This window comes from Diuraphis noxia, unplaced genomic scaffold (assembly GCF_037042655.1).
Source record: "Diuraphis noxia isolate RWA-SAM2 unplaced genomic scaffold, SU_Dnox_SAM2 contig0007, whole genome shotgun sequence".
NCBI classification, from domain to species: domain Eukaryota; kingdom Metazoa; phylum Arthropoda; class Insecta; order Hemiptera; family Aphididae; genus Diuraphis; species Diuraphis noxia.
In genome coordinates, this window is record NW_028301717.1 from 1,511,670 (window position 1) to 1,760,925 (window position 249,256).

General features: G+C 29.4%; 2 protein-coding genes and 1 long non-coding RNA gene across 4 annotated transcripts; 2 read left to right on the forward strand and 1 right to left on the reverse strand.

The window, feature by feature from the left end:
• Positions 1-331: 331 nt before the first annotated feature.
• On the reverse strand, positions 332-2,836 carry LOC149054379 (uncharacterized). Its single transcript, XM_089230287.1, has 3 exons — positions 2,723-2,836; positions 1,853-2,111; positions 332-1,285 (listed from the first exon to the last, which is right to left on the reverse strand). Exons 1-3 carry the CDS (start codon positions 2,834-2,836, stop codon positions 399-401), a joined length of 1,260 nt encoding a protein of 419 aa, XP_089086413.1. The 3' UTR covers positions 332-398.
• A 31,978-nt stretch (positions 2,837-34,814) lies between these two features.
• LOC149054380 (receptor-type tyrosine-protein phosphatase kappa-like) lies at positions 34,815-243,139 on the forward strand. 2 transcript variants are annotated; one of them, XM_089230349.1, is made up of 17 exons: positions 34,815-35,550; positions 79,914-79,931; positions 126,691-126,803; positions 180,967-181,054; positions 208,954-209,030; positions 232,515-232,649; positions 232,755-232,892; positions 236,988-237,145; positions 237,880-238,015; positions 238,589-238,738; positions 239,488-239,587; positions 239,763-239,839; positions 240,282-240,413; positions 240,502-240,630; positions 240,784-240,971; positions 241,635-241,770; positions 242,999-243,139. In XM_089230349.1, the coding sequence occupies exons 1-17, from the start codon at positions 35,523-35,525 to the stop codon at positions 243,077-243,079; spliced, it is 1,884 nt and encodes a 627-aa protein (XP_089086475.1). In that variant the 5' UTR covers positions 34,815-35,522; the 3' UTR covers positions 243,080-243,139. The 2 variants fall into 2 exon arrangements, with proteins under 2 accessions (XP_089086475.1, XP_089086476.1); XM_089230350.1 differs by lacking the exon at positions 79,914-79,931 and having other exon boundaries at positions 34,816-35,550.
• LOC149054381 (uncharacterized) lies at positions 121,162-124,519 on the forward strand. The gene is made up of 3 exons (XR_016192282.1): positions 121,162-121,661; positions 121,781-122,262; positions 122,328-124,519. It is a non-coding gene; the product is annotated as an uncharacterized LOC149054381 (long non-coding RNA).
• Positions 243,140-249,256: the final 6,117 nt, after the last annotated feature.

The following is a 249,256-nucleotide window of genomic DNA, read 5'->3' on the forward strand; positions in this document are numbered from 1 at the left end:
TTGTAGTATTATACTTTAGGAATACCTCTTTAATAATAGGGTATTGGTTTAGAATGTCTAAGTCTTTTTTTGTTGAACTTAAGAATGATATAGCTTCTAAATTTGCATTATTTAATGTCTTTGTTTCGGAACCAGTGTTACTTATACCAATTTTATTTGTTGTACAGATATTGCTATAAAATGCATTATCACTGTTATCAGAATCTATTTCTTCATCTTCAATAACCGAGTTTATAAAATGTTCGGAAGTTGTAGCTACCACGCTGCACTCTTTTAAAAATAGAGTTTTACAAACATTTATATACCTAACAGGTATCCAACTGAGCTTGAATTTGGGGTGGCTTATGGAAGCAATAACGAATATTTTACTTTCTGGACTACTTAAATCAAATAGATAACTATATAAATCTAGTTTCTATGGATTTTATAATTATAAAACTTAATGGCTTACAATGTTTCAGATCTGTAAATGCTATTAATAATCTCCTTAGTACCAGAATAGTTGGTGCTACATAACCCAAAAAACTACTATTTTCACCCTGTAATTTGTCCAATGATATAGCTAAGGGTTCCATGGTTTTGCTATATTCTTCTAAAAATACCCATTCATTTAATTTTAATTTAGTTAAATGTAAATCATCAAATAACTTAATAATTTGTGGTCTATGTTTCAAGATTTTTAGTGATGCACCATACAAAGAATTCCAGCGCGTTATTACAGGTACTGGAAATTTACAACTACATATTTCAAGTACTTTGTCTGAAGCAACAGTGCTTCTACTAATTAAGTTCCAAAAACTATACAATTTTTTAAAAGTTGATTCAGAAAGACGTAAATAGTTAGTATCAGTGATTTTAGCAATGTCTGTGGTCGCAATCAAATTTAATGTATGTGCACAACATTTTAAATGATGTGGTAAACAAAAAGAATCATCTGAATTAGGTAAATTATTAAAAATTTTCTCTACATCCATTATTTCCATGGTATCTATTTCTAAATCAGAATTATCATAATCAGAATTATTTTCATTTAAGTCACCAACTGAAGTTGACTCGGACTGAAATGATGAGTCTATTGAAAATGTTCTAAATGACTTTCCAAAATTACTAGCGTTATCAGTCACTGTATGCGTAATTTTAGAATAATGGATACTGAAATTCTGTGTTATTTCTGTCATGACTTCAGCGATATTAAAGTAGTTGTGACTCCCTTTGATTCGTTTGCAGCCTAAGACAAACGATTTACGCAGATATGACTCGGAATCAATAAAATGACAAGTCATTCCTAAAAATAAAAATATAAATTAGAACTCTTCATATCTCTCTCTAGTCTAAAATATTATTGTTAAGACTTAACAGATATCAGACAATTTCATGATAAATTAATAATCATAAATCATAATTATTTAAAATAATATAGTAGGTTTAATAAGTTAATAATATATTAGGTATCTAGACACTAGGACAGGTATACATTACATTAGAAACTTTATTTAACAAAACTGTAAGTGGCCTGTAACTACTTAATTTATTTGTTTACATTTTAATAACTAATTTTAGGGAATCATGAAATGTTAACTTAAAAATGTTTCTATAAATTTATTTAATAAATTAATGTTTTACCATTTTAATAATAATAGTGGTAAGTGTCTTTATACAATGCTATTCCTTTAATAAATATATAATGTAACATATTATTATAAATATTAATTTAAAAAATGTATTTTCAAGATACCTACTTTATTAATTTATGAGAAAATTTAAACATAACATATTTTTTTAAGGAAGCTTCAAGTTTGCTAAATAAAGGTTTGACTGCATATTGCAAAATGTACACAAATATCATACATACCCATGTAACTTTTATTATTCCCACTCCAAATATCAGCAGTTGTGCAGATATAATTTTGTTTTTCAATCAAATCAGTTAGCATTAATACATATGCATTGTAATTTTCTGTTAGCTGTTTTGATATTTGTTTTCTATTTGGCAGAATTGTTTCATCTTTAGATTGAGTCAGTCCCAGAATCAAATTGCGAAAACTTGGTTTTTCACAAGTTACAAGTGGACGCATCTCACTTATGATATACTCAAAAACCAAATCATTTATCTATTGACATAAATTTTACTATGAAAATCAAATTAATTCAAAACAATTAAAAAATGCTATTATTTAGGTACCTAGTTAAAATTAAATTAAACAACATTAATATAATTAATTTGGTAAATAATATTATAGTTTATTTATGTATACTATATACATATTACATAGTAGCCGTGGATTATTATCTTCCAGTATGGTATGGTCTACCGACATTTTGTGTACTACCTACCTAACTAACTATAATAAATATAAGTATAGTATGCAGTCTACAAATTATATTTCTTATGGGTACTTTTCTACATATTAAACATCTTTCATGGTATGTACTAAATTGGATGTTTAATATTGAAATACAAAACAAATAATTAATACAAAATACAAACTATGTAAATGTAAATATATTTAAATGTTAGGAAAAACTTTAGAAGTAGGGTATTAATTATTTATATGTAATTTATATTAATAATAATATACCTTATAAAGTTATACCTAACTATTTTCCGAAACAAAATAAACAAATCTCAGGACTGAAAGGGTTAATTTGGTTTCCTACTTACCTAATAGATTTAATTATATTATTAATTTATTCAACTTTATTAATATTATATTATTATTACCTTTTGCTTTGTAATTGCTTTTGAATGAATATCCAATAATTTTGTTTGCTTGGTATTTGTGAATTTATCTTTGTCCATAAGATTATTTTTTCTAGATTCTTCAACTTTGGACATGATTGAAGCATGTTTATACTAAAATAGGTGTAAAGTATTATTTATTAATATCTTAGGTGATTACTATTTAAAATTAAATCGATCTTCATAAAGTTATACATACCTTGTAATGGCTAAGGAAATTGCCACTTGAATTAATACTCCCATTCACAATTTTTGAGCAATTTTGACACGATGCAGATAATTTATTTTTTTCTAAGGATACTATTTTATAAAATTCATTAAATAAATACTTCAATTTCGAAGTATTTATCAGAAGATTCGTAGATTCCGTTGTTTCAGTTGATTGAGTAAATCTTGTATCATTATCTGTTTTTTGGACCTTAGATGGGCCACTTAAAACTTGCACAAACCGCTTCATAATTATTTAAACAAACAATTAATAAGAAAACTAAACAAAAAATAATAATAAAAACGGAAAGTTGCACAAAATGTCACAGACGACTGACGAGGAATAACTGAGAAGTGAGCTGTGAGAACATTAAATGATAACTGAAAACAGCCAACGACGACTTATAATTAGTGGGAATAATATTATTAACTTCCACAATGGTATTATAAATTTATAAATATAAAGAGTAAAGACGTATCACTCGTATCAGCTAATGACGATCGTCATAATATTATGGTGGCGGCCGGCGGGTAATAAGGAATCCTTATTAGGGATATATCATAATATAATGTTATCGCTTTTGCTATTATTAGTTATTCTTCTATAGAACGGCCAACGAAACTATTGTGACTGCGGTCGCTGTCGATGACCGTTTTTGTGAAAACCAGGGGTTCTAATTATAGTTACCTTCTGGCTTCTACATAACATAGGTATTTTATATTTTTAGGTCTTTTCATTATTTTTATTATTTACGATGTAATACTCGAGACTATAAATGAACATTCATTATTAAAATACATGGTATAATGACGTAAATATAAATATTTTTAATTTAAAAATTAAAAAAAATTTTTAAGTAAATTAAAATAAATTATCTAGATATGTTACTCATAGATAACTAGAATTTTATCTAGATGAAGATAAATATGACAGAGTTGAAATTTATCTAGATAAGATAAAAGATGAATAATTTTTATCTAGATAACTTATCTAGATATTTCCCAACACTGACAATAAGTAATTTTTTTAGATGGAGAATAGCGTTGATATAACAGAGAGGGAGGGTACTCAGTAGTACCACCCGACAGATCAAGCTAGGAAATCTCTAGGCCAAGAACGTTTCAGTCTTCTTCTAGGATTATCGGGAATTGTACAAGACAGACGTTTAATTAATGGGTTAGTATGGTGGTTTAGCTTATAATGGAATGAGAGGAAGTAGGATTTGGTTAGTTGAGAAAGAGTGGGAACGTTTAAGTCTTTGTGAAGATTGGCGTTTTTTATATACCAAGGGGCAGAAACGATTTGACGGAGACATATTGATTGGCAGGCTTGTATAGTTCGCAGGTTTGAGGGTTTCGCGGAGCCCCATATCTGGATGCCGCATGCCCATACTGGTCTTAAGATAGCTTTGTAGATTAGCAATTTATTGCTGGTGTTTAGTTTGGAGCGGAGAAGTGGACGGAGCAAGTGAAGTCTAGAGTTTACAGATTTCCTTTTGTTTTTGAGGTGTTGAGCCCAGGTGAGTCGTTTATCAAACGTTAGGCCCAGGTATTTGACTACTGGGGTTGTTGGGATTAAGTTATTATTGAATGAAACTGGAGGGCAGTCTCCAGGTCTCAGTGAAAAGATAATAAAGGAGGATTTGGAGTCATTTATTTTTATTTTCCATTTTTTTGACCAGATCTGAATCATGTTTAGATGATTTTGTAACCTATCAGACACAATTTGAGGGTGATCATTTGAGGGTGATCATTTGAGGCCAGGATTATTGTATCATCGGCGTATGTGCCTAATGATGTATGTAAAGTTTTCGGAGTGTCATGTGCAAATATGGTGTAAAGAAAAGGCGCTATGTCTTTTTAAATATTAACATCATGTTTATAACTTTCCAGACTGACAAACCGTATCCGTTCAGAGACTTATGTTTTTTGTATACAATGATAATATATCAATGGATTCAAATTTTAATATCATTCATCACAGTAACTACTTTACATCAGAGCGACATCCATTGCACTTACCCGCTTTTGATTAATAAATATGGTTAATTTTAAAGAACAAAGTTTTTCAAATAGCAATTAGTGTTACGTCATAATAAATAATTGCAATCGTTTAATATTGAAAAATTCAAATAATGATTAATTTTAGTTGATGGATAGAAATATTTAACTTTTTATGAACTTCGATTATGGGGTTATTAGTATTTTTATATTTATTAAGACTTCGACATCAAAGGTTTTTAGTTTGCATTAAATTATAATAGACAAGTATATACATTATATGTTTTACAAACAGTTACGTGTGCACTATCGACCGAGCAACACGTTAATCGCTTCGACCGCGCTCTCGTATTTTTAGCTCTCGTATGCACTCAGAATAATTACGTAAGACCATCAGGTAATATGAACATTTTTCATATAACTACCACCTTCTTATATTTACCCGCCTAATAGAAATATTAACTCCAAAATGGGTGATTCACCCAAGAACCCCCCTAACCTAATACACAAACTTTTAAATTCAAAAAAAAACCAAACACACAAACCCAATGAGCCAACTCGTATTTCCGTTACTGCCATTGCCACCGTAGATAAAGAAACTAATGTATCGCCGCCTATCGTCACCTCAAACACAGATATCGTCACTAATGACCTCACATCCAAGCCATCCGACCAAAATAACGCCAATATTATTTACACCGATGTAACCAACCATATACAGAGCGTTCCAAATGAAAAATCGACATCAATTCAAAACTACCCCTCCGAAACCGATGAAAACAACTTTAAAAAAAAAACGTTCGCCGAGACCACTCAGAACAGGCAATCATCTTCGATTCTATCGATAACATACCACAAATCGAATACGTCATAGCCATCAGCAAAATAATTCCACCGAAAAATATTAAATTCGTTTCTAGAATGTCAAACAACCGTTTTTGCGTTTATTTCAACGACAAAAACACTGTCGATCTTCTAATCAAAAATCATCCTATTATCAAACAAAATGATCTCACACCTATAAAAATTAGACGGCTAGTAAACCCAACCAAAAGAATCATTATTTCTAATGTATCGCCCGCTATTCCTAACGATATAATTATTGCTGAACTACATAATCGCAATATCCAACTCCTATCACCGATAACACACATTAACGCTGGATTCAACTTAAAAGATCTAGCGCATATCTTAAGCTTTAGGCGGCAAGTTTATATAAACCATGAAGACTTTCATAAAATACCAGAATCCTTACTGATTAAGGCCGAAAACGAACTTCACAGAATTTTTCTCACAGACGACACCCTTACTTGCTATAAATGCAAACTCACTGGACACACATCAAAGCTATGTAAAAATCCCCCACCAGATCCTCCAAACGCTATGTTATATGAATCATCCGACCCCAACATCACTACAAGCAACTCAATCATCTCAAAAGATAAGCCCGGGCATATCGTTCCGTCAATAGTTATTCCTTCACATAATGCAAATGATACTTTTGATACTTCCAAAGTGCAAAACTCAATTCAAACATCTCTCCTCGACGACCCAATAACAAGTGAATCAACACAAGAATATAGTACACTAATACCCACATCTGAATCGAAAAAAAGATCTGCGCTCTCCTCTACATCATCAAGTATAACCACTAGCATAACTTAAAATACTTATAACTCATAAACTACCAAGCCCAAAATTCGATTTTTATGAATCAAAATACTTAGAAAAATATTCTGCTTTGGTCCTTTGGAATATGAAATTAAAAATCTATGTTGCCATTCAAAAAGTAAATAACTTAAAAATGATAAGGATAAAAAATAATTTTTTAATAAAAACGTTGGGTTTTTACAAATTGAAACTATGTAAAAAAATATTTAGAAAAAAGTAAATACTTTTTTAAATAATGACTGTCCTTTGATAAAAAAAATCACCTTGTATACGAATATACATTATTTCTCATAAGCAGGTGATCGCTGACTATTTTTGAAATTTGTAAATGTGTTATTCGAGGATACAAAATGTCGAGAACCTGCACCGTAATTGAAAAACTGTATAGCCAATATGCTGCAACAAATTGCAGATAGCGGAAAAAAACGATTTTTGCTGTGTTGCAGCAGTTGATCGCGTTTTGCACTTATCCCGCACTGTTCCAATTACACCAGTTGGCGTCGCGAACATCTTGGCCGTGCAGCCGAGCCCGGATTGAAGCCACTGAAACAATTTTACAATATAGAAAGATGTCAATATCCAATAGCGAACGAAACTAATATTGAAATTATATAATTTTACTTCTTTGCAATCTTTTGCCAATTATGTGTTTAAAATTTTTTGCACTTTCTTGTTGATTATATTATCAAATGGCTTATAATGTTTAAACAGATAGATAAATACGCGGTATTTTAGGTATACGTTCGTAAATTAATACATTTAAATAGTAAAAACTATTCGCTGACTTTCACATTGTGCAATGGAATATTTCTGAGATATTTTAAAATATTAATTTACAACTTTTATCCTAAGAAAGTATCTTTAAATGTAGTATGAATAGAAAGTTTTATAATTTATTCAACCAACATGTTTTGTACATTATGACTATAGTAATACACAAATATACATTCGAATAATTTTAAACCTTTTTAATTGTATTCTTAAAATAAATAAACCATTTTAATAATATCCATATTCCATACATTTCAAAACTCACTCTTTCAAGTACTCTCATTATTAATTCACACTATTATAAGATATGAATGGGTAAAAACTACAGTTAAAAACGAATTAACTCACAATAGGTGTTTTATTTTTATTCGGAAACTTTGACTATAATGTATAAAATTATAATAACAACTGAAAAATGCATGATAAATATGAATGGTCAAAAGATTAACATCAAGGCACATATCAAAAAAAACATTTGAAACAACTTTGATTTAACATTTTATATACTACAGCTTCTTCTTCTTCTTTACTAAAGGCCATGCCTTGTCGTTGCAAATCTGGTACGCCATTATGGTTGTCCTTCATTGCTTAATGTTTGGGAAAATTAATACAGTGGTTTCCCGTTGCCTTCTGTATCGCAATGACATCACTTATAACTAAGTGATGCTATTATAAGTGATGCTATTCAAGTAAAGATGAATCTCTACTTGATACTAACAATGTTGCTGGCCATTGTTAGATCCATTTTGGTCGCCTTTTACGACGGGCATGGACTGCCGTGGGTGTATTCTGATCCCCCCCTCCCACACAGGGATAATACTACAGCTAACTTAGTTTAAAGAATATTTATAATTAAAATCATACAAACTAATAACAAATGTATACATACCATGGTCCATAATACATACAGGTTGATTCTTTTAAGCGGGTACACTAATTATCTCGAAAAGTATTTACTATTTTCAAAATATTTTTTAATGAAAACGTTGGTTTTTTAACAACACATGAAACCATGTGAAAAAATATTTTGAAAAAAGTAAATACTTTTCGAGATAATTAGTGTACCCACATAAAAGAATCACTTTGTATACAATATTACTATTTATGTGGTTCGTTAAAAAAGTCAATGTTTTTATTTGACGATTTAAATGCATTTTATGCACCATCAGTATTTATAAATTAATTATGAAGAAAATAAATTAAGTAACATTTGTAATGAAATGAAACTGTTTGGCCGTGCCTTGTGTTCGCATGATCCCAGTTGTTAGTAGATGTTGTTCATTGTTCAGCTGCGAGTGTACTGATGTATTTTGTGATACGCACTTGTATTTAAAGGCATGGTGATTGCGTCGATGCGTCGCGCAGGTACCGCCCACAGTTGTCTGCCATTGGGTGTTGCGCTACGTTTAACCTGACGTCACGGACGCTGCGTGTTGCCGTACGGTGTTGTGGTTACGTGTTGCTACGCCCTTAGTTTTTGATTAGGACATGCATGATGTGCAGTTTATACACCATCTGTATTTATAAATTAATAATGAAGACCTTTTTAAAAAATAAATTAAGTAACATTTGTAATGAAATGCTATTTAATAATTTAGTTACAAACGGATATTTTTTATAGAAATAATTTCAAACAATGTAAACAAATTATTGTGATCGAATAAATTTATTTTAAAGTTAATTGTCATAGAATTTATTCCTGATATCACATCTTTACGAGTCTCAAGTCTTGTAAATTACTAGTTTTTTGTTTTAACTTGGTCATTTTTTACACGGATTTCGACGAAGAGTTTTTGTTGGGACCACAAATATCGTTAAAATTTGAACTATTTACAGTTTTGAAAAAAAAAAACGTGCCTACGTAGTTTTAATATCTTCCAACTGCTATTATATCAACTTATAGAGAACCTTGTATTACATATTTTAGTGTTTTTACTCAAAGGATAAAATTGTATTGATAAAAGTATACAACTTAATAAAATGGAACATTTCAAATGTCTATAAAATATCTTTAAACGGTCTGGATTATTTTGAAAATGTAATCAAACACAGAAAAAGCCAATACAGGATGATTCTTTTAAGTGGGTACACCAATTATCTCGAAAAGTATTTAATTTTTTCAAAATATTTTTTACATGGTTTCAAGTTGTTAAAAAACCAACGTTTTTATTAAAAAATTATATTTTTAAATATTTTTTATCCTTATTATTTTTTAAGTTTTTTACTTTTTTGAATGGCAACATTGAGTTTTAATTTCATATTCAAAGCAGAATGTTTTTCTAAGTATTTTGATACATAGAAATCGAATTTGGGGCTAGTAGTTTATGAGTTATAACTGTTATAAGTATTTAAAGTTTTGACAAGCGGAGTAGTGGACAAACATTTTGCGGGTTAACCCCGTAACACTCAACTCCGCCAATCTAAACTTTAAATACATACAACACATAAACTACTCGTCCTAAATTCGATTTTTATGAATCAAAATACTTAGAAAAATATTCTGCTTTGGAATATGAAATTAAAACTTAATGTTGGCATTCAAAAAAGTAAAAAAAACTTATAAAATTATAAGGATAAAAAATATTTAAAAATATAATTTTTTAATAAAAACGTTGGTTTTTTAACAACTTGAAACCATGCAAAAAAATATTTTGAAAAAAGTAAATACTTTTCGAGATAATTAGTGTACCCACTTAAAAGAATCACTCTGCATAATTATTCAGTGAAAATTTCATGTATCCGAAATAATTCGTCAAGAGTTAACACCTTAGCAAAAATAATGGTTTCTCTTTCCTTGGTATCCCCCGGCACTTGAAAACTATATTGAGAATTTTAAATTTCTAAACATATTAAAAACGAAAAGACATACATTACAGTGAAACAATACATTCCTCATTCAAATTCTGATTGGATTGGATCTAATATACTTAAAAAAATTTAAAAACGGAACATTTTTTGAAGAAGAACATCATATGGACAAGCTAATCTAGTGATTGAAAACTAAGTAAAACAGTCGAAACGACTTTAACACAAATGAGCATTCAAATATAATCTACATTCGAAAAGATTTGTATGTCATTCCACGACTTTGACGCCACCGAATAATCGGATTCGGGTTCGGACTGAAGGCATTGACGGACCGTAATAGCTGCACACCAAGCGGGCGCCCATCAGACGTGCGCCGGGTGGAACTCGAAAGTCACTGGATCTATGCCATCTGCGAACTAGGTCCGTCGTACCAGTACAGCCGACCACTTCGTCAGAACGTAATTCCCAAGAATTTTTACGAATATACAATCGTTTATTGAATTTACAAAATGAATGCACAAAGTGGTAAAGTAGAAAAAATTGAGAAATGAAAATATCTAAAAAAAATTCAAACGGAGATAATTGTTTGAGAAACAAAATATCATGGGGAAGTTATTCGTGTAATTGCAAAATATACGGAAGAAGGTAAAATTGAAAATATGGGAAAAATCAAAAAACACTATCAATATGAATATGCGAAACATATTATGAATGTTTGAATCCTATTATCCAAGTGCTAAAACTAAAACGCTGTAATAATTTGAAAAATAATCAGAAAATAAATAGTTAGAGTGGGCAGACACGTTCTATAGCTGCGGTGAAAAACGTTTAAAAGGAAAATCAACAGAAAGTGTCCAATAATATAATCAAACACAGAAATACCAAATTAATTATTAGCACCGTGAGATTATGTAAAAAGACCTACAGAGTTAAATCCACGAGAGTATGGATAATACTTGTACTATAATAAATTTTTTACTCATGGTCGTTCCGGTGTGCTGTAGAGCTTCGAATGAAGACCGTGTTCCTTGCAGAGGGACAAGAGTGTTTCGGTGAACCATTTGAACTCTGAGTGGAATGAAACTGTTTGGCCGTGTCTTGTGTTCGCATGATCCCAGTTGTTAGTAGATGTTCTTCATTGTTCAGCTGCGAGTGTACTGATGTATTTTGTGATACGCACTTGTATTTAAAGGCATGGTGATTGCGTCGATGCGTCGCGCAGGTGCCGCCCATAGTCGTTTGTGATTTGGCGTTGCGCGGCGTAGGTACCGCCCACAGTTGTCTGCCATTGGGTGTTGCGCTCCGTTTAACCTGACGTCACGGACGCTGCGTGTTGCCGTACGGTGTTGTGGTTACGTGTTGCTACGCTCTTAGTTGTTATTATTGTGATTGCTTTTCGGCGGGTTGGTGCGTCATTCTTTTTGATTTATCTCTCTATTGATTGATTACGTCAATGATTAAAAATATACTGAAAGGAATTATTTCGAAATGTATTATGTGTCTTCAACTTTTGACAATTTTGTTACCTACTATTCTTATCATTGTTTGTTGTGCAGCCAGTATTATATATATTTTTTCTTTTTTATTAAAGAAATATCCTTTGGAAACTCGGCCATTGGGATAAGATAATTTTTTTTTTTTGAAAGGTGTTACATAATAATAAAGGGAAAGTTTAATAACAATAACAATAAACGCCTAAATTATATGAGGCTAATAATAATAATAAGGTTGTGTTTTATTTTTTTTAAATTATTAAATAAGTTTGTCCAGTCCTGTATCCTGGAGAAACACGAATATGTCTGATGATCTCAGAAAAGGTCCTAGTATATCGTATAAATCGCTAGATAGATTATTGCGATTTCTTGCGTCGAGGTTTTGTACGACATTCCGTGAGAATATGTTTAATTGTAAGTTCGACCCCGCACGTCATACATGAGGGAGTATTATATTATGTTCAATCCTAATTAAGTCATATATCTGGTATAATACATTTTTTCAGTTTTGTGGTTGTTCTTTTATTGAGAAATTTAGTCAAATCATCATCATATATTATGATTATATACAAAAATAATCATTATATACAGTCGTCAGATAAATACCTACTTAAATCCGAAAGGAAGGAAAAACAAAACAATGCTACAACATATACACTTATTATATATTATTTATAAATTTTATTTAAACGTTGAACAAATAAAAGTACAACTAGCGTGCTGTAATAAAATAATAAAACGTTACGGTCACGGCAATGTTGAAATTCGTTATTATTATTATTATTATTGCTATTATACCTACCAACTATTGCATTAAAACGGTAGGTACAAAATGAAGCAATAGATGATGATATCATTGTTTTGGACAATAATTTTAATATTTCCGTAATATGATTAATTATTATTTATTGCGGAAAAAGAATGGTTATTATAAAGGTACTTCCGATATTAATTCAGCAGGCATGATTTTATGCACTAGCAGCTATTTCCGGTCTGAAAGACATTTTATACATCCTAATTAAACGCATATTTCTGCAGCCGAATCTCGTTAACACAATAAATTATGTCATAATATCACGTAAAACTGTTGAATTATTTATAACACAGCTTCGAACGTTAAAGTTTTTAATACACGTATATTATTATATTCTAGTTAATGTACACCCTATTTATTAAGTTTAAATCGTTTTTGCATGTTCGTAAAATGTTTAATGTACCCATCTATGTTGATTATATAAAAATAAATAATAATAATAGTTGTTGCACAATAATAAATATTGTGCTACTATTATTATTCAAAATTGGAAAATAACGTTTTTGATTGAATAATGTTGTTATTAGAATAATTGAGTTGGACGATCGACATATTATTGTAACAATAATATAATACCGTATGTAACGTATACGTACCTGATCAAATCCATGATCAAAGTCAAACGGATGGTGTTTGTAAAATTATTCTAAATAAAAACTTTTATAATGAAATCATATGAACCAACGTATAATATATAGATATATAGATATTTATTAATTTTAGTTCCTAAAAGGAAACGGAACGAGTTCAATTTTATACGTAGGTACAAAGACCTAAATTGCGCAAATTCACTTTACTACCGGTCCCATTTTGCGGGGTATAATATTATTAGCATAATTTACAATTAATCGATCGGAGAGTACGACAAAGTATGTTTTATCGTATTGGTAGATAGTTCGTATGTATACTTTAATAAATTGATGAAAATATTACGTTCATACCGTTTCTAAAACTTAAATATAAAATTAAAAGTTTCGATTACATTATCTCTCGATATTGCATCTTCAGTGGCAATATATTATAAAATGTATTTTCAGACAAAAAGTTCAAGTCTACTCATCATTTATACACTCAAATAATAATAGCTTATAAAATGGAATACACCTTATAATTTCAATCGACGTCAAAACATCGCAATCACCCGAACCAGAATCGGCCACTCCTCCCTTACTCACTCACATTTAATTAGTAAAGATCCACAACCAATATGCAAACCTTGCCAAACTCCTTAAACTATAAAACACATAGTGGAGGAATATTGTGAGCATTCTTCAACCCGCACCAACCTCAACATGCCACCTACCATAGAAGAAGCGTTGGGCGAAAGTCAAATTACAAAAATAATAATATTTTTAAGTACCATTAATATTATCAAAAAATTGTAACCTTGTAAATCAATAAATGTAATTTGTATATATACAATATATAACACTAATCTTAAGAAAATATCATGTAAAAACTAATGTCAGGCTAATAACCTAAGTTGTTGAAGCCATATTTCTTTACATAAAAAAAAATAATAATAATAGCTTAAATGCTTTGTATAAGATAGCTAATACGTAGAAATTTCCAATTGTGAAAATTCTACTCGTTGCCTTCTTTTCACCGCCACTTTTTAATTACTCACATTTACTTGTTGTACCAACCATTTATTGTATAGATTGTAAATTTTCATAAATAGATTACATTTTTATTAAAAAAAAAAAGATAGCTTATTGATCATAAACCCGTATATGACACTCGAAACGCCCATCGAAGTGATTTCAACAAATGTCTGACGAAATCTTTAATATGGCGCAGAAGACACTTATATTAATAATTGGCCTCACGCAATTATCGAAAACCATTCGAGCTCGCCCGATATTTCCGGAGTAACCGAGTTGGTTCCAATTTGGCCGGATAAAAGGATTGCCATTTGTAATTAAGTCAAATAATTATTTTGCGACTATATGGACTAGTTGACTTCAACGATTTTAAATTGTATTTATATATTATATATATATTTTTGTAACACACATTAACGCACATTTTTAACCAAACTTACTTTGAAGTTTACAGTTCTAAATCTATAAAATTGAGAGGGAAAATGGGGCATAGTCCGTTTCCGCCAAAACGAATAAGGTATGAATGTATGATTCCCGTTTCGCCAAAATGTATTTTTGTGAAAAGATTTTTCCGCCAATATTATTATTTGGGAACGATGTAAAAATGTTACATAGGTATTCTTATCATAAGAAAATATTCTTTTCATTATACATTTTACAAATAGATAATAATAATACATTAGTCGAATATAGGCACAATTAATTTATAGAGAAATTCGGAAATGGGTTTTCCAAGTATAGGTTAATTCTTTCTTGTTTGCTAGTTATACTTTTCTTGTGTTATTACTTCGAAATTAAATGTAATATAATGTCTGAATGCTCTTTAAAGTATCCATAACAACCATAACTGAACACAATTAGGAATCAATTCGGCTCAACTTAATAAAATTCATTTTTCTAACAGGAACCATTTCGGTACCAGCCGATAATTTACCCGACAAATAGGTATACTTAGCAGAAAGAAGAAATTCCTCAATTGTTAGCTAAAAAAGGAAGTATAGGTACTAGTCGCCTGCAATAATGACATGGTATATTACTATATTATATACTATATATACACATCAGACATTTTGTTATTGGCTATACGTTTTAATAACGTTATAATGGAGTTAATACAAGACATTTGCATTTAATAGTATTTTCAACTATAATAGTATGACGAGTACAAAAAATTGCGTATTTGAATTAAGTAAATATTATATTTATACAGTAAGGTATAGCTTAATAATAATATATATATATTTTAGATGTAAATAACGGAATTCCATTGTTCCCAATGGCCGATGTCGCCGAGGGTTTATTCTTAATAAAAAAAAAAAAAAAAAATAATAATATATATAATATGATAGATATAGTCACTATATTAATCGCACATCGCACAAATATGAAAATATGTCTGTGTATTATATCTAACGTGTTTTTCACGTATCACATAATAGGTTTGTTTATTATTACTGTACTATTATAGCTACTAAAAGCAGTAAAGTGGTTATGCCGTAAAAACTAAATTTAACTTCCGTACGGTGGTATATTATAATCGAGTTCATCGACATGGGTACTAAAATACATTAAAATGTAATATCCATGGTCTTCGTAGTAGTTTCAAGACATATCTCTATGGATGTGCAATAATTGTATTTTTTTTTTTTATTACGTTCGATTATTAGAAAAAAAAAATTATATTTCAATTTACATTACAGTCGTCCGTTTACTATGTCGTTAAAAATATTATGGTTTACTTGCTTATGTATGAACTATATTAAGTAGGCACATAAGAGTAGTCGAATACCGAGTCTTGATTAGTAAGTAGGTATATAATAATTTATTTAAAATATTTTATGACATAATTATAATAAATAAAAAACTGTAAATTTTGTTGACTGATTTGTTTTTATTTTCATTGTTACTGAAGGGCGAGGCTTTTTTTACTGATGAAAGTATTAGCATCAAAAATTTAAAGTTTTTGACAAAATTAAAATTATAGATGATTAAACCGATACGGTTTTAAATGTAACAAAAAGATTTAGATTGGGCCACAGATATATAATAATACTAGATAGCCAACTTCGATATTATTATTGTCGCCAGTAAAATGGCCGCCATCCTTATCTAAGAGGTGAATGTTTATGTTTTATATTATTGATGATAAGCAATTGAAGAACAGTGTTATAAAATATACTGTTATAGGTACTTATAATTATAATATTATAATGTTTAAACTTAATAATCTTTAAAAACAATTATTATTTTATACAGATTTTGAGTGGAGTTAAGTTTTTATATATGGTTTATGCAAGAAAAATTGCTATCAATTATCTTGCCTGTGTTCTTGAAGATAGGTACAGCTTCAAATAAGATAAATGTGTGAGTCAAAAAATAATTTATTCTAATACAAATACCAGTATACCGAGGGATATAATTTATTTGAACAGCCCCAAGCACAGCAATAATAAACCATAGTAATATGTAGGTATATACTTAATAAATATTAATAACAACTGTACTTACTGTAAGTCTTGTACATTTATCACAACTTATATTTATAAAATAAAAAACAGTATGCTTAATATGTAATATTTGCTCGTATATAATTACAAAATAATAACATAATACAAGTATTTTATTATTATTATTATTATTATTAAGATTCATCAAGTTGTTTATGCGTTTGAGATGCTAAATAATTATAAATAGCTCGCGATTAACATATTGTTCTATGTAATTACATGCAAATGCAATACCTAAAAAAATATAATATTAAAATATAAAATTATTTTTACAAAAACAGCTACCATCTAATTAGGTTTGTTGTATATGGGTGAGTGTGTATGTAGGCAAGTATGTATGTGTGTACATATATATATTATGTATACATGTATGTACGTAGTGTGTATGGAGGCTTGCATATAAACGCTCAGTTGTGTTGACTCAGGGGAAAATGAGTGTGTGACCATTTTGGTTCTCACGATGGCCTACGTGACCATTTTCGGCTGGGTCAGCACATACCAAAGTCCCCGGACAGACCGTTGCGACGGGCCCGGGCGGTGCCCGGGGAGTCGGTCGAGTGAGGTCTGATGAGAAGAGTGAACGACGCCAGCGTTACTCTGCAAAGCATCTTTTAAGTTTTATTACAGAGCGTCACGTATATTTTAATCAGAGCCTCTCATAGTATTAATTTATCAGTGTTAATATTTTATTCATTTATATTCTATACCGTGTTTAATTCAATAAATCGATAAGTATACATCTATTCAATCCTCGTGTTTCTACATTGTACACCAATACCCAAACTTTGAACGTCATTCGACGGTGGACTACACTTCATTGGTGGCAGCGGTGGGATCTCTAAAAGGGAAAAATTGTCGTAATTTATTTTGCGATAGTACAATTTTGGAGATCTCTAAAGAACCTACGTAAGCTACCGCCGTCTGAATTCAATCGGTTTTGGTGTCAGAAAATCTACAGAAAATCGTCAGAAAATCTTCAGAAAATCGTCAGAAAATCTACAGAAAATCGACAGAAAATCTTCAGAAAATCGACAGAAAATCTACAGAAAATCGACAGAAAATCTACAGAAAATCGTCAGAAAATCTACAGAAAATCTACAGAAAATCGTCAGAAAACCTACAGAAAATCGTTCAGTAATCAGAGACACGAGTGACATAAGGTATATAATATACATATAATATAAGTAATATAGTGTATTAGTGTTTATCGATAACATACGCGCTACTGCCAGTAGGGTCGTAGCTACTTGTCGTTACATCTGACCAGCGGAGTATACGATATTAAATATATATATATATATACACTCGGGTATATACATTATACGTATATTCAGTGTCATTATATCACCGGACGATCGCGCCGACATTATCGTCCCGCGCCGTCGTCAAGGCTACCCGTTCGCAGAGTTCGTAAGATACGCGCCGTCATTACATTCGTTGTCGCGTGCCGTATATAATATTTAAATCTTAATACGCGGCGTCGCTAATACATAGTAGCTGCGAAACAGCGCACCGTACGCACGGGCGAAAAGAGTTCGGTCGGCTTCGTCGTTGTCGTCGTCGTCGCCGCCGCAGCCGCAGCCGCCGCCGCCGCCGGGACAACCCGTTACTACGTTACGATACTAGACAGCGCTCCGAGCACATCTACGGGAGAGTTCGGTCGTCGTCGTCGTCGTCGTCGTCGTCGTCGCCGCCGTCGTCGTCGTCGCCGCCGCCGTGTTACACGGTGTCACCGTCAGGGAGGAGTCTTCGTTTCGGTACGCACCGTCGCAGCACGAGAAGGGGCAAGGTCAACGTCGCCAGCAGTGGGTCAACGACACCAAGCAGTAGGTCAGTGGAACAATTCAATTATACAGCGCACAATCTTATCACGCGGTAGATAACAACAATCAAGTGTCAACACAATCATGATGCAACAGTATTTACTATACGTCGTTTCGTAAGTGTTATTTGTAATTACTTGGGGCAGTAAAATTATCTGGTACTTATTTCTTTAGTATAATAATTATTGTTATTATTATTATTTTTTTTCCTTATCTAGTATTGCTCGTATTGTTTTGCTAATTTAATTAAAAAAAAAAAAAATATAATAATAATTGGCTTCAGTATATTTAATTTATCTAATAATCAGGCCTTTTTGCTAGTGCATGTCGAACTCAGGGTCAAATGATGGCATTGATTTAAATTTAATAGATTTGGATAGCTCTAGTAGTGAGCCGTCTAGTGGTGAATTTTATGAACCAAGTAGTGGGGTCTTACAAAGGGCAAGGGATACAATAGACCGAACGGACGAACTGCTAGGGTCAACTAGGTATTTATTAAGGAGTCGAAAGACCAAGCCACACACAGAAACTCCAGAGCATCAACAAATTACAGAGCATCCAGAAAATCAACAACAAGCAGCGCATACAGAAAATCAACAAAACTCAGAACTTCCAAAGCATCAGCGAAAAACAGAGCATCCAGAACCTCGACCAAATCGTGAAAAGCAACAATATTCACATAAGACAGAACATCAGAACAACCCAGAGCAACAAATAAGAAAGATGGATGACCAGCACAAATCTGTAACTTCAGATTCTATGACGGAAGCACCCAAGGTTGGAGTAAGTGTCGAAGCAGCAATGCGAGTAGTACCGAACTTTGATGGGGCGAGCCCCGACCAGGCATACCACTTCTTAAGGGCATGCGATTTTGCAGTCAGGATGGTCAATCCAGAACAGATAGAGATGCTAGTACAGGGATTGATAATAAAGCTATCAGGAAGAGCATTGCGATCATTGAGGTACAAGGACATAACGACCTATAAGGAGTTCCGGAAAAATATTGTGGAAATGTCGGAAACGAAGAAGCTGCTTCCACAGTTACACATGAAATTACTAACATGTAGAATGATTCCTGACGAAGGGGTACAGGAGTATTACAACAAAATGGAGCAACTGTTACACGATTTAATCGGCGCAACAATGGAAGGGGGAGGTTATACGAACGAAACGGACATTGACAGGCTGTTACACAATCAAGTGCTCAACGCGTTTATAAGTGGTCTACCCGAGTCTTATCGAATATTATTAAAAGCGCGAAGCCCTAAAAAACTGAGCGACGCACTGATATTCGCTTTAGAGGAGGAAACGGAACAGAACCTGGCAAAGGAAACACAATTATTTAGCCTGCAACTTAATGCCAAAAATCAGCAGCAACATTCGCCCAAACCCAACCCCGGAACGTCTAAACAAAATGAGAACAGAAAGAACGTCAGCGCCAATAAAGGTTGTTTCAAGTGTGGCAGAACTAACCATTTCGCTAAGGACTGCAGAGCCTCACAATGGGACCAAGAAAAGTATAAAGCCAGCCAGCAGAGCGGAAACCAAAATTCAAAAAATGCCGTTAAAACAGTATTAATATGCCGGTATTGTAAGAAAGTAGGACATGAATTGGAAGAGTGCCGGAAAAGGAAATATGTTAACAGCAAAAAGGAGAATCAACAAGAGAAGGCAACAGAGAATCAGGAAGCGGAAAACGGGCACGAGCCGAGCACAATCAGCGCGCGTTCGGTTCAGCAGATTCAAAGCGCTGTCTTAAGCCTGCAACGGCCCTCCACTTCTCAGCCACATTAATAAATAATTCGATCTCGCTCAGGATTGCTCAATGTATAAAGGAAAAAGTAAAGTTGCTGGTGGATACCGGTAGTGAAGTCAACATGATAAAGCTTTCAGAGTTAAAAAAAAATATTCTGGTCGATGAAACCACCATCTACAAGCTAACAGGAATCAATTCACAACCAGTGTTCACCTTAGGTTCAGTCTCCCTAAGTGTCCAACTTGGAACGAATGTCACGACTGCCACGTTCCAGGTCATACATGACAACTTTCCGATATCAGAAGCAGGAATCTTGGGCACCCCATTCCTTCGGGACAAGGAAATGAATATTAACTTCAGAACCTCTACGCTGTCGATAGAACCTATAAATCAGCCGGAACCTCCAGAACCTCCAGAACCTCAGAAGTTTTCACCAACATTAATCATCCAACCACGTTCAGAAACTCTCGTACCTATTTTGACAGACGAAAAAGAGGGAACAACCCTAATAATACATGCACAGAGCATCGGAGAAGAGGGAATTTTATTGGGAAACATTATCAATTGTGTAAGGGATGGACAAGTTGTGGTTACAATAATAAACCCATCAGAGGACTCCATAAAATTCTCCCCACCCCCGCTACGAGGTGTACAACATGAAGTCTTCAAGGAATCAAGCGTCTATCTCTGTAATCAAATAGAAGAGCAGGAAAGCAAGGCTAACCGAATGACAGAATTAGCAAAATATATCCAGACGGAGCATCTAAATCCTGAAGAACAGGCCAGCCTGTGGCGAATTTGTAAAAAGTATCAGGATCTGTTCCATCTCGAGGGGGAGCCACTATCGTTCACCACAGCAATTCAACATGAGTTTAAAATTCCGGAGGGAACAGCTCCAGTAAACATCAGGCCATATAGGCTTCCTTACGCTCATCGGCAGGTGATAGTCGAACAAATGGAAAAGTTGGAAGAGGATAACATTATTCAACCATCAGAATCACCGTGGAATGCACCTCTTGTAGTAGTACCTAAGAAGCCAGATGCGAATGGAAAACCGCAATTCAGAGTCTGCGTAGACTTCCGTCGTCTTAATCAGTTAACTATCGGGGATGCTTTCCCAATCCCAAGAATCGATGAGATTCTGGACCAACTAGGACGTTCCAGATATTACACCACACTAGACCTCGCCAGTGGATATCATCAAGTCGCAATTCGTCCGCAAGATTCTGAGAAAACGGGATTTTCAACGGACAAAGGTCACTTTGAGTTTGTTCGAATGCCCTTCGGACTATGTGGGGCCCCTAGCACTTTTCAGCGTCTAATGAACAACGTGTTGACAGGATTAAATGGCACCAAGGCGTTTGTATACTTGGATGACATAATCATATACGCAGTCGATCTGACTGAACACGAGGAAAGATTGGAAGAAGTATTCCAACGTTTACGAAAATTCAACTTACAACTTCAGCCAAGCAAATGTCAATTCCTCAGACGCGAGGTTATCTACCTTGGACATCTTATTACAGATGCTGGTGTGAAACCAGACCCGGCAAAAATTAGTTGCGTTCGAGATCATCCAGTACCCAAAAATCCGACGGAAATTAAGCAATTTCTCGGACTATCGGGTTATTATCGAAGATTCATTGAAAACTATAGCCAAATAGCCAAGCCAATGACAAATCTACTAAAGAAGGGACAACCTTTCGAGTGGACTGTGGAGTGTCAAGCAGCATTTGAGGCACTCATTCAGAAGCTCATTCAAGCTCCTATACTTCAGTATCCCAACTTCGAGGAACCATTTATCCTAACAACCGATGCGAGTCAGTACGCAATTGGGAGCGTGATTTCGCAAGGTCGGGAAATAGGGCAAGATCTTCCCATTGCTTACGCATCGCGTACGCTAAACAAGGCGGAGCAAAATTACAGTACCACGGAAAAGGAACTGCTGAGCGTTGTGTGGTCAGTCAAGCACTTTAGGCCTTATCTACTGGGCAGGCAGTTTAAGATTTATACGGATCATCAGCCACTTACGTGGCTATTCAATGTTAAGGACCCTGGATCAAGGCTCATGCGATGGAGAATCAAATTATCAGAATATCAATACGAAGTTATCTATAAACCAGGTGTCGCAAACACGAATGCGGATGCACTCAGTCGCATGGGGCGAGTTATGTTAAACAAAACATCTATCCCAGTCACCCGCGTTAGTTTTGATACCTACTTGGAACTGATAAAGGGCAAGTCTATAATCAACAGTATGGTAAAAGAGGAACCGGGAGACTTATTCGACGCACCATCGGATTACAGCCTCGCGCATTGCATATCGCAAGACGTAAAAATGAGTCAGGGCACGGCCCTCATGTTTCGCAGGAAGATTGGCAATGTAGAGATGTTAAAAAGTCAGCATCCCAAAATGCACGAAGTATTATACATACGTCAAGAGAATCGATACATTCTGTATATGGTGACGAAACCAAAATACTGGCAAAAACCATCTCTAGAGGATATGTTCCTGACATTACAGAACCTCAAATTTGTGTGCATTGAGCTCAATATTGACAGACTAGCAATGCCCCGTATTGGCAGCGGGCTGGACCAACTGGATTGGTCAGCCGTTCGGACCATGATCAGGTTTATATTTAAGGAAACAGTTATTAACATTCATGTTTATTCTCTAACAGAGCTGAAACATGCGGAAAAACAAGAGATCATTGCAGAACATCATTCCAGCTTGCTAGGAGGACACCGTGGTATGAACCAAACCTTAAAGCGCATTCAAACACAATTTAACTGGGAAGGTCTAGCAGATGACGTGAAGGAATATGTTTCTAAATGTCCATCATGCCAGATACACAAGACAGGCAATAAGAACATCAGGCAACCGATGGTCATAAGTACCACGGCTACGGAACCTTTTGAGAAGGTATTTATTGACGTGGTCGGACCCTTACCGAGAACAGACAGCAAAAATTCCTATATCTTAACGATGCAGTGTGATCTAACGAAATTTTCCATGGCCAGCCCAATGGAGAATCATGAAGCCAATACTGTGGCATATCACTTCGTGACCTCATGTGTATGTCTACATGGAATACCCAGCATGTTAGTTAGTGATCAGGGCACAGAGTTCTTAAGCAAAATCTTAGCTGAGACATGCAAACTGCTGAAAATAAAAAAATGCAATACATCCCCCTACCACCCTCAGGCTAATGGAGCCCTGGAGAGGAGTCATCGGACGCTAGGGGAATACCTACGACATTTTGTGGATAAAGATCAAATGAACTGGGATACGTTCATACCATATGCTATGTTCGTGTTCAATTCCTCGGAACATCGCTCCACAGGAAAACAGCCCTACGAATTGTTGTATGGTCGCACAATGACAATGCCAAATTCGTTCACAAAACCTCCAGAACCTCGGTATAATTATGACGATTATCATACGGAGTTGAAGCAAAAACTCCAAGTAGCGCACCAAGTAGCTAGGGATCGTCTGTTGGAACAGAAACAAAAGACCAAAGAAGCCTACGATCAAAAACAGAATCAGATTGTCGTTCATGTGGGAGATCGAGTGCTACTAAAAGATAACGCACGAAAAGGGAAACTAAGTCCCAAATGGTTGGGACCATATGAGGTGGTCGAGGTTAAGTCAAATGAAAACGTAACGTTGCAAAAGGACCGAAGGAGGGTGACGGTCCACAAAAACCTCATCCGTACCTTTGTGGAATGAGTATTGTAAATATTCAAAAAATTAATTAAACGATAAGCTAACAGTATTGTAAATACTAACGTAGACGTAAGAAACCACGGGCTGTACATAAATCCCTACAGGGAAGAGAAACCTTTTTTTTTTTAACATAACGGAATCTCGTTCCAGGATTCTGATTCAATCCAGTGTACCTACCACAGGACAAGTAAACTTCGAAACGAAACTGCAATTAGTCAATAACGCTTACAACATCACGACGTTCCAAGGTCACCAGGGGTTGTATTTTGAAAACCATGGGTTAGTGAAGATGTCACACTTCAACTGGGATTTAGTGGCGTACGTGAACCTTGCAGATACAGGCTATAAATACCAAGCTATAATGTCACAATATGAAGCTACGGCAAGAATTTGCGAACTAATGACACAGCGATTCGGAAGTACAGAAATATCGGATGCATGTGAACAATTCGTGCAGTTATTTGCAAGGGCAACATTACCTTACCTATATGAAATCGAAACCAGTCACCGTAATATGCTGCTTTCCATTGGGAATAAGGACACGAGGGAAGTTAGGTTACGACGAAGTTTGGTCCACACAGTTCAACGGATGGTAAACGTTTTGTATGGCATGTGCTCCAATATCGATATGGAATTCATATTTAACAAAATACTAGCCCTGAGCCAAAGCAAAAGTCAGAACATCACCCTAAATTCAGAAAGAATGAGGATCATGCAGGTGGAAACAGATAATCAGATAGCAAAGATTTCACAGCATCAGGAAAAACTCGAAGAAAATCTTCAATATTTACAGGAGCAAACGAAAGTAATAGTACAAAAACTCGACCGTATAGAATTCAAGACAAGGTTACTAGAACAGGCACTTCTTTTCGAAATTCTACTTAACCAATACTCATACCAAACCCAAAATTTAATGTCCATAATCAATTCAGCGATGAATGGAAAAATACATACTAGCGTGTTTTCATCGGAGAGGTTCCTTACAGAATTGAGAGAAATTAAGATGAATCTACCAGCTGGAACAGCATTACCATTAGACATTAAAACAGAATCTCTAACAGAATTCCTCCAAATTTCGGACCTAACAATCTTTCATCAAGAGCAATACTTAGTTTTCTATATAGGAATACCTTTAATATCTGTTGAGGAGTATACAATGTACCACCCTATTTCACTACCCATCCAATATGATAAAAATACCATAGCCCTAATTGCCCCTGAGGTCGACTACCTGGCATTAAGTAATGATAACGAACATTTTATTTCATTAGAGGTTAGTCAATGGGAATCATGTGTCAAGGTGGGGGTATATACACTTTGTAAGGGTGATCAACCGATCCACTACCGAACGGGATCCGACTTGTGTGAGTTGTCACATCTAACTAACTTTCTTAACCCCCTGAAAGACTGTAGATTCAAACTGGTAACATTAGAGACACCTATTTGGCATCGGTTATCAAAGGCAAACTCTTGGCTGTATTATACTAAACCAGACCTATGTACAATTACGTGCACAGATCCTCCGCAGACCTTTAGAGTTGAGATCTCGGGTGTGGGTAGGTTGACCGCCTCGCCGTCTTGCGAAGTTCATACGGACAGCTGTGTACTCGTACCATTTTCTAAGACCAATAGAGATATACAGATAGATATAATTCCAGAAAATCGAAAGTTTAATATAGAATCAATGTTGACAGAAACTCTTTGCTCTGTATTACCGCAGAACCTCACTAATGTAAAAATTTTTAAGGATTTGAACTCCCTAGCCCATAAAGCGATAGAATCGAGTAAACTCGAGCCCAAAACCATAGCACCATTGTTTATATTTAAAGTAGAATTCCACATAACCATTCTTTATGTAACAATAACCTTTTTATTAATATTTATAGGTACAATAGTTATAAAGTTTAGAAATAAGGTTGTAAAAATGTATAGTCCAGAGGTAGCAGACAATCTTTCAAATAATGACCAAGATAACCTTTAAGTTTATATAAAAAAAATATATATATTTTGTATTGCCTTAAGATAAAAGTTAAGTTAAGTTAATTTAAGCATTACAGACACCATGTGGCGGTATTGTAACTAGGTGTACCCGTAGTTTAAGAGATTTGTAAAAGTAATGAATTAGGTCGCAGGGACTGCTCCAGTTTAACGCTGGGGGTATGTTGTATATGGGTGAGTGTGTATGTAGGCAAGTATGTATGTGTGTACATATATATATTATGTATACATGTATGTACGTAGTGTGTATGGAGGCTTGCATATAAACGCTCAGTTGTGTTGACTCAGGGGAAAATGAGTGTGTGACCATTTTGGTTCTCACGATGGCCTACGTGACCATTTTCGGCTGGGTCAGCACATACCAAAGTCCCCGGACAGACCGTTGCGACGGGCCCGGGCGGTGCCCGGGGAGTCGGTCGAGTGAGGTCTGATGAGAAGAGTGAACGACGCCAGCGTTACTCTGCAAAGCATCTTTTAAGTTTTATTACAGAGCGTCACGTATATTTTAATCAGAGCCTCTCATAGTATTAATTTATCAGTGTTAATATTTTATTCATTTATATTCTATACCGTGTTTAATTCAATAAATCGATAAGTATACATCTATTCAATCCTCGTGTTTCTACATTGTACACCAATACCCAAACTTTGAACGTCATTCGACGGTGGACTACACTTCAGGTTATATTTTTTTATTAACTGTAATGATGTAATAAAAATTGAAAAAGATTTGATGTTGTGTCAAATGTTTAGACAAAATAGTATTTAAAAAAGCAGGTAAATGGATGTCGCTCTGCTGTACATTAGGTGGTGGGGTGGACCTCTGACTAGGGTAGGTTAGATTTGAATGAAATGATAGGTATCATATTGTATACGAAAAACGATTCTGAACGGAGATGATTTGTCAGTCTAGGATATATTATATTTAAATATTGTCATATATTCTATTTTGAAACAAATATATTATTTTTCAATTAGGACGCATTTTGAATAAGGCATGGTTAATCAATTTTTCCAAAAACATTGCATGTAGTTATCATAATTCATAATACCTTATATTATCATAGAAATACATATACCTGATTTCATAAAAATTAAAACTCAAACACTCAAAACATTTTTTGTATAATGACGCTTTTAGTTTTCTCTATAGCTACTTGAAGAAAAACTTATGGAATTTTGAAAATTAAATCATGTAAAGAAAATGTCAATCTAAATAACTGGTAAAATTTTAGCATTAAAGCACCCGCGTTTATAGGAGAGCTTTAAAATTCCCATTTCAATATATGTCATAGGAGTATAGGACGTATTATATACTCTGTTCAGCATGATGACACGCCGCGCGCCGAACAAAACTGGTTCAATAACGCAACATCTTACCATGGGACAAACTGGTTTCGATAACAATATTGTGTCACGGGGGCATGATCAGATCGGTGTGTTCTCTTGCGCTGAACAGAGTATATATATTACAGGGGTCGCCAACCTTTTCAAACAAATGAGCTACATTTGAAATTTTTAGCCCCAGGTGATCGACATCCAGGAGAATTTAGGTCTTTAGAAAGAGATTTGTTTTATGAGCAAAAAAAAAAAAAGGTCTAAGCTCCAAAGAATAAATATTTATTGTTTCTTCATGATGATAATAATAATAATTTAATATATTGATAATACACGAGAAATAGTAAAAAAAAATATATACAAATATAGTAATCCACATTATCCGAATATTTATTACGCGATCGACCGATAATGCTAAAATTAATTTTTATAACGATCGACCTATAATTCCTAGCAAGATCGACCAGTCGATCGCGATCGACTGGTTGGCGACCCCTAATATATAATACCTGGTAGGTACATTATATTATTACATATTATAATATGATAAATGCAGCAGAAATACTAAATATACGGAGTGCTCACCACAACAATATTTCTTGAAAATCACTTATGAAGGTACGCTTTTGGCATGGGCTGATTATACAAGGTAGTGATTAATGCCCAACCAGACACACCCCCTTTTTCCTCCTCTAGTTATTCAAAACATGATTCTTGGAATTTTTGATCATACTTAAAGATAATATTTTAAAATTTTTGAGATTGTTTTGTATTATGTTTACGTATACAACATAAAAATGTATAATATAACATATTAAAAAAATATAGGCAAACAGACCGTCTAAATCGTGTTTCGTATATTATAAAGATTTATCAATAAATTTAAATTCAACACATCCGTTACAGTTATCTTCTATCAATGACTAAGTAAAATAAACACATTTTGTTCTCTCAATAATATAATTACCTCTATGGATTATCATATCATACGATTAACGTAAATCCGATTCAACTATTAATTATTGGATACCTATAAAATAGAAATAGGTATTTGTTGAAAAAATCAAATTTAATTACTGTTCCGCTATATAGGTATCTTCAATAAGTTAAGATGAATGATATTCTGAAGGAAACTGCAGTTTGTAATTATTAGGTGATGGCATAATTTAGCGTGAAAAAAAATTAGTCTTAAAAAACTTAATATTTTAAAAATATAAAATATACGACAAGCGTTTTTTTAGCGAATCGCTCTATACGTGATACATCGTACGTATATGTTTTTAAGACATTTCAAATAGTGGCTCGTCTATATGGGAACGGCGAATAAGGGGATGCATCGTGAATAATAGTAGTAGGTACGACGGAATAAGATTGAATAAATATGGCGAAGAAAAAACACATAAAATATACATCTATATTATATAAAACGAAATCTGTCAGAATATAAAATTAGAAACGGAGAAAAAAGAGAAACGAAATGTAAACAAACACATGAGAATAATTCGAGTGGTAAGTGCGAAAACGCAAAAGAAAATTGAGCTCAAACATTTTATTATTACAAAATATATGATGGCACGATAAAGGTGTGTGATTTACGAATTTACAAGAATATAATAATAAAATAATATAATCTTAACCAGAATCGGCCACTCCTCTCTTACTCACTCACATTTAATTAGTAAAGATCCCCAACCAATATGCGAACCTTGCCAAACTCCTTAAACTATAAAACACATAGTGGAGGAATGCTCACAATATTCTTCAACCCGCACCAACCTCAACATGCCATCTACCATAGAAGAAGCGTTAGGCGAAAGTCAAACTACAAAAATAATAATATTTTTAAGTACCATTAATATTATCAAAAAATTGTAACTTTGTAAACCAATAAATGTAATTGTAATATATATACAATATATAACACTAATCTTAAGAAAATATCATGTAAAAACTAATGTCAGGCTAATAACCTAAGTTGTTGTAGTCATATCATGTAAAGAAAATGCCAATCTAAATAACTGGTAAAATTTTCAAGTAACTACGACTTATACTTTTTGAATAATCACAAATATTTAAAATCGTTTAAGGATAAATCGTTATCGTTACGCTATTTCGTAAAAATTTAAAATTCAAACGCACTTAAAATTTGTTCTGTAATGATGCTTCGAGTTTTCTCTATAGCTACTTGAAGGAAAACTTACGGAAAACTTATTGTTGTATTTTTAATCCTTAGTATAAGCACGAACAATTTTATGATTTTTAAACTTCAAAATTACTTGCAAATTTTCGCGTTTTCGACAGATTTCGTAAAAGTTTGAACTTCAAATTCTAATAAAAAAAAATTGTGCCTATGTATTCTTATAAATTTTTAATAACTATAAGATTAACTTATGAGAAACTTTGTATTAAATTTTCAAGTATTTTGATAGGGCAAAAAAGATTTTACCGACACTTCCAAAAAAAATTTTCAGAAAAATTGAAAATTTCAGTTGTCTATGAATATCTCAAAAACAGTCAAAATATTAAGAAAATTAAATCATGTAAAGAAAATGCCAATCTTAATAACTGGTAAAATTTTCAAGTATCTACTACATATACTTTTTGAATAATAACAAATATTTAAAATCGTTTAAAAATAAATCGTTATCCTTACGCTATTTCGTAAAAATTTAAAATTCAAACGCACTTATTTTTCCTATAATGATGCTTCGAGTTTTTTCTATACCTACTTGAAGGAAAATTTACGGAAAACTTAGTGTTGTATATTTAATCCTTAGTTATAAACCCAAAAATTTTTATGATTTAAAATTACTTGCAAATTTTCGCGTTTTCGACAGATTCCGTAAAAATTTATTAAGCGTTTATAGCTTATAAAAAAAAATTGTGACTAACGATTTTTAATTTTTTTTAGCTACAATAAGAACAACTCATAAGGAGCCTTGTATTAAATTTTCAAGTTTTTTGGTTTTCTAAAATTTTTTTACCGACACTTCAAAAAAAAATTCTCATAAAAATTGAAAATTTCAGTGGTCTATATAAATAACTCAAAAAAAGTCAAAAATTTTTGAAAATTAAACTGTATATAGATAGATCACTGACATAAACATTTGGTGAAAATTTCAAGTACTTATAGTGATTAGTTTTTGAATTATAACTATATAAAAAATCGATTTGGTCGAAAACTGGTTTTGTGTAAAAATTCCCGTTTTTCTGTCATTTTTTTTTTGTTTTTCTCGATTTTTTTGAAAACTGTTGGAAAATGTTTACCTCTATAATGCACCAAGGATATTCACTTTTACATCGGAAACCACCCCCAAAATTTGAAATTGAAGCATTATTTTGACTAGTTATGCTGTACACGGACACAAAAAAAACATATCATTGTAAAATCAATACATTCATCACTTCGTTCAGAATCTAAAAAAAGGTTTCAAATGTTGAACTGATTAAATTTTTCTTTATATAAAATCAACACTGCAGTGGGCTTTGGCACTCGTCTGCATAGGTAAAATGATCTCGAAGTTATAAGCGAAAGAAAAAAAAAACATAAACATTTTTTTGCCCCCTTAGGATTCGAGACGAAAAACTGTCGTCCGTATTTTTTGTAAGTTGCATCGTTTGTTCCCCTTCACGACTATATAGATACTACAGTAAGTTATGCATTGTTTGACGGAATTTCAGATAATGATGAAACGAATATGGAGGTTATTATATTATATGAGGAACGAGTTTTATTTTGGGATTTTATAATAATATTATGTGTATATATAACCAACGGTGAGGTTTTTATTATCAAGTATACGACTTTACAATGTATAATATTGTGAAATATATATCTATAAACGTCCCAGTGAATCGGGAGCTTACCGCTTTCGTGGTATATAGGTAGGTATAACATAATAACATATAATAGTGTGGGCGGCCTACTGCGTATAGCGTATTCGATTTTCTACAATACCCCGGCGTCGATGACATACTATATCTATATATTATACAGGGTGATTCACGAAGCATGCTCACCCCATTTTTCTCCAATACTGCAATTTTTATAAATTTATAAACTTATTAAATACGTAAAAATGCCTAATATTTTAAGCATTTTTTACTACTTCATGCTGCGGAGTTCTCGTATTAAAAATAAAAGTTTGAAGCTCCGCAGCATGAAGTAGTAAAAAATGCTTAAAATATTAGGCATTTTTACGTATTTAATAAGTTTATAAATTTATAAAAATTGCAGTATTGGAGAAAAATGGGGTGAGCATGCTTCGTGAATCACCCTGTATAATATATAGACAAACTTTAATTTTTAATACGAGAACTCAATGTTTTTATATCAAATTATTTAGTGGATATTTGAGTGATTATATTATTATTATAATATTATTCAACATAAATAATTTATAAAAATCACTCGAGTACAATAAATACTAGATCGTGCAATATGCGTGTATTTTATATTTTTGTAAAACAAAAGGACTATAGGACATAAGGACTATAGGTACATGATTATATCTTTAGTGCAAACACTTTAATAACTGAAAAAGTACTCGTTTGAATATTGAATGAGGGACATAAACATTTTCAAAAAAAAAAAACTATCCATTTAACAACCTACAGTGCAAAAGGGGGAAGGGATTCGATTAAAATGCAAAAGTTTGTATCGACACATATGATGCTCTTTATATGTACCTAAACCTAGTAAGGAAAATACAATAAATTGGGAATTTTGAGTTTGAGTAGGTTTGTTTAAAAATTTCAATAATCAGAATTCGAATGAATTGTGATTATTAAATGAAAAATACATTGTACTTGGCGAATCGCCCTGCACACGGAACCATTAAACCCCATTGTATATTATATAATATATTCTGCACAACATTGTGTACAGTGCACTTTCGTCCATACGGTATAATATTATTATTAAATTCACTTTACCTGTATCGCAGCGGTTTATATTTATTGTTATGTACAGCAACAATACCACCATATCAAAAACCTTGTTTACCGCCACTGGTGGGTTTTGTCGGAACGATGACGAAGAGGAAAACGGGATCGTTAGCGTTGGATTTAGTCTCGGCGGAAACGTGTGGGTCAAATGCCAAAATTCCTTCGAGTGTGTGTGAGTATATAATATGACGTACACACACGTATATATATACGCGTAGGAACGCGGACTAGAGCCGAATAGAGTTATTATTTTGAGGATCAGATCTAATCGAGAAAAATATAGTAACAATCGTTCGTTGGTTGGAGGCTCGGTATAGTGTTGTGCACAATATCAGAACAAATACGCCCCAGAAAATGTCGAGTGTGCGAAAAAATGTCACTTATATATATATATATTATGATTATAGTGCTGGCTGGCCGCCGAGAATAAGTTATTATAATACTACGAAAATTTTCATATTTTTCGCAATAATGATTTCTAAGACGTAGCTTATAGCGACATGGAAATATTATGCATAGTACATTGTGAAACTTCCTTTTAATGATATTTTTTGTTTAATGAATTTTATTGTTTTTAAGGACAATGACCTTCATTGTTATTCATCCTTAATATCTTTTTAAGGAATGCTAAAATTTTTTTTTATGGTTCCCCATGCGGCTTCGTTACATGGAATAAGTTTTATTTATTTACTTACTCTTTTTAATTTATCTACTTATTTAATCATAAAGTATAATATAAATTTAGGTTTAATTTGAAATTCATACTAGATAAGTATAAATACTTGATATTTTGTTTTCTAAATAATAAAAATATTACAACCGTTAAGATTCATTCGGAAAAGTTTAGATTAACGAATAGTTGGTTAGAGTTATTACAATGCAGTGAAACGCCAGTATATTAGTGCTGGGTAGTTGATATGGGTAAGTGGGTGGTTTGTTGAACATTTACTAACCACAAAGTATTATATTCATTGAGACTGCAGATTGAAATAATAACAATTCCTTCGTATTATGATTCCATGGAATTAGAAATTAAGAATTCTATGCATGTATGGCATACATACACCTAAACATAGACGTGTTTACAATTTGTATACATTTATATAATCTTTATAGTTTATAACCATAATTTTTCCTTATACTTAAACGCCACCGCACTGCAGCTTGATGAAAAATTCGGATGCTTCGGAGGTTTTTTAACTATTCGTTTATACTGTGATTATTAGTATAGTATGCAGGAGATCATAATTTTAAGTTATGTTAATATTCGCCTTTTTCGTGAGCATATCATCATCTGCCTCTAGGTTCATGAAAATACTTTAGTAGGTATTGCATATAAAAAAAAAGATCAATAAATTAGGACGTCTTTTTAAGACAAAAACATTTATTATTGTCTCATCGACCGCACCGCATAGGTACTAGGTTAAGGATAATTGGTTTTTAAATTACTGTTTGTTTATATTTTCTGGATTGATATTGTCTATACATGAAAATTGAGTAGGTATCAACAATATTTTCATATTATATATATATATATTTTTTTATTATTAAAAAGTTAATCTTACAGTCTGTGTACATCATACACAAAAAAATACATTAACAATGACCAACGACACCAACACTTGCATCCTACCACTATATAATAAATTTTATATAAAACAGTTCTTTCAGCTATTATTCTGAACTTATCAAAATTATCGTCCCTCACAATATCTGAAAAACCTCCCCACTGTCAGAAAATGGCAACATGATCTTCCATATATAACATTACTTTATGAGTTCGCGTCCGGAAATAATCTGAACAGACCTTCTATTCTCTCACGTTGTTACAATGTCTAATATATATATATATTGTTTAATTTAATATTTTATGAGTACTACGTCGCACCCACAAATGATGTTATCAGCTCCGTCTAAAACACGTACCTACGGCATAGCAAATTTCCGTTCACTTGCAGTTTCATTATTGTGCTTTTAGTTTTGATATTAGAGTGAGTTGACCTACATATTTTAAAATTTAAAGGTAAGTTTACTATTATTTAAAGCCGTACGTAGGCTTTTATTGATATTGTTGTTTTCCAGTAGATTATGATTTTATGACATTTTTGAGACTTTACATCTTAAAAATTATCATAAATTCATAAACTTACTCGAATATAATAATATCAATTAAAGCCCACTAACGTTTAAATTTTATCATAGGTCAATTCACTGTAATATCAAAACTTACAGCACCCTGTTGAAACTAGTAAGCGAAAAATTTGCTATTTCGGACACGTGTGTGACACATATTATTACGTGGGTGCGACGACGTCCTCTCAAAGCAAATATAATAAATATATTATATTTACTTAAAATATCGTCGCATTATGCCTAATTTATTCACGCCTCGCCACTGCGGGGCATATACATACCTGTTGGCAGTTTGATTTGACGAGGGAAAAAAATCCTTTCCGGTCCGATCGTGGACGAGAGCTGCAGCACAGCGGAGGCGCCTCACATACACGGGCGCCGTCAGTGGCGGCGGCGGCGGCAGCGTCGACGACACATCATGAGTACATGGCCGACACCTCGACACGGCCGTCAGTAGTTTCCCGCGGATCGCCAACGCCGGACGACCAACGCCAACACGCAAGACGCGGACGCATCACACGACGACGACCGTTGCACCGGGCGAGTGTTTCGAAACAACCGTTTGAATCCGTCGCGGCCGCTCTTCCCTCATCAGTGTGCCTTGCGCGCGCTGTCCGTCCGCCCGTCGTTCAGTCGGTCAGTAAGTCAGTCAGTCAGTCCGTCCGTCCGCGACAAAGTGTTGCAGTGTACGCACGATTTCACAGTCTTATCGTCTTAACACGTGCGCGGGCGCGCTCGCGATCGCGATTTTCGACTTTTTCGCGATAACGGTTGTATTGTTAATATTAATATTCAACGACGATCGCTGTGACACGATATTGGTGTCGGTCGATAATAATAATATTAATCACACGTCGCGTACGCCGCTTACCGTTTGCCGTCCGTGCCGTTAATATAACAACGTACCGTCCGGTTTTTCGGTCGTCAAGCTGTCGTCGTACAGGAGCGACTCGTCGGTGGCCGGCGGCGGCGGAGCGAGCAGCACCGGAAGCGGTAGCTATCCGCACAGCGAATATCACGGTGGCGGTAACAAAACGTACCGGCACAAGGGCCGGTCAAAGTCGGCCACGTGTAAGTACGTGGACGACAAGCCGAAAAAGAAGAAAAAGTCGTCCACCGCCGACTCGTCAACGTCCTCCAACAGCGTGTCCTTAGCATCCATACCCAACACCATCAAGCTGTCCATGCTCAACAGCGGTCTGTTGCCGTTATGTAAGTTGTGCCGTATGAGCACGAGTTTTTTTATAATTTTTCGTTTCCGCCGTCCTATCCGAGTGCAAAAATACATTAATATTATATTATAGTGAAAAAAAATACTTAATAACAACAGATAAATGATCAATTATTAAATCAGTGCTTATAAGGTTGATTTGTCTCTCTCTCTCAAAAAGATATATATATATATATAAGAAGGGTTAGGGGGATGAAAAAAGTGCAATACGAGATGTGTGGTGCGTACCTGAATTTTTAAATGTCTTATTGATCAGAATATGATTGGAAAGGATATATTTTTCGATTCATAACGTTATTACTAGTGCCTGATCTTGAACTTCTTAGGTGCAAAAAAAAATTAGAGGACTTCTAATTTAAAATCTTATAAAAAAAGCCAAAATATTTCAAAGAGTCTGGGTTCCGGTGCAATGCACCACTTGCAGCGGCGGTTTGTTCGGAACTGGTTATATTATACGTGCGGGTACATATCCTACCTACTGCTGAAAAATATTATATTGGTCCATATACGAGTAGTGTGACTATAGGTAGTGAGTAAGCACCAAATCGGATCATGGAACATGTGAGAATTGTTTAAATATTAAGAAGCTCGTTTTAGGTATAGTTTGGATAAAGACCACATCGCCTTGAATAATTAAACGGTTTGGATGGGTACGTTTTGAGAAAATCATATTCGTATTTTCACGAGAAACATATTATTATTACTATGATCAGGACGGACATGTTCGCAGTGTCTATATATATATATATATAACGAGTCAGAATGAATAATATAAAATACTAAGAAAACTTACACTAAATATTCCTTTCGTCTCTTCTGTTCTTATGTAAAAAAAAAATTATACATACAGTTTCAACAGACTTCAATACTGACACATCCGTAATAGGATTTACTTCCGGGGTAAACCTATTACAGGATATAAACGACTGCTATAACTTGAAAAACTTCGGCCTAATATAATATAGATTTTTCTTTATTTTTAAAGGTCGTAGTTTACATATTAGCGACCATTTTTAGTACAATGCTTACTCGTGTAATACAATCATAATTTTAGAAAACTGGTGAACTCACTCTGCTGTATAGTAGGCAGTAGCTAATGTATTTTTTAATTACAAAAACTTACTAACATCGATTAAGGAAACAAGGTTATAGATATTTTACATTCGATTTAGTTTTAGTATGAATGTACGATTTTACCCAACTTTGAATTTCAAATGATTATAAATAAATTGAGATTCTATTTTCGATATTTCTAAACTGCTGAAGAAACTATTTATGAGGAATGTTATATAACTAAGTTTAAAATTTTATAAAAATATATCGAAAAAAACTAAAAGAAGTTAAAAATTTCAAACGTCTATATATAAATAACTAAATAAGAGAATAAATAATATTATGTTTGGAAAATGTTAAATTAAAGGTTTTGTAAAAATGACAAGTCCTTACTGTTTTAAATCACTGAGTTTGATTGAATAATCTTTTCGATAACTCGTTTTGTGTAAAATATAATATTATCATCGTTTTTTAAATTGTTTTTTCATTAGTTTTTCCTAAACAACATTTCTTCGAATTTCCTACTTTTGACCAAAGTACTACAAGTAAAAATTCCTCATAGAATATAATATACATACCCTACATACTGCTATTTACCTTTTAGTTTGGTCGCATTTACTACTTGAAACTATAAACTACCCTTATGGTAATATTAATGATTGAAGTGAATTTTGTGCTCCAAAATGAAGTACTCTGAAATGCAAAACACAAATAAATACGTAAATCACAATCATAAAAGTAGTATATTATTTCTTGACAAAAACAAAATTTAACTACTATTTAACAATATAGAATCTTATATTAGAAAATTTTTTTATACATATTTTATCTAAAATTCTTCACAGTTTTATATTTATGAATACGGAAGGATAATATTATGAACGGTCTCAAATAATTTATAACAAGAACAGTTTAAGGCGTTTGTACCGCAGCCTTGTGCGTCCTTTAATTCTGTATAAGGTATGAATTATAATATTATAATTTTAGTAAAGAATATATTATTTCGTTATTTACAAGACGTATAATTTAAAATCTACTAAACAGAAATATTATGATTACACCAAAATTTTTAAAATATTATATGTCGATCACCGTCATGCATGCCAAGTATTCAACACTCGTACATAATTGTGTGTCAATTTGACTAATATTTAAGCATAAATAAGTTTCAACCAGTTATAATAATATTTTTGGTAGATAAACGCAATAATAATTCAATAAATATACTTCGGAAAATTTGCTTTTTTACGATCAAAACTTACGGATGTTGCACGATTTGCATATTTAATTATTATATAATACCTCGATTTTAGTGGCACGTTATATTGAAGTTTACCCAAATCAATGGCCTGTCCCGCTTTTTATTGGTTGTCCCCATCCGACCATTACACTGCAGAACCGCAATTGAGGTTTAAAATTGGATTGGAACATTATTCATTAGCAACGGCCGACATAGTTATCCTTCGTTTTTTGTGTTTTGAAAGCGATACAGATTTTTTTTAAATAGCAAAACTATCAAATGTTACCAACTATAATGCATAAAACAAACTTTATCGATTAAAATTAACTTATCTCGTAGAACTTTGTTTAAAATAAATACATAATAATATAATCTATAATCATTATTTATGTGTATATTTCATATACTAGTATATTACCTTATTTTGCCATAAAATATTTCATTTTTTACAAGTACCTATCAAAAAACATAGCTCAGTCTTACAGTCACACGTAATTGTAACAGATATTATAACTTTGAGAGAGATGCCCTCTTGAAAGTTGAAATAATATTATTTGTAAACATATATTTGTTTCATTATTTTATATTTTATAATTTATTGTCAAATGCTAATCGAACACATGGGAATTTTCAATTCCCCGTTAGGTTTTGCTAAGACATAAATATTTACTTCCTGTAGTATCAAGCTTATAATGGCTTTTAAAAATGCAATTGGTCTTTGGTTTATTTAAAATTCTAAATTATATTTGTATTAAAAACATTTAAATTTATATTCAAATCATTTGTAATTATTTTACGTAAAAAATAAGGTTACGGTTTTACTTTTACTGAAGATTTGCAAGACATTCGTGTAATTATTATATTATGGAAGAAAACAGAGCAGTAAACATTATACAGACACACAATAAAAATGTACACAGTTCAATAAAATAAAAATTGTTAGGTCACTGAAATAAAACAAACATTTTTAATTGTTTGTGTAATCTATTATGGATAAGCAAGGTAGTTTGTTTTTTTAGACATTGTGCTTAACTTAAAACTCTACAAAAAATATAACTTTACGGTTTTAATAATAATTATCGAGCAAGTACTTAACAAAATGTTGTTGCTTAATATTTTATAACTTGTAACAAATTAAGAAAATACTATTAATGACACGTTTTTCTTCCATAACACATGGTGTTTTTTATAACCAACCCATTACATAGAATGCCAAGACTCGCATGGGTCAGACATATTATAATAATATAATATACATTGCCCACACATAGTGTTTAGACGTTATACATACAAAAATATAAAAATGACCCATTGAAAAGACGGCGAATGTGTTTTCTGGTAGAAATATAAAACGTCTATTTGTTACACACACACACACACACACACACACACACACACACACACACACACACATACGGGCTTATAATACTCTACGAGATCCACTTGGAAAAGTCGACGTTGTGAGATCCATGACTTTAAATAAGTATTTTTAAACGGGATCAGAATATAAAATTTTAAAAATATATTTGGATATAATATACTCATTATATACACCAACATACTCGTGTTAAAATTATAGTATAGTAGACGTTGTGAGATCCAGTGTGTATTAAGCTTAGTCACTATATCTACACCACCATACGAGATCCTAAATTGTATATTATTTTAAAGTATCAACTTTATGAGATCCATGCAATGTTGCCGTCTTATGAATTCATACTTGTATACGGTACTAGTACCCTGACCTATGTACTGTTTTAACTGTTCTAAGCCGAATCCACGGCTACCGATCGTCGCCGTAACAATAACGTTGAATCGGTTTTCCGTGACCGTATTGACAGAAATATTATTTTCTACTTACCTGTACTGTAATTTGCTCTTATAGCTCAATCTTTGATAACGTCTTTTAGGTTTAATATCGAGATAACAATTTAAAGCAATTTACTACATCATGTAATGCGACGTACGACATATAACTATTTTGACCTTTCGTGATTTTTAGTGTTGGAACATACCTATCTAACACTTCAGTATAAAACTACTTACCTTCAAATTCATTTCTCAGCTAAGATAAATATGATTCTTTATATTAATAAATAAATAAGAATTTTTATTTTTAATGTATTTAGGCGTTTTCTTGTTTAATTTAATATATTTTATAAGAACTTTAGGTAATATTCAAACGAAAATAAGATAAGATAAAATAATGATATATTAGGGACTTACATATTAATTAATATTGCAATTTATACTTATACATAAAAAGTCATAAAATAAGTTGATTGATATTAGTTAAATAAATGAGTGTAATTGATTTTTTATCTGAGGAGTGAACTGCTGGCTAAAATTACAATTGACAGATTTTTATGTTTATTTTTGTATCATGATAATTTAACAATTAATAATGTATTAATATTATTAATTGTATAATGTATTAACTAATTATATAATTAATAATGTATATCGTTTTATTAACAATATATTCAGTAAAACAAAAAACAAAAAATAGCTTTAAACATAAAAATAAAAATAATATAAAAAACACTTTTTATAATATTTTTGTTTCTCTTTAAAATAATTAGTAAAAAATTAAAAACAATACAAGTAGGTATAATTACTGTCGGTTTATTACTTTTCAACTTAAGTTGAACTATTCATGGGTATTTGCAATTTTCGATCATTATTAGTTTTTTTTTAAATTAATATCGATAAAAATTTATTTGTTAGGTAGAAATGCTTGAAAATTTAATACAAGGATCTTAACATATTCTTACAATAGCAGTTGAAAAATAAAAGAAATGCATAGTCAACATTTTTTTTACAAGCATTCAAATTTTAATTTTGACAACATACGTAAAAATCACGAAAATTCGCAAATTATTTTAAGCTAGAAATTCATAAAATATTTTCTTTTTAAATCTAAGATTTGAAAATTATTAATAATCTATAATATATCCTAATATATCCTAGGCAGATAAACTGTCTTCGCTCAGAATCGTTTTTCGTATACAATGATATAATATCATTGGATTCAAATTTAATTCCATCCATTACAATAACCCACTTGTAACCTACTGTACAGCAGAGCAACATCCACGACTTACCCGCTTTTTTTTTATTGATCAAAAGACATCGGCGACAATGGCCAGTAGTCGTAAACGTTACATTGATTACATTATTTTTTTTTTTTTAGTATCTTAAATTAATATTTTAAATTTAATTGTACTATTCATATTTTCTTAAAAAAATAATAATTTTTGTAGAGATTATTATGGAACAGGGTAAAATACGTAAATTCGCACATAATATAATTTCTGTACCACTACATATATCAAATCTTAACTTTTTGTTACGATTTATGCTGCGCATATTTTATAGTTTAAGCTGTGTATCGTTATATGTACCATGTTAGTTTAATTTTCCATGTTACTATGTAGGTAATACAAGTTAAAACAATTAAAAGTTCAATAATGAACAAATACAGTATCAAGTCTCAAGTAGGTAGCGTAATTAGTTATGATTTCTTTTTCTTAGGATAGAGGGATGAGTATAGTTCTAGGAAACAGTATCCTTTTAAACTTAATAAAAAAAATATAGTCGGCTTGTACCATTTGGTATATAATACAATGCATATGTTAAAATCTTCTACTAAAAAATATTTCGATACCTAAATAGTAAACGATCAGATAATAAAAATGAAAATATGTATTAAAAAATAAAATAATAATGAGCATAACTAAAAATTCGTAGAACTGATAGAAATAATACCTATATTATCAATTCTAATTGACAAATAATAGTTTATACAGAGAAGCCTTATAAGTAGTAAGTAGTAAATTATCTTCTTCAATAAATATAAAAATGGATTTCTGTCCATCTGTCTTTTATGCATTCCTAAACGGCTGGACCGACTGTGATAACATTTGGTACAGAGATATATTAGACCATTGATTATAAATATTTATGTATTTATAATCAATGATTAGACCTATGGGCAGAAGATACGCTAAGTTAAAAAGTGGTAGGTCCAACGCCTGGAGGTGCTCCAACGGAAATTTTGAAATTTACGATGAACATTTTTGTTTATAGACAACTGCTTTTAGTTACTGTAATCACAATTAGTTGCTATTGGTTTCAATAATAATAATAATTAGTGTAAAAGTAATTATTAATTAATATCCCTGAATTTGTTATTATTATTTACAGCATAACTAATCGAAATAATGCTTCAATTTCAAACTTTGGGGGTGGTTTCCGAAGGAAAAGTGAATATCCTTGGTGCATTATAGAGGTCAAAAGTAAATATTTTCCAACAGTTATGAAAAAAATCGAGAAATACAAAAAAAAGTGACAGAAAAACGGGAATTTTTACGCAAAACCAGTTTTCGACAAAATCGATTTTGGTTTTTGATGTAACTTTAAAACAAATGACCATAGATACATGAAATTTTCACCTAATGTTTATATAAGTATATTCTATCCACCATGCAATTTTCAAAAAATTTCGACTTAATTTGAACTATTCATAGGCATTTCAAATTTTCGATCATTATTAGTTTTTTTAAAATTAATATCGATTAAAATTTATTTGTTAGGCAGAAAAGCTTGAAAATTTAATACAAGGCTCTTAACATATTGTTACGATAGCAGTTGAAAAATAAAAGAAATTCATAGTCACATTTTTTTTTATAAGCATTCAAAGTTTGAATTTTGACAAAATACGTAAAAATCACGAAAATTCACAAATTATTTTAAGGTAGAAATTCATAAAAAATTTTCTTTTTAAATCTAAGATTTAAAAATTTAATATAAGATTTCTTACAAGTTTTTCAATCTTTATCACAGATAAAAATTCCACCGGAAATTCAAATTAAATTTTTATGAGCATTTGAAATTTAAATTTTTACAACATTGGATTTTCACTTTTAGCGATTTCCTTATTTTGGTGTAACTCTAAAACAAATTACCGCAGATACTTGAAATTTTGACTGAATGTTTATCTAGGCGTTTTATATATTTGATAAAATTCTCAAAATATTTAGATTTGTTTTGAGCTGTTTACTGACATTTTAATTTTTCAACTTTTTTAGTTTTTTTTTCTATAAATATCGATAAAAATTTATTTGTTCGGTAGAAAAGCTTGAAAATTTAATACAAGGCTTCTAACACATTGTAACAATAGAAGTTAAAAAATATTAAAAATTCGTAGGCACGATTTTTTTTATAAGCATTTAAAGTTCAAATTTTGACTAAATACGTAAAAATTACGGCAATGTTCAAATTATCTTAGATAGAAATTCATAAAAGTTTTTCTTTTTAATTCTAAGATTTGAAAATTTAATACAAGGCTCCTAACATATTTTTACAATAGAAGTTGAAAAATAAAAGAAATACATAGCCACAATTTTTTTTTTATAAGCATTCAAAGTTTGAATTTTTACAACATATTATGTAAAAATCACGAAAATCACGAAAATTCGTAAATTATTTTATGCTAGAAATTCATAAAAAAATTTTCTTTTATATCTAAGATTTGAAAATTTAATACAAGGCTCATTATATATTTTTACAATAGCAATTGAAAAATAAAAGAAATATATAGTCACAATTTTTTTTTATAAGCATTTAAAGTTCAAATTTTGACTAAATACGTAAAAATTACGGCAATGTTCAAATTATGTTAGATAGAAATTCATAAAAGTTTTCCTTTTTAATTCTAAGATTTGAAAATTTAATACAAGGCCCCTAACATATTTTTACAATAGCAGTTGCAAAATAAAAGGAATACATAGTCACAATTTTTTTTTAAGCATTCAAAGTTTGAGTTTTGACAACATATTATGTAAAAATCACGAAAATACAGAAATTATTTTAAGCTAGAAATACATAAAAAATTTTCTTTTTATATCTAAGATTTGAAAATTTAATACAAGGCTCATAATATATTTTTACAATAAAAATTGAAAAATAAAAGAAATGCGTAGTCACAATTTTTTTTTTACGAGCATTCAAAGTTTGAATTTTGACAACATATGTAAAAATCACGAAAATTCGCAAATTATTTCAAACTAGAAATTCATAAAGATTTTTCTTTTTAAATCTAAGATTTGAAAATTTTTAATAATCTATAATATATCCTAGACAGATAAACCGTCTTCGCTCAGAATCGTTTTTTGTATACAATTATATAATATCATTGATTCAAATTTAATTCCATCCATTACAGTAACCCACTTGTAACCTACTGTACAGCAGAGCGACATACACGACTTACCCGCTGTTTTGTGTTTATAACTAAGTATTAAAAATACAACACTAAGTTTTCCGTAAGTTTTCTTTCAAGTAGCTATAGAGAAATCTCGAAGCGTCATTATAGGAAAAATTTGAGGTGCGTTTGAATTTTAAATTTTTACGAAATAGCGTAACGATAACGATTTATCCTGAAAAGATTTTAAATATTTAATATTATTCAAAAAGTATAAGTCGTAGATAATTGAAAATTTTACCAGTTATTTAGATTGGAATTTTCTTGACATGATTTAATTTTCGAAATATTTTGACTTTTTTTAGATATTTATAGACAACTGAAATTTTCAATTTTTCTGAAAATTTTTTTTTGAAGTGTCGATAAAATTTTTTCGGCCTTATCAAAATACTTGAAAATTTAATACGAAATTCCTTATAAGTTATTGTTATAGTGATTAAAAAATTATAAGAATACTAAGGTACAACTTTTTTTTATAAGCGTTTGAAGTTCAAATATTGACAAAAATTCGTCAAAACCATGAATATTTGCAAATTATTTTGTAGTTCAAAATTCAAAAAATTGTTTGTATTTATATCTAAGGTTAAAAAATTCAACACTAAGTTTTCCATAAGTTTTGCTTCAAATAGCTATACAGAAAGTTTGAAGCGTCATTATAGGAAAAATGTTTTGAGCGTTTGAGTTTTAAATTTTTATGAAATCGCGTAACAATAACGATTTATCCTCAAATCAGGTATATGTATATTGTATATCTATCACAATATAAGGTATTATGAATTAAGATAACTACATGCAATGTTTTTGGAAAAATTGATTACCAAATTAAATTTTTATTATTTTTATTTTTTATTTATTTATTATTTTTAATTAAATTAAATTTTTAATAAAATAAAAAATGTCTTATTTTAAAATGCGTCCTAATTGAAAAATAAAATATTTGTTTCAAAATAGAATAAGTATATGACAATATTTAAATATAATATATCCTACACTGACAAATCATCTCCGTTCAGATTCGCTTTTCGTATACAATGATACCTATCATTGCTTTCAAATTTAACCTACCCTAGTCAGAGGTTCATCCCACCCCCTAATGTACAGCAGAGCGACATCCACTTACCCGCTTTTTTTATTATTTGTTTCCAATCGACGACCAATGAGTTAATTGACACAAATCTACCACAAACGATAACTACAGTAATCGTCAGTGACTCAATGCATGGGCCATATTGGCAGCCAAAAACTATGATTTAAAATGTAAATTCAATCAATATTACCATTTTAAACGAAATTCTAGGCGAAACGACAACATACCAGTCCATCGATATCGTAATGAATCAAGACCGTTATCATCTATAAGTATAAAAACATACTGCTACATAGGTAGCATAATCATAGGTAACGAATTTAACACATAGTTTGAGTAATAGGTAGGATTTTCAACGGGCTACAAAATGCATGGGTTCAGCTAGTACTTATAATATAAATACATAAGTATATTCTACTATGCATAATAACAAGTGTAACTATAGTTTATATTATACAATACATTTGTCAATATATTATAGGTAGGTAGGTATACTATAATATAAATGATAAGTAATAAGTTATAACTTATAACTACTGATAAATGCATAATACAAATTATTGCAAATTACAAGCACAATAATGTATAACTATTATGTCCACTTATAATATTATTGTTATTTTATTTATTATTCTAAAATAATTCCAGAAAAATCATAACAAGTAATGATTATTATTATGTTGCTATTTATATATTATACTCGTAACGTAAATAGACACGGCCCGTCACGCGTAGCAAGTTATCGAATGTGCAGTGACAAACATTGCACTCTGACACTGCTGCTCGCAGATCATACATAAAATAATTATCTAAACTATACAAATTATAAAATATATTAAATGGGATCTCGTAAAGTGCATATACTGCACTATGGACACACAGTGCAATGTTGCCGTCCTCATTAAACGTTACGGAGCTCACAACATCTACTACATGAAACGCGAACATAGACAAAATACAATTGTACATAATAAAATATACACGGGAGAACACACAACATTTATAAAAATAGGTCTTTGCGAGATCCTGTTGTTTTTCGCTGGAAATCGTTCAAGGACACATATTATACCAATATATGGTACAAACGTTGCGAGATCCACCCATTCGGATCTCACAACGAAAACGGATCTCGTAACGCTGCTCGTTTTCCATACGTCGGATCTCCTAACGTACTATAAGTACGGCCACACACACACACACACACACACACACACACACACACACACACACACACAACAACCAACAATAATAATAATAATATATATCAAAGTTTTCGAAATGCAATTTACCATTGTGTGAATATAGAAGCGTATACGTGCCGTAATATACAAGTTTGGATTCTATGAATGAATGCCACTACGCCTTGTACACGCGTACAATGGAAAAGTTGTGTATAGAATAGATTAAAAAAAAATCGAAAAAATCGTAATTTAAATCGTCAAATAAAAACATTGACTTTTTTTAACGAACCAAATAAATAGTACTATTGTATTATATATACGGGAAAAGGTCTGTTACTAAAAATCCCTGTTTAGCATTTTCGATTTTTTAAATCATTTTTAATCAACAATATCATCGTGATTTATATTTTAGATATTCTATATACGTACCTACATTATATAAATTATAATGTTACTCTCGCACATTGGTTAAAGAAGTATATATTTAATTTGGTATAATCAATACACGCTCGCATAATAACATTTATAAACAATTTGATCGATAATGATTTATAATGTGTTTCAAATCAAGAAAAATGTATTTTATGTTTTATTAAACAGTGAAATTAATTCGAATATGTTAATATTATAGTTGCATAATTGAATTTACTTTTATAATATTATCTATTATTATTATTACAGCTTAATATAAAGTAAAATTATTTTGCATATAATTATACAAACAGGTCATAATTAATAATATTTGAGAATTGTGTGTATTTATGAATTGATTGCAATGCAATACATAAAATATGTGTATTTCCCTAAAAATGTATAGCACTAAAAATATTCTGAATTTAAATACATTTTACAAAAATCAATGAATATTATTCATCTATTTAAATTTGATAAATTAAATGTAAATTGTTAAGATTCTAAGTTTATTTTTACAATACTAACGACTATCGAGTATTCGAAAATTTCACTAATGTAGGAATTTCCATGGGCAAATTAATTTAGTATCTACGTAGACAAAGGAAAAAAAAATGACGAATTGTTTGATATTTATTCATTCTCGAACACTGTTGAAGACACATTTTATTTATGCTATAGAATTATAATTTTCTTTCCTTCAAATCGTTTTTAAAATCGTTTTTATTGACATCAAAAATGTATATTTATATTTTAAAAGAAAAAAGGTGCAACAGATAGATTTTTCCTGGTGAATGTCAACGTTTGAATAATAATAATATATTGTAATATATTATTATTGTCATTTAGTTTTTTTCCCTCACTGTTGATGTACTGTATACTCGCTTTCTTGTTTAGGTCTCGGGCCTGTTTTGCAAGTAAAATATAAAATAACGATGTTCAAACACGATATAAACTATATTATTTTATTGTAATAAGTCACAACAAATAAATAATATTATATATTATACGAGTGTATTGATTTTGGATATGAGCTATATAGGTATGTTAAAAAAATTATAGATACCAGTTTAAAGTTATTGCAATTTATTAACCATAATCAGCGAATAAATAAGTGGTACTTACGCAACATGAAAGAGAAAATAGATGTCTGTATTTGTTATGATTTTGGGCAAATACTGTATATCTGCAATAAAAAATTGGTTTCGTAACAATATAATATATCATAATATTTCGTAATCATCCGGTGTAATTTAAACATAGATAATAAAGAATGGATAGACCATAATCCCTTATTATATGTTCTCAAACAATTTATTAAAGTAGGTGCTTTTTTTCTAATCCATGATTTTTTTCCATGAAATTTTGTATATTTATTTCTAAAATATTTTTGAACATTTTATTTAAATTATAAAATATTTAAGAGTGAATAGTGCCCGAGTGCCATAGTGGATATAAAGTCCAATTCTCCAATTTAATTTATATAGTTTTCAGGTATTTGTTTATGTATGTATATAAGTATAATATTATAGACAATATAAATATGCATATATAAATATATTATAAAAGTAAGTGAAATTATAATAAAAATTATGGGAAAACAAATTTGTATAACGTTTATACAAATTCACTTTAACTTTTGTAAATAAATAAAATAAGTGGTGGGCTAAAATATTAGATTTTCAATTGTGTTATCACAAGTCGAGCTAACATGCACCTTTGTGAGACAGATGATATCTGCTCTCTCGGAACGCGGCACCTAATGTTATAAGCATAGCCGTGGCCTATCCATTCTTTATTATCTATGAATTTAAAGTTATGCCGAATCACTATCTTAATAATCAAAAATATTGTTATCCAAGTATCAAATTACACTTAAGTATATTTTTGTAAAAGACGTCAAAATAAATTCATTTTATAATTCTACAGTATATATACGTCGATAATGGATGTTTGATGGTTATAAATATAACGGACAATGAAATAATATTAATTATTATTAATGGACGTTTTTATTTATACATGTTTTATACCTAACCGTTATTGTAAATACATTATTTACCCTAAGAACCTTAATACCCTATTTTATTGTTTGATGTATTCTAATAGATATTTTTTTTCTCCCATTTAAATGGTTATAAATTTTTTTTTGTTATGTTATATGATTTATAAATTGTAATTTTTTTTCAGTTTCATTTTACGCTCGGGCATTTTTTACTAATGTATACCTACTAAAGGTTAAAAATATTTCAAGATATTTTTTTTTAAACGTTTGAATTGAAAATATTTAGTTAAAATTATATCGTTTCATTAAAATACGTAATTACGACACAGTAGTATTCTGTACTAATATTGGTACAATTTATACCAAGTATCACGTAAAATATCACTAAAGCTTAAATATAAAGCACAACAATTCACGAGATATTATATTATTATTGATATTAATTTGCACAACAACATAAGCAGGTGATCAAAATTTAAAGCCATGTCAAGTTTTGTATATGGAACTCAGATGTGTATTTAAATTAGTAATTACCAAACTTCTCAGAAGTCACTAAATCATCCACGGTACGAATTCAAATCGCTGTCTGACATAGTTTAAAAACCCATTATACTTTGTTAGATGCAATATTATATTAGTTAATTTCTAAGGATAATATATATTATATTATATTTTTCTACCTAACCTATGATGTGAGTTTTACTATATTGATACATAAAATGTTACTAAAATGACTTATGTGAACGAATTATAAACTGAGCTTGTCACAATTCCTCCGATGAATCTTGTGGAAAGTAGTACAGGATTGGAAAAATTCGTCCTACCGAGTTCGATCCACTTACAAACTTATAATACTAACAAACTATAAAAATCTAACAGAGTCTGTTCAAGTCCAATATTTAGTCTCCATTTCTTCAACTCTTAACTCTATTAAAATATTTTCGGTCAGTGGCTCTTCATGACTCAAATGGTCCAAAATTATCACGGCTCATCGAGTTATATCGGCCAACCCAGCCCTATTTGAAATTAAGAAATTGTATGATTATAAATATAAATTTAACGTTCTATAGTAATAATATTATCTTTCATCAGATTATATAAATATAATACATTTTACGAAGCTCTGATCAGTAACTTTGCAATTCATTTGATTTTAGACCCAAAAATATATATTTACGTGATCTTACTGATAATTTATAAAATATATGATTTATTTAATCTATCATGAAACATTTCTAAAAACATGTTAAAACTTACAAAGTGTAACGTCACAGAATTTTGAGACTTTTGTATTAGAATATTACATAATATCATTATTATAATCTTATAATATGTCCATGTCCTTTTATTATATAACTCATAGTATTTCCACAATCTATCATTGTGCATGCGCTCATTAAATAAAATAATGACAAAAACACTGTTATGTAATACTAGTCCCCTGACCTCCCCCACATGCAGTGTCCATCGCGTCGATGTCGCAGCAGGCGCTCCGACGTTGCTGTCGGGCGTTGCGGTCGCAGTCGCTGGCGCATACGGACAGGGCAACCTGTTTCCCCACTATATATTATACGAAAGTTCCCGACGCGACGACACTGACCACCCCTCTTACCCAAGAACATCAAGACGCCGGAACGGCCTACGACCAGCCACCGACAGCCGAGCTGTCTGTTTTTCGCCACCATCGATGATACATATTTTTTGTGATTGTTTTTTTCTTCTGCTCGACACCGTTGGACTTTCGAAATACGTCTCCCAGACGTACAATTATTATTTTTTGTTTGCACCATCGGCGGAATACCACCATGATGGGCTGATGCGATATCATAGGCCCGTGGCGGGCGAAGCCATCTCAAACATCATCAACTCAGTACAAACAGTCGTGGTCAAGTATTATTTTTCCCCCAACATTCCCCTTTTTTCATTTTGATTACGTATCACCCTAGTTTCTTTTTTATATACTCAGATTTTCCTCAGAGGTGCCCCGGTAACCGTCCTGCGGAGCCAGTGGCGTATTTTAGGGGGATATGTCCTCCATGTCTTGACACCCCCGAAATTTTAAAAAAGTCCTAATATATTGGACATTAGTGTTGTCACTTATTTTATAGTATACTATTTTTATCAAATGTAAAACTTCTTGTCAATTCCTAACATATTAATTTGTTAAAATATTAATTCAATGTATTTTTACATTAGTAAATAATACTAAAAATTTTGTTTTTGAGGTTCAATAAATGTTGACACCCCCCGAGAAATCAACCAAAATACGCCACTGTGCGGAGCCGTGGGTCGTTTCCTTTATTACAAATAATATGTTATAGATATGTCATACTGACGTATTATAAATCTCACATATGTGCTCGGTAACCGTTCGTCGGAGCCGTAGCGTTAATATTCATTTTTATTTCCTTCCTTAACACTGCCATGTGCCGAAATATTATCTATTTTATATTTATTGTATTTATCTGATTATATTTCTTATGCACTTGCCATGTGCCAAATTTATATTATTAATTTTTTTTTGTATTATTTGCTATGAAAATTTAGTGCCCCGTGTAAAATAAATCATATAACTACCTTTAAAATTCTAATTTTGTTATTTAAAATATTTTTTCCCCTTTATGATAAATCTTTGGTTTTCATTAACCACTGCGTGTACAAAACCTATAAATTCCATCGATCTGACTCTTGAGCCAACACGCGGTGCGGTTTATAGGTCATGTGGTCAGTGTTCCCCTGATCACATGGGTGGAAAGTAAGTCCCTAAAAAGACCGAAATCTCACGAAGGTTTATACTTAAATGAACCGATATTTTTATCATGTTCAAAAAAGAAGAACAAGTGTCAAGTATATTATATTATATTATATATTATTAAATTTTATAACTACAATAACTCCCTCTCTTCATCACAAGCCTAGCTTAAAGGAGAGAGGTTAATCGAATCTGTTATATGTATTTGTCAATTTGTTGAATGATAGTAAGAAAAAAAAAATATATATATATATAATGTAGGTACCCTCGTTTAGCTGTAATGTACATAGGTGTTGATAGTGTGTCACATAATCATTGAGTAAGTCACGGATGTGTTAAATTTAAAGTCAATTGTAAATCATTGCATGAAAAAAATTATTATGAGCAGAAACATATCAAAAACGAAAATGTTATCATAATTAAATCGAAAAACTTCAAATATATCTATGATTAACACAAAACAAATGATCAGTGTATTTTTGTAGTTTTTCTTGATTATTTCGTAAAGTACTGAATATTTTCATTTTTCAAATTTCCAAAAGTACCAGCTGAATTCGATTTGTTACTAGAGACCCCCGCCCCCCTTGAAGTTAAACGTCGAAATCTAGGTACTTAAATTCGTACATGTAAGCACACAAAGAACAAATAAATATTCTAAAAAAAAAAACTCTCATCATTGTAAAATCAATACGTTTATCGAACAGCTCAGAATAAAAAATAACAAAAATTGTTATTTAAATGAAGAAAATAACCAAATATAATTAGACGAATCCAATAAATATAGGTTGGGTAATGAAATTCTGTGTAGCAACAGAAAAGTAAATGATTAAAATAAATACATTGTATTTGCATTTAAATATAAGAAAGTAAATAAATTCCACGATTCCTAAAGACAAATTATTTCTTTAATTAGGAAAAAATACGAAAAAAATTCACATTTACAATCATAAAAATAAATAATCGTACCTTTAATCTCAAAAAATCGTTGTAGGTACATTTATTTTATTTCGGCGAATAATGTCTAAAAATTAAATCTTCGTCAAACTTTTCAACCAACCGAATTGTCGTATTGTTTGTGTGCATAATTTATTCATTAAATGTAAAAATTGTATAATTTCAAAGTTCAAACAGCCATACAATTTACGAATAATCTTTTCTGAACGTTTTATGAACTAAACTCACAATACAATACACAAACTCTGAAAAACACATCTCTTCATGGAGGCGAAAGGTAATATTATTAGGTACGTAGTTTCATGATTTTAATATATTTTGTATGTCTGAAAACTTATGTGTTTAATGCTTAAATAAACTACGAATATTATATTTTGATATATCACTCGTGTTGATTTATCTACTATAACCTATATATAGTTTGTTTAATGTACATAATATTATGTCATGTACTTACGATAATATACTTGTAATATAAATATAAATTATGATAAAATATGAAATGTATAAATTATTATGCAAAGTATATGTTTTTAACCATTCGATTCGATCATAATATTAATCGCCGTTTTTAAAATAAATATTAGCACGCAAATTTCATTTAATATATAAACGTATAATATAATATTAACTTCGGTTCCTTTTCATATCACAACATATCTATTATAATATTACTGTACAACTATACAGGCACTGTTTAATGAAATAATAATATTGATATACAAATCTATATCGTCTATCAATTAATTATTTGAAAGTACGTATTGAATTGAATTTTCCCTTTAGAGATATGTACATCAAAGACTGCATAAGTATGTGTGGATCAATTTGTTCAAAAAGGTGTTGTCTAGCGTTGGCTAGATAAATACCCAACCTCCTTGGACCAGCACATACCAAAATTAATATCGAACTCGGTAATCTAAGAAAAAATAACACACCACATATTGTGCTTAAAAAATAATCAAAAGCATAACCAACAATTATTGTAATGACTTCCTTGGATTTTACACTAATGGTTCTAAAATTCAAGCTGGTGTAGAATTTTCTACTATATTTATTCTTAATAAAATAATATTACACAAATCACTTACCAATTGCTCCATTTTCACTGCTGAAGCAATACTTAAACTATAATTAAGGTACTTATGTGGTATACCTACTGAGATCATTCTTCAAGAGGAACACTTCGAGTTCATCATTCTTGGCGATTTTTCAGCACTTCAAAAAGTTTTCAAAACCAATTTATTCCCGTAGATATTGCTACAAAAAATCTGAAACAATCTCAAAAAACCTTCACAACTTGGCAAAAAAAAAACTAACCATCATGCGGATATTTCATCTGGACACTCGGTGGTAATAGGCAATGAAATAACTGACGAACAAGCCGCAATAAATTGCCATCAATAATAATGAAACTCCCTTATAAGTTACAAAAAAACGAATTAATGAACAATTAAAATTATAGAACAATCAAAACACCACATCAAATGAAATAAAAATAGAGAAACAAACCGATAGACAAACTCAAATCTAAGTCGCAAGGAAGATACTGTCCTCGACAGACAACGCATTTGGTCACGATAGAGTTTCATTTCCTAATGGCTAGAGAGTGACTTCCCACTTGACAAACATGCAGACTTTCCGTTAAATATATTATAGCTGACGTTTAGTATATTATAATCAAGACTTTACATAAACTGGAAACCGCACTCGAACCCAATCACGAACATAACTTAAACAAAATTAATTATCTTAAACAAACAATATTATAGAATCATTAAAATCTAATTTAAAAAAATATATATTTAATCTCTGTAATTACTTCATTTATTTTTATTTTTTGAAAATGTGTTTTTATAAAATTACTATACATATATAACTAATGGCTTTTGCTACTGATGTTCAATTTATTTACGATCAATAATAAAGAAAAAAGGAAAAATAACCTTATTATATTCCTAAAAAAAATATATTTTAGCTTCTTATTATAACTAAAAACTACAGAAACAGTAGCTGTTTTATAGCTGCTCGTCAGGTTAACATAAAACACGAAGCCAATTAAAACTGTTTTATAAATTACAAATACATATACATATTTATATCGGCATTATTGTCGATAAAATTGATATGTCAGTTTGTCACAGATATCATAGTGAGATTATAATTATAATTTGAACGACCTTGTTTCCGTCATATAATTTAATATAAAAATATATAATATTTTATTTATTAAAATATTGTTGAATCGCAAGACTGAAGTCGTAAAATCTTGACGGAGTGAGCACAGTAATAATAATTATGACTCGTCACTGGTATTAAAGTCAAAGATACTTTGAGCTTTTATATTGTGATGTCTTGTAAATAATGTCTGGTAAGTATCTATATTTGCATGTCGTAGTAATGTACATAATAATACGGGAACAAATTATTATATGTTTGGGTTATGAAGTTAAACCAACTCAATCAAATAATATTATCCATTATTTTATAATATTTATTTAGGTATACGCCGTTTCGACGTTTCGAGTGCACTAAAAACAAAAAACCTACATTGCATTCGTCGTTAATACAGAAAAATTTTCAATTTTGATTTAAACCACACATTTATAATTATTATTGTTTATTGGTCTATTCTAATTTGTTATTGGTTTGCAAACATACCAAAATAGCATTATATTTTATCCAGCCGCGTAGGTGACTCACACATACACTGCGGCCTATTCACTTTGATGAGTCATCTGTATTATAGAGTATCGGTGAAGGTCGGCTTTGGACGACATACAAACTTTCATCTCCAAGTTTTCTTAGTAAAACTCCGAAGGCAGATGAGGTGTCACACTCTAAATAGTTGAATAAATGACACGTTTTATCGATCGTACGGCGACCACCTGTTCCTAAAATAAAAATGTTGCCTGTTAGTACTCTTTTTGTGCTCAAGTCAAACTCATAAGTTACGTACAAATATATTATAATTAACGTATCGCTCTTATGTGCGTGTTCCGCAGAGGAGTTAAAAAAAAAATAAATCCGTTTCACGGTCTGTCGTTTGCTGCGTGGACCGTGACGTACGGAGTGTGAGACCGAAAAAATTAACAAGCTCAGCAGCTAAAGGAATCATCCCGATACATAATATGTATATATATAAATAATAATATAATGATGTACAGAATCCATCGGCGACGTTACCTTGAAAACGATTGCCAAAAAAAACCATCGGTATAAATTAGTGGTCCGCCGGAGATTCGAAAACCCTGACCCACCGCAGCGGCCGTTTTAGCCGATACTTGGCGCATTTGGCCGGCTGCTATTATTTTTATTCGCGAGTTCGACTGGCAGCGGCGGCGTAGGATACCTATATAACATAATGCGAATGCAATTCCAATATTGCGCGTCTTGAATAATAATATAACCCACTCGCGTATGTCGGTGCACACGACATGACGATGGGTGAATACTCGAATGAATATTTGACCTTGATCGGACTTCTAAATAAAAAAATCGAACTTGGCTGGACACCGTGGTTGTCATCGTCTGACGACAGATCCGTATACTCGGGCGATGAGCTACAGCCCAGGGCTGCACTGACATCATAGGGCCTCCATTGAATTGCATGAAATAATTACTCATCGTTAACTACTTGTAGTGTGATTTATTACCTAATATTCTTGACAAATAAATTTAATACAAAAAAAATACGATATGGAAAACAACCTGCATTCGTAATTTAAGTCGATTGGTTCAACCAAAATATATTAGCCCAAATTCCATATATCAATACGTCGCAGCAATGATTGCCTCAATTTGCATTCTGACAAAATATTCTAATATTTCACAACATGATGGGGTCGATCGAGAGGCATTTTTTTACAATTTTATTTGACTGATAAAAAAATGTATAAAGTAAGAAAAGGTGTTGAACGCTTCGTCTGTGAAGTATTCACTTTGATAATAATATTATATACAGATTGTAACAGGTATATTTTACAATGGTGGTAGTTTGCAATTTTGCATCACTTGTTTGTGTTAAATAATGATAAAATATATGTATCTATTATTGATTACCTACCTTTAAATGATAACATAACCCTAATTAGCCAGAAATAAATTTTGAAAATTGTTTAAAAATCAATGACGTGACCAAATTAAAAGTTGTAAACGCCAAAACTGTTTTTAAATACTTATATTTATAAAATAGGTGTGTCTTGGATTATAAGAAAAAAATTTTAATTACTTAATTTTAGTTGTGAAAAAATAATATAAAATATAAAAATTATAGCGCAGAGCTCTATAAATCATTACAAAAAAAAGAAAACAACTTAAAAATATTGAATGGAAAAAAGTTATATCATTATTATTCAAATAACGACCTGTTACGTTCTGTATAACGCGTCGGCTTTTTTTGGTCGTGAACTTACAGATAAAAATTTAGTTTAGAAAGTTTACTGCCATAATAATCTTTTTCAAATTTTAAGAACAAAATATAAAATGCATCAATCGCAGTGGCGTTTTTTAAATACCTACCTAAAATAAGGTTAAATGTAGTTATACTGAAAGTTCTAAATAAAAAAAAAAAAAAAAATAATGTTAAATCGAACGATTGCAAAAGTGGTGTTTTATAATGCGCTTGCAGTATTCCCAAAGATATTCGCGATCGGTTACATTAATCGCGCCCTGTATATATGATGATGTATTAGGTTCGACACGCACTTTGGGTTAGCACATTACCTACACACGTGAGAAGTATCATCGCGTGTTTTCGAATAATTTATACGATTTAGTTCAGCGCATATATTATTATTATATTACTACTATTCTACTGCAGACATGTAATATTGATAATATATAGTAATATGATATATACTTAAACAACAACAATAATACACACACACACACACGTATGATGTGTATGTAGACAATATATAGTGTGCATTATATGGGTAGGCGAGGTATCTACTTAAGTATTATCGCTTTGTTGTAGGTTTTAGGATTACACGATGGCAGAAAACCTTCACACGATTTCGACGTGTACCTACCGTTTTCCGGTTGCTAAAATATATTAATGATGATAATAATTTTGTGTAATCGCGTGCACCACCGCATGAACCGCGAGAACTGGAAATATTTTAGGTATAATATTATAAACGATGATCACCGGATTATATTCATAGTGTGTCGGGTTTAAACGCAGACGAGACAAATCTCGAGTCTAACTTTTACACAATACTAATGATTTGGAAACTTTGTAATTTTTTTTTTCGGTCTATTAATACATTTAAAACAATTATTACGACGACCGACGCTGTTCGGATTTAACACGTAGTGTACCTACAATATTCACTAGGTAGTAAAAATTCTAAAATGTCAATAATTTTATGCAATTTAAAGATACAAACCAAAATAATGATAGTATTATGTTTTTCTTAATTTTATTCAGCGTGAAGATTTAAGTCTAAAAATAAAAATGAAATTAGTTCTCATCAATACATTTTAGGAAATAATAAAAGTCGACAAAAGTAAATTATATGAGGATTTAAAACATGTGCATAATATTATCATTTAAAAATTATATAATTAAAATATGAATTGATTAATTTAAGTGGCTAAATTCAGTATATTATACTGTAAACCATTACTCAATATTTAAATTTACTATTAATTTGACTTTTACTTAAAATTAGTTTATTAATTAGTTTATGGTTATTGCAGATATTGAGATATAGGTACTGATTGGTTGGAAAAATAAACTGTTATTATACTTGTAACAATATTATGTACTTACTTGCAATAACTAACTATATTTACGAGTAAATATCTTATTGTTTTCAATTTTGATACAACTTCCTGGAATAATTACTCGTATTTGTACATATTAGTTTAATACATTTCCGAGTAATGAATGTTATCAAATATTAAATAGCCTTAAACGTTTTGTTGTATTATATTGGAAATCATGCAATATTTGAGCTATTAGATTTGAATAGTTAAATGTTCACAGCTTTTGGCAAAAACTAAACTACACAATAAATTAATCATAATCGCATTAATCCTGCCACTGGAGTTCTAAATAGTACGTTAAGACTAAAGATTGAGTGCCTATGTTTAGTTTACCGAGTCAACTTCATTATAGTTAAATCTGATTACTATTGTGCAAACACTTGAACGTTAAACGTCGTCCGCTGTTTTCATACAATTTTAAAGTTTTTCTCGTCAGAACAAACACATAACTCATAAAATAGGTAGTTTGTTAAAAATGATTAATTCGTTTTTGCCGAAATGTACCGTTGAATGAAATAACTTATAAGACAGAATAGTTCTGGAGCAGTAAACGAGTCTGTATGTAACATAAAAGGTATTTAATAATATAAATTTCCGACATGTATCCAAAAAAGATAAGTAAATTTGTCGCACATTTAGGTAATGCAGCACTGCAACGGCACATTGGTTATATCAGCTGTGTTTTCTAAATTTCTAACCGTATTCAATTTTAAACTATCCTCCTCGCTGAAAAAAAAAGAATATAAACACTAGTACACTACTGCATCGAATGCATCACGAAAACACGTTTTAAACTCAACCTACTTCCCCCCTCACAACCATAGGATCTAATACCGTTTTGACGTCCGTAGTAACGGTTTATGATGTAATTATACAATAGTGACGGAAACCTAAATAGTTAATAAATGTGCTCTCCAAATTTATTTCGATTCGTTGGTATTCAATTTCAAAGCTATGTCTTTCATCGAAAAAATGAAATAGTGTAAACACTTCTTCAGCTGCAGCTTTGAGTGGTGTGATGGGTCTTTGTACACCACTCATTTTAGCCACTCCCTTCCCCTGCGAACCGTTTTGATGTACCTAATAATGATATACAAACGAAAGAAATATATTATTATTACTTAGGTATAGGTATCTAGTATCTACCTACCCATTGACACCGCGAATTTCAGACCGAGAGACGGCGGCATCGGAAGTGCGTTCTTCCGGTCGCCGTCGGCCACGCCACCATAAACATAGCCGTGGAGACCCTTCGAATTGACCTCACTTGACGAAAAATCACGTAAACGGGTAAACGTCGTTATGTGTATTAGTCACACACACACACACACACACACACACACACATACACTGTACGAACACGTATAAAACAGCGGACGCGCAGCACGAGTGTTAGGGAGGGAAGAGGGGGGAGGGGTGAAAAAAAATCGCCGACTCTAAATTTAGCGTACCCGTGACACATGCTGTGAACATTTTATCGGTGGCGTGCTTACAAAATGCCGGGCGCGGAGGAATATTTTATATTTATCTTTTGGCCAGGGGTTCGTAAAAAAAAAATCACACATGAACCGCGCGCCTGTGCTCAATGGTCTTCGCGCCGATATTGGCATAGATCCCACCCGATCCCGATATACATTATTGTTCTGCTTGATATTTACCAGCTGACCGGATATTATATAGCCACTGTCGGCATTTTGTCACTGGTGTGTTTCACGTCGGCGGTATTCCGATTTTTTTTTATATATATATATATATATATATTATTATCTGTGTCAATGTCGACGTAGCCTACATAAAAATAATAATAATAATAGTATTATAATTCCTTATAATCACGGCGCCCACACATTATTACGTTAATTATGTCTTCGCTCCATCAGGCTTACTCGCACGCTTTTAGAATAGTAAGTTCGATGATAGTCAGGTAAATCGTTTAAACTAATAGAATATTAGGTACATAAAATTATATAGTATTGTATACGCGAAAACAGAGTACGCTGTATAATTAAATTTCCACTGCATATTACTCGGTACCCTGAATACAAAATTTTGAATTATGTTCGCGGGACATGGAACTAGACTATATCTATTTCAGGTTCATCAATCTCACGCAGACGCAAAATCCTAAAATATATATTATAGGATACCAGGGTTCCGGTTAGGCATCGTATGTGTTCATGTAAGTAACGAAATCGTAGGCGTGTGTTTACCCTGTAGTGATGACGTGACGTTCGCGAACAAACGGTATAGTATTGTATATAATATCATCACGTTGGACGAAAGAAACTGCAATTGACCAGCTCCGTCACCCCAGCACCCCAAGTTTAAAATTTTAACACCAAAATTTCACAAAATTATGTAACCATTTTGTAACGAAATGTAACCATGATAACTTTTTTTGTAACTTACTAGAAACTTCAGAATTTCGAACTTAAATTCCGGGTTCTGGGGTGACGTCACCCCAGCACCCGGTGACTTTCAAAATGGTCCGATTGATTCGAAATTTTCAGGAGATTATGTAACCATTTTGTAACCAAATGTAATCCAAAATTCGAGATCCCTGACTTAACTCGAATCCCGTAAAAACCGATTCAAGTCTACCGGGTGCCACCGAGACGTCACCCCAGCACCTCGGAACCTTTCATAATGATTTTTTTCGCTCGAAATTTTCAGACGATTATGTAACCGTTTTGTAACCAAATGTAATCCAAAATTCGAGATGCTTGTTTTGAATCGTAATATTATTATTATACGCGCCGGCGTGTTTAATATAAGTTATAACAGTATAATATTATACCTATAATATATTATATACCCAACAACGTATAAAATATATTTTTGAAATAAAGGTTTAATACTATAATTTATTATTTGTTTTTAGTTTTTACTTATGAATGTTTTAATTTTATTAATATTTTCTTAAATATATATATATATACATTTATATATTATATATAGTGTTTGTATTTATATCATTATAATATCATGCGTATTATTTATACCTAATTAATTTATGTTTATATTTATAGTTTTGAATTTATCAAATTCAAATTTGTTTTGGTTTTTAAAAAGTAATTATATTCATTTTAAGAAGGTTAATATAGGCAATCTTGATGAAATACATTTTTATTGTAACACTGTAGTGGTGGTTTTCATCTAATAAATATCCCAAATTTTAGGGGCCCCTGAGACTCGAATCAGAAATATAAGAAAATTGCAATTTGGGACCCAAATTTTGGGTTCTCAAACTATATTTAAAAAAAAAAATAGTTTTAAAAATAAAAATTAATTAGGTTTAAAATATAAATTAAATTGTACTACGGTCGTTATTATTGCATTATCATGGTGACGTAAAGTTGAGGGTTGTATAATTACATGTGTATGTTTATACGAGTATATATTATAAAAATCATAATGTAATCTGTCACAAATCACGATGTAAAATGTTGGAAAATTCAAGACGTCTATAATCGTTATCGGCTTATCGCTGTTTATAGCGTTTATGCCTTTATTGTGAATTATTTATTATTTTGTACATTCCACTTTTCGACTAAATCTCGTTATTTCATTATGATCAGCCAATAATACTCATGGGCCTGTACTGTTCAATTGTTTTAATAAGTAAGTAATATTTATAATAAATAACCGATCTCTAGAAGACAGAATAACGGATTCAAATCAGTTTTCAGAAATATTTAATAAATGAATACCTACAGCGTGTATTATTAAAATATTCAATCTTTTATTTTTTTTAAATTTAATTTTCAAATTATTAAAGATTAAAACAGTGAAGTTAAAAAATAACAAAATGTAGATTAGTAAGGAAATGTGTAGAATAGACGGTGAACAATCATTTAAAATGTAAAAGGCAGAACATTATGTGCGTATTGTTATTTTATATGCAATGATTATTATTATGTATTACATTGATGTAGTTATTTGCCATTTTGTCAATTAGCAGATAAGAAGTAAAGCGAGTATTACAGGGTGAAGACGTGTAGTGCGAGACACGTACACATACTAATAATCATTTACTACGCACACAGTCACAAGTCACGCACGCACGCACTTTAAATATTGCCATACCTAACTCCTTAAATATATACCACCACCGATCCCCATAATGTATGTACATATTTTACTCATTATCTATTTTTGTGTAATTAAATACTTTTTATCTTTTTATAATCTGTCATTTGATGATATTTTATAGATGACTTTGCAGAAAAGAAATCAAGAAAAGTATGCAATTTATAATATTCTATTTTCTATGTAAACATAATAGGTTAATGACTGTAATAATAATCTTAACTTTTAATTGACTATTTTTTTTATTAAAAATATAAATACAAATTTTTGGTACAGTTTATTAATATATATGTATACCTATATTTATTAAACACATTTTAGCCTTAGATTATATTTTTTTATTTATAAAATAAATAATATATTACTGTATGACTTGTTCAATTTATTTAACATAAATAGTTATTTTTAGTTGTAACTATAGTCTATACGTCATATATTTTACGCATGGTATAAGTTTAGGTAGGTTGGTAGGTATGCAATTTTTGTTATGGACTATTTATGGTCCCAAAATATTTTTGCCCTGGGCCCCTAATGTTTAAATCCGGGCCTGAGTGGCACCAAAATATATATTTACCTATGAAATATTCATAGGCGATTTTAGTAGGTATAGTAGGTTACCTTTGTCATTCTAAATATATTATAAGTAGATTTTTAGGTTCTCAAAAGCTTAAAATATGATGCTAATATGCTCTAAAAAAACACTAAAATATTCTCTAAATATGCTTTAAACTTTTAAATATGCAAATAATATGATTTTTTTTTTCAAAATAATTCAATAAAAACATTATATAACTTTATAGTTATAGTTATACAGTATACACTATCATTCCTTTGGTAGGTAACAGGTAAATTATTTAAATATAAAAAATTTAAAACAATTCATACTACACATAGGTATATAAATAAAATGAAATATACGAGTATAATATTTAAAAATACAAAATATTATTATACGGCTCTATCCACTGTTTATGTAAATGTTTAATTTTCGGCATTTAAAAAAATAAAAATGAATATTAGGTTTAGGTAGGTACAATGAGTTAAAATAAATCGTAAGATATCAAACAATTTAAAAGTAAAAACAGTTCTTATCACGTTATCAGTTATCAAATACGATATTCTATGGGTACTATCACGGACTAAGAGGAATAGAATGACCAACGTTACCAATTTGATTACAAACAAGTAGATAACTGAATTATTTTTTATTTTTATCATTTTTACATCAAATTATTTATTTTTTCCTAGAAAATATTATTGCTAGAAAAAATCACAAATTGAGAAATTAACAATATACATGATATTTTAGAAACAATAATAGAATATATTATAACATATGTAAAATAGGCCAAATATTCTCTAATGTCCAAAATATGCTTTAATATGCAAAATAAATTTTTTCCTACGAACTCTTTGATGGATAAATCGTCCACATTTCTCATCCTGGTAGAGCTGCATAAAGCCAATAAAAATATGTAAAAACCTAAATATCCGCGCTCTAATTATAAGTAGTTGTATTAGATATTACAGTTAATTTATTGCGAACTAAAAGTCGATAATAGTACATAAAAACTATGCTCGGTGCAGTATATAGTAAGGTAATTATAAGAAATAGGCCGCGGGTGTCAAAATAATTAAATGTGGAGGTGTCTAATGTTATAGGTAAAATGTTAGTCTTTGGTGTCACTGCAGTATAATACTGTAGGGCTTAACTCACTAAAAATTTAAGATGATAATTTAATATGCATATGTTACGAACCACGACAATTCTCGAGCATTTGACATTGGTTTGAAATTTTCACAAAAACTGTTGCAGTACCTACGTCCTCATAGCATATGTCTTGATATTTTATGTCCGAACTTCATGACTTGTAGCTGCTGCACTAGTTGTGTATTTGTTAAGACTTACTTACAAGTGCGTTTATACAATATCATAATTTATGGCCATATTAATGACAGTAGGGTAACTGGGTAACAGGTTGGCTTTTATACAGCGTAACATAGGTGTAAGAAGTCTGTGTGATATGGTTACAACCATCGTATTGATATTTGAAACCTGAAACGATTGGTTAGCGTTTTTTATATAACAAAATATATACATTGTCAACGTGAATCTCCGAGCATTAAAAATAAACGAAAGTGTAGGTAAACAAGCATATAGAAGACAATTTTAGTAGTATAAAAAACTTTTACATTTAACTCAACGCGAAATATCAGAAACATTGAAAAACTGAATTTTGGTGTAAAAACCGGTTGGGCAAGGTGGGCAAACGCCATGAGCCCAAAACTGATGAGGGGCCTAGCCTACACAAAAATACCTTTTTTTTTAATGTAAGATAACAGATTTCGCAACAAAATGTTAAATATGAAAATAACATTATTTTAGTATTAGAAATAAATTTCAACTATAAACAATAAAGAGTAATAATTTGTTTATTTTTAAAAATTTAAAAGGCTTCAGAAAATGTTATGCTACGTGCCTTAAAATTCTAGTTACGCCACTGCAGTTGAATATATAAACTTAATATTTATCAATGAACCACCACATTTTACAGTTATACAAAGGAAAATAATATAGAATACTAACAAGAAAAAGAAATATTAAACAAATTAATAATTGTTGTTAATGTTATTCATTTAGCATGACGAGCTGTAAAACTAATCGAAAATTTTAATTAAATTAGTCCAAAAGACAAAAATCGTATTTTTCAAAAGTGGAGTCCTCAGATTACCGGAAACTAAACTCAAATAGCAATAAAAGCACTGTCGTGGAATGATAATAATATTTGTATGAACATTTTTAATTATATTAAAACTTTTAAACTGCATAATAAAAGACATATTATATTATTATTATTCGACAATAAAATTTACCATTAATTTTGTGTTGTAAAATTTTTTTGTAGAATAATTTTGTAACAATATACAACCAAAACCTACACGAAACGCGAATTTTTAATAAAAATATACGTTTTTCGATCTTTGATAGCTTCGGGACACTGGATAAGCTTAACTTGTCTTGCTGAAACTTTATGTAATTCATTTTTAAACACACCGAGATCAGATTAGGGGAATCGGTCGAAAATAATTAAATGTTGAAAATAAGGACCATCTTATATGGACAACAGATTACCGTTACACACACTTTACAAAATTTATATATGAAGTGGCGTAGTTAGGAATTGCGTGTGGAGAGGAGGCTAAGTCCCACTGAAAAATCCCCAATAAGCTTCCTTCACTTACACTTTTTGTAGAAACATTTTTTTTTAAATACAATATAAGCTAAAATATAAACACAGTCAATGAAGGGGAGACTTTATTACCTCCTTAGACCGGGTAATGTCCTCGCAGGATGTGCATATATATTTGATTATTTCTTTTAATACCTTCACATATAGGCGGAGTACTCAAAACTTTTGGGTATTGGTGGGTGTGTTTTTAGTAAACATAATATTCGACATGTTAACCTAACCTAACCCAACCTGTGGGTGTTTGGGTGAAAATAATTCTTATTTTAGTCCATATTTTTTGTTCGTTATAGTATTTATGTCGTTTTTGGGCATATCATTAAATAATAATACTAAATATTACTCGTATATCCAAAGAATAGCCAGCGTTTTCAATCACAACAACCCATTTAAATTTTTAACTTGGACCGCCTTTTGAATACGACTCCGTCAGATAGGTTTTCTAATACAACTGTTATACCTATTTGTATTCTGCCAGTGCCTTTCAGTCCAACAATAATTTTTAACTTCATTCATTTTGACTAATTCCTCGTCTTCTGCTTATCTTACCTATCTAATATCTTAGCTATAATTGTTGTCGTGAATGTGCAGTATTCAGTTGTTAACGAAATCATTATATCAAGTGCGATTAACTCCACGTCACTACTCTTAGTAGGTACTCTTTTGGATGAGTTATAGAATTCTATCTCATCGGACTCGTCTTACAGCCTCTACAAAATATCTCATTCCTCTCAAATTACCTAGCTCTCTCCTCTCATATAGGTAATGTGTATTGAGAACAATAAAATTGTTCGAATTTAATTAATTAAATAATTATCATTTGCCCGGTCTCGTTCATAGGTACTCGATCGTATCTTATCTGATATTAATATTTTACACGATCCAATAATGTTTTATTTGATAAACTTCGATTAATGTGTTGCTTATTATTAACTTGTACGCATTAAAATAAAAAGCGTATGCCTACGAAGATAGTTTGTTAAAAAAAAATCCAGAAATCCTAATAATTTTAGAAAATACCACCTATTATATTAGGTATCCAGAAAATAAAATGACAAAAAATCAGAAAATATTTTGATATTGCGTTATTTTATAAATTATAACTTCGTCATTATAAGACTTGTGTTTTTATCATTTTTCGCGATAATTAATACGCCATAAGACATAAGTGTTAAATACATAATATAGTTATTAAATATAATTACGTCACGATGTTTGGGACTCTCTCAGTATTCGTGTCTGTAGTAAAAATTGATGTTTTAAATCAGAAAACGACATCCAACACATTCATAGTATTCTATATATACTGAGTGTGAAGCGTACAACACTCATTATTTCCAAAAGTGTAAATGTTTTTGAAAATATAATTTTACATAGCTTCAAGTCGTTTACAAAACCATGTTTTTATTCAAAAATTATATTTTTAATATTTTTTTATCCCTAAAATTTTTAAAGTTTTTTACTTTTTTGAATGACAACTTGTAGTTTTAATTTGATATTCCAAAACAGAATATTTTTCTAAGTATTTCGATACATAAAAATTGAATTTAGCGCAAGTAGTTTATGAGTTATAAATATTTAGGGTTTAGATGAGCGGAGTAGTGGACAAATATGTCGCGGGGTAACTCTACTCCGCTCATCGAAACTTTAAATACCTATATCGGCTATATCTCGTAAACTACTCGCCCTAAATTCAATTTTTATATATCAAATTACTTAGAAAAATATTCTGTTTTGGAATATCAAATTAAAACTACATGTTGTCATTGAAAAAAAATAAAATACTAAAAAAAATTATAGGGATAAAAAAATTTTAAAAATATAATTTTTTAATAAAAATGTTGTTTTGTAAACGACTTGAAGCTATGTAAAATTATATTTTAAAAAAACATTTACACTTTTTGAAATAATTAGTGTTTTACGCTTCATAAATCACCCCGTATACAATGTACAATGTACATAATACATTCGTCATATACTAATGTCATTCTATCAGCACTAGGTTTAATCTCAATAATAATAGAATTAAGGGTCATTGCTGTTGCTATTACTGCTGCAGTATTTCGATTTTGATAACTCTGACTCTCCAGTGAATGTGAATCGAATTAGACTCCAATCAATCTCTTTCTGCCTTTGTAATTTTTCTTTCTCGATGACAATAAATGAGAGATCAGCTGACAAAATATTATCATTCTTATCACAGCAAATACGATTTTTCTTAGAAACCCATAAGCAGCTTTATTTTTTGACAGATTGAAATATTAGAGTGACCTGAAAAATAAATTATACTTTAGCTGATGTGTCCAAAGAAATAAATCATGCCTAATACAATTGTTTTATTTTTATTTTTTAATTATCCTGCGGCAACTAAGGCCATTGGGAAGGGGGTAGTACTGTAGGTTGTTATGGAACTGTAGGTTGGTTTTACACGTGGGTGAGAGTTTTGGCAGGATTTCTATTGGGACATCCGTAGGTTTCTGCCATGCCCCGGAGTGGGGGATGGTGGCATTTGTTCTCCAGACACCGTGACTTGCCCGGAGAAAAATGCCGCCCGATGGTCGAGGATCGAACCCGGCCCGGCTGAGCCACAGCCGACGCGGTAGACCACTCGGCTACCTCGTCCCCCAATACAATTGTTGTACGCTAAGCAAATGCAAATAAGACATTTATGGATAAGTAATAAACAGTGTTAGGACTTATCTAGATAAATTATCCAGGTAATTATTTTTTTATCTTTTATTATCTAGATAAATACGTATAAGTTATCAAAGTATTTATTTTAAATAAAAATTTAACTTATCTAGATAAATTTACAAGATACATTTTTTGGTGAAAATGATGATGATGTTGGTCAGTTGCTTTATGAATCAAATAGTTCTGATTGTACTAATTTCAGTTTGCCTGATCACCGGACATATTTAACAAATTTTATATTGTACCTTTAATAAATATTATTAACTAGGTGTATTTTGTTTTTGGTCTACTCGACATCTACTTTACAGCAGGATGACTTCCTCAATTCGTATTTATACCTTTGTTACTCCCTTAGTCCCTTGGCTCTTATTGGTTCTTTATGTAATATATGTTGAAGTTCATGTTTGGTGATACACATGATATAATAAATTAAGTCAAACGTACATTTTTTATATACCTAGGCATGAAATTAAACGACATTAAATAAAATATATATATTTTTTTTTAAATTAGTTGTTTTAATTTTAATTTTTATAATTATCTGTTATTTATCTAGATAAAATATTTTTATCTTTTTGTTAGATGAATTTTATTTGTTTATCTTTTATCTGTATCTTAGATGAAATTTAGTATTGTTGTCTTTATCTTTATCCAGATGATTTTTTTGTTATCTGTTCCTAACACTGGTAATAAATTAGTTATTAGATTATGGCAGGTACAAAATTGTATATTCTATGGGTGTGAAAACATTTTGATTTTAGCGTGAAAGTCAAAAAAATATCAAACTATTTAAAAATACATTTTAGGCAATAGTGTAGGTACATTGTAGGCACATAAAAATATTAAACATATGATTTTTAAATAACGGATTACATTAGAATTTAATGGTTATGGATACTTCGGGTGCTGAAGTTTGTCTGGTCGATAATATACTTTACTATAATTATTAAATTAAATTTATCATGACTTTCGTATTTGCAAACCTTTACGTTTTTGTGTATGTGTTGTTATTTACGTTTTCTTAATAAAAGCGTTTTTATCCAGATAAGATATCACCTATATATTAATACATAAGGGAGATAATATGAGCGATTCTCATTCGGTTAATAATATTAATTATGCGCATTAAACACAAACAGTAACTACAGAAGTTGTTATATTTTCGTTACTATGGATTAATGGAAAATACAAGTGTATAATATATGCACATATTATTATTATATTATATGAAATTATTTAATAATATGATGATATTAACATTTAGAGGTATATTAAAGGCTTGTTGAGATTTTAACATAAATATGTTTTTAGCATGGATACACGATAAAATGTTTCTGACTGATTTTTCGTAAGGTTTTCGTTGTCGTGGTTATTTATTCACAAAAACATATTAACGATTCTTAGATTTTTCTTGTAATGGAAAAATATCAAGTGGTGTGCTATAGATTTATTTCCAAGTCAATCTGTTTCCAAGTAGTCATATATATGTGTATAAATATATTGCTATTTTAGTTTATTTTTTTAAGCAGTGTAATAATAATAATCTTATATGATGTTTGAACATTTAAATACCATTGTAAAGTTTGTGCTTTTGGTTCAAAATAATAATAATAATAATACAAATCACAGCATGCAGCAGTTAATAACATACATATCTGGTAAACAATAAAAGGAATATATGGTTCTGGTGGAAAATGATAGCTTAAAACAAATGATACGTTAACACTTGGTTAATGTACAACAATAATGGCTATAACGTAGGTATATATGTACATCAACCGTGTAAACCTGCCCATTGTCAATTTTATATGTATACAATAACAGTCTGCAGTGTATAAAATAGCTATTTATCCGATGAGTAATACATTTACGTGACTATGCATACGTTTTTGGAAATAATTGACTACCAATCGTACGTTTTTAAAACAACGTTAGAAATATATCGCAAGTTATTGGATAAAGTTGATAATGTATTTTTATTTTTACAATAGTAGGTACACGAGTATTGTTATATGTAGCAATAATGGATAATATTTTGATATTAATTAATAAAGAAAAAGATTTACCTACTAGCCTTACACGTTACACAAAATATGATAAATTAATAACGAATACCTCTTGTTTACAACATTTGTATTGTAAATCATCTCAGATTATTTTCGAACGACTCGTTGAATTGGATTTAAATTAAGTACATATAACATATATATTGTGATGGGGTTTTGTTAAAAAAATAAAAAATAATGTTGTGATGATCAAATATGGTTACCTATCAGTATTAATCATCACTATGCTTTCAGTTAACTATCCGATTTCTAAAATAACTTCATCATAATTGTATTTAATAATATTTTACATAAAACTCATTCGTCCGGTGAAACGATTAATATTTCTGCATCGATTAACGATAAAATTTTATTCGTATTCCGTTTGACCGACTTTAAATGTAGTGGACGCAAATTGTATGCCATTACAAAAAAAAACCTATATAACAGATACCTATATATAGAAAGTTTAATTTTAGTGTTAATTTACTAATGCACTAGGTGTTTCACGTAGTACTAACTATTATTATCAATGGATTATAATGTTGAAATAATTTGATATGTAAATTACATAAGATAATGGTAAGTTATTTCAAAGGATACTTTATATTTATTGCTAATAAAAAATAATAAGTATATTATAAGACGAATTAAATAGAAAATTAAAATAGATATTCACCATTCAACCTTTGTTTTGTATAAATCCATTGAAATAATATATTATTTTTATTAATCAATAATTTGAATTTATTTCTTTACATTGATTAAATTAATAATTAATTTTTGCATACCATTAATTAAAATATTTTTATTAATGTATTACATTTTTATTGTAAAAACAAAAGCCAACATTAAAATTTATATAACTACTATTAATACAACGTATAACAACTAGCAAGTACTTTTATTATGCTATATTGGACCCATATTATTATAAGGTTCAATAAAATAAATATCGCGTAAAACCTATCTGTGTTTCGACTTTTTACGACAATGTAGTTTTCATCGACCCGACACAAAAAACTTCTATAACATCTATTAAAGCATAAAATAAAAAAATAATTATACTAAAACTATAAATAGTGTTTTTTTTTTTTAACCAAGGAAGTAGTTCTGTTTAATTGTCGATTAAAAATAATATATAATAGTGCATGTTAATAATATATTAACAATATCCTAATATTATGTACCATTCATTCATCATAATTTCTGCACATGCAACCACATAAACCCATAACATGGCATCACAGCTCATTATAAATGTTTTAAAATTCAAGTTCATAAAATTAATTGAATTCAGCTCATATAACTAAGTATGATTATTCTATTCTGTTATGATATTAGAAATGAAATTTTTTTCTGGATTTTTAGAATATGTTTAGATAATTTAATTGAACAATTAATTATTATTTGAAATATTCTTTTTTTAAAGATCCTAATGATTTCATTGAATTTGTAAAAATTATCTTAGAAAATTCATATCCTAAATTATATCTTGCGTCCTTGCCTAACCTAACGGCTAATCTGCCGTGTAAAGTGAATAAGGCAAATTCAATTTACTTACTATAAATGTATAGTATTCAAGTAATCTATTGGTGCTGATCAAAATTGAAAATTTCAAATAATTGAAGATGATAGTAATACCTATCGTTCTTACTCAGCAATCAATGATAACAATGAAATTGAACGATAATTATTTCAACAGTGAAAACATGATTATTAATTATTTTAAAACATTTTAACTTTTTGAAAATTTAATACGTCCTAGAAAACAAATCTTAAATGTTATGTTATAATCTCTGTTTTTTTCCCGATATGATAGTAATGAATAATTGTGGTTTTGAGTTTATAATAAATTGAATTCAATCAAAATAAAATATTTTTATATGTAAATGATCCAATTAAATAACGGTATTAACCATAAGCCACGCACCAAATGTGGTCGCGTACATTAATTAAACTGTACCTTCGTCAAATTGAAGATCGTGTCAAGGACACTGATGAGAGTTGCTGCATATGTATTCATTGTCAGTTTCTGCCGTGTGATGTTATTTTGACGTATTATTTGAATTTTCAATTTAAAATTCTGATCATAATTTGTTTAACATAATAATATGAAATATGGATTAACAAGAATGTTATCTAAACAATAAATAAAGCCATATTATTATTGCTGTGATATTAAATATTTAATGCGTTTTGTTTACTCCTATTTGAATTCAATTAATAAAATTATATTGTAAGTGATTTTGAATTTGTTTTAAAATATTAAAATCATATTTGTAGTTACTAAATTATGAAAGAGCTTAAGTTTCAATATTGTTGCCAATTGGCTGTGTATAGCGTCCAATAAATCTCAGTTTTTTTTTTTTGTTAAATGATTAAATTACTAGGCAATAAGTACTGTCTACCGACAGGAGCGTAGCCAGGGGGTCGGACACCCCCTCCCGAAATATCATCGACGACATGTTTTTGGAATCTGAGTTGAACAAAAGAACTAGTTTTTTACAGTAATAATTTCTTTTTTAATTGACCTCCCTCCCACCCCCAAATAAAATCTTGGCTACCAGTCTACCGATATCATACATATGTTTTTATCTTATACTCGAATAAAAGATAACTTATATGGAATATTTAAAGAAAATCAATGAATTCCGATTAGCATTATTGAAAAATATAACATAATATTATGGAGCGTATAATCATGCGTTATAATCATACACATCATGTAATAAAAATCCAGATTTTCTACTTACCTATAGGTAACGTTCTCCACTACGTTATAATACGGTGTAGTATACCGACTAAAACCACTGTACTGCTGTTGTTACCTAAGAATGTATTTAATTTAATATCTATGAGTAATATGAATTCAAAAAAACAGGAATTATTATAATAGTATATTATATTATTTTGAGTGGGCGTTTCAAGAAAAATGTCTATAGCGCTTTCGAGTGGATTAATTTTTAATCATCGATGGTAAAATGCTTAAAACAATTTTAAATAAGTCGTCATTAAAATATAATAATAATATACTTACTGTAGTATTGCACAGGAATAGTCACAGATATAGAAGATAAAGTGATGGCAAAATATTATGTATTTTAGACAGTTTTAGTAGCTCATTTACAAATTATTTCAACAGCGCCCTAAAACTATAATATTATGCAGACATTCAATACCAACCGATTTTATTTGATGAAATAATTGTAGGTAATGATAAAGTCAGCCAGATTTAGATTTTCATTGCGCCAATTAAAAAATGTTAATAAATTTGTTTGCTTTCAATATTTGGCGTGCATATGACATTATGAATTTGTATGACAGATTTAAAGTTTAGAAAAATCAACCTATATAATAATATGTTTACTGTACTACATAAATAAACACATTCATAGGTAGTCTGGTTACCTACACAGTTTACGAATTGCGTTTCGTATAAAAAGTATAAGAGGTGTATGTTGCTGATTGCGTCCAGGATTTTTGTTTTGAGCACATCTAAATAACTGCGTTTCCATTACCTGTGATATCTAAAATATTTAAAGGAAAAATTATCGGTTATTACTTATTATTAGGGCTCGGATGTTGTTGCATTTGCAATTTTTTTTCTATTGTTCGGATTCGTTGCTAAGTAGGTACCTAAGTTATAAATTTGTTTCAAACGAGTACCAATTAATATATAAAAGTTTTAAGTGCAACTTTTGACCTTTTTTCAATGTTATTGCAATTTCGTTGATTGTCGTCATTTTTAATACAATTTTATATATTTTTTTATGTTATCACTTTTTTTGTTTGATTATACAGTGCAATAATTTTTAAGGTAAGGTAAGGGTTTTTTAAAAAAACAAATCAAAAATAATTTAAATAAAAAGTTTTAAATTTTGATAAAATTATTTGTAGATTTCTGAAAAAATAAGAAGACCGCACAATTTACCAGATTTTTAATGACTACTGACGAGAATTTGAATTTGAATTTTTTTAATTATCTACTCGTTTAAAACCTATCTAATAAAACTTTATAATATTACTTAATAAAATGACTTAATCCATTTCATAAAATAATTTGTTAATATATTTTTTTAAATTTTTTTGGTAGAAAATATTTTTTTATTACAATTTTTAAGTGCAATTTTGGGTTTTTTTTCACAGCAATAATGCAATCAATTTTATAACATTTTTAGTGCAACATCATCCGAGCCCTACATATTATTATCAATTATTTTAGTCTTTACTTGTGACTTGCTTTCCGTAGACAAACACAATTATTATTGCCGCAGTACAGTTTTAAGTGTCTCATTGCTAACTTGGCATGTATAAAACAACGTAGCATTCACTTAAACGACAAACGTATAACTATAGTAATTAATAAAGAAAAATGTTTTAAAAAAATAACGCGGATTTTCTGTCGTATCTAACAAATTGCAGGTAGCTTAATAAAAAAGTTATCTTTTAAATTTTTATCTATACCATATTTTTTATTGGAGTTAAGATTACAAAATATACGTACAAAAACAATATAGTTTTTACCAATAGACAATAATTGTAATTTTTTTCATACAATTACAAATGCAATAATACAATATTAATATAAAAAGCAAAAACGATATTTTTTTAACCTATCTGTAGTTGTGATTGCCTTGTGAGCCTTAAATCTGTATAAAAAAAAAAAAAAAACGGAAAAGGAAATATTATAATAAAACAATTCGGGACGAAACCACCATGGTTTCCAAAATATAATTGGGACGCGATTAGGAAAGGATAATTCCTTAAATTATAATTTCGGTAACAATTATAATATTGTTACCGAAATTCGTATGCAGTTGTTACCTAAGTTAACCTAGTACAAGACGTGCGCGCCGATAATACTGTGTTTTTTAGATACCATATACACGGTGGTATAATAATAATATTATGATTAAGAACTTTGAACGCTTTTCATAAAAATAACATTTTCATTTTAAAACGATTTTCAATATATAAGTTTTACATTACCGCTTGCTACATAGTTAGGTATCTATATAGCAAGTTAACGGCATTGTGGTTTTTTTCCACGTTACTAAACGCTTTGATTTTGAAGGTACATTTTTTTATCGTTAATATTTCTTAGCGATTTTCTCATTTATTGAGTACCTGCCACCTATGAGTCTTGTAGGTACATTAACCATACATAACCAGATACAATACAATAACATTAAAAACTTATAATTGAAAATAAGATTTAAAACATAAGACAAAAAAAAAAAATGTTTGTTTTTGAAAATATTTGGCTGGTCGTACTGCCCAATAGTATTTCCACATTCGTTTTTAATTAAATATTTTTTTTTTATATATATATATATATTAATATTAATAATAATCATAATCAACAATTTGATTTAGTTAATTTGACACGCATAAATATATCATAATATGTAACTTAGCTAAATGTGCATTAAAAATAGTGAACGAAGGTCACATATATGCACTGAACGGTTCTAAAATGTTTAAGTACAACGATTTAATCTTCCTGACTACACGCGCGACGGTTCGTATTCGCCTTAAATATTATGCAATATACATAATATATAAGCTTGAACAGCTGACATTAACAATATAATATAATATAAACCAGGTGATTCGTTTAAGTGTCTACACTCATTATTTTGTGAAAAGTTTCAACTTTGTGAAAAAGTTATTTTTGTCATACTATATATAGCAGGTACCTATGTCATTTTTATTTCTTAAGATTTTTCATTTTTTAAATGACATCTTTTTTTTTAATTTCATATTTCGAAGCACAATATTATTCGGTCATTCGAAGTATTCTGTCTGTAAAGATCAATTATTCGGAAAAACAAAGTAGAAATTTATTGAAATAACGAATGCAAACACTTAAATAGGTCACTCTGTTAAAGAAATAATTTACCAGAAAATTCGATATGTAATTATGTGAATTGAAATAAAACGCTCGGTGATGATTAATATCTTACAGTTTATTACATATTATATTATTATAATTAATAACTATTAAATAATATTTCATATAAGTGCACAATTTAATACACATGATTTATTATATTACTCTGTTTGAGGTTAAAAAACAACAAATGCACTATAATACACATAAATGTCAAATTTACTATAATATCGACGAAATCGTAAGAATTTTGATTATTAATACATTATTATAGGACAAGAACAATATTATAGAAAGGTTAGGTTAAATTTAATAAATTTATTATAATATTATTTTAAGCATATAAAATATATAATTTTTAATTAAAAGAAAATTGGAATATATTATAAATGCAGCGTATGTTATAAAACATAATAACATTATTTGTAAAAATAATTTTAGAACATTTAGTTTGAAAAGTTCCGGGTTTTTAATATAACATTTCTTTTGTAGATTCACTGCCAAAATTAATTAGCCCTCGTGTCACGTCAAGTCAATTTATTACTATTATATAGATAACGTAAGCAACTGTTAAGTCGTATATTACCGTAACATATTGTACGCACTTAAAATTAGTTCCATTTTTAGAAATTCATACCTTTACAGCTATACAACTTTACTGTTTATATTTATTACTTTTAGAAATTTCAAATTATAAAATAATTAAACATTATAAGCATAATATGTGTTCAATCTTCAATCAAAATGTTGATTTTAATTTATTATGAATGCTAAAATACATTAATCTGACGAACTTTTAATGGATTTTTACTATAAATTATCCATTAAAAAAAAAAAATTATTCATTACAGAATAAAAAATACTACCTATGCTGGACTAGTGTACAATAATAATTGTAGCCAAGTCAATTAATACATCAATTAAACAAATGAAAATTTCAACTGAAAATGTATCATATTATAATTTTATTAAAATTTATGTCACTATTACTTAATTTTGAAAAGATTACAAAAGTTAGGCACATAAAATATTGTTTATATAATATTATTGTTAATTAATACAATTCATTTGAATAATAATAACAAATAATTAAGTTATAACATTTTATAACTGATGAACGATAATAATAAATTTCACTGAATAGGATACAAAAGGTGTACAAATTGACAACTCATAAAGAAAAGGACATAACTACGCTCTGATGAATAATTATATTTTAATTAGTTGTTGTTTTTTTACGAAAACAGAAATGTGGAACTCACTCTGCACTAAAGTATATTACGTGTACAATTTAATAAATCAATATTGATATGAATTTATTGTATACGATAAAAATGGTTCTAAGCGGACTTCAGTACGTACATATATTTCTAAGGCTAATTTTATTACATTTCAATATGGTCATCTATAAATAGTTAATTTTTTTTATTAGTTATAATAAGGTAGGTTACATTGATTTGTCCATGTATAATTCACATATAATATTATAATTAACGTATTATTTATTAATTAATATAATTATTATATTTTTAACTTATTAGTTTTACTTATAAGTTAATGCTTAGTACCTACCAACGTAGTTACCATAAGTTGTACAAAATTTGACATAAAAATGAAAAAAAAATTAATAATTTCAAATTGACAACAAGTCAATATATTTTTTAATTAAGTCTACAAAACAAATGTATCTGAAGTTAATAATTTTTAAATTTGAAAAAATTAAAACAGATTTGACCTTAAACTAGTTTTGCAAAAACATTTCCGTTTTTCTCTATGATTTGTTTTTTTGTTTTTCACGATTGCATTGATAAGTATTGGGATTTTCTTTACTTTTTACATCCTTTAAAACTAACAACATACAATTCACTAGCAGATATCACCCTTAAAAATTCAAGCTTTTCAAATGCTTCAAAATGAGATGACAGTCAAACAAACAAACACACACACACACACACACACACACACACACACACACACACACACACACACACACACACACACACACACACACACACACACACACACACACACACACACACACACACACACACACACACACACACACACACACACACACACACACACACACACACACACACACACACACGCACACGCACACGCACACGCACACGCACACGCACACGCACACGCACACGCACACACACACACACTATTCATCATTGTAAAACCAATATAGTATATACATTCATCGCTCCAATCACAATCTCAAAGGTAACAAAAATTTTGTTTGGCAAGTAACAAAAAAAAAAAAAAAACAGAGGGATAACGGTTTACGGTTGATGTGTAATAATATGAGCAGATCGTAACATATCCGTAGGGATAAGACAAAAGTCGGAAATGGTTGACGGTCGGTGGTTGTCTTGCATTCTCGAAATACATAGGTATATAGTAATATAAATTGATTGACGTGGAACGCAAAATATGCCAATACGATAAAAATAAATAATAAAACGGAAATAGTTAATATCTCAATATAAAAAATCTGTACAGCCATAATATTCAAATTTTATTTCATTAATATTCATCATGTTTATACATTTTGAACATCGAATAAATTATATTATACCATCGGCTAAAAGGTTCAAGATAATAAAGTATAAGCAATTACTTTTACTAAAACGTAGATGATGACCTTCGAATAAACCCGTGTTTTTTTTTTAGTATTTCGTGTAAGTACCTACGCTGTTTGTACAGAAAACCATTGGACAACCTTTGCGACGACCTTTTATTCGAATTTTTTTTATTTTTTATAGTAAATACAAAAACACCTTCACCGTACTAATTTTTTTTTTATGATTTTAACTGTACCTATAGGGTTCTATTCAAATTTTTTATAAGACCACTTTTCTGTACCCAAGTACAAACTTTGTATGGCAATTTGCCATATTATTGTAAGTAAAAGATTAAGTGATACACCGATATGTAAAACGAAACAACTGCAGAAACTAAACTAAAAATATGAAACTATAACAAGTGTTGGTAATTCGAAATTTAGCGAAAATTATTTTACCATACAATATCAGTGATTGTTACGATGTCTCTATACATATAATCGATTGCTATTATAATGATGATCTATAGATAGATACATGTTTTAAACTTCTGTAAAATATACTTTTATTTTTATTTTGTAGATTTTCATGTAAAATAAGAATAGCGTTACATATAAATTGAATGCTGTTGCGTTTGTGTTTGTATTAAATCTATTACTATTGTAATTCAAATATCTATGAAGCTTATTGTACCACGAGTACAGATTGTTAAACGTTCTTAATTCAAAATAAAAAAAAAAAAAAAAATGTATTTTGTGGAACTTAAATATATGCTTATTAATTATTATGTGATGGAATGAAAATTTAGTATATTAATGAATATACTTATTACACTTATTTGTATTGAAAGAAAACAATATTTGAAAATTATTTTAACTTAATACAAATATCCAATACACACTCGACACGCCTATGATATATAATCTGTTAAATTTTGATAACTAGAATTACTAAATATATATTTTATTTTTATTTTTTTATTAGTTTAAATTTATTTTGTTTCTTATTTATTTTAAATAACATAATAATAAGTGTCGTAATATACTGATTTTTATTGTTTTATTTTCTCCATTTAGATTTCATAATACGATTCGGTAAGGGGTCAACATCAGTCGATTACAGAAGAGATATGATTAGAAGAAATGTGTGCAAAAAATTTTAAAAAAACGTCAATATGTATATTATCATTATCGGTCAGGTAAAATGTATTGTACATTTCAATTGGATTTTGTATATAGAACGGCTTCGGAGAGAGACACTTCTAACCAAATGATAGTTTTAAAATATTTAAGTAGGTACTTACGCGTGTTATATACGTTTAAGTTAGGTCTTACTGGTGGATACAGTTCTCTGGAGACTTCGATGATGTGATAGTTATAAATCTATAAATAAAAAAAAAATCAGTTATGTTAATTAAACGAAATATACACTCGGCGACATAAAACATTGGGTTCATGATAATATTATAATATGATATTTAGAAATATTATAATATGACATTTGTTCAAATATATATATAAAAAAGGCAGAGAAAAAAAGAACACAACATAAGAAAAATTGAATTAGAAAAGGTTATACAGTTTGGTTATTTTTAGCAAAGTTATGATTTTGTTGGAGTTTTCATATGATCAACCTGATCAATGATCATACCCTAAACGTAACCTAGGCTTGTTAACAAGAATAAATTTAATGTGATGCAAAATTTCATTTGCTCACATATTTATTTATTTTCATTCGATTACATATTATTAAAATGTAATGAGTTATTTTTAAAGTTATATTTACTGTAAAGATACTAATACCGCAGAAATCAAAAACTGTTATAGGTACCGCGACTACTGAATGATCAGATACGGGTAACGTAGTCTATATACCTACTCTACATGGATGTGTGCATTGAGAGAGCGTTACAAAAAAAAAAACCTTTTTCGAATGGATCTTATACTCTTATCGCTCGTTAAATTATCAAACGAAAATATTAACCGTCTGTTGGAGATAATTTTTATTACAAATACGCACAATTGGTTTTCCCCGTATATTTTTATTTCAATGTATTTTATGTTATGAAAATATTTTTAAGAAATCTAAGAGATCAAACCTGGTGATAAGCTTGTAATATTCTAGTCAACTTGAAGAAAACAATGAATTACCTGTATGTAAATATGTTGCCCTGTTGTTTGAAAAATATCAAACGATTTGTTTGATATACGCGTAAACGTTGAAGTAAACCATCATCATTATAACTATGTTATGGTAAAAACGTTAATAGGGTTTAATAATATGATTTATTAATATAATTTTATTTTATAATACGATAACTAAAAATTAAAAGAATAATAATGATTGTTCTAACAATATCTGGCATTTTTATCGCGATGACCATTGGTCACGAATTTCTACGACTTAACAAAGTATTATACCACTAACCGTACAGTCTGCAGGGGTTGAGCCGACCCGGTGGGACCATAAGAGGTTTATCGGTGCAACTTGACTTGACATTCATGCAGTTCATGACCTGACTGGCTATAAAAAAACCCATTTCTTGCCCTGCCTGAAAATTTCACCACTAAAAGGGCGGGTAAGTCGTGGATGTCGCTCTGCTGTACAGTAGGTTACAAGTGGGTTACTGTAATGGATGGAATTAAATTTGAATCCAATGATATTATATAATTGTATACAAAAAACGATTCTGAGCGAAGACGGTTTATCTGTCTAGGATATAATATTATAGATTATTAAAAATTTCAAATCTTAGATTTAAAAAGAAAATTTTTAGTAATTTATAGTTTAAAATAACTTGCGAATTTTCGTGATTTTCGTGATTTTTGCATACTTATATATTGTTAAAATTCAAACTTTGAATGCTTATAAAAATAAATTGTGACTATGTATTTCTTTTAATTTCCAACTGCTATTGTAAAAATAAGTTAGGAGCCTTGTATTAAATTTTCAAATCTTAGAATTAAAAAGAACAACTTTTATGAATTTCTATCAAGATAATTTGAACATTGCCGTAATTTTTACGTATTTAGTCAAAATTTGAACTTTAAATGCTTATAAATAAAAATTGTGACTATATATTTCTTTTATTTTTCAATTGCTTATTTAAAAATATATTATGAGCCTTGTATTAAATTTTGAAATCTTAGATATAAAAGGAAAATTTTTTATGAATTGCTAGCATAAAATAATTTACGAATTTTCGTGATTTTTACATAATATGTTGTCAAAATTTGAAATTTAAATGCTTATAAATAAAAATTTTGACCATGAATTTATTTTATTTTTCAACTGCTATTGTTAAAATATGTTAGAAGCCTCGTATTAAATTTTCAAGCTTTTCTACCGAAAAACTAATTTTTTATCGATATTTATAGAAAAAAAAACTAAAAAAGTTGAAAAATTAAAATGTCAGTAAACAGCTCAAAACAAATCTATATATTTTGAAAATTTTATCAAATATATAAAATGCCTATATAAACATTCAGTGAAAATGTCAAGTATCTGCGTTCATTTGTTTTAGAGTTACACCAAAATAAGGAAATCGCTAAAAGTGAAAATCCAATGTTGTACAAATTTAAATTTCAAATGCTCATACAAATTTAATTTAAATTTCCGGTGGAATTTTTATTTGTGATAAAGATTGAAAAACTTGTAAGGAATCTTGTATTAAATTTTTAAATCTTAGATTTAAAAAGAAAATTTTTTATGAATTTCTAGCTTAATATAATTTGTGAATTTTCGTGATTTTTACGTATGTTGTCAAAATTTGAACTTTGAATGCTTATAAAATAAAATTGTGACTATGAATTTATTTTATTTTTCAACTGCTATTGTAACAATATGTTAAGAGCTTTGCATTAAATTTTCAAAATTTTCTACCTAAAAAATAAATTTTTATCGATAATAATTAAAAAAAAACTAATAATGATTGAAAATTTCAAATGCCTATGAATAATTCAACTTAAGTCGAAATTTTTTGAAAATTGCATGGTGGATAGAATATATTTATATAAACATTCGGTGAAAATTGTATGTATCTATGGTCATTTGTTTTAAAGTTACTTCAAAAACCAAAATCGATTTTGTCGAAAAATGAGTGTGCGTAAAATTTCCCGTTTTTCCCTTAATTTATAGTTTGTTTTTCTCGATTATTTAGAAAAGTATTAAGAATTTTTTACTTTTGACCCCCCAAAGTACCAACTAGATTCACTTTCTAATCGAACGAGGTACTGAAGTCAAAAATCGAAGCATTTTTACTGCCCCAAAACGTGATGACAGACAGACACAAAAAAAAATTAAAACACACATCATGGTAAAATCAATACATTCATCGCTTCGCTCAGGATCTAAAATAATATTGTCTCAGTCAGTCCCTTCAGCGTACGTGCGCCTCGGCAAACGGCCTATGGTGCACTAAAAAATGGCATGTACGCTATTTTGAATTTTTCCGAAAAATATTGTTAATTAATTGATTTGCCAGTCTTTCTGTTATAACAGCCACCACCAGGTATAGGTATCGATCGTATATAGTATATACCTACCAACTACAATATAATCAATATTATACACTTATCTGCCATTTACTTTTTAATATGTTATTATATTGTTGAGCACACCGATTATTTTGTTTCAAAACCTCCGAGGTTGCTCAGAAACTAAATTTATTTAACCGACCATTATGTAAGTCACTGTTCCAAGTGCTGCAGGTGTATACCTACAATATACGTATATAATACAATACTATGTATATATAGTGTACCTATATATATATACAGGGTGTCCCACAGAGATCTGACAAATGAAATAACTTTTGTTCTAATCAATATTTTAAAAAAAATTCTTTTAAATATAATTCATAGACACTTGCGCTACATTTTTAGAATACATTTTTTATTTTTTATTTTTTAATACTGAAAATAAAAAACTTAGAAATTGATGAAATTTTTTTTCGAAACATTCAATATAGCCAATTTGTAAATCTGATTTTTAGAAAAATGTATATGGTAAAAACACTTATTAAGTCAAATGCCGATATTTTACAATTTTTTTAAATATCAATATTTTCGTTACCTAAGTAAATTATAGTAATTTATAGTTTATACATCACATATTATTAAAATAAATGCAATAAAAAAAATAATTATATTTTAACATGCACCTATTTAAAAATTTTCTTACAAAATATTTTTAAAAAACTTTATATTATTTGAAATTAAAATGTTTCTAACATAAACTGGATCGTAATTTACTTAACGAAAATATTGATATTTAAAAAACTTGTAAGAAATCAGCCATTTGACTTAAATAAGTGTTTTTACCATATACATTTTTCTAAAAATCAGATTTACAAATTGGCTATATTGAATATTTCGAAAAAACTTTTTATAAATTTTTAAGTTTTTTATTGTCAGTATTAAAAAAAAAAAAATGTATTCCAAAAATGCAGCGCAAGTGTCTATGGATTATATTTAAAAGAAATTTTTAAAAAATATTGATTAGAACAAAAGTTATTTAATTTGTCAGAATGTCAGATCTCTTTAGGACACCCTGTATATATTATATATATAATATATCTGTTATCTCCTTTTAAACATAGATTAAATACAGCGATCTTGTGCAGACTCCACACATTATAGCTAAAACTACCACCGCGTCTTTCCGACAGTCGAAATTTATAGCAGTAAACTTTCTAACAAAATATTTTTCTTCCCATTTCCGCGGTGTCCGACCACATGGCACAACACCAGCCACCAATGTATCCCATCTTTTTGTTTTTTCTGTTTTGTTTCTTAAACAATCAACGTAAACATAAATGTACAGAGGCGCTTGCAGTTATTATTATATAGACGTACTCATAAACTAGTAGATAACGTAAATACAATATAATACAAACTCGAGACTGTATACGTCGGACCTACTATACGGAGTGTTACATTTAACATAAGGCACTCGTTGTTACAGAAAACACTAAAACGTTTTTGAAAATTATGTTTCACATATAATTGTAAGTCATTACAAGACTATGTTTCGAGAAAACATAATATTTTTAATGCTTAAAAAAGTTTTTTACGACTTTGAATAATGACAATCCGCATTTTCGAAATAATATTTCGAAGCAGACGATTATTCGGAGTATATCAATCTATAAAAATCAAATATTAAACAAGTTTATTTAACAAGCTGGAAGGTATTTAAACTTTAAAGTAGGTATATATATGACCTGATTGGAGTGGTATTGACGTACACCGCTAAATGTTAGTCTACTACTCCGTTAACCTAATTTTTAATATATAAAACGCATAGACTATTCGTCAAAAATTTGAATTTCATAAATCAAAGTATGTACTCTGATATTCTTATCAATTATTATTGAAAATAAGAAAAAAATATCGTTTTAGAAAAATTAATTATTGAAACAGCTTGAAATAATTATGTAACATATTTTCAAAAACGTTAATATTTTTTTTTAAATAATGGGTTTTTTATATTGATAAATAAATGGATTAACCCATATAGTCTTAAAATAAAATTAAAAAATGAAAAAAATAAATAATTTTAATGATTATGAACGCTTCAAGCAACCACACGAATGAGTACGTGAGTATAATATAATAATCTATAATAACCATAAGTAGCCAAATGTTTTTTCAATATGTGACACGGCTATTTGCCGAATTTCTCCGAATCAAAAAAATAGTTAAAATAATAAAAATCAGTGCGTACACAGAGGGAGAGGTTTAGGTGTTTAACTCTTACTCCTTAGTATTTTTATGTAGGTATAGTAAAAATTAAAAAAATTAAAAAAAAACATTTTAATTTATACTCAATAATTTTGTTCCTATACACAATTTTTTATGTAAATCCTCCCGTTGAAAATCTTTGCGTATGTTAATGCACGAATTTTATAAAATATTTTAATCTATGGACGTGCATAAATATTGCTAAAAAGAGTTACGGAAATAATTGATTTGTTCTATTAGGTATTCAATTCATTTAAGAAAGTTAATTTACTGTTTAACTTCAAAAACCCGATTTGGAGTACATCATTAATCATTATATTTTATAACGCGGTTTATAACACTATTACTTCGAAAACATTTCCGTTTTACTGGAATTTCTTATAAAAGTTCTGAGAGTTGTTTAATTTTGACTTCCAAAACAACCTAATATAAATCTTGCCCAAAATTAAAGATTTAAGTATTTTCTTACTTGTCCCAAAAAGTGATGTCAGACATAAAATATAAACTTATAAAAAATATTATACATACCTAATGGTCCGCAGTGGTCACGGTAAGATTATTGTCAACGGATTGCTGCAGTGCATCATATTTTGCCACTTTACACTGTAAAACAAGTACATCCATCGGAGCGATCAGAATCTAAAATTAGACATTTTTTTAAACATTAAAAGCATGTTGGATGTTTAGGCGTTTACTTACACTTTTCGATTTTAATATAATATGTTTACGGAACTATAACGAATAGTTTCTACTTTTTTTCTAAATCCATTAACTATATATACTTAAACTCTTTGCATCGACGAGATTTAAGAACATTATTATTTATTAATGTTTACTTTTAAAATTTAATAATGTTTATTATTCGAAAACTTTTTTTCGTGTATAGATTTATTGTTTGTAATCTTGATATTTGTTTTCGAAAAAAATATCAGATATTTTAAACTTCTCGTTAAAACTTTCAATAGTTGAGAATATAATTAATCATAAAAAATATTTTGTCGAAACACGTGAATCCAATACGAACACCGATCATGTTTCCAGGGTCAACAACATTTTTGCGCAATATCAATTAGTGTTTGAAATACAATATTGAGATCAATATATTCATTGGCGTAATTATAGGATCTATATTTTCGAGAAGGAGGGGATTGTGGCATAGATATTAATTTTCCAATAATAGCAAATAAATATTATTTTAATTTAACTCAAATAATAGCATTAAAAACGAAATTTAAACTCTCTTTGTTTTTTTTGGCTTAGCCTAAAATACATAATAATATGTACCTATATCTTCTTCTTCTTTAGTTTCGGCCTTTATGATCATACTAAAAACGATCAACTTTGCCACCTAACCTTGTCCTCTGCTGCTTCTCTCAAAAAAAATATTTAAATCATAATTTCTTGTAAGCAATTTAGTAGGTAACAATTTAGATTAGGCGTAGACCAGATATCTATAATACATAAAGCTAGACGACAGAGTTAATAGTAATAGCTGTTAATGGGTAGGCTACTCGTTGAATCAGTGTACATCCGTGCTGCTAAATTGCATATATAAGACGCCGACATTAACAACTATGCGAATATCGTGTTGAAAAATAACGATGATAATAATATAATATTAATATCACGTATTATTTATATATCTTTAAACGATCGATTTTGATCGTGTCTCACTACAAAAATAAGCGTTCTACGGTTTTTATTAGAATTGCTATTAAACTATATGTGCAATATTTTATTATCGTCGGATAGGATACACTACAAACATTAAAATAAAAAACGGTAATAATATGGATAAACAAACAATACCGTAGTAAAAGAAATAGTTTTTCTCGGTGTTATTTTTCAAATCATTTAGCGCGTGTTCGTCTATTTGCGTACCTGCTGTTTTTATCCTTCACAAGGAAATCGCAGTCGGTGCTTTTAATGGGTTTTGGCGTGGCTTTAATACGAATGTAGGCGGTTTGGATGATGGCAACATCTGGGATGTGACTTTCTAATTTTTGGCACACGTATATTAACCTTCCTCAGGTCGTTTGTATGTCTTGCAGATAAACGAATGTGTTTAATATGCAATATTTGGTGTGATGATATCTGGGAACTTTTACGATCTAACCGATATTAAAACGTTTTGCATTTTCTCGACGTTCGAAACGATTTGTTCACTATTTTATTCAAATTGTTTTGAACAAGAAATATACATAAAACGGCAAAAAGGAATGATTTATTGCTTTAGTAAACATAAATAAATGCTTTTAAATAATTCAATAATTAATTAATAACGATAACTAAAAACGATGTTTTTGTACTCGGGACTTCACCTTTCCTGTTAGTGTCTTTATTTAAATTAAAAATATAGAATCGTTGTTATTCTTCCTAGTTTTGGGCAATGTAAAATATTATTTTTCTTAAAACTTATCTTATTTCTCTAAAAAAAAAAAATCATTTTTTAAGAATAATAATATCGTTAAAATTCTATAACGCGGTAATTATAAATTATAATTTATAATTAAGTTCCTGCAGTAGATAGGTAAGTAATGTTCAAGAAGGGTATATTTAAATTTTATGCCGAAACGAGGAGCTATGCGATTAAAATATATTATACTGTCGTAATTTATTATTGTAATGCAATTCAATTACCTTAGTAGAATTATTTTACAATTATTTCAGTATTTCATATAACCCGAGAGGATTGTTTAACGAATCGTAGCGAGACAACTGTTGCGTTTTCGAGGTAGGTAGTTTAGTTTGGCGAGCCCACTAATATGAAATACTAAAAGGTGTGACGTTAGCCTGATAATAATACTTTTGTCGACTTTTATGATGAATTTTTCTGTGTATTAACCGGATGGCGAGTTTAGTCGTACCGTCTAAATATATAGTAACATATTTTAATATTTTATTAATAGAGCATGATATAATATTCTTTATTATAATCATATGTATTAGTGAATTACACACCTTAACGTAGGTATATATCATTAACATTTGATACAAGTCAAATAGTAATGATTGGTATGAAATAACTTAAAGGTAGGTTTTATTACCTATTACAACTTAAATATCACGATAAATAAAAAAATAACTAGAAATTATTATAAAAATAAATATTTTCTGGGTAAAATCAAAAATAAAGTCCGTAAATTAAAGTTAAATGTCATTCGTATTTTTGTTTTTTTACCTAGTAAATCGAATAAGCAAACCTCTTAAGAAAATTCGATAGATTTTTTAGTTTATACGGTTTTTGATTTGCTAAGCAAATATACCGTAGTACCTACCTAATTAATATATACAGACAAATTATATTATATTATGCTACGAGAAAAAGTCGTATAAAAACCCTCAAGTCATTAATTATGCATTAAAATCTGTTATTTCCGTTAAGTTTAATATATTATACGAACACAAAAGCATTTAATATGTTCTTCAAAATATAAAAATAATAGTAAAAAACATCATCAATTTTTTAAAGCAAATCAATTTATAGAACCTAATCTAATGTTTAATTTGTTAAAGTGTAAACCATATGTAAAATAAATGTATATTAATAACTAATGTCCTAGTAGCTGAGGTTTTTATGTTTAAAATAAAAATAAAAACATAATATAATACATCCTTTAAACTATTCAAGTAACAAAAGTTTGAAGAATTTTCAAATGAGTTTTAATTTAAATATCTAATTGACATCATCAAATATCTCATACACCTAGTATTTGTTCTAAAAAATATTCATTTTTTTTTTTTTTTCGTTTTAACCGACGACGCCGCGGGATCTGCTTTCGCATTGCTTCCGCGGCGCCGCCAAAAAATATATATCTAGGTATATTAAAAAAAAATGTATACCGTATGTCTCTTAAGTTAAATTATATGAGCGAAATATAATAATAATTAATTAATATTCAGCATCTACAGCGTCTACAACTTCTAATATTAAATTATATAAAAACTACTTTTATTATGTTTATAAAGACTTATAATGTATTGAATTAAATATACGTAAAAATAGTTATAATTTTGTTGAATGGAACGAAATCAATGGTACGTTGACTAAAATAAATATTAAATATATTAAGGAAAACTGTATTGCCTACTATAATATATTACCTTTTTTTCTTTGCCCTCTAATTTCTTATCCATATGAGTATGATATAATATAAAATATGCGCATGTATTCAAATTAAATTATGTATCATGCCTATAATATTCTGAAAAAAAGTATGAAATAAAAAGGCAATACTCTGCAATTACGCAGAGTATGATTGCTATATAGTATTTTATATTCATAAGTACTTCACAAAAAGGTTTATAGACAAGCTTGGAGTGTTTAAAAAATAAAGTAATTGTCTAAGTAGATATCAAGGTAAATAAATTTTTTTTTAAATAAAAATATCTGACCATTATATGAGTCTATCATAGGTAGTATACTTATTCAAATATGTATGTGTGGTATAGATTTTGGCAATAAGAACCCGGTTGGTCACCCATCCGGAAATTAGTGTAAACGGACGGTGCGTTCACTCAATCATGTTACGTTGAATGATTGCAGCAACTACGCCATGCCAAGCCACTTTGTATAAAAGATAAAACTATATTGTTTTCGGGACAAATCACCAAGTATTAATTGTATAATATTTTAATAGCTAATGTAGCTCACTAATTTGAAATGTATTTGTTTTAATAATATTGTAATGAGTTGGTGGTTTTAAATAATTGCTAAAATATTATATTTTAATCAATCAACAGCAATATAGCTCATAATGGTAGATATTGTAAATATATTACACTATATAAGACAGTACTAAAAAAAAGTAATATTTATAAATGTCGCGCGTTTAGAATTGAAATTCGTATTTAATTTGAAATAACATTAAAACTAACATTTCTTAGGAGGTGGGTAAAATGCTGCGTTTCTAATTAATATAGGTCATGCCTCGTTTTATGCAAAATAAACTTTACTAAAATGCACAGGTTACTTGTAATTAACAAATTCTTTATTTCATTTTCATTTATTTAATTTATACATTTACCATCATCAATGGTAAACAGTTAGGTAAATAATGTAAGTAATGTTCAGGTAGTATTAAGTTACCATCATATTATTCAGTAATATTATATTACATTATAGTGTCATTCACCTTGGGTTATAAAATAAAGTAGACGAGAGTTTAGACAAGCGATAAAAATCAAGTTGAGTACAAATTGGACTTTATCCAAAAGAACGATTGTTCTAGCTTTTAAATTTAGTACCGAAAAATATAATGTTCAACAATATACATAATTGTTTTTTAGTATAAATGTATAACATTATTACTATTTGAATTAATGTTTTCGCACTTCATTCCATCAGAAATACCTACGATTCTAATGTTCATAAATAGATAATTTCAAATGTATTAACTTAATTTATCTATAAATTACATAAACAATATAAATAATTAGATAGTTACGTATATTATGTGACCCAGTTCATAAAGTGATTAATAGGTAATCTAAAATATTATTATGAACAATCATCACTATAGGGATAAAATATGTTACACGATGATACCCGGATATGCATCATAATATAATTATTAAAAAAATAAAGACTCTAATGTGTACAGTAAATAATAGTAATAATAAGCAATATAAATTTGTTACATATTCTAAATTATAACTATTATAACCACAAAAATATATTTTTATAATTTAATGTTAATCAATGGAAAAAATTGTACTTGGCATATTTTATCTAAATTATATCTGATTATTATGATACTCTATTATAACTATAGATATTGTAGGTACTAATTATAAATTACGATAATACAATGTACAATGTATAATAGTTATAAAGTACTAAATACTAGGTTCCATTCACTAATTTTTAATTAAAAGATTTTGTATTTAGATATGCTATATACAAGGCCAGCTTATAATTCTATAATTTTTTTTTTTTAAATAAATAATTTGAAATGTTCACGACCATAATGTCAATGCTGAGGAAAAAATTCTTGATATTCTCCGTTAAGTTGTATTATTAATGAGTATCCTCTTCTATAATTAATTATTTATGAATTCTGAGGATTTTAATTTTACAATGCTGATGTTTATTGAGACTATAGTGATTGAAGCAGCAAAAATACTTGGATTTTAAATTTTAATATCTTTTCTAGTAGCAAAGTGAATTTAATTTGTACTTTGAGAAAAGCCGAACATTCCCAGTATACTTTTCACTTTTTCAATTTTATTAACAATTGAGAAAAACAAAAATTATTAGAAAACAGAAAAATCAATGTTGTCAAAATAAAGTTTCTTAAAAATATTTTGACTTTTCAAGAAATTAATATTTGATATTTTCAATCATTTTCTAGTTTTTTTTTTTCTATAAATGTAAAAAAATATATTTTTTATTAGTCAACAATTTGAAATTTAACACAATATTCCTCGTAAATATTTCACACTGAATTAAAAAAATAATATATAATGTATATTTAAATAAATTTTTTCCTTATAGACATTTGAACTATATTGTAGTTCGAATTTTTACAAAATTAAATATTTAAACGATATAAGAAATTTTTTTAAATTTAATTCAAAAATATTATTCGTAGGGACTTGATATTTTACTTAGGTTATTATAATTTATACACATCATAATTTATTTTTCGAAAGCAATGTTTTCATTAAAATGTATTGAACTAATAATCAAATTAATTACTCTAATAGAAATATATCACAAAAGTAATATAGGCTGACGGTGTGTCTTCGTTCAGAATCGTTTTTTTTTCGAATTCATTGATTTACAATGATAATGTAATTCAAATTTAATACACACAGTGACTTTCTCTTCAGTAACCTTGAGTCATTATAACTTACTCATAACCTAAAAAAAATCATTAGTATCAGAAAGCTCTACACTCGATTAGTAACTTTCTGGACACGCGAACCTTTCAAGTTAAAATTAACAACTACCTATAAGGAGAATGTGAACATTTAAATGGAGTGTCTAAAGAATCGTCACAATTCCTGTGTTATCTCTGATTGGCATAAACAGTTCCACTAATAATTTCAACTACTCAATTATTACCAGTTAAAGACGATAAAGTAACTTTCTACGCAGACGATTTTAATTTTTAATATAGAAGTCGAAACTTGGAAACTGTGATGCTACAAAATACAAACAAAAATCTCGTAGAATGGTTAAAAACTTATGGTTTCAATTTCTCGTCTGAGAAATCTCAATGAATTGTATTTACTAAAGAGCATAACAAAACTTGACATAAAACTCGGACAACAACAAATTAAGAAAAAAAAAGCGGGTAAGTCGTGGATGTCGCTCTGCTGTACAGTAGGTTACTGTAATGGATGGGATTAAATTTGAATGCAATGATAGGTATCATTGTATACGAAAAACGATTCTGAACGGAGATGATTTGTCAGTCTAGGATATATTATATTTAAATATTGTCATATATTCTATTTTGAAACAAATAAATTATTTTTATAAATTAAACTGTATATATATATCACTAACATGGAATAATCTAGATTCTAGACTAGCATAGAAACATCACATTGACAACCTAAAAACTCTATTGTTTTAGGCCTTAACATAGTAAAAATGTTTTCACGTACTTCATAGGGATCCAAAAAGAATGCTCTATTAGAAATATAATATAAATCTATATTATGTTCAAATCAGATTTTGTCATCTACATATGAGGATACCGGGAAAAAAATTCATGAGGAAATTGTATACATATAAAACACAATGTAGGTCTACGGTAATAGCTATTTGGAATAATATGTAATTTATATTATATTAGCTATCTACGACAAGTTAAATTTTTACAGAGGAATTATATGTAATCCTCAAAGGCATATAATTAGTTAGAGACTAGAATTTTTCAAAAGCTACAATTTTTTCAGATTCTTTTAATACGTTAAACAATATTAAAAATACGTAAAACACTAACGAGATAAATATACAAGTAAAACAAATTTTGCGAAAGATAAAAAGGAAACATTATTCGATTATGTTGGATACCTGGTAATCTAATACCATAGAAAATGAGATGGCTGATAAGGCAGCAAAATATTTAACCCTTTAACGACTGCAGCTGTTTAACTTGTTACGACACAAGATATAATACCCTTAACTTTAATGTGGCCAGTAAACTGAAAATAAATATATTTATATAAATACATTTGTTTGTTTTCAAAATGTTTTATTCAATCTATTACAAAAAAATATATATATATATATTTCCGAAAACAAGTGATTTGGGCTGTATATATCTATCTAGGTATGTCTGCAGAATCATTCTAATAATACCTAAATATACGACAAATGAACATTTTTGTCAGCTTGTGAAACCTAACCTCACCTAGCTATACTCATTATATTTATTAACTTTCGGTTCATAGATAGATGTCCGCAACTAATTGTCGGTCATAATAATATAATATATTAGTTTTTGGACGCCGAGCATCTAACAATGAACCTATTTATTTACAAAAAAATGTTGGCTGTATATTTCGGTTATTTGAATTGCGCGCATTCCAAAAAGATTTTCAGTGCAATAAGTCCCGAACTCTAGACTAATATGTGTAGTGCGCTATAATAAGCCATCGATAGTATTACGATGGCGTTTCACGGACCTCACAGTCAAAGTGTCAACTACACGGGGTCATAATATTATTATAATAAAGATCGGGCTGCCTGCCAATTGCTGCAAAAGGCGCCTCCAAAATACTGACTACAAACTGTATGTTAACTATACAACTGGAACATCACTCCGCGTACGCCTAATAATATATTATTATATACGAAAACAGCATATGTACATATTATTGTAATTGAACGATGGATGAGAAATTAAGTCATCGATACAATAGGTACACTATAGACCAGTGATTCTTAAATTTTTGTAGAGCACGGAGTTCCAAAAAAAGGCTTTTAGAAACCACGGATTTCCTTATCAATATTATATCAAAAACTTTATTTTTTTACAAAATGTCTTATCATAATCAATATTGACTAAGCCCCGGCCCCGGCATGAGTTTCGGGAACCCACGTGAGGCTGCAGACGACAGCTGCTTAAAAACAACTAAATTGGGTGTGGTCTCGGGAATATTGTTATTATAATATTTATTCGGTAAAATGAAAACACTGTGGCGGGTTTTAAAAAGATTTTATCGAGGCACAGAATCAATCTGTAGTGCGCGGATGAGAACGGTGCCCACTCGCCGACGGCAGTGTGTGTACAACAGACATACAGACAGCAGTTAGTACACGCGCACGCATCACTACTATTAATAACGCAGATGCCGCCCGCGTCGACGGCGGGACAAGGCTAATAATTATTATTATTATTATTATTATAAATATTATTATTATTATTGTAGAGGTGGCAGCGACATTACATTATTATTATTATATTAATAAATTATGGTAGAAAGGCCGAGGCGTGCATTGAAACCCCAAAATTGCAATTTGTTTTGGAGAGACGAAAATCTCAATAGTTTTGTTAATTATAAATGGAAGTAAAAATTGATCTGTAAATCATTTAACGAGTGTTATAATAAATAATAATTTATAGATAAAAGTGAGAAATGAAAATGACGGATTAAATTATGAGCTTTTTATTGGTTAATTATTACAAAATAATTATGGATTACAGCCAGGGTTTAACATTAATTTCCTATACTCGTTTACAATTATTTTGGGATGCGTTGTGGCTTACATCACTTTGAACCATATGTTACACCATTCGTTATACTTAAATGCAATTAGCTTTGATTTAGCTTTGAAGATAATTACTTCGACGAGATTTAATAAAGGATTCCAATAATATTAAGTTTGAGATTTTAAAAAACGAAATATCGACTTTCGTCGAAAAAACCATAATATGGTCTACGCTATTATCATGCCGAATACGGTTGTCGGCGACACAATATTTAATATAATATTGTTGTTGACCTAATTCGGTATGGAATTTCGAAATATATTCTTTTGAAAATGTTCCTTGGTATGCGGCCTCGAATTCCATCAATCATATTATATTATGTTATTGCGTATTATTACACTAAACGGAAACGAGGTGAAAGAGAGCGCAGTGGCAATTACGACCTAATACAGAGACTTTTTTTTTAACACGAGCCAAGCACTATTATTATTTCTTTAAAACATAAAAGTTGTAAAGTCTGCGCGATATAAGTCACAAATCCTCGACTCCTCTCGCACTGTTTAATGCTTCTTTTCACCTGGAAACCTTAAATTTTAAATTGCGATGTAGGCTTTAGAAAGCAAACCAATAAAAAAATGTGTATTCGTTGAATCGAATCGTTATAAATTTGACATTATGTCTTACCTATAACGCTGTAATAGTATTATGTGATTTTGTAAAACCTATTTATATAATAGTGCTCGAATTGGAAAAATAAAATAGATAGGTGACTCACAGACATTAAAACAATCAGCGTTCCTTACAATAATTAAACTCGAAGAAGTTTTGCTTTCCATCACACCCCTCATTCAAACTTCCATCTCCAAAAATAAGTATAGTTAAAATGTATAATATATCAATACTATAGTAGAATTTACCTACCAAATTTATAATTACTTAAGTAATTAATCATAAATTGCAATAATGATAAACAGATAAAATATACTTTGACCACATACTAACATATTATATACTTATTTCTTATATAATGATCTTGCCATTATCAATTATCATCAAAAACAAACATCTAAATTTGATTTTAATATTTTATTGAATAGATACAACTTCAAGAAATAATAATTACAAAATTAAAATATTATTTTAACCAAAGATAATTGCCCCCCCCCTCCGTACTCATGAAAACAATAAAAAGGGACGCTCTCACAAAATATTAAAAAATCGAGAGGAGGATTCTGCTTCCCCCCTCAATTCGGGGCAAACAATTAATTATTAAGTAATCTGACAATAGTAATGATAATAAATTATAGTTTATTACTTTCTATTTGAAAACAAACAGTCACACAAAATAGATTACAAATGTTATATAAATACATGAGCGGATAGACCTACCGGGAAATCGGGATTTAAGGGATAAGCTTTTATTTCTATATTAAACACAGAAGCCCCAATTCCCAAAATTTGCCTCTCTATACACATACTTGTACATGTTATATTACGTGTAGTATGAATTTAAAAATGTATAAAATATATGTAAAAAATATGAACAATTATAATATGCACAATGATAACAACAATAAACAACCATAATAATTTTATAATTAATATTTCAACAAGCATCAGTAATGATTATAAGAATAAATTATTCTCATTTAATTTATCATCTCGATTTTCCACTCTACAGATTAATATTAAAAGAAATACGATTTATAATAATCAATTAGGTTTGTTAATGCACGTAACAAATAACTGTCCATAATTTAAGTAAAAGTATTTTTTTTTTTTTTAATCAGATTTTAGTGTTAATTACCAAACAGCCTTAAAATGATCTAAAAATGATCTTAAAATTTAAAATCTTCGAGAGTAAAAATAGAAAAATAACTTCTTATTCTGATATAAAAATACATGAAACATAGTGAGCTAAACGAGTAGTTGTTTTGTGGTATACTTAATATATTTAGGTCATTATATCTACTAGCATTATTGGCTCTAATAAATATATATCTTGGTAAAAAATGTATCTATCGATAGGAGTCGTTATCTCTACCTATCGACACTATGGTGGTCTAATAAATATAAATTCTAAATAATCTAAGAGTTGGAACATTAATTTTTGTATAATACAATATCAAATTGAATGATTGTGTTATACTATAACGATTGAAAAAAATATTTACAAATCCCCTAAATGTTATAATTACAGGCTTACAGCTATCTAGGTTTACCTAATAACCTTCTGTATACCTAGTAATTACTAATTAGTAGGCAGTATACTGACTTGATGCGAGGTCGTGGTAATATACTAATATAACATACAATTTTCAACTTATTGTTTACAGAAACTCGAAGTTAATATCTTTATAAAATAATTCGTATCGGGTATGTAAAGGAATCCATTTAGCGCTGACACAACCAGTCATCGGTTTGTACATACTCAGTATAGAGTTATATAATAATATTTTAGTAAATAATGTAATTTTCAAGTAGAAAAATATTTCCATTATAGGTAACAAATAGTAATTAGGTGGCGTTAACCTATGGACGATATACTCATGGAGTGATGGAGCATGGGTTTGTAATCTATTTATAGTCTTTATTATTATTACATCACACATAGTTCTGTTTTGTATAGTAACCACTCGCCGTGCATAGAAGAATTTTGGATGTGCAGTAAGCGTTCTCTATAAGGTCTCTGCGTGGTACGTTTATTTAAACTCTATAATTTAATATTGGCTCTCGATCCAGCTAATGAAATTTATCTTTGCCATCATCATAATTATTTTGCTGCCAACAAGGCACAGTTGCATTTTGTTCCAGCAACGCGCTACTAAAACACGAACGTAGCTTATTATATATGGACGTCAAAGGGTCTAAAAAAAAGCCCCCTTTATTCTTTTCCTTTGCCACCGACATTTGGCGCTCATTTTTTTATACTCTAATGTCCGGATTTTCGGTATACCTACACAGCGATGGTCGGCAAAGTATATATTTTGTACCGTTCGTGATTAATCGAATTTCTGTGACATCCTTCCCCTCACGCTATAGATTGGGTGGGTTGGTAGGTGTATGAGAAAACATGACAAAAAGCAACACCGTAACCAAAAGGTATGTATGTACCTACGTCGATGAAAATAAACCTAACTATAACAATGATAAATCGATTTTTTTTTCTGCGCCACTGTAAATTTCAGAACATTAATTAGTAAAGTATTTTTATACATAAACGAATACGAACACCGACACTAAACAGTACTGAAACACATTGTTTTAAACACGGGTTGTTTGATTGTTATTTTATTTATTTATTTATGAAAATCATAACTTAATTGTTCAATAAACAACATAATAATATTATAAAGACCTACAAGCTACAACATTTACAGTATGATAAAAAAAACTATTTTTACGTAATAATGTAAATAGAACTAATATTATAGGTAACATGTCATTGCTTAAATATATAGTGATTCTCCACCAAAATATATTTTCACTCCTTTACTAAGCAATTTATTCAAATTTTGGATTTTTAAATTTTATTAAATATATCGAGGTTTTTATGATGGTAATTTAAATACTTAGATTTGTATCTAAATTAAGAAGTGTCCTGTGGCAGTAAAAATGTCTTTTCTTCAATACAATTTAGAATCGATTTTCTTTATTTAATTTAATTTTTACATTTTAAGATTATACATATTGATCATTGTAATGTATCTAAAAAAAATTTTAACGAGTGTCTAAAAAATTACCATAAAATGTGTAGACTATAAGGATAGTATAGTCCTAAAAATAGTTTCACGATTTCACAAAAATATAAAATAGTTATGATATTTAATCTAGATTAAAAACCCATAAATCTTTTTTAAAACGTCTAGGAAACATTACCTAGTCAATAAATGTCTAAAACTGTCTATTATAATATGGCTAAAAAGTTCTTTACAAATTGTAAACTAATAGCTGATATCTAAAACATTCTGTCTACTATATATTATAAAATGTTTAAAAATCGTCTCCTGATATAGACATCTAAAACTGTCTACTATAAATCGTGTACAAAACGTCTATAACTATTTAGCATGTCTTAAACTGTCAATTAATAGTCAAATATAAATTTTATAAAAATCTAGGTCTACCGACTTACTGAAATTACAACCATCTTCACAAAGTGTTTTTTATAACATCTAGTATTAGATATTACATTAAAATATGGCATGTAACAAATCTAATAATTACGGAATATAAATTAGAGTCCATGCCGGGTTGTAAAAAATAGATCAATAAAAAAATTAGAGTCTAATATTGAAAATAGATTATAGATTCACTATCAGAGTTTTGTAAACTTTAATTGAGGGTGTCGTGAAATTATTTCCAATATAATAAAATCATACATATTTTATTTTAATAGTTATTTATAATTCATATTTTAAGAAAGATAACTAAAAAACCAGAAGTTATGAAATATAGTTAATATAAATAGGTACAAGATATACTATTATAGGGTGCCTCTGGATTTTAAGAAAATTCTTTAAGATGCTGTGAGTCGAAAACAGTTGAAACCTCTGGGATAGACTGTACTTATATTGTTATTGACATTATAGACGTATAATATTACAATAATTGGGTAATAATAATCTCGATCAGACAAAGAGAAAAGCAAAAAGTTCTTAAAATACAGCCAGTTTTAATCTCAATTACGAACACAACTTAATATTATATAATTATAATAATAGAGTACTTATTAGCATCAATAAAAACTATGTGTTTTTTTTTAAAACATTAATTGCAACAATTTAATCGGAATTTGTGTTCTAAACCACTTACAAATAATTGTTATAATTCTATTTCATAACAGAATTAGCAATATAAAAACCGAGTAGGTAAGTCGCACTGTTATAAATCTCGTGTGTAGTACTTTGTCATTAAGAAGGTAATTGTAATGAGGGGTGTATTGATTGTACACTGCAATGATCATCATTGCATATAAAAAATGATTCTAAACAAAACAAAATATTATACAACAACATAAAAGCGGCTTAGTGGGTAACGCTCTGTTGTACATAAGGAGTCTATAGAGTCACTATAATAGATGTGTTAAATTTGAATTCAATAATCATTGTTTACGAAAAACGACCCAGAACGAAGATGGTCCGTTAGCCTATCATATTACTAAATAAATTATATGATATCGTGATTAAAGTAATTTATTTTACTACTAAGCATTAATACCTACTACAGTAGGTAAAATTACTCTTTGGTAAAGAAATTGCATTTGAAAATGTTATTGTGGGTACACTACTATTATAATGTACTCTAAAAGTTAAGTACCCACAAATAAAAAGACTATAAATAACTCCAGAACAGCCAAAATAAATTGAAAATTTAAATTATGACTAGAAAAATAAATATTTGATGAAAAGTTAAAATATCTATTGTTATTTCTTTTGAAATGATAAGAAAAAAACTAAATCAATTTCATCGAAAACCGGTTTTGTGTAAATAACTGCCGTTTTTCGTTTTTCCTGAATATTTTTTAAAGTAGTTTGTGATTTTTGATATCTCAAAGTATCAACTTTATTTGATTTTCTATCAAAGCCAACTGTAAAGTTGAAGACTAATCATTTTTATTGCTGCAAAACGTGATGGACAGACAAAAAAAATATATTTTAATCAAACATAAAAGTAAAACGAAAACGCTCATTGCTTCGCTAAGAACCTTAAATAATAATTAAATATTAAGAAATAAAAATTTCATAATTTCTCCGAAAACATAATTGGTTCAAACGGGTAACAGTCCAATAGAATTTACTCCAACTACTCTAATTTTACTTTGCATTTGTGTTTGAACTTTTACGAATTTCACTCTTAATTTTTGAACTCGATAAAAATGGTTTTAAAGTTGAAATGGCAGTCTATGATCATAATAAATTAGGGTAAAGACTAAAGAAATCCTAAAATATGCACTTAAAAACCTGGCTATCGAACGATTGAGAACATTATACCTACCTTTTTGGCCGAACGATTGAGAACACTTAAAAATAACAAAGAACTTACCGCTGGCACCAAAAAAACCCAAAAAAGGATACGATTGAGAACGAATTTACGTGCAACGTTGCTATATCATTTATTATTTATCATTTAACAAATATTCTTGAAGAAAATCATATGTAATATAAATATGTTTAAAAATAAAAAAAATGTAGAATTATAAGAATATGCATTATATATTATGTAAAAAAAAGTAAAACATGTAGAATATTATAAAAATATGTATAAAAAATGTAATAAATATGTTATGAGTTTATGACAAATGAGTTACCTCTATGAATTAGTTAAAGCGGGATAGCATAATCCAACATACTCTAGATATTTTAATAAATTATTAGAACTTTTATTTGCTACATACCATACATAACATTCTTTGTCGTTCGATAGTCGATTATCGTGCTCAAATTATTGTTCGATTAAATTTGGCAACGTTGAAAATAAAATAAAAATATTGAGCGTTCTCAATCGTGTTACCAAAAATAACGTTCTCAATCGCATTTTACCGAAAAACCTTAAGAAATTACATTTAAAATTAATTTTCAATAATTTTGTTTATTATTAATAATTCATGGGTTCGTTAAAACTATGATAACCACTATAATATGAATGCATGGTTGTTGATATAAATCTAAATCTCACAAAAGTATAGAACTGAACGTTCATAACTTAGTCTTAACGTAAAACTTAATTATTTCTTAATCAACTATTTTTATGGCTGTATAAAATAAGATATATGCAAATCCTACAAATCCTCTGTCTTAATCGCATAGCTATTTAAAATTTAAATAGTCATTAATCTGAACAGTTTTAGGTGAATTGTTAATATTTTTAAGTGCATTATAATTTATAATACTTAATACCTATAAACCTATTCCATTTATCGTGCAACAGTTGTGTAATAATATTATATTGATAATAATATATCTGAACATTTTCGTAAGACTTATTCAGTTTTTCACATATTTTCTTTAAATTATAATATATAATATTTTTAAATAAACCTACATATAAATACCGTATTTAAATTTTTTGATATTTTTTGTATCAATGAGTGTTCTACATGGATTCAACCTAGCAAACGATAGTTATTAGTTATATATTATAATTTAAGGAAAATATGTGAAAAACCAAATAAGTCTTACGAAAATGTTCGAATAAGTGTACATAGGTAGGTATACTATCGTTTACTAGGTTTAATCCCTGTAGAACACTCATTGATACAAAAAATATCGAAAAATTTAAATAAGGTCTTTATATGTAGGTTTATTTAAAAATTACGAAATTCAATTTTGAATAATTGTATTAAAAAATATGTGGTGAGCATACTTTGTGAATCACCCTGTAGAATAATGTGTGTACATTTGTTATGGCATACCTATCTTAATATGTATTATAGGTACGCAATAAGAATGGTTAGAAATATTCCGTCGTAGCAGTCATCCATTAGACGTTACTCGTTCTGCACGAGTCATGACACACATATGTAAATCTTGGACTAAATTAATGGTATATACTGTAAACACAAAACCGACATAGGAAAGTATAGATATATTTGAAGTTGTTTCTACCACGTAAGTCCATTCATTTGTTTTATTTATATTGCTTGTAAGCGATGTGAAAAAAAATAAATGGATTTTATAAATAAGATCAGTACAAACAGTAAGCCTATAGTTAGTGTGTGATACACCTTTATCATCGTATTAAGATGGTAAGTTACTAGTAAATGTAACTTAGTAAACTAAAAAAATGTCTCGTCTATTAATTAATTTCACTATTCATAAATAATATTGTTCGTCTACCACAGTAATTGAAACGCACCATATTATGTTGTCTCTGTATTTTACTGAGAATGTACGACGTAGCAAATTTGTGTGTGTTCAGAAGTTTCAATCAGTGCAGTAACCTTTAATAATAAAGTGAGTTGACGTATTTTCAAACTTAAAGGGATTTATCTGAGTTTTTTCAAGGTATTTTATTTTATATGTGAATTGTGAGAGTATCTATATTTTAATATTTTACATATAATATTCATAAAATCATAATAGTCATAAGTTATGACTCATAACCTATTTATAGATTTAAGCATCGTAAAAACCGGGTTCAAACTTGGATAATTATATTACCATCTATAAATGTAATAATAATATGTTTAAAATATTTCTATATACATATATTATCAAAGGATACTATACACAAATCAGAACTGCTGAACACAAATTTGTCTTGTCGTACATTTACATTTTCCCCTGTAACCAAAAATTTTTTTTTTATAAATTAGAAAATTGTAAAATTTGAAAAAATAATTATTTAATAATAAGCACAAATGGTTTAAGAATTAGATAGAAAAGATAAAATAATATAATATATAAAGTAACAAACAATAAGTCAAGACAACGTTTTTAAAATTACAATACATTTTGCTAGTTAGGTATACTCTAATAGGTAAGGTAAGTGTCTAATTAAGTGAAGTATCTTTCACATATAATACCTAGGTATTATATTATTTAATATTTTATATACACTCACAACCTGATTAGGATGGCGCTACACAAGGCATTATTTTTTGTCTTCGTCTTACAAGATGTGCGTATAACTTAGCAAATCTACACTCTGCAGATAACGTTTAGAGCTTCGATACCTAGCTTAAAAGTTATAGTAAATCAACCTATCATCAAACTTGATGGTAAAAATATTATCTGTGTTTTTCAGTCTTGTTTTTTAGGATAGTTCAATTTTTACCAAGTTGTGTATAGGTATATAGCATAGCGTAAATTAAAACGGCTCACAACCCACTTAAAAAATGAATTATCGTAAAAACTTGCATACAAACACAATTTATTATAATGTTCTTACCATCAAGTTTTTTAATAGGTCAATTCACTCCAAATTTTAAACAAAGAAGAGATTTATAATTTTATGAGCTTAAATTTGGTATGTTATACACTTTATGACGAGATCAACAAATGCTTCAGTAGCGTCTTCATAAGAACTTAAACATCGTAAACATCCCAGAGTGAAATCACGAATAATATTCTTAACAATGCCCATGATTATTATTAGTAACCATTACTTACTATACAAAATTGGGAACACAAATTTGTCATGTGAGTAATACGTCTCCATACAGAGTTGAACGCGTTACCTCGTGACGATGATTTTAAAATTACAATCCATTTTGTTTATTATATTATATGACATATTATCTTTCACAACTTTTATATTCCAATAGGCTCGTTTTATGATTATAAACCTACAGTAGTTAAAGCAAGTTCCTATATATTATATTACAGTTTCTTATTTATATTTTAGTGGAAATGTTTGATTTTTAACTATTTCGAAAAATGTACCCTTCGCATTTCAAGCACGAGTGTGTACCTTCATTTAAAATATTATAGTCTAGATATGTTTTTAGTTGTAGTTTCTTAGAAAACCAGTCGATATTTCATATCACACCATGCGTATTGTAACCATATCCCGTTTTTATTATATTTATATATTTTTGTGGACATTATATAAATCAATATCATATATATATATATATATATATATATATATATATATTTTAAAAGAAATCTAAGCAAAATAAAAATCGTCCACTTCGCGAGAATAAAATAAAAGTTTATTGCCATCAAACGTATTATAAAGGTAAGTCAAAATGTAGACATATATTTTATTGTAAAAATGTTTATGCACTAAAACATTAATGAATAATAAATATGCACGTACTTATGCACTAAAAAAAAGTTAAGTATGCATGAATAAATTGAAAAATATGCATTAAAATGTTTATATCTTAATTATTTAATGAAAATTTAAGAAGGTGTATAAAAAATATATAATTATTAAATATAATTACAACTTACAAGTATGTATAACCGTATAGGTACATATATAGATTACATAAAAAAGTCCTAATTGGGAGTGTAGAATTTAATAAGAATAACAAATGATGGACATGATTGTTACAATCGAATAGCTTTATCGAATCATCAATGATGTAGGTATATCTCTGAATAGCAATATAGAATTCATGACAAAAAATATAAGCGATATTTTTTGTATATTTTATATAAAATATACCGATATACAAACTATATTAAATTCAATTTCAGTTAATAAATATTTTGTTTTAACAACCAATAAGTGATTAAAATATGCACTTAATTATAAATATAAGGATGAAAATATTTAAAAAATATATAGTCTAGAACAAGATGGTTCTAAAATTTTGAAAAAAAAAAAATTTGAAAAAAGTCAATAGTTTTTGAAATAATGAGTGTTGTTTGATTAAAGAATCCCCCTGTACATTTCGAAAAAAATGTAAATTATATTATCAATACACTGTATTGTAAATACATTATTTTTATATTTTAATATACATATAATGAAACAAATTTCTATCAAAAATACATTGAATAGAATCGCCTAAAACCCAATGCAAAATGGTAAACACCCTAATCCTATATCACATTATATATAATAATGTTTTTAGGTACAGCATTTATAATACGCAATGCACATTCATGTTATAATATTACATTTTACTTATCCTAAATATAATATATAGAGCAGCGGTTCATAAAAAAATAATCATCATCATCTGCAAAATGAAAATATTAACGAACTTACGGAATTTTTTTTGTTTCTATATGTAGAGTATATTATTATTATATAACGATGCTTTTTTGAACAATAAAAATAGTATCTAACAATACACTATTATACAACACTGAAAAATTTTAAATTACGTTTCGTGAAGAAAAAATCAATTTCGATTTTTGATGTCTTATAAATCGATTTTATTGAAATTTTTACATAAGAGTATAAGAATTCCGAAAAGTTTGTAATATTATATATATATATATATATATATATATATATATATATATATATATATATATATATAAAGCGTAAATAATATGACGTGTGAGTACAATAAATGTAATATACATATACCTATAATGATCAACGTTCGAAGTAAAAAAAATTATTTTATTTTTTAATTTACCGTACTTATATTATATGATTCGACTTGCAGAAAATTGAATTTTCAGAATAAACATTATTTTCGCGTGTACTACCGATGATGGCATACATTTTTTGCCACGAGATGAATGTCGATGATGATATAAGTGAGTAAATACAGTAACGCTATAATACGCGTCTCACAAAAGTGAAAAATATGATATAAGATGAAATAAAAAATGGGGTGCGTCACGGTGGGTAGTTCGTGGTAATACAGTGGTATTAAATTCGAGTGAAAAACGTAAAACCTGCAGCACGAGAATAAAACTTTTCGTCGTCGACCGTCGGTAAAATGGCGCTAAACTGTGTGTAAAAATAAAAATTTACATAAAAGCGTTTACATAGATTCGAATCAATTCATGTTCGAGAGCACCCGAGTTTATAGGAGAGCTTTAAAAATTCTCATTGCAATATATGTCATAGGACGTATTATATAGGTACTCTGTTCAGCAAGATGACACGCCGCGCGCCGAACAAAACTGGTTCAATAACGCAACATCTCGCCATGTGACAAACTGGTTTCGATAACATATTGTGTCACGGGGGCATGCTCAGATCGGTGTGTTCTCTTGCTGAGCAGAGTATATAATACCTGGTAGGTGCATGATATTATTACATATTATAATATGATAAATGCAGCAGAAATACTAAATATACGGAGTGCTCACCACAACAATATTTCTTGAAAATCACTTATGAAGGTATACGCTTTTGGCATGGGCTGATTATACAAGGTAGTGATTAATGCCCAACCAGACACACCCCCTTTTTCCTCCTCTAGTTATTCAAAACATGATCCTTGGAATTTTTGATCATACTTAGAGATAATATTTTAAAATTTTTGAGATTGTTTTGTATTATGTTTACGTATACAACATAAAAATGTATAATATAACATATTAAAAAAATATAGGCAAACAGACCGTCTAAATCGTGTTTCGTATATTATAATGATTTATCAATAAATTTAAATTCAACACATCCGTTACAGTTATCTTCTATCAATGACTAAGTAAAATAGACACATTTTGTTACCTACCTCAATAATATAATTACCTCTATGGATTATAATATCATACGATTAACGTAAATCCGATTCAACTATTATTTATTGGATACCTATAAAATAGAAATAGGTATTTGTTGAAAAAATCAAATTTAATTACTATTCCGCTATATATCTTCAATAAGTTAAATTGAATGATATTTTGAAGGAAACTGCAGTTTGTAATTATTAGGTGATGGCAAATTTAGCGTGAAAAAAAATTAGTCTTAAAAACTTAATATTTTAAAAATATAAAATATACGACAAGCGTATTTTAGCGAATCGCTCTATATCGTACGTATATGATTTTAAGATATTTCAAATAGTGGCTCGCCTATATGGGAACGGCGAATAAGGGGATGCATCGTGAATAATAGTAGTAGGTACGACGGAATAAGATTGAATAAATATGGCGAAGAAAAAACACATAATATATACATCTATATTATATAAAACGAAATCTGTCAGAATATAAAATTAGAAACGGGGAAAAAAGAGAAACTAAATGTAAACAAACACATGAGAATAATTCGAGTGGTAAGTGTGAAAACGCAAAAGAAAATTGAGCTCAAACATTTTGTTATTACAAAATATATGATGGCACGATAAAGGTGTGTTATTTACAAATTTACAAGAATATAATAATATAATCTTAAATAAATATTACAATATATTTATAGGTAGTTTCTATGTCGATCAAATGACAACTTCTAAACACACTTCTACTATAAAATATTAATATTATATTAATGAAAGCTGAACGCGAGAATAATAATAATATCGATTATTGCGCACGTTTTATACCATGATGATATCGACACCGTGTATATAGCTTTTCAAGCCTGCAGATTCCGTTATGTCGTTTGTCGTGTAGTGGCGTGTCTATGGACTAGGTAGTATTGTGATTGGACACTACCATTTTCAATACCATGTAATAACCACATTACCACCAAGTATACCAAGAAGCAAGGATTTACAAATTGACTACAACCCAAATTTAAAATTATATGATTTGTTACCAGTAAGGACCGAAATTACTACGCCTTAAACGATACGCGACACGTGAGGTAGCTATGAATGCGCCTTTACTGTTGCCGTAAAGATCAGTTTTAACTTTTAAATATTGGTAGGTATAAATGTATATATAATAAATATTTATTTTTTTAAACAAAGAGTAAGTATAATCTAATCATTATAATATTATTAAAATTATTATTTATTACATACTTTGCGTATATTTTAATATTCTTCTTCTTTTTCTCTTGCGATTCTTTAGTAATTTTGCCACCATCGATACTGTTCTCCGATCTTCCTGATTCTGGATTCAATCTTCCTAATTATAAAAATCAGTTTTAAAGATTCACAACAAACTTGAATATATTTCAATTTTTTTAGCTCAGTGTTGTATAGGTCCCCGTATCATTTATTACTTACTAATTATTAAGTATCACGTATAAAAATAATATATTATAATACTCATTTGTTAAATTTGTTTCGGAATGAATCGTATTCGAGTTCGAATTAGAAAAAAAAAATCACAGTTGGTTGTAAATTGGATTTCAATTATATTATATTGTGTATAATCCATAAGAATATACTATTTAGGTATAGAAAGAGGCTACATTGTTCGGAAACGAAAGCTGTACAAAACTACAATGAGATTCGTTTTATATATATACAGAGTGTCCCACAGAGATCTGACATTCTAACAAATAAAATAACTTTTGTTCTAATCAATATAAAAAAAAATTGTTTTTAAATATAATTCATAGACATTCGCGCTACATTTTTTATTTTTTAATACTGAAAATAAAAAACTTAAAAATTGATAAAATTTTTTTTCGTAATATTCAATATAGCCAATTTGTAAATCTGATTTTTAGATAAATGTATATGGTAAAAACACTTGTTTAAGTGAAATGGCTGATTTTTTACAATTTTTTTAAATATCAATATTTTCGTTAAGTAAATTACGATCTAGTTTATGTTAGAAACCTTGTAATTTCAAATAATAATAAAGTTTTTTAAAAATATTTTATAAGAACATTTTTAAATAAGTGCATGTTAAAATCTAATTATTTTTTTTATTGTATTTATTTTAATAATATGTGATGTATAAACTATAATTTACTATAATTTACCTAACGAAAATATTGATATTTAAAAAAAATTGTAAAAAATCAGCCATTTGACTTAAATAAGTGTTTTTATCATATACATTTTTCTGAAAATCAAATTTACAAATTGGCTATATTGAATATTTCGAAAAAAAAATTTATCAATTTTTAAGTTTTTTATTTTCAGTATTAAAAAATAAAAAATGGGTTCTAAAAATGTAGCGCAAATGTCTATGGATTATATTTAAAAGAAATTTTTAAAAAATATTGATTAGAACAAAAGTTATTTCATTTGCAGAATGTCAGATCTCTTGTCCCAAAGATGGGTGTCCCAACCCTGTATATATATTTTTTTTTTGTAAGGATTAATCCGTGGCAACATACTAGCCCATTTGGGTATGGATTGGTACGGTAGGGGTTATTTTTGTATATTTGTCTGTAGGTTTTGAGTGGCTGGGGTTAAAACACTTGTTTGTGTATGCGTGGCAAGAATTTGGTAAAAATCCCGTGTGGTCACCCATCCGGGAGCTAGCAACTACGGCCGGTACGTACGCTCAGTGCGTTTCCGCAGATTGAGCGTGTGAGCGCGCCTCACCAAGCCACTATATATATTTATTAATAATAAATTATTATACTTTAATTGAAAAAACCCATTCAAAATTTTATGAATCGCATACTTTATATTATGTATAATGTATATAATACGTAATGATAAAATACGATAAGTAATCGTCGATATTTAAAAAACAAAATAATAATAATAAAAAGTTAATCAACCATAATTGTATTTTCGACTGTTACGATTAGTAATAATTTAATTTGCGTTAACATTTTTCAAAATTTAAAAATATTCTCATATTATACTTTTGTTACTAACGCAAATAATTTTTATTTATTTTTTTTTATAAGTATAAAAATGTTTTTAAATTTTAGATATTATTCAGTTTAAATCTTGCGGGAAGAAAAACATTTACAGTAAAAAATTCCGTAAGAACTAAGAAGACAATATACTTATGATATTATAGTGAACAATGATATTATTCTAGGTCAGCTTTTCACGAATTAACGTAAAAAGTTGTAAGTTTCTAGTTCGACACTTGTTTGACTTCGTTTTTATATTGCTTAATAAGATTAATGAGATAATGATAAGAATATTATAAACGGAGTAATTTTGTGACCAAAGTTTAAAGGAATTATTTTATATGCTGCAAATTATTATGATTATATTAACGACACATTTCTGAGGGTAAATGTTTCTTCCCATGTTTCCTATTCACCTTTTAACATAATGCATAATAGGTACAAGGTACATGTATAAGGAAAAAACATTTTTATAACACAAGTTTAAGTACGTCTGGTATAAGTTGTATAATTTTAATAGTTTTTAATCATTTTAGCGTCTGGATTAAAGTTTAATGCATTTGATATTAAATAATATATTATAATATTGTGATAAGTCATAATCAAAATTCAAAAACAGTTGTATCGTTATTTCGATAGGATAAGTGCTTATTTCATATTATTGTTACACTAAATAATAGAACTCGTATTTTTTACTTAAGTTGATAATTCAAAGATAGTATTAATTATTATAAATTGTATTATATTATAATATATTTTAATGGATATATAATATATACAATAATAATACAAAATATTTATCATACCCGGAAGAAATTCTAAAAATATATATAATAACAATATTTTGAATGAGATGTTTGAAATTGTTTTTGTTTTTAAATTGAGAGACTGAAAAAACACTTAATACTTGATCAAAATGAATGGGAAAAGTTAAAAAATACTTAGCGTGACTCTTCAAAGTTCAAATTGACATTTAAGTAGATATTAAGACTTGCAAAATTATGAAAAATGACTTGTTATTAAATTTTCGTTTAAGTTACATCCTATATCCACGTTTTTATAAACTTAAAACTCTACTGCATATATATACAGTTAAATGTATTATTGTATACAGACATTATACATAATATATTTCTATATACCTACAACGTTATATGGTTATAAATGCAAATAAAAGTATAAAACTTTAACAATGTACCTGAGTCCGAATGCCGTTCCATCACAAAAAGTAAGTGCCCTCCATCCGTTCACTTGTTATTTTTTTTAAATCATATAAAATACTATCCTCACCTCTTTCAATTTATAAATATTACATGACACCATAATGTTATTAACTATAAAACCAATACAATAAGGTTATGTAGGACCCTTCATCATCCCACTAGAATGCCTAGCTAGGTTAGGTTATTTATTATTAAATTATTAAATTATTTTTACGGAACTTATAACTCAGTACTGGTCCTGTTTAATATAAAACGTCCAAATTTGCTGCTTTTTTCTTTAAAAATTATTCAATGCTATTACCTATTGCTTAATTATAACACACTCAAACTAATAAAATCAGAATTTAAATACTGTTTAGTAGTTAATATCGATGATATTATGAATGTTACAAAAAAAATATTTATCTATGCTCATTTTAAGTTTCAAATTATATTATTTTATTGAAAATAATAATACAATGAAGTATTTTGTGAAGTATACCAAGCATATACAAATATATATTTATGTTATTTTTTCTTTTGTTAACTACATTTTTCACAAGGCCATTTTCCGCAATTCTCATAATATTTATTATATTGTTACCATTGTTGTTCTGATAATATTGATATCGAAATTCCAAACAGAATATTTTGTGAAGTTGTACCAATACATATACAATAAGTGTTTAAAATTTTGATAAGCGTAATAATAAAATGCAATACCTCGCAAAATATTGATCCACAAATTCACTTGTCTCAAATTTAAGCATTTCTATCTATAAAAAACAATTATCCGAAATTTGATTTGTATAGATCAAAAAATATTTAGAAAAAAAAATCTAGCTTATTATAAGAGGAATTAAATATACATATTATTATCATTAAAAAAAGTAAAATATTTAAAAATCATAAAAATATATTATTAATTTTTAGAAAAGTTGTTGTATTTTAACGACTTGAAACAATGTAAAAATGTTAACAATTTTTGAAATGATGATGAATAAACGCAATTTTACATTAAATGGATATATTAGTATAATACATTAGTCGCATATCGTATAATCGTTTATTATTGGAAACCTCAGTCAACAGAATTCGTATAGGACATACATCGCTAACTCACCAGTATCTGATGAAGAAGGAAGACCCACCCCTATGTGCCAGCTGCGGTACTCCTCTCTCAATCAAACACATCATAACTGAATGCCTCTCATACGAAACGGATAGACGGGAAGCAGGCATCTCAAACATCCTGTAAGAAGCCCTCCACCCAGACAACATAAGACAAATTATAACCTTTATTACTAAGTCCAACCTTATCAATAGTATTTAATATGTAACTTATATAACATGTAAATAATTTAGAGTTAAATTCATAGTTGCCAATGGCCATAGTTTCCGAGGCTTAATTCAAATAAAAAAATCGTGTATTATTAAATCATTACACATTATTAATATTATTCCCTATTTGTATTAATACAATATTGTATACGCCTGACATACCCTTTCAAAAAATGACTTGATGTGTTGGCGTATCACGCGCAGATGCACTGTTTGCATAGAACGCACCACAAGTGTACTGGTAAAGACCGGATTTTATGATGAATTATCGAAACTATTGACTGCAATCCAAAATAAAATAATTTACCGAGAAGATCTTGATAGTATTCCAATATAGCCTGAGTATAGTCTACACGTACATAGTGGCACGCGGTGGTAAACTCGGTTCGGAAATTCATAAAATTCATGCTGCCTTTGTTTGTCAGCTGATACTTCGCGGTACGATATTAAATTATTATTCAGCTGGAATCGATCATTAATATATACAGATTTTAAAAATTTTGTGTGAAAGTGATTATTAAGTGATTGTCGAAAAGGGTATAAATACCGGACACTTTCGACAATCTAGTCAGTCCACTTCAAGCCTTCAAACCGTCTACACTACCAACGATTCAGTTTAGTTCAGACTATCGAAGACCCGGACCACACAACAACATTAGCAGCCCAACGACGATACGCCGCTCCACGGATTCGAGCATAGTCCGACCGACGAACACCAATGCAAACCACCGCTCCACGGCGTGTATCAGTGCCGCGGCCAACAGAACAGTCCGGATTTCAATAAAACGGCCCTTTTCAGGGTCACACTTTCACCACCCAGGGCACTTATTTAAGTTGACCTTCCCGAGCCAGGTTCGTCGTCGGGGTACCACTTACCTAAGTTTGTACCGACGACGGCCGGCTCCCAAGCCCAATATTTGTAAAATTAAACAAATCTAAAATCATATTGTATTGATAGAGTCCGGTAACTACCCCAAGCGCCCCAGATTGTGTCGACCCACTTATATAAGTCTGGTCGACACAAATCGACGCTTTACTCACCCTTACATTGTATATATATATATATATATTATAAATAGAAAATAGAAAATAGAGAGATACCTAATTACCAAAAAACCAAAGTCTAACATTTATTTAAGACACGGGCCGTCCATCCGGGCGAACCGTTTCAAGTGTTTCAACCTGCACTAGTCCTGCGAAATTAACCGGACGGATAACTCTACTGCAGGGAGCCGCCTGCCCATCTGACATTTCTGTTACTGCAATTATGTCATAAAAATTATTAATTTGTTGTACATAAATTTGAAAAAAAAGCATCTGAAATTTATACTTATATTACGTGCCTGCTGTATTATGTATTCTTTAATTGGATATAATTTATATGCCCTTATGTCCTTATATCCCAACCTAATAAAGGCTACAAATGCGCCGTGTTAATAAACAATATGTATTAAAATATTATATAGGTATACTAAACTTTGGAAAAAGTCGTTGATCTGCAATTGAGTAATCGAGAAGATTCTTGATTTGTGACCTATCATCACTAATCTCGCTGCGCATCACATTATTATAATATAATATAAGGGTTGTCATAATTTGTCAAGTCGTACACAGAAAGTGGTTTGATTGTGTGGTGTGGGGGGAGGGTGTTGCAACCGATTGTGTGGCTGCGGCTGTGTTTCCTGACGTCGTCGGTGGCGGGGCTGAGAAATTACACAATCGTCATCACTATTGTTTTTATCTCCGTCAATGACTTACGCGAGGAGGCTTAACGTTATCAGATTTTCAGCGTTAATTATGACTTACTGACGATTCATAAAGTTTGAAAAAAAAACAACTCAAAAGCCAAAATTACGATTCGACAACAGGGATTTCAACGATAGGGGAGAGGGAGCCTTAGATGGGTTTTTAATTAATTAGAAAATCTAGATTGATGGCTGGGTTATAGTTAGGACTTCCACGCCGTCTGCAGATCAGTGGTTGCTTTAAATGATAGGAGATGCCTACTGCAAGCTCGCTGTGTGATGATTTCAATTATTTTACTGCATGTAAACACCACGCGAATGGCGAAAGTCTTTATAATTCTGTACATTCAAATTAAGAGCTACATCAACGAATTTATATGTTTTAGAGTACATATATAGTGTAACAATGTGGTGAACTGGTGACTGATGTTGCGAAAAGTTTCAAGTTTAATAACTATATTATTGTCTTAAAGTTCTGCGTATATGTTGTTTTCTAGTCAAATAGATTATACGGAATACACAATGACTTTGAATTCGTCTGTGGTGTATATAAAATAAATACATTTTTCAATATGAAATAAAGTTTAGCAAATTATATTTTCGAGAGTTTTGCGAACTGCAGCGCAGTTTACAGATCAACTAAACACAGGAACTGGTCTGTGTTCAAAACGTTGTTACCTAACTGTGACTTATATATAATAATATTCATAGGTCCGAATTTATAATGTATGGTCATTGCTATTTTTATTTCATAAAATAGACATTTTATATACATTTATATGCATCATGTTGCCGTTACGTCCATAATATTGAACTAACGCCATATTGGCACCGACATTTGACTTTTGGAAATGAGGAAGGCGAAGTCCATTAATATATAATACATAGGTTTATATATAGGTCTAACTAATGTAATGTTAACTATCTTTTAAGGACCATATACTTTATATTAGAAATAAAGCGTCGACAAAACTAGATATTTTAAAACAAACATGTCGAAACTTTAGAGATGAATCTGCATTAAAAATATACTACTCACTAATCCGTTCATATTTTGATTATGTCCTCCTAATCTGGCATCCATATTTAGTAACACAAATCCAAGATTTAAACAAAACTCAAAATAATTTTATCAGATTTTTATGTTATTAATGTTTTGTTTATAGAGCACTCCGTTCTGATTATAATGTTACAATTCGGTTTTTTAATATGCAATCACTAGAATAACGATTTATTCAAATTAAATTAAAATTTTTATTCAAATTATTAAATAATATGATTTATTGCCCGGAATTACTGCAAAATATAAATTTTAAAATAAATTCAATAAACCACCGATCTGTAAATTTATTCTTCATAAAACATTCAACTATAAACTATATGCGAAATTATCCATCCAATATTTTAATATCCACAGGCAACTCTATAAAAAATATTGATTTTTTTGTAATTCTTTAAATACTTTTATGGCGAATGTTTTAAGAAATAAATAACAAATTAGGCATTAGAAACAATATTAACATCTCGTTTTTATTTCATTATATTTTTTTATTATATAAATTTAAATATTTTAATGTACGATATTATTAATACCTATTTGTCCTTAAAATTTTAAGTTATTTTAGATTCTGAACGAAGTGATGAATGTATTGATTTTACAATGATGTGTGTGTGTTTTTTTTGTGTCTGTGTACAGCATAACTAGACGAAATAATGCTTCAATTTCAAATTTTGGGGGTGGTTTCTGATGTAAAAGTGAATATCCTTGGTGCATTATACAGGATGTCCCGTGAGGATTTACCCATTGCGATATCTCCCGAAATAATGGTGATATCGAAATTTTGGTCTTGTAATACGGCTCACAGGGATAAGAACTAAAAATTTTTCATATTTTAATATATTTTAATGTTTTGGTAGAAAAGTTAAAAAATATATTTTTTTATTTAATTATTTAAAAAAAATTAAAGATAGCCATTTTGTTGAGTTTATTTTTCTGAAAATATTGACGTTTCAAAATTTTATTTTCATGAATTTCCTGATTTTTAATATTTTTTTTAGTTTCGAGAAAAATTGCGAATTATTTTACACCGTACTGTTATCAAACATGTAACCTGCCGAGTCACGCGCATTCCCATACGGCCGGCCGAATACTTTCCGTGTACCTCTAATAGTTAAAAATTTATAATCATATTTTATTTCTTCAAAACTAGAAAAAATATTAAAAATCAGGAAATTAATGAAAATAAAATTTTGAAACGTCAATATTTTCAGAAAAATAAACTCTACAAAATGACTATCTTTAATTTTTTGGAAATAATTAAATAAAAAAAATATATTTTTTAACTTTTTTACCCAAACATTAAAATAAATTTAAAAATTAAATAATTGTAGTTCTTATCCCTGTAAATCTTATTATAAAACCAGAATTTTGATATCTCCATTATTTCGTTAGATATCGCAATGGGTAAATCCTAGCGGGACACCCTGTAGAGGTCAAGAGTAAACATTCTCCAACAGTTTTCAAAAAAAAGCAAGGACCATTAAAAATAAAATTGATCGACTCCATATTACATCCGATTCACTTTTTAGAGATGATTGTTTATCATCGGAGAGGTTTAGGTTCCGCGAAGCGTTGATAATTCGAACGAGCCGATATACATATAATATCTATACCACCCACACTTCTATACCATAACGTTTGCTACGTTTCACTGACGTGACTTACGTAGTTTTGGGGATCATGGTAAACATTTCAGAAACTATAGTAGTCACTTCAACCTCTTTTCGAGCGAAACAATACAAATTCGATGAGGTAAGCGAGCATTGTGTTGAATGAGTGGTTATGGCTGAAGGGGTGCAAATCCCATTAGTAATATATTTAATATGTGCCCAAAATGAATATAACCACGAAAAAGTGTTCTTTAATGAGAAATATTTGTGACACGTTTATTACATGTTATATGTTATATTATAATAAGTCTGCATTATGGTTTTATTTTCAAATTATGTCTCGTACATGCATTTCTATTCAAATAGAAATAATAATTATATAGGTACAAAAAGGAAACAAAATCGTATGTGTTCAACCGTCAGTCATTATGTGAATAAACCTTATTATATATTTATAGTTAAATAATATATTTATTATGTACATATTATATGCGTTACATTATACACGTTAAACCCCTTCAAACAAACATGTCAATCGAGGTGAAAATTGAATTGAATTTTAAATTGTCTTAATATTATTGTGCAGTTTATCGATTATACGTCAGAAACGTATTTGATACACATTTTACACGGTAAACTCTTGGGTTTAGGGTGGTGCGGATTTATATGTTTTTACATATTATTATTGAGTATAATTATACAGTCTTACTACAGCAAACTTGTGAACCATTCATTGTACACTGATTTCACAGAAAAAAGTTTTCTTTTGCATATTTGAGAATATTTCATCTTTTATAGAATATTCAGCATGTTTAGCATATTATTTTAAAATGTTTGGGTCATTTTGAGAAAAATGCTGATAACGGTTTCGGTTTTAGATTAAAATACTGGTATCCAATTTTTTTCGGTTTCGTTTTCGATTTTGATTTCGGTTTTTTAACGGTTTATACCGATTTCTGAAACCGGTTTTGAAATCGGTTTCAAGCTCTGCTTATGAGTATAAGCCACCTAAAGTTAAAAAAGTTCAGTAATGAAAGTTATTGAAAATGTCAGATAGTCTTTCTTGTGTTGTTAATGGTTTCAAATGTTTCGATAAAACACACTGAACGGACCTAGTAATGGTAATACGATTTATTCGATCCATCTCAGAATAAGAAAAAGAACCAATCATATTATGTAATATTGTCAGCTAAATGTATTTATAATTTACATTAAAAAAATAAGAAATGCTGTTAACGTACGGTGTACACACTCACAACGTGGTCTAGACCTGAAGACATATTACAATATACAGGGTGATCCATTTAAGTGGGTACACTAATTATCTCGAAAAGTATTAACTTTTTTTGAATTTTTTTTTTTTTAAACTTCTAGGTTTATGTTTTTCTAAAACCGTATAATATTTTAATTTTTTTCACCCTTATATTTATTAGTGAAACCACTATCAACTTTTGATTTTCAAATGGTAACATATAATAAAAATATCATGAATTAATAATCCCATTTTTATTGTGAATTTACGCGTTAACATTTTTATTTTTCAATGATTCGTTTGCGAGATACAGCTCCTCAAAGTATTGGTGGTTGAAAGTCGGTACCGCTGGAAAATTTTAATTTGTAAAGCCCAGAAGCTATAACTGATAAATTCGATACCGTTCGAACTAACTACCTAAGGTACCTAACATTAAACATATTGATAATTGTTGTGCTTTGAACCTCATTAATTGAATGTCGAGCTATTAGTGCTATTACACCTTTATGCTAATTTAAACATTAAAGCTACGTTTTGTTGACCTTGACTGTCGCACCAAATCCCCTCCATAATCAATATTACCATAGAACAATAATAATCGTATTACAATTTACAATTACCGATATTTGGCGATACCTTTATCATTATTTATAATTATCTATGATGACCAAGGTGTATTGATAAGGTGTCGTCACTCTGGACCCCTATACGTATTACGTATACACTCTTGATTGAAAATATTACCACAGTTCTATAGTCACCAGAGCGCGCTTCCTGTCCTATGAAGGCCTATGTATTCATACTTTTAAATGCAAAATGTCTTAAAAATTACGAATTATAATGCTATTTTTTTTTAAATTGAAGTTTAGTATTTACTAAAACAATGAATCATAATAAGTTTTTTTTTATTGAGTTGGCATAATAAATTGGAGCCTGTAATTATACATTAAATTTGCATTTTAATCATTTGCAATATTTTTTATCGAGTAGACATCAACTATAAAATATGATGTATAATTTAGTCACTTATTCTTTGGATATTTGCATCCTTCTTAAAATCTTTAAATTAAATTAAATCTATTATGATTCTGCTCCTAATTTTAATAGTAGTCTGGTATAGTGAAGTATTATTTTCTAGTGCTCATAAAAAACTCTAAAAACATGTTTAAAATATTTTGCATATTTTTTTACATGATTAGGTATATTATTATTATTTATATTTTAATATTATTCAATAATAGTTATCTTATAAACATCAAACTAATTTTGAAAAATTGTTTAGTTTTTTTGGTGTTTTCTTGTTTTTAACAACTTGCTCATTTTTTCTTTTGCAAGTGAATATCATTCTTGACATATTGCATTATGATATATTTGGTTAATATTTGACTGTGTAATGAGCAACCAACCTTTTTCAAAAATTTTGTCTGTATAATATATTTCTTTAATAACTACAAATTATGTTTGAAAAATAAACAGTGAAAAATGAATAAGAAGTTTTTAAATTAAAATGCAACATTACAAACATGATCTTTTACCGGGACATCTAGTTATATACATATTATTGTATATACATATTTAGATATTTTACAATATAATCTAGTACAGTGCTTCTCAAATTGTTTTGTCATGAGGCTCCCTAAATTTAATGTAAAACTGTCAAGGCCCTCTTAATCAAAATTATATATTGTTTTTTCTAAATTAGGTATATACCAAAATTACATGTACTATTTCACACAGATAAATTATTAAAATGTATAGTAAATTAATGTTTTAATATACTTTTGAAAAATATTAATAATAGTATTAAAATTTAAGTATTTAAACTTTTTCCATAAACGCTTAAAGTCTAAAGAAAATAAGCACTGATCTAGGATGACCATATAAATCTATCAACCATTTAGCATAAGGATATGTTTCTATCCCCAAGATATCGGTTAATAATTTATAATAATATATAGGTGATAGCATTGATTTTATAATATACTATAAAAACTATGAATATATTATAAAATCAATGGTGATAGGTACAACTGAGTAATAAATGCTTATAAAAAGGTATTCAAAATATATGCATTTTGGTAACACATAGGTAATATGAATACTAGTATTAACCTCAATATCAACAAATAATGAATTGTATTTAAAAATCAATATATTAATTAATAATTAATAATTATTATTTGTTCATTGTAACACTTTGAAAGCATTATGTATGATAATTTAGTGAATTACTCTCACATTTTTCATATATTTTTTTTCTAATAGGAAATTTAAAAATGACAATATTTAATAATATTAATAATTGTATTTGATAAAAAGAAAGTATTTAAATACAAATAATTTAGAATATAGAAGTCATTATGCAATGTAAAATTTTAAATTTTATTTCTTAAATCATAATATATTTTCAATTTTCTATGGCTTTGGTATACAAAAGTGTTCGTTTATCGGCCTCTTTAGGACATACAGCGCTCCCGGTGGTGACGACTATCTGTAGTAAAGTTTTCAATCAAGTTATCAAACAAGTAACGACACCTTATCAATACACCTTGATGATGACCCATAGAGTAATTATTATAATTATTATTATTACTCTATGTGATGACCACGGTCTTATGAGATAATAGAATTGATTAAAATATTATAATATCATATTAATTAATTAATGATAATAGTAAAGAAAAATCAATACTGATTACTGATAAAAAACTTTAAAACTTGTGAAATAAAATACTAAACCATGTGGCCATGCAGCATAGCACTATTACTTTAATAGTTAAATATGTATAGTTAGTTTATGTTGTAAACCGTTATAAGTAGACAGACAGTTTAAATTTCTTTAAAAGCATAATATACCTAACAAAATAGTTGTTGAATCAATAAGTTTGTCAAAAATATTCCATTGAACTTAAAATTACATTATACCTAAGTCCTAATTTGGGATATATTTATGTATTTTATTTGATATTTCAATCAAAAATATACCTATGTATTTAAGTTTATATTATGAAGTGTGATGTAAATTTGATAATACATGAATACCAACCACTTGGAAAGCACAACCAATTGTTATATTCTGTGGCACAACATTTGTACCTACATTCAGTTTATTGGTAAGTTTTCTTAAAATGTATATGTAGAAAAATTGTTATGATTAATACATTAATTTGTACATATATTACCATACATTATTATGACGTCTTAACAGTTTTTATTTAAATTTTATTTTCAGTTAAATCAGTTTTGTTCATTCAGTTACACCACCAATAAATGTTATTCAAAGTTTGATAACACAAAATTTGTTATACTCTTAAAATTATTGGCTGACACCAATACACCATAGCACAAACCTAATACAACTTCATATATATTATATTATTCATTTACTTATTACCATCTACTTGGACACAACAAGATGGTTGCCTATCTACATCATACATACTTAAAAATATAATGTTCTCTGTTCAGAAGTACTTATAAGTTGCATATATTCAAATTTTACATTCTGGCATAGTAATTATTACTAAGAACAGTAAGAACTAAGTTGATCTGTATTTACTACAAATATACTTGGCCAAATGATTTGGAGATGGATATTGAAATCACATAATTTTCTATCGTCCATTACATTTTCCAAACAAGAACAATAACAAATAAAAATGTTGTTTCCCATATACAATTTTAATAGTTGGGAGGGACTACAAAATGAATTAAGTATGTAAACATATTTTTTTACCGTTAAATAATTTGGTTATATTTATCCTTTTTTAATTTATTAGATAGTAAATACTCAACTACTCAAGTTAATTTCAAAGAAGATTAAAAATCAAGTCTGATAATCTGCATTCCAGAAAAAAACTTAATCCCAATAATATAGTAAACTAAAAATATGTTAAATGAAAATAGTACTTGCTAATGTTTTTTTTTTTTTTAATTTTAACAAATATTATACAATTAAGTTAATTTAGCTAACAACATCAATCAATCATTGATACTTAAATGGGTGGTAAAATATGTTTTTAGAAAATTAAAAAAAAAATCATAAATTACTCACCTTCATTATTATACATGGTATTATTAAATATTTTATTTAAATAACTACTTTGTTATAATATTAGGTAGGTATGTCTTAATCCTAATATTTATGTATCATAAAAATATTTGTATTTAAAATTATATTGTTTTAGTGTTTTGCAACTGAATAGTTCTTCTGTTTGATTGGTGTTGTTAGCTATTTATTACCACCTACGAAATCTAAGTTAAAATATTATTAGTCCCATTTTTAAATTTTACTGTATTTTTTTAAGTTAGGGGTTAAGTTGAGTTTGTTTCAATTTTTTTGAATACATGTTATGATCTTAACTCATATTTTGCATTACTGCATAACGAATATTTTGATCTAACTGTATCATTTAATTTGGAATAGATTTATCATAGTCCTGGGCTTTTAAATATTATGGTAACATTTTTGAAGGGTGTTTATCTAGCAGGTGCTCCATCAAATTTTATAAATGTGCATTTCTTTCATAGTAGTAATTGTAAAGTCGATCAAGTGCGCTTCTACTCCTTTATTATTTGCCTATTAATTATTATAGTTATTACTTATTACATACTTCTCAATTTAAGCCGAAAACTATAATGTATTACTATTATGATAATGTAGGTACGTGCCGTACTCCTGATTTTGATAATAATAGAAATATAATTTTCATATAGTAGCACTAATCAATGGCGGTAAACTGTGTATTTTTGAATGAATTCTTATTTGATTTGATAATCCTAAATAAAAAAATATCTTAATAATTAATGGTAAAATATATTTTAAACCTAATAGGTATGTACAATGTACATATTATACATATTATTATTATAGGTACCTAAATCTTGTAGTGGATCACTTCTATTAAATTGGTAGATCACCTGCTACACAAATGCCTTTTATAGTGGTTCATAATAATAGAAATATAAAATGGGGTGATTTCAGTCACGACATATTGAAATAGCTAAGTTGTTTTTGACATATTACCTTATTGTTTGTAACAATATTCATAATTATTGTATTGTTAAAAAAACATAATATTATATAAATTTAAATTTGAAATATTTAACTATCCATAGTCTTTCACTATTAAATTATTTTAAATTATTTAAGTGGTTCACAATATTATAAATATAAAATGGGGTAATATGTGGAATTTGCAATTTTGAATTAAGTTGTTTTTAATTAAATAATATAGATAATTGAAAAAAAGTTGTACAATTAGTATGCATTTAAAATTACAATATGCTAGATGTTTACTTATAGGTTAGGCACCATATAATATGTATATTTAAAATTATGATTATTAACTTGCTATAATTAATTCAAAACTAATGTGAAATAGTTTTGAATGGTAATTAAAAAAAAAAAAAATAACCTATTAGAAGGTAAATCATAAAAACAAGACCTACAAGTTTAGTAAAGTTTTAAATTAATATTGTATTGAAAAAATATTGGCAATAAAACATTGTTAAATTGTGAAAATAACATTTTAAATATGGCTCTAATCACCTCATTTTATAATTTATATAGATTTAGTTACATTTTTAAACTTTTGTCAGTTGTATCATAGGGGTGTGCTGAATATGCTTTAATTTAAATAAATAATAAGGTATATAAAACAATTTCTTAGGTAGCTTTGTATGCGCCTCTGAAGAGATTTTACAAATGGGTAATGAGCCTCGTCAATTTATCATAAACCATCTGAAATTAATGTCAGCATACACCTGTATTATATTGTATTATTAAAAAAAATTGTATCATTTACTATGTAATTTTTTATTAGTCGCTTACTATGTTTTAAAGCTATTAAGTATATTTGTACATATTGATATATCGTTTAAACCACAAAATCAATTTAAAAATTATTGTGTTCAAATTTTGTACTGGACAGTATTATAAGACATTAAACTCAATAATTTATTTTCATAAGATATTGGTGTTTATTATACCTGGTATATTTGTTTAATATTTATATGTGTGTATACTGTATTATAAACTTTAAGGTGTACCATACCCATTGATTTTTATTATACTATATTTTTTTGTAATTGATTTTTTTTTGACAATTTAAAAAAATAGGTATATATTATTCTAAAGATATACTTAAATGTTATTATAGTGGGTTATAGTTTATTTAAAACAAAATCATGAATAATTGTAATAACTAGTTTTTCCGATTATTCAAGTTTAGTCTTATTATTATAAGTTATCTAACCGACCTCATAATTACAGTACCTATACTACGAAAACACTTACCAATATGCCTACAGATTTAGTGTATACTAAAGAGTAATGAGTAATATTTATACCATATACTTAAAAATAATAATCATAAATCAACTAACAAACATGAAAGAATTAAAAAATAAAATTACATTTTCAAATACAACCAATATTTTTGTTATTATAACCAATTTAACTGAAAAAATAGGCAACAGTAAGTTAATTAAAGACCAAGATATACCTTCAATTAGAAAAGAATTCAAGCTTTCAAGATGTTTCTATTATTGTTTATATGATGTATCCTTAGATGAAACATGTATAGTGTACACCAAGTCAGTAGATATACAAAATATACGTTATTGTATATTACTTCACAAGTTTTAAAGTTTTTTTATCAGTAATCAGTATTGATTTTTCTTTACTATTATCATTAATTAACTAATATGATATTATAATATTTTAATCAATTCTATTATCTCATAAGACCGTGGTCATCATAGATAATTATAAATAATGATAAAGGTATCGCCAAATATCGGTAATTGTAAATTGTAATACGATTATTATTGTTCTATGGTAATATTGATTATGGAGGGGATTTGGTGCGACAGTCAAGGTCAACAAAACGTAGCTTTAATGTTTAAATTAGCATAAAGGTGTAATAGCACTAATAGCTCGACATTCAATTAATGAGGTTCAAAGCACAACAATTATCAATATGTTTAATGTTAGGTACCTTAGGTAGTTAGTTCGAACGGTATCGAATTTATCAGTTATAGCTTCTGGGCTTTACAAATTAAAATTTTCCAGCGGTACCGACTTTCAACCACCAATACTTTGAGGAGCTGTATCTCGCAAACGAATCATTGAAAAATAAAAATGTTAACGCGTAAATTCACAATAAAAATGGGATTATTAATTCATGATATTTTTATTATATGTTACCATTTGAAAATCAAAAGTTGATAGTGGTTTCACTAATAAATATAAGGGTGAAAAAAATTAAAATATTATACGGTTTTAGAAAAACATAAACCTAGAAGTTTAAAAAAAAAAAAATTCAAAAAAAGTTAATACTTTTCGAGATAATTAGTGTACCCACTTAAATGGATCACCCTGTATATACTTGGTAGTTGACTACAGAATTTTATTACTGCCTCTAAATCAAATAGGAATTGGAGTTTCAGAGTTATTATTACGATTTAGGTACTCCGTGTTTCTAAAAAATAGAAAACCTCACGTTAAATTTAATGGAGCTCCCGATAATAATGAAAAAATAGTGGTTGGTACCTATATAGGATTCCGTGAGGTGATCGTACTTTTCAACGTATAAATGGAAAACATTTTTTCACAATAACTATTCGCTGAAATGTGAAATCGTTTGTTTAATGCGAACGACACTAAATAATATTTTTTGTTGTGGTAATATAGCCGATAGATGTATGTTTTATACCACTGATATGGATTATGGATCACAGATAATAATATTTTTGACTTTATTTTCTTGTTTATCGAATACCCCAAGTAACTCAAATCACTCATCTCACAGTCGTCTCATAAACACTAATTTTTCTCTGATCAATTGCGCCCTCTAATATTTGAAAAACAAAGAGTGAGATAAAATTAAGAGAAAATAATTATAATTGTTTTTACGAAACCTGAAAAACCACTTAACACCCCGAACTAATTTAGACCAATAGGTTTATTTTCCTTCTTATTGATGCATATTGGTGGAGACTAGAGAGAGAGAAAGAGGTACTTAATGTTATCCAACTAGACTTAATAAAATTGCACTTGGTGTCCTAACAAAAATTCTTAGTAATCATTTATATTATGTTTGTCTTTTAATAATAATTATTTTAATTATCTGTTTTCAGCTGTGGGGCCCAACGGGGTGATATCTGGCGACAAAAAAATTCCAAAAGAGTGTTTTGTCAAACACTGTGATCAGAGGCGGAAATATCCGGTGCTGTACAAATTAGAGTTTCAGGTAATTATAACTAGGTATATTCAATAAACACCTACATTACATTATTGCGCGAGCGATAAAATCTATAATATCTACGTATACAAATAATAATTTATTTATAATAAGCATTATACAGGCTGTTCAGCGGTAAAATATCACTCAATCATATAATTGTTATCTAGTCTTGGAATTGAAATAACTTTTCTGTCAGAATAGAATAAAAGTAACAGTATGATAAATTGAACATATAAAATATAAACAGAAATCATAATGATTAATATTTTTTATACAATCATAAGTACTATACAGTCGTAGAACAAACGTATTGCGTACAAGTTTTCGTACGCACATAACTACTTAGGTAACAATTTGGAAAAAATACAGATTTACTATAAATTATATTTAGGTAGTTATGGTTAATTTTTAGTGTACTCGTATATTATGATAATAATTTTCAACTGAAGTCCGATCAATGTCCTATAAAATCTTAGTTACGGACATGCAAATAAAGTTTATAAAAATATTATGTAAAATAATATTTTATTTTCTACTTACCTAAGCTTTTCAGTTTAAAATAAATGAGTATCTAATCGTAATATTATATTATGTAAGAATATAATCAATGAACCGACAAAATTATTGGATTAATAATTGTAGTTTTGTACATATTTCAAACAACTTTAAAGTTAGTGAGTAAATTACTAACTAACTTAAAGTAAGTTATTTTAGAAACTTATTAGTAATTGTTATAGTATTATATTTTTCTTTTTGTGCGAGTAAGTTTATTATATCAACTTATTACTGCACTTACTTACAGTTTTCTTCAAATAAATTATTATAGTCCATTTATTTAGTATTTAATACCATATTAATATTTCATAAACGAATATAAATTTGATTTATAAATACTATTAGGTTAAATATACAACAATATATCTCTTACAGGCTACAACATACTTGCTGATTTATTTTGAAAATATAAAAATCATCAAGTTATGTGACACAAAATCATAATATTATCGTTAATTGATTATTATACACTCACTTAATTTATGTTACTATAAGTTAATGTAAATCAAAATATTTTTAATATTCTTATTATACTGATATTTCGTATGCTCATTAATGTTATATTAGTTCAAAAATATATATTTAAAGAATCTTATTTTTATATATAAAATTAATTTTATATACTATAAAAAAAATACTCATTAAAATGTATGATTAGGAAATATTTAAGTACTTAACTTTTTTTTAATAATCGTATATAATCCGATTTATATGAAATAAGATAATTTTAAAAATTAACTATAATGGAATGAAAAAAAAGCGACAAAAACGCGTAAGATTATATTATTGATTTCTATATTCTGTAACTTTATTATTACAATATAAGGCCTATAATATTATAATATTACTTTAGTTATATGCTATTATTATTACTTTGCGTTTTATTTATTTTTCTCCGAGTACCTAATAGAATTGGATACCACACCCACTTTAGTCCCTATTATATAAAAAAAAATTGGTTACTTTGGTTACTATAATTTGTATTTTGTAATACTAAATAGGTAGTAATGTCAGAATGTTGATCTAATTTTTATAAATTAAACTACAAGCTTATTGGCTCCGATTAAATTAAAAAAAAAAAAATACAAAATAAAAATAGGACCATAAGTCCACAATGGTATATTTTAGATTTCAGACATAATTTTGAAAAGAAAAACTGTTTTGAAAAGTATAAAGCTTAACTAATAACTTTACTTGTTGTTTTGTTCGTACAATATATAAGTATAATACCAAGATATAATCGTCTGTATAATGTAATAATACTTGTATATAATGTATTTAACAATATACTTTAACATCCTATAAACATAATCAGTGTACACGTAAACACAAAAATCAGCAAAACACCTCATAGTAGTTATTGCAGTTCAGTTAAGCGTAAAATATACATTTATGTTTTATTGAAATTGAAGTATAAAATATTTATTACCATGTCTACTGTTTTATAATTTCTTTTTTAGTGCTCATAAAGCTGTTTACCAATATAAATTTATTCCTGTATCAACACTGTTTAAATTTACAAAGTGTAGCAATGAAATTAATGTCTCCTTTTTACTGTCCAAATTAACGAATATTTCTAGAAAATATAAACATAATATGTTATGCTAGATCCAGTAGATCCGGTCTAGATAATAATATTATTAAATATTTTTATTTGCTTAGGATATATAGAGTTTTATAGGCGCTACATAAATTTAATTCTACTTTTCTAGAATACGAATAACTGTGTGGGTAGACGTGTATGTATGTATAGTTATTTTGAATAATATTTTTAAATTAAATTTAAAAAAATTATAGCTTCATAAAATTTAAATGGTAATAAAAAAAAGTAGTTAATGGAATAACTACTAGTTCTATACTTCTATGTGCATATAATCAATTTTATCGCGGTTATTATATCGTAATTCAAAGTTGAAATTCATCGATTTCATCGTTGTTTTACAATTATGTCATGTAGCATTTTGTTGTTATTCACACTGCATCAATACTCTCGGAATAAAAATTAAATCATAAAATTACTTGTTTCCTTATTTTAAAACGCATTCCTTTCCACATACCTAAAAATAACTGCAGAACATCCTCTTATTTTTATACAAAATCCCACTGAATTCATTATGGTTAAAATAACATCTTTGAGAGAATTTTTATGTTGAGAAATTAGTCCGGAGTGAACATTTTCCTCCACCTACTAATTAAGCATTTCCGAATTTCGTCAAAAGACGTATTGATTTTTTAATTGTTTCTCTTTATTTTTAAAATTATTGAAGAAGTAAATGTTTCATGCGTGCCATATGTTTGAGACCACTGCAGTACTGCGTATAGTAGAAATAAAATATTTCAATTAAAAATATTATATACATTAGACGCAATGATTTTATATAGGTAGACATTTGCGTACTCGACTTAAATTTCAGCAGTGAGACTAGTGTGTTAGCGTCATTAGCACTTAATTGCATCTTATAAAAGGTATACCGTTAAATCAATTTACACGAGTTTAATAACATCAGTAGTAAGTACGCATTATGAGCAAGTTCATAGAAAATATATCATTATTACGATGGCCATTAAGAATACTTTATGGTCATCTATTCAACGCAGAAATATATTAATACGAAACACATTAATGCTGCGGTCTTAAGCTGTATAGCGTATCCTCACCCCGTTTAATCGCCGTGTATTCATTACAATCTCAATGTCTTAAATATTCTAACGTTTAATTCAAAAACTGTAAAATCTTGACTATTCCTAAACTTTAAATTAAACACCTAAACCCGCTAACTATTTTTTTTACGTTTAGAATGCATTATTACATTTTATAGTAGCGATTCTCGAACATCGGGTCACGACTTCTTTGGTGGTTGTTAACAAATTGTTTGGGTGTTGGTCACCAACATGTCATAAGCATAACTCATATAGCATAACATAGCTAGAAAGAGTTTTTATAAACAATTTTTTTCAAATTAACTAGATTGTTCTAAATTTTAAATTTTAGTATAATGAGCTCATAAAGTATTTACGCGGTTTTTGTTTTTATTTTATAAAAAATGTTTAATGCAAACATTACACAAAGGTTTAAAAACCACGGTAATAATAAGATGAGTCATTTAAAAGGATGAGTATTTACCAATGTTCTATAACATAATACCATTATTTTTGTTTGAAATTAAAGAATAGATCTGAAGTGAATAAACTGAATTAAAATAATCTAATGGAATACCAACTAGAAGGAATTCCTTTATTTTAAGAAAATAGTTAATAAAATATTCATAAAATTACGAGTTTCTTCATTATTAGTATGACTTTTTTATACTTTACTTTGCTTAATGAAGCTTCAATCAACATCTGTTTTATTAAATTTACTGTGCAAACCACTACAATATTATCAAAATTAGGTTCAATTAATAGCTTATAAATTATAATAATCAACTATTACTACAACTAATTCAATTATAAAAATTTAAAACCAATTAATTATTTTACTATATGTTAAAATATAAACAAATACTTATATGTATCTAGTATCAACTTATAATGTATGGGGCTAACCTACCTACTATTATTATTAATGATAAGTAATTTGTTGTACACAATATTCATTTGGTTTACACTTACATATTTCATGAGGATATAATATTTATATAAATTAATTTTAAAAATTATATGTTTTATTTTTGATTATTATTTATTTAATTGTTTAAATACTGATAACTACAATATTAATATTACTGTAATATCTTTAACTAATGTGTTATACATATTTATTGCCGTATCATTAAAATTAGAATTATTTTTAAATAATTTTTTACTGTTATTTTTAATAAAGCAGTAAATATTAAATTTTTCGAAACATGAAGAGGAAAAAATAAGAAATTAATCTTATACATGCCTAGTCTTATTATTGTAAAAACAATGTTAACCTTGTTAATTTTGACATGTTTTTAATGAAAATAACTCGTGTACCTTTTATGTTAACCCTGCTATTACAATAACCAAAACAATATTTTATATTAGTAAACATCCGGCTAGAATTCACACCTTTATTGTGTGTGTTGAGTATTTAAAAAGAATATTGTAAAACTTCTTGAATATAACCACATTTAAAAAAAGCGAATACCTATTTTCTTGTTAAGGAAAAAAATAATTAAAAAATAATATTACACTCTCTGTTTAAGATGTCACTTTAAAAATTGAAATTGAAATATAGATTTGTACTGTGTTCAATAATTATATGCTAAACAGCATAGCTATCAAATAATTGAACAAACCTATATTTTGTAGTATACCGCCATCAATCACTGACTAACGATTAACGTTGCTATTAAGTATTAACTTTATGTAAGAAAATCATACATTCAATTGATTCTGCCAACTTTGATTTCATCTACGTCCAAACACTTAATTTCATAAATATTACAATAATATTCTCTTCTACCTAGTTACTGAAGCACTTTAAATAACTAATGGTTTTTTGAAAAAGCAACAGTTATAAACCTGTATGTAAACTAAGAATGAGATAATCTTTACAAATATTTTTATCTTATCTGTAGTTTTTACCATTCGGTTTTACCGAAATATTAATGTCATATACGTATTTATACTTTGAATTCGTACAATTTAAATAAACAATTTTTTTGGCTACATATTTCACGGTAATTTGTGACACATCGGTTGAGAAATACCGTTCTAAGGTGGTCTAATACCTACGCAATTGGTGCCGCGCGACTTATAAGTGAAATAAAAATGAAAATTCCCATTGTCCATAGTTTCATCATTATGTGTGGCCACCTCAACAATTCCCAAACATGTATCTTACACACTCTAAACTTAAAACAGGTTGTGTAGCATAAATTTGTAGTTATATGCAAACAAAATAAATACCTATAAATAATAATAACCTATACCTAGGTACTTGTTAAAACATTCACATTTCTTATTAGTTACTCTAACACTACTATATTAAATTTATTTAACGAATAGGTAGAGAGATGTGAATATCCGTATAAATTAAAAAAATAACTTATGAGAAAAAGTATTTTCATTATTTAAGGGTCGTTTATTCTGTTTCAATAATGAAATTCAGCGTGTGTACATTAAAACCCTCATTTAATGTTTATACTACGAAAATTCACATAAAAACTTGAACGACATTAAACTTCGAATAAAGTGTTGATAATAAATTTTAGCTGTTTTTTTTCCAAAATACTAATAATAATTTATTTATTTTAATCATTATTTGTTTTCATCATATTTTTATTAATACCGTTTAAACTTTGAAGTAATGGCAGTTGAATAATTCTCATTTTATAATCCCTTCGCAAAAAATTTTTTTGTATGTTAACTTTAATTTTTGCGTATTCTTTAGAATTTAGTTTGACTTATACACTTCCGTGTTATTATCTCAAATAATTTAAAACCAATAATACCGTCTATGAAAAAGTGCTTAATGCATGACTATACTTAGGTTAGGTTAGGTTCAATTCTATTGATGGAATATAATATAATATGGAAGATGAATAAAACATATTGTTATATATACCAGGGAAACTTCCAACTCGTTTTGAATACCAGAGACTAGTATCTATAATACCATTAGGTTGTCATGGTCAACGTATATGACTTTGAAAGATTTTTCAAGTAAATCTAGTCTCACGGGTCACGACCAAGAGTACCTATTACAGGAGAATAATTATTATTTTATACCTCTATGTATTATAATCTATTTATTTTATAGATTGGTAGGCAAATATTTGTATTGACGTTGAAGTGTATCGCTCAATAATATTTATTATTACAGTCAATATGGACTATTATCATATTATATAAACGAGACTTGGAAAATGTATTCATAATATTTGTGTAATTTTGTATTGTGACAACGTTCCATTAGAAATCATAATGATAACCGTAAAATGGCCAGAAAAACATAAGTTGGTTAATAGTTTTAGCAGTAGCAGTAATTCGCAGCTATTACTGTGTACTATAACATTATCGTTGTACATAATAAAAGTGTACGATATAATGTCATGGACCGAACATGAAACCTGATAAAGTGATCATTAAACAAGTCAGTTTAACATTCATCGTTGAAGGATTCACGGTAAATAATTACGGTCGGTCGTCAAATAATATATAGAGAGAAAAAAAGGCTATGGACGTTTTGTCAACCGACTACGATGACGTTTTAAGGGAAGTTTTTTCGTATCCGAGAATTTGAAGTGACATGCATAATAACGATGATTTCGATCCCTCTGAAGACGGAATAAGGGAATAAGGCCGGATACGACTCGCCACGAGAGAGACAGATAGACAAAGTGAGATAAACGGAGATAGAACGCGCGCGCGCACTGTTAACGCGATAATATCATGTTGTTTTCATTTCCTTTTACATAATATACATTTTCTTTGACCCGTGCACAGCTATATATTATGTGGTTTTTACGATCAAAAAGTATTGCAATCACAATTGTATGTAATATATATGCCCGCTGCTCATATAACATATTATATTAAACCCACATACATGGTTTTTATATCATATTAAAATGTATAGTTTTGTTGTCCATCTGCGACTTTATAGTGTGCTAGCTGCCTAGCTCAGACATGTGCTTTCATTCTGGCAATAATTTATTGAAAAATAGCATAAATGTCTTTTATATTAAATTTATTTATTCAAACTAATTAATTCTGTATTACTATTTGTATAATAGCAGATGATGTCCAAAACTTAAATTTAATATGATTTATAACTTAATAATAATTATGTATTTCTAGTTTACATGATGCTCTTTAAATACAATTAGTAATTAAAATATATAGGGTATAACAGAAAGATCTGACAAAAAAAAAAAAAATAAATAAAAAAATATGGTAATTCAACGTTTGATAAAATTTTTTAATATTATATGATAAGTAAATAAATATACTCATGTCAGCAAATTCTCAAAAATCATATTTTTTTAAATGTTATTATGTTCCAAATTAATTAAACAAAAAAAAATATTCCAAAAAATAAACTATACTTGACTTAGATAAATCTTTTTATCGTCAAAATTGTTCTCATAATCAGATTCAAAAATTTTGAATTTATCCAAAACACCTATTACTAAATTAAAATTTTTATATTTTCAATACCAAAAAATAAACATAAAAAAATGATTATACATGTAGCGTTACCCAAAACTCTGTTAACCCTAATTTTGTTATTATTTCATATTTTTTATTAGTCGACAATGTAAAACAATGTGTTAATTAATTGTGTATTATCAATAACAACAAATAATTATCACCGCTGGTTATCTTGCAGTATTCTCATACAAATCCATGTGTCGCACGACTTTTTTTTTAGTTAGCGCGATTTGAGCGCGAAAAACGCGTGACAAGCGCAAAAATGATGCGATATCTCGATCCGTATGAGAATTTTGCAAAAAATATGACTAGAGTGTTCATTTTTACATTCAAGATAAAATTCTAAAAATAACATTAAAAATCCCAGATTTTGAAGTTAGAAAAAAAAATTCCAAAAAAATCTTCATTGTGGCATCACAGTAAATATGCGTATACTAATTACCTCACACACTTCAGAAACACCCTGTATATATAATAAATATACTGTGTGTTTGTGTTATTGATGTACGGAATATGTGGTGTGTGTGTGTGTTATGGAGTAGGAGTTATAGGGAGTGTTATTTTGTTTATTAGGGATGTTAAAACAGTAAGAAGGGGGTTAAGTATAGATTTTAGTTCGTCGAGGAATTTGGTGGTGATGTGTAGAGATTGATCGGGTAGTGGTCTGTTAGCTGCGATTTCGGCGTAGGTTAGGTTTTTTTTTTAGGTTTTTTTCCTTTTGAGTTTGAACTGGAGGCTTCATTTCCACTTCTTCGAGATGAAGGTGGTATAGGCGGTATAGCAAGTGTTGGAATAGGTTGATGTTCTTTATTTATTTTTTTAGCTTTTGGTTTGATGCGGTTTTGTAATTTTTTAAGAGATTGGCATCCTTTGTAGTTTGCAGTGTGGTTTCCACCGCAATTTGCATATTTTGCGGGTTTAATTACGTATGTGTCCATATTTTTGGCAATTATGATATTGAGGAGGATCGGACCGTCTTTTTGGATATTCGAATTTCACTATTGAGTTTAATATTTTTGTTATTTTAAATATTTCTCGATTATTGTTGTTGCGGGCCAGGCCTATATTAAATAGAGGAAGTGGGAACTAGTTCGTTTCGATGAGTATTTTTAACGGACGTAAGAATAATGCAGAGAGAGTTTTACCTCAACAATGGATTTTTAGGGACATTTGTCGGGAAACGACGAAATGTTTTTTTGTAAATGTTAAAAGTCTACTTTTATTACAAGCAATAAAATACAACAAAAATCTAAGTAGAACTATTTATTCTAATTTATGGTTGGGTATAAAACTTATGAACTATACACAATGCTACAGGGCTTAATCATTTAACATAAATCGTTATTTTCACTTACAATTTTGTCAGTCCTCAAACTGGTGCTCACAATAGAATGTCGAAAAGTTGTGAGGATCCTCTAAATGGCGCAACAAAAAACATAGAGGTGCCTACAGGTCGTTAACATCTAGACAGGTTTTTGGTTAAATTCGCGTCGAATGAAGAAATATTTAAAAGAAGAATAATTATCGAAGAACGATAATCCATTTATAGGCATTTTAAATTGCATGACTGAATATTTCCTCCTTGAGTTAATTAATAATTTCTAATTTTAAAATGCATTCCTAGTTTTTATAATTTTTAATTCATTTTTTTTTTTCACCGCGTATAATGAAAGGTATTTCCTAACCTGCTACAATATATCAATTTAAGAAAATTTTACTAAAATGTTTATATGCAATATATATTATACCACAAAAAACAGAAATCAGACTTTTGGCTTCATATTAATTTATGAATAACTCAACTCGTGATGGATACTAAAACATTTTTTTTTTTTTTTTTTAATGTATTAACATTTGTATACCTACTATGCATGCGTGGTACTAATGTAATTTATAAATTAATAAATCTTATTGTAATAAGATACAGCCGTTGGAAAATATTTATATTCGTGCCAATATTAAATGTGTAGTATTTATTTAAAATAGTTTACGTTTTGAAATTCTTAATACCGAATACGCCTCGTTTACAATGGATAATAAATATGCGAAATAGATATATTTATAGATCTTTGTAATATATTTTTTCCAGCATAAGTCTGAAGAAATATTTTATGTATAGAAGTAAGAACAAAGCTACCATTGATTGAAAAAAAGAAGGTAAAAACGTTAAGTCCCGTAACAATAATGGAATCTAAGTAAATATGTATAAACTTATCGAACTCTACTTGAAAGGTATCGCCGACACAAACAGTCTAATCATTGTTTTTCTTTCTTAAAGAATTTATTGTTCATAGTTCATTTACAAAAGTAAAGATTAAATTCTGCACAGCATAGCCGTAGAGACATCTTTTGAATATTAACTAATAATATGTCTTTAAAAAATAAAAACGCTTAAATATTGACTAACATAATACAAAAGTCAACTCAAATAAAAAATAAACAATACTTGAGAAACACTTTAATTATTTAAACAAAATTTGCTTATGATGACAATAATATAGTGTGATACATTTATATTTTACTAGTATTTGAACTTCAAATACTAATAAAAAAAAATTGTGCCTATGTATTCTTATAATTTTTAAAATGCCAATCTTAATAACTGGTAAAATTTTCAAGTATCTACTACATATACTTTTTGAATAATAACAAATATTTAAAATCGTTTCAGGATAAATCGTTATCGATACGCTATTTCGTAAAAATTTAAAATTCAAACGCACTTAAAATTTTTCCTATAATGATGCTTCGAGCTTTCTCTATAGCTACTAGAAGGAAAACTTATGGAAAACTTAGTGTTGTATTTTTAATCCTTAGTTATAAACGCAAACAATTTTATGATTTTTCAACTTAAAAATTACTTGCAAATTTTCGCGTTTTCGACAGATTTCGTAAAATTTTGAACTTACTTGAAATTATCAAAACAAATTGTGACACGATTTTTAATTTTTTTTAGCTACAATAAGAAAAACTCATAAGGAACCTTGTATTAAATTTTCAAGTTTTTTTGGTTTGTCCAACATTTTTTTACTGACACTTCAAAAAAGAATTGAAAATTTCAGTTGTCTATAAATAACTCAAAAAAGTCAAAAAATTTTGAAAGTTAAACTGTAGATAGATAACACTAACATAAACATTTGGTGAAAATTTCAAGTATTTGCAGTGATTAGTTTTTGAGTTACAACCATATAAAAAAATCGATTTGGTGGAAAACTGATTTTGCGTAAAAATTCCCGTTTTTCTTCCATTTTTTTTTTGTTTTTCTCGATTTTTTTGAAAACTGTTGGAAAATGTTTACTTTTGACCTCTATAATGCACCAAGGATCTTCAATTTTACATCGGAAACCACCCCCAAAGTTTGAAATCGAAGCATTATTTCGACTAGTTATGCTGTACACAGACACACACAAAAAAAAACACACACACATCATTGTAAAATCAATACATTCATCACTTCGTTCAGAATCTAAAACACACACATCATTGTAAAATCAATAAATTCATCACTTCGTTCAGAATCTAAAACACACATATTATTGTAAAATCAATAAATTCATTACTTCGTTCAGAATCTAAAACATTATATAAACCTTTTGGTGAACGATAGAAACAATTATAAATAAATCATTTAAATCATACGAAAACAAATTTTAAGTAAAATATATTAGAATTGATCTCAAAAAAGTTCAGACAATTAAGTAAAATACTTGAAAACTTGCATAATATCATTATAAATTAAATTGCCCTATAATCATTATTGTAGTTATTATTATTCGAGTATTGAGACTTGGAGATACAAAAATATTTGCAATTATATTTAGGTAGGTACCGGCTCATTACTTGTGCTTACCTTTCAATACTTTTTTACGTCTTTATAATTACGATTTTATTATAATGCTGCAGTTAGAGCACTTTAGCATATTTACGACTATAGTCGTGTTCATAAAAATTAATATTACTTTTCCCTAACCTAAAGTGTGGGGCCGTCTGGCTTGTTGTATAGAAAATAATATACACCCTCTTCTCTAGGACACGCTACACAGACTTTATTATATCTGTTCACCGGGGAACCGACTTTGGGCAGCTACAATTTGGAAATATTCCAATTGCGCACACGTCTTTATACTCAATTGGTTTCAATTAAAAAAAAAAAAAATACACACACGCAAACATTCCTAGGATTCGCACGTTGGCTACTCTAAACTGTATGCCTCTAATGTATACATAAACGCGCACAATAAATAAAGCAATTTCTTTTACTTCGGCCACCTTCGTAGGTTTTTAATAAGACAAGTCTTAAATTATCAAACAAATTTTGGTCGCAGTAATGAGTGCACATACAGAGTTTCGTCGCATGTGTTTCTTAATTTGTCCTCCTGCACACATTCAACCTCTTACAACTTTAATTATACTTGTTAAGGTAGATAGGGCGTATAGGTACTTGATAATAGACATAATCACTAGGTATTGACATTATGTAAACTAATTATTTAATTTATTATTTATCATACATTTTATATAAGTTAGCCGTACGTGATTTGGCCATCACAAATTTATGATGCGGGTGTTAAATTTTCTCATTTGATGATCAGATAAGTGAAAATACTAACTAGAGAAATTTTAATAATAGGAAAATCATGATGAAAAATCCTAATTGGGATATGTGACAGTTTCATTCTTAGATAAAAGACTTTTTAGTAGCTTTTATAGTAATTTTGCTTTATTTTTCGTAGTTGATAATAAACTGAAATTTATTGAAATAAAATATGTTATTAACTAAAACATTTTAATTAAATTAATATTGAATTTAAATTACACACTAATCCACTAATCAAAAAATTATCATCTAAAACTCTATCCGACAGCCCTCGACGGAGACAAAAAAGAAATTGGTGTAGGAATCTTTTACATTAATAATCATTAGTCAATAACTAACGCACGTGCTGGGTGTTATCAATGAATAACTTCCCAATCTTAATATTCGCCGTCATTTTATATTCTCTTCTTTTTTTTATCAAATCTAATTATTGTACAAAAATTTGTATAGATTGTAGATGTATTTAAAAAAAAAAATATATGTATATACATTTAATTTTTTGAATGTTTATTCTAAATAATAATTTAAGCAATATTTTGAGTTTATTTACTGAAAATTACTTTCTCATTATAGTCCAATGTCGAATATTCATACAAAGTGTATCTTTTATTTATTTTGCACTCACAAAACAAAATTATAATATTATTAGAATATAATCTATAATTTTATGACATGTAATATTTAAAACTATTTTTAAATAATACAATCACTGCACAATTTTTTTTAATAACTTGTAATGATAACTCTCTTTACGGTTAATAACAATTATAATAAATCATCTTGTGCTTATAATACATTATACTATCATGATTTTTTATAGTGTAAATTCACTTTTAATAGCCCAACTATTAGATACTTTAAAAAGAAAAATTAATATCCTAAATCACTTATGATTTAACTAGTATTAATAAATTAATGCACTGTACTATTTTATTTACAGCACTAATATAAAATCGTAAATGACTCAGATTTGGCTCAAGTCTCTGCAATTCTTATTTTTAAACAACTAAATTAACGGTTTTTACGATAATGCCAAAATGCCTGTTTAATACGAGAACAATGTTAACGACCGTCATTTTAACTGATGTATAATTTACGTGGCGAATTTATGAATGATAAAAATGTCTTTTTTTTATTTAAATACTTCAGTTGATAAAAACAAACAAAAATGTTTAAAAAGAATTTTAAAATCAAAAATAATATTGTTCTTAATCAAACAAGATAATCTCAAACATTATTGTATACGCAAATATGAAATAGTATGCATATACCGATATACCTATTATGCTGTGGTCATGGCGCACTTAAAGGATTTCATTGCCATTAATAATTGTTATTTTTCTTCAGTGACTTATTCGAACTCAACGTATTTTCCAGATTATATAAAACAAGAATTTGTATTATGGTCACTCTTTAAATTTTTCGAGTCAATAATATACATAAATAAGAAATTTAAGAAATAAGTAAAAATGAACAAATACAAAATTAAACCAATTGTTCGTTATAAAAGACACCATTCCTCGAACATTTTGTAATGGTTACACCACTCACCAAAACAGTCTTTCTAAGGACTACACAATCAACTAATTAGAACACGACATATAGGAAATAACAACAGTCAGAGACTTTTGACCAAATATAAATTATCTAGACTACACTAACAACCCGATATATAATACCATGGATAAGGGAGGTCAGGAAAAAGATAATGAGACGGGCATGGACCAGTTGTGCCTAAAACAATATTTGTATTTTTTGGTCAGTATACCAATTGCGTCGCTTAAATTTTAGGTCAGTACACCAATTGTGCTACTTATATTTTAGGTTCCTTATTTTTACATTGACATATTTAAGTTACTACACGGCGGAAAAAGTTAAATATGTATATAGTATATACACAATTAAATATAGCTAATATAATATACATTCAAAATTAAAATATACGCTTAGTTTAAAGCAAAACGTATACAAAATTACAGGAAAATACGACAAGCTACAAGCTGATAATAGTACCTATCCTGACTTGACTAACTTGATACTAGGTGTAATGTAGAATAATATTATAAACCCTGAAAGCAACTGAGCGCAATCGTTCTATCGACCCAAAAAATAATGGAGCGCAATTGGTATATCGACCCAAAAAAGACAGAGCGCAATTGGTATATTAAAAGGTCATTTTAAGCGCAATTGGTAAACTCCCAATGAGACCCTCCCCATGGCCGTAACCTAGAAATCCAGCAAACAGCATCCAGATTCGTACTGGCGGGAAACACAAACAACAGGGCGGCACACCCGATAGCTTACTATAGTCAGTACGGAACGCGGATTATATATCGGTCGTTTACCGACCGCAGACACATAAAATTAAAACCAAAGTTGTCATTATTATCACAAATCTACGAAACAAGCCGAAAGGTCACTGTTTCAATTTGTTGGTATAACTTCCGAACCGGCACAACCTCCAATAGGAATAAAATAGAGTCCACTAAATATACGCCACTAACATCATATAACTAATATAATATTATATGTGTTCTACCTAATACCTATGTTTATAATTTATTTCTGCATGTTGGCTGACGACGAAAATTAATCGGAAAAATAATACACTAAATATTTATGTGCAGTTGTCACTTTCTTTTTACCCCGAATATCTGAAAGCGTTTCATTCACTAGTGAATCGAAAGAATAGATAATATTTTTATTTTTTTTCATAAACGCGTACACATTCTTTTGATGATTTTCAAATAATACATTTATCCACATGCATATATATTACATATTACACATATCACACCTATAATAAAAGAGTAGAACCCTTTCCACCCAAATGAGACGTTGATTGAAACGATGTAATAAATTGTTCGACGGCAAGTACTTTCACTAGCCATACAGACACACACATACATACTATACGTACGAGCGCAAAGGTACCTATTCGTGGTCGTGTGGGATGTATCGTCTCCGATGTATGAAAGCAATCCATTTTCTCAGGGTATACCTGCGCGCTTTCTACTCGACGATGAAATATGCGAACGGATTCAATCAGTCGCCTGATCGTGCATATAATAAAATATACGAGTCATAGGGAAAATATCAGTTACTATTATGTGTAGATCGTAGTATATGCGACCGATAATATTACATGGTAGGTAAGTATAGGTGGTACAGCTACTACTATACAACTACCTAGGTATAGGCCCATATCACACTACATAAGTATATGTGTAAGGCGCACATTTTAAAAGAGATATCTTTAAACCAGCGGTTCCCAACCTGGGGGTAATTACCCCCTAAGGGGTAAAAACACAATTTTTTGGGGGGTAAAAGTTATACTATTTATTTGTATTTTAAATACTTATTATCCATTTACTCATGTGTATTATGACTGTAAATTAAATTGTAATAATATATATTTTGTTTTGTTTTTTTTTTTTTTTTTTTGGGGGGGGGGGGTATTCGTTAATATCTAACCTGACTTATGGGTAATAATCTAAAAAATGTTGGGAACCCCTGCTTTAAACGGTGTTATATACTACAGTAATTATTATTTAGTAATTTATTATTATCGTAAGCGGGACAACAATAATGCGCCTCGTGGATGTGGAGCCCAGGATTCTAATATTTAAATATGTCTAATTTTATTTCACTATATTTAAACGAATTACTGTATAACAAAGGGTTATAATATTATAATTATAATCAGTTCCATCCCAACCTTGATCCGTCACTTTCCGGAAGTACTTAAAGCAATATCGTTTTAATAACCCAGGTATTACAATATTAAACGTATATTTAAATTATTCAGATAGCGCATAGAGAAGTTGGTTCGAAAACGCTTTAACGTATTTTTTTAACATAATTTTCTCGTCTGTATCAAAATATAAAATATTAAGAACAATGTACAATATTGCTTAAAACATCTATATTATAGTTTATTTGGTACTTGTCCTTTACATAGTTAATCATATAAATTATATATCGTGTTTTACTATAACCATTGACTTGAATCAACAAAGTTTTTAAAAAATTGACATAAAATTATTTCTTACATAATTGTAATACGAAAAACTCAAAAACTTAATACTGTTTTTATCGTTTTATATTAATTGTATTATGTATTGTACCTCACGGGTACATATAGTAAATACATTAGTAAAGGGTTCTTGTAAAGGCTATATATTACTTCAAAATTCAATACCTTCTTGGTTAGTTTTAAGTACCCAAAGCTTGTTCCAAAATGTTAAAAATTAATGAAAAAATGTTTTAATTATCTCACCACTACTGCAGGTATTTTATGAATTATAATTTAATAATATTATATAAATAATTGTAATTAATTATAACAGCATTAATATAAGGTAATTTTTAAGTATGCTCATCCTATTTTTACTCTAACCCATCGTTGGTCTCATCTTTTTTTTTGTAATCTTTTGATCGAGTGACGAGAAATTCTCTCACTTTATTGATATTTCATATAATATGTTTTAAACTACTAAAACACATTTATTTTGTCATTTGTATTAACTATTCTGTCATGAGCACTAATAAACTATACAGAGTGTCCCGTGAGGATATACGTGTTACTCTATTAACCGTAGAAGGGGACTAGCCGCTCAGATAAAACCCAATTTTTCACCATTTTATCCATAAACTAAAAAAAATATTAAAAATCATGAGATTAATGAAAATAAAATGTTAAAAGGTCAACATTTGCAGCAAAATAAACTCTACAAAATAGGTAGGTATGTTTATTTTATTCAAAAATTAAAAAATAATTTTTTTAACTTTTTTACCAAAAAATAAAACATAATATACCCTATATGAACCTGTGTCTATGTGAATTTAATTTAAAAAAAAAACAGATTTATGATTTATTTATTATCTTAGGAGATATCATAATGGGTAAATCCTCGCAGGACAACCAGTGTATCGGGATTGGTAAATTGAGTCCCAAATGACCCTAACTCGGTAAATTGAGTCCCGGGGAAAAATAGGTAGTAGGTAAGTTGAGTCACAGAAAAAATAAGGTAGTAGGTAATTTGAGTCCCAGGGAAAAACAATTTATATGAAATTTAAAATTTAATAATATGCACTATAAAATTTTTATTTGTGATTTGTGGACATTCATTGACTGCATGTATATGATTTTGAAAATAGCAACATGCATTTTTATTAATTATATAATTATTTTTTATGCAATAGATAAATAAAAATGCATGTCGCTATTTTCAAAATCATATATAATATGCAGTCAATGAATGTCCACAAATTACAAATAAAAAATTTATAGTGCACATTTTCAAATTTTAAATGCATATAAATCGCGTTTTTCCCTGGGACTCAAATTATATACTACCTTATTTTTTCCGAAACTCAACTTACCTACCTACTACTTATTTTTCCCCGGGCCTCAATTTACCGTGTACATAATGTACCAAACTTATCTCGGACTCATTTTACCTAGCCCCCAGTATATATAATTTAATTTTCTTGACGTAATTTCACAAATAATATCAACTTTCAAACATTTTAGTCAGTCTTAGGAAATCATTAATACATTCAATACTCATAATAATATAGTTTTCATTGTTTTCAAAAGCATAAAAATGCATTTTATGAAACAAATTAGTACCTAATAATTAAATTTATTTAATGGTATAAGTGCGCTCGGCATAGTTTTGATATTTCTAAAAATATACTTTGATGTGAAGTATGAAATAAAGATTTGAATTTACAGTAAAAATTTGTTAAAGTTATAATTTTTGTTGCGAGTAAAAATTGTTAGCACGCGAGAATGCATGGTATTATATTTAAATCAACTATGTACCTATAACCCAAACGAGATATTTATAGAGTTTTAATAACCACTAAAAACTGTATTTCTTAGAATTTAGTAGATGTAGCAGTAAGGATTTGAAAAAGGATAAAACCTCACTTTGTATTCAACTCAATACGACAAAGTTTGGAGTGAAAATAGCTTGAATTACCCATCCAAAAGGTTGACTATTATTTTTTTAAAAATTTTTTAAAAATTATTTTGTTATAGACTCCTATGACTCAATTCGGCAATACAAAGTAATAAAAAGTTCGATTGTAAAATTTCAAAAATTAAATGTTATACAATTCTAATACGATTCGTATTTACGGGGGAGATTTGGGGGATCAATCCCCCTTGGTCTTTTTTTCTATTAATAAAGAATTTACCTATATATACCTAGACACTAAATCGTGTTGAGTATTTACTATCTTAGTGTATTTTTCATTTTTTTAAACAAGTAGAAAAAAAAATGTTATTAATGGCCTTTATTACGCCACTGAAACCGCTATGTCGTAGCTAGTGCGGCGAGTTCGTGCGATTTCTGTTCGATTCCTATTCTACTGTGCCTGTAATCTGTATGAGGTCCGCATTAGATGCCCAAACAGGTGTATTACTCATTACTCGTTAGTCATTAGTCATTACTCATTAGTTATTATTGAATACTGCACAGTTGTAAATTTGTAATATAAAAACAAAATAATTTTAGACTAAAATACTTTTATATGTGACATTTAATCTCCTCCCTATAACAATTCTTAAATACGCCGCTGCGACCCCATTTAATCAACAAGCAACAAAATGCATCTGATCGTGTATAAAATCAAACTTTAATGGAAAGTGTGAATACCTGGTGAGTACATTACAAAAAAAAAGCATAATATAAATGAACGAATTTCTTCAAATCCATCGGCATTGACAAAAAAATTTAATGTTAAGATAAAACTACACTGCTAAAAATGCGGGTAAGTCGTGGATGTCGATCTGCTGTACAGTAGGTTACTGTAATGGATGGGATTAAATTTGAATGCAATGATAGGTATCATTGTATAAGAAAAACGATTCTGAACGGAGATGATTTGTCAGTCTAGGATATATTATATTTAAATATTGTCATATATTCTATTTTGAAACAAATATTTTATTTTTCAATTAAGACGCATTTTGCATAAGGCATGGTTCATCAATTAGTGTAGTTATCATGTAGTTATCATAATTCATAATACTTTATATTATCATAGATATACATATACCTGGTTTGAGGATAAATCGTTATCATTACGCGATTTCATAAAAATTTAAAAATCAAACGTTCAAACATTTTTCCTATAATGACGCTACAAATTTTCTCTATAGCTATTTGAAGAAAATCTTATGGAAAACTTAGTGTTGAATTTTATAACCTTAGATAAAAATACAAACAATATTATGAATTTTGAACTACAAAATAATTTGCAAATATTCATGGTTTTGACGAATTTTTGTCAATATTTGAAATTCAAATGGTTATAAAAATTTAATTTGCATTTTCGGTGGACATTTTTTTTGTGATAAAGATTTACAAATATTTAAGGAATCTTACATTCAATGTTTAAATCTTAGGTTAAAAAAGGAAAATTTTTATTAATTTCTAGCTTAAAATAATTTGTGAATTTTTGTGATTTTTACGTATTTTGTCAAATTCAAACTTTGAATGTTTATAAAAAAAAAAATTATAACTATGAATTTCTTTTATTTTTCAACTGCTATTGTAATAATATGTTAAGAGCCTTGTATTAAATTTTCAATATTGTCTACCCAAAAAATACATTTTTATCGATATTAATTTAAAAAAAAACTAATAATGATCGAAAATTCCATATGAATAGTACAACATAAGTAAAAAATTTTTGAAAATTTCATGGTGGATAGAATATACTTATAATAACATTCGGTCAAAAATTTCATGTATCAATGGTCATTTGTTTTAAAGTTTCATTAATAATCAAAATCGATTTTGTCGAAAACTTATTGTGCATAAAATTTCCCGTTTTTCCCTTAATTTTTAGTTTGTTTATCCCGATTATTTAGAAAAATATATGAGAATTTTTTACTTTTGACCACCAAAGTACCAACTAGATTCACTTTCTGATCGAATAAGGTACTGAAGTCAAAAATCGAAGCACTTTTACTGCCTCAGAACGAGATGACAGACACAAAAAAAAATATATTCATGGTTTTGACGAATTTTTGTCAATATTTGAACTTCAAATGCTAATAAAAGAAAATTGTGCCTATGTATTCTTATAATTTTTTAATCACTATAATAATAACTTATGAAAAACTTTGTATTCAAATTTCAAGTCTTTTTATAGGGCCAAAAAAAATTTAGCGAAACCTCAAAAAAAATTTTTAGTAAAATTGAAAATTTTAGTTGTCTATAAATATCTCAAAAAAAGTCAAAATATTTTGAAAATTAAATCATGTAAAGAAAATGCCAATCTTAATAACTGGTAAAATTTTCAAGTATCTACTACATATACTTTTTGAATAATAACAAATATTTAAAATCGTTTCAGGATAAATCGTTATCGATACGCTATTTCGTAAAAATTTAAAATTCAAACGCACTTAAAATTTTTCCTATAATGATGCTTCGAGCTTTCTCTATAGCTACTAGAAGGAAAACTTATGGAAAACTTAGTGTTGTATTTTAGTTATAAACGCAAAAAATTTTATGATTTTTCAACTTCAAAATTACTTGCAAATTTTCGCGTTTTCGACAGATTTCGTAAAATTTTGAACTTACTTGAAATTATCAAAAAAAATTGTGACACGATTTTTAATTTTTTTCAGCTACAATAAGAAAAACTCATAAGGAACCTTGTATTAAATTTTCAAGTTTTTTTGGTTTGTCCAACATTTTTTTACTGACACTTCAAAAAAGAATTGAAAATTTCAGTTGTCTATAAATAACTCAAAAAAGTCAAAAAATTTTGAAAGTTAAACTGTAGATAGATAACACTAACATAAACATTTGGTGAAAATTTCAAGTATTTGCAGTGATTAGTTTTTGAGTTACAACCATATAAAAAAATCGATTTGGTCTAAAACTGATTTTGCGTAAAAATTCCCGTTTTTCTGTCATTTTTTTTTTGTTTTCTCGATTTTTTTGAAAACTGTTGGAAAATGTTTACTTTTGACCTCTATAATGCACCAAGGATCTTCAATTTTACATCGGAAACCACCCCCAAAGTTTGAAATCGAAGCATTATTTCGACTAGTTATGCTGTACACAGACACACACAAAAAAAAACACACACACATCATTGTAAAATCAATACATTCATCACTTCGTTCAGAATCTAAAATATAATGTAAATATACAATATCACTGTAAAATCCACATATACCACAACTGTAACGTAACCTTAATTTAGAAATTAGTTATTTTTTTGTATATTTACTTATTAATAATAATGTAACCACAACCACAGGCTAATGACCTAGCTGTTGAAGCCTTTAATATCAATAAAAATAAAAAATAAAAATAAAAATGAACGAATTCCTACATGGTTTATAATTTAAAACTAAATGATTTACATTGTTTTAATTTTTTTTTACATAAAAACATATAGATGGTTCATAGGTAAATTGTAAAAAACAAAACTTTTTGAAAGCTCACAGAGGTTTTCTATGAATGTTAAATTTAAAAAAAAAATCTATTTGAACCCATCAGTAAACCTATAATTCCAATACTCAGTACCCGGTTTGCACATAAAATTTGACCAGCAAAATCAGTTACATGACTATATAGAACCCGTAGTACTATATATATTTTCACCAATCACCGTAATAATGAATATATCTTTGTAAAATAAAAATTTAAAGAACTTTTAAGCGCTGGCAATACATTTCAATAAATTAAATCAAACCGTAAATTTGTACTTGAAGTGCACATGATATAATATAGAAGCAAATATAATAAATTCCGACCACTATTATTTTATCTAACCTCCTCTAAATCCTTAAAAATAACCTTAAAAAATATTTAAAATACACTATACTGTATTAATATTAAATATAGTATCTATTCAAATTCAAAATTTTTACAAATTACAAAAAGTTGATAGATTGATATTAATTACTATAGTTTTCAAGTCATTGCACTGAACTCATATTTTCTAAACCATTAATATTGGCCTTAGTACATAATGATTAATAACTGGAAAACTACTCATTCAAATTTTGATTTTGATATATCAAGATTCTCAAAAAATTATCTGCAGAATAATGTAAAGGATTCAATATGATCTTCAATATTGAAAACAGAAGTTGTTATTGCCACTAGACACTCCTCAAATGGGACAGGAAACATCAAATATTCGACGAATAAAAATATATATGATATTTAAGTAATAAGTATTTAAAAATGTCATTTACATTTTGTTTCATTTTTGAATAACTGCAAGATTAACAAAAAAAAAATAAACTGAAAATGCTTAGCAAATTACACTGCAGTATAAGCTATCTCATATTGTTATCATATGATTCCTTTGTGCTAGTGCAACAGTAGTCAGTTAACTGTTCTTCGTGACTTCACTAGTGGCTACTAAAACAGTTCGTGCTGAAAATTATCGAGGGTTCGCTTTTCTCTGAGCGCCCTATGCTTATTATTTTTAATCTATTTAATTTGCGATCTCTCCTTGCGAGTCCTTTCGTTTATCCTTTCACCCAAGTGCGCTATATACGCGTATAATAATAATAATAATAATATTAATGTATAGTATTACGCGTGTTGGTTCACAGCAGCGGCGTCGACAGCCTTCATTTATCATTCGCGTTTCACGTTTAACAACGTCGGCCGACCGGCATGCCGGTGACGGCTAAACCGCGTATAACGTCCTCCACCCATATTATACCATCACGAACGTGTGTGTGTGTTCTGCCTCTACGCCGCCTACTCGACCTTATTGTCCATGTCGGAGGCGGACGTGGTTCAAACGCTGTCGCATTATACCCCGGAGTGATCCCTAGCTGAGCCCCGAGCCCACCCCGTCGACCGTACGCTACGCCGGGAATTCAAAAACTAACATTGCGAATAATAATACTAATAATAATAATAATAATAATAATAATAATAAAAACAATTTAAATAAAAAAAAAAAACAACAATAATAATCGTTCTGCGTCCACATAATATGTAGGGTACTATTAATAACGCGAGGTGATGCAAATTATTGTAGGTATATTATATATGTATATTGTATAGTCCACGTGGACGACAAATGAAATGCGAATGCGGTTAAAATGAAATTTAATGATAAAAAAAATTTAAAAAAACATATTAAAGGTACGATATAGTAAACGTACACACGATCATATTAAAGTTACAATTAATTCCTAACTCGTTATCGGTGACATATTTGGGAATTTTTTTTTAAGGGAGGTGCCATAATTATACAATAATATAGTTTATTATACCTACGTAGCGTATGATGTATATTATGTTGATTTATCAGAAAATCAATAATTGTAGTCTGGTGCAGTTTTTTTTTTTTAAAGTAATATAGGTACATGGTTATTACTCTTACCACGATTTACTATACAGAAAATGCCACAAAATATTGAAAATTTTAAATCTCTAATTTCTTTAGTATTAAAAGGTCAGTTGGATTTTAAAGTCATAATGATTAAGAATGATTCGTTCACCCACAGAAATGAATTATAAAATTGTCCGGTTATAAATATATAAGCGATCAGGAAACTAAAATAAAAATAAAATCTCATTGTAATTGATTGCCGGTGTTCTCCCACTACATCTTGTTAATAGTTTACATCGTAAGTTATTTGTATCAATAACTCCACTATAATAACTCATTGTATAATATTATATAAATTAAATATATTATTAAGTATTTTCTCCAATCAACAAGTACGAACTTAAAATGAAAAAAAGGCGGGTAAAGGCCGCTTTCACCAAATACTTTAAACGTCGATTACGCTTAATCGACTGATAACAGTTATTATTACAGTTATTATTACAGTTATTAAATCGGCCGATTAAAACCCGGTTTACCTTAATCGTAGTTTAAAGTAGTGGTGAAACCGGCCCTTAGTCGTGGATGTCGCTCTGCTGTACAGTAGGTTACAAGTTGGTTACTGTGATGGATAGAATTAAATTTGAATTCTATGATATTATATTATTGTATACGAAAAACGATTCTGAGCAAAGACAGTTTATCTGTCTAGGATATATTATAGATTATTAAAAATTTTCAAATCTTAGATATAAAAGCAAAATTTTTTATGAATTTCTAGCTTAAAATAATTTACGAATTTTCGTGATTTTTACATAATATGTTGTCAAAATTCAAACTTTGAATGCTTGTAAAAAAAAATTGTGCCAATATATTTCTTTTATTTTTCATCTGCTATTGTCAAAATATGTTAGAAGCTTTATATAAAACTTAAAATTCTTAAATATAAAAGGAAAATTTTTAATGAATTTCTAGCATAAAATAATTTACGAATTTTCATGATTTTTACGTATGTTGTCAAAATTCAAAATTTGAATGCTTGTAAATAAAAATGGTGACTATATTTTTATTTTATTTTTCATCTGCTATTGTAAAAATATGTTAGGAGCCTTGTATTAAAGTTTCAAATCTTAGATATAAAAGGAAAATTTTTTATGAATTTCTAGCATAAAATAATTTAAAATTTTTTATGATTTTTACGTATGTTGTCAAAATTCAAAATTTGAATGCTTGTTAATAAAAATTGTGATTATGAATTTATTTTACTTTTCAACTGCTATTGTTATAATGTTTTAGAAGCCTTGTATTAAATTTTCAAGCTTTTCTAACCAACAAATAAATTGTTATCGATATTTATAGAAAAAAAAGCGGGTAAGTGGGTATCGCTCTGCTTTACATTGGTGATGGGGTGGACCTCTGACTAAAGTAGGTTAAATTTGAATGCAATGATAGGTATCATTGTATACGAAAAACGATTCTGAACGGAGACGGTTTATCTGTCTAGGATATATTATAGATTATAAAAAATTTTCAAATCTTAGATTTAAAAGCAAAATTTTTTATGAATTTCTAGCTTAAAATAATTTACGAATTTTCGTGATTTTTACGTATGTTGTCAAAATTTAAATTTAAATGCTTGTAAAAAAAAAAAATGTGAGTATGCATTTCTTTTATTTTTCAACTGCTATTGTAAAAATATTTTAGGAACCTTGTATTAAATTTTCAAATCTTAGATATAAAAGCAAAATTTTTTATGAATTTCTAGGATAAAATAATTTACGAATTTTCGTGATTTTAACGTATGTTGTCAAAATTAAAATTTGAATGCATATAAAAAAAAATTGTAGCAATATATTTATTTAATTTTTCAACTGCTATTGTAAAATTATATTATGAGCCTTGTATTAAATTTTCAAATCTTAGAATTAAAAAGAAAAACTTTTATGAATTTATATCTAAGATAATTTGAACATTGTCGTAATTTTTTTGTATTTAGTCAAAATTTGAACTGTAAATGCTTATAAAAAAAATTTGTGTCTACACATTTCTTTTATTTTTCAACTGCTATTGTAAAAATATGTTAGGAGCCCCTTGTATTAAATTTTCAAGCTTTTCAGCCCAACAAGGAAAGAAATAAATTTTTATCGATATTAATTTTTAAAAAAAACTAATAATGAAAAACACAAAAAAAAAAACACACACATCATGATAAAATCAATACATTCATTGTTCCGCTCAGAATCTAATAAAGTAATTCTAAATCTATCGGATGAGTGCCAGAAAAACGTATAACTATAAATTTTCTTCTCTTACTCGGTAATAAGTATTATTAAATACCTATATTATTTTAGCATCGTTTCATTATCATCTCATATTATAATGAATATATTTGAGACGGTTTTTATTTAATTATAGTATACAATCGACTGTAAGTTGGCATTTAATTTAATTAAATGAACTTAATAATCTAGAATGAATAAGATGTAAATCTTATATTATAAGTGGTATCTGAATATCAAATACGAGGTAATCTTATGTAAGTACCTACTGCTCACGTGCGTGTGAATTTATTAAAATATAACTTCTGAATATTACTGAAGTGAATTAATTTTGAGAAGCCCCATAGCTCATCTTAATGCATATTGTATAATATACAATATTATATTATAATACACATTTAAACAGAGTTTTAACAGGCACAATACGTTGAATTGAGCCTACACTAAAACGATTCAACCTCTACAACCTCGATTAATATTTTATACTAATGTATTCAGTTATTTTACACTATCTACAACTATTTATTATGAAAATTATAATATTCAATCATCAATACTTAATTTAATTATTATACATACAGGGAAAAATATAAATATTTTATAGAAAAACTATCTAAGTGGGTTGTTACCAGCTAGTAGCTACTTAATCTACAATCGCGACCACCACTATATTATATTAAAGTGTATAAACACTTTTCTATTATCCATTCCAGGGACTGGAACTGGAACCGAAAGAATCGGTTCACTTAGTGAAAATTTACATCTGCCGGTTAATATAATAGCTACCCAAAAATCGGTATAAAATGTCGATAGAATTTTAGATTTTGAGCCGAGCAATGAATGTATTATTAGTTTTAAAGGTTTTATGATGAAGCATGTTTATATATTTTTTCTTTATTGGGAGTTGAGGCTTCGACTACAAGGGCCATTAGCCTGTGGAACTGTGGGAGAGGGAACTGTCGGTTTTGGTACTCGTAGGGCGTTTTTGGCAGAATTTCGAATGGGCACCAGTAACTAGGTTTCTGCCATGCCCGGTTGGGGGGTGGTAACCTCTCTTTCCAGACATCATGAAATGCTCAGAAAGCGATGCCGCTCATGACCAGGATTCGAACTGGTGACGGTGCGCAGCCGACGCCTTAATCCGCTCGGCCACTACACACCCCCGTTTATAATTTTTTTTTGTGTTTGTAATCACCTTTTGAAGCAGTAAAAATGCTTCGATTTTCTTTATCAGCATCTTTTCAGGTAGGGAAGTGAGTCTAATAGATGAATTTGGAAGGTCAAAGCTTAAAAATAACAAAAGTTTTCAATAGTGGCAGGAAAAACAAAAAATTAAGAAAAACTGAGATTTTTACTATAATACATGTTTTTGAAAAAAAACATGTAAAGATGAAATTTTTTCTAAGTGTTTATACTAGCTATTTCTATCCACCATAATATTTAATATTTTCAAAATATGGCAACATGTTTTGAGCTGTTTATACTGTTTATAGGCATAAGAAATATTCAAGCTTTATAAGTTTTTATTTTATAATTGTCGATACAAAATTTTCACTCGATCAAAAAATTTGAAAATGTAATACAGCGTAACGTCCCCTGAAAGTTTTTATTAGTGGAAATTAAAAAAAAAATTGAACGTGATGTTAAAATTTTGATAAAATGGATCAAAACTCAAAAATAGGCAAATAATTCCCAGGTAGAAATTCCAAAAAAAAAAATTCAATTTATACACAAACTTTGCAAATTTGATACAAGATTTTCCTTGAGTTTGCCTACATTAGACAAAAAACAAAATTTTTAACGTAAAATCAAAAGTTTTTCGCGAGCGTTTGAAATTATACATTAGGTATATTGTATATAAACGAATTCTAATACAACAATAAAATTATCTTATTCTATTCTTAATCAAAAACTATTAATTGTATGTACGACTTGAAATTTTCATCAACTAGTTATCATTTTCTATACACGATAAAATTTTCAAAATATTTCTACTCCTTTTTAAATTATTTATAGAGATTTTCAATTTTTTATTATTTTTTTCTATAAATGTCAATAAAATTTTATTCGTCGGATAAAACCTTGAAATTTAAAACTATGTTCCTCCTATTGTATTGAAATAAAAATAGTTTAAAAGTATTGAAAATACAAAATTAAATTGAATTCAAACAGTATAACATATCATCATCCATCACTTATCTGCCTTTATAATCTTAAATATTATCCCTCAATATTATTGGTGGTCAAGTAAAATATAACATAATAATTAATAACATTACATTACAGTGTAATATTATGGGTTAATAATTAAACAAGATCTCGGACAATTAATTCACGACATTGCTGTAGCTAAATTGCCTATTGAACACGCCGTGTGATTGCAAATAAATTGTTGGGATGTATTTAAAAAAAAATTAAATTTGAATTTACTTTCACATTTTTTATAGCTTTAAAACGTAATGGTGGACACATAATATATGAGAATTTTCATTGATGTATAATAGCAAGTTTCGAGTGTCCTCGTAATTGAACGAATCTCTGTAACACGAATTTAGCGATTATTCGAGTAAACGACAAAGTATTTTGAACGAAAATAGTATTAAAGCTCCTATTTCTCATTAAAATGTATTTTTGTGATTAGTAACACCTACCGCTAAATGAATTCCATCCAAAAACAATATAATTATTATAATATTTTATATCATAATCATTGATAATATAATATTATGAGTCTAATTAACTTATATGAGCTTGTAACCAAACTTATTTGTATGGTTTTTTGAATTGGTTCGTGGTTTAAATAGCTCGAACTAAATCAAAATATTTACTTTCAAAGTTTTAAGTTCAAATGCTTTTAAATAGTTTTTTACTGCATTTCTAAATTGTTATAAGAATAATCTAGGAGAAATCTTATGAAACAATTTCAAGCTTAATCGACGAAAACTGCAACTATCAAAGTTAGTTTATTGAAAAAAAAAATTAAACGATTTGAACATTTCAAATTTTATTACTTTAAATAACTTAGAATATTAAAATAAATTAATTTTCAATTAATTGTAAATAGAAAATGATAAATCAAATCGCAATAAAATGTTTCAAGTTTCTACAAACTAAATATTATTTTTTTATTACAAGAAAATAAAAATAAAAATTTTTTTAATAAAAAAAAACTAAAAATGTCAAATATTGTACGTGTCTATAAATAGCCCTAAAATATTCAAAATATTTTGGAAATGCTTATACTAAAAACTTTAAAAGTTTGTCAAAAACTGAAGTACATACGTGTAAGTAGTATAAAATGTCCCTTTTTCTCTCATATTGACCTCACAAAGTACCAGCTAGGATCAATTTTCTACATCTATTACCTTCAAAGTTAAAGATTTGTACAGCTTTGAAAGACGACGATGGTCACCAAAAACAAAATAAATTAATTAACACACATCAATACATCATTGTACAACTAAAACATTCATCACTTAGGTTGGAATCTGAAAACGATACTTTTATAATATATAATTTTGATTCCGAAAAAATATGGCCGACGACATCGCCAAATCGCTGGAACGAAAAAATCGCATAGAAAGCATGCAGTCAGTGCATCATATGTGATATAAATACTAAATAAGATATTAATTTGTCATGGAATTTCAATGCGCCGTCATCGTTTGAGAAAAGAATACATTATTTTATACATAAAATTAATATAATACGTGTTCGTGTGTCTATATGCAATACGGTTTATATTATTACATTAGTGTAAATTTGTAATCGTTTCTAAATGGTATTAAGGATAAAAGTGCGTTATACAATAATAATATTATATTTTATATCTCCACAGGAGGTGTCTTCACGTGATTTTTTATTTTATTAACAGAAAACTACTAAGCGTGCGACGTCAGGCATCAATTCTATTAACTAACGTATACATTTTTACAAAAAAATCACTAAATTTTTGAACAACAGTTTTCATGAAATCTATATAAGTGATGGTCGTGATCTGGTTCACAAAAATGCAGGGTACGTGGATCCGTGAAAAAAACGCCGCTTCGCATGGCAAACCGTGTTCTTCCCCACCCATCGTATTAACAAGTAACTTCACGTCACAGAACGTGTGGGTGTGTGTGAGTATGGCAAAACAAAATAATATATAATTTACAACCGTGATTAACGGGATGTATCCCCGTCCCTCGATGTGAGTTCAAAGGGCATATTATGGTTGAGTATGTATATATAATATTACATACTATTATGATGATTCAGCTGCAGCGTAGGCGCAAGCTGTTCAAAGGGTGAATTTCCACACTGGATATAGCTGATATAGACGCATGTATATATTGTTAGACATGTAGGTAGAATTATAGATAGGTGGGTATATGGGTAGATAAGTGGGTCGATAGGTAAGAAGATATTTATGTAGGAAGGTAGAAAGGTGAATAAGTGAATACGTACGATTTAATTCGATTTATCAAACGACGTGACGATGGCAACGGGAGAGGGAGAGGGTTGGTTCTTAGCGAGCGGTGCTGGACCATAGACCAGCATGCACTAACTAGTTGAACGTTCAACTTAGCTATGAATATTTCGGACACGGATACCTCATAATAACTCGATTTAAAGCGCACGTACGACGCATAATAAGTATATATTAAAATTGATTTGACTTTAATTCAAGCTGGGATTAGAAGAATATTATTATAAATTTATATTTGCCTATACTTAGCACTTAATTTTGATCACTGCTGTAGCATGACCAACGTACACTTGGTAGAATATATTATATTATATAAAAATGTAATCAATAATAATAACGATAAGACAGTGACCGATTGAAAAAGTTTACGATTTTGTATATTTTGTACTTATATATGTGTAATTTCTGATGCTTGGACTGTTTGCGATTTGATGAGACCATAATATGTAATTGTAAAAGAAGAAAAAAAATTAAATATTTTAAACACCAGTAGTGTACAGCAAAACAACGTTTATTGATAGTCTTTTTTTTGTACCATTTTTGTTTATTAAATATTTTTAGTCTACTTTTTATTTTGTGTTTAAAAGATGATAAATGATAATCAAAAACAATACACAGTTATATTTTTATCGGCTTTCCTATTCATTGACGACTCCTCGTGCGGCACTCATCGTAACAGGTAGTGCTTACACGTATCCCGCTCGCTTATCTTTACTGTCGCGCGTGTTTATAAATCAAAGTTCAGTGTATGGTGCAATCATGCCAAAATCCAATACTTCCCAACATTCGGGCCATAAACGTACCAGCAGCACGGCCCTGTCTCCGCGGCTAACCAACAAGAATAGATTCACCCCAATCGCAAACTATGAAGATCAAAATGATGATAACTTTGAAGAAGAGGACACGGATCTCGAAGAGGTAAAACAAAAAATTCCTCCACTGTATATATATGACATCGACGATTACATTGCGTTTCTAGATAAGATCACTCCTATGATAGTAGAAAATTTTAACATTAATAATAAAAATGTATTTTTAAAATTGAATTTATCAACTGTTAACGACTATCGTACAATTACCAAATACCTATCTGAAATTAAAATAAAATACCACACCTACCAACTTCCCGAAGAAAGAAATCTATCAGTAATAATCAGAAACATGCCAACTTCTATTCCTGAAGAAACAATATTCAAGGCCCTGGTCGAGCTAAAATACAATGTCACATCGGTCACTCGTCTCCAAAACCGTCACAAATCTCCCATCCCAATAGTCGCAGTCTTACTTGACAAATCGGAAAAAAATATTTTTTCACTTGATCGCCTCCTGCATTGCGTTATCACAGTTGAGAGTCGCAAAAGCGATTCGTCCATACCACAATGCAAAAACTGCCAACGCTTCCAACACACAAAAAATTTTTGTAATCTTCCCCCAAGATGCGTCAAATGTCTAGAAAACCACCATTATTCCGATTGCACCAAAGACATAAACACCCCACCTATTTGCGTCAATTGCAATGAAAATCATCCTGCTAATTACAGAGGTTGTAAGATATACAAGCAAATTAAAACTAAAAATACATCCAATCGTTTCAGGAACGCTCCCAAACACATAACGCAATCGTGCAATTTAAACGATAACAATAATATCAAAACCCTAGCCTATACTGTTGATCACATAATTCCCCAAAATCAAGATCCAATTCATATAACTCCAAACTCAAGCAACGCTCCAACCTATGCCGAAAAACTTAAAAAAAAAAACATTCATCATCAAAAAGAAGAAATTAACAACTCTAATATCACCAATGAGCTTATAAAGTCATTAATGCCATTAATTAGCTCACTCATCTCACAGATTATTAAAAAAGTTATCGAAAATCTACCTGCTCTACTAAACAATATTAATGTCGTCTAATATTATAAATAATTCTAAGCTAGTCATCATAAATTGGAATGCCAATGGAATTAAACATAATCGTAACACATTCGCAGCGTTCTTATCAGCACATAATGTCGATATCGCGTATGTAAGCGAAACACACCTAATTACTAGTGATAAAATTAAATTTAATGGGTACACCACTTATCGCAAAGATAGGCTAGCAGTACGTCCTTCAGGCGGTGTCGCTATAATAATTAAAACTAAAATTAAACATCAACAATCATATCTACCCTCATTACAAACTCTTGAAGCAGTAGCAATATCTATTTCAATTAATCACTCAATCACAACAATAATTAGCGCATATCAATCGCCTAGCTTTCAAATGTACACTAATGACTTTGAAAAAATTTTAAATAGCTATCAAAGAATTTTGTTAATAGGCGACCTAAACTGCAAACACACAACGTGGAACTGCAAAGCTACAAATGCAAACGGACGTAAATTATTCAAATATCTCTCAAATAGCTCCACGATCATGTGTGCTCCAGATACACCTACCTACTTCCCATATGATCAAAACAGAAGTTCTGATATTTTAGACGTAATTTTACAAAAATCGATCCGTTTTTCTATTAACCAAAAACCACTATTTGAACTCGATTCAGACCATTTACCTGTAAAAATTACAATAGATGCGTCTGTATCATTTTCAATACCAACCCGCAAACTCATCACTGGGAAACCAAATTGGGAAAAATTCAAACAACATATTACTCAAAACCTAATTATTCCTAAAAACATTTTAAACATTTCCAACGCAGATAATGCAGTAAAACATCTTCGCGAAATCATCTGTCAAGCGGCCAATACATGCTCAGCAAAACCAAACACGGAAACCAATTATAGCCCTAATCAACTTCCCCATTCAATATTAAAATTAATCAAATCAAAACATCAAACGAGGAGACTCTGGCAACTACATAGACTACCACAAGATCGAGTAAAATTAAATTACCTAACAAAAAAGGTCAAAAACTCACTCGAAGAACACAGAATTAACTGTTATCAACAATATTTATCTACTATACACCCAGCAGACTCCAACTTATGGATTGCAACCAAAAGATTAATAAAACCGAATTCCAATGAAATCCCCCCCTTGAAAGCGGGAGATGCTTATCTAAATACAGAAGCCGATAAATGCGAATTGTTTGCTCATACTCTTGAAAATTCTTTTACATTAAACAGCTCACTAGATAACTCTACAAACTATCTAGTTCAACAAAAACTAAGCGAGCACGATATTCATCCCCAAAATATGCTGCCATACTCAAGCCCCAATGAAATCTTAGATATAATCAAAAAATTACCAAAAAGAAAAACACCCGGACACGATTTAATCACTAATACTATTCTAAAAAATCTACCCAGAAAAGCAATAACATACTTATCCATCTTATTCAATTCCCTAATAAAAATCGGGTACTTTCCTGCTGAATGGAAATTGGCTACAATAATATTGTTCAAAAAACCAGGTAAAGATAACTCAAACCCCATAAATTACAGACCTATAAGCCTTCTGTCCTCAGTATCAAAAATATTTGAAAAAATTATTCACTCAAGGCTTACCAGTTATTTAAATGCAATAAATGCTATTCCGCATTTCCAATTTGGATTTAAATCTCACCACTCCACTACTCAACAACTTTTACGACTAACGGAGCATATAAATGATGGATTTGAAAAAAAACTACACACAGGTGCTGCCTTCTTAGACGTAGCCCAAGCCTTTGATCGCGTATGGCATGACGGACTCTTATATAAATTAAAAACATTAAACACTCCCACTGCAATATATTATCTAATTAAATCCTACCTCTCTGATCGCTACTTCAAAGTTCGAATCAATGATACTACTTCGGAAACAAAACAAATCAACGCAGGTGTACCACAAGGTTCAAAAATTTCACCATTACTTTTTAATCTATACGTTTCGGACTTCCCTACAACGAATAATACTGAAGTAGCACTATACGCTGATGATAGTGCTATATACTCAAGCGCTAAGGACGTTGAAACATTAACACAAAATATTCAAGCCCACTTGGATGAAATCCAAAAATGGGGAGAAAAATGGAAAATTGCATTAAACCCTCAAAAGAGTACAGCGGTACTCTTCTCCAACCGGCGCCCCAAAACTCCTGAAAATTTGAAATTGAACGGTAATAGTATTCCTTGGTCACCAAATATCAAATACCTCGGTGTAATCTTGGACAGGAAATTAACCTGGAATCCTCATATCACCTCCAAATTACAACAAGGCTACCAAAGACTAAAAGTTCTATACCCGTTGATTAACCGTCAAACTGCATTAAGCTGGAGATGCTCTCTTATGCTATATAAGCAAATACTACGACCATTACTTCTTTACGCATCCCCTGTGTGGGGAAATTGTGCAAAAACCCACATACATAAAATACAAATCTTTCAATCAAAAGTTCTGAGAACCATTTCTAATGCCCCATGGTTTGTACACAACGATGCACTTCATCAAGACTTCCAGCTACCCACAATAGTTGAGTTCATAAAAAAATCAGCAATCAACTTCTTCGGCCACATCAACTCTGCTCACAGTGCGAAATATTACAAACTAAGTGTCCCTCCTTCTGTACGCCGACTCAAGCGTGGACGTCCCCACGACTTGTTGCTATAACGCCTATAACTAATTTATTTAATTTAATTTAATTTAATAAGAAATTATAATATTATTATAATATTACATATATGTAGTCATTTGTATCTTATATCACTAATGTATTTTTTTTTTTTAATTGTTATTTATTTTCTAAATGTTAAAAAAAATAATGTTATTAACAGTAAGTTAAGATGACATTCGTCAGTAAAACTTTATGAATAAAAAAAAAAAAAAAAAAAAAAATCCTATTCATTGACAAGAGCTATTAACATCAAGTGTCTAAATAATTTATTTAAAAAATGTCAAAGTCTAATTTAATATGATCGGAATCGACGTACGCTAAAGAAACACATATAATCAGATCGGTGGAATGCCTTAAAAATATTTAGTAAACATAAAAAAATATATTATGCTTGGGACCTCAAATAATATTCAAAATATTTTCGTTTAGTATGTATCAGTTATTAATATTTTATAGAATATAGTTTGAGTGCAAGTAATTTCTTATATTATTATGAGTTAACCAATAAAGTATAAACTATCATGCGAATATGTATTAAACTCAAAGCTCTATCTGTTTATGGACCATAACTTTTAAAATATTTTAAATTGAATGTGATTCCTAAATAAGTTTTAAATTATAATATCAAAATCATAATTATGTATATATCTTAAGAATATCCATATATTAAATTTAACTTGGATGTTTATCTACTAAACTAAAATTCACTTCACAATTGTTATAAATTCTAAATTAATTTATTACAGTTATCCCTATTATACATATGTATAGAGTATAGTTATTATAGTGTTGTGTATTATCTTTATAGCACGTATGATGGCAAACGAATAACGATAAATCATTTATTTTAATTATATAATACTATAATATGACAAACTAAGTTTATTTATTTGTTTACTTTTTGGTAAAAAGTGAACCCTAGATGGGATAAGTTTATGTTGTAAATTAAAATAACATAGATAGATAATGGTCTGACACATGTCAAAAGTTTTGTCAACGCAATGTTATTCATGTTTCTTAACATTATAATGCTTATTCAGTTTATTCAACTCTGACAATATGTACATTTCACAATGTACAATGTACATATTACACAATAGTGACAATACCTATTAATAATATAATTTCAGGCTATGATGTTAAAAAAACCCAGACGTCAATTTGAAATATTTATATACAACACATGGTTATCTATCTGGAATAACAGTTATTTTATTAATGCTAACTTAATTGTTTATAAGAAAAATTGATCAGTTAAAAATTAATCTCATCATGAATAAAACTTTGTTTAGGTAATCAATATTTAGGATTAAAGGTTATATCTACCTAATATTATTTATTAAACTGTATGATAATATTTTCTTTAATATTATCATGATAGATAAAACTACCTATACAATATGTTATATTATGTTTTAAAAGTACTTCTTAGTTTTATTTTTTTGTAATTACCTGACCTGAGTGAATACATTTTTTTTCTGGTATTATACCTATATAAGTGCGAAATGAATATAATAAAATCCTCGGTGTATCGTTTTCTTTAAAGTGTTCCACAAGAAATTACACGTCATCGCCAATACAATAACTTTATCGCTCTACTAGAAAACTAATCTTATACTGTTAGTAGAAAAAGTAACTTTTTAAAAATGTCCATTTCCAGTACTGAACAATTTTGAAAATAAAAGAAACTTGGACATCACGAAATATATGTATACAAAGTATATAATACACAACTATCTCACAATAATAAAAGAAAGAGTGGTAGAAAAGACAAAATTATTTTTATATTTTTTGAGAATTTGTAAGAAAGTTTTTACAAAATATATCATAGACATACTTTTATTAAAAAAATCCTATCCGTCAAAATTTCTTAAGATATGGAAAAAATAAATTGTTACAAATTGTTCTTCAGATATTTTATATTTAATTATTTCATAATCTAGACACGTGATAGCGTGTCAAGCCAAGTTCTAGCTAACAGAACTGGCGAGGAGCACCGTGTGTAATATTACACGAAGCATTTGGAGCCACTTTTGACCCCCTCATAACTCAAAAACTATTCCACATAAACATGTCAAATTTGGCTCATATATTGAGACTAACGAGATACATATGTGCTCTAAATTTCATAAACACACTTCAAACCGTTAATTAGATATTAACGTCCGAAAATCGTCATTTTTATCACTGACAAAATTCTAACCCAGTTCCAGATGACCTAGAAAGTTCAAATTTGGTATACAGATAGGTAGTTAGGTTAATACAAAGGAAAAAATCAGAAACTTGAAAATGTTTAATTTTAAATTTTTTAATCAATTGATTTTATTATAATTTTGCAATTATTTTATCTATTATGTTTAATTTTTAAATTAATTAATTAATTGCCTCTAATGTAATGTAATGTAATGTAATGTTGACTTAAATAACCTTTCCCGTATCGCCACTCCAAAAATACGTCTAGCCGAATATATGTCGATATTGTCGACCCGCGCGCAGCAACATTACGCTATACCGCCCCGACTTGGCCAAATTAAATATAAATAGAAAACGCGTAAAAAAAAAATCCAGATACTGAATGAGCAATTCATTCAATCATTTTAAAAGTTCAGGAAAATATAAATACCTAATAACACAAAAAAAAAATTATAACCCGTAAACGTAGGAAAATACAATAGTTTAATAAAAACCATTTGGAAATAATTTTATCATGAATAAATATCTATTAAAAATGTACATACAAAAAGTAATGATATCCCAACAAAACATATATGTAAAATGATAGCCAAGTTCAATTATGTAATATATGCTTTGGTTGTTGACTTCAACGACAAAAGAAGTGAGATCTAAATGGATGCCAAGTTCAATGGTCAGTTCTGACATTTATTTATAACAACATGAAATATAATTTCTTCTTATCACTTACGATAATGTTTTGAAGCCTAAGGTCTGTCTTGGCTAGTTTCTATATACGAATTATCTTATAGCCTTCGCAAGTTCTAAAAGTTGGGAGTTCTTTTTTATTCTTCTAAAAATTTGGCTTGCTATTAGAAACTAGCTATCGAACATAGTGCTCTTCCATGACTGTTTTAGTAGGTACTTGATGATAATTCGTAAAATATGGAAACTATCCAAGTCAGACCTTAGGCTTCAAAACATTATCCTAAGTGATAAGAAGAAATTATATTTCATGTTGTTATAAATAAATGTCAGAACTGACCATTGAACTTGGCATCCATTTAGATCTCACCTCTTTTGTTGTTGAAGTCAACAACCAAAGCATATATTACATTATTGAACTTGGCTATCATTTTACATACCTATATGTTTTGTTGGGATATAGTATACACAAAACACTAAAAGATAGATTTAAATCAGTTTCATTTTCATTAAATAATCACTATGAAAATGACACAATACAAATTATGTATAGTAAAACCCCTATTTTTATACCATTAATAATATTTTTGGTTAGAATATTAAATACCCAAAATGTAACTATTAATATTCAAATAAAAATCTCATTTAAAATATCATGAAACAATCCGAAGCCCGAGAACAATTTAAGTGCATAATCTAGTCATTATATCATTCTTTTACAGTTTTGAAATCCCAATAATCCAGCACAGGAGTTAAGTGTAGTAAGCTAAGTTAACTAGTATAGTTTACATTTTCAAAGGGCTAAAAGAAAGGCACGTGTACTTAAGTTTGAAGAGACTTTGAGTAAATTAAAGTATTTTTTCTTTATAGTTTTGTCGTAAAATTAAATCGCTTAAAATAATGGTACCATTAGTATCCAAAAGTACTTGTGAAAAAAAATCACTGTTACTTTATCAAAGTACTTATCGCGAAAAAAGACAACTTTTATGGCAATGTTTACTTAGAAAATACTGGAAAAAGATATTAATAGGGCCCTATAAATGAGGTGCCTAGTTTAGAAAGTGCTTTGGTCCCGAACTGTAATAATCTTTAGTCCGGCTAAAGGTGCTCAGGGACATTAGAAAATTCTTTGATATTAAAATTATATGTACATGCCATATATATTATATATATAATAAATTGAAAAAGAGAGGGGGAAAATCCAACGATAATCACCACTTGGACGGCCATTCTATCAAATAGTTCAATGAATCCAACTTTTCCTGAGGGTAAAACGAAAACGTTTATTGTGATGACAAAGCGAAGTGTTTTCGTGCCCTACTACATTAAATTATATTCTACTCTACTCCAAAATTGATTTTTCAAGGACATGTTTGCAATATTCGTAAACCACCGGTGGCTATGATAAAATGTTGGTAACCTTAAATACAAAACCTTTAGAAATTATATTTCTAATGGGTCGTGTTTTGTTTTATAAAAAATTCTTGAAGGTAAAACTCGTAAAATAAAATTTTTTTAATTATTTCCTTCAAAAAAACTGATCAAGATATCTAAGTGGCATAGGTACGTAGAATTTTTCAAGAAGAAGAGTTTAAAAATGCATTGCTATTTTATTTTTATTTTGTCTAGTCTAATAATTTCAGACCTTTAGGTTAGGTATTTGGAAATATTTATACAACTTCATCTATATACTCAATTTTCTAGTAGAAAAAATGTTCTGATCATAAACTACATTGGAACTTTTGGAGACAAATCGAATCTAGTTGATACTTTTGAAAGATCGAAATTGAAAATTCTCAGTACTTTTACAATAATGGGAAAAAACAAAAACAAAAATAAATCAATGTAAATTTGTTTTAACTTGTTTAAATCGTCTATTCGCTTTGATTAACTTTAGTTAGAACTAATTTTTTTCTAAAACTATTAATAAAGTAATTATTCGTTCATGGTTCGGTTAAAAAATAATAATGATAAATAAACGAATATAGAGGATGAATTATTTTGAGTAAATAAAAAGCAAACAGCAAGAAAAATATAGAGCATAAACACGAAAAACACACATAAGCACGTACAAAGTGAAATGTCAATGAAACTTTTCACACGCCAACAAGTACTTCATTAAGTCCTAATAAACATGGCCTTATCTTTCTCGTTAGTCATCCCTGGCACTCTCCACTCGTGCAACAATATATAAATCGTCTTCTACTCACCCACTCTAACTTCAATATATTATATTGCTTTGAATGATTTTGTTCTAATTGCCACCTATCCATATTAGATGTATAACTTTAGTAGTTTTGAAACGTAATAATGATGAATTAATTAAAATTGACTTGGAAAATATCGAAAAACAAACTATATTTGAATTAAATACATGTTTTTACCAACAATAAATTATTCTAGGGGGAGGGAGATGTAGTAGCCGGGTGGATTTAGACGTTGGTTGCGATGCGCATCGTCACCGGTACGAATCCCAGTCATGGGCGACATCGCTTTCCGGGTAGTTCATGCTGTCTGGAAAAAGAGACCGCCGCCCGAGTTAGGTTAGGTTAGGTTAAGATATCGTAGATATTATATTATAATTATCTAGTAAATTGTCAAACAGTTGGAAATTTGGATTATACAAACTGATGTTAAACATTTTTTATGGAATTAGTTTTTCACCATCAAAGATCTATCAAATTATTCAAAGTGCATTTATTCACAAATTGTATTTCATTTATATAATAATAGCTTAATTTACCTTTTTAGTTATTAATAATTATTTCCTATTTTAATAATAATACAGTAATGTTTGTGAGTGTATATAATATGTGTCACCGATCAACAACCAAGTGTAACGCTCTTATGATTCTAAAGAGTTGACAACCTACAGGTAATTCTATAATGCATCTAGAAACCAAGCTTTAAACTTTAGAATTTTTAAGTGAGGCTCACGAAAAAGTTTGTTAGGTAACGAAAAAGGGATACTTTTTTGTCTGTCCCTACAATATGGTCGATATTAGTTAATTAAAGTTAAATGGTTATCATAATTGTACATAATTTTAGACGGGTATTTTAAATTTGGTCAAAACAACCCAAACAACTGTGTTAAAAATATGTACATTTTGTGCATTATTATATTATTATATATGAACATTTATTTTTCTTGCACCATACAAAATCAGTTATAATTTTTTTTTTTTTTTTATTGATCTTTATAGCTTCGGCGACATGGGCCATTAGCTTTATACATAATTTACATTATACTATTACTTAAAATTTACATGTTTTAGGTGACAATTTAATTACAATAATAAGGGCTGTTGACTATATTTATTCTAATTAAATGTATTCATCTATTTTGGTTATCCTGAGGAATGATATGATTTTTTCGGGTTGACAGTCGGGTCCGATTGATTCGTATAAGTTGGTTGGTATATTTAGTTTCTCTCTTTCTACTTCATTTGATCGGCATTCTGTCATCAAGTGTTTTACTGAGAGGGTTACTCCACATGTGGTGCATTCTGACGGTGGTTGGTTCTTCATGAGGTGCCCATGTGTGAGGTGGGTGTGTCCGATTCTGAGTCGGTTTATTATTATTTCGGTTTTTCTTGAAATTTTGTATTGCGGCCAGGAATTAATGTTATGTTTTATTTCACGTAATTTGTTGTTTTGGTTCGACCAGTGATTTTGCCATATATTTTGATGTGTTTTTTTGTGTCTAAAATTGTGTTACTTTTTTGTTTGGGATTTTCGGATACTATGGCTTCTTTTGCGTGATGATCGGCTAATTCATTTCCGTGAATTTTGCAATGTCCTGGTGTCTAAATTATTTGGACGTTCTTGTTTTGGTTTTTTAGATTATCAATTTGATTTATAATGTTGGCGGCAATGTCATTGGTTTAGAATATATTTTGGATGCTATTGATGGAGCTTAGGGAGTCTGTAAATATATTGAAGTTTTTTTGAGGATAGTTTTCAATATGTTTAAGAGCTGATATTATGACGATGGCTTCGGCGGTATAGATTGAGCATTTCTTTTGCAGTTTATATGTTATTATTTCTTTATCGATTATGATTGCTATTCCTACTCCTTGTTCGCTTTTAGATGCGTCGGTATATATGTCTTGTCCTAAATGTTTATTTTTAAGGTCGTAGAATTGACTTTTGAAGATTTATGGGATGGTTTCTTTTTTTTTGTTTACTGCAAGTTCTGTGTTTAAGTTGATTTTGGTGGACCATGGTGGTGTTTGTATAATTGAGTATTTTGTTATATTTGAAAAATATAATTTGTATTTTGTGGTAATCTGATTGATGTGATCTGGTATTATTTTTTTAGAGTTGTTTCTGGTTAGTCTTGCGGCGAAATTAAGTGCTAATTGAATTCTTCGGATCCAGAGAGGGGGGTTCGCTAGCTATAATGTAGATGCTTTCAACCGGGCTGGATTTGAATGCGCCGATGGCTAGGCGTAGACATATGTTGTGTATTGGGTCTATTGTTTTTAAAGCACTGTTTTTGGCTGATAGGTAAACTTCTGCGCCATATTCTAATTTTGACCGGATAAGTGATTTATGTGATTTAATTAGTAGTTTGCTTTTGGAACTCCATGTAGTGTGTGCTAGACGCTAGTATTTTTATGATGTTTGTTCTTTGGGATGTTTCTTTTTTGATAAGTTTTAGATGAGGTATCCATGATAATTTTTTGTCAAATGTAATGCCTAGAATTTTTATTGTGTCTTTGTTTGTTCGTTTATTTTGAAAGTGGGAGGTTTTTGATTTCTTTTTTTTGTAAAACTGATGCTCTGTGATTTACTTGGTGAAAAATTGAAGCCTGATTCTGAAGACCCCTTTGTTAGGTTATTTAAACTTTCTTGCAGTAGAATTTGAATTGTGTTTGTTTGTTTGCTTCTGTAAAAAATATTTAAGTCATCTGCAAAGAGGGTGTACTTGATGGGTTCAGTAATGCAGCTTGTTATATCATTTATGGCTATTAAAAATAATGTTGGGGACAAACTTGAACCTTGCAGGGGTATTCCATTTTCTTGAGAAAATGTTTCTGAAGTTGTGTTGTTTAGTTTTACTTGGAATGATATGGTTTGTAAAAAAATTTTAATATAATTTAATAAGTTTCCGTGACATAATATTGTGTTTAATTTTGAGATTATTCTATATTTCCAAGTTCAGTCGTAGGCTTTTTCTATGTCTAAGCTTATTAGACTCATAGATTGATTTTCGGCAAATGTTTTATTTATTTCGATTTGGATATATCCTAAGCTGTCAATTGTGGATTTGTTTTTACGGAATCCGTTTTGAAAAGTTGAATGATAGCCTTGCGTTCACTATTTTTTCTAGTATTTTGCTAATATTGTTGATTAGGGAGATTGGTCTGTAACTGTCAGCTTGGAATTTAGATTTATTTGGTTTCAGTAGCGGGATTATTGTGCAGTTTCGCCATTTGTTGGGAAAGAAGTTGTTTTTCCGGATAATATTATATATGTGACATAAAAGGAGCTTTCCGTTTGAGGGCAGGTGGTGGATAAAAGAGTAGGGTATTCCATCTGGGCCGGAGCTTTTACTTTTACATTTGGGTAAGGCGTGGATTATTTCGTTGATTGAAATTTTTTCGTTTAGTTGAATTTGTAGTGGATTGTTCTGGTTGACTTCGGATTGAATCGGTATCTTTTCTGTATTGAGTTTTTTTTTTTTTTAATTCGGTAGTATAGTTTAAATTACTACTATTTTTTAGGAAGTATTCTCCTATTTGTTTTGCTGCTTCTTTCTGAGGGATTATGATTTCATTGTTGAGTATGCTAATTTGGTTGTTGCGTTTTAGACCTTTTAACGATTTAATTTTATCCCAGACGTTGGATGGGTCGACTTTCAAGCTTAGTTTTGATGTAAAACCTTGCCAAGAGTTAATTTTGCTTTTTTTATTAAGTATTTGGTATGTGCTCTGTGTTTTTTAAAAACTATGAAGTCATTGAAATTTTTTGTCTTTTTGTATCGGTTTAGTGCGGTGTTTTTTAACTTAATCGCTGCTTTTATCTTCTTGTTCCACCACGGTACTTTTGGTTTGTTATTATTTGTACATTTGCCGATTATTTTTGTGGCTGTATTTATAATAAGATTTGTGAAGAAATCTATTAGTTGTTATGGTGTTGAATTATTGATTATTGAGTTGTACATTTGTATTTCTTTTTCAATTATGTCTGAGTAGAGTTGCCAGTTTGGGTGTTTTAAATTTCATCTTGTGTCAGGGATGTCATTTGTGTCGCATTTCCTAGGTATGATAGATATAAAGATTGGGATATGATCGCTACTGTATATTTCGGTGTTCACTGTCCAAGAGATTCGATGGGCAAGTGCTGAGTTGGAAAAGGATAGATCGATTGCTAACAAGTTTCCATTGTGGGGATTTAGACGTGTGTTGCTTCCTGTATTTAAAAGGGTTAAATTATCGTTTTTTAATAATCTTTCTATTGCTTTGCCGCGTTTGTCCGTTGTTAATGAGCCCCATATTTCATTGTGACTGTTAAAATCACACGTGATAATGTACGGTGAAGGTAGTTAACTAATTAATTCGATAAGGTCATTATCGTTAAAATTTGTTTGATTAGGTATATATATATATTGCATACGGTAACTATTTCTTTACCGTGAATTGTTATCGCAATTGCTTCTAAATTGGTTAATAGGTTAATTTGTGTACTGAAGAAAATGTCGGAGATGTAGATTGCTAGATGTGTGCGGCGTGTATTTGTACGATTATTATAGTATCCTGTATATGCTGGAATGTTTCCTATTGTATTATCTTTAAAATTGGTTTCTTGTAGGCATAATATTTTTGGATTGTGTTTTTGGATGATTAATTGTAATTCGTTTAGTCGAGCTGTCATAGTTGTATACTAATAGCTAATAAAAAAAAAAAAAAAAAAAAAAAAAAAATTGTAATTCGTTGTATTTTTTATAGAAACCATTAAGATTCCATTGTATTAAATTAAAGTTTTGAGATGTCATTAATGAATTGAATGGATATACGAGTATATCTTGATTGCGTGTGTTTATTATTGTTGATGTTCTAATTAGTCATTATCTTCATATATAGGTATCTCTAATTCGAAAAGTGCATTTGACAATCGTGTTAAGCGGTTTTTAATCGATCTGTTGTTGATAACCGGGTATATAAGTTCAATAATTTTAATTAGATGATTGGGTTCGATATTATAATTATCACATAGTTCTTTTTTATCATTGCAGGTCTGAGCGTTTTCTATTAAAGCTTTGAATTGCTTAAAACCGATTGATATATTGGTAGCGTTGTCGATAAAAATTTGTTTTGCTGGTTCTAATATTGCGTTTAACTCGGTGGTTGCTTGCGGATTGATTCGTGATATTTTGGATTTTTTTACGGTGAGGTCTTTATGGATTTTGTTGGCAATTGTGTTTTGTACATTATCGATTGTTGTGTCTTCCTCAGAGTTTTGGGACATTGTTGGTGAGAAGGGTGCGGGTCTTTTGTTGTCCATGAATGATATGAGGTCGATATCCTCGTTATCGGTGTTATTCGTTGCAGTAGTTATAATTGGGTTCTCTACAGGGTGTTCTTTTTGTATGTTGCTTGTTCGGATTATTGTTATTATGTGTTGATGTTGTATGGTGAGAGTATCGTTTATTTTTCCAAAATTATTCTGATTTTTTATGGTTGCTTCTGTGGATTCATTGCAACTGGAGGAAGTGTGACCAATTTTTTACATATGAAGCAAGTTAGTGAAACATCCGAAAAAAAATTCTGTGATTAGTTCTTTCGTGATTAATAAGTAAAGAATTAGGGAGATTTATGATGGTTTCTGTGGATACGAACATTTGTCTTCGGAAACTAAGGATGAGTCCAAAACCTTCTTTTTTGACGCCGGCTCTGAGATGAATTATTTGGCTGGTAGGGTTTATACCAATGTTACTGAGTTCGCTTAGAATTGTTTCATTTGGTATTGTTGGGCATACGTTTGATATAATAATATTCTTTTATCGGGGTTAAATTATTTTATTATTTTAATTGGTTTTTCGTTAATTATTATTGATGTTGGGTGATTAACTACGCTGTCTACCAGTTCTACCGATGATAGGAATATGCAGAATCTATCTTTAGATATGCGTGACATGAATAATATATTTTCCGGTTTCGTTATTTCTGCTATTGCATATATATATATTCATGGTGTTGAATGTCATCAGTTATTTCGATTATTATCGCTTGTTCATTTTTTGGGTTTCGAGTTTTAGCTGCTGCATTTGCGAAATGAAATCTGGTTTTCATTGGTTATTAAGTTTGAAGGTGTTTGTTTTGGTGTGGATTGTTGTTGAGCTGTGGAGTTGAGTTGGTTTTGGCATTTGAGGTTTTAGATGTGATTTTTAGGTTATTATTAGGTGTTTTGATTGTTTGTTGTTGAGATGTAGATTATTAGGTGCTTTAGTGGCAAAGAAGTTGTTTTGGCCCTTTTTAATGGGCGATTTAGTATTAACGCTCATTGTAGGTTTCATGTGGTTTACATTATTTTAAGTTCACTTACCTTATTTTGTTTGCTTATATTCGATTTGTGCCGATAGAGACGTTATCGTTGTGCAGATGGACTTTGCTATGTGCGACCGTCTCCGTTGAGCTGAACACGCGAACTGAGCTATAATTTGTAGGTATATCTAGTATATAAAATAAAATTTCTAAAACGGATAACAATCATGAAAATCATTAACTATCATTGTTTATTGCCAATTTTCATAAAATGTTCCTCGTTAGAAAACCTACTTGACGTTCAGAAAAATCCATATTCGTAGTATCAAAGTGTACTATTTATTATTTATTTACTTACTACTTTTCAACTCATAAATTCGAAAATAGTTCTCACAAAAATTATACACAAAGGTTTATAAAAAAGTTGTTATTGGTTATCAAAATAAAATACTTATTATGAATATTTGATATAATATAAGACTTGTATTTTGTATTTGTTCAAACTAACTGAAATAACTGTGTTTCAAAAAACCTATGTGGTTCATATTTATTATTTAATTGTGTTCATGAAGGGATAAATCTACGGGCTACAATGGCGTATAGAATCAGTATATAGTATAATAGTAATATTCATGCTTAACTCACTTAAAAACACACTTCTTGAGTATTAATAAATTGGATTTTTTCCAAAAATATTTAAAGGCATATAAATGCATATTGTTACATTGTTGTAGGTAATGCCTATTTTTGTTAAAATCTGTCGAGGTTATACAGAGTTTAAAAAAAACCTTGCGAAAATTATTTTTTTTTTTTTTTATTGATCAAATAAAAACTCGGCAACTACATGGCCATTAGTTACAGTTGTGGTATGTTTACATGGTTTAAGATTTTTACAACATTTTTTTTTTTTAAAGGGGATTACAATATTAAAGATAAGTTATAACAGTATGGTTTCTAAGTATTTATATAAGAAAGAAAAAAACAAATGTGAATCATTAAATTAAATTGTAAAGACCTGTTGACTTCAAAAAAAGGATCATCTTATTGTTCTCCACAGCATTGGGTCCCAATGCGATGTCGAGGGTCGTGTCCAATCCGATGTTTTGACGTTCTTGCTGGTATTTTAGGCATTCTGTTATTATGTGTTTCACTGATATTTGGACACCACATACTTCGCATAATGGTGGTTCTTCCTTAGCCATTAGGTGCCCGTGTGTAAGTCGCGTGTGTCCTATTCTCAATCTGTTGAGTACCGATTCTTCTTTTCTATTTAAAGAGCTGTTTAACCACCTAAATGTACTGCTTTTGATTCTGTTAAGCTTGGTGTTTTGTTGTTTCCAAGTATTGAGCCATCTGGTGTTAGTTATGTCATTTATGTATTTTTTGAGATCGTTGTAGGTGGATCCAAGAATAATTTTACATACGGAGCTTGTGACTGCGAGCTTAGCGTGTTTATCAGCTAGTTCATTTCCTTCGATGCCGATGTGCCCGGGGACCCACATGAGAGTGATTTGTTTGTTTTTATGCAAGGCTTCATTTAATTTGTTCAGTATTTTTGTTGCTATTTCGCCGGGTTTGAACTGGTTTTTTATGCTATTAAGGGCACCCAAGGAGTCACTGAATATTATGTGGTTGGGGTGTTCATCATCTAAGGTTGTTTTGATCGCCTCAAGTATCGCTATTGCCTCGGCCGTATATATGGAGCAGGTGTTCGGTAGCTTCAATGTTACGTTTTGGTTCCTTAGTATTATTGAAATTCCTACTTGGTCTTGTGTCTTGGATGCGTCCGTGTAAACTTCTTGATAATCTCGGTAATTTTCTAATATGCTTTGAAAGTGTCTTCTGTAAATTTCTGGTGGAGTTTGTTGTTTTAGAAAGGAGCTGAGTTCCGTATTTATGTCGAAAGAGGAAGTCCATGCGGGTGGGGACAATTGTTCTCTCGTCATTGATTGATCCATAATAATGCCGTTTTTCCCTAGTTCATCATATAAATCGGAGTTTTCTAATGGCAGTGGTAGGTTGTTACATATATAGGATCTAACCATGTATTTAAGCGATAGGTCATTCCTTTTAATCTCAGGTATGGGTACGCCTGCTGTATTATATATGCTGTAAATTGGACTGCTGCGAAAAGCGCCAATCGCGAGCCTTAGTCCAGTATTATTGGTACTATCTATTGCATTTAAAATAGATCGGGATGCTGTTTTGTATATGTTTGATCCGTAATATATTTTCGATTGAATGGTTGCCTTATGAATTTTGATAAGTGTACTAGAGTCACCTCCCCAGGAAGTGTGAGATAATATTTTTAAAATATTAAGTGTTTGACTGGTAGATGTTTTAAGGTAGCGTATGTGGGTTGCCCATGTGAGCCTGCGGTCGAAGAAAATACCAAGTATTTTGACTGATTCTTTTGTTGGAATTGGAGTGTTGTCTAGTGTAATTATTAGTTCGCTGACATTTCTTTTTTTTGTAAATATGATGATGTTGGATTTAGTTGGTGAGAATTTGAATCCTGTCTTATTGGCCCATTCTGTTAAATTGTCGGTGGTTGTTTGTAGGAATTTTTGTATTGAACTTATATTGTTGCTACGACATGAATAACTGAAATCATCAGCGAACAAGTTGCATTTTACGGGTGGTGAGCAGCTTTTGGTTATGTCATTTATAGCTATAAGAAAAAGAGTTACCGATAATGCTGAACCTTGTGGTACTCCGTTTTCCTGGATGAATTCCTCAGAATAGTGATTGTTAGCTTTGACTTTGAAATGCCGGTCTATTAGGAAGTTGGTTATCAGATTGAGTATCTTGCCTTTGCACAGGATTTGGTTAAGCTTGACTAAGATGTTGTGTCTCCATGTTGAGTCATAAGCCTTGGATATGTCAAGGTTGACTAGCCCCATAATTTGTTTGTTCTTAAAGGTCTGATTTACTTCATGATTAATATGAGTAAGAGTATCGATTGTGCTTTTATTTCTTCTAAAACCGCATTGTTGCTTAGAAAGGTATTTGTCTTTTTCTAGTAACCAAGTGAGTCTGTAATTAATAATTTTTTCAAGTATTTTTGACAAGGTGTTTAAAAGAGTTATTGGCCTATACCCTTCGGGATTGAACTTATCTTTTTCATTCTTAGAAATTGGTATTATTGTGCCTTTTTTCCATGTGGTTGGCCATGAACCTTCAGTGAAAATTCTATTAAACAGTGCCAGCATTAGTTTTAAGGTGTTAGGTCCGAAGTTCTGAATAAAAATGTAAGGTATGCTGTCAGGACCGGGACTGTGACTTTTACATCTTGAAAGAGTGTATGTGATTTCTTCCATAGTGATTGGTAGGTTTAGTTGGCTTTGGTCCATCTTATTTTGGTCTATAGTATTTGGAATTGTTTCCAATTCGCATTTTCGTTTGTAGGTTTGGAACTGGGGAGAGTAGTTAGAATCACTACTGTTATTGAAGAAATATTCGCCCAATAGGTTAGCAACTAATTCTTCGTTACATAGTAGGTCGGAATTATTGACTATAAGATTTATTTTCCGAGTTCTGTTGAGTCCTTTTAAGGATTTGATTTTATTCCATATTATTTTCGTGTCGGATTTTGCATTGATACTATTTGTGAAGCTTTCCCACGATGATTTTTTACTGGTTTTAATCAAGTACCTTGTTCTCGCTCTGAGTTTTTTAAGTTCTATAAAGTCCTCTTGGGATTTGGATAATTGGAATTGTTTTAAAGCCTTGTATTTTTCTTCGATAGCAGTTTTAATGTTATGATTCCACCAGGGTACTTTAGGTTTTCCATTCTTGGAGGTTGATTTTCCTATTGTTATATTTGCTATTTGTAGGATTGAGTTGGTAAAAGTATTTACAAGTGTATTGATATTTACTGTTTCTGTATCTTTTATACTTGTAATCTTTTCTTCCAATAGTTCAGAGTATAGTGTCCAATTGGTTTTTTTTAGATTCCACCTTTCGACCGGAGAAGGATCGTTAGTAAGTGGTATATATTTGATGATGATTGGAAAGTGGTCACTGCTAGTTATGTTTTTATATACAATCCATTCTAATCTTTGTGCTAACGATGCATTGGAGAGTGATAAATCAATGTTGGACATTTGTCCGTTGGCAATGTTTATGTGCGTGGGTTCATTGCTATTCAGGATTACTATGCTATCTTTACCAAATGCTTTATAAATTTCTTTTCCTCTCCTATCGGTGTTCATAGATCCCCACATGAGGTTATGGCTGTTAAAATCTCCGGTGATAATGAAGGGAGTAGGTATTTGGTTTAAGAGATTTTCAATGTCATTTTGGGTGAAGTCAAGTTGATTGGGGATATATATATTACATATATTAATTTCTAACTGTCTTAACTTCACTGATACTGCTATAGCTTCGAAATGCGTATTAATATTGATAATTTTGCTGGGATATTCAGACTTTACGTATATTGTTACTCCGCCACTGGCTCTAGCTCCGGCAGTTCGGTGTTTACTGAATCCTGTGTAATTTGGTAATTTTCCTGTGTTATCATATTTAAAATTTGTTTCTTGCAGACATATTATTTCGGGATTTGTTTCTGATAAGATGATTTTAAGTTCGTCGAGTTTTTTGAAAAACCCGTTCAGATTCCATTGTAGTATTAAGGACATGTAGATGCGTATGTTTAATTTTTTTTTTTTATTTATTGCTTTATGATAGGGTCAGTATCTAGAGTTATCTCAAGTAAAGAGTTGGAAAGTCTGGTTAGTCTATTTTTGATGCTAAGATTCCTTATCTTGGGGCGGATTAAATCCAGAATCTCGATCATTTCCATTGGTGCTATGTTGAACTGCTTTAGAACACTAGAGGGGTTCGGGATGCTAAGTGTGTTTTCTATTATGTATTTTAGTTGGTTAAAATTTATTTTAAGATTGGGTATTTTTTCGAATTCCAATTTGGCTGGTAATAACGACTCGTCTAATTTAACTATAATTTGTTCGACGGAGTTCGATCGTTTTGGTTTCTTTGGAGGCGGTTGTGTTGAATTGTTTGCTTTAGGTTTGTTATCATTAGTCGTTTGATTTGTGGGATGTGTTGTTGACGAATTGTTTGCTTTTTTTTCTTTGGATTGTGACTCTATTAATTTTGTTGCTAATGAGCTCTTATTGGTTGGTGTGTTTTGCGCGTTAGTTTTTGTTTGAGATAAATTAATTATATTTTCTGTGGGGGGAACATTATCCGTCTGTAAATTGCTAGAAGTAGATGAAGGCGCTGGTCTTTTAACTTGTTCTACTTGTTCTTGTGAAGGTGGTTGGCTAATGTGTGAAGTGTTGGGTAGATGTTCAATATCGTGTTGTACATTGGTATTATCTGCGTCATAGCCGTCTGAGATAGTACTTTGGTGTTGCAGTTGAGAATCAGTAATTTTATATTCTGTTGCCTTACGGCAACGATTGGAAGTGTGGCCAGATTGTTTACATAAGTAACATATTACCGTATCATCTGATATAAAGATACGGTATTCAGTTTGCTCGAATACTATTAGTATTGAGCTGGGTAATTTATCATTATCGTCTGGGTTTATATATAATTGACGGCGGAAGCTGCCAATATGCCCGTATTCGTCATTAGCGAAGCCGGCCTTTATAAAAGTTATCGGTGATAGTATTCTAATTGACAAATTTTCGATAGCGTTTTTAATTACATCATGAGGGATAATCGGCTGCACGTTAGATAGTATTATTCGTTTGGCTGGGTTAATTAGACGACGGAATGTTATCTTTGAGTTATTAATGACGATGTGTGACTGTTGGCTAATGATTTGTTCCACGATATTTTTATTTGCAAAATAAATGCAAAATCTGTTATTAGATATTCTAGAGGCGAATGTTATGTTGGTTGGTGAAGTGAGTTGACTGAAAGCTTTAATATACTCTATTTGAGGGACATCTTCGATTGAGTTAAAAACGATTGCTTGATCTTTTTTAGGAAATTGTATATTTGCTGTGGTTTCGGCGAAAGTTTTAGTGTTGTTGGTTTGAGGAACGTACTGTGAAAAGTCGAGGGAGTTGGGTTTGGTGAGGTCCATATTTTTGGATATGGAGAGAGTGTTTTAGGCACCTGCTGTAACTATGGATAACAATAGTGTGTCTACATACCTTCTTAATTGCTGTTCGTAGAGTATTACTGCTATCGGAAGCTATATAAATGCGTTTTACGGTGACCGTGGCACACGTGTGTGTCGGTCGGAGGTAACACACGTACTGTGCGAAAATTATTGTTCAATTTAAAAATTGAAATTGCAATGAAAGTTAAAATTATATAAATTTAATTTACATTTTATTCAAAAGTAGAAAAAGGCGGGTAAGTCGTGGATGTCGCTCTCTTGTACAATAGGCTACAAGTGGGTTACTGTAATGGATGGAATTAAATTTGAATCCAATGATATTATTTATATCATTGTATACGAAATTATAATAGAAATATTATAGATTGTTAAAAAATTTCAAATCTTAGATTTAAAAAGAAAATTTTTTATGAATTTCTAGTTTGAAATAATTTGCGAATTTTCGTGATTTTTACATATGTAGTCAAAATTCAAACTTTGAATGCTTGTAAAAAAAAATTGTGACTACGCATTTATTTTATTTTTCAATTGCTATTGTAAAAATATAATAGGAGCCCCATGTATTAAATTTTCAAATCTTAGATATAAAAGGAACATTTTTTATGAATTTCTATCATAAAATAATTTACGAATTTTCGTGATTTATATTATGTAAAAATTTGAACTTTAAATGCTTATAAATAAAAATTGTGACCATGAATTTATTTTATTTTTCAACTGCTATTGTTAAAATGTGTTAGAAGCCTTGTATTAAATTTTCAAGCTTTTCTACCGAACAAATAAATTTTTATCGATATTTAAGAAAAAAAAAACTAAAAAAGTTGAAAAATTAAAATGTCAGTAAACAGCTCAAAACAAATCTAAATATTTTGAAAATTTTATCAAATATATAAAATGCCTATATAAACATTCAGTGAAAATGTCAAGTATCTGCGGTCATTTGTTTTAGAGTTACAGTAGTTACCCAAAAATAAGGAAATCGCTAAAAGTGAAAATCCAATGTTGTAAAAATTTAAATTTTAAATGCTCTTAAAAATTTAATTTGAATTTCCGGTGGACTTTTTATTTGTGATAAAGATTGAAAAACTTGTAAGGAATCTTGTATTAAATTTTGAAATCTTAGATTTAAAAAGAAAATTTTTTATGAATTTCTAGCTTAAAATAATTTGTGAATTTCGTGATTTTTACATATGGGACTATGTATTCCTTTTATTTTACAACTGCTATTGAAACAATATATAGGAAGCCTTATATGGTCATTTTTTTAAAGTAACATCAAAAACCAAAACGATCTTGTCGAAAATCGATTGTGTGTAAAAATTACCGTTTTTTCCTTAATTTTTAGTTTGTTTATCCCAATAATTAAGAAAACAATTTTTTACTTTTGACTCCCCCGAAGTGCCAACTAGTTTTATTTTCTGATCAAATGAGGTACTGAAGTCGAAAATCGAAGCACTTTTACTGCCCCCAAAACGTGATGACAAATACAAAAAAAATACACACACATCATTGTAAAATCAATACATTCCTCGTTCCATTCAGAATCTAAAATACGTTCAAAATACAAATAAACTATAATTTCTTTTCTGTCAGATATGCATACGTACTTATTATTATAATTCCTATCTGTTACTTACATATTTTCTGAACAAAAACAAATCAACGAGCATATCATATCATTAAACAAAAAAAAAGAAACTCCAATAATTCGTAATAATAATATTGTTATTTCTAGGCTGCAGTCAAAGTGGAAACTCATTCCTGCCGTCATGCTACTAAGCCGAACAACAAAGAAAAAAATCAAAATCCCAAATGCATCGCTTGTGAGTATATACAAATAATTAATACATTATACATTTTTTACTGTATATTAATTACCATTAAAAATGCATTTAAATTGAACTTTGCCTAATGGCATATATCGCGAAACATCCATAAAAATATAGTAAGACGATTTATGCGATATGACGTATACAAATAATGAAATAAAGTGAAATAACAGCTTATTAATTTTAAGTGACAACATGCTGGACAAACTTAACCTATGAGAGAGATGCAACGATAATATTTTTTTTTTTTTTTTTTTTTATTAATGATACCCTCGGCAACATGGGCCATTGGGTTTAAAGTGAGAAATATATATAAAGAGAAAAAAAAATTACATGAATTGTATCTATGTCTAAATTAAACTAAATTTTGGTTAGAAGATTGGCGGCTGCAACGATAATATTATTGTATGTTATACTTATAATATCACCTGGCCGCTACATAGCACACATATGCATATTGACGGTTTAAAAAATAAACAACTTAACGGTCCATGCTCGCACATAACGTTGAGGATATTAGTCAACATTGAGGAGGGGAGTGAGAAAGGTCTTCATCGACAAGACATAATATTATAAATGGCCTTTGACATAAAGCTTGGTGGTACCTATTATAACATGACGTGTTGTATAAGTAAGGGTGTAAGGGAACGTGGTATGTCGTACATACCAGCGATACTTCATACGTCACGTGGGTATGGACAGACGCACATGCGTACCAGCGCATAATTGAACATTAAACCACTATAGGGCAGATGAGTAACAACGGAGAAAGGAATCCATCGAATCGGGTTCGACCATACGCGAGTTGCGAAGTACCTACAGCGCACTTAACTCGAGTCCCGAATTCACCGTTCTATAATCGCATATTTAGGCATTAGGCGTAAAATTAAATACAAATCACAGTTTTCTCTAAATATCCTAAAAAATTTATTTCCAAGTTCAAAATTCGTCAAATAGATCAAACGACTTACAAAATAAAACTTTGCATTACTAACTTTTGCTGTGTTTGGAGCATTTTTTCAGTTTTTAAACTGAGTAAATATTTTGTATTAAAATCGATAATATTTGATATAAAATTGTCATAAACTAGGTACCTACTTCACTAATTAAATAGATATAATATTTATGTGCTTAATATACTTCATCGTATTATAATTATAATATCATGTATACGGTTACTAGACAAAAACGGTGGCGGACGCACAGTGGTATATTCAACGACGTTTTCATCGGTAAATATGTTATATTCTCGTACATAATATAGATAGGTAGTTATGTTTACGACTCACATCAACCACCATTACTAAATTACTAGATTACTTATAATTAAATAACGCAAATAGATTTTTTATTAGTAATTTTTTTAAACATAATTTTAAAAACCATTTTTAAGTATATGTATTTTCTTAGGACACTTAACAACATTTTGTAATATTCTTAGTGCATCAAATCATATTTTTAAAGTCTTTTTTTTATCTTTTAAGAAATAAAATGCATGCCCTAATAATCATTGTTCAAAAAAATAGGGGTTTCAAAAAGACCAAGTGCACTATGCTTTTGCAGCAAATACCAATAGTAATAATAATAATATGTTATTACCTTGTGGCGAAGGTCATCGGTCATAATTGTCAAGCAAAATCATACAAGTTCTTCTTATAGTGAAATAAATAGCGGTTTTTCGAGTAATGCCTTTCTTCCTCTCTTTCTTTGCGGCCCGACGAGATAGTATTATAATATTACACTATTTCTTACATTAAACCTGAAACCGGATAATAATTAATAAGTCCAGCTAATGCGTATCATTATATGAGTTAAACTATTATCATAATATTATAATGAAATACGTATTCGATATACTAGGAACAGAGCACTATTAAACCCAAAATCGGAACAAATGCACTTTACCACGCCCCTCACGAATATCAAAAAGTTTTAAACTTTGAGAGGCTATAACTTCCAAAATAATGGTTTCCGGGAAAAAAATTAAAAAAATTAAAATCAGCGTCGAAATTACGTCTTAAAAGACAAAAAAAATTTGATAAAATACATTTTAAACTCAAAATTGACATTCCGTTGACCGTTCGAGTAAAACATGACGAAATATTAATTCAACCGGACCGTTAATACCCATTGTAATGTCGTTATGCCTTTTACAATTATATACACTACAAAACTCTCGTTTAAACTTTAATAGTCGCCACATACTGCAGCGATAGAGGTAAAATTCTTTTGTCTTGACGGTGCCGCTGCGGTGGCGGTAAAATTGTGTCCGATGACATTTTGCCGTAACCACTACCGCGGCCACCGCCATTACTATCGCTGTAACGAGTGCCTTTACTTGGTATGCATATTATTATTCTCCTACATGAATTTCCGTGAAGTCAATCTCACTTCTACTATGAATATACATACTCATTACGCGAACACTTGCAGTGTTGCCAATGTCGAGACCGGTTTGTTGTCTTGGTTTTTATTATGGTTTCTACGGGTATAATGTTTAAGGGCATAATTATATTGAATTTTGTATTGTTCATTTTTCACTAACACGTGGCAACGACAATAAATAAATGGAAGAAAAATCTAAATCATGGTGTATAGTCTATACCATAAACCTAAATCTAATGTACCTAAACTTAAATCTAGACCTTATGGCTTATACTAGTAGAAAAGTAATGAGTTCATGGAAAGTGTAACGATATATGCACCTAGAGGAAGTTTATTGTTGCATTTTGTCGACAAGACAGCCCACATCACTGCGACACATCTGTGCACTACTCGTATGCTATTGTTGTACACGATTGATTTATAAATTTTGTAATTTACATTTTTCGGCTGGGAAAAATACGTACCTATTTGACATAATTTGTACGTGTTCTACGTGAAGCAATATCATATACGAATTCTTCTTCTATATTCAAAGTAATCGCGTTTTTCTCTCTGTTTTTCTTCTATTGCGAGTCAACGAGTTAATATTGTGCTACAGAACCGGATAAAAACAGTCTCACTAATGCGTATCGCAAACAACATAGTACGTGTTAACATAATGATGTGCGCCTTCGATACGGAAAAAAAGACTATATTATGATGCCGAGTGAATATGCTATTTTTCGAGAAAAGAGCGACGAAAAATTAAATAATCGGGACCGTGAGTAGGTACATTTTATTATATTACAATATCATATTATAGCGTCGTCGTGATGGTGATTACATATATATTATTATTTATTATATACGATATAGGTAATGGAAGTGTGGGGTTTGATGTTACGAAGGCGATATTATACATATAATATTATTATGATATACATATATTCTTAATGTACCTAAGTCCTATTGTACACCGTACTTCATATATGTCCCGTTTAATTATTCATTTAAAGAGTGATTTACACCAGTCAATATGTCGGTATTTTAAAGAAAAAAAATTTAACGCCATATAGCAATCATTGTTCGTTCGAAAAATAAGTATTTCAGAATTCCTCAGTGCTTTTGCTGCAAATAATAATGATAATAAGGGAGGATATCTACAATTGTAATTTTAGAAAAAAAATCATACGAGTTCTTTTAATCATAAAAATTGTGATTTTCCGCGCCATGTCTTTCTTTTTCTGGCGTTAATGTTGAGCTACACCATTTCTTACCCTAAGTCTGTGACCGACTTACGGCCTTATTAAATCGTATAGCAAACACCACAACGATATGCTCGCTTTCTATATACTGCGAGAAACACTACAACTTACAATGAGTGTAGGAAAAATAATCCAGGGAAAAAAAGCCACGGGAAAAATAAGCCACGGAAAAAAAAGCCAAATTACGCAATAATTAAACATATAACAATTAAAATTAAAGTATTAAATTAAGTATTATTTAAAAATTGTTTATACATAATTGGCCAAATATATAAATAATAAAATTTAAAGTATTATTCAACATTTTTAAACATTGGTCATATTGTATACATAATACATATATATCGGAGTTGGTAAATTGAGTCCCAAATGACCCTAACTCGGTAAATTGAGTCCCGGGGAAAAATAGGTAGTAGGTAATTTGAGTCCCACAGACTATATATATATATATAATTATTAATACACGGGAATTTTTACGCAAAACCAGTTTTCGATCAAATCGATGATATCTATATACAGTTTTATTTTCAAAAATTTCGACTTTTTTTTAGTTATTTATAGACCACTGAAATTTTCGATTTTTTTTAAAAATTTTTTCTGAAGTGTCGGTAAAAAAATGATGGACAACCAAAAAAACATGAAAATTTAATACAAGGTTCCTTATGAGTTGTTCTAATTGTAGCTAAAAAAAATTAAAAATCGTTAGTCACAATTTTTTTTTTAAGCGTTTATAGTTCAAATTTTTACGAAATCTGTCGAAAACGCGAATATTTGCAAGTAATTTTTTGTATTTATAACTAAGAATTAAAAATACAACACTAAGTTTTCCATAAGTTTTCCTTCAAATAGCTATAGATAAAACTCGAAACTTCATTATAGGAACAATTTTAAGTGCGTTTGAATTTTAAATTTTTTCGAAATAGCGTAACGATAACGATTTATCCTCAAACGAATTTAAATATTTGTTATTATTCAAAAAGTATAAGTCCTATGACACATGAAAATTTTACCAGTTATTTAGATTGGCATTTTCTTTACATGATTTAATTTTCAAAATATTTTGACTTTTTTTGAGATATTTATAGACAATTAAAATTTTCAATTTTTCTAAAAAATTTTTTTGGAGTGTCGATAAATTTTTTTAGCCCTATAAAAAGACTTGAAATTTTGATACAAAGTTTCTCATAAGTAATTCTAATAGTGATTAAAAAAATATAAGAATACATAGGCACAATTTTCTTTTATTAGCATTTGAAATTTTGATGTTCAAATATTGGCAAAAATTCGTCAAAACCATGAATATATTTTTTTTGTGTCTGTCATCTCGTTATGGGGCAGTAAAAGTGCTTTAATTTTTGACTTCAGTACCTTATTCGACCAGAAAGTGAATCTAGTTGGTACTTTGGTGGTCAAAAGTAAAAAATTCTTATATATTTTTCTAAATAATCGGGATAAACAAACTAAAAATTAAGGGGAAAACGGGAAATTTTACGCACAATAAGTTTTCGACAAAATCGATTTTGATTATTGATGAAACTTTAAAACCAATGACCATTGATACATAAAATTTTTGACCGAATGTTTTTATAAGTATATTCTATCCACCATGAAGTTTTCAAAAATTTTTTACTTATGTTGTACTATTCATAGGTATATGGAATTTTCGATAATTATTAGTTTTTTTTAAAATGAATATCGATAAAAATGTATATTTTGGGTAGAGATTGGAAGATTTAATACAAGGCTCTTAATATATTGTTACAATAGCAGTTGAAAAATAAAAGAAATTCATAGTCACAATTTTATTTTATAAGCATTCAAATTTTTAATTTTGACATAATACGTAATAATCACAAAAATTCGCAAATTGTTTTAAGCTAGAAATTCATAAAAAAATTTCTTTTTAAATCTAAGATTTGAAAGTTTAATACAAGATTCCTTAAAAATTTGTCAATCTTTATCACAAAAAAAATGTCCACCGGAAATTCAAATTAAATTTTTATTAACATTTGAATTGGTTTCAAATATTGACAAAAATTCGTCAAAACCATGAATATTTACAAATTATTTTGTAGTTCAAAACTCATAATATTGTTTATATTTGTATCTAAGGTTATAAAATTTAACACTAAGTTTTGTTTCAAATAGCTATAGAGAAAATATGAAGCGTCATTATAGGAAAAATGTTTTGAGCGTTTGAGTTTTAAATTTTTATGAAATCGCGTAATGATAACGATTTATCCTCAAACCAGGTATATGTATGTCTATGATAATATAAAGTATTATGAATTATGATAACTACATGCAATGTTTTTGGAAAAATTTATTAACCATGCCTTATTCAAAATGCATCCTAATTGAAAAATAATTTATTTGTTTCAAAATAGAATATGACAATATTTAAATATAATATCCTAGACTGACAAATCATCTCCATTCAGAATCGTTTTTCGTATACAATGATACCTATCATTGCATTCAAATTTAATCCCATCCATTACCCTAACCTACTGTACAGCAGAGCGACATCCACGACTTACCCGCTTTTTTTTTCTTGGCTTTTTTTCCGTGGCTTTTTTTCTGACTACCCTTACAAAATACCACTTATAAATCCAAGATCGACACTCCATTTCGAGTGAACGAAATTCTAGATTGAAGTATACTTTCGAGTTACTAAAAATGAATTTGTAGACATATAATGTCATGGTGGCTATAGTGGCTACAACAACTAATGGAAGTGTAGGGTTCAATAGCGGGAAGTGATATTACATAATATTATGACAGATACCGTATACTTCATAAATTCCCCGTTCAATTATTCATTGGAAGAATTATTATGTGCCAGTAAATATGTACTTTTGCAAAAACTAATTATAACATAATATGTTGTGCCTTGACTTACATCATAAAGTCTTACAGTTTGAATAAATTACGACGTTCCTCCACAACAGTAGTTCTAAAGATTAAATAACAACATCAAAGTATATTTATTATGGTAGTCAGAAAAAAAAGCCAAGAAAAAAAATCCACGGGAAAAATAAGTCACGGAAAAAAAAGCCAAATAACAATAATTAAATAATATATAACAATTAAAATTAAAGTATTAAATTAGGTATTATTTAAAAATTGTTTACATATTATTGGTCATATATATATATATGTATTTAATTATTAATAAACAGGTTATATTATTATATAAACAATTTTATTTTTATATAATATGAATACGGACAATACAGTAGACCAGCTGTGTTAAAAATTTTAAATTAATTAACATATACCCTGTGTATTAATAATTATATATGTGTATACAATATGACCAATGTTTAAAAATGTTGAATAATACTTTAAATTTTATTATTTATATATTTGACCAATTATGTATAAACAATTTTTAAATAATACCTAATTTAATACTTTAATTTTAATTGTTATGCCTATGTTTAATTATTTTAATTTGGCTTTTTTCCGTGGCTTTTTTCCCCTGGATTTTTTTTCCTACATTCATTTATTATAATATATGCCTACCCTACTATATTCTATCAGTAACGATATACATTTTGTTTATGCGGTGGGGCATAAACTTGGAATAGGTACATATCAACATTTCTGGTGGAGGGTCAAAAACGTGAAATATCAAGTACTTAAATACCTTTAAATATCTTTTATATCTATTTCAAAGGTTTCTCTATTAAAATTTTATTAATAATATTATGTTATTAAAAAATAGAGTTAAGCTATTTTAAACGGAGTAAGTACCTATATATCACTTAAGATTTTTATGATTTTTTTGACTTATTATACGTACATAAATAATTAATTATTTTTCTAATTTTAATTCATTAATTTTTTTTTAATGCAAGTACTTAGTTTTCTAATTTATTTGCTACTATTTTTGAAATTATTTTTATTATACTACGAAAATCACTGAAATTATAGAATACAATAAAAAAAGGAATCGATATAAATGGTAAATAAATATTTTATGTAAATATGTAATTATAAATCTTAGGTACAGATGTCTGCCTTAAAATTAAACTTTTAGTTCTTTTTCTTTTTCAGTTATTAAAAAATAAACTATTTTTCTTTTTCATTTTCGTAATGTTTATCATTATTATTGTTGCTGTTGCTGTGGTTGTTGTTGTTGTTATATTGGTATATAATTTGCTATTTTTAAATTTAAAATATACATATAATATACGTATGTAGGGTGATCTACCAAATATGCTCATATTGCTCACCCCCATTTGTTTCTTTAATAAATTCTGATTTTTGACATTTTTAAATACACTCAGACAATTTTGTTTCAAATTTTTCAATTTTCTTGTACTGCTTAAGAAGTGTAATCCTTGCACAAACTTCTGTTTTTAAAAAGGGGTGTGCATTATAATATTGTATTTTTATTTTATCTTTAAGCTTCATTAAATCTGTCACTAGTTTTTGTGAATTAGCATAAACAATGCATCCAAAATTGAGAAATCATTAGAATAATCATTTAATTGTTGAATTGGATTTGTATCATTAACAATTTCAACTGTAGAAAAAATAATAGATTAATTTTGACTCCATATCGAACCATGCACAACTAGTAAAATGACCACCACAATGTTCGCACTAAATGTACGGATATTAATTTATATCTCAGTGGGCTAAAGTCGAAGTGCACACTCAATATATTATTAAGTACCTATACAATATTATATACACTGACTGTAACTGCACGTGCGTTTAACGGCTTTGTATCATTCATGACGAGTCTGCGTGAGGTAAAAGGCACAACATCATAATAATAATAATATATTATAATTACGTTGTCCTGTGCTTTGTACCTATATGTGTAATTATTATTTCGTTGTTTTGCTCTCATACTGGGTTAACGAGAAGAGAGGTCGTACGAAGTCCTTTATGCATACTACAACATATAAGATATAACGCATACATGTATAGCAGGGGTCGCAAACCTTTTCAAACAAGTGAGCTACATTTGAAATTTTTAGCCCCAGGTGATCGACATCTAGGAGGATTTAGGTCTTTAGAAAGAGATTTGTTTTATGAACAAAAAAAAAAAAAGGTCTAAGCTCCAAAGAATAAATATTTATTGTTTCTTCATGATGATAATAATAATAATAATAATTTAATATATTGATAATACACGAGAAATAGTAAAAAAAAGCGGGTAAGTCGTGTATGTCGCTCTGCTGTACAGTAGGTTACAAGTGGGTTACTGTAATGGATGGAATTAAATTTGAATCCAATATTATATCATTGTATACGAAAAACGATTCTGAGCGAAGACGGTTTATCAGTCTAGGATATATTATAGATTATTAAAAATTTTCAAATCTTAGTTTTAAAAAGAAAAATTTTTATGAATTTCTAGTTTTAAATAATTTGCAAATTTTCGTGATTTTCGTGATTTTTACATATGTTGTTAAAATTAAAATTTTGAATGCTCGTAAAAAAAAATTGTGACTATATTTTTATTTTATTTTTCACCTGCTATTGTAAAAATATGTTGGGAGCATTGTATTAAATTTTCAAATCTTAGATATAAAATGAAAATTTTTTATGAATTTCTAGCATAAAATAATTTACTAATTTTCTTGATTTTTACATAATATGTTGTAAAAATTCAAACTTTGAATGCTTATAAAAAAAATTGTGGCTATGTATTTCTTTTATTTTTCAACTTCTATTGTAAAAATATGTTAGGAGCCTTGTATTAAATTTTCAAATCTTAGAATTAAAAAGGAAAACTTTTATGAATTTCTATCTAAGATAATTTGAATATTGCCGTAATTTTTACGTATTTAGTCAAAATTTGAACTTTAAATGCTTATAAAAAAAAATTGTGACTATATATTTCTTTTATTTTTCAATTGCTATTGTGAAAATATATAATGAGCCTTGTATTAAATTTTTAAATCTTAGATATAAAAGGAAAATTTTTTATGAATTTCTAGCATAAAATAATTTACGAATTTTCGTGATTTTTACATAATATGTTGTAAAAATTCAAACTTTGAATGCTTATAAAAAAAAATTGTGCCTACGAATTTTTAATATTTTTTAACTTCTATTGTTACAATGTGTTAGAAGCCTTGTAATAAATTTTCAAGCTTTTCTACCGAACAAATAAATTTTTATCGATATTTATAGAAAAAAAAACTAATAAAGTTGAAAAATTAAAATGTCAGTAAACAGCTCAAAACAAATCTAAATATTTTGAAAATTTTATCAAATATATAACACGCCTATATAAACATTCAGTCAAAATTTCAAGTATCTGTGGTAATTTGTTTTAGAGTTACACCAAAATAAGGAAATCGCTAAAAGTTAAAATCCAATGTTGTAAAAATTTAAATTTCAAATGCTCATAAAAATTTAATTTGAATTTCAGGTGGAATTTTTATTTGTGATAAAGATTGAAAAAATTGTAAGGAATCTTGTATTAAATTTTTAAATCTTAGATTTAAAAAGAAAATTTTTTATGAATTTCTAGCTTAAAATAATTTGTGAATTTTCGTGATTTTTACATATTTTGTAAAAATTCAAACTTTGAATGCTTATAAAAAAAAATTGTGACAATGAATTTCTTTTATTTTTCAACTGCTATTGTAACAATATGTTAAGAGCCTTGTATTTAATTTTCAAGCTTTTCTACCCAACAAATAAATTTTTATCGATATTAATTTAAAAAAAACTAATAATGATCGAAAATTTGAAATGCCTATGAATAGTTCAACTTAAGTAGAAATTTTTTGAAAATTGCATGGTGGATAGAATATACTTATATAAACATTAGGTGAAAATTGCATGTATCTATGGTCATTTGTTTTAAAGTTACATCAAAAACCAAAATCGATTTTGTCGAAAAATGAGTGTGCGTAAAATTTCCCGTTTTTCCCTTAATTTTTAGTTTGTTTTTCTCAATTATTTAGAAAAGTATTAAGAATTTTTAGTTTAATTAATTAAGAAAACCATTTTTTACTTTTGACCCCCCAAAGTACCAACTAGATTCACTTTCTGATCGAACGAGGTACTGAAGTCAAAAATCGAAGCATTTTTACTGCCCCAAAACGTGATGACAGACACAAAAAAAAAAAAAAAAAACACATCATGGTAAAATCAATACATTCATCGCTCCGCTCAGAATCTAAAAAGATATATACAAATATAGTAATCCACATTATCCGAATATTTATTACACGATCGACCGATAATGGTAAAATTAATTTTTATAACGATCGACCTATAATTCCGATCCCTGATGTATAGTATGCATAGGCGGCATAGCACATGATCTAGTACCTACCTATTTAGTTATATATACATATATATAATATGGGTTGTTAAAAACCAACAAACGTCTAATAAATGATAACAATCCGTGTATGTAGGTTTTAGGTATACATGTGTATTATGTAAGCATAGTAATATATTTCACTGTTAATAATAATAATTCAAAGTTCCGAGTGATTGTTGTGCTTCGTGTGCGACAAATTTTTGTATAGAAAAAAATGATAATTTTCTGTACACATGGTGCATGACACACGACTATATATACACAATGCTTCGTCACATGAATCGTGTTTTGAGATCAATTCATGGATTTTTTTATCTATTATATACGCTTTGAATTCAAAACCAATAAATATACCAAGTAGGAATACTAAACAGTAATTCAGCAACAGTGGCTGTAGCAGTGATCATTAATAAATGCACTCTCGCAGCAGGCTGACTTGTTTGCGGCAGCGTTACGTTTGACAAATCGTCAAAAATGAATTAAAAAGAGTGTGGCGTATGAATCCTTATATGACCATAGTGTCTGTAGGTATGTCTGTTCTGTATATGAATCGTATGAATACATATCCGTAGGAGCCGTATATGTTTTGTACCAATAGCGTATTCACATATATATATATATCATGAAAACGCGTAGGGCAAACGAATATAATGGTATATATACATGCGCCCATGTAGCCTAAAATATTACTCTGCATTTAAGAGGTCCAAAGCGTCCTAAATCGCTTGTGGAAAGCCTTGAAATTATAGTCCGCGTACACCCATTATGTATCTTTGTGGTGTGTACATCTGCAGTCGTTCGCATTATCGTTTTATTCGAATGTTCTTCATAATATGTGAAATATGTGTTCGTGCATTGCGCAGCTAGGTATAACTCATATAATATAGAACCTATATATACATATATATTATATGTTCCTAAGTTTAGTTATTTACAAAAAAATAAATTGTAAATTCACCGTCATCATTCCCCTATACTTGTACATGTAGCAAGGAAAAATATATTAATTTTCAAAAAGACCAAAAATATAAGCAATATTTAAAAAATCTATTAGACCGAGAAAAAATAGAAATCACGATATTATTACCTACCTATAATATAATATTCTTACATTTATTATGTACTTAGCTGGATCCTATTATGTTGCTAATAATAACACAGTGCTGTGGTCTGTGGTATAATAATAATTATTATTATAGTCTATAAAGAACTAGAATATGTAATTTAGGCTTTTTAATATTGTATTTTATTCCATCCACGTTTATTCGTGACTACAATAGTATACTGTAACGTATGTATATAATAATTTATTGTCATAGCGTTATGGAATTCTGATCCCGATTCTTCGTTAATTCACTTGATGACGACCTACACACGTTCATACCTTAATACAATGTAAAATAAGGATTAAACACGATTCATAAATAAATTTCATTTTTATTGTCGTATTAAATAATACTATTATTTAAAGTTTAAAATTATAAAAATATTGTTAAGCCAATCAAATTATCACACTGACGCAGATGTTGATTCATCGCAAAGATACCTACATTTAAATATGTTTAAAATATAATGCTACCTAATAAATATAAACAAATATAGGTAATGCAGTTAATTCAGAACAATCAATTTGATCATCGGTAATCGTCTAATGATGATATTTAATTTCTGAATTCTAAGCTATTTTTAGTTGTTATTTGCAATTGTATTCTCATAAGAATAACCTATTACACAATAAATCGCGGCATTATTAGTGATATTATTTATACATAGTATTCTTCAGCCGCGATAAGTCATCTTTTAATGTCTAAATTGTCTAAATTATTATTTTCGAATATGAAAGGCCATTGAAAAAACAAAATCTAAAATACGTATACATCTACTTATACAATTACTGATATCAAGTTAGTCGGGTTTTATTTTTCATATACCTACTCTTGACTTAAAAGTTGTTGTAATTGTATTCTGTGATAAATTCTTTATAAGTCGTCATGAAGATTTTTGTTTTTAATACATTTGGTAGAGTTTATGTAGATTGAAAAAATTTGTTAAAGAATAAAAAAATATAAATTTAATATTTATTGATTTATTGTGGCTTTAATGTAACAATAAATACTATCTTTAATATTTCAATTAATTCCTAATCTGACGAAAAAATTTCATTCTGAAAAATTAACGAAGTTATGAGCTAATTTATAATTTAAATGAACTTTCTGAGGTTTATCAATGTATGTATAATATGACCTTCAACCCTTGGAGCAATTTAGTAATACGGCCAATAATAATATAATACCGACTAAAATTTAATTAAAATTATATTGCTTCGTAAAAAAGTATAATTCATTACATTATTATTATAATAAATGAAAGGGAGATATTTTTCTTGTTTACATTTGATTTTAAAAATACATAAATATTATGAATTTTAACTCGTCCTATTCACGAAAAATACCGTATAGTGATTGTAGTCACGATATTAAGTTTTAAAAATCAACAATATATTTATATATACATATATATATGTAACAAAAAAAAACCGTGCTTTTATAATGGTTTAGTCACTACTGTGCAAGAAAATAATAGGCTTGAGGCTGCTTAGTTTTGGAAAGATTGGCAATATTTTTATCTGTTTTTTATCTATTATTGAATTATTCGGCACATAATAGAAACACTACATATTTAATATTAGAAATACAGATGGTATGCTAAGTAATTTTGTACGTAAAACAATTTTTTGTCTTTTCAACTACAAGATATTTTTTTTTTTTTATAATAAATTAAGCCACGGCATCTAGACCATTGGCTACTACAGATTTAAGGAGTTACATTGGAATGAAGTTGCCTAATATTAATATACAATTATTTTATAGATGGTTGATTAAATTAGAATTGATAATGAATAAAATCGTGTTCTGGATGTTGGCTGGCTGAAGGGCTTCGGCAAGAATGGATGGTACTCCTGCTTCCCGTTCTCTATCTCAAATTGGCGACATTCAGTTATGACGTGCTTGATTGTGAGCTGTGTGCCACAGCTTGTACAAATAGGGGGATCTTCCCTCTTCATCAGATGTTGATGTGTTAACGATGAGTACCCAATTCGCATTCTGTTGATTGCTGTTTCTATTTTCCTTGATATGTCCGGTGGAGAGGGCCATGCTAGGGTGGTGTATTTGATTTCATTGAGTTTTGTAGAACCTAGTCTCCAAGCTCGAAGCCATATATTGCTTGTGATTGTTTTAGATAAAGAATTGGCGTCGTGTAGAGTAAAGCCATTAAGTTTTATAGCGTCAGGGGATGTTATTGCTTGGCGAGCATTTTCGTCGGCTCTCTCGTTTCCTGTGATTTGACTGTGGCTAGGGATCCATATCAAGATGATGGAGTGTCCGGAATTAGTGAGGTTATGCAGTTGGTTCTGAATTTTTCTAGCGATTTCATTCGACGTGAAGGGGTTTTCGATGCTCCTTAAAGAACTTAGCGAGTCGCTTAGTATAGCTGCTTTGAGTATGCGTCTTGTTTTGATGAGGTCTAGAGCGTAAGAAATTGCCGTTGTCTCCGCTGAGTATATTGAGCAGAAATTGGGGAGTCTCAGCATTGATACGGGGTCTTTAAATACTACTGCAGCTCCAACTCTGTTATCCGTTTTGGAGCCATCGATGTATATTTCAGTGTGGTCACCGAGATCGGAAGTGATTGATTGTAGGTGTTGGTTAAAGATTATGGGCGGGGTATCATTCTTAGAGAGTTCGCTAAGTTCACTGTTTACATAGTTGTTGAATAGCCAAGGGGCCATCAGAGAGATTTCGTTTTTAATAAAGTCTGGGTGAGAGAAATGGGTATCATTTAGGGAGTCCGTGATTTGTTTCGTTACTTTGAGATTGTTTTGGGTACGTCTGATTGCGAGTAACATGGTGTTGTGTACCCTCCTGATGTCGAGTGGCGCGACTCCGGACAACACATTTTTAATAGGTATATAATTTAATTATTATTTTCATTTTCGGATGAGCCGTGGTGCCCCTTAAATAAGCTCGCAGTGCCTTTAGGGCACCAGGGTGCACTGCAGGTTGGGAACCGCTACAGTATAAAATATCGCACATGATTTACAAACTATGAGTCACATATCTGTAGAACAAATTATACTTGTGATTTATGAACTCACAAAATTTATTTTTAAAATTAAAAAATGTATTTATTAGGTACTTAGAAATATGCATATAAACTATAGTTAACTATATTTATATGAATTATTATGTATTAGCGGTTTTCTATGAACTTCATAATATATACGTACACACATCAAACTCACATATTTAATTTTTTTATGAAACAGTGGTAATAACAAAACATGTTATTTAATATTTAATAATTCATATTATTTTGTGTGCCCACGATGTGCTCATTATTATACATGTTTCTGTTTTATTTCGAATATTATTACTCGTATTATATTGTACATTTTATTCGTAGGATATTTCAAAAGTATATTCGAGTCGAAATAAAATTTATTATAAATAATGATTCAAAATCTGAGATAGGCGATAGGTATAATAATAATATAATCTAAGTATATAAAAATGAATATACATATATTATGTAGGTATGTCCTTTTTGCCAGTCTTAACGACTAAACTAATTTTTATGAAATAATATTTAATTAGGCGAGCTTTAATAATTCCTAGTCAAGTGTCACCAACGGGTGATTTCTTAATTCAAAATATTCATGCTACTATTATAATATCATATATACTTATTGTGCTATGTTGTATAGATTGTGTATTTCAAATTGTAAAATAAAAAAAAAATAAAAAATTAGGTAGGTAGGTATGCTTAAAGATTCAGGAATTTAGATATTGAATACCTACCCAACTATATTATTGAAGAAAAATGGAAGTGAGCAATGTGAGCATGCTTGGTGAATCATTATTATTTCGATAATATTTTATGATTTTAGTGGATTATACTTGTACAACAGCATTACATGATACCTTTGTGTGTTTAAATACTCCATGTGGGAAGGGTGGTGGTGCTAGGCAGTCGAACGAATGTGGAATCGCAAAAAAAAATCAGCCTGTGAACAGCAGCTCATCTCTGTCAAGCAAAATGACAAAACAATAAATTACTTCAGATAAACAACTCTAAATGTTCTATATTAATTTCAAAAATAAAACACGATATTGCTAACGATTCAACGCATCGCTGGGGCGCCAAACGAGAATCGTGCCATGAGAAATCATATAGAAACCGCGCTTTCGGTTCTTGTCGAACGATAGGGTTTGATTATTACTGTTATTAGTCACTAGTTATTAGACAAATTCCATGAACTCTCCAACCACTCCACCGCTAGCTCAATTCATCAGGTTGCAAATTATTATTTACTAAACTTGTATCTATAACATTATTTATTATATATTTTTTTACATACCCCAAAATATAAAACTTTTTGAGCACATTCTCTCTTTACCTATTCCTATCCTCCGCTCAAAATTCAAATTTCCTGTCAGTAATTGTTAAAGGTTCTGATATTAATATTCTGATAAAACTTATAATTTGGAAATTAGTTCAAATTACTCAGTATTTGTATAATATTGTATTTTAAGCTACTAGTTGTATTAGTTTAATAGTGATATAATTTTTTCAATCTGTTTCTTTTTATTATTAATATTATTTTTTTCTTTTTTAATTCAAATAACTCTCTAAAATTTTGTATAACACTATTAATTGATTGAAAATTTGATCAAGTTGGTACTTTGATTGCGTTCATTTTTTAATTTCCAAAACGTACAAAAAGACTACTGATTAATTATATAAAAAAAATAGTCGACATTTACTAAATAGGTAAACTTACTTCTAACAAAGTCGATACTGAATACTAAATTGTATATGTGTATCGTAACTTGTAATACAAAAGTAATAATAAATAAAACACGGATTTGTATGCATTTGCATATTTATTCTGGCTGATCGTAATAATATGCTAAGCGTGGACAAAATTTGTTTCATGACATAACGATTTTAAAAATGAATTTTTTTAGCACTTATTTTTGCATATTTCGACATTTTTCTATTTTAACTTTTAAGGACTATTTTACAATTTTAATTGAATATATATTATCTTTTAAAGTATATTTCGATGATTTTATAGACATTTTAGAAAAATATAGTATTTTAATATAAAAAAAAAGTTTTATATTTTTATAGTTTCGATTAATATCAAAATAAATAAATAGGTATAAACAGTTTTCCCAAACATGACCTTAGATCAATAATCGGGGAAATAAAATATGTACTCCTACCAAGATGAGAAAATATTTTTTAATATATTGTATAAATTAAATGTTACAAATTAAATTTATTTTTGCTAATTTGTCATGCATATTTTAATATTTTGGTGCATATAGTTGTGTAAATTGTGTATTTAAGATTTTTTACGCATATTTTATTGGTTTTTAATGCATATAAATCTACTCTCTAGAAGTCTAGACTAATAAGTAATAACTTATAACTTATTTGAACATCTGTATTGTCCGTAATATCGTAGTATTATCGTACATCACATCTTATATTTTATGGCTTAAATGTATTACCTGCTACTAGTTAGTAGTTAGTCTTATATGAAAATTTCATAATTTGATTAACCTTATTATCGGGTTTTCTATTAACGTTGTAACTTTACGAGAGCAAATTCGGATTATATGTATTCATAATATTATAATGGTATCAATATTGAAAAAATGATTATCGGCTATTGATAATTTATTGTACATACGTATATGAATATTTTTTTATAATTTTATTTCATTTGAATATAAACTCAGTTGTAAATATAACTACCTTGAAAAGTGAAAATGTATAATATAAACATTAAATAATATTATAGCTCTTATAAATTTTACGCCGGATTTTCTTTTGATGAGTTCAAAACTAATTCATGGATTTTTTTTCATATTACTTTTTTTATAAAAAATAATGTTCACGACATTTTTAAGATGTCGACGCACGAATAACTAATATTTCCATGTTAGATTAAATCTTTAGTATATATACACAAATAATTTAGTGTTTACGCTTTTCCCTTTTTGTTATAAACAGTTGAAAACAAATCGACGATAGAATTACAATAACTAAAAAGAAATTAACCATTAAAAACGGCGCTCATCTTCTATATCACCACTCGAACGTTCACTTGAACTATTACGTAAATTTTGTATTATATTACATGAAAAAAATAATAATATGAAGAGGAAACACATAAATAATAAATGCACAGTTAGTGAAAATGTTATAGCCCAAGTGGATGTAATTGCTGGATAATATATATTATTCGTCAATATTAATACAATTCGTAAACGATCGAAACACGTGAGTTCAGATAATTTTTATTGTTATTGTTATTTTTTCCAACCAAACAAAGGTAAATACTGACTATGTATACTTTGTTAATTTAATAATTGGTCGTCTGCTGCTCAATATTGATAAATAAAAAAATGTTATAAAACCTCTGTGATGTGCAATTTATGTGTACATTTCAGAATGGTACATTAAAAACGTGCTTTTTTACTGATCAATTGACAAACAAACAAATAAATAATAATAAATATGAATACGTAAAAAATAACGTGCTTCCTTCATTTTTTTTTTTACAAAAGCATTAAAATCAGTTACATTAATTTCCTGAAAATGATTCGAAATATTTTATTTTCAACTTTTTTCTATACCTTTAAGCTACAGGACTATATTCATAGAATAAAATAATGACGATAAATTCTTCACCGATTTATCAATTATATTTTATGTTTATTAATGTGTAAACTTTTTATTGTTTATTTTTTTATTTTTAACAATTAGAATAATTTAATCATCTGTTAACACAATTTATTTATTTACCAGATGCTTTTAAAGTCGTATTTCAATTATTATTAGAATTGTATAATTTTATTAAATTGTATATTATGACGGATACAATTGTCGCTTCCAAGCGTCGTCGACTCATAACAATATACGTCAATGTACAATAATTACTTGTATTGTATATTATCAATGTAAATCGTTTATTTTTCTCTAACCTACCGTTTTGAACAATTAGATACATAAAAAAAATTAATTTAAACACTTGAGATTATTTGACACGACGAGAACAATCAGCATGATTTAATTAATTTTCAATTATTTTTAGCGTGTTGACTATATTGTGTCAAAATGTAAACTCCTGTATAAAAAATAAGAATAAAAACATACAGGGACTCAGGACGATTTAATTAATCAATCATGCTCATCGCCCTTTTATTCATAATGCATTAATTTAAATCCTGATTTTTTGAATTTTAACTTTAAACTATTTTAAACATAGTTAACATAAATTGACTGCCATGTGTATCAATTATATGTGTATCACGTCCAAATTTTCAATGGTTATTGCCCTTCATATTTTCTTATATTTGCCAATTCTGTTTTGAGCATCGTGTAATAATGATGCTCAACGTTTAAATTATTTATTTATTTATATCTAGAAATTTTCCAAGCCATAACTTTAAAAAAAAATCTTAGGCTATAATATTATACATACCATATGAAGTGTTGTACTTCCTTTTTTTAGGGGGTTATCTCCCCCATTTCGTTAGTACACCTTGTATGACAATGACACTAACCATGGAGTTTTATACATATAATATAATACTCAAATCATTCGAGATAAAATCAATGCAATTGTTGGGGCAATTAACTTGTTATAAAAACCATATTTTCATATACTTTGATTTTTATACAATTAGTGCAGTAAGGTGATATACCCTTTCTTTACTTGTTAAACACGATAGGTATGTTTTTTTAGAAATAAAAATTCAGAAATAAAATTTTTAAGTTCAGAAATGTACACTCTATTAGCACTTAGAATAATAATCATTATTCATTACCAATGATTTTACATCAAATATTATAAGATATTTTATGTAATATTCAATCGAGTTATTATTTTACTTAAACGGTGTTTACTGAAAATAAAACACTAATAAGTAATAATTATATCTACTTTTAATATCGACTTATATAAATCAACATATTTTTTTTTAATAATCCGTTAAAAAACGTACATTAAAAATAGATGAAGAACGCCATAAAAAATAAGGATTTATTTTGAAAAAATTATATTTAAGCATAGGTACCTATGTACTTTATAATTCAATAAAGTTTATAACAATTTGAACAAATATATATTATCAAATGCTAGATAGGGGGAGCATGCTTGATAAATTACCCTGTATAATATAAGATTAAAATATTAGGGTATAAACCACAATGTACATTATATAATATATATATTTATATTAAATTGAATAAAATAACATAATTTAATGAGGAAAAGTCTTATACCATCCTTTGAGATTGACCATGGTCCAAAAAAACTCGTTGACATACTTTATTAGGAATTCTGTGTGTATAAAAAGCTAAATGGTTTTATTCAACTACATGGGCCATAATCCAGCATTCGTGTCCTTGTCCAGTAAAAGGAAAAAGGACAAACTATGTATTCAATTTTTTTGTAGGTAGATGCCTACTTTATACGTATTTTACCTATAGCGGTGCATATATCAACTCGAATCTATTTAATACTCAGTTTCGTAATATACATAATATTAATACCCGAGCCGCTCATCCATATTGGTTCATAAATATAGCACCATAATAATGTTAAATAATCATGCCGGTATAAAAAATTTAATACGTTTGTGTGTGTGTGTGTTATTATGTTCAGCGCAATATTAATATCAAAACTCTAATGATGTATTGTGACTTGTGATAAAACTTTTTAAGGCGAATAGGGGAAAGAATTACGTGCCGGGCATCATCTATATTTTTTCGCAAATTCATAAGCTATTTAAGATATTCCCACGTGTTCCCGCGTGATATCAAAATACATTTTCGTTTTATGTGAAGGTATTTAAAATTTATAATCCGATACGTTAAATATTATAATATAGCTACATAGTTCACCAACGATGACAACGAAATTATTATTATTATTTACTCACTCGAGTTTTTAAATCATTTAATTCGATTGTGACTAGGCATATGCTAACGTAAAAACGTTCAACTTATTCGGCACAAGAAAATTTAAGACGCGAAATGCACAAATATAATATTATCTACATGAGTACTCCTCTATTCGTTATATTTTATAACCTCCCCTTCTTCATAAAAGAATAAAAAACCGAAAATCTAACGAAGAAAATATTATAAAATACGTACATAGGTAGGTATATAGATTTAAGTGCGAACGGGTTCCGACTATAATATCATATTCAATCATTGTGGTACTAATTAAAATGACGGTATACGTGTACAAAAAAACACCAGCATTCTAATGCAATCATCAAAACAATGCTAGATAGATGGATTTTAGATTCTGAGCGAAGCGATGAATGTATTGATTTTACCATGATGTGTGTTTTTATTTTTTACTTTTTTTGTGTCTGTCATCACGTTTTGGGGCAGTAAAAATGCTTCGATTTTTGACTTCAGTACCTCGTTCGATCAGAAATTTAATCTAGTTGGTACTTTGGGGGGTCAAAAGTAAAAAATGGTTTTCTTAATTATTGGGATAAACAAACTAAAAATTAAGTTAAATCAAGTAAAATCGTTTTGGTTTTTGACGTTACTTAAAAAAAATGACCATATAAGGCTTCCTATATATTGTTTCAATAGCAGTTGCAAAATAAAAGGAATACATAGTCCCATATGTAAAAATCACGAAAATTCACAAATTATTTTAAGCTAGAAATTCATAAAAAATTTTCTTTTTAAATCTAAGATTTAAAAATTTAATACAAGATTCCTTACAATTTTTTCAATCTTTATCACAAATAAAAATTCCACCTGAAATTCAAATTAAATTTTTATGAGCATTTGAAATTTAAATTTTTACAACATTGGATTTTAACTTTTAGCGATTTCCTTATTTTGGTGTAACTCTAAAACAAATTACCACAGATACTTGAAATTTTGACTGAATGTTTATATAGGCGTGTTATATATTTGATAAAATTTTCAAAATATTTAGATTTGTTTTGAGCTGTTTACTGACATTTTAATTTTTCAACTTTTTTAGTTTTTTTTTCTTAAATATCGATAAAAATTTATTTGTTCGGTAGAAAAGCTTGAAAATTTAATACAAGGCTTTTAACACATTTTAACAATAGCAGTTGAAAAATAAAATAAATTCATGGTCACAATTTTTATTTATAAGTTCAAATTTTTACATAATATAAATCACGAAAATTCGTAAATTATTTTATGATAGAAATTCATAAAAAATTTTCCTTTTATATCTAAGATTTGAAAATTTAATACATAGCTCCTATCATATTTTTAAAATAGCAATTGAAAAATAAAAGAAATGCGTAGTCACAATTTTTTTTTGTATTAAATTTTCAAGCTTTTCTGCCTAACAAATAAATTTTTATCGATATTAATAAAAAAAAACTAATAATGATCGAAAATTTCAAATGCCTATGAATAGTTCAATTTAAGTCGAAATTTTTTGAAAATCGCATGGTGGATAGAATATTCTTATATAAACATTCGGTGACAATTGCATGTATCTATGGTCATTCATTTTAAAGTTACATTAAAAACCAAAATCGATTTTGTCGAAAAATGAGTGTGCGTAAAATTTCCCGTTTTTCCCTTAATTTTTAGTTTGTTTTTCTCGATTATTTTGAAAAGTATTAAGAATTATTTTACTTTTGACCCCCCAAAGTACCAACTAGATTCAATTTCTGATCAAACGAGGTACTGAAGTAAAAAATCGAAGCATTTTTACTGCCCCAAAACGTGATGACAGACACAAAAAAAAAATAATAAAAACACACATCATGGTAAAATCAATACATTCATCACTCCGCTCAGAATCTAAAATATATTTAAAAGCAATCGAAGAGAATACAAAGATTATTAAAGATTATTGTTTTTGAGTAACTCTAAGTCGTATGATAACACGAGTTCAGTTATAAGATAACATTTTAATATTGTATTGATCCAAGGTATTTTAAAAGGTACCTACAAGAAATTAAAAAATTAAATCTAAGAAGATAATAAGTAAAAATGAAATGTTTACAACAGTGCAGAATTACTTCCACTTTTTAAAACTTAAAAACAGTTATTCTACTATAACTGAATTAATCCGCTTAACGTTTCGCCAAAACTCACCATCAATCACTTTCGTTAAAAACAAAACAAAAAAACTATACAGTTACTGTAAAAAACTGTGTATTTTCATTGATTTTCGAAAATATACTGACTTCTAATCTATCTAGTCCTGAAACACTGCACACACACACACATGCATATATAATATATAAATAAAATATATGGTATCAAACTATACATCATATAAATTCGTATTTTTCAGATATATTTGACCTATTTATAGAATAGATATATATTATAAAATTACACTTTTTAGGATATTTAAATTTTTGATTCATTGCGCAAAATACCTAACACGGATATCAGTCACGATATTGTACCATTTTTACCTACATAACATTTTCTTAAGTTAATTATTTCCAACGGTGTGGATGACATGGAAATGTATGCCTAAAAAACTGCTCAAAAATAAATAAAATATTCTGAATTTCTGAATCAACATTATGCTGACTCGTTTATTGTAAAGATAATTTTATGTGAATTACAAAATTTCACTAAGCTTATTTAATAAACTTTAGTCTTTACTATGCTAAGTATTTTATATAGATGGTCAATATAATTTGAACAAATTAAAGTACCAATATTTTTAACAAGTATGTATTATTTATGCATTATTCGACAGGCAATATTATTATACAGTAGGTAAAACGGTTAATATGTATATAAATGCTAGCTGCAATTACGATGATATTATGACAAGACGATCGGTATCTGTCTCTTCATCAGTATGCACTCCACAGTCGCGCGATAGAAAATTACCGAATTAAAAATAGAACTATTCGCAAAATAATGTAGTTAATATAATTTAATGTTTAAATGTAAAATTAAAACTAATAGCTTTAACTTGCTATGAAAAAAAAAAAAATAGAATTTTGAATATTGTTTAGCATATCAGTATAATAATTCGATTTTTTTTCTTGATATTTGTGAGGAGGGAATCGTTCTATGCCCCCCCTTGTATCTGCACCTGGACACGGTTAACCGTTAACAGCGTCCGGTGGTCAACAATTATAATACCAATTAGAAATTATTATATTATTATTGCAGGAATTCGCCGTAGAAAAAAAAATTATTGTCGTTGTCTCCAAAGAAAATAGCTTCTACGGAGTGAGCTAGTACCTATATTGGCTATATTATAAAAGCCACTCACTCGTTCAGGCGTATTTATTTTATCGTCGTCCAGAAAATAGTTACGGTGGTTATATTCTAATAAATTGTATATATAATATTACTCGTATTACGAGTGTGTGTGGGTTGATGGATGGGATGGGTATGAGAGTACAGTATATTATTATAACCACAGCAGTTAATCCTAAACGATGAGCACCAACGGTGTTAGCGTTTACCCTAACGCATAACAAGACGCAATAATAATAATTTTTCCTACATCGTTCGATAATAATAATATTCTAGTCTGTATACAGGGTTAATTGTTTATTCTCTGAACGTGTTCATCACCGCCGTTTTATTATTCGATTAGTGAGCATCTATTTAAGTACAGTTTTTTAGGACTATATAAAAATACGTAAGTACCCGTTTCTTATAAGAACCATAATATTTTTAACTACTATTAGACATAATATCGTATATTCGTATATGCCATTTTTTAAACGAGTAAATCCCCACAATTCCTAAACCTATTATCGAATCTTGCGTACAATTGTATTATATCCTTATAGAATTTACAATTACTTGGAGAGACTTCTCTCATGAATTTCAATTTAAACAATAATATGTTTTACCTATCACCCATACCGAGTGACACGCGCTAAACCTATATATACAATCGCCTTACCTGTTGTACACTAATACGCACAGACCTAATGACTCTCAGAAATTAATTAGATTAGCGCTTTTAGCAGTGGTGAGGTACGATGGTATTATTGGCTTGCTGTTCACCGTTCCTTTCAAAGCACAATGACTTTAGATTTCATGTAACACTGCACAATATTCGGTTTGAGCTAACTTCCTAGAACTCTCAAAGTATGTTTATCCCGACACTCTACCGTTTAAAACTTTAGAACGTCAAATGCGAATGTAATAAAACTCAAGCACGGTTTTTGGTTGGAAATTCTTTTATCAGTTTAAGATCAAACAAAAATAAAACAGGTTACTACGGTCGTCGCTTACTCACGCGTACGACCGACATCGCACTCCCCCCCAATAGTAATATTGTAATATTGTAGTAATATATTATAATATATTGATGACGTTGATGATATTGATTAAAAAATAATATTGATTAGAACAATAGTTGTCACAGCTTTAGCTAGTACACAGCTATTACTCACTTTTTGTAATGGAGATGTGAAGTCTGTATTAATAAATTGCCCATATAGGAATGAGAGATAATTCGATTTTCGATTGCCACTAAGATGCCCTTACGTCCGATCATACCTGTCGTTTAACAAAATACGAAATTTATTTTCTTATTACGAATGCTTACACCTAGTATTAAACACTATTTCCACACAAGAAAGAACAAAATAATCAGTTGTTATATTACTGCAATATATGATATCGGCGTACAATTGTACTTTTAACTCGACAATTCCTTCGTTAAGACCACCATAGTATATTGGCTATAATATCATAAAATTGTTGTGACACATTTTTAAACTAACAATTTATTTCAAATTGTTTGTGGTCTTGTAAAGTACTTGAAAAAAGTATTCAAATACTTGCTCAAAGTATTTTTATTTAAAATCAAATACTTAAATTTTCAAGTAAACTCAATAAGTCAAAAACTTATTCTTTTTATATTCCACCAAATGGTACGGTGTAAATGAACGACCTATAAAATTATCGTACAACCATAAAAATCGGTTCAGTTGATTTGTAAAGTGTAAACAATATTTTATCAATAATTTGAAAGTATCTATAAATACTTTTTTTAAGTTTTTGGATTTTTGTACTTAAATACATTTTTTTTTACTGACTACTTACTGCAGTTGTAGTACTCATGGGGTATTCATAATTAAAAATACGTATTTTTAATAATTTTCAATTGAGTGTCTGTATTTAAATACTTTTCGATATCTTTTACAATACTTTTATGATTGATGTGAATTTGTTGTGTACGTTGTAATTCATATCATATTATATTATTAATTATTATGATTCCTTACTAAATCATAATTGATTCAGACTTGATCTCGTTTGTTATTATAATAAATACACAGTTATTAGGTTATATGTTTATGCCATATTAATATAATGTTATCCCGTCATTACGTTTAATGCGATTTACCTAATATTTATTTGGTACTTTAAAATAAATACTGATAAACATAAAATACATCTACGCACGTATGAGGTATCGGATATAAATATATAACCTGTAAAGTATTAATTTATTTCAATATACTGAATACAATTTTTGTTATTAACTATCAAAATATGATTGATGTACATTTCAATTTCATACAAGCACACCTGAGGTAGTTTCCATATATAGTTGGAATACTTTAAGAGTGCTTAAGTTTAACTTTTTAAATTGTAGTAGTGCACCTCATATTTACGTTTTCTGATAAAAAATATTTATTTATATATACTTGCTAGTATACCACTATACGTCTATACCAAAGCGGTAAACACATACTTATTATTTAATTGTGGAGTTTATTATTTAAATATTTGCTAATGGATTAAATGTTTAACAAATTAATCATATTATAATATAAATGTATTAGTAATTATTAAAGGGTCTAGATTCAAATTTTATTTTATTCTAAATTTCGTTTCTAATTTCATGAAATATGGATATTTTACACTTTAAAACAAAAACACTTGTAACAAATTATACAATATAAAATTAATTACAACATCTGATTTAAATCTGATAAGTTAATGAAGAATCAAATCTGTATAATATTATTATTTAAGGTCAATCTATAATAATTTATTATAGATAATGTTTATTATTAATAAATATTTTCAATGGACGTGTAATATTCCAATAATCGTTTGCTTGATGATGTCTTTTTGTTACAAGTCTTAACTCCTAATATTATACATATACACTATCCCATCTATTTCTAAATTTCTACCACAGCGGTGCAATTTTGAAGTTAACGATTTCGATCAGTTTTTGTCCAATTACATTCGATATGCAAAATAGGATTGGTCCTAATTATACAATATTATACGCTCGCTGTAGGTTCTTATTTTAAGGATTCTCCATAGCTTCCGTAGACTTAAGATCATAATATATTTATGTCTGAAAAAAAACTTAGCTGGCTTTCGATTTAATTACCTATACTTTTAGTGTTATCTTTATAGACTCCTCAATTTTGTAATAGTTATGAATCATAACTTATGATTTTATGAATGCCAAATTCTAATAATGTATGCAACATATTATAATACAGTTTAATGTACGCGAAGTCTATATCTAATATGAATGTACAATCAATACTTTATATAGCCATATTAATTAGGTACCTATATTGTATAATATACAGAGTGATTCATTAAGCACGCTCACTCCCATTATTTCATTTAAAAACTAATTTATTAAAATTCTGACTTTTGAAATTTTTCTGTACAATATAAGTGATATAAGCTTCTGTTTTTAAGATGAATACTTATTTAGTTTTAGTGAATAATTTTTCTGAAAATTTTGACATATCAAAATCAAAATTCTGTAAAAAGTAGTTTTCGAGTACAATCTGTCTTATATACATGTGTGTATATTTATAATATTATATAAATTACTGCGACAAATATTTTATTAATTAAACCAAAAATTTTCATTGCAGACGATTACAATCGAGTGGTTTTGGACCAATTGCAAAACGTACCGGATTCGGATTACATCAACGCGTCATACGTAGACGTGAGTATAAACTAAACAATCATTATCGTTATAAACTATATTTATATTATGTTAAATATATCATAACAATAACACTAACAAGAGTAAATTTACCGTGGGGAACAAAATATATTGTAATAGTATAAGTTCAGGGAATATTTGTAATTTTTGGAGCGTTTAAATATTTTATTACACTACTGCAGTGTAACAATGTTATTTGTTTAAGTACGGTCGTATCGGTCAGGTTGGTATCTAAATACTTAGTTTCATATCAACGGTGTTGAAAATTAAATCCGTGAAATTCATCGACACACGAAGGAATTGACGTACCTATAGCATGTTATAATGTATTGCCACTTGTCTTGTTGTTCGGCTAATTTAATTAATCTGCGATGCAGGGTTCGGGTTTTAATCTTTTCGGATTTCAATCGTCTCATTAAAAAACAAATAAATAAAATAAAAACCGCTTTGGTCTGTAACTTTTCGTCGGAGAAATTTAAATAAGCGTACCTATATAATCCGAGTAATCATATATACATATATTGATATATCATATAGGTACGATACACCGCGTGTTTACTTATGTACTTGAAAAACGAAACGTTTCTAATTTTTTCGCTGAACTAACAATATTTTACTTTCATCAAAACCTATTGAATAAGCTCAATCTAAGCAGCAGCAAACTTCAAATTCCTCGGATTTTAATTATCAATCGTTAAACTTCATCTCGACCGATTTTATAGTCGCATTAAAACGTATATAAGCTTATATGCATCACAAAGGCTGGACTAATATCTGCTTATGTTGTTGGGTTATACGAGTTAATGTTAAGTTGAAAATTGCAAATTATTATTTTTTTTTTTTACCTTAACTGGTTAATACTGGATTTTCGATTTAACTACTAAATTAACTTAATTGTTTTTAATCAACACAAAATATACGAATTAAAATTTCAATTTAATAAATCATGTTAATTTATTTTATTTAAAATTTAATTTTAGGTGCACCCTCAGATATTTAACTATCGGTGGGTAATAGTGTTATTTTTCCTTATAAATATTTATAGTTTTATCACAGACTCTCCCCCTCCTCTATTGATTTACCCTAATTACGCCTATAACTGCTACAACAAAATAACCTATAGGTACTAATCCTATATTAGTATATTACCATTTACTACTCAGAGAGCTTAATACTAGTTATATCACTTTGTACGTACGTATTATTTTCTTGGCCTAGTTTTTTTGAATTATTTCTATAATATTTATCTATTGTGACATACTTGTACCTACCCTAACCTAGTATATTTTTAAATTCTAATATTAAATATTATTTATATAATCAATTTGACAATATTTTCAAATACTTGTATTCAACATTTATCTCAGTATTACATAACATGTAAGTACTAGACTACAGACAATACATAAAATGATTAAAATGATAGTCAAAGTAGGTAATAATTTATTTATTTATTAGAATATTATAGATTAAAAGACCAGTTAGAACACACGAGTATATTTTAGAGTAGGTAATAGGTATACTTAAATCGACTAATGCATAGTTATTATTATGGTAAAAATACTATTTTTTATTTATTTTCATATAGCGAACTGTTTTAGAAACTTTAGTTTATTCTCAAAAACAACTTTTGTAATAATTTGTACATGACCTCACCACGCCTATAACTCAAAAAAGTGGTAGTAAAATCAAAAGATAATATACCTATTCAATTTCATGATCATTAAATCCACTATCATTTATTATCTAGGAAATACCGATAAATAACATAATACTTATAAGTCAATTACGGAATTATATATAGCCCGATTTACCTGCAACAATAGATGGTATACTCCGGCATTACTGACATTGCCCAATCATTACACCTACATTTACGGTAACAAAATACACCTATATTACTTTTTAATATAACTCGGAATTTACTGCTTTATAAAAAAAATTCCTTTTATAACAGTGTTTACTGCAGTATATTATATGGAGACTCCCGTTATATAGTTGCAGGTATATACGGTATTTTATTTATGTTGAGGTTAAACATATATAACACCCAATACATAAGAAGTATATAGTGTTCATTTGATGCTTCCGTTTCGAAATTTAATAACACTGCGCAATGACCTAGTCCGCAAGCGGTTATAGGTTAAAAAATAACTGCTACAAATGTACTATACCAGCCCGACATAACCATTGCAGGCGTATTATTATTTTCAATCTCGCGCCCGGAAAACAATCCGACGACAACGACGATCGATGTTCCGTCGGAAATAATGGGTATGTGCTCAGTGAATTCGCAACTATATTTTCATTATTTTTTTTTTCGAAAAACGACCTCGCCTGAGTAGGCGTATACAACGTCCGGGCGTTCAGATTTTCCGCTGTCTATGATAACACGCTTTTTGATAGAAAAAAGATGAGTATCTGGCCAACCCTCCCTCCGCACTATTTAACCGGGTAAAGCAACGATGGTGTAGAGTTTATTATAACAATATTATTTTCTGGTATGCTCGGAGTCAGTATATAACAAATTCGCCACTTTGATTTTTTTTTTTTGATTCCATTATGAATAGGTTTAAATACGCGTTTTCCGATCATTCTTCACCGTTAAAAATAATTATATTTATATTATTATTATTATTATTAAAACTATTTAACTTTATCACGTATAACTTGTAAAAACATCATCGAATCCAAATAGTTGAAAAATGTAACTCGATCAAAACTTTGCCACAATGTGGGTTCTCAATCTTTTTTATACCACTCATGTATATGTATTACGGACCAGTCGTGTATCACTAAAGACTTAAGATAGTTATTCCTTTATTCCTTGGGTATTGTCGGCCACTAGGACCATCCCGTCAAACAACCAATCCTCCAGGTCTCTCTGTCCGCTGCTTTTGTTTTCCAATCTGGGCCACCGTTCAGCGATTCTACGGCTCTCTTTACTAAATCTTCCCATCTTAAACGGGGTCGTCCAAAAGGGCCTTTCCCTTTTAGGTTCTCTGTCAATATGTTTTGCTTCTGAAAGAGTTCTTCTAGTTCTTTGTTTTTCCTTATTCTCCATCCCTCTGTTTCCTCTTCTTTTACTGGGCCAAAGATCTTTCTTAAGATTTTCCTCTCTAGAATAATCAGTTTGTTTTCCTCCGTTTTTCTTAATGTCCATGTTTCTGCTCCGTATGTAATTATGGAACGTAAAAGTGTAATATATAATTGTAACTTTATATCTCTCGACAGGGATCGTAACCCTAGTATCCTTGTAAGACCGTAAAGATATATGTTTCCCAATTGGATTCTTGCTGCTACTTCTTTATCAGTTTCATTTTTTTCGGTCAAAACAGAACCTAAATATTTAAATAGTTTGACTCGATTGAATTCATGGTTGCCAACTCTTAAGTAAGGATACATTCTGGTACTATCTCTTCTCCCCACCACCGTGTATTGTGTTTTGTCTTCGTTTATTTGTTAGCCAACCTTCTTAGCTGTCTCCTCCAAACGGCCGCATAATGATCTTAATCCATCATGTGATTTATCCATGAGGACCAAATCGTCTGCATAAGTCAATAATGCCACGGAGGAGCCTTGTAGTGACATCCCCTCCTGGGCTCCAATATTAGTTTCCCTGATAACCTTTTCTAATACCAGATTAAAGAGAACAGGTGACATTGAGTCCCCCTGTCTTAGGCCTGAATTCACACTTATTGGGTCGGTTTCTGCTTCTTCTACTCTTATTTTAATGAACGTTTCCATAATACATGATTCGATTAACTTAACTAATTTTTGTGGGAAGTTATACTCTCTAAGAATATTTATCAAGCTTTTGCGATGAATACTATAGTATGCCTTCTTGAAGTCGATAAAGAGCACGTGCATTTCCTTGTCAAATTCCCAGGTCTTTTGGAAAAGTTGTCGGAGAATAAATATTTGGTCTACCGTAGATCTTCTTGGCCTAAAGCCTCCTTGATAATCTCCAATGATTTGCTCCGATTTTGTTCTTAACCTTGACAAGGTACAGTTCGTGAAAACTTTATACGCAACACTTAGAAGGGCAATTCCGCGATAATTATTGCAATTTTGTTCATCCCCTTTCTTATTAATTGGGAATACTAAGGCTATTTTCCAATCTTCCGTAACCTTTTCGGATAACCATATTCGGTGGATCAATTTCCACAGCCTGAACGTCATTTCTTCTCCTTTTTTGAGAAGTTCTGCATGAATTTGATCCTCGCCAGGTAACTTATGATTTTTCAAGATGTTAATTGGGATTTTATCTCGTCCAATGAAGATTCTGGGCATTCTTGTTCTTCTCCAGTTTCTAAGTTAAGGCTAAAGACTTCATCGGGTGCTTCACAGTTAAAGAGAGTATCAAAATATTCTCCCCACTTTTTGGATAATTCTTCATTCGTGGTTATCAATGCCCCATTGTCATATTTTAGGAATCTTTCTTTCTTCTTGTATCCACCAGTAAGATAATTTATGCGTTTGTACATATCTCTAGCCCTGTGTGCTTTGTAGTCTAGTTCAGAATTATCCATTATATTTCGAACATATTTCCGCTTTTCACCTCTTAGGATGTTACTTGTTTCCCTTAGACGAGTTTTGTACCTTGCGAACAGTTCTTCGTTTCTCGTATCGTTTAGCCAATTTTGTCTTGCAACCTTTCTTCTCTGCAGCGCTTCTTCGCAAATCCTGTTGAACCAGGGTTTAGGTTTTGGCTTTTTTGTTCTTAAAGTCTTGTTAGCTACATTGCTTAAAACATCTCTAATTTCTTCCCAACCCTCATCAATATTTCCTTCGGATATTATTTGCCTTTCTTTGTAAAGCGTTCTGTTTAAAAAAAGTTTGCCTATATCATGATTTTCTAATTTATCTATGTCAAGCCTTTTTGAGTTGGATGGATTTTTTTTACCAAGTTTTTTGAGTTTCACTTTTATCCATATGCCTTATAGTAAGTGATCATAAACCAATGTCTGCTCCACGCAATGTTCTTACATTCAATAAGCTGTTTTTGAATCTGGAGTTTACTAGTACATGATCTATTTTGTTTTTGGATCTACCGTCTGGAGATACCCATGTATACTTGTGTATATCTTTCTTTGGTAACATAGTGCTCTTTATCACCAGACCATTTCCTACTGCAAAATCAATCAGTTTTGCACCATTCTTATTCGTATTTTCATGTAGGCTATGTGGTTTCCAATGACATTTCTATAGCATATCTCTCGGCCTAGCTTAGCGTTAAAATCGCCTAGTACTATTTTTATTGTACTAGTTGAAGAGGCAAATACATCTTCTAATGTTGCATAAAACAAATCTTTTTCGTCTTCATCCTTCTCCTCTATTGGCGCATGTGCATTAATCAAAAATACATCAAAGTTTTCTGATTTTATTGTTATAGTCGAAATTCTTGGGCTTATATCTCTAAATTCTTTAATTGTGTGGATTATTGATTCGTGTATAGCAAATCCTGTACCTAATTTGTGAGGGTGTTCACATTTCCCATTGAAAATGGTTGTTTGAGATACTTTAGTAGTTCCGGTATCTTCCCACCTAATTTCTTGCAAGGCTACACATTTCATCTTATATTTTTCTACTTCTGTCACTAAATCCAAAGTTGCTCCTGGTTTGTACAAGGTCCTTACGTTCCATGTACCACATAATAAAGCTGATTTCCAGTTTCCTTTCTTTTTTCCGTTAAATCTATCCCGAGGCTTGTTTTTTTGAGTCCTGAACATAGCTATTTTTTATATGGATGGGTTGTTAGCCCATCGCACAACCCCCAACCTGGAGGACCAGACTACTCCAATCAGTTAAGATCAGAGTAGGGCTATTGCAATATACCTAAATGCATTGGGCGATGAGAACGCCACTTTCCCTACGCCGAACGACTTAAAATAGAATTATTCAAAATTCCAATATACATATTAAACAATAATTTTTGCACAATTAACAGTTATACTTAGTAGGTACTTATTTAAACATCAAATACCTAATATTAGATCTGTTACAAACATTATTAGTAATAATAATTTATTAAATTTCCATACTACCACCACACGGTCTTCCAAGTATACCATGTAGCCTTTAGCTATGTACCACAAATGGTACCTGCACTGTTTGAGAATATATAGAACGTATATTCCTTTGATAGCGCACCAATAAATATTTCAGAATTTCTTTGTTTCGTCCAGGCAAACTCTATATTATAAGCGTGCAGTAGATAATCGATACATAAGAAATTCGTATCTAAAACTATAATATAAAATATTATTATATAACGATGACCGTGACTCACGGTGAACTACAGTTTTAATAATAAAAACTTTTCGTTTGTATTTTTTCACCGGAAAAAATGGTTAGGACCATACATAGATATACATTATGTACCACCTGCACAAACCACGTGACAATAATAATATAATAAAATACGTTTGTGATGCGGATGTAGTGAGCATTATTATATTAACAAGGTATGGAAAAGTTTTATTTTTAATAGAATTATTTTTTTTTGTTGTATTAGAAAAAAAAAATTATCTGTCATATAAAATTATACAAATCTTCACGCGAAATTATCGAATGTGCAAAATAAAAAAAAAATTAAATTATTTCAAAATTATTCAAAAATAAAATACAAAGTTTTCGTATAACTTTACAAATAACTTTTACAATGCATTATAACACCATCAATCAGATCGTCAACTTTTGTAATTATTAATACTTTTTCCATGTAATATATTTTGTATGACTTAAGGTATATATTAATTATCTATTATTACATAATAGGTACGGTACGAATTATGGGGTGTAATAATTAAAATATAGTATACATAGCATAATATTGTATTTATGATTAATGTTTAACTTGCGATGTCGTTACCAAATAGTTTTTAATTTTTATTTTTTCATCAAAACTGTATATAGCTATAGCTTATTTTAAAACTGTATAATTTTTTTTTAAATTAACAACCGAAAATGCTGTAACATTAATTATAAAATTATACCTACTATATTATGTACCTATAAAAATATCAACGTTGTTTTCATTAATTTATGTTGTAATGATTTTAAATCGTACACTGAGTTTTGGTTTTAACATAAACAACTTAAATATATAGGAATAATATGTCTAACCATTTTAATAAATTATGTATTTACTAAAATAGTTCTATATTTTCAACTAAAAGTTTTAACCAATAAAAAAGCACACCTCAGTGTAGTAAAAACTAAACGGTCGACATCATAGGTATTTCAACTCTTTTTCTCATAATCTTTATAAATAAATAATACTTCATTTTTGAATTCTTTAGCAGCACAGTTTATTCAACGTTAACCAGAATTAATTAGAGTTGGTTTGAAGAACTTGGTTTCAAAAGTTCTTTCTTTAAACTTTTACAATATATTACACCTATGTTATATAACTATCATGTACTTTAGTTCACGATTGCAGTTGAAATATACAAGTTCAATGAATTTTTAGCAAACTCTTTGTAATAAACTATATTATAAATAGTGCCCTGAAATAGAGTTACACAAACTTTTACCGGACATGCTGTACATGTAAATATAATTATTTTTTTTTTTTTTTTTAAATTGCATATACAAATTCAGTAATCGTACGTATATATTACAGTTTATATTAGATAAAGTTTTAGAATAGTTCATTTCGTGTTTTAGCCGTTTTATTATTTATTTCTATGAAGAGTCAGACCACGAAAAGTTTGCATACATAAAACACAAATTAGGAAAGTTTGACTTATTTTGATAAACTTTATTAAAAACAAAAAAAACTTAATTCATAAAATAATGTTATTGTTACGAAAAACAAAAACGAAATGGTTAAAAGCAAAATTAAATTGTACCTTTTATGAGTAAAACTAATGGGGAAAATATGTTGCATATAATAAAAATTACGATTCAAACAATCCAATAAAAGCGTTTATTTGATAATTTTAACTATTTTTCTTTCTATGGAACATAATTTATTGAAGTTTCAATTATTGCTAAAAGTTATCGAAAGGAATCAACTTTTTATATTCGAATTATAATGATCATAATTAATACCTTTTGTATTACAATAAAAATAATTTAAATAATATGAATTATATTCTACAAAATTTAGATTATACCTAGTCTAAAGACCGTTAATCAAGAATGATTTATTGTTTAAATTTTGAACATTTGATACGATTTCCACGTTTGAGATAAACTGTGCAGATTCTGAACATATTGGTTCTCGTGAAGAAAAAAACACCCTGTATATATTATATATAACCCACTGTAAATTAAACTCTATTTCCATTTCAAAATCAATATAATTGTTTATTTTCTTTTCGAAGCGGTACGAAATGAAAAAAAAATAAAATATACCGATGAATAAGAATCTCACGGATAAAAAAAACTACATTGAATTTAAAAATGAGAATAAAACGTTATCGATCATTTTTCCATTCCTATGAAAATAATTTCCTCTCGCCTTTTAAGTGAACTGTTGCAGATCGCGGAGATCATCATCATATCCTTTTCATACCGTCTTTCTGCGATGCAGCTCTCTCATACCATCGTTTTGACTGCGCAATCTAAAGTGCTTTATTATGTCATAATGCTTTAGACCGCAAGCATGCATCGACGCTTAAAATGTTGATTTTAATTTTTCGCTATTCGTTTGTGTACCTGCGCGTTAACGAAAATAAACAAAATATAAACTGACTGCGGTGTGTATAATACAATACTATTATTATACAAAGTCACACCCTGGCGTATAAATATTGTTATTATCTATATTTACTTAGCATATACAATTTTGGAATCGCGAATGGTGTGTGGGTTATTTTACAGGGTGGAGAGCACAGCTCATCATATATTTAACTCTCTCTAACCGCCTATATTTTCAATTAACTATCAATAATTAAAAAAAAATTTAATTTACTTCACCGATAATATTTTTAAATGTAGTAAATTATCGACTTCTCTGACAATTAAAGAAATGTAAGCTGCAGACGCGTACACCTGCTGCAGTAGCATTTTTTTACAGCTATATCTAGTCTATTTTTTAGCAAACAGAGTAAAAACAAAACCAACCTGTAGGTCAGTTATTAGATCGCTCAACTGGTCGTATTATCCGAAAAACAGTATCCCTTCACAATTCACACCTCACAACCTCACATTGAATGATCACCGACCCACTTTTTTTTTTATCATAAACGAATTTTTTTTTTGGTATTTCAAAATATTGTGTACACAAATAATATATTCTATAATATTTTTTATATCGTTTAAAATTATGATTCTAAAACCAAGATATGCTTACCGCATATAGTTAATTGTTTTTTTAATATATTATGAGATTACAGCTGGCTTTACACGCTTTATTCGCTGTCGTGTATTCCATAATCTGCAGATTATGAAAAATTTCGTCTTTGTTCGCATTTTCTTGGCAAGCATATATCTAGCATCTGGTTAGAGCTACGAGCTACTACTTAACCTTTAATTTTTTAAATTGTATCAGTAATAAATAATAGATAACCATTTTACGTAATTTAATATATTTTTTAACTTGAAGGATCACGATTGATCCGTAGTGTTTACAATAACGGTATAATATCTGAAAAAAAAGTTTGATAATCTCTGGAATAGTAGAATCAACTAAAATATAATGTATATAACCTACTAAACCTATCCTCGTCGTTAACAAAATTCTTGACAGACTATATACTTCTACTATCGTCGTATATAGCATAATAATATTATAATATAATGATGATTTTTGCAGTCGGCCGGTAGTACTGCAGATAAATTATTACAATATTTCGCATATATAGAAACGGCGGGTAGAGCCCCTTATTCCATGCGTGGCACGTAAGTAGGTTTATATATATATATATATATATATTATACTGAACACTGAAGGATGCTCGTCACCCCATTTTCGTTATCGAATAGCGAACGGGGGTAGCAGATGGACTTCTTCTGGTTCATTCCCGGACTCGTTCACGTACTCGGGTCGACCACACGTAATCAATTAGTCTAAATCTGCACAACGTCCATCATGCCTCTTTGGTAGTCTTTAAAACACGGTGAACCGACGAGATCACGATATCATACTATATATGTTCATATTTTAATATATATATATATATATATATATAGACATATAGTGTAAGGTCCGCGTATAATATAACCACCCTAGTCCACCCACTTTACGCTATGTATAAACGCACACTACATCTCCCATCCTGCGTAAATACAGTGAAGTATCGCAATGCATATTGTGTAAATAATATAAAAATCGTGTGCCTAGATGATATTTTATAAAATAAAAAACTTTTAACCGTACCTATACCTATATCTCGCCTAGACCCCAGAGTTATATAGTATTATCGTACCTAATTAACAATATTTATTTTTAAGTGTGACTTGACTATACATATAAACGGGACTGGCGTTTCAACTAGACTTGGCCTCATATACCTACTGACACGTCACAATAATAATTCATGTAATCGTTTCACAACAAAATATAATAACCTTTGACTATATTATTATTATCTCAGGTTGTCATGTTATGCTTCGATGACTTTATTATAATTTATAATAGTACTATACACCTTATATTGTTATTATATCGTAAAATAATTATAAACCTAATATCATGCAGCACCTACCTACGATGTACCTTTATTTTTTGGCAAACTGCTAAACGCATACTAGCAATCTTTAAAACAAATTTCGTAAATCGATCTGGCCATTTGGGTGTGGTTCGTAAACACTTTAGTACTATATTTTATGCATTAAAAATACAACCATGCTATAATATTTACCTATAGTTATTACAGTGTTTTTCGCTATGAACTTCCGTCAGTTTTTCACAAATTAAAAGAAAACTTCATGGGTAATTTAAAGTTTTATTAATAAAAATAACTATGTTATTATACGTTTGCAGTAAATTTAATGTATAAACTATAAATTATGTACATTATAGTTTTAAGTACATACTTGTAGAACATATTATATAAACAACAATAAATTATTTATTCATAAGGAAAATAAATATTAAAACGTTTCGGAAATTAATTTACAAAATAAAGCAATATTGAATATTATAGTACACATTTAAATTTTAATATTATAAGAAAATTCATTTACTATCATTATTTAATAATATGCATAGACTGAACTTGCCATATATAGTACCTAAAATCACGGCTGGTTAAAAATATCTTGAATATTTGGGTCCACGACTTTCTAGTTTCCAATAAGTACTCATAATATATACGACCTCATTGCATTGCAGAGTTTGTCAGTAACTTTTAATTCACATTTCAACAAAAATAATACAAAAAGCTCCAGATAACACACTCGTACCCATATTAAGTGTTGAACTACAGAAATCAGCAATGTAATATTAAAACAATAAATATTTTGCAGTATTTATGTAAAAAATGTAATATGTCTAAATAGTTTTTTTATTTTTTTTATCGAGAATAAAGGCTTAAAACTTGGTTATTACCCTGGAGTTTTATTTACATAATTACATTTTATATTATATTTATGATAGTTTAATTATAGTGATTGGTAATTACATAATATTATGGGGTTAGTAGTTTTACAGAATTATATATTTGCATTTATTTTAGTTGTACAGTTTTATCTTAATATTAAATTTTAAGTCAATGCCTATGGATTTGAAGAAGATATGTATCAGGTGTGAGGTGTGTATTGTGTTCTCCATCGGGCATCGACGAAGGTTGGTTGAGGATGTTTCTTGCGTTGGAGAATAGCGGACAGTCTGAGACTATGTATTTGATTAAGAACGATTCATTGTGTTGTCTACAGAATGATTGCTCTTCATGTTTTATGATATGAATGTGGGTCAGATTGGTATATTATGACTAATCCTTGTTCTTGTATTAATAAATTCAGAACATGTAAATAGTTATTGCTGGGTCTCATTTCAATAATCATACAAAATACCAAATGGGTTATATAATTTAATATATATACCTATTACCTTTACCTATACCTAGTGTATATAGGAACCACTATCATCAAACTTATGCAACATTTTATTTTTAATACCCAATTAATAATAGTTACATCGAGTTCCACGGTACATATGTATTGTATTTGATGAAGTAACGACATTCACTAGCTTACTACCAACTACGCCTTTATTGGTATATTATCCTACCCCAACAATCTATATTAATTACCAATTTAATATTATATCGCGGTATTGCGCAGTACCTAGTTTAATAATAATATGTATTGAGTCGGTGTTTTATAACGACGATTTACAATATAATATAAGGAATAAAAAAAAATGCAATTCTCGACGAAATGAAAAAATCGCGAATTTTTAATAAACCATGCCTATACAAATACCTATAAAATATATATGTCGTTAACACTTAGTGAAATCGATCTTTTCATCAAAAGATTACCATTTCGTGAAATGGACACACGTTTTTTACACTTTGTGAAAATCAAAAATATTTCACGAAGTGGTCACTCAAACAACATTTAAAAACTTATTCTACCCTTATAAATTTAACTTAAATAATTATGTATAGCAATAAAGTTTATTTATATCATATTAATTTATTAACCGTATTGTAAACATTTTTTATTTATTAGAGCAGGAAAATGAATTGTGACAACGACTGTTACATTTTAGACTACCTTTAAAACAAACACATATTTTGGTTTGACAAGCACTTTTACGCGAACAACTTAACGGAAACCTAAAACGTCAAGTTTGATTATATACATATTAACCTCGTGCGTATTTCAAATAATACAATAAATGCTTAAGTAATATCTAAATTATTCTATACGACTATTATACTGCAATTACCAAGCTATATGAAATGTGTAGATGATATTTATTGGTTTTGATAAAAGTCATAATCATAATGATGATCATAAACAATTAACCTTGCGTTAAACTGTCCAAATTGTATCTGGAGGCCAGGGATTTTTAATTTGTTCGTGTAATAGTGCTTGTAAAACCAAAATATGTGTTTGTTTTAAATATAGTCAAAAATGTAACAGTCATTGTCACGATTCATTTTACTGCTCTAATAAATAAAAAATGTTCACTATAGGTACGGTTAATAAATTAATATGATATAAATAAACTTTATTACTATACATAATTATTTAAGTTAAATCTATAAGGGTAGAATAAGTTGTTAAATGTTGTATTTCACTACACAAAGTGAATGAAGTTTATGAAAAAAATTACACAATGTTAAATTTGAGTGACCATTTCGTGAAATATTTTTGAATTTCAAAAAGTGTAAAAAACGTGTTTCCATTTCACGAAATGGTCATCTTTTCATGAAAAGATCGATTTCACGAAGTGGCTACGACATATTATATATATGTTATATATGTATATAATAATATCATAATAAAGCCGTTCGCTGTCCGTCCGTGCAGTCTAAATCGGATATTCGTATCGAACGTAAATCACCAATATAATATTATAATTATTTTTTTTCTCTAGCAGATTCTTTGCGCGTGAGTGTAGCTGGTGTTTTCTTTTCCCGAACGTATTTTCCAGGTTCGAGTAAGATTATTGTAATTTTATCCAAACCATATGGCCTCTCGCCCGAAGGTACAATATAAGAAAATTCGCGAAAACTCGGACTCCGCGTGTGGTTAATCCACCGGGTGGAATTACTGGAATTATTCCAGTACCAGCGTTGTCTTGATTAGAACAATCGCTTCCGCTGCCGTACCGTTCGTTTACTAAACTTTTCGTACCCGTCTAAAGGTCGCCCTGTTATATATATATATAACTGCATATTATGTATATGTATATATATATACGCATAAGTATAACGATATAATTTATGCGACCCAAATCCGCGATCCAGCTGCCGCAGCCGAGTATTCTAGAAAACTAGCCCCGTCAGATCATTGCGAAGCGCAAGGGTTGTCTAATATTATGTTAACAACGCAGATGATAAACGATAAACTAATATATATATATATATCCATTGATGTAATATAACTGAACTTTACTTTTGTCCACAACCATTCACTATCTTAAAAAAAAATATTATAATATTGTATACTGATCAGCGAGTCACAGACATGATATAATTATTTATTTATATTATTTTATTAATCTCAATGGATCCGGCAAATTTACTAAACAGTAATTATTAAAACAATCAATTCAGCGTAACACAGTAATATAAAAATAGAAAGACAAAAATAAAGTAACGGATAAAATAATATTCATAAAGTTAGAATTATAAATAAATTGAATAATTAGATTAATAATAAATAAAAAACAATTAAATTACAATATTTTAACTTAAAGTAATAAAGAGACCGATTACAAATGTTTAAAAGATTTTAGTAGATTAAATGGAATAGGTACATATGAACTTAATATGTGTTATATTACTATTTTTATTTAAAAAATATGCCCGTAGTCATTTTGTTTTAAAAATTAAATTCTGTATTCTTCTTGTACTGATTTATTTTCGTATACCGATACAATAACTAGGTATGGCCGTATGGGCCATCTCAGAGAATGAAACAAATTTAAATTTAAAATCGTTGTGATAAAATATATGAAACTTTTGTGATAGTTTGGCAAGCAACTTTACACGGAAATAGTTATTGATATTTTATCTTAAATAGTCACTTCATAAAAGAGAAAAAGTTCACGCCATACTGTCTAACCACTCTTAACATGTTTAACCACAAATTTATGTTGGTGCAGCGACAGTTTAAATTTTTTCTCTCTGAATTAAAAAAAGTGTGCTGTGTGCACTATCTGCTATTTCATACCGGTCGTTTGGCATAAGTGGTAATAATATTATATTATTATTAAGCTGAAGCTAACATTAGGAAAAAATCGCTTTGAAAAAACACTAAATATTTACACTAGCATAATATCGTATGCAATACAATATAATACGTAGGTAAGTAGCATAATAGTTATCGATGATTTGACAACTTTTATGCACACTTTTCCAGGCAGTGTATAATATAAATAAAAAATAATAGTATAGTACCTATATACCATCATTTGCAGGTAACTATACTATATACGTACACAGATCGTCGCACATTATACAGTTCGATTCGTGCCGAGTTCGAATACGACGTGTCCGTGACTCGAATGGAGAAAATATATTCGACTTCAGACTTTGAGAGTTAATAAACCGTTTTTACCGTAAAAACAAAACAAATCGTTCAGATATCGCGTAAACAGTAAACAGTAAATATATCATATTATTATATTGCACTACACGTCGTCAGGACGTCATGTCGCTATAATACTATTATTATGATTATTATTATAGTTGTCGTAATATATTATATACCTTAGTTATATTGCAACGAATTTCGATTGTGTATTCTAATAATATATATATATTGGAAATCCGTACATGTCAACAACACTTTGATTCATTACCACTCGAATAAACAGCGAAGTAATACTATATATATTATAAGTACACACGCGCGTGCGTAGTAATAATATATTGCACGGAAACCTGTCCTTATTATGCAAACACCGCGGTGTATAATGTACACACATAATATAGTTCGCAGTTTCGCACATCGCACTGTTCGCAGTCTCGCAGTGGTCCCCGTCAGTGGTTCATCGTTGCCGTAATGGACGTACGTTTCCCCAGCCCTCCCACATTGTATTTTTGCAATTTTTTTTGGCCAATATTTTGTACTGAATTTGTACGATAAACGCCTAAATTTGTACGATTTTATTTTCAGAACCATACAAGAATTCGAGTGGGGGGCTATAGAAACGTTTCTCCAGCCCCCCCCCCCCCGTTTCTAAAATTATCTATTTATATAAAATTTCTATGCAAATATTTAGTACGGAATTTGTACGACCATTTGCGAAAATTCCTTACAACCGAAAAACGCATTTTCCTAATATGACGATTCCCCAGCTCCCCCACCAGACTAAAATTACATTTTCCGAAAAAATTTCTATGCAGATATTTAGTACGGAATTTGTACGACCATTTGCGAAAATTTTGGAAAATTCCTTACAACCGAAAAACGCATTTTCCTAATATGACGTTTCCCCAGCCCCCCCACCAGACTAAAATTACGTTTTCCGAAAAAATTTCTATGCAGATATTTAGTATGGAATTTGTACGAATTTGTACGACCATTTGCGAAAATTTTGGAAAATTCCTTACAACCAAAAAACGCATTTTCCTATATGACGTTTCCCCACCAGACTAAAATTACGATTTCTGAAAAAATTTCCTATGCAGATATTTAGTATTTGGGTATTTATAAACTGTTCGTTGCTGCGATAGATATGAAACTCGTCGACCTATGGCGTGGTACCGGTTGGGGTATAAATATGATTTTAGAACACGCTACAACATGGTGCGTTAGCACCACATGAGTGGCAAAAGATGTTCAATTTTTCGGACAATTATCTACTATCTTGAAATATAATAGTACAATTACTACAATTGGCAAGTTTGGGCTAAGGTCTTGATGATCGAAGAAACAAGATAGATAATTATTGAAATATTGATTATTTGTTGATTTTATATGAATCATTAAAAAACAGTGACAATTTTAAATTAATATAAAGTTGGTTTGAATAAAAAAACTGTTCCAGTTTTGTTGTACATTTTCTCATATTTATTTCGATTACTTTAGTAGGGACTTAGCAGGTACTATCTGCCTAGATTGTGTTTCTCTGATTTAAGAGGAGCAAAAAAATCATGCTTTTAAAATTGATTCAAGCAATTATAAATGTTATATGTTAGTATGTTATTATAATTTATAATAGGTAGGTACTTACGTTTAACGCCATCATTGTCAGTGGCTATAACTCGGTCTTTAAATAAAATAACTGCATCAATTATCACCTGATGTGGTACACTAGGTTTTCGTCCACGCATGATGAAAAAAAATATTGAGATCGATGGCTGGTACCTAATATCTGTTTATAATTTAATCACGAGGGCGAAAAACACAGAACTCAAATGGTCATAAAAACTGACAATTAAAAAAGTTAAAACGTTTAAAATCAACACATCTAACGGATAATAGTATAAGTTATTGTAAATAATAAAAATAACATAAATACATATTAATATTTGTTATAACAATAAACTCAAAAAGGCGGGTAAGTAGTGGGTGTCGCTCTGTTGTACAGTAGGTTACAAGTGGGTTACTGTAATGTAATGGATGGAATTAAATTTGAATCCAATGATATTATTTATATCATTGTATACGAAATTATAATAGAAATATTATAGATTGTTAAAAAATTTCAAATCTTAGATTTAAAAACAAAATTTTTTATGAATTTCTAGTTTGAAATAATTTGCGAATTTTCGTGATTTTCACGTATGTTGTCAAAATTCAAACTTTGAATCCTTGTAAAAAAAAATTGTGACTATGAATTTATTTTATTTTTCAACTGCTATTGTTAAAATGTGTTAGAAGCCTTGTACTAAATTTTAAAGTTTTTCTACCGAACAAATACATTTTTATCGATATTTATAAAAAAAAAACTAAAAAAGTTGAAAAATTAAAATGTCAGTAAACAGCTCAAAACAAATCTAAATATTTTGAAAATGTTATCAAATATAGAAAATGTCTATATAAACATTCAGAGAAAATTTCAAGTATCTGCGGTTATTTGTGTTAGACTTTTAGAGTTACACCAAAATAAGAAAATCACTAAATGTGAAATCCAGTGGAAATCCAATGTTGTAAAAATTTAAATTTCAAATGCTCATAAAAATTTAATTTGAATTTCTGGTGGACTTTTTATTTGTGATAAAGATTGACAAACTTGTAAGGAATCTTGTATTAAATTTTCAAATCTTAGATTTAAAAAGTAAAACTTTTATGAATTTCTATCTAAGATAATTTGTGAATTTTCGTGATTTTTACATAATATGTTGTCAAAACTCAAACTTTGAATGCTTATAAAAAAAATTGTGACTATGAATTTATTTTATTTTTCAACTGCTATTGTAACAATATGTTAAGAGCCTTGTATTAAATTTTCAAGCTTTTCTACCCAACAAATAAATTTTTATCGATATTAATTTTAAAAAAACTAATAATGATCGAAAATCCCTATAAATAGTTCAACTTAAGTCGAAATTTTTTGAAAATCGCATGGTGGATAGAATATATATTCGATAGAATATATACTCATTTGTCGAAAAATGAGTGTGCGTAAAATTTCTCGTTTTTCCCTTAATTTTTAGTTTGTTTTTCTCGATTATTTAGAAAAGTATTTAATTTTTTACTTTTGACCCCCAAAGTACCAACTAGATTCACTTTCTGATCGGACGAGGTACTGAAGTCAAAAATCGAAGCATTTTTACTGCCCCAAAACGTGATGACAGACACAAAAAAAAAAAAAAAAAAAAAAAACACATCATGGTAAAATCAATACATTCATCGCTCCGCTCAGAATCTAAAAAGATATATACAAATATAGTAATCCACATTATCCGAATATTTATTACGCGATCGACCGATAATGGTGAAATTAATTTTTATAACGATCGACCTATAATTCCGATCCCTGATGTATAGTATGCATAGGCGGCATAGCACATGATCTAGTACCTACCTATTTAGTTATATATACATATATATAATATGGGTTGTTAAAAACCAACAAACGTCTAATAAATGATAACAATCCGTGTATGTAGGTTTTAGGTATACATGTGTATTATAAAAAAGAAAACACACATCATGGTAAAATCAATACATTCATCGCTCTGCTAAGAATCTAAAATGATAACCGAAACGTACACCTGCACGCAGTGTTGCCCTAAACGGGTTGTTTAACTTGCGGCACTTATGATAATAATTGTGTATTATAGACTATTTAATAGTCTATAATAGTCACTATTATAGTGGTGAATAACTATGAATATTATAATTGTACCTACTTATGTAAATCAATACAATATTCAAGTAGGTAGGTGATATTTATTAAGATTATATTTCAGGGATGGAAAAATGTTTTTACAAAATTGGTTAACAATAATTATTTGAACAATGTTATAATAGAAGATAAAATTCCGTACTAAATATCTGCATAGAAATTTTTTCGGAAACGTAATTTTAGTCGGGGGGGGGGGCGTCATATTAGGATAATGCGTTTTTCGGTTATAAGGAATTTTCCGAAATTTTCGCAAATAGTCGTACAAATTCCGTACTAAATATCTGCATAGAAATTTTTTCGGAAAACTAATTTTAGTCTCGTGGGGATGCTGGGGAAACGTCATATTAGGAAAATGTGTTTTTCGGTTGTAAGGAATTTTCCGAAATTTTCGCAAAGGGTAGTACAAATTCGTACAAATTCCGTACTAAATATCTGCATAGAAATTTTATATAAATAGATAATTTTAGAAACGGGGGGAGGGGGGCTGGAGAGACGTTTCTATAGCCCCCCACTCGAATTCATGTATGGTTCTGAAAATAAAATCGTACAAATTTAGGTGTTTATCGTACAAATTCGTACAAATTCAGTACAAAATATTGGCCAAAAATACAATGTGGGGGGGCTGGGGAAACGTACTTACACAATGGTCCGACGTTGATGATGCTGTTATTACCAGTGCATTTTCCAGTGAATTATAATATTATATACCTACTCTGTACATTTTATACTAAGCCGTGTATATAGTCCAAGTGCATAGATACTATTGTGTATAATAAAATACAGGGTGATTCACCGAACACGCTCACCCTTGTGAACTTAGCAGTGCAATGATATAACAGATAACTTTTAAAATGGTCTAACAAATTTGTTAGTGAGTTGTTAGTGATTGTAAGACAACTTTCAAAGTTTGTTAGGCATTATTTTCGGTGCAATAAACTTTTTAACTTTTGCACTGCTATCTTCACGGTAGCAGTGCAAAAGTTTGTTAGAACTTTTTTTTTCGCTCAAACAATAAATCTAGGTTTGTTAGAGATTGTTAAACAACTTTCAAAGTTTGTTAGACATTATTTTTGGCGCTAGAAATTTTTTACTTTTGCACTGCTACCACCAGAACTACAATTTTTGGAAAACGAAATATTCACAGTTATTAATGATAGGTATCAGATGAAGTAACAAATCAGTGGCGTAGCCAGTGGGAGGGCTGAGGGGGCTGCAGCCCCCCCCCCCCCCGAAATGTTAATAAAATTTAAAAATTATTTCAATGGTCTACAATATTCACTCAAAAAGTCTTAAATTGTATTTTACTAATTTTAAATTGTCATCTTTATTTTGTTAGTTTTCTATAGCTTCGGCCGTGCTAATAGGTATTTAATGCACCGCTGTGTAAAAAATTGATCAGCCCCCTCTCCCCGAAAAAAAATCCTGGCTACGCCGCTGTAACAAATATAATTTAATGTAAATAATTATACTTTTCAGTTTTTTCATGAAGCGAGATTTTGTTAGTGTACCATAGGTTGAGAAACGCTTTACCTATGAGAGTTTTAGAAAAAGATAATTCAGAGCTATATTCGTCATAATATATTCATAAAAATAAAAATTTGATTTGATTAAACATTTATAGTTAGTTAAAAAATCAAATTTCATTAAAAAAATTGTATGAAAAATTTGTATGAATCAACAAGTAGGTATATTTTATAAAAAAAATGTAATGTGATTAAAAAAAATGATTAAATAAAAATTGAATAAGAATAAAATATCAATATTTTTGACAAAGAATCTAATTTGATTAAAGAAAATAATTTAATTAAATACAAGATTAATAAATGATAAAAAAATCTATATTAGATAAAAAATGTAATTTTATCAAAAACTTGTTCACTTATGAAATATTTTTAACATTTAAGTTACTTTACTTATTTTTATTGATAGTTCAATATAATATTTCTTTTAAAAATCGGATTTAGGTACATTGTTATTTAATTTAATTGTTTCTTGTATAAAATATTAAATGTGGTGTTATCATAATGTTATTTATATTGTTTAGTCTTTTAACTTTTCATTGAAGGTCATCATGGAGGTAGGTAATTATAGGTAATTATATTAATATTAGCATTTATGTTTTTTTCTTATTTTTTTTTTAATAAAATAATATTTTTTATTCAATAAATCCAAGTTTTTAATCCAAAATATCGATTTTTTATTCATTCTAATTGTTTTTTAATCAAATAAGAAATTTTATTCATTTTAATTTTTTTATTTAATGATTTTTTTAATCAAATTAAATGTTTTATCCAATATACTTTTTTATTCACATTAGATTTTTTTATTCATAATTATTCTTTATTCTGTTTTTTTTTTTTTTTTTTGAATTAATTAGATTTTTTATCCAATATTAATTGGTTATTCAATAATTTTTTTTAAATTGATTCCGAGTTTTTGGTTAACTATTAATTTTTAATCAAATTAGATTTTTATTCATTTAAATTTTTTTATATAATGATTTTTTTTTAAATCAAATTCAGATGCAAAAGTAAAAAATTTCTAGCGCCAAAAATGATGTCTAACACACTTTGAAAGTTGTCTAACAATCTCTAACAACTCACTAACAAATTTGTTAGACCATTTTAAAAGCTGTCTGTTATCATTGCACTGCTAAGTTCACAAGGGTAACACGCTCGCCTCCATTATTTTCTCTATAACAACATGAATTGGTTCAACAATTTGTTGCAATTTAAGATTTTCAATATTCTTGTAAAGATCATATTTAATTTTTAATGACTGATATTTTTCGTACTAGTGTACTACGATACGCACTAGAAGAGGAAATATTTTGGAAATACGAAATTTTGTCTTCGAACCAGAGAATTCACCTTTTCTACAGTAAATTATTCAGATGATTCTTTTTCGGGCTTTAATTTTAAGTATCAAGATCAAAATTCGAATGAGTAGTTTCTATGTTATTTAACTGAGATGTTTACTAAGAATATTAACTATTAAGTCCCGATGATATTGGATTTGAAAGATGTTACATTTGAATATTTTAGTAATTAATATGAATCTATCAACATTTTATAATTTATAAAAATGGTACAAGTATGATAAATATATTAGATTCGAAATAAAATTAATTTTGTTTTTTTGTAAAAACTATTTTTAATGAATATTATCTTACAAACATTTTAATAATTGAGAAACTATATGTATACTAGTTATTTTCTATTTTGTTTTTTTCAAAAAAATTATCCATTAATAATTTGCAGTGAAATAAGCTGACACTTCTCATTTGAAAACCAGAAGTTTGTATCGCCAGAAGACACTCGCCTTAAATAGGTATTAAAAAATTTCATGTACTTGAAAATATGGTAAAATACGTTACGTGTTTATATTTAATAATTCCAAAAATCAGATTCTGAATTAATTCATTAGTATATGGAAAGGAGGTGGTGATGAGGATGCTTAGTGAATCACCCTGTATATAATTTTAGCCGGTATAATACATAATATATATAAATATACATGGACACGTCCCCAAAACTATATAATATATGAACAGTTTGAAACAATACTCGAGCCCGGCCAATGTGATTATATTAAAGTGTGTCCCCAACTTTGTTTTAACCTTGTTCAGAAGACATCCATTGCGGTGGTATAACATTACAAAATTATATATATATATATATTATGGCTACGATATCATAATAAACCTAAATCTATATCATACGCCTCGATCGTTCATCCCCGATACAATGCCTTTGAATTATAATTTATAATACATAATAATGTTCATTTTGAACGATGAACTGTGGTACAAGATAATAATCGAATTGTATTGTGTATAATTACAACTGTATACATATACAATCGTTTCTATGGTGTTACAGGATACCTCCGCTGCTTATTAAATTACATCGTGTTATCTATTCAATATTGTAGAACAATCGAATCTCAAGTAAAAATATCAAAATACTTTTCAAGTACTCGAATACATATTTTAAATATGCTCCTGTATTTAATACCTGTACTTAAAACCAAATGTTTGTATACCTTATACATAAATTAAGAATCAAATACTTTTTTATTTCATGTGCATTATTTATCAATTCAATTGTATTAAATTATTAAAACATATATATGTTTCATAAGTTGGGCATTTTACATACGACATATGTACGTACATATGTGTAAAATAATTTAAATTTGCTAGAAGCTTTGTTTTTAATTTTTTCTTAAACATCACTAGTTTCAAATGAAATTTTCAGAGGAACAGCAAATCTGTAGCCATTTAATTCCAAATTCAAATATGATATAGTAGAAGTATAGTATAACAAAAATATAGGATCCTATTCGAATACCATCGATTTTATGATAAAATTGAAATTAATATATCTATATCTTCATAGAGAAATTACTGCTTTCTAATAAATTGGTTTTATATTATAGGCACTTCCATTAGGTTTACGCCTGCAAGATTCCTAATTATAATTAACTGCACATTTAACCATTAAGCACATTCGATTTATTTATTTATATTTTTGTTGTATTGATTTCAGAGCCTGTTGAAACCGAACGCCTACATCGTCACGCAGGGACCAACCGAGAACACGGTCAACGATTTTTGGCGCATGATATGGCAAGAAAACGCGTGTTGCATCGTCATGTTGACCAAGACTTTCGACTTTATCAAGGTTCGAAACGTTTGTGTGCGTGTGTGTGTGTATAGTCGGTCCATCCGACGGCGCTTTCCGTTTATTTACGCGGCGGAAGTCTCACTCGTTTGTTCCTCACCCTAGGTTATGTGCATACAGTACTGGCCATCGGCCAAGGTGAATAGCGAAAACTACGGCGATCTCAATATATCAGTGTTGCACGAAGAAGAATTAGCCAATTTTCATATCAGGACCATACAAGTCGTTAAAAAACAAGGAACGGTGAGTGTAAATGACCCGATAACCGATTATGCGCTATAATGGGCGATAACACTACCTATTATATTATATTATACAAGTACTGACAAATATGTGATTTTAATTTAATTTCCTGTCCGGCTCGTTTGCCTGCGATTGTACGTTGACATCATATAATATTATAAATTTATAATTTATTATGTTATTTTAACCGAGTTTACATAATATATATATATATATATATATATATATATATATATATATATATATATAATTACTACCCATCGACACAGTCGCGTCGTCATTTTATGTGTTATGTTATAATATAGGTTATACCTACCTACGCACATCTCCTGCTGCCGCGTGCGTTATTATAAAATACGAAAGCTACCGAATAAGCCAGACATTATGCGTACCTATAGGCTATAGTATATGAGGGTGTCGCGTTTCTATCATTAGTTCAAAGTATCTTGTTTTTAAAAATAGTAAATAAGAAACAAACGTTTGGTAGAACTCACCTAATACTAGTACCTACGTGACGTGTTCCGGTAATTTACGTTATCTGCCATATAATATTGACTCAACGGTACGAAATCGAAATGATGAGAAAATCAAATAAATATAAACCCGTCTACATAGTATATAACTGTACACTCAGTACAGTATAGTTGTAGAATGTAGATGTCGAGTGTACTTTGTCGATGAATTACCTAGTCACTATATTATGATGGATATTATATTGATAAATCGTTTATCATTGTGTTTGTGTACGATGAAAAACTATTCTGAGCATAACCACGTACGGTTACCAAAAAATGATTTTTATTAAAATATTAAATTTTTCAAATATTCGTATTACCCTCTTCCCGTTTATAGTAAAAAGTACATATTGAAAGTCTTCTACTTTTTACCTATTAAAATACAAACTAGATCCGATTTTCTACTAGAAAAAGTTAGCTGGAAGTTTCGAGAGCATTTTTTATCCTAGAGAATGTCTTCAGAAACAAAAATTAAAAATTAAAACACATATCATCATTTTTGATTGTGTACTGATTACATTCATCACACCATTTAGAATTTCATATACAGGGTGATTAACCAAGCGCGCTTATTCTGATTTTTAAATTTTTAAATAAACTTAAGACCAACTGTTAAGATTTTTTAGATTTTTTTATACTGCTTAAGGAGTGCTCTATTACAGTATAGCAATCTAAACTTTGGTTTTTCAAATGAGACTTCTATACTTCTAGACTTCTAGACTTCCATCACTCATATTTTTACCATAAAATATTTATTGGATAATTTTTTTTTTAATATCCCTATATTATGTTATAGTTTTATTATTTTACTATGTTATGTTTAAGAAAACTAAGCCTCTGTTTTAGACGTTATTGGCCTACGTTGAAATACGCATTCTCTGTTTAAACATAATATTGCAGCTGTCTATTACGAGAAAAATAAATAACATAACATTATTAATTGATATTGTTGTTGTTATAGCTTGTGAATTTCCGTATAGGGCTTCAGTGTTCTGCGAATCGTTAAGACGTTTTTCGAATATATGTAGGCTATTCGGTGAGTTTATTTCTGTTGTTTCGTGATTGAATTGCCGACATCGGACATTCTAATACCTAATAATGGTGTTTGACTACAACTTTGGTTTCACATCGATGATTTAAGGAAGCATGTAGTATGTACGTCATACTTTTCTGTCCAGTTAATTACCATGCCCTGCTGTTCTCACGCAGGTTAATCTTCAACGCCTATATATTACATATATTATTATATTTTATAATTTGTATCGTTATAGCACGAGTATAGTATTGATCCGTTTATCCGCGTGACGAACAAATTCTCTGAGTTTCACATCGTTCAGCAAGTTCTGTGCAGTTTCAGCATGTTTGCAGGCGTGTACTCGACTTTGAAAAAAAAATCTCTAGTTATTAATATTTTTTTATACGCGTTAACAACAATAACCAATAGGTGACTCGGCTGTTTTATTTGAAAGATAAATTTGGAAAGTCTAAATCTCTTGAGTTAAAAAAATATCGGTTTCATTATAATATCAACGGAGATGAATAAAATTATTCCTATGAATAAAGTTTTTATTTAAAACGTACTTATTAAAGACTTTATTGCAGAGGATATTATTCTATATTAGAATGTAGGCTTTGTTTAGAATTATAGATAAATCAAAATCAAGTCCATTCGTTTAAATTTATTATGTACCTAACTATACTAACTGATGATATTAAAGTCTTTAAAAAATAAATTGTGTCCTCGGACCACGGTATATACGATTTTCACCAAACACTGGGTTTAGTTTGATAAACTGTTGTTCACGAAAGCATATCATTCTTTTAAAATTCATTATTTCTCCCGTTTCATCGTTTTATGACCGTTTAATTACAGGTAATTATATTAAAAATAATGTAAGATAATCTTTATATTATAATATTATATATAAAACAAAGTGTCTTTATATGTCCGGAATAATCTCGGAAACTACTAAATGAATTTGAATAGGGTTAATTTTCAATTCAAACAGCAGCACATAACGAAGTATGATGTTATATGCATATTCTTATGGGTCGAATTCCTATCCACGAAATATTGATGAATAAAATAGAAATAAACCAGTAGGTATCTGTAAAATTAAAAGAATTGAATGAAACAAATGATAAAACCTTTTTATTACTATGGCAAAGTAATATACAAGCTGATGAATACTGTTAGTATTGTGCTGGCTAATATTGTTTCAGTCAATTTCAAAATAATGAACATAAAAATCTATAAAAAAAAAATAACGATTTTCCAATGAACATATCTAAATTAAAACCAATAATACATACCTTTTTTTTTTTTATTTTATTTAATAAGAAAATATACAACTATACAATTAAGCACAACAAGTAATAGTGATGATGAGGATTACATAACATGAAATGGCACGATGTAGGAGGGCTCCCAATGGAGCTACCTACTTGGGTATTTTATTAATTAATGGAGGAGGTCTCTAACCCATTTACGTTTAAGTCTTCGAGGGGGATTGTCAGGGATGTGTAGTGAAGCAAGAAAACTAATGTTGGGGTTACTATGGGAGCTAAATTTTTTGTGGAGTTTTTGGTAAGCAGTTTTAGTGACTTGGTTTACGTAATTTATTCTCAGGTCGGAGTGAAGGGTTTTGTTACTTACAAACCAGGGGGATTTTGTAATAGTGCGAAGGCAGATGGATTGGAATGATTGTATTTTTTGGATGTTACTAGGGCAGCGTTACCCCAAATTTGAATACCATAATACCATAGAGGGAAGATCAGCATTTTGTAAATAAGGATTTTGAGTTTGATGTTTAAATTAGAACGTAAGAGAGGACGTAGTAGATGTAATCTGGAGTTTAGTTTCTTTCTTTTGTCGAATATGTGGTCTTTCCAAGTTAACCTTTTGTCAAAAATGAGTCCTAAGTATTTAACTTGGTTGGTTTGGGGTAATAATTGGTTACAAAGTTTGTCTGGTGGACAAATGTCTGGGCGAAGGGAGAAAGTAATGTGGTTGGATTTGTTTGTGTTAATTTTTATTTTCCATAGTGTGAACCAGTTTTCGAGTAAGTTGAGGTGGTGTTGGAGTTTAAAGCTTGTTATTGTAGGATCAGAATCGGTGGCTAGGAAACAAGTGTCGTCGGCAAAAGTATTGAGGATGGTGCAAGAGGTTGTAGGTATATCTGCAGTGTAAATTAGGTATAAAAGAGGAGAAAGGTCACTGCCTTGAGGTACACCGGCGTTAATCATAAATTGGTTTGATATTGAGTTGTTTAGATTTACTTGGAAAGAACGATGAGTAAGATAGGATTTGAGTATTAAGTAATATGGGGCTGGAAAGAATACATACCTACAATGATCTAACGGTGTATGTTTAGTATTATTTTTTTCATGGTGAAGTCTGGTTAGAAGCTAGGTAAAGTAATACATAAATAATTATTCGAAAGGTTTTATTATTTCTGTTCTCATTTATTACAATATAGATATCCCGGTTGAATGAATAACAACAAAAGATGTAGTCAAAAACATAATATGTAATATGCGCGTTTTATAATAGTAAAAATATATGCTTTTATATCTTCAGAAAGAAGAAGAAACCAGGACTCTACTTCAGTTCCATTACACAGAATGGCCATGCCACACTTGTCCGTTCTCAAACGCGATATTGGAGTTCAGGCGAAGAATGAGAGCCGTCGTTGGTTCCCGTCTGCAACACGACAACCCCATCGTAGTCCACTGCAAGTGAGTATAATACCTATATGAATTTAGCGACGCGGATACAATTGATCGCGTGCATGGTATCTAATGGTATACCCTACTGTATGGTATATTGTATGGTGATTGGTGACGTATGAGAGACGGTAAGTATACGCCATGCTAAAGTTGTTCACTTATTCACTTATCTACGTTTGTTTTTCGAACTTACGATGATAATACGGTCGTTATGGTCTAGTATTAGAATTTTCAGTGACGTAAACAGAATATTTCATGATTATTTGAAAAATTTCCATTCTCCGATAGTACCGACAAGCACTTATATTAGATATCAGGCGATTATAAAATTATATATTTTGAGAACCAATGATCAAACCAAAGTCAAAAATGCATAAACTTAATGTTATATTTATATACTCTGTTAAAAATAAGAACAGACCTCGATGGCGGCCAGATTTGGTATAACATGTACGATTTTCGTGATTTGTTATTCGAAAAAATTCAAAAGAAAGTAATAACAATGTACCTATATTCCGTAAAATATTCAAAAACTACTTTCTTAAGGAACAGACTTTACACAGGCACTTGATTTGCACATAGTAATGTCTTTCTATCATTACTGACGCCTATATCAACGTTTAAAGGCGTATTTCTGCATTTTTTTCAACATATCACGCCAATCATATATTATGATGAATGTTATGATATTAAACATAATATTATTTACTGATAATTTTACGGAGGACTTGTCTTTTTCACAGTGACGGCGGTGGTCGTTCTGGTGTCTACCTGTCGATCGACGCCAACCTGGAACTTGCCGAAGAAGAAGATTGTTACGACGTATTCGGTTATTTGAAAACACTCAGACAGTCCAGAAAAGGAATGGTCGAGACACTGGTAATCGTAATACATATCATACATATATTTTCATAATTTGTGCACGTAACAACAATTTCACCTCAACTTACCACATTTTGTTGGCGGGGGTTTGTTCAAACAAAAGCTCTACACATAATTGGTGATGATATTTATTTAAAAATTAAGTTTCAAAAATCGTCCAAAAATAATATGCTTGTGGTACGGTGTGAGCGATCGTATTACGCTTAACTGTAGAAACGCTCTGAGTGTACGTACCGATCGGTGTTATTAGCTCTCGGATGGGTGACCACTCGGGTTTTTAGCAACAAATCATCTTTGCCACACATAAATAACGAGGAACGTGTTCCAACCAACTGTCTCCCTCCATACAGCGTACCAGGCTAATGAGCGTAGTAGTTTTCTTAATTCCAAAAAAAAATAATATATTATGTTTGAAGTGGCACAAGGTTTGTGACTATTGGGGATTTTTTAACAGAGCGTCCGCAAAACAACGTGTAGCTTTTCTTTATATTATATACTAATCTAGTCACTAGTGAAAATAATAACTTAAAATATGTTGTTGTTTAATACTCGTACGTGTTTGAAAAACAGGACCAATACAAATTCATATACGACACGTTAGAGGAGTTCGTGCTTTGCGGGTTTTCATGGTTTCCCGTCAAAGAACTTTCGCAAAAACTGAAACAAAAGTCTATGAAGGAAATCGAGACCAAACTCAACGAATACCAGAGAGAGTACCAGGTATATATTAAGTGTTATTTTTTGCCCGTTATATTTGATTTCGTCAAAGCACAGACCGAAGTAGATTAATCCATAACAATTTAAATTTTTAAGTATATTATATAGTATACCTTATAGGTATAATATGTTTCAAAATCGAGAACATTATTTGTGTGTGGGAAAAATATTAAATTGTAGTATTAGGTATTTGCTGATTTTTAACAGATAGAAATTTTTAAATGAAATATTATTTATTTTATCTTATCTTATTACGCATATACTCGGATAAGAAACGGTGTGATTCAAAGTTCAATTTTATCAGTTGGGCTATTTGTAATCGCGATCGCCGAAATGACACAACTAAATCAATATTTAGGATTGTCTATAACATGGGTGACCAACATGTTGACGTCCACGATCCACATGGATAAATACAATGATATCAAGAGCCAAAATGTTAAACATTTTATAATTTTTATAATTGTATTTTATCGGTAATAACTAATAAGTTATTATTGGTTTTATTTATTAAGACTTTGTAATAATGTACCTTATAACATCAAATTTGAAATTTAACATATCTCAAATTTACTATAATAAATTTGGACTAGATATCATCCACACGCAAAATACCTCTGTGTATATTGAAATTAGTGGGCATTTTTCAAACGCGCACACACATTATTAAAAACCAACTTAACTAAATTTCAAATAAAAAATATATATATTGCATAATATTATAATATTTTTGTTGTATTTGTTGCTTCCAGCAAATCTGCAAGATGACACCACGTTTTACGATTGGTGATTGTGCGGGTGGACATCGAGGCGACAATCGAGAAAAGAACAGAGACGTGTTGATCGTTCCGCGTTAGTATGATAATAATACATAATAATAAATCTCACTTCTATATAATTGTATCCCAGTTATCCCACCCCTCCAAAGTTATATACATTTACAACATGTCAACATATAATATTAGAAATACTCATAATTCATAATTACTTTTGGGTTATGTTGCTCACGTCGGTTTTTTCCTTTTAGCTGACAACTTCCGTCCGTATTTGATTTCGTTCCAAGGCAACACGTTTACCGACTACATAAACGCAGTTTTCGTCGACGTAAGTACCTATATAACACTATTATAATATCTATCGATGTACAATATCTGTGTATAATATGTGCTACATTCACTGATCGAATATTAGATGTACCAGTGATTCCCAATATGTGGTCCTCCGACCGCGGGTCAATATATTAGGGGTCCCAGTAATTTGACCGGACGTCAAAGCTGTATAATAAGTTCTTGACGCCAACAAAATACGCAGTTAAAAAAGTTTACAGACACATAAAGCCGAAAACTTACATGAACTTTACATTTCCAAAAAATGTCCCCCAGTCTAATTAAAGTTTTAGCTATAGTGGTCCGTGACTCAATATGCTAATTTGGAACCGTTGCAGTGTTATATATATATCATATATTGTGTGATACAATAAGTTTCTTATGCCGTAGTGCACTATAAAAGATAATAATATATTGTCACTTATTTTTTCATGCCACAGGGCTACACCAAGCCTAGAGAGTACATTGTCACTGAATGGCCCCTCAAACACACACCCGGCGATTTTTGGTCGCTCGTGTACGATTACGAGTGTTCGGCTGTGGTCGTCCTCTGCCTGCCGCCCAGAGACTCTGTATGTAGTTGATTCTCATATTATTATACAATTTAAAACGTTATTATACAACCTACTACATAATATACTACATTTTGCGTTTTTACAGCAACAATACCCTCCGTTTTGGCCGGAAGGTAGACATTCCAAGAAATACGGTCCGGTGTTCACCATCGATCATATATCTCACAATCACTACGCGAACATAAAGACATGGTTGTTTAGGATCAACAAAAAGGTGAGTCAATTTTTAGATCTGTATTTTCACTGCTGAAGTCTTCGTCACGCACTACTATTGTATCTATTCTGTGCTATACTATAACCTAATAATTACTACGATTACCACCAGCGTGTCATAACAATTATATACCATCGTCCGATATGTTTTCAGATCGTTTCACTCACCGAACTCATGGCTGGTGTAAAAGCACCGCCGAGGACCGTTCAATTGTTTCAGCTCACTTGCTGGCCGCTGGGCCACAGGGTGCCAACTTCCACCAACTCTCTGGTCGAACTCATGAACATGGTCGAGAGATGGAGACAGAGGATCGACTACGGACCCGTCGTGGTCGTATCGCAGTGAGTGTATTATAATATTTTCATACAATGAAGAGCTTATAATAATAAGAAAAAAAAAACGAAAACGAAAATATGATAAAAACCATCTCCATCGACTCTTTGACCGCGTACTCGAGGGTGGTTCTAGGGCTTAAATTCCGTACTGGTATTAACTATTATAGTATTATATATGTACATATTTATAAGTAAACCTAAAGCTCCCAATCCCGATTTTTTTCTTTGCCTTACTTTTACATATAAAATATATTAATGCTAAAAAAAATATAGATTTAGACGTACTTTATGTTGAGTATAATATTGTATAATTTTACAATATTTTATAATATATGAATATTGAATATATTAATAACTTTACTTTTATAATTATTCAAGTATTATATAAAAAAAGTCATTGTCTAATGCTTATATTATAATTAAGTGATAACCGGTATAAGTTTGAAAAAAAATATTTTAACAAGGTATAAAGTCTAATTAAATATTTTCATTCTTTCGACTAATTATTGTCCTTTGCTCATCAAAACGTGCCAACATTGAACTTTATAATGTGGAAACACCATTAATTAAATTTATTCTAACCAGTAATACCATAGGTCTGTGGTAATTTTATAATTTAAATAACAAATAAATTATTTTACATTGAAATCTTCCTGTGAATCGTTTCAGCGATGGCAGAGGCAGGTGTGGCGTTTACTGCGCTGCGAACGCGTGTATCGAACAAGTGATCCAACACGGCGAAGTAGACGTCTTCCAAGCCGTGAAGACTGTCAGACGTCACCGACCGCAACTCATAGAGAATATGGTGAGTAATAACTACTGAGGGCGCAAAAAAAAATATCACATCAATGTAAAACCAATACATACATATCGCTCGGCTCAGAATTCTAAAAATAAAGTTTTACTGAATTTTATACGCGTACGTAGTATTGTTACAGAAATTAATATTTTAAATTCTGTCTCGTCTGTATAAACGGTTATTTTTAGTAAATTATGCATAGTTCTGTTTCTGCTTAAAAGTATTGTGCGTGTTCGCCCACAGTATTTCAGAATCACTAAAAATGTTCTTGATTTTTATGACTTTCACTACCAGTTATTGTCATCGGTCTGGCCCTTTCCGACGAATAACGAACACCCGAGTGAACCATATTATACGATATCAGTTGTTTTGGTTATTCTATAACTCGACAAAACTTTTTACCATGAAATAGTTAGTTTATTGTTTATCTTGGTAGAATTTTCTCTTCATTACTTTTTTAATATTCAAACGTATGTTTCCAATTTTAAGAATTGATCAAATCTTTCATACTACTGTCTACTACATAGTCAGTTAAATACTACCTGACCCAACCTTAACCATCGTCAATTTAGTCCAATATTGTTCTGCAGAAAAAACAGTTTGTTCAAGTACAATCATATGCACAATCAATACATTACTGCAATAATATTACATTGAAGTGTTGCATATAAAATATGTTTACTTGTAACTATTCATCAAGGCTTAAAGGATTCTAACAAATATAAGCTGATAAGTGATACTTGATACTATGCCCTATTAAGAGAAAACTAAATCAGGTCCTATTAATTAAAGGTTCGTATAGCATCTTCAGCATAATTTAATGTTAATCTTATTGACAGAATGGCGATGATAACATACAACTATAAATTCATTGAATTATTACTTATAAGTAAAGATTTAGTAACTGTTGCGCTTGTAAAAAATAGTTTATACAATTGTACAAGGCGAGTGGACAAAAAGTCGATTTAGACACTTTTACTGGTGAGCAAATAATATTATTAAGTATAATATGGAGACTTTCAAGAAGCACATACCCATAATGTATTCAATTCAAATGTTGTTTGTCTGAGTTTTTTTTAATTTGCATTCCTATATTCACTCGCCGAAATATATAAGTTTGCCAATAGTGTTACCAATATTTTTCTGTAGTGCTGCTGCCCATCTTATAATGTGCAATACCTATATATTTGTAAATATAAATAAATGGGTTAATCGTTTGCTGTTGTGATTTCAGACTGAGTACAAATACTGTTACGACCTGGTGTTGCACTACGTGCTGCACTACCTGAACAAGGACCAAAAGGAGAAGAAATGAGATTACGAGGTTGAAGCTCAGTGGTACTGTCAGTTCGGTAGAGGCGCGGCACAACCACTGACGCCCGACCAACCGGGCGACGACGCGGCGTCGTCCAGGGGCGAAGGTTGGGGCGCGTCCGGGTCCGGCGACGGGCACGGCGCTGCTCCTTCACCCATACCGTACCCGGGACGGTACGTGGTCGTCAAGCAGTTCGCTGTCGACCGGCCGGACGCGCATCCGCTGCCCGACACGGCGCCGCTGCATTATTACAACCCGTACTACCTGAGGCTGGACCTGAAGACTCACAGCACGCGACTGTTGCACAACTCCATTCAGCAGACCAGCGTGGACGCGACGCCCGAACACCACGCGGCCGTCGTTTCCGGTCTGACGGCGGCCGGCGTGCTGCTTCCCGAACCGGAACCGGTGGCGTCCGCGCCCGCAGTACCGTCGTTGTTTCAGCGCAGTGATCATCGTAGCTGTTCAATCGCGTCAGCCGGCAAGAAGACCGTCGCGTTTGCCGACACCGTGGACGTCTGCGGCGGCGGCGACGACGACGACAATATCGTGGACATCAACTACCGGCTGATCGCGGAAGTGTCGGCGGAAACGGCAGCCGCGGTCCGAACACAGGGCCCGACGCCGGTCGTCCACCACAGGTCTGCCAACGTGTTGCAAGTGCACTCGCAGACGGGTGAAATAGTCGGCGATGTGCTCATCGAGCGGAAGCGTGATCCACCACCGTCACTGTCGCCGCTGTCCACCGCGACAAGCACGGCCACCCCGTCGCCGGTCGACGACGATCTGTCGACCTCTTCGGCTGGTGGCAGTAGCCGTCGCAAGCGACACGAGATGTTCTGCCGCCGGCGCCAGTCGCCCGTGTACAGTTGCGACGACGGCGACGGCGAGACGGCCTTCATAGCTGGCTCACCGACCGCCGACAGCGCATCGTCGTCTTCGGTGTACGAGAGCTGCGACGACGACCTATCCGCCGTCGTGGTGCTGGGCGCCGAGCTTGGCAGGCCACCGTTGCGCCGGTCCGCAGCGGCCGTGAAAGGTTACGCCAGCTGCTGTCCGTCGTGATCTGCGTGTGTTAGGTAACCGCAGCCGATTTTACACATCTATTTTATCACCGCCTCTCGCACTCTAACACTCACCCACTAACTCTCTCTTTCTCTCTCACACACACACACTAACGAGCTACATCATCTGTCCTGTACCGTCAAGTCCAAAAGTAGTCACATACTCCTTTCCGTTCTCACGGGGCCTCTTTACAAGTGACCTCCTCATTCCCTCCAGAGCGGGTGCCTACTTCGAATAATGGGTAATCCGACAGTGGTCACATCATGTGTGCCTGTGAATTCGCTTCTACCGTGACAGAAGACGTAGGCGCAGTGATGATACCGCCTTTAACGATGTCACTCTTTCTCGCCACTCATAAAACAGGGTACATAATAAAACAAGGTATATATACTCTTCCTCATATTATAATATTATTATTCTGCCGTTTACAGTTAGGTAAATAATTATGCCTTCGTCGCGTGAGGCGGTGTTGTATTATTGTAAAATACATAATACACATAATAGGCGTGTTATTACAATATATTATACCGCGGTTACGGTTACCACCACCTTGCTCACCCACTCACCCGGACAGCACTATATTATTATAATTATTGTAGATCCATCGTTTATCGACTGGACACTATAATATATAACAGCACCACTGACTATATATAATGAAAATGAAATAACGTAAGAGAGATAATATGTTTAGATAATATTATGTAAGTATATACTTACTCAAACCATCGCGTGTATAATATAATATACTGTATACGTAAATATAGAAAATAGAGATCGTAGGTACTTTTATCCACTAAGAAATTTCACTGTATATATAGTATATTTAAGTGTATGTATCTATATTATATAATATTATAACATTATACTGTTATTATTATATGTTACGTTATTGTATAATGTATATAATATATTTATAAAAGATACGCATTGTATTTAAAACGCGTGTCACACGGTGTTCAATTCAAATAATCGGGGTAATTTTTGACGTTGAATTATATAATAATATTGTATTAAGATTAAAAATACAGGGTGCGCGTGTTATATTATGCATTGTTATTAATATTATTATCATCATCATTGTTATAATTATATATATTATTGTGTATAGTTTGAGTGACGGTGTTAAAAAAATATATATATATTGTAGAAAGGGTTTGCCGAAACGCATATTTAATATATTATATATAGCCATATAGCATATAGGTAATAGTTTATAGATTTATAATATACTATAGTTATACGTATTATAGATAGACATATATATTATTATGGGTAAGGCGTCCTCGAAACGAAATTGTAATATGCATTACATATATTTTGTAATAAGATGCAATTACTTCCGTCTTGGTTGGAAATTCAGAAAAAAATGTGACAATATGTATTGAAAAAACAAAGTTGTAAAATTGAGTTAAGACTTTCTTTGTTGAAGCAGTCGATATTAAAGTAGAATTACGCTCCTATAGATATTATTCCATGTTATATATACGCAGCCGCGTCTATATTATGATATTAAAATAAAAAGTGCATTACGCAGTACTCGCGCCATTTTGTTTTTGATGGTATATTATTAATTTTTGGAGTGAGCAAAACAACGTAATCAGTAACCACAACATTGCTCATAGAAACCGCGGATATCAGCAGCTATCATAGGTAGGTATATATCAGCTGTTGCACACGATGTTTTACTCTTTTTCAAATTCTGGACTTTGCACGTGTCGAATTCGCAGTCTTTTACGAAAATCGTGCATTGTGGTCTATGAAAATGATAATTGAAAATCGGTTTGGGATGTCATAGAAATTACAATATTATAATGTTAAAGGCGTGGGCACGTCGAAAGAACCGTGCAAATCTATTCATCGATAGTGTAACACGTGATTTAATATTGGGAATGTTGAAAAGCTTTCTGAACATTTTTAAATATTTTTAACACGCGTATTCCCTTGCAGCAGCGTACTATCCAAAACTTAATCGCCGACTGCAGACTTTCCCGCAAAACCCATTTTTGGCATGCCCATCGTTTATAATAATTGCTTTTCCGAGACGAGTGCTACAAAGTTAGGTGTATATATATAGAAAATAAAATTCAAACAATCCTTTCGGCAAACCCTGCAATCGCGCGTCGGTTAATTTGTACAACTTTTGTTCCTTTTAATTAGTTTTAATTCACTTTTATACTAATAATATTATATATTTTTAAATTATTTAATTCTGTAATCAAAATATTGTACTGGACCAGTTATATTATAACGATTTTACACTAGTTATATTATATATGATTCGTATTTGTATATGTGTGCATTGCTCTACAGCCTCTGAAGTTGCAAACTATTTTCTTAGCAACTCAATAAATATACATATTATAAATACTTATCATCGAAATTGTGCACCGTTTGTTCAACTATTTTCTACCAATAATAGGTGTCCGACCTCAATACAATGCGTGCTGGGCTGCAAGTTGATTTTCTTTTTTAACTCAGTCAAGTTGAAGGTTATTATAAGCATCTATAAGAAAAGGTTAAAAATTATATTTTAATTTTAATTTATCCGTTTAAGTTAAAAGTCAATACACATTTTTTTAAATTTTATAAAATTTAAAAAGATTAATTTTTAGCGTACTTTATTTTTATTAAACCAAAACTAAATTATAGACTATTAAAGTGTTTAAACAGTATTACCAATGCACTTGATATTTGACTTTGGCTAACCTCAAATTGGTAAAAAAGATATAATTATAAATTTTCCAAATTGGAAAATAAAAAAAGTGGGTGATTTAATTTAGTTAACTTCCCATTAGGCTTATAGTTACCTATGTTTCGCCTCTGTCTATTTTCGTATTTGACACAGACTAAAAATTAAGATACTCTTCATGTTACAGTGTACCTATAACATATTATTTACATTATAAGGTATTTATTAATTTCCATTAATTTGTAATAAACTATGAGATACCGTCACAGTAGAAGCAAATCAACTGCAAAAACATGTTTTTTTATTTCCAATAATACTCAGATCTTGTTGATCGTAGAAACATGATTTTAGCATAAAAATACGAGTACCTAATCACTAGAAGTTGTGCTGAAAAATCTCAGAACAGTTTTTTGATTTATATTTATCAATCAATTTTATTTGCATTTGAAATTTGTAATAAATATTCGTTTTTTCAAAAAGGTTAGAACCTAATACATTTCCACTGGATTTTTATTACAATTTATATTTTTTTTAATTATTTATTTATGTTGAAATTGATGAACTCAAAAATAAAACTTGTCGCTGCCCATCAATAAAATTATCAATTAAAAATCACTGAGTGAGTGATGTTATTCTATGAATTCGTGACAAAATTTAGAAGTTTAGAACAGGTAATACCTACCTATAAATTATTTTTACAATCAACTAAAATTGTGTTTACAAAATCCTAATCCAGATATCTTAGAACCTGATGTGGAATCATTTTACTTAATAGGTGCTGCCTGCTGACGATCATCTCAGTCGAGTCGGGTCTTCCACTCAAAGCAGACGTACGTTACGATCGGTAGCTCTGGTCGCAGCAAATCTTATCATGTTTAGCTTGCAGGTGCACATCCAGCCACCAACCACAGGCGATCTCGTGCGTAAACCACGCTCAGTGGCCAATCATGAGAGACCCCGTGCACGTAGGCGCATCTTACCATGCTCTGTGAGCTTGGCAACCACAGTCAGACCATCTTAGCAATCAGTGTCAGGACAAGACTCCAACTGGAACAACGTGCCCAGGCCAGGACAGAATTCCGGATTGGAACTTCATGCCAAACCTGATCAACAATCAACTATCAAGCATGAAGCAGGAGAGAACAACCAGACCACCAGTCACCCGGTAACGCAATGTCCCACCTCAACTCCAGTTCAAATATGGACATGCATCAGACCCACCGGAATCTGACCTCACATGTCGGACAGTCCGTTCTAAGCCCGGCAGACGCCTTCGCTCTCCAAACTCCAATGCTCCGTACAGGTGTGGATCAACAAGCTTAAGTCCTTGGAACTTCCACTGGTCAACGCGAGCAACTGGAGTGCCAATCTCAGATTTAAGCTGGACAAGGCCAATTCCACGCTGAAAGCGGCAGCCTTCGACGCCATGAAACTCATTGATAATACCTCGGACAGTATCTCTCTGGATCATTTAAGTTAGGTTAGCTAATTTCTGAGTATTGTCGTGCAAGCAGCTTCTATTCTATGCCTAAGAAGAAAAACCTCTGCGTCCTCATGACGCTGAACGTCAAGAACGCTTCAATTTCCTCAGGTTGTAAGATTCGTGCAAGTTTTTACTAGGCCTGAAAACCACCCACAAGTTAAGGGGAACACTTAACTAGTGGCCTATACACGCCGTAGGTCACACGTATTTTACACGCGTGGAAGCCCTAAAGCTAGAACGGTGGAACTTGTATGTTTTAATATACACCAGAAGTATTCTAAAATTTTTTATCTCACTGCTCCTTCGGTTGTTCAATATTTTTTCAACAATATTTTTTCACAGCTCCCAAATTTTATGGAAAAGTTGAAACAACACACGGATACAAAATAGCCAATATGTTAAATGGGTGATAATAACAGTACCTAATTATTACAATAACTACCTATTACATTTTCCTAAACAAATAATACAATTTATTCTAAATCATGAAATGTAGCCAGACTATTCTTTAATCTTTGCTGTAATATGCAGAATGCATTTTTTCTTACCAATTCTGTAATAAGTTGTCTAGATTATTTACCCCATTTAAGCTGCATAAAGCGATAAAGCCAAAAAATATTTGTAAGAACATAAAAATCCAACCACTACTTATGAGGAACCACGATTTACATAGGTACCTTTAAATCTAAAGTATAGAAAAAAAAAACAATTTTATGAATTAAAAAATAATATTAATTTTATAAATAAAACAATATATTATGTATATAGGTACAGTGTCCTGCGAGGAAGTCAGTATTCATGGATATATGTATTTATGGATATGTATTATGTACCCATTATGATATCTCACGAAATAATGGAGGTATCAAAATTTTGGTTTTGTAATAAGACTCACAGAGATAAAAACTACAATTATTTAATTTTTTAAATTTATTTT

Bases quoted from the DNA above. Each gene is read 5' to 3' on its own strand.
- LOC149054379 (XM_089230287.1), bottom strand. From the start codon at position 2,836: ATGTCCAAAGTTGAAGAATCTAGAAAAAATAATCTTATGGACAAAGAT. The intron at 2,112-2,722 runs GTAATAATAATA...TTATGTCAATAG, and splicing joins AAGCAATTACAAAGCAAAAG to ATAAATGATTTGGTTTTTGA. The intron at 1,286-1,852 runs GTATGTATGATA...TTTTATTTTTAG, and splicing joins GAATAATAAAAGTTACATGG to GAATGACTTGTCATTTTATT.
- LOC149054380 (XM_089230349.1), top strand. From the start codon at position 35,523: ATGCTCAACAGCGGTCTGTTGCCGTTAT. The intron at 240,414-240,501 runs GTATGTAGTTGA...GCGTTTTTACAG, and splicing joins GCCTGCCGCCCAGAGACTCT to CAACAATACCCTCCGTTTTG. The intron at 240,631-240,783 runs GTGAGTCAATTT...ATATGTTTTCAG, and splicing joins TGTTTAGGATCAACAAAAAG to ATCGTTTCACTCACCGAACT.